The 255218-nt window shown below is 39.7% G+C and overlaps 2 protein-coding genes and 5 pseudogenes across 6 annotated transcripts; 3 read left to right on the forward strand and 4 right to left on the reverse strand.

Moving 5' to 3' along the window:
- Positions 1–7216: 7216 nt before the first annotated feature.
- CDKL5 (cyclin dependent kinase like 5) lies at positions 7217–189991 on the reverse strand. 5 transcript variants are annotated; one of them, XM_073799430.1, is made up of 20 exons: positions 189872–189988; positions 159978–160031; positions 133279–133332; positions 130091–130125; positions 78327–78372; positions 68370–68506; positions 57262–57382; positions 55087–55146; positions 52985–53075; positions 49084–49273; positions 42758–42838; positions 37239–37390; positions 31136–32102; positions 26327–26428; positions 25935–26040; positions 22118–22241; positions 15243–15342; positions 11286–11408; positions 10007–10126; positions 7217–7637 (listed from the first exon to the last, which is right to left on the reverse strand). In XM_073799430.1, exons 6-20 carry the CDS (start codon positions 68463–68465, stop codon positions 7251–7253), a joined length of 2820 nt encoding a protein of 939 aa, XP_073655531.1. In that variant the 5' UTR covers positions 68466–68506; positions 78327–78372; positions 130091–130125; positions 133279–133332; positions 159978–160031; positions 189872–189988; the 3' UTR covers positions 7217–7250. The 5 variants fall into 5 exon arrangements, with proteins under 5 accessions (XP_073655531.1, XP_033705289.1, XP_033705288.1 ...); XM_033849398.2 differs by having other exon boundaries at positions 133103–133332; positions 189872–189987; XM_033849397.2 differs by lacking the exon at positions 159978–160031 and having other exon boundaries at positions 133103–133332; positions 189872–189991.
- Positions 62074–65372, reverse strand: LOC141277582 (uncharacterized). Its single transcript, XM_073798988.1, is given in 1 exon segment — positions 62074–65372. A coding segment is annotated over 1 exon segment (861 nt). The 5' UTR covers positions 63116–65372; the 3' UTR covers positions 62074–62254.
- Positions 110189–111270, reverse strand: LOC101337245 (gap junction alpha-1 protein-like; annotated as a pseudogene).
- LOC101335622 (actin-related protein 2/3 complex subunit 1A pseudogene) lies at positions 117565–118560 on the forward strand (annotated as a pseudogene).
- On the forward strand, positions 143792–162126 carry LOC101337538 (cofilin-2 pseudogene; annotated as a pseudogene).
- On the forward strand, positions 177249–177988 carry LOC101335902 (large ribosomal subunit protein uL30 pseudogene; annotated as a pseudogene).
- A 35420-nt stretch (positions 189992–225411) lies between the features above and the next one.
- On the reverse strand, positions 225412–226004 carry LOC101337829 (peptidyl-prolyl cis-trans isomerase A pseudogene; annotated as a pseudogene).
- Positions 226005–255218: the final 29214 nt, after the last annotated feature.

Raw genomic sequence — 255218 nt, forward strand, 5'->3', positions numbered from 1 at the left:
GCCTGAAACAGGCTGGCAAATCTGGTTCCCTGCCTGTTTTTGTAAATAAAGTTTTATTGGAACGCAGTCACACCCATTCATTTACATATCATCTATACTGCTTTTGCACTACAATGGCAGAGTTGCATGGTGAGTAGGGTTGAGTAGTCAGAGATCCAATGGCTCCTGGAGCCTCAACTATTTACTATCTGGCCCTTTACAGAAAGAGTTTGCCAACCCCTTGCTCTAAAACATGAAGAAATCCTTATTAAGCTGTCCATCTTTGCTTCCTCCATGGCACTAAGCAGGAGGTTGACATCTCTTCCCATCTTCCCCAAACCACCAAGTGAGTGTCTGGCAACGTGCAAATGAGGCAACACTCAAGTGTAAAAGAAGCCAAAGTTTTCAAAATGCCAGAAGGGGAAAAAAGCTTTATAAATACAAAAAAAAAAAAAAATTATCAACATCGGTAAATAACAGGATTTGCCCTGCCTTACAATAATTTCTGTCCCTTAAACTGATTCCAAATTCAAAGGCCCATTATCCCTCATCTGAATTCAAACGAGTTCTTTACAAAGAAGGAACTACCACGGAGCTGCTTGTTGTTCAAACAAGAGGGACCACAGTGCTCAAGATGGGGAAGGCCTGGCAATCACATCAGTCAGTGCAAAATCTGCATTTTATTAAAGACATTTGGGAAGATCCATTCAAAAATACATTGTGCTCAGTAAAAATTAACCATTTCATGCTGATAATTAAGGTTACCACGGAATAGATATTTGTATAATATTTACAGCAACAATAGAAATTTTACAGAAGTTTAGAATGGAATACATGCCAGAAAAAACTTGATAAGATGTACCAATACATGATACAAAGAGTTATATAAACACCTTACAAATGGTTCATAATTAGCTTGTGAGGAATTTAAATATTCAACACTTTAAATTCAGCTTGGATTCAAAAATTAAAAAGGTTAACACCACGTCACACCCTTGCCACAGTACAAAGTATGGAATTACACTTTATATTATGGATTATAAAGTCTGTGCAATTAAGAATTTCAACTGATTCTTCATCTACCACAAACTTAGATGTTACATCATTCTGGCTTATCCCTATTTTTGTTTTCAGGCACAAGCAGGGTTCTCAAAGTCTCCCTGCTCTGTGTCTTCCCAGATACCCCCTTCAAACTTCCTAGAGATTGAAGAAGCTCAGAATAGTCTTCTAAATATATACAGAATAACTACCTGAATTCAAAATGGCACAAAGCAATTCTTGGAGATAGGAATTAGGGGCAACTATTTTGTTTGGTTTGTTTCTGTTAATCAGTCCACGTTCACGTGAGAATTTACTTCTTACAATCACAGCATTACCCCTCCAGCCTGACTCAATCAGTGACCAAGGAGGAAACAAGGAGAGGGAAATGGACTGAGGTGACTATAATCGACTGTATATCTCTAGTGAAAACAGATTTTATACAAGCTTTACTTTCCATTTTGGAAAATCTAAGCTGCTGTGGAGAACTTAAAAGTTCTCCAGAAGGAAAAGCATCATTTTTTTTTCCCTTGAAACTGAATGCGTTGTAACTGGAGCTTTTGACAACTCTGGCGATAAACACTTTAATCCCCCAACAGGGACAAAAGTCAAGGCATCTACCTTTTCTATTCCTGGGTTTTGTCTGATTAGCCCTGAAGCAGAGCACTAGGACAAGCTTGTCTATGCCTGAAATGAATCAGATCAGGCTTTTGGGAAAGTAAAATCCCAAACCAAAGGAAGTCCTGAGGAATTCTTTGCAGTCTGTCAAAACGGAGGGGATGGAGGAACAGATAAGGCCTCTTTCTCCCTGATACTATGCGCTGGAAGAGTAGTGAACAAGGCAACTTCTAATCTGCATACAACATGAGACCGATTTTTAAGATTCCAAAGGAAGATCAAAATACAACCCAAGGATCAAATGGGGTTCAGAGAGCTTAACCTTTTGGGTAATGAAGGGCCTTAGAAGAGATACCAGTTTCACTGCCACAGTTCTCTGGCCCTAGAAATCCAACGTGTAGACTATTACAAATTTTTTTCTGGCAAAACAAAAGACAAACTTCCCTCAAACTTGGGAGTAAACAGTTAATGAATGGAAGTACAAGGCAGGTTGTGATCATATTTAATAGCCTATAGGAGATACACAGAAAGGTGGGTCAGTGCCTGGAGTGGAGAAAGGTGGAGTCAGGACCAGGCCTAACACTGATGTATTAACAAAGCACTATGGGAAATGAATATTCACATAGTAACTGACTTGGCACAAAAGTCTATGACATTTTATAGTACATTCGATTAAAAAAGAAGAAATAGAATAGAATAGGGCAGCAGGCCCATAGTTTCCTAGCCACTGTACTTCTACCACATTGTGTGTATACAGAAAGACAAGGGACTCATCCTGTCACAGATTCACTTTCTTGCATTTACTCATGGTTTCTAATACAGAATTTTTTACCCAGCTGAATCAGACCTCAAGTTATTATATTCTATATCTCAGCTGGTCAAGATGCAGAAGGAAGAAATCAGAGCCACTTACAAGTTTTTATTTTGCAAGTTGGCCCTTTAAGTCTCTAAGAGAGCCTTCTTGTGAGATCCTGGCCCTGCGGATTAGCAACAGGACACTTATGACATTTGTACTGTTGTTTCTGCAGCCCCTTTTAAAGAAACCATTTTTTTTAACTGCAAATAAGTTTTCTCTGCCTACACACTTTATTAGTGATGAATTGAAGGAGGCAAGGAAATATTTCAATATTTTCTGACTTGGTTCAGTGTATCATACCACATTCCCAGTTCACAAAAGTATGAGTCTGTGGATCTTAGTGCTCGCACGGAGCTCAATATCTGACTATAATGCAGGAGCTAACAAACTTCTAGATATAAAAGCACTGCTCTCCAGAAAATATGTTCTGACCAGGAGAGATTATGCAGATTTCTGAGTCCCAGCTAAGCTCTAGGAATAAGTCGCAATGAGCCATTGCCCTTGCTAAAGGTTGAGTCCCCACCAGGACCTAGGTGAACAGAAATGGACAGAGCCTTCTACATACTTGAAAAGTAATCCTCTTGGCCTTAAAAAACAGTTGTACACTTATGAGTCATTCTCAATACTTAGCTAGAAGAAAATAAATGGCTTTTTTCCTTATTTACTCTAAAAACTAGTTTAAGGAGTGAGGGTACTATGATGTTAACTAAGAGGTGCTGGGAAGGAAAAATGGGGTAGCATTTCGTAGCAAAGCCCACTAATTTTCAGGTTAGAAATATGCTAAACTGTCTAACTCTACAACCACAGCATACTTTATAATACATGATGCGACTGGAAACTACCCAGCATGGCTCTGAGCTTAGAATTAAAGTACAACTGCAAATGGTGAATCTTAAAGTACATTTTAAAACAGATTTAACCAAAGCACACGGCACAAATACTCCTATAACAGCCACATCATGACCACCAATTAAGAGTTTTTTGCTTCTAATCGGTCATACGCCAATATTTGTAAAGAGTTATTAAATGACTTAAATTAAAAACAAACACATTTTCTTTTGGGAGAGACAGCTAAAAGCCACGGATGCCTTTGAGCAGTTGGTAAAAATCATGCCAATCTGCCAGGCTGCTGCTTGCTTCTAAATATAAGCTTCATGGCTCTATGAAAGATTTTCTAAGGATGCTGACCTAGAATTTAAGTTCTCAAACACCTATAAAGTGACTCTGGTCCCCTCCCAAAGGATGTACCTTTTAGCAGGTCCAAGATAATGAAAACAGACAGTAGGATTCCAGGGATTCAAGAAAGGTGGTAGAAGACTCTTTAAGAGAATGCAACGCTAAAGAATTCGTACCTGCAGTTTTGAAGCCTGCAGAGAACTAGCGCGGGGCCAAGCTCTGCAGACAGGTGGGCTTGGAATATGGTAGAGCAGGGTTTCTCAGCCTCGGCACTACTGACATTTGGGGCTGAATGATTCTTTGTCTGGTGGGGGTGGTCCTGGGCATGCAAGATGTTTAGCAGCAACACTGGCCTCTACCTACTAGATCCCAGTAGCACACCACCACCCCCAGTTGTGACAACCAAACATGTCTCCTGCCATTGCCAAATGTCCCCAGGAGGCAAAATTGGCCCTGGTCGAGAATCCTGCTGTAGATAACTCACTTGAGCTCCTCAGCATGGAGCACTTTTTGTCTTGGGCTCTAGAGAGGCTAAACCTCTGACTGAAACCAAACAAGGTTTAGTAAAAGTTCATTCAGAACTTCTGAGAAGAATAATGAGGACGGCGGTAAAGCAAAAGTAGAAAAACAGTAAAGCAGAGTTTCTTTTCACAAGATCAGCGATACTTCCATAAACAAAGCAATTCATAAGCCTTCATTCAACCTTTTTATCCTTTAGGAAGTTAGGGCAGATGATAGAACATGGATGTCATAAACTTCCCTTCCTAAAGAAAATGCAGACTTTTGTGACCTTAAGTCAAGTCCTTAATCTTATCACAGATGGCAATCTTTGTGAGGCCAATAATTCATCAACCAGAGGAAAATAAGTTCAGAGCTAAAAGAGGGCCCATTAGATTTGAGAGAAAACTTTACCATGTGACCAGGAAGAGAAATATGCATGCTAGAAATGCGAATTGTAGATCATTTACAGCTTACTGAGGTCAATGAAAGTCAGAATGGACAAAAGCTGAGAAGAGGATAAAAGAGCTACGTCAAAAACACTAGTTGAAAACATTGCAGATATTTTCTGGCTCAAATCTGGGAATGTACGAAAAGTATGTATTGACTCTTCATCAGTTAGGTTTACTTTGCTCTAGGTAGAAGGCAATTATTCTAGCCCTTCTTTGAAGAACCATCACGAATATAAATGTTCTGCAAATATCTAAGATCCCAATGTTAGCAAGGATGAAAACATGGGAAACCAGCCCCTAGGTGACGACGAGCCTCAAATGCCACAGCATGGCAATGTGACTGCGCAGTTCCTAAGCGCACAGCACAGTGAGAAGTCTTTCCAGAGGAAAAAAATGGAGTTTCTGGTTTGCAAGGGGGAATACAAGGTACAGGTTGAGTTTAAAAAAGAAGAGTTACACACCCTTTTAGAGTCATTAGTATCCAGGCAAAAACTGCTAAGGGTCCACATCACTATATAACTGGGCAGCTGCCTGGAAAAAGCCAGAATTCAGAGCTACTCAGACAGCACTGAACTGGTGAAAGCAGTAAGATATAAAAAGAACCGAAGAGCATGCAAACTATTGGTTTGAATCAAATTGTTTCAATGATAGTACCTAGTTGAGTTTTATTTTAGTGCCTATTACACTTATTAAAATTAAATTAAAAGCACCTTAAAATGACCTCTATATATAATCAATACACATCATTATAGTAGTTATATAAAAATGCAATATGCACACAATTTAAGCTTCAAAGAAACTAAGACCTTTTTCTTTATAATCTTCATAATCATCAGAGCTATGAGTCTTAAAATGTTGGGGGAGGGGAACAGTAACTCAGCAGATTTCAATTATAGCCAACTTGATTCAGGGGCTGATACTCTCACAGTCCTGGGACAAGTAATAAATACCGAGAAGCTACCTCTTTGAGGGGTGGGAGGGGACCTTTAAAAATATTATTGCTAAGAGACTACTTCCGAAAATCTAATACTCTTGACGGATGATGGTATTGAGGTGATTTCTGTCAAGGATGGCCCAGAAACGCGGGGCTATGACCCTTGTTGGCCAAAGGCCTTGATGATACTTGGGAATAACCTGGGAGTTGAAGGAGATCAAATGAGGGAAAGGTAAGTCCTGTTCTGGCCACGTGTGTGTGCGTATGTGTGTTTATTGATGTGCATGATAAACTTGTTACAAATGGACCGTCTCAGGAAGATGAGTACAGCAATTTTCTCTACATCTGGAATTGCCTCAGGAGCCTTTTAAATATATTGGAAAGAGCGATAACAAAAGAAGCATTTAGAAATAGAAATGCCACACATGTATCTCACACGCTACCAGCCAAGAGTCTCCAGTACAGTGCACAGGATTCAGGAGCATAGAGCTGGTTTGCAAGATCTGCAGATACCTTTTACAACCTCGCAACTAGGAATGTTCACTGGCAAATCTTTGGTCTATGCCCTACGCTAATGCTAAGTAGAAGAGCACATTCTCTCTACAAAGACCCCATGAGTAACCCTGGATCTGTTCTCCCCTCAGGTGCAAGGAACGTCCCTGGACACGAAGAGGAGCCAACTGTGTGAGGACGGAACAGGCCTGCTGGAGTTCTCACTGGCCTAGCCAACTTTCTTTCCCTGTGGGTTCAGAAGGAGATGCTGCATCTCGTCTGCTACCAAGGATCGTGTCTACAAGCTGCCGCTGTCGCCTGAAAGTTTAGCAAGGTTCCTACGGTTACAGTCACGAGCAGCCACAATTCAACTCCCTTGATTAGAAGTATAATACTCACTTCATATCACAAATGTATAAAAATATGGCAGATAGTGTCATAACGATACTTTCTTTAAATGATTATATTTATAAAACAGACAGATATTTACCATATATATATTTATATATAGAATAAAATACTCCTGATGCAATATATAAACGTTACTGTTTAGTTTTTATAGAAACTACTGTAGCTGTCCCACTGCTTCACAATGTTCCAAACAGCTCAAAATAACTTTACGTTTAACAGAAAAGGTATGATTATAACAGTACAATATTAATTAATTATAAATAAATGTTACAAACCCTATCAAATATGGAAGTTTAGAAAACAATTTAAGACATACAGTTAGTTCATCTGCTAACCCTTCAAAGGGATACTCTTGGATTACAATAAACCCCACATTTAGTCTAGGCGGAAAAAAATCTGTGGTAAGGACATCGGTCAACACATATTTTTCTATCCCTTGCAGTGCCAAAACACATCCTGGCTTTCCCAAGTTCAACGGCGATTGCACTAGAGCTGGAACCTAAGGGGGAGAACCTGGCAAAAGTGTCTTCTTCCTCAGCTGCACACTATCCACTCTCACACAAGACTCGTGGGGACTGGTGATCCCTAAGGAACTCCTGTGGCTCTAAGATCCCTGACTAGCATTTGTGGCCGTGAGGAGCCAGCTGGCTCCACACATACAATATTGCACACACCTTGATAAAGCTGAAAATACTGGCTTACCACCCCGGCCCCGCCCATTCTCCACCCACCCCACCCCGCCCCTCCCCTCCTAACCGGATTGTCCCTTTCCCCCCCACCCCCACTCCAGCACACATTACAAGGCTGTCTCTTTTAAATCATTCAGATTTGGCATTCGGGACCTATTTGTTCTGTTATAAGGGTGCCCGTTTGGCCCACTCTTGGCACCCAGCTGTTCAGAGTAGGAAGGCCCCTCTGTGGCACTCCGGGTCACAGACGACACGTGCCAACCAGGGTCCATCTGACCTGGCAGCTGGAGGGCCGGCCTGCCCTTTGGTGTTGGCTCCTGCCGGATGTTACTGCTCCCACCAGAGGCCTGGCTCAGTGGGTGAATCCGAATTTCTGAGAAGGAATTTTTGGCTTGTTGAGTTGTTAAGGGCTGGAAGCGGGGGTCTGAGGAAGCCGGGTGATTTGAGGCTGAAGAGAGATGTAACAGCTTGCGCAGTGATTTTAATGGCTGGCTCTGAAAGAAAAGATGAGGGTGCATGTAGGATTTAATTTAGAGTAGACTTGAAAGCTGGGAGGAAAAGGAGCACAGACCTGAGATGACCGTGTGGAGCCAGGGAGGGCGGGTGTGGGGGAGGACGGGCCAGTCCAGCCTTATCTGTTCTTTTGTTCTTTTTCAGGCAAGATTGGAGTTATTTTTCTTTAATGAAAAAGCCTAGAAACGTAGAAGAAATCTAGAGCTGGTATGGTGACTGATCAAAGGCTTAGGCACCTTCTATCTGGCTGCATCCCATCTTTATGGGGGGGAGGGGGGAGGTCTCATGCGCCAACCATCAGAAAGAAGCAAAAGAAGGGATGTGCTTCTCCCTTTCGAGAAGACTTCCTTCCCAACAACTCTGCATAAAGCTGCCACTTAGATTTCACCTGCTAAAATTCAGCCACTCCACCATGTCTAGCGGCAAAAGTAACTGAAAAAATGTAATGTTTCAATAGGTAGCAACATACTCGGCTAAAAATTGTGTACCCCCTTCTGTTCTTATCTCCCTGATTTTCCCCTTCCCTTGGCATTGCAAAATCCCAGTGTTCCCTTTCTGCACTTTATCATTTTTTTGGTGTTTTACTGTTTTGAGGGGGAGGTAAAGTTTGGGCACTAAAAATGCAAAGCACACAGAAATAAGCAAAAGCCCTAGAGACTCTAAAACACAATTCACTCATAGGGAGCCTTCGCCTCATGGGGTGCTGCACTGTGGGGGGGACTTCAAAACAGGAGGGAGGGTCCCAGAAGCCATCTGCCCCACAGGCTCCTCACTGGCCAAAGCTGACTCACACCCCTTTCCTCTTTATCAGGCTTGATGGGGTCACCGTCAGAAGAGGCATGGGAAAGCACCCTGACATTCAAGGCCCTCACCTCGGACCCCGGCACGTGGGCCGAAGCCCCAGCCTGAGGCACCTCCGGCTGCCAATCCTCAAGGGCCTCAAGGCTTTTAAGGGCTCAGCAAAGTAAAATGTTGATAATCTCAAGAAATACTAAAGAGTCGGAGGCACAGGGCATTGAAATCCAGGGGCTACTGCTTGAGCACTGACTCGAGTAGAAATCGCTCCTGGGGAAGCATCCTCCATGGTCATTTCTGGTGATTTTTACAGCCCTGACCACATGTAACTATTGAACAATCACAATAGTTCAGATGGAGATATAAAGTTACCTGAAAAGAGCTTCTCGGCAAAAGAAGTGGCTCTAAAAGAAGGTTCTAAAACTCTGTACTTTCTCTCTCTCTCTCTCTCTCTTTCTCTCTCTCTCTTTTTTTTTTTAATAAATGAGGAATAGAACATCAGGCCCTCTCACTCACAGCCTTGTGCTTTTAGTTCGGGTACACGTCCAATAACTGGGATATCTGGTTCTCTACACTGTCTTCGTCCCTCCAGCCAATATTATGTTAGAAGCAGAAAATATAAATGGCTGGGCAAATACAGTTGAAATTTAGGGAGCTCTTCTCAGCAGCTCTAAGTAACAGCTTATAGTTAAAGAGAGTAAACAATAAACCTATAAAATAGAACCTACTCCTCCGAATCACAGAAATCCATGGTCATTTATAGGCACAAGTAACCCTACAGCCTCAAAAGCTCATGAGGGTTGTGAGAAATTTCAGTACAGAGGACTAAGAGATTTATAAAATATTGAATATAATCAAAAACAAGTTAGATTATGTTACTATGCTCATTATGGGATGCTGAAAAGATACAATATTTAAAAATTTCCATCAAAACAGGTTGCTTCAAGGAGATAAGACCTCAGTTACCTGAAAAATTTATGGATTCGGATTCTGCTTATTCCCCCATTATGGCAGAGAAATGTGACTATACATACTTTCTAATATGCAGTTCCTAATGCGAATGTTTGCCAGTTTTCTATCAAAACTAGTACGGATTTCAGAAGCTTAAACAGTCTTTCAGAAAGCTTACTGTATCTGTCTTTCAAGGCGCAGTTTGTAGGCTACCACCTTTAACGAACGCTTAATCTTCGCACTACCTTCTCTTACCCTCCCCTACATTTTACGGTACGCTTCACTTTTACCACGAATTATGGTCATTTGTGAATTTTCTCTCTCTCCTAGGCTGCAGAGTTTTTGTGGACTGGAACCGTATCTTATTCATTCCCCTTAATTGTCCTCCCCCTACCCGCAGGTGAAGACTAATAGAACCTCGCTTTTTTCCTCCATTCATCCGGACTACCAAGATGCATCTGGCTATTTCTGAGGGTATATTCTGGGCAGACTCTCAGCCTTGCTGTAACATTGAGAGGCTAAATTTCTCAACCCTGTCCTCTCTTCAGGAGAGACCGGTCACTGCAGAGTCTGAGAGTCTAGGAGTGATGCAGGCACCACTCACTTGGGTCTGTAGATCAGAGATCTTCTCAGGACGCCACTCCTTTGGTCTGCTGCTTGGGGTGCTAGCAGAGTGAATGGCTTTCTGTAATGTCAGAAGATCAGGGCCGTCAGAATTGGGCACCTAGAGCAGAATATGGACAAGGATTCAATAATCACACCAGTAAGCCTAAATAGGATATGCAACCACACGCAAGAGGAGAACGAAAGCAAATCAAACCAAACCAAAACTCACCCCCCTCCCCTCCAAAGAAGACTCAATAAAAAAAGAAATCACAACTCTCCCAATGTTCACAATGCAAGTGATGCTAGTTAAAGTCTGCTGCCCTCTTAATAATTTTCCCTGCATTAGGAAAAATTGGCAGATGTCATGCAGCTTTGTTAAACCTCAACCCTTAAAGCATTCCCATGCTGTTAGTTTTAGTCGCTGTAAGAGAGAGCAGTTAAATTGAGCTGTACCAGGAATTGCTGCCGTATCCTCATTCCATATTGCAGTTAGGTTATGAACCAGTTCAATAAAACAAAAATTTGTTCCTGCTGGGAAAATGATCCATACGCTGTGTTTGGTGGTGCCAAAGAAGTCTAGCAGGCTTTTAAGGATAGCAAAGTGAGAAAGTGTGGTTTGAATCATATTCCCAAGACACTACCCAGTAAATCTGGGTCTAGCATTATGCACTATGTAAGTGCTAGAAATTTGTGCCACAAATTCCAGACGAATGCAATTGGTCCACTCGCCGATTCTGGTGGACAGAGGAGAGTGCAAAAGCCCTGGCCTTCAACTAAGTGACCAGCAAAAGCTAGAGCCAGGCAAGGAAAGAGCAAATCACCAACTAACAGAAGCTGTTTTTTCATGGAGCCTGCAAGCTCACCCAATTTGGTCAATTTCACTTGGTTTCAAAGAGACAAACTGCCAACCAAGTGTTAACAAACTTTGTGAGCCAAACCAAAAGACATTTGTTAATTGTAAATGTTAATCAAATTCTTTACAGGAAATAAGGGATTTTATGAATACTGTCTGCCAACAACTGGCTAATCAGACAACCCAAACTAGCCTTTCACTAGTTTGTTTGTTTAATAGCCTTTTATGCTTCAACCTCCTTAACTGATTCAGGAAATCCAGAGTGTCGAAGAATTTGTATCTCAGTGAATTTATGGAACTGGCTCAGGTACTTAACTAGCACAAAGAGAATATGACCCCATGAAAATAAAAGACATGCTGTTGTCATCAGTAAAACAAGTTTACTGGAGCAGTTTTCAGGGCTACCATACGTAAAAATGGGTACCATGGGTGGAGTGACTACAGGAAGCTTTTTCAAAGAAGAACTATGCTTTAAATGATTCTTTGAATTAAAAAGAGGAAAGAGGGATTTCTTGATGCTTGGATTCTCCCCGTTGGTGGAATCTGTCTGCAATATAAGATACAAATAAACTAATTGCCAAGGAAAAAAAAGAAGGTGTTCTTATCGAAACTCCTAGCCCTTGGATGCTCTCAAATTGTTAAATATTTACAGTCACTGAAAGAATCTCTGTGCTGTGTGTGCATCTTGAGAGGTTCTGTTTCATTTCTCACCTGGACATGAAGATGCCAATAATGTAAATTCAAGACATGTAGAAACTTCTGTGTATATAAAGAACATTTGGACAGGCTCAATACCTATAGCAGGAATGTCTCTAGAGACCTACACACATATATTCACATTAAGCTTACAAAACATTTAAGGATTTATTTATTTATTATCAGAAATAGGACTGCTACAAAGAATTATGTTTAAAGGGCTACTGATGAGCTTCAATCTTTTCCTAATTGCCAGAGGTCTTAAGCAACTAAATAATCTACCATGTAATCTGCCGGTCTATTAGGAAAAAAGAAAAAGACACCGCAAACCTTTCTGAACGTGGTCAACTCTTGAACCAGAAAACATCACTTGGAAGAGGAATATATCAATATTGCAGGATTCTACCGTTGAGGAAGAAGCCTGGTTCTACACTGTGAGAAGTATTCACCCCATGGAAAATAGCTGGCACAATTCAGAATACGCCACAAAAGTGAAGAAACAGAAAGTTCAATCCTTAAACTGAAGCATGATTACCAGTTGAGATACTAACTAGGGTAAAATTACCAAGTTGGCAAAGTCACCATATGCTCTGAGGGCTTATGTAACTGTCTGAATGTGGAACTGAAGCCAGATTTCCCAAGGAGGCTTCCAGATTTGCTTGAGTCAAAGCAGGCATCTTTACAATACAGAATGATTTTCTGGCACGACTTTTCCCTGTTTTGGATATTTCAATTGTCAGAGAACCAGAATGTATATGAAGGTGTTCAGATCATCTTTTATTGGTGTGTATGAAGACATTCGAGTAAAATAGCCCATAAGGTTTCCTGCTCCCAAGACAGGGATCCAGGAAGAGTTTAACTTGCATGTCTAAGGAGGCCACAAGAAAGCCCTCAGACACGTATATGTATAACTGATTCACTTTGCTGTACAGCAAAAAGTGACACAACATTGTAAATCAACTATACTCCAATAAAAAAAATAATAAATAAAATAAAATAGAGAAGCAACAAGGATATAATGTATAGCACAGGGAATTCTAGCCATTATCTTATAATAACTTTTGAGTGTAAACTGCAAAAATAACTGAATCGTTATGCTGTACACCTGAAACAAATATAATATTGTAAATCAATTATACTTCAATTAAAAAAAAAAAAGACAAGTAGCCGGCGGCGCTCTGTACCGCTGGGCCCCTGGCAGGGACTGAGCTAGGCCTACTATTCAGGAGAACCCACCTCCCGTTCTCCCAACTGATTGTGCAACTTTGGGCAGGTCACAACTTGCCTGGGCAGTTAGCAAAGTAAAGGGGTTAAACTAGATTTAGGACCCACAGAGGCTACTCTCTGTGCACTGGGTATCAGATTACCATTTTGTTGAATCTTATGCAAAGGCCACAATGCTTTAAATCTTTCAAAGTTCATTTACCTAGTTTCCTTTTGCTGAGTTCTAGAGAGTGAAGAAAAGTTAAATTTAATTCTGTTCCAATGCTCATGTGAAGGAGGCAGAGTTAACACAATGTCAAGCCTGGGAGCCTGAGGTCTGCCAGGAAGTACTATGCTGAGTGCTTTTTGGAAATCTTACTCTAGATATCAAAGTCCTTTAAACATTTTTTTTCCTCTTTTAATTAAAAAAAATGCAGAGGGTATAAACAACTTTTGGTTTGGAAGGCTTAAGTCATTGTGACCTGTGCAGAGATATTTTGCAGTTGCTTTACATATCAAAAAAGAAAAGTATGAAACCCTAAAAAAAGTAAGTTCAAGTGGAGAGTATGTTAGAGAATAGTAAATTTCCTATTTACCCTACTCTACACTATTTAAACATCTAAAATTTGAACCAGATCTTGAATAATAGTCAGTCAACATGTACATACTTGACTCATGCCATGGTGAGCCGCAGGTTTAACGTGGGTCTAAGGCAGATATCAAAAGCTAAATCTACACACAAAAACACCTTCAATTCCTGTGTCCTTGCTATTTTCTTCCACTTAATCACCCCACAATGGCTATGGGCCTGAGGTTAAGAACAAAAACAAACTCGAAATAAAAATAACAGTGGTTAGGAGGAGGTAGTCTAAGTTTAATGTTCATGATGGATAAATATGTTCCACAGATGATGATATAAGTTTTAATAGCACTTTACATATTTTAAACTTCTCTACTTCAAATCAGGTCTATTTTGTTCATCTGGTCTAAATAACATATGTAGTTAATATGCAACTAAGTGACATCTTGACTGGACCTTCTACTTTAAGTGAGTTTCAGTTAGCCATATAGGCAGGTTTTGCTTTTTTTCTAAATAAACATTTCAGGAATATTATGCAGCCATTAAAATGAAGATAATAAAATCTGTGTAGTAACGTACATATTGTGTGTATGTGTGACAGAAATACTATTAAAAAGCCAGAATACAAAATTATACTAGAATGACTACTATTATTTAAAACAAACTAAAAAACCACCTTCTTTCCATAAACATATGCACAGGCCAAAAAGCTAGGAGGAAATATACCAAAATCCTAATACTAGTTGTGATAGGGTGGTAAGATTAGAAATGATCATTTTTTTCCTCAATTTTTCTGTAATGAGCTCATATTTATATTATAGTGACATCATAAATTTAACAAACAAGCAAGTAAAGAGTAATCGAGGAAGGCCTTTATTAAATCCTTACTTCAAATATTATATTCCTTTTTACTATCATCTATCTCATCTTTACTCACCATTGAGTCATAATCCTAGACTTTTCGTAACGGAACAGACCTCAGAAAAACTGAGTCTAATCTATTCATCTTAAGAGATGAAATCAATGAAGTCCATCTGGGTAGGTCATTTTGATTATGCCTTTTTCCTTTTTAAATAAACGAGAGTCAATCACGTATGAAGTAAAACTAGAAACAAAATAATTTAAAATGGCTGACTCAACCTTGTCTAGTCTCAAACGTGTCATAAAGCAAAGGAGGAAGAACGCCTTGTGTGGGTGAAGACGTTCCTGCTGGCCTGGAGGCCTGGCTTCCCCACGTGTTCTCACGTCACTAACCAGCAGAATCCTTGCCTGGTTCGTTCAGTGATGTGACCTGCACAGTTCCATGTACCCAGCCCTTGGTTCAGGTGGAGGGCTCTCAGGAAATGAGACTCATTCCATTTCACAGTTCAATCACAAGATAAACATGTCCTACTAAAGCAAGCCCTGAAATGTCAAATACTATGACCTGTCTGTGACTAGGCAGCCCAGAAATGCACTTGTCAACATGGGAATCAGATAACCAGCCAGCGGAGAACAATGAACGATGGTTAGTTAAGAATTTTAAGATTTAAACACAAACCAAAACCATTTCCTAAATTTTCATGTATCTTTAACCCTCAGAGAGAAATAAATCCTGCAGCTTCATAGTTTTTACATGAATATAAACCCACATGGATAAGATGTTTATTGAGAAAGGGTTAAAGCATTCTCTTTCATCCAAATTAAATTTCTTCTATTCCTGGAGATTCTGTTGAACCTAGAAAAGGCTCTGTGAGAGGAGGATAGTTGTATAGAATTTGAGAGAGAAACATATACAGTATATGCATGTTAAGTCTCAATAAGAAAATAATTCACTTTGTCACATACAAAGTGTAAAGTACCCACAGACTAATGCAGACTCATACGGATGCCACTGTAAATAGAAACTGGCCATCTACTTACTGTTTGAGATTTCTTCTTTTTCTTTTTCATTGACCTGAAAAAACCTTGTTTTTCCTTTTCCTTGAGTTGTTCAGAATGACTAATGTTTTCAGGACTTTTCCTAAATGGGAAGACATTTTTATCATATTGATCTTTCAATCATTCTCCTGCCATTATATGACAAACATAATGAAGACTAAAAATGCATGACACCAGGTTCAAATAGCCATGAAGAATCAAGCACATAGGTAAAGAGCCTCTAAAAACCACAGAAGGAACTGAATCTCATCAACCATGGTTAATGATTAGCCTTTTGGCAAAGGCTCACTTGAACGAGCAATTTGAGCATTATTACAAATGATCTGTATCTATGCCGCAGGACCATTTTCATGCTGTTGAAAACCTCAGAATTAGAGAGTCTGAAAAGCACACGCTTTGAAGGATGGCTTTTCTGTAACCCTCTGAGAGAAACAGAAACATTTTCAGTATCTTCGTTTTTCTATTTACCTTTTAAAAACCAGCTTAACAAGTTCATTATTAGTGGCTTGCCAAGGTACTGAACATTAAAAAAAAAAAAAAATCAATACTGCTACATAAACCTTACAAATAAAAGTAAAAATTGCCTGAAACTGGAAAATCCCTTTATAAAAATCTTATATATATTTATTAAAACTAAATAAAAAATAGATAAGGTATGAAAAAATGGAGACAGGATGAATGCTTTAATACAAAGCACTCTTCTGAAAAAAAAGCTTCTAACTGAAAATAACGACATTAAGCTTCATACCACTGACACCACCAGGTATTTTAATACAAATAGGAGATATTAAAAGAGAGCAAACAAGACACCTCAGCCCCAAGAAGGTGACTACTTGTATGTTAACAGAGGCCCTATATTACTTAAATTAACTTACGGTCTTTAAAAAACAACTGGAATGGCGTCATTCTCGAAAAAGGCACATTCCACGGGCCCTATTTTGAATTTGAACATCTAGATGACTGTGGAAAACCATTTTCTCAAATGACTGAATTCCTTCTATTAGCTATTCCCCAAAATCAAGAGTAGAAACATTAACGGTGACAGAATTCATTCATATTTATGGTTTTAGAGTACTGAACAGTAAAGTTACCAGAACATCTAAAAAAACATGAGCAAACCAGCATCCTTTACTTGATTAAACCTCTGTGAAGGCAGAAAACATCTATAACAAACCATTACAGATCCACATGATAGAAAACACCATGAAGCTATTTTTAAAAATCACATCTTCACAGATTTTTCACTAATATGAAGGAATATTCCAACTACAATATGAAGTGAAAACATCAGGATTCAAAACTTTCTACATAATATGAGCCCAACTGTATTTTTTAAAAAAGGCATATATGTGTATATATACACACGTTTTTTAAAAAGCAGGAAGAAAATTTTTAAAAATCTTAATAGTTATCATTTCTGGGTAGTAGGATTATTGGTGATTTGTTGTTACTTCTTTTTAATTTCAAACAACAAACATGTACTGCAGATATAATAAAAAGGTTTTACAAACCACACAAAATTCATTTGAAAAGCCACGAACTCATGATCAAAGACCACAAGGGAAACAATTTAGAGAGAGAGAGAGAGACAAACACACAAAAAACAAGAAGTAAAAACCATGACTGTTTGAAGGAGCCATGGTCATTTCTTCTCAAGTGTTTGGCCTAAAAGTTAATGGGAATACCAAAGAAGGAAAAACATGTACTGTAGGCTCAAGTGTTCTTGAAACTCATTAGGACCTGCAATTTTAAACCTCACTGAGAGAGTTCCAAGTTCTGAAGTTAAAGTTTTGTAATACAACACAACCAATAAAATAATTAGCACTGGGACTCAGAATGATGCATATAAAATTTTGAAAGCTAAAAAGCTTCAGACATGATGGAATGAGTGAGAATGGAATAGTGAAAAGTTAAAGATTCTTTAAACTCAGTGTTGTAGTGCTGGAAAAAGCACTCTCATCCTAATGACAGACTGGGCCTATTCGGTCAAAGTTTCTTATGACAAGAACTGTTGAGATTAAGGAGATGAAACCCTTGGATGGGGCCTAAAGACAGACTGCCCTAAACTAAATTCCAGGCCACAGCATTCAGTTATGTGAGGGTTCTACGGAACACAGCAGAACAGTGTAAGTAGTTTGCTGGAATCACAAAAGCACCACTCTTAGAATTGAAAGTAACCTTAGAGAGCATCTAGTCCAACCAGCAATACTATTCCTAATGTTCTGTAACTTCCAGAAGTTAAAGAATTATATGCTTATGATATAGCTTATGCCCTTCCATAATGGGGTCTGCACATAACCTAGAAGCACAACAGAGTACTCAGATTAATGGGTAGAAGTTTTTGCTAATCAGAATTAAAGTCTAACAAAATCTCAAAGGTCTGCTGAGGGTCAGTAGTTAAAGTGCTTTCTGCCAACCCAGGAAATCTTTAAGGGGGACACATTCATCATGACCACAATCTCAGGATGGGAATGGGCGTTACTATAAGAATGTTAACATTGGCATGAGAGGAAGTGAAGGCTTGAGACACTAGTCCTAGGAGGAGCAGGATTTGGGTAGGAAGAAGAGTCTGTCCAATAAAATGAAAGTGAGAGGATGGGGGGGGTGGGGGAAGGGTACTGAAAGAGAAGAAGCAGCAGGACAAAAAGACCGGTGTTTGCAGTTCCTTGTGTCCCCAAAACACAGAGGATGAATCAAAGACTCCCGCAGGGTCTCTTCAGAGGAACTGGATAAACTAGAGCCCGGGGGAAAGGGGAATGATGAGGAAAACATCCTCAAACTGGAGCTGCAGAGAGGCGGTAGGGCCAAGATCCAGGTGGGAAAAGATTGCAGGGGCCAAAGCAAAAAGAAAATAAATTACCCTTGGACTAGAGGATGAAAGCTAGGTGTAAGGTGTGAGTATGCATGCATCACAAAAGACACAAAAGGAAGTCAGAGAGAAAGAAAGAGTGCCAGTCGGGGAGAGAGAGGGAGACAGAGAGGGAAAAGCTACATTGAATCATACACATACAGAGAATTAACAGAAAAACATAAGAGGAAAAGCCTGTGAGAGACACTTAGGGATGGAGAGAAGCTGCCTGGAACACAGGCACCTAAAAAGCTGTGTGCTGTACAAATGAATGAAAAGACTTGAACATCTATAACCAGCAGTGCACCCAAAGGGTAAGAGTCGCCGCACGACTTAATCTCATTTGTGAATTCTGGACCCTGTTATTGATTCTACCTGGTACGGTCAACAGTTGTGTGCTGAGCTAACTGTACAGGCAACAGATGGGTTCAAGAGGAGCAGCACAAGAGAAGGGCAAGTGGGTGATCACATAAATCACAGGGACAGGAGCTTTCAGAAGGACCACCCAGCTAGTCACTTGGCACAGTGGGGGGTGGGGTGGGCAGCGAGGATGATGGGGGAGGAGTGTGTGTGTGTGCGTGGGTGGAGGGAGCAGTTAACAATAACAGTCTCCTTCCTGAACAGTCATGGGACTCAAACAGTATCTACCACAACAGCTACTACTTCCATAAGGGGTTAAGAGGAAAGAGAATTCAAAAGACTCACCTAAAAAAAGGAAGGAATTAAAACTGACTGAATCAAAGCCAACCAACACTTACAGAGTACTGTGTATGCATCAGGATCTGTGTTAAGTGTTGGAGATACAGAGAAAAACTAAAACAAGGAGTGTGACCTCAGGCTGCTCACAGACTCAAGGCAAGAGACCCACAGGTTTGACGGAGGGCCAGGAAGCGCCAGCATAATCTCCCCAAAAGCAGCAGCATGAAGGCGCGCAGAAGAGGAGAGATGCTTACTCTGTGACACTTGTCCTGCCACCCTCCCGCCCTGCCAGTGTGACTAGGGTGGGTCGGCTAATGTCTGAGAGTAGGAAGTCAGTGACTAATTCTACAGGAATAATTCTGCGAGTTATCAGGACAAGCAATAATGGATACCAATGTCTTCATAACTTTACAAGAAGAGAAAGCCTGGGATTGTGCGAGTGACAGCAATTCTTCACTTATTTCAACGACTGGGATTTCTAATTAATTTGGTTTACTATTTAAGTGTCAATTTTTAACCCAATTTTGACAGCAGTCTTTCTAAACACTTTGTCTTTTTATGGAAAGTAAGAGCAGCCTATTTTAAAGATATATACTCTACATGGATATCTCTGCTATGTATAAGACCATACAGCTAGAAATGATTTTCCCACTGGGGCCTGAGAAAAAGCAAAAATACCTCTCTTCTCTCTACAGCTATTGTTTAGAATCCTTCTCCCTCTGCACACTGTACTGTTACCTGGGATTATTTCTTGCCTGACAACCTCAGTGCCAACTGCTAGAACTGTGCATAAAAGAAGAATAAACAGGCTCACAGGGAGGATGGAGGTGTTTTCCCGTTAGTAAAGATGATCAATCTGACTGCATTAACCCTATTTTTGTTGTTCTGAAATATTTTGGCTTATCTCCCAGTTCTTAACTGGATTCTGGACAGCTGAGATGGCCAGAATAACAGCTCTGTGTATTATACTACACTATCCATTTATCACTTTAAAGTATGACATAGTAGCTTGATTTTTCTATTGCAAGAAATGTGGACACTGTACAAATATCCTCTTCTCCAAAGAAATGGAAGTACTACTAACAAGGAGAAACAGACTGCTCTTAGGTAGGTGATAATTTAGGAACAGCAATTCACTATGTCACCATGGTTTGTTCATGTTTTTGTAACAGTTATCAAAAGGCATTTCTCTCAAATATAAATATGGTGAACCAATGAGAGATACTGTTCAAGAAAAAAATCCAAGACAAGTCAAGCTTAATGGATGACTTAGACTAAGTTAGATATGATGCGTGGAGAACTATCATAGCAGCATTATCATGAGGGGTAGTAGGAACAAAAGAATATAGCCAATTCATCCCTGGCAATTCTGGAATTCTCTCAAGCCTCATAACAGCAGTATCAGAGTAAAGATGACTTGATGAAGACTTATCTAAAGTTCAGCATCCCAACTGTGCCTCTTTTTTAAAACAATTGTTGTTAGGTTTCTACACATATCCAGGTCTAAACAAGCTCTACTTAAACTGATTATCAAAAAGACAGAAACAATATGCTGTTAAGTTGTTTTGTTTTTCTTTTTCAATATGCTGTTAAGACTGTTAATCCCACATTTGGATTTAGTTTTGATCTGACCTACCTGATTTTCATAGGACTACGTTAACATGCAATCGACGCACTTTTAAACCATCACCACTTCATCATGCAATGACCAAGACGAAAAACAATTCCATCTGAACTTCTGTGTTCTCACAACTTAGACACTATTCTCACGGCTTGTCAAAACCACACTTGAAAACTCTCAACGCCGTTAACTTAAAGAAGTTGTACCTGTGCTCTCAGGTTAATGTATAGATCTTGTCTACTGTTACACGTTGGAAGAATGCACTGAAGTTGATCAGCAAAGTAAGTGGAGACGAGACACCTGGCAAGTCATACTGAAGTTAGAGAACATTAATGGCAAAAACCACGGCTGCTAACGTTAACAAGTCACAACGGTGCCAGGCACTGCTCTAGATGCTTTTGATGTTTGACTTCATTTAACGATCGTATTTACCCAATGAGGGAGGTGCTATTCTTAGCCCATTTTACAGACAAGGAAACTGAGGGGCAGAGAACTGAAGGTCACATGGCCAAAAGGTGACACTAGTCAAGATATCCTATTTCCAGGGTCTAACCTCTGAGTCATTAATGTTAAAACTCTCATTTTATAAATAAGGCGATAGATATAAAGTATGCTTACAAAAGAAAAAGTATTTATAGCTTTAAGAAAACCGTTTTTATTATTGTAAAAAAAAGTAAGTTATTTTCCGCATAGGGCATGGTAACACTGAAACCTTGATATAACCCTGCCAACAGGGTCCAAATTGTGTGAATTCTGGCAGTAAACAGCAGAGATGGAATCTGACAGATTGGTCTCGTTCTCAATTCAGTGAGTTACAATGAGGCACCATTTTATTCTCTTGGTGGGGAGCTTAGCAGCTGTATGAAATACTTAAACACCCCTCACATCTAGATTCTGGGAAGTCTTTCTGGGGAGCTGAGAATATAAAGTCTACATTATTAAAAAAATAGTCCTACCCCTAAGACAAGATCTGCTAATGAGACTTGATGTATGTTATAATTCTCTCCTTAAATTTTTATTACACATGACACAAAGATTAAAGGATAAGCAAAACTGGCACATCATTTTATCCTCTGACTACCAGTACATTTTTGTGGTAGCATGAAGGGTTGTTCCCCTATTTCTCTCTTTTCACCCTGAATGAAAGTCAGGCGGCACAGAAGTACAGGACATGAGCTTCAGAGTCAGAATGCATCTAGGTCTAGATCCCGGCTCCCTCCTCCCTGTTTCTGGCTGTTCAGCACCAGGCGGGCTCCTTACCTTTTCTAAGCTGCAGTTTCCTCATCTGGAGAGTGGGAGGCACCCCTACTTCAAAGGCTGATTGTGAGTACTGAGTGAGACAGTGCACACAAAGAGCTAAGCAAAGTGTCTCCTACATGATTCAACAGCAACAAGTGGAGAAGACAGCAAAGGACATCAATCATGTCAGAAGAAGGCGATGGAAGACTTATGAGGTATGTACTGACCCAGGATATTTTCTTTCTTTTACATCGTATTTAATATAAATGGTGAACATGAAAGAAACTATTACAAATAATGACAAATCACATTTCCCTTATTAAACAATCTCTCTTTAGAAAGAAAGGCCTAGCAGGGGAAAGAACGCTAAAAAGTTTTATCCAGAATTTCTATGAAATCTAAAATCTACAATTAGAAAAAAGAAGAGTAAAAACAAGCTAAAATACCCACCATGGATCAAATGCCGGTTGTCTTTTTGAGTGATTAGTTCCAGAACTGCTTTCTGACGGTAGGGAAGAGACTCTGGTTGACACATTATTTTCATGGAAAGAATTATCTGGACGTGGAGATGGCACTGAATGAAGAAAAAGTAAGCCACTGATATACTCTTTTGGTTAAAGCAGTTCTCAGGTTGTTCTATTGCACTTTCTCTCACACAAACAAAATAAACTAACAAAAAGATAAGTCAAAATCCTTATTTGCCCTTCATATAACTCGTATGTTTTCTGAGGCTGGAGGCATTCCAGGGAGCATTCCCCCCACCTCCAACTGCCTATGACAGTAACTTGCAAGGGTCAATTAACACCAGGCAATATATATTCAAGGCATAAATTGATGTATCAGCTGATAAACTGGAGAACATCGTAGGAGACTTAAAAGTATGAATATGATCCCCATCTCCCTGTTTTGACATTCTTTTAAGTTGAGGCTTTCTTACATCATAGGCCCAACTACGTAAAATCTATTCTTAGTGTGAAGTGATTCTTAACAGTATGTGTACTGGAATACACAAACTACAGTTTAACCCTTGCCACTTGGAAGGTGGCATCAATTTTATATTTTTTAAAACTCAATTCCAAAGAAATTTGGTTATTTTTACAAAAATACTATTTTTCTCTAAGTTTTCAATCCAGGAATAAACAAAAAGACAAACCACAATGTATGTGAGTAAATACTTTTCTGCTTTTCTTTGGGAGGTGGGTGGGTATTATCTTTTTCTATCAATTTCTAAGCTTGGTCATAAATGAAAATATATTGCAAATTTCATCACAAAAGGAATATACAGGCTGTATATAAAGACAAATGACACCATACTACTTGACTCTTGGCCAGCAGGACTGAAAATGGGAAATATACTAAAAAATCTGTCGTTTCAATGATACCACTAAATCTTTATCCAGTTAGATTTAGTAGCATGATTGAAACAAGCAATGTCTCCAAATGTTTCACCTAGTTAAATCTTTTCCTTCTATTTCTGGACTTTCTAAAATAAAAATGTTCTTCCTGCCAAACAGTGAAGTCGATTATGAGGGGCTTTGCTGATAGTAACCTAGTTAATTCACTTGCAATCAAAATAAAACCGTGTTTCTAGAAGTCAAGGACTAATTAATTAATTGAAAACTTAGTTAACATTTTAATATTAAAGTATACTCTCCAGACATCTATAGAAATAAAACATGTATGATCCACTTTGCACGTAAAACTTACAGTGAGAGAAGAAAAGACTTGCTTATATGTACACTACAATATTTTGTTTAATTAACTTTAAAAAAAAATTTTTATTTATTTTTGGCTGTGTTGGGTCTTCGTTGCTGCACGTGGGCTTTCTCTATTGTGGTGAATGGGGGCTACTCTTCATTGCGGTGCAAGGGCTTCTCATTGGGTGGCTTCTCTTGCTGTGGAGCATGGGCTCTAGGCACGTGGGCTCAGTGGCTGCGGCACGCAGGCCCTAGAGCGCGCGGGCTTCAGTAGTTGTGGTGCACGGGCTCAGTAGTTGTGACTCGCGGGCTCTAGGGCGCAGGCTCAGTAGTTGTGGTGCACGGGCTTAGTTGCTCCACGGCATGTGGGATCTTCGTGGACCAGGGCTTGAACCTGTGTCCCCCACACTGGCAGGCGGATTCTTAACCACTGCGCCACCAGGGAAGTCCCATGTTTAATTAACTTTAATATGAATTAAAATTTTAGTCCCATAAGGTTCTAAAGTACCCATGGCATCAGAAAAAAGAATAATAAATGCATCAAAAGGCATATTCAATGCCTTATACTTTTCTCAAAGGTTGGGCTAGGAGGGAACAGAGTAGCCTAATCATTCAATATACATTATGTCCTGCATAACACTTGTATGCATTTATTTAGCTCAGGTTCCTAGTTAAAATGACCAAGCAGTTGTCCGTGTTACCCCCCAGTTCCTGCCCTTTCCAGCTGTCCTCCCAGATCAACAGAATAATGAGAAGGTGGGCAGTGTGGATGTGGCAACTGTAGAAGGTCGTGGTGACCTTTGAAGGAGGCTTTGAGAAGCTGAGCCTCACGGACTCAGGAGGCTTACTGAGTGGGCTTACTGCCAGTCTCACCACTAGGGTCTGAGGATTCCTGGGGGCTCCCACTCTATTACTACATAGCTCCTTAAAGGTGATACCTTTCTCTCTCAATCTGTCCTAAATCCATTCAGCCACTGAAACATCTGTTACAGGTGTCAAACATCAAAGCACATTTTTTGTTTTTTGTTTTTGTTTTTTTTTATGGTACGCGGGCCTCTCACTGTCGTGGTCTCTCCCGTTGCGGAGCACAGGCTCCGGACGCACAGGCTCAGCGGCCATGGCTCACGGGCCCAGCCACTCCGCGGTATGTGGGATCTTCCCGGGCCGGGGCGTGAACCCATGTCCCCTGCATCAGTAGGCGGACTCTCAACCACTGCACCACCAGGGAAGCCCAAAAGCACATTTTTAAGGTCATGCAAGTACACTTGAAGATTTTCTTTCATCCAATCAACAAATATTTATGAAATTGCCAGGCAGTGTGCTAGTCAATGACGGTAAAAGAGGAAAAGGTAAAGGGCCTTGTAACCTTGTGAGAGAGAAATGCAAACAAAGAATCAGTACCATGTGGTGTGTGTCATGTTAGAGACACAGGGCCATGGGCGGAACAAAAGAGGGAACACTTCACTTCACCTAGGTGGGCAGGGAAGCCATCACACTGCAGAGGACCTCAAAGCAGAATCTCAAAAGGGACAGAAACAAGTTGTCCAAGCAGGGGGAGTACTGCATTCAGGTCAGAGGAGGGCACGGCCTGTGTGAGTCCCACAGGCTGGGCACCAGAGTGGAGGAGGAGGAGCTGGAGAGGATAGCAAGGGCCAGGGCAGAGAAAGTCTAGAATGCCATCTTAGGGAACTCAGATTTTGTCCTGATGCCAATGGGAAGTCGCCAGAGGACTCTCAGCAGATGAGAGATAGAGGACTGGGGCTGGGGTGGAGGCAATGGATTGTCCTGCTGTATTTTTTTCCCTGTAGCATTTATTATCTTTTACTGCTCTATGTAATTATTACATTTAGTGTTGCTCTCTCCTCATGAGAATGTGAACTCTGTGAGGGTCGAGACCTTTGGCTGTCTTGTTCACTGATGTTCTAAATTAGAAGTGTCAGACATACAAGTGACATCGATAAATATTTTAAGACTTGGGACTTCCCTGGTGGTCCAGTGGTTAAGAATCCGCCTTCCAATGCAGGGGACGCAGGTTCAATTCCTGGTCGGGGAGCTAAGATCCCACATGCCGCAGGGCAACTAAGCCTGCGCGCTGCAACTACAGAGTCCACGCGCTCTGGAGCCTGCGCGCAACAACTAGAGAGAAGCCCCCGTGCCACAGTGAAGAGCCTGCGTGCCACAAAGAAAGATCCCGCGTGCCACAACTAAGACCTGACGCAGCCAAAAATAAATAAATTTAAAAATATATATGTTATGACTTAATCGAATGAATGAGTGGTGTGGTCAGAACACAGCTTCAGAAGGATCATTCCAGGGACCGTTTTGATGGTGACCTTAGAGACAGGGAGAGCAGTTGGGAGGCTACTCAAAGTACCCAAGTCAGAAGCCACAAGGGTCTGAACTAAGACAGAGGGAACCAAGGCAGGGAGACGAGGTGGAAGGCAGTAGTGCAGGCAAGAATGACACTTACCGGAAGTCAGGGCAGTGAAATGTAGGGGAGAGTGCAGCCTGGATGTGTAGTGGGGGGGAGAGAAGAGAGGACCCTGATGGGTGCTAGGAGCTGGGTTTACCTCGGTAGAAGCTGCCAACTCTCCTCGGAACAGGATCATTGTACAGGTGTCTGTTTTCTTTGGGGACAGTGCCATCATCAGAGTGGGGGTCATGATACGCTCCACCCTGAGATAAAAAATAGGTTTACAAAAAGTAAACAACAGAGAGATAATGAGGCAACCTGTGAACGTAGAAAGGTGCCTAATTGATCTATAATTTACTCCGGGATCTATTTAAGAGAAAACTCAGAATTATGGCATGAGGAAGACTGCTTACTTTATAAGCCAGTTCGAATAATCTGTGGGAGATTGGGTACGAATAAATCTTACAAGGTAGACTGTAATGATGTTGAGTGACCAATCTTTACAGACATGTTCTATTGTACAAGGTAACAGCTCTAGAAAATTCAGACCTCAGACTTCTGCCGTGAATGGAATGAAGTGGTGCCTTCTCTGGAGGACTCCTTAACGGAAGATCGCGCCACAGTCATCTCTGGAGGCAGTTGCTCTCCGGGCTGGAAGTCAAATTTCAAAGGATTTATAAGAGTGTCCTGTTCCTAGGGATGAAAATCACCTAAATCGCCATGGGTTTTATTTGGTATAACCAGTACCTTAACTGGCTAAAATTAAACATGTGAATTGGTTAAAACACAAATTGTCCTATAAAAGAGTGAATCATCTGATGAATGTAAAATAAGTCAAACAAATGTCACACAGATGGAAAGTGAAATTCTCATTAAAGTTAATGCAAGCAGGGAATGAATTACTCTGAAAATAGTTCAATTAATTATTAAAAATAAAGAAAATTATCTTCCTAATATCTAGAAAGTCATGGTCTGAGCAGCACTCAATTAGAATAGAGATTCTGTTAGTTAATCCAAAATTTCTCTAGCAGATTTTAGGCTGAGTTCTCAAAAAAGAACTACAGATGCAAAATTATATTTCATGAAGGACTTACATGGCAGATTAAGATGAAAACAAATGTTCTTTGGATATATCAAGGAATTGAATCAGTACCCTTAATAATTTGTCTTAAAAATTCCCTAACTACCGCAGTTTTTGTACTTAAGTTCTCTTCTTAATCTTCTCTAGGTTAAAAGTACTTATACTTCATGTATTTTCTTAATAATCACGACAGCACTCATCTCCGGAGACACTACCTATTTCTCTCAAGGAAGTGAGTCACAAGCTAAAAGCAGCCTTGGTCCACAGTCGTGTTCATTGAGGGGAAAAGTAGCATTTTCTAACCTCAGAAAAAAAAGATTAAGGAATAAAATTACCAAGCCATTCAGAGGAGCTAGCTCAATTGCATATCTGTATATTATGCACAGAAAATTATTTTTGAGCCTTACATGGTGTGTCAAAACCAGTTTATTTGAGATTTAAAATATGGTTTTCTCTTTCTTCCCCTCACTCCCCAAATGTACTACGAAAGGATTCTGGGCAGGAAATTACCCAATGTAGCCTTTCTTCTTTCTACCTTGTGACAAGATCTCATTTGAATTTTATCACATGCATTGTTTACAAAGACCTCTACATCTAACATAAACTCTAAGCGACAGAGCCAGTCCAGTCCCCTTGCTCTTGAAGGTGCCTACAGTACTTTGCAGGAGAGTGATTCCCATCATTATTCACAGCTTCAGTTACTTTTCAAGCCATATGCCATCTTTGTGCCTTTAAACTTGTACTTTCTTGCAGCTTGGCACTGCATTTCCTGAACTGGACTTAAAATTCAGTAACAGTTGGATCTGTGTTTAGCCGACAGTTATTGTTTTATAATTAGCTTATTTCCACCATGTTCATGAAGCCTTTTCTCTAGCACTCTCAGACAGCCAGTCCATTTGCCCATTTTCCAAGGTATAGTTGTTTTTTTTTTAACTTCTTCTCTATTTACACTATGCTTAATGCTAACACACTTTACTGGCTTTGACCTCCATGTAACATCTATGTGTAGCTGCCAGACTCTAGAGATCTTTCTAGGCCCTAAATGATCCCTTCTCTCTAGAGGGGCTCCTCTGACGACTGCTCTGACTCCAATCATGACATCTCCTACCCCTCCTTTCACCTGGGCCCCAGACAGTCTTTCCAACCTCATGGAGAACATCTCTGCACAGGGGCCCAGGGTCACTCTTCAACCTCAATATGTCAGCATGACATGATGCAAAAAGCTCTGGCCTACGGACCTGGACATTGCCTCAAGATCCCAGCTCCACCCTGAACTAGTTGGGTAAACTCGGGCAATCCACCTAACCTCTCAGAGCCTCAGCATGCTCATCTGTGCAATGGAGGGGTTGAATGAGGTGACTTCAAGTCCTCTCTTCTACTCTGAAAAGGAGCTCCAAGAAGAGAAACCTTGAAGGCTTCCTTTTTTCTATATTCAATCTTTCAATTCACAAGTCCCGTTTCTACTTCTGAGGGGTCTTTAGACCCACACTTTCTCTGTCTTCCCACTGGCACTGACTTAGTCCAGAACGTATTTCTCCTCACCCCATGCTTGGATTATTGCAAAAGCCACTCTAAATCTTGCATTTTTTCACTCAAGCCACGTGGCCCAAGTTGCAATCCCACAACTCACCATGCTACTTAATGTCTCAATTATCCTCCTTAACTTCCAGATACCCTTTTTGGCCCTCCCTCGAGCCTCTTTCCTGATGTCCACTCTACTTTCTTCCACTGGTGAAACCCCCAACATCTCAGAAGTTTCTGCTCAGATTCCACCCCTGCCCCCTGGGGGCCTCCTACAACCCCCCGCTGGGACTGTGCCACTCCCCTCTGTCCCTGTTCCCCTCTGCCCCTGCGGTGCACACAGCTCTAGCACAGTGTGGGCATGCAGCCTTACAGTATTATTACTACCTATCTATTGGCAAGTGTCATCCCACCACCTCCAGCCCATACATTCTAAGAGGACGGGGACCACATCTTTTTCATCAGAGCCTATCATCGTGCCTAGCTCAGTAAATGCCTGAATACGTCTTCATCCTTTAGCCACAAAACCTCTCTCCACATCTGAGCTCTAAGCAAGACCTTCAGTTGCTCCTAAAGCCACTTCTGATTGCTCCTGCTCACAATGACCTCTCCCTGTCCTCAAGTACCTTTTATAGCCAGTGCCACAGAAATGTGGTTCTTAATTAGTTCATTTTTATCATGTATAATTTAATCTTCCTTGAGAGAGGATAAATTTCTCAAGAGCAAGAACCCTGTCTCAGACTCTTTTGAGTGCCCAAGAATACCCAGCATAGAGAAGGTATTCAGCGCCTAAAGAACAGCCCCCATCATCCCAAAAGCAGTAGCAACAACTAAGACATTTACTCTGTGCCCGGCATAGGGCACACAGTGCTTTATACACCATGTTTAATCCTCACAACAACACTCAGATGAGGTATCAAGGCACAGAAAGATTATCACTTTCCCAAATTTACAGAGTTTGAAGCACACTGCAGGACTGGCTGCCGGGCTTTCCAGCTCAAGATCTTAGCTGCTTTGCTATACCAACTGCTCAGTTATTGACAGTCTCCCCCTCCCCAGCACTGATCTTGCTAAGCTTCCCACTGCACAGTCCATCTTATTTTCTGGAGCTCTGACACATGCCGATGAACCAATTTTTGTATCTTCTAAAAGGAGAGTACTTTTCCTACATGACACTCTTTTCTTCTTCTAACATTGGTTTTTCTCCACCTTCATTTCTTTGATGCAGGTGAATGTTTCATATCACGAAAATATAATTTTAAAAATATGTGTTCTGTTACAAGAATGCTGCTTCTTTTAAATAGGTTAGTGTCAGTTCTAGAGTCTGAAGATCAGTAAGATAGAGGCAGCATTATGCTAAAAACATTGCCTTGGGATTTAAAAACAACCCAAAAGACTGAAAATTAGCATTTATCCTGGCCTGAAGTTATATTTACCTATAGTTCTGGATAAATTTAAAACTTTTCAATTCAGTTAAGATATCGAGTAAGGTATTAGCAAAAGGGTTTGATTTAAGCAAATGTGGTTTGGAGAGATTAGAGAAAATTCCCATGAACTCACACTGAATTTTGAGAAAATTAAAAACTAACCCATATAGCTGATGAATTCTGTAATAAATCAAACTAGGATTCTCTAATGCAAATCAAAACTACAATTAGGTACCACCTCATGCCGGTCAGAATGGCTATCAATAAAAAGTCTACAAATAACAAATGCTGGAGAGGGTATGGAGAAAAGGGAACCCTCCTACACTGCTACTGGGAATGTAAGTTGGTGCAGCCACTGTGGAAAACAGTATGGAGGTTCCTCAGAAAGCTAAAAATAGAGCTACCATATGATCCAGCAATCCCACTCCTGGGCATATATCTGGACAGAACTATAATTCAAAAAAATACACATACCCCTATGTTCACAGCAGCACTATTCACAATAGCCAAGACATGGAAATAACCTAAATGTCTATCGACAGAGGAATGGATAAAGAAGATGTGGTACATATATACAACGGAATACTAGTCAGCCATAAAACGAATGAAATAATGCCATTTGCAGCAACATGGATGCAACCAGAGAGTATCATATTAAGTGAATTAAGTCAGAAAGAGAAAGACAAATAACATATGATATCACTTACATGTGGAATCTAAAATACAACACAAATGAACCTATCTATGAAACAGAAACAAAATCAGGGACATAGAGGACAGACTGGTGGTTGCCAAGGGGGAGGGAGGTGAGAGAGGGTTGGATTGGGAGTTTGGGATTAGCAGATGCAAACTGGTATATACAGAATGGATAAGCAACAAGGTCCTACTGTACAGCACAGGGAACTATATTCAATATCCTGTGATAAACCATAATGGAAAAGAATATGAAAAAGAATGTATATATATGTATAACTGAGTCACTTTGCTGTACAGCAATAATTAACACACTGTAATTCAACTATACTTCAATAAAAAATTAATGAAAAAAAATAGTACAAAATATGAACAAAATATGCCAGAAAGGAACATTTAAGAAAGGAAAACAGATTTTGAAAAAAAGCTTTCTGCGTTGAGTACTCAACAATTAGCTTAAGTAACTAAAAAAAATTTTTTTAACAGATTAGTCCTTCAAGTATTGCTTCCTTAAATGTGTCCTATCAAGAAAGTATGACCTCCTGCTGTAGGGACAACTGCACACTGACCCCATCACATCCCCGCACCACCTTTCCATGATGAGCCGACAGATCTGGTCAAGGTCCTAAGTTGTACCTGAGGTGATAAGAGCTGCAGGCTGTTGGCTCTGGCCGCCATCCCTTGCCCTACGCTCAAGCTTCCGTCCAAGCCTTTGGCTCTCACTTTGTCCCGGGTCACGTACATGGAATGCCTGTGTGGACGCTGCTGGGAGGAGAAGGGGCTGGTGTAGCCAAGCCCATACGAAAAGGATTCATGAGGCGCAGACAGCGAATGTGAATGGCTGCTGTCCATGTGTTCGGGCAGCTTCAACTCCTCCATCGTCTTAGAATGCCTGGTTGTGGTTCGGCGTGAGTCAAGAGTGCCCTCACTTCGGTTATTTCTCCCCGAGGGGCTGAGCAAAGTTCTTGTGTCGCTGTGCCTGGTGAGGGTTGGGCTGGTGGGAGAGTTCAAGTCCAAACAGCTGGATGGGAAGTACCTACTGGTACTGGACTCTGCGATCTGGGCCCTGGCTTCGGAAAGGTTGCTCACAGACTTGGAGTCACTCAATGCCCCATGGCTTTTGGCCTTGGTCCTATAGGAAGGACTCCTAGAGGACTGGGGAATGGTGTCGATGTAGCTATGCCGACTCTGCTTTTCACTGGGCTGCAGCGTCCCGGCTTTGCTCTGAGAACTTTCCATAAATGAGTGCCGGTTCTGCTGAGATCTGCTGCTTGATTTGAGGTACTTCGTGCCCGGGCCTTCCGAAGGCTTTGGGTCAATATTAAAATCAAACTCTGTCTTTGATTTGGCTTCTTTTGGGCTGAGAAGGTGTGGTATGTTGTTGTTGGTCAGATCTTTGCTGGTAGGCCCAGGCTGGCTGCCCGCTTGGTAGGTTTTGGTGTGCATGGGACTAAGAGTAGCTCCAGCAAGGTTTCCGTTCAGGAAGCTTTCGTTGGCAGGAAGACCTTCGTCAGCCCGGGGCAGACCCACACCTAGGTTCTGGATGTCCTTGCTGTTAGATCTGTGATGAGACTGCAAAGCCGCACTTTTGCTGGCTTGGTTTCTATGTCAAAAATGAAAGAAGTATATCAGTTTCCCTCAAGAGCAGAGGCACAAAAAGTTATCATTAGAACAAAAAAGAACAAATACCTAAAACACTGCAAAGACTAAAAACAGTAACTCTCTCAAACATGTGACTATAAATAACATGTAATCTATCAATAAGAATTAAGTTGCTTAGATCAAGTCACTCTGCCACAAAGCACTGGTCCTGATGAAGTGCTTTGGCATTCTTAAATGCTCAGCTAACTTACTGCCAACACAGCTTCTAACTGATAATCTGGGCAAACATGCTTTTGCTATGTTGGTGCTCACATGCATGTGTACTGTAGAAAGCCTGCAAAGAAAAAGAGGGCTGAGCTATAGGCAAACTCTTTATGACTCTTTGTCTGCTTGAACATCAGAAGGAGACATTTAGACTTGCAGATCACTGTGTTCCTTGAACTTCGTTTTTATTTGTAAAACTCACAGCCTGCCTCAGAGATACACACTCACAGCACATACACACAAGCACCAATGTCTTTTGTCTTTAGCCTGTATAATCAACAAATGAGAATTCTACCAAGGTACTCAAGAAAAGAAAATGATACTCTGAAAAGAAGTGTGAACTGCCTAGTGAGGTTTGTTGGAAAACAGGATGATCAACGTTTATGTATTAGAGAAGCAGTAATACTCGGGGCATGTCAGTGTCAGATACCTCCTGTACACTAAACAGGAGCATGTCTCTAACTGGATCACAGGGATCTAAACAGGTAATTTCTCTCCAAAAGACATAATTTATTCTCTTCTTCATTTCACACTTCATTATTACAAATGGGCTGAGGCTTCATCTGGACTGAAATCTTTAGGACTGAAAGCTTCATTTCCTACTTGGTTTAAAATACAAAATATAAATCCTGAGGAAAACCCTGTCCTCTATTTGAAAGCTGAAGCTGACATCACAGCAAGGTCAGTTTGTTCTACTGTAACTATTTAAAGGACCAAATTGTGGTTTGAGATAGGTAAGAATGCTTTTAAATGAACAATAACTTACACAATTCCCTTTTTACTATGCATTCCAAAAAATTTGCTGCATAAATTGCTATTGCTAAAGACGGTTTGATCTGGGAGAGTTTTGTTCCCATTGCACACTAATTAGAGGAAAAGTCCCATTTTTTTCCCCTGTAGAGTGGTAATCTGTGAAACTATGCCTTCCTATTTTGTCTATGAGAATCCACTCGTTCAGGCATCAAAGGTAAGGGCCCTCATCCTTTCCTCCTACCTTGCAGAGGAGTGTTAAAAAGTATCTGATATCAAGCATGCCTGTAATAGTGTGGAAGGCCTCATCTCCAAAACGCACTTACTAATATCTCTCCCAATTGGGTCACAAAAATTGCAACATTAAATAAGGTCACTTAAATATGAGCTAACTGGCAGGATCAGAGGCCATGGATACTGACAACTGATTTGTCTGTCTTCTTCTGTCTTTTTCCGTGACTGTATCTACTGCCTCATCTTGATTTACAAGCAAAACCTAGAAAACCTACAAAAATAAGTGTTTTACGGTTTATCTAGGAATAATACAGAAGATATTGCTGTTATTTTGGGTGAAGAAAATCAATTTTGTATAGTTTATTTCAACCTAAATAAAATGTGAATTTTGTTTAAAAAAGAAAAATATGAGCTAACTAAATGGCAGACCCAGAAAGAAATTACAAAGAAAGGAAAGTTTCACTTTCTGTTAAATGATGGTAACAGAGTCTATCTCCAGATCTATAGAGGACAGTCCTCATGTCAGGTTTTAAACCATTAGAGTTGTTTGTCAACTTACATCCTGGTAACTAAAATATCTCAGCAACTTCTCAAAAAACCCAAATGATGATAGACAGTCTCACCCATAAATAGATGTAAGTGTGTTGGTTATTTCCCACGTGCCCAACCCCCAGTCCATTCTCCATTCCTCTCTGCCCCAGCCTGGGTCTGGGGAACCCAACACTGAAGAGTGTCACCCAGCCTCCCTTGTCACCTAACTCCCAGTTGGGCTTAGCAGTGCAAGGGGCTGGGGGCTGTCTCCCCCGGCAGTGGCTCCCTGACTCAGATCATAGCTGTGCCTCTAGATTACAGCTCCCACAGGGTGGTTTCCCCTGCCTGGCTCCCCTGGACTCTCACAACCCTATTTCTTCCTCTTTCTCCTTCAGGCCTAGAGAGGGTAATCGCAGAGATAACTCATGCAGATGTTGTGAAATGTCCAAAGCTCCAAAGAGGACATCCAGAAAAGGGTAGAGAAGAGTGAAGATAGCTGCTACAGCTTTTGAAACTCTTGGAAACACTGCTCTCAATGTGGAGCACAAACCTACGTATGTTACGAAGAACATATTCATAGTAACATAAGATATAATTTCTAATGTGAAAAGAGAGGCTATAAAGTTAAGGTGGAAACATTTGCCACAGAGTTAGGTTTCCCATAAATGTACAAAGTGCCCAAACCACTATTCTGAAAGTTTCTGTCTTGGTATTAATCTGAAGCCACTGAGCTCTGCACACAACTCTTACATCGAAAGGACATCATACTGTCTTCAAATTGGAGCTCTGCCAAAGCACAATAAAAAACTGCTTTAGAAATTCCATATATCTCTTTGACACACAACTGTAAGGAATCTGTGTTAAACTGCCAACCACTTAAGAGGATTTTATATATAAACCCTTCTTAAATGGTTGGCAGGATGGATAGATAGATGGTTAATTTCTAGTTAAAATAACTTTTCAAACCAAACATCAAAGACGCAAAACTACATTTTTATGGGGAAGACTGGCGAAGCAGGACTGCTGAGAGGGCAGTGTGTGGCAGGATGAAGCACCATCCCACCATGTCCAAGGTGAGCGGAACCTCAGGAGAGTATGAAGGAGACTTAGGCAAGGGCTAGGTAATGCAGAGTCCACTGCTTCTCCTACAGAGACATGAACGTGGAAGACAGAAGACAGGGTGTGTGAGGGTATGTGTATGACGATACTTGTCTCAGGGACAAGGCAGGGCACCAACACGATATGGTGCCCTGAACATCTCTACAATGGTGCTAGGAAGTCCAACGGAGCCATGGTTTGTGCAGAATTAGTGTCCCCAACAAGAGCTTCCATGGAGGAAATATGGACCGTAGGCAAGCGTGGAGCAGAAATATTTCCAGATATGTGTAAACTGAGCTAATGGTTTCTTTCCTAGAGAAACCAGTTAGGACTGTTTCTTTAATATATTTAATACAGTGTCAAGACCTGAAAACAAATTCTTCCAGAGATTTTTATTTACTTATAATTTTTATTCTCATCTGCTTCAAAAGGAGATTTTGTAGGACTCCTCAAAAACCTATATGAACCGTATCCTCATGGCCACACACATCCTCCTTGACAGATGCCTGAAGAGGGTTCCCAAGGAGAGCCATGGACCCCCATGGGGATTTCTCCCAAGTGAGTCATTACAGGATGAATACACAGGCCTCCTTTTATGGTATGGTTATACCACCCATCACTATAGCACAAATCAAAAATTTATCATCAGTCTACTGAACTTTCTATTGAGATCCTTCTTCTTTGCAAATGTAAACTAGAGGAGTCAAGTGACAATCAAGGTAGAAGGGAGACAAAAGCACCTGAACTGGGAGTGACCCCAGATAAGACACAGGCATAATGTGAACCTCCTAAACTCAAAGGAGCAACTGAAAGATGAATACTGGTCCTTGCCTTAGTGCACTGATCTCATGGAAACTGACAACAAAGTGAACACAAACTTGGCGAAATAGAATTTGAATCTCCTCCCAGGCCTCCTTGAAAACAAACAGGTAAGAGTGTTTTATAAGATGTGAGGGAAACAATGAACAAACCACTCATTTTAAATAGAGAACAGCTATAAAACACAATCACACCATCGCAGTTAAGCAGAGAAAATACAGGGTAAATGGTTATTGCTTATTTATAGATGCACTCACAGATCTAAAAAGTACCAGGTCTTAAGCTTTCAAAATTCCAATTGGTTAAAAATAATTGTTCAGGGCTTCCCTGGTGGCACAGTAGTTGAGAGTCCGCCTGCAGATGCAGGGGATGCGGGTTCGTGCCCCGGTCCGGGAAGATCCCATATGCCGCGGAGCGGCTGGGCCCGTGAGCCATGGCCACTGAGCCTGTGCGTCCGGAGCCTGTGCTCCACAACGGGGGAGACCACAACAGTGAGAGGCCCACGTACCACAAAAAAAAAATTAATAATAATTGTTCTATGTGGAGAGAAAGGGAGGATATGGGAAAAAACTTATATAAGAAAAGCTTCATATTAAGAATTATTGTTTTCTACTTCTCTTCTAATAGTAGATAAGATAAACTATTTCCTATCTTCCATAATTTAAGCAATGCTAGATGACAAGACCAGCTTCTTGGAAGAGGAAGGAAGACAAGGAGAGGAAGGACCTGCCCCTGAAAATGCAGCCAACAGAATTAAGGAATGTCACTTTTGGGGAGAGAACCTGATTGCAGGGTCCAACTCCTTGTGCCCCTCCTTGCTTCCCCTGCCCCAGGAAATAGATGTTTTTTTAAAGATTATGCTGAAAATTACATTAGAAAGCATCCATTTTAATCACTATCTACCAAACTAACTTTACTATTTCTATATTCTTATTCTTATGAAAAACTAATTTCTCAACTCAATGATTAAAAGACAAGGGCAACAAAAACACAAGCCCCTGCTATGGAGCCAGAACTACTTGGTTCAGTTGCAAAGGTTGTCCTAGGTGCCTTCCCACCCACCTGTGTTTGGCATCCTCTGCTCCCTTCAGGAATCCCTTTGCCCTCACCCATCCTTCTTCCTCCAGGAATCACCCCTGGGTCCCATGTACACAGGATCTTCTAGCTTATGAGGCCAGAAACCCCCTTAGTTGCTAACCCATGCTACCTTTCCCAGGGAATGCATAGGTTTCCCTTGGAAAATCTTGTAAAAGATAAAGTCTTTATGACCCACACAACTCTTTAATTATGGTTCTGAATCATGCAATAAGCATAAGAAAGATATTTCTGAATAAGGAGGGCTTTCCTTCTTTTCTCTAATTGCATCATTTAAGCAGCCACCTCCTCCACCTACTTGTAAGACCAATACTGCATCTGTATTTCCTTAAAAGGGAATATTTACCTATTAGACAAAGTGCTGCTTTCCACGTGGTAAGGTTTTCTTTTTGCTGACCTTGAAGGGGAGCGATCCAAAAGTCTCTGGGTTTGGAATGTAGGGTGATTCAAACACTGTTCTGTCAAGTATCTGTCAGCTGGGTCCAACTTCAGTAAATTCTTAGGAAATGAAGTTAGGATTGGAAAGAACATCACAAAGTCAAATTTAAATTGTAATAAAAACCGTATTTCTTTTCCTTATAAAAGAAATGCATGGTCATTGCAGAATATCTAGCAAACAGAGTTTAGTCCAAAAAAAATTTTTTTAAAGGACTATCTAAATCACCCATAACCTTACCATTGTTGTCCTCTGGGAATATGCCCTCCCAACCCTTTAAAAAATACCATGTATACATTTTTTCTTTTCTAAAATCTGGCTTATATTATACAAATAAGTTTTGTATACTGTACTTTTCACTTACTAATCAAAAATATTGTTTACAACATAATTTAAACATCTAAAATATATTTTTATTTTTGGACGCAACATGCAGCTTGTGGGATCTTAGTTCCCTGACCAGGGATCGAACCCGAGCCCTCGGCAGTGAAAGCACGTAGTCCTAACCACTACACTGCCAGGGAATTCCCTAAAATATATTTTTAAATAAGTATATATTCATATCAAAGAATATACATTCTTCATCTTTTTCTTGTCCTCCTCTCTGGAGGCAGCCCATGGTACCAGCATCTTGTGAATCCTTCCACAGGTACTTTGTACATATCTCTATCTGCTCCTTTTATTTTATCCAAACAGTAGCATACACACAATAGGCTGCACTTAGCTTTCTTTCCACTCAACATTAGATCTTAAGAGATCATTCCATATCAGTAAACAGCCTCAATTTTAGATGTACGTTAGGCAGCATTTTGTTTTCCTTCTTTTAATATTGTGAACAATGATGCAACAAATAACTTTACAACATGTTTTAAATGACTACATGGAAGTTTGTGGTATGATTTATTTAATGATTTATTGTTGGATGTTTAGGTGGCTGCCACTTTGCACTATTATAATTAATGCTGTGATGTACACCTGAAACCGTTGCATATATCCATGATCCCTTGCATAGGATAAGTTCCCAGATATGGAACTGGTAGGTATGCAAACCCTTAAGGATTATCTTCTATGTGTTGCCAAATTACCCCCTAGGAAGGTTGTCTCAAATAGTACTTCTCTGAGCAATTGAGAGTCTACCAATTTCCTGGCACCCTCATCAATAATAGGCATTATCATTCTTTTTAGCACATACTTGTAAATTAGCTATTTAAAAAATGGTATCTCACAGCTGTTTTAATTCATATCTTTGATTAATAGTGAGGTTGAATATTTTTATGTTTACTTATATTCCTTCTTTTCATATTTTTCTATTTGTGTAATTTTCCTAATTTATTTGTATGTGTTCTTTATTAAAGTACTAATTTTTTTAACAACTAAAATGTTTTCTTCTAACATTATTTATCTGATTAGTAATTGGACAAGATTTTAAAAGGTGAATCATTATTAAAATTAATTGATTTGGGGGCTTCTCTGGTGGTGCAGTGGTTAAGAATCCGTCTGCCAATGGAGGGGACATGGGTTTGAGCCCTGGTCTGGGAAGATTCCACATGCCATGGAGCAACTAAGCCCGTGCGCTACAACTACTGAGCGCATGTGCCACAACTACTGAAGCCTGTGTGCCTAGAGCCTGTGCTCTGCAACAAGAGAAGCCACTGCAATGAGAAGCCCGCGCACCGCAAAGAAGAGTAGCCCCCTGCTCACTGCAACTACAGAAAGCCCGCAGGCAGCAACGAAGACCCAACACAGCCAAAAATAAGTAAATAAACAAACAAACAAATAAATAAATTTATTTTAAAAATTAATTGAGTTTTATTGATAAGTTAGGCAAATACATAAAGAAGCATAACCTACATAACCTAACACAACTCAATAGAGCACACTGACATTTGTTCTTTTGAGTGATGGGCATTTTCCCTCAGAGAAAGGAAAAAGGGTGAAATTCCAGCATGCCCAAATGCGTCTCTAGCTCACTTTCATTGGCTTTGCCCACAGTCAATTTCTTTGTGATCCACTACTGAACAGTGAGAACAAACCTCAATTTGTTCTCAATAAGCCAGAATTCAATTTCAGACAACCACCTTCAACCTAGCACCACAGAAAATTTGAATTCTGATCCTATTGTATCCTATCCCACGTTGACTCAGACACAACTCTAAAATTATCTCAATGCTTTCTCCTTCTTTATTAGAAAACAAAAACTATGGAGGTATATGAAATGATTTTGGTCTTACTGGCAGTTAAGGCAGTTAATATCAAAATGGTTTCAACTGTATGGTACTAGTTAAAAACAAAGGAAATTAAAGTACATATGACCTTTTAGAAGCTAAACATCTACTAGCATTAAAGTGCTATTTTCATTTATTTAAGATTAACAAGGGTAGAAATTGCTGCACATACAATGAACTATTTTTATATTTATGAACACAGCTGTTAATTTTCAAACACCTGGAAGGATGAGGTCATTATGAGGAAAGTATGAAACTTAGTAAATAGTTTCAAAATTCAGTATTTGGGGGAAAAAACAATTTTAACTAAAATAGAGCCCATATAATTATTGTAGCTATTCTTTATATTATTAGGAGCTTTGATTAATTCTGGTAACTTGTATCCCCACTAAAATGGCTGATACGTATAAATAGACGCAGGATGAGACGGCCATTTTAGGTATTTATATATGGACAAAATTATCAAATCTGCTTTAGGGGATGGCATAGAGAATAAATTTCTTCATGAAAGGATAAATGGTACTATTTATTTTTCAAATTCATTTTCAAAAATAGCTAAAAGACAAAAGGAATAATTCTATTTATATAACATTCAATAATAACAAGGCAGTATTAACCTTTGGTGATAGAGGTCAAAGTCCTGGTTTCCAAGAGTGGGAAGGGGCACCTGGGAAGGGGTCATGAAGAGATTTCCGGGGTGTTAATAATTTCCTGTATCTCAATCCGGGTGGGGTTACATGGATACGTTTACATTATAAAGTTTTACTCTGAGGTACATTTATAATTTGTGTACCTTCTAAATATACGTTTCAATAAAATGTTTATTTAACATTAAAGAAATCTGAGGGTAAATATATTAAATGAATGGGAATTCAACTGTTCAACTTTCAAACTGGTATAAATGCATAATGGTTCAGGTTATCTTCGTATTTTTATCTGTGTTAGCGTTTACCAGGTGCTATGCTGATACTTGGTAATTACATTTGGTAATGATTTAACAAAAGAAGTTCAGTTATTTTTAACTAAAAGAGACAAAAGGCAGAAAACACGAAATTGTATTTCAGTTCTTCTATTTTACTCTATTTACATTTTAAAAGTTACCAACTAATTAAAGCCCTGATAAATAAACACTGACTGTGTGAAAGAACATATGACATAACGCAAATGATTTAAGAGATAATTTATGCCTAATTAACCTTAAAGAGCCTTGAGGATTTTTTAAATAGCATCTCTCAATCTGTGTTCAGAACTAGTGCTGTAGCATTTTATTTTTTTTTAAGTATTTAGTATTTAATTAAATTTGGGAAATGCTTCTTTACTGTGGGATTTCTGAAAGCCTTTATAAATTAATGAATATTGTGAATCTCTAAGAAAGGTTATATGGTAAGTGGCCTTTCCCAAAGGCCACACCCCCTTGCCCACCTCTGCCCCCACACCTATTTACACAGGGCTCCTCGGAACACAGATTAACATAGTTTTAAAGCAGAGCAAAGTTCTGAGAGTGCTGCTCAGCAATTTCCAACTGTGCTAAGTATGCCTTTAAAGGTCCTGGGCACAGTGTAAACTCCTCTGTTTTTGACAGTTGACTGAACGGGCAGAAAATAAAATTGATCCATTAACTAGTATCTTTTTTTCTTTTTTTAATAAATTAATTTTATTTATTTACTTTTGGCCGCTTTGGCTCTCTGTTGCTGTGCATGGCTTTCTGTAGGTGCAGCGAGCGGGGGCTACTCTTTGTTGCGGTGCATGGGCTTCTCACTGTGGTGGGTGGCTTCTCTTGTTGAGGAGCACGGGCTCTAGGCGCGCGGGCTTCAGTAGTTGTGGCGTACAGGCTTAGCCGCTCTGCAGCATGTGGGATCCTCCCGGACCAGGGCTCGAACCCGTGTCCCCTGCACTGGCAGGCAGACCTCCAACCACTGTGCCACCACGGAAGACCCAAGAAGTATCTTTTGAAGGTCTACTATCAAATAACTAGCACTTGCTTATGCACTGGCTGGCTGCAATGAAAACTGGAGAAATATGAAAAAGTAGTTCTCACTCAAGGGGCCATCTACTTGGGTAGAAAAGCTTGAATAAGAAACTGTGAGAGGGCTTCCCTGGTGGCACAGTGGTTGAGAGTCCGCCTGCCAATGCAGGGAACACGGGTTCAGGCCCTGGTCCGGGAAGATCCCACATGCCGCGGAGCAACTAAGCCCGTGTGCCACAACTACTGAGCCTGCACTCTAGAGCCTGCCAGCCACAACTACTGCGCCCGCGAGCCACAACTTCTGAAGCCCGCGCACCTAGAGCCCGTGCTCCGCAACAAGAGAAGCCACCGCAATGAGAAGCCCATGCATCGCAACAAGAGAAGCCACCGCAATGAGAAGCCCATGCATCGCAACAGAGTAGCCCCCGCTCGCCGCAACTAGAGAAGGCCTGCGCACAGCAACGAAGACCCAACACAGCCATAAATAAATAAATATTTTTTAAAAAAGGAAGTTTATTAAAAAAACCAAAAAAAACTGTGAGAACATTTTCAGTAGTCCAGAGCATGAAGACCTTCTGCACAGGGGCACCAGCATGAGGAGGAACACTCAGGCATGGTAGTAGCAGTGATTTTGCAGTTGTCAAATGAAGAGCCAGAGGGAGAGAAATCAAGTTAGAAAAAGAGCAGAATTAGGTTCGCTGATAAAATAATCTTATGGGAGGCCTTGAATATGCAAAAAATATTAGAATCTCTTTTCTTTCAACATTCATTTTAAGATTTGTTTTAAAACCTTATGCCTGAGCAGCTTGAGTGCTGGATAAATTTTTAAATGATTTATTTCTCATTATTTATATTTAGATTGTTACTATTCTGTCCATTTTAGGAATCTAATTTAGGTATCTCATAGTCCTGTCTAGACGGAATGTTACAATACCAGATACTTCTGCAATTTTAAATAAACTGCAACGGGCTGTATGTATATGTATAACTGATTCACTATGTTATAAAGCAGAAACTAACACACCATTGTAAAGCAATTATACTCCAATAAAGACGTTAAAAAAATAATAAATAAATAAATTGCATGCCTCTTCAGATGACACAGTGCCCCATTATTCACCACTATACACCTATTAACAAAACATTTAATTCATAAAAGCAGGCTATGGTCATATATAGACACAAGAGAAATCACAAACCAAAAGACATTTTGTACAGATAACATCAACTTGTCCTACCTTCATTAAGTCAAGTAAAACGCTATTTAAAATTCCAAGGTATCTTCTCTCCAATGACTGAGGATGGTTAACAGCTGGAAACTGTAACAACAACATGACAGAAGTATTAGCACGTAGGTAAGGGTATGTGTGTGCATGTGCTTTGAGTGTTGGAGAAGGTAGCAGATGAGCAGAAGCTACTGCCCTAGTGCCAAAGTTAAATTTATTTCACATGTATATTACTTTCGGTGTCTATGTATTTGAGGTAGGGATTAATAGGATTGGGTGTTAAATGACAGGAAAACTCACAAGTGAAAGATGATACTTAAATCTAGTTGGACAACACTGAAGCATGTAAAACAAAACAAAATATAAAAATTTGAAACTATTTATTCAGTTTATACAGTCTTGTCTACTTATACAAATAATTTGGTTAGAATAGAGTTCATATAGAATTTGCTTATACAGACAATTCTTACACCCTTTTCACAACAACATATCATTTACTCCTGAAAATTAGAGAAGTAAAAAAAGAGAAAAAGGCCAGTACCTGAAAGGCTACAGAAGTAGAAATAATGAATTCGGACACATGTTCTATTATTGCTTTTAATATACTCTTTGAATGACCTGTTTTCAATTCCTTCCTTTATGTAAGTTGGAACAGAAGGCAAACAGGCTCCTAAATTAACAAATACATTTTTAAATAAAATGAGGGGAAAGGGTCAAGTTTATTCAGATGCTCTGTCCTTCCCTCTGCCAACTCACATTTTGCAATATCTAAGTGGATGGTAAAGTATTAGAGTCCAACGCCATGTACTCCCTCCCAAGAATACAGCCCACCGACCACATATCTACAGACTTCCCATAGGGAGCTCTGAAAAGCAAAGGGAGAGATTATCTTGGCAACTGAAGAAATAAGTTTTAATAATTTCCAAATTATTTTGAACAGATTCATGATTTAAAGCATATTTGGGTATTTAAGGAATTAAAAAGTACCACATGGACAAACGTGAGGATGAAAAAAAGGAAGTATGGATATCAAAGTAAAACTTCAGAACACGGGCTTCCCTGGTGGCGCAGTGGTTGAGAGTCTGCCTGCTGATGCAGGGGACACGGGTTCGTGCCCCCGTCCAGGAGGATCCCGCATGCCGCAGAGCGGCTGGGCCCGTGAGCCATGGCCGCTGAGCCTGCGTATCCGGAGCCTGTTGCTCCGCAACGGGAGAGGCCACAGCAGTGAGAGGCCCGCGTACCGCAAAAAAAAAAAACACAAAAAACAAAAAACTTCAGAACACAAGTGAATAAATCTATGCTAATAAAGCCATCAGTTTAATAAAAATTTAGTTAGTATACACTGATTTGAAATCTATTCACATCCAGATATATTTTGAATATGAATGGATTAATAAACCCTAAATACAGCATACATGTCTGATGAGTTACCACTCACTTGGAGAATGAAATGCTCCCAAGAAATGTATTTTCTAGGTAATTATCCTTTAGCTCCCTGTATTTCCTTTATACCAACATAAGAGCATTTCAAAGCCTGAAATCTCTAAACATGCTAAATAAGTGGATGAGAGAAGTAGTTATGTAGAAAAATTCAAACAAGGTATTAAGACGTCATCCCCACACAGTGCTAGGTATGGCAGGAGATGCAGAATATGGGTAAGACCAAAACCTTGCATGTAAGCAACCCTCAGTCTGATTGTGAAAGCAATCAGTATGAAACTGTACTAAATTCTAGTTGAAGCTCAGAGAAAGGAGAGGCCAAGGTGGTTTGCAGCTGTAGAAAAAAGAATCCATACATAGATAATATCTGAACTAGCTTTTGAAAGATAAGAAAAAATGTGAGGACAGAGAAAAGTAGGACAGCACCTTCTAGATAGAGGACGTAGAGGGAATAACATGAATTTAACACAGACACACAGGCAATAACCTAAAACTGATTTCTGAGGGAAGAAATGCTCTGCGAGACATTTTAACAATTGTTATTCTTCTTATTTCAGAGATGAAGAAGGTGATGATCAGAAAATTCAAATAAATGGTTCAAGGCAGGTTACATAATTAAAAATCAGAACTTATATTTGCACCCAGGTCTGTGATCCAAACCCACATTTTTTCTAAACATGGGTGCCTTTCCTAAAGGAGGTACAGAGGTTCCTCTGGATGTTATTGGAGCATTGAACATCAGCCCAAAGAGAGAGACACCTGTCATGCTGTGATAAAAGACTCTATACCACTAGACTTTAATTAATATCTTGCTTATGAGGTCCTATCTTATGCTACCAAATACCCCCTCCTTTTTTTCCAGAAGTAACGTTTCATCAATAAGAAAATTAATGCCCAAAGTCAAAAGGTATTAGAAATATGATTTTTAAATGACCACACAAACTCCTAATTTTAAAAAATTAATTAATGTTTTTTTGAAAGAAAGACACCATTCTCATATTAGGTAATTCAACAAATAACCAAAACTCAAGCATAGAAGTTTAAAGTATATCTCAATCAGTAGTTTGTTTTTTCTTTCCTTTCTTTCTTGATCACTTGCCCAATATGATACAATGAGAGTGCCTCTTTACTAAGCACTTACTATGTGTCAGGCACTGGTCTGGGCATTTTACATATATTATAATGTTTAATCTTCACAACAACCCCATCAGGTGGTACTTCTGTTATCACCATTTTACACATGAGGAAAAAGAGGCACAAGGAACTTGCCCTAGGTCATTCAAGTAGTAAATATGGAGTCAGGCTTTGAACCTCAGCAGTCTAACTTCAAAGTCTATGCCCTATATTATGGGATAGCAATTGTTATTTTTTTCAAAATAATACATACCGTTAGAGCAACATCTTGTTGATTTTCCAATCTCTACACAATTGAATCAAAATACAAATCACACTGGACTGGTTACTGGTAAGTCCATGTTTCAAGGCAGCTGCAGTTCACACACCCTGTACGCTTAGCTGAGAATGTCTCAGACATTCTCAAGTAAATGATAAAGGAAGACTTTTCCCTCAAAAGATGTGGTTAAACCTCCAAAAAGGTTAAACTAATTTAGCTAAAACACCACAAACACTTTCAGACTAAAATGTAAAAACATTAAGGCTTATAAAAATCAAAGTGTCAGGGAAGCAGCAATTTCTCCAAAGGATATTTACAAGCAGCACCGTCATGTACTCTCTACCATTTACCGATAATACTATTTAGTGAGGTCTGTAAACAAACAGGACCATAGACAAAGGAGTAAAAGATCTCCTTTGTTTAGCCTATCTAATCCAAATGCTACTCATTCTTCAATATCCATTTCAAACTGTAAATCCTCTATATATCATTCCTAGTGAATCCAGCCAACTTTCTAGAATGTTTAACATTCTCAAGGTCTCAACTATATTTAGATGTATTAGAAAACAGTACAATGTAGTAAAGAATGTAGTACTTTATTATATACCACACTTTATTATAAATTGTATTGTTTTCTAATTATTTCATGCACAAAAGTCTTAATTCTTCAGCTAGTTTACAAGTTATTAAAGCCAGGTACCATGGCAGATCTGTTTACACTCTCTTCAGAGAATCCAGCTTAGAGCCTCTTTAACCAGGCAAAGAATAATGCAGCCAGAAGACCAAGCTTGATGTTCCAGGTCAAATATTCAATCATTTAATACTATTCAACCTAGTAAGAGCAACTCTAGGTGTGTTGTGAATATAACGGTGGCCATGATAGCTCATTTCTTTACAAAATTCATTAGTCCAGTAAGGATACATTTTTCAAAAAGCTTTTTTTTTTAAAAAAAAAAAATCTTATTACAATTTTTAAAAAATTGAAGTATAGTTAATTTACAGTGTTGTGTCAAACAGCTACTTAAAAGAGACTGCCATGTGTACTACAAGAGCTATGACCAGAGTGCTTCAGGAGCACAGAAGGGGGAGGCACCCATTCCCCTTGGAGGAGTCTAGAAGGGCTTCATGGAAGGACACTTGACTTGAGTCTGGGGGGAGGGAGGATGGAGAGCTTTCCAGGAAGTGGGGTAAGTATTGGGAGAATTACAGAAATGAAAACATAGCACTGCAGAAACAAGGAAATGGTGACAAGTTCAATGTGGCTGCAGAGCAGGGGGCAGGGGTAGGAAAAGGTGGAAGACAAGGCTGGAGGCCTAGAAGGAAGGGGTTTTTAATGCTATCCTAAGGAGTTTAAATTTAATAAGCAATCTTGCAGAGGTTTTCAGCACAAAGACGACAGAATTAAATGGGCAGTTTGCAGGAAGATCATTCTAAAAGCAATGTGAAGACTGCAGTGAAGAGAGAAACTTGGAGAAATCAGTTTGGGAGTGGCTGTTCAGGTAAAAGGTGGTAAGAGTGAAAGAAGCATTAGAGATGGAGAGAAGGGAAACATAAATGAGCTTGACTGCTGATAATGCAGATTGGTTCAAGAGAGCATTCAAATATTCATCGAGTCCCTACTACATGTGCTGGGCTAAGCTAGATGCTGGAAATACAGCAATAAAACAGATGATTTCTAACATTAATAATTAAAAAAATAAACAAAATAATTACATACTGTGATAAGTGCTATGATGGAAAAAGAAGGGTGCTATGGGAGAGACCAAGAAGGAGGTGGGGGAAGTATGTTGGGGGGTCAGAGACAGGGGTCATTCTTGGAGCTGAGATTTATAAAATGAGAAGGGGCCATGCAAGGGAAGTGCCTTCCTGGGAAAAGGAGTCACAAGTGCCAATTTCATGAAGCTGGAACACCTGGGAATGTTTACGGAAGTTAAAGAAAAAGAAAGGTAAGTGTGATGAAAGTCTGGAAAGGGATGGGAATGCAAAGGGGTATGAGCTGAAGTCAGGGAGCTAGAAGGGCCCAGAAAAGGCAAGGTCTGATGGGAAGGAGTTTGGATGCATTCTCAGTGAGACAGTAATTCATTAGTTATGACTTGCTTTATTTCTGACTAGAATAGATTTTCCTTTCTTCTGGACTGAGGGCAAGTCCTATTTATTATCATATTTTCAGCATCTAGTAGGACAAATGCTCAATAACTGTTGAACTATTTGTACCCTAATTAATGGTCATAATTTGGCTATTTTTCAGCTTACAAAAGCAAAAATAAAAGGAGAAAAAAGAAACTTGCCTGAGGTAACTCAGACAGATTTGGAAGAGAGAGAAAGCAGGAAGGGGATGGAAGAGAAATGTTTGCATTTCTGTTCCTTTCTTTCTTCCACACTCATTGAGCCTAGCAGGAGGTATACTGTGCTGGGCATTCATGTGTGAGGAGGAGTACTCTTCAAAGTGAAATAAACTGAGGCCAGAAAGTCAAAGGAAAAAAACAAAGTGCTTTGCAAATGTCAAGAAAACATGGTTTGAGAATTATGCATTTAAGAGAAACAAAAGAAGTGGTGGTGAGCTTATTTTATAGTTCCCACAAGGGCCAGCAACTGGCATGTTGGCCCAAACAGGGTAGTTGAAAACTAAAAATGTTGCTTTGGGGGTGGATGGAACAGAGAAGCAGCTTGTAACTGGCCACTCCAGTAAGATGCCTCCTGCGACTTGGTTGTCCCTCATTTGGGGAAAGTTTATACTTTAAGACTCTTTTTAGCATATTTTCTGAAATCAAGTTTTGCACAAAGTTAGCAAGTCTAGAAAAGGCTGCCCAAGACAATACACTAGTTTGAAAAGAAGATTTGATGTTTCACTAAACAGGAAATACCCACTAGAACAGCACCTTTAAATATGCAGAATGTGAGTATTCATCATCTTCCTCAAATCACTACAACTATGTTTGCTCAAATAAGCAATAGCCATTTATACATTTTTCTATCTTTTGGGGATGCTTAATATTTTGCATAAAGAAACATTCTGAGATAACCAAAGTTTAGAATAACGCGTACACTAAAAAAGGTTTTGAAAAATTGGAACTTACAAATTAGGAAAATATTAGCAGCTCCCACTTTCGAATTCAGAATTCACAAATACTATATAAAATTCAAAAGTAAAATATTATAGGGCTTCCCTGGTGGCACAGTGGTTGAGAGTCCACCTGCCGATGCAGGGGACACGGGTTCGTGCCCTGGTCCGGGAAGATCCCACATGCCGCGGAGCGGCTGGGCCCGTGAGCCATGGCCACTGAGCCTGCACGTCCGGAGCCTGTGCTACAACAGTGAGAGGCCCGCGTACCGCAAAAAAAACGAGAAAAAAAACCAAAAATAAAATATTATAATGGGGATTATAAACACTGTAATGGGAAAGGCAATAGTATTCGATGGATAGCTTAGCATTCCACTGTGCAATGAGCAATGATTTAAATACTAGTGTACTGATTCCATTTGGGGTTTTAGCAAAGCCTCTTACCCGGAGCCCGTGGAAGCGAGGATTACTGTAGAAGAGCTTCATTTGCTCAGGTGGAAGTGGTCCTAGCACCTTCTGAATAGTAAAAAGTTGGTCAATTTCGCTTTCTCCAGGAAATAAAGGCTGTCCATCACTAAGCTCCCCAAGAATACAGCCCACGGACCACATATCTACAGACTTGCCATAGGGAGCTCTGAAAAGCAAAGGGAGAGATATCTTGGCAACTGAAGAAATAAATTTTAATAATTTCCAAATTATTTTGAACAGATTCATGATTTAAAGCATATTTGGGTATTTAAGGAATTAAAAAATACCACATGGACAAAAGTGAGGCTGAAAAAAAGGAAGTATGGATATCAAAGTAAAACTTCAGAACACAAGTGAATAAATCTATGCTAATAAAGCCATCAGTTTAATAAAAATTTAGTTAGTATACACTGATTTGAAATCTATTCACATCCAGATATATTTTGAATATGAATGGATTAATAAACCCTAAATACAGCACACATGTCTGATGAGTTACCACTCACTTGGAGAATGAAATGCTCCCAAGAAATGTATTTTCTAGGCAATTATCCTTTAGCTCTCTAAATGTCAACAAGTTATACTGATCCATTTTTTGAGTTCAGCCTATTAAAATGTACCACTGACTTATGTGTCTTCTTAAACAACAAACACTTAATATTATTTAACCTCTGACTGCACAGAGTCAAAACAGCTAAGATTGTGCTAAACGCTATTGGATTATTTACTTCAATCTATTTATACCCTTTGTTTATGGGACTTTATGACAGGCATTTCCCTCAAAGCATTTTTTCCACTTCTTTAGGGATTTATAGCTATCTTCCAAGGTCTGAGTTTACCAGAAGGCTTTTGGAGTACTACTGTTGCTAACCAGCTATACATGAAAATCTACGTATCCCCAAAAAAGCTTTACATGTATACCGCAATATCTATAGCCTTAAATCAAATTACAGAAGGCAGATTAAGAAATCATATTTTTTAGTTTCAAACATAAATTATCTAAGTTTTAAGCAGGGAAAACCAAAATAAAATACCTGAAAAAAAAAAAGGAATTTAAATTCTAGAATGCCATAGTGCTATAGTAGTAATATAAAACTTTTAACAAATACTCTAAAGCACTTTTAACATAATACAGAATATGTTTCTAGGATGATAAATCATTGTAACAATAAGTCAATATTTTATTTATCTCATTTCCTCCCATAAAAACCCAAGAACCATACTAGGAAACTTCATTTAGATTTTTTTGGTAGCTTGCTGGGAAGGGAAGGATACTGATCTTTCTTTCATACAAGTATAAGAAAGACAAAACTTGTGCTAGATGGAGAAAACTATGGAAAATCTTTACATACCCACCATAAGCTATTTTTCTTCTGTCAACTAATCTGAATAATTTATGCAGCTGTAACTACTTTGAATGTCAAGGACAAAGTCTTGAGAATGTATAAAAACCTGTAAATTCTTCATGTTAACCAAATATCAACTGGTTTCAATGGGATTTTTATACAAATAATATGGTTCTTCAACCAGTACTTGACAATCATTTAATCAGTAATATTCAATTTGGCTCAAATTAGTTGGAGTCCCCATCTACTTTTGGTAGCTCCCATATAGCTCTAAACATAACTCAGTTAATGAGCTATAAACATAGCTCGGTTTTCCAGGAGGTATTATTAGGCAGCAAATACTCTCCGAAGTTTCATAATAAGGCTGTCCTCAGAATGAACTCCTCAGGGACATCTTATAGACAAAACCATATTATAATGAGTCCCTCTACCATACTTGAATCCTCAGATGGGGTTCTAAGAATGATTTACTTCGTACTCATTTCTTCTTTGGAAAATCCTGTCCAGGAATTTCAAACTCCCAATCCCTCCCAAAAGAATGAACAGATGAATAGACTACACATTAGAGTGAGTCCAGACAGAGGTACACAGAAGAAACATAGACAACACAAAAGAAAATCAATCCTAAATCCAAGTTGAAAAATGAGCACAGAAATTCTAAAATCTATCCACACAAGGAGGGATAATAAAGTGACTAGCCACCATTTATTTCACAGGATGAAGCACAAGCTTTTGATTAAAAAAAAAATGGTAAAGCTTTCAATAACCGACACCAATAATTCTTATAGGCTCTAGGTCAGCAATGAAACAAGATTTAACGCCAAATGGTTGGTAGACCCTGGGAAATCAATTGTTAACTTCAAAATAAACCCTCAATGAGAACCTGCTGCATAGTACAGGGAACTCTACTTCACTGTACAGTAGAAACTAACACAACATTGTAAAACAATTATACCCCAATAAAAAAAAAACTTTTTAATAATAAAAAAATAAGAAAATCAACTGACCACAAGTGTAAAAAAATAAAAATAAACCCTCAGTGGGGGGGGGGGGGGTGGTGGTGGGATGAACTGGGAGACTGGGATTGACATATATATACACTAATATGTATAAAATAGATAACTAATAAGAACCTGCTGTGTAAAAAATAAATAAAATAAACCCTCAGTGAGTAGCTTAAACATATAGTCATCATGATCTTCAGAAGAAATACAGAAATTTATATTTCTATTATATAAAAAGTACCTTTATTTATTAAAAATTTTTTTAATTGAAGTATAGTTTACAATGTTGTAAAAAATATCTTTTAAAAATTAAATTTCTCATGTCCCCTAGATACATGTATGGCACACTAAAGAAAAGAGATGAAACCTATAATAATTCGTGCACTGGTCATCATTACCATCATATCTAATTTTATTTGTAGAGTGTGTCTTCTACCTCAATTCTTTGATGGTCCCAAAGAAGGAAATACGATCTAGGAAGAATAAGAAAATACTACAACTACGATAGGTAGAGAATTATTAGTGAAACTGTGATGGAGATCAAGACTACAGGTCCTTTCTTAGGTTCTGAAGTTAAAACATAGTAAGAGGAAGAAGTATCTTATCAGAAAATGTTTTTCTGGTGTTGACAGGTGAATGAAATACCACTGAAAGTGGAAGGGGGGCACAAAGTGGATGGATGTGGCAGTGTTGCTGAGAAAATTATCAATATATTAGTCTGGAAAGCCATTTATCATCAAACAGGATTTACAATGTTTGGAAGGAAAATATCAGTAGGTTCAATATTTACAGAAAAGTGGCTAGGCATAAGAGATACTCCATAAGTATCTGCTGAATGAATGAATGAATACATGAACAAACAGATAAGCCGGAATGTCAAATTCTGTGGATATACACATTCTTAATGTGGAAGACTATTAACAAAGATGGCAGCAATAATTTCCCTCCATTTCCATACACCTGCCACTTTGTAATGTGATTCTGCCACTCCTCCCATCAAGAGGCGAAGTTTATTCCTCCATCCCTTGAATCAGGGCTTAGACAAGTAACGTGCTTTGGCCAATGAGGCAAAAGTCATGCAAAGAGGCTTGAAAACCACCTTTGCTTTTGGGCTTGCCCTCTGCTCAGGGAATTCTTCTGCTATTATATGAAGAAACTTGGACTAACGCACTGGAGGATGAGTCCCCATGGAACAGAGATAGTTTGTCCCAGCTGAGGACCTAAACCAACCAGCCTCCAGATGACCTGCTGACTGTAGCTATATGAGCAACTCCAGTTGAGACCAGCAGAAGAATCATCCAGTTGAACTCAAACAGCTGACTCCCCCAACCCGATGGCACCCAGAATTGTGAGCAAATAAAATGGTGCTTGCTTTATGTCATTAAGTTTTTAGGTGGTTTGCTACACTGCAATAGGTAACTGGTATTTAATTAACTCAAGTTCTTATCTTCCACAGATAATCCCAAAGTTAACAATAGAGGATCAGCAAATATGTAGATGTCACTCTATTCTGGGAAGGTAACTCACCCAAGTAAGAGTTCTGGAGACCGATACCACCTGGTGGCCACATATTCTGTATAATTAGCATTATTGCCTTCTGAGAGATTCCGAGCAAAACCTGAAAGATAGCAAAGCCCAAAGGTGTAATTTTGAAAAAGAATTAATTTTTTTAAAGAATTAATTAGAATTAATTAATTTGTCATGTTGACAAAATATTTCAGTGCTATTAATACCTTAAAGGAACATCAAAAGAATATAATGATTGTTACTGAATGGGCTGTTTATTAACAGTGTCCCTGTCATTTAAAAAAGTTAGTCCATTGTTCATTCGTCAATTAAAATATACAGTGTATTCACTACAAAACCAGCCTCTCCTCTCTGATAAAGAAATCTATGTTTTCAAAGTTATTGCATGCTTTTATAAGCATTCAGAGCTTTTCCAATAAGTGTAAATCTTAGAAACAAAATGAAGACTCCACAAGAGCCAGAAGTCAAAGCTAAATTAGCATGTCGCAGATAGTCGTTAATTCTGCTATGTGGGACCTTAGATAGCATTTGTATATCTATTGGTGCTGATCAGCTCGGCCATTATGTAAACAACTATCGGTAGGGTTTGGCAATGATGGAAACAAAGCAGGCTAAAATGATTTTTATCTCCTAATGTGACTGAGAAGCATATTAGGGATATCTTAATTACCTTACAGACTCTATTGCTACCCCCCGCCCCCCGCAAGTAACAACCCTTTCAAAAGGTTTTGGGGCCACAAAATAAACTGGCAAGTAGGTTAATTACCCATCTAACTCACCAAAAGCAATATAGGTTCACTGTAAATAGTTACAGAGAACCAGAATATTAAAATTAAAGGTAAAAGTTAAGGTGTATGTCAGTTTCAAGAAATAGAAAATAGTGTTTCTTAAAGTGGAACAGTAAAAAAAAAAATAAACACAGCAAAAACAAACCCCCTAACTTCAGTTAATCAACACTTCTTTATAAGACATATTTGGAAGAAATATTCGTATTTTTTAGTGGGATTCTTCAAGCCAGACAAAGGAGCTACACACTCTGGGAGGGAAAACAATCAGGAGGTTCTTGGTAGGGATGTGCAGGGCACAGAACGCCATATGTGGGGCCATCATGTGGAACTTCCTGACCGTTTAAAGCTGTCTTTTCTTTAAGAAATGATGCTAGACTAAGGATACTTTTTTCCTATTATTAACCATTCTATATGCATCTTTTTTATTTATAACTTGCTTGACAAATTTCAGCTCCTAAGTACTTCTTAAGATGTTTAGGTACAGCAGGACTCTTCTTTGCATTATTTTTTTTAAATTAATTTATTTTTTGGCTGCATCGGGTCTTAGTTGCAGCACGCAGGCTCTTTGTTGCGGCATGTGGGCTCCTCTCTAGTTGCAGCGTGCGAGCTCCAGAGTGCGTGGGCTCTGTAGTTTGTGGCACGCAGGCTCTCTAGTTGAGGCACGCGAGCACAGTAGCTGTGGTGTGTGGGCTTAGTTGCCCCATGGCATGTGGGATCTTAGTTCCCTGACCAGGAATCGAACCTGCATCCCCTGCATTGGAAGGAGGATTCTTAACCACTGAACCACCAGGGAAGTCCCCCACTGAACATTTAAAGGGAATAAACGGAATCATTCTAAAAATGTCTTTTAACCTTACAGATATATAACTATTGCATATATACAACACATATGTATTTACATAGTTATATTTTCAGTGTTTATGATTATGCCTGAAACAATTTCTATCAATATTTAAAATATTAAATTTTTTTTTTATCCAACTCAAGTCAGCAGGCCATAGTGGTATTTCTGGAAAATTCTTTCTCTGAGGTCATTAAGTACTGGGCTTATGAATATATGCACATGCATGTATTTGCTTTGAATTCTCATTAAACAAATACTGCATGATGAATTTTTTAAAATAGTAGACAATACTATGCAAAGAGAGTAGAACTCTTCCCACAATCAACTTTTTAATATACAACCCAATAGAATGTTCATTTGCTAATTTAAGTCAAAAGATAAAAAATACTTTTAATACACCTGTAAAAGCTACTTAAGTGCTATATTAAATTAATTCTGTACTTACAGGGCTCAATTTCTTTTTAACTTACCAAAGTCACACAGTTTCAAAACATCATTGTGGCTGATTAAGAGATTTTCTGGTTTTATATCTGGAGTATCAAGATTAAAAAACAATTATTAAAAAATGTTCCATGTACTGCTGATTGATACTGTTAGAGCACTGTAATGGCACCTAATTAGAAATATCCAGAGTAATATGAATAGAAAACTATGGCAGTGAAAAGCAGAGTAACACATTTTATGCTGGTACACAAAAGTTCCAATTAATTTTTTTTTGAAAAACATGCAGACCACCATTTCAAAAATATTTTTCCCCTTAAATTTTAAAGGTATCAATTGGACCTCTGAAAGGAATTTAAAAATGATTAAATCTAGGCTACCACATTTTAAGGAACTATTTTTACTTTATAAAATACTAATAATACAAATTTTTGGAGATAGACTATAAACTGTTTACACCCACAAGATACTTTAAAAACATATATGAGAGTAAGTAGGTAGCATTATATTTACTGGAGAAAAAAATACAAATAAGATACATTGTTCGTTATGATTTTCTGTATACTTTCTATATTTATGTATCTCTTTAGGTTTTCTATGATGTGGTTCACAATCATAAATGTCTAGTGCTGAAGCTATGATGGATGAGTCAAGATAAGATTTCTCATTTATTCTGTGGATCTTTTGAAGATGTGGTGGGAGTTAAGGAGTAGAAATACACAGAAAATGCAGTTTAATTCCCTCCCTTTGGAGGCATCTCACAATTCTATTTTTAGAGTGCCCATCATCTATATTATATGGTAGAAGTGAAAATGGAGAAAGGGAAGAGGTAGGAGTGAGATCTGTAGATTTCAGAATCATGGTTTCTGAATTAATTCACAACCATTAATTCACTATACACTTAACCAAATCTCAGTATCACTATGGAAATGCAGCTAAATCAGTTTCTTAATATCCTCAAACTGTAGTAGAGACTGTTATTAGAATCATTACCCTAGACACTAGATGTCCAGGTGACCAAGACATCTCTCCATGCTGCCAACAACCTTCATAATGTAACTGCTATGAAAGTCAAATGCAAGAGAAATACAAACTGTCTCTTTCCAGAAATAATAGGAGTTGGCATTCTTCACATGACCTTTAAGCTATTCTTAAAGTGAGGCTTTTTTTTTTTTTTTTTTTTTTTTGCGGTACGCGGGCCTCTCACTGTTGTGGCCTCTCCCGTTGTGGAGCACAGGCTCCAGACGCGCAGGCTCAGTGGCCATGGCTCACGGGCCCAGCGGCTCCAGAGCATATGGGATCTTCCCAGACCGGGGCACGAACCCGTGTCCTCTGCATCGGCAGGCAGACTCGTTTCAACCACTGCACCACCAGGGAAGCCCAAAGTGAGGCTATTTTTAAAGTGATATCCTTGTGTGCCTGTTTAGATAAATTAAAATGTAGTATTCATTTGTCTGATAATTCAAAGATAAGAAGTGGATACTGCAACATTTTCTGACAAACATCTTTGAGCTTCATTATTGTATCAATTTGTGTCCCTTGAATGCAAGAGATTATCAGGAAAAGATAAATGGTATAGATTAAAGATCTTGCTGAGCAAGTAATTTCCCTTTTACTGCTATAAACCACCCACTTCATGGCAATAAAGGACAAAATAGAACAGTTTATGGAAGTATAATCATGGCCCTTATGCAAGGTTCATCATGCCTACAACCTGCAAACAATGGGCACTTTTCATGAACAGGTAGGGAAAATCAGGAGGTAAAGGTACATACTAGAGATCTTGGTCTAAGAGGAAATGAGAAGTGGCTGTCAATGGGGGCCAGTGACTTAGCACCATGTCTAAAGCCTGATTCTGGCTTGTTTCACATTACCTGCTCTACCTGCAGGACCAAAAGGCAATGGAGAGGGTAGTTCCCCCTGCAAGTAAGCTTCAAAGTTTCCATTTGTTGAGTTCGTTTTATCACTAGGTGCTTTTGCTGTTGAAAGCGGATCTGGTTTTACAAACACAGAGATCTCACCATAATATCCAAATAAATGTGCAGTCCATCCTTTTGGTGATACAAAAGGAGACTTGGAGCCCAAACAATGTCTCATATCCTATACTTTCAAAATGTATTTAATTTAAATGGAATGTCAGTGCCTGTGTGAAATATTTTGTTAACTTTATTTGATATTTTCCATTTCAAAAATTCCATACTTACCTCGATGAACAATATCATTCTTATGGCACCAGTGAATAGCTTTGATTAGCTGATAGATATAACTTTTTACTTTTTCAGGTGGAACTCCATTTGGCATTTCTTCCAGCAATTCAAGCATATTCTAAAAATTAAATAGAGAGCCAATGATCTCCAAAATTAGGTGGCCCATAAATCATGTATTAACAATTTAAAAAAGCACCTTGGATGATAATTCATCTAATACACAGCAAGCATTTTTAAAAAATTGCTTTGCTTTCCATCCACAACCTTTCTTGTGAAGCAGCATATTGTATTGAATCAAGGTTCTCTTTTAAGAGAAATTCCATTTTTACTACTCCCCAATGCTATCTCAAATAATAACCCTGTGCATTTTTCACTCTCCCTAAAATCTATCAGGCATCATTTTAGCCTAATTTCGAGGGAAAAACAACACAAAGTAGAGAAAAGACACTGTAATGTATAGAGGAGAGGGGAAACAGTCATTTTAACATAGTGCACTGTGCATCTCCAAAAGAACTTTGCGATAAAATCAAGACTTGAAATATTTCTGGGAGACCTGGAAAATATTCTTAAATGATCCCTAAGGTTAGCAGTGATCAATATAATCAGCACAAATATTTAAACAGGCTACAAAATGTGGTTGAAATAAAAATTCACAGACTCCAAACAAACCAATATTCAAAAATCTTAATCTGGAGTCAGAGACCATTCTAAAACTCATGCACATTTTTTATTTATTTTATTTTTTTAATTAAAAAAATTTTTTTTTTGCGGTACGTGGGCCTCTCACCGCCGTGGCCTCTCCCCTTGCGGAGCACAGGCTCTGGACGCACAGGCTCAGCGGCCATGGCTCACAGGCCCAGCCGCTCCATGGCATGTAGGATCTTCCTGGACCGGAGCACGAACCCGTGTCCCCTGCATCGGCAGGGGGACTCCCAACCACTGCGCCACCAGGGAAGCCCCATGCACATTTTTTAAGTAGAAATTCCACTTAACCAATTTCTGCTGAATTTCCAGATTAACTAAATATTCTCCACTCCCTCTGTAAAGCATAAGACTAAGGTCTACAGCATGATTAGAGCTTATTGTTTGTAGATGACCATCTAGGACAGCAGTTCTCAAAGTGTGATCTGTGGATCTCAGAGGAGGGGGGTGTCTCAGAGGACCCATGAAGTCAAAACTATATTCATGACAGCACTCAGTTATTTGTCTTTTTCACTGTGTTGGTATTTACACTGATGGCACAAAGCAATGATGGGTAAACTGGTGGTACCTTAGCATGAATCAAGGCATTGGATTCTTCAATGCCATAACCTTACAGTTAAAAAAAAAAAAAAAAAGGCCAATTTTAGTAAAGGATGTTTTTGATGAAGCAGTAAAAATTATTACTTTTATTAAATTTCAGTTCTTGAGTACATGTCTTTTTAGGAATCTACATGATAAAATGAGGAATACGCATAAAGCACTCCTGCTGCATATCAAAATACGATAGCTGTCATGGGGAAAAGCACTTGGGCAACAGAGTTATAAACTGAACTAGTCATTTTTCTTCGGGTACACCATTTTTACTTGAAAGAATGAATGATACACAGGTATTTATGTTAACATGTAATGGGTCTATTATTATTTTTAAATGAATTAATAGTTTTATATTGCTCAGTTTTGACTTCTACTATGATAAACATTAATAGATAAAACTCACATAAATACAAAGCTCTTAGGGTTCCCAATAATGTTAAGACTGTAAATGGAGTCCTAAGACCAAAAAGTTGCTGCTCTACTACAACTTTACAATGTTGTTCCCACCAGTCAAGTTGTATTCATATAAACAATCAGGTGTTTATAATACTCCCATATGTATTTATAACAGATGCACTTGTTATTTTAATATAATTAAATATCATATAAACCAATGAAATAATGTTTCTAAAAAAGAGATTTGCTGTTTATAAGAAAATGAAGTTTCATACTTTGAAAAGACGTAAAAAAGGAAAGCTACCACACATAATGCTATCTAATCGATTGTGAGTGCAACAACTATAAAACACTGGCAAGGGACGGTGGTGTGGTACAGATTCTTCACTGAAACTACTTTGCAATTTTTTTTGTTTTTTAACATCTTTATTGGAGTATAATTGCTTTACAATGTTGTGTTAGTTTCTGCTGTAATAACAAAGTGAATCAGCTATACGTATACATATATCCTCATATCCCCTCCCTCTTGCGTCTCCCTGCCACCCTCCCTATCCCACCCCTCTAGGTGGTCACAAAGCACGGAGCTGATCTCCCTATGCTATGCGGCTGCTTCCCACTAGCTATCTATTTTACGTTTGGTAGTTTATGTATGTCCATGCCACTCTCTCACTTCGTCCCAGCTTACCCTTCCCCCTCCCCGTGTCCTCAAGTCCATTCTCTATGTCTCTGTCTTTCTTTACTCCTGTCCTGCCCGTCAGTTCATCAGAACCATTTTTTTTAGATTCCATACATATGTGTTAGCATACAGTATTTGTTTTTCTCTTTCTGACTTACTTTACTCTGTATGACAGACTCCAGGTCCATCCACCTCACTACAAATAGCTCAATTTTGTTTCTCTTTATGGGTGAGTAATATTCCATTGTATATATGTTACCACATCTTCTTTATCCCTTCATCTGTCGATGGACACTTAGGGTGCTTCCATGCCCTGGCTATTGTAAATAGTGCTGCAATGAACACTGTGGTCCATGACGCTTTGAATTATGGTTTTCTCAGGGTATATTCCCAGTAGTGGGATTGCTGGGTTGTATGGTATTTCTATTTTTTGTTTTTTAAGGAACCTCCATACTGTTCTCCATAGTGGCTGCATCAATTTACATTCCCACTAACAGTGCAAGAGGGTTCCCTTTTCTCCACACCCTCTCCAGCACTTATTCTTTGTAGATTTTTTGATGATGGCCATTCTGACTGGTATGAGGTGATACCTCATTGTAGTTTTGATTTGCATTTCTCTAATGATTAGTGATGTTGAGCAGCTTTTGATGTGTTTGTTGGCAATCTGTATATCTTCTTTGGATAAATGTCTCTTTAGGTCTTCTGCCCATTTTTGGATTGGGTTGTTTGTTTTTTTGATATTGAGCTGCATGAGCTGCTTGTATATTTTGGAGATTAATCCTTTGTCAGCTGCTTCATTGGCAAATATTTTCTCCCACTCTGAGGGTTGTCTTTTCATCTTTATGGTTTCCTTTGCTGTGCAAAAGCTGTTAAGTTTCATTAGGTCCCATTTGTTTATTTTTACTTCCATTTCTCTGGGAGGTGGGTCAAAAAGAATCTTGCTGTGGTTTACGTCATAGAGTGTTCTGCCTATGTTTTCCTCTAAGAGTTCTATAGTGGCTGGCCTTACATGTAGGTCTTTAATCCATTTTGAGTTTATTTTTGTGTATGGTGTTAGGAAGTGTTCTAATTTCATTCTTCTACATGTAGCTGTCCAGTTTTCCCAGCACCACTTATTGAAGAAGCTGTCTTTACTCCATTGTATATTCTTGCCTCCTTTATCAAAGATAAGGTGACCACATGTGCATGGGTTTATCTCTGGCTTTCTATCCTGTTTCATTGATCTATATTTCTGTTTTTGTGACAGTACCATACTGTCTTGATTACTGTAGCTTTGTAGTATAGTCTTTTCTTTCTCAAGATTGCTTTGTCTATTCGGGGTCTTTTGTGTTTCTATAAAAATTGTGAAATTTTTTGTTCCAGTTCTGTGAAAAGTGCCATTGGTAGTTTGATAGGGATTGCACTAAATCTGTAGATTGCTTTGGGTAGTAAAGTCATTTTCACAATGTTGATGCTTACAATCCAAGAGCATGGTATACCTCTCCATCTGTTTGTATCTTTAATTTCTTTCATCAGTGTCTCATAGTTTTCTGCATACAGGTCTTCTGTCTCCTTAGGTAGGTTTGTTCCTGGGTATTTTATTCTTTTTGTTGCAATGGTAAATGGGAGTGTTTCCTTAATTTCTCTTTCAGATTTTTCATCATTAGTGTATAGGAATGCAAGAGATTTCTGTGCACTAATTTTGTATCCTGCTACTTTACCAAATTCATTGATTAATTCTAGTAGTTTTCTGGTAGCATCTTTAGGAATCTCTGCGTATAGTATCATATCATCTGCAGTGAGAGTTTTACTTTTTCTTTTCTGATTTGGATTTTTTTCTTCTCTGATTGCTGTGCCTAAAACTTCCAAAACTATGTTGAATAAGAGTGGTGAGAGTGGGCAACCTTGTCTTGTTCCTGATCTTAGAGGAAATGGTTTCAGTTTTTCACCATTGAGAACGATGCTGGCTGTGGGTTTGTCATATATGGCCTTTATTTTGTTGAGGTAAGTTCCCTCTGTGCCTACTTTCTGGAGGGTTTTTATCGTAAGTGAGTGTTGAATTTTGTCAAAAGGTTTTTCTGCATCTAATGAGATTATCATATGGATTTTATCCTTCAATTTGTTAGTATGGTGTATCACATTCATTGACTTCATATATTGAAGAATCCTTGCATTCCTGGGATAAACCCCACTTGATCATGGTGTATGATCCTTTTAATGTGCTGTTGGATTCTGTTTGCTAATATTTTGTTGAGGATTTCTGAATCTATGTTCATCAGTGATATTGGTCTGTAGTTTTCTTTTTTGTGACATCTTTGCCTGGTTTTGTTCTCAGGGTGATGGTGGCCTCGTAGAATGAGTTTGGGAGTGTTCCTCCCTCTGCTGTATTTTGGAAGAGTTTCAAAAGGTTAGGTGTTAGCTCTTCTCTCAATGTTTGACAGAATTCGCCTGTGAAGCTATCTGTTCCTTGGCTTTTGTTTGTTGGAAGATTTTTTTTTTAAGTGTTTTGGTTATTTTTAGTTAAAGAAAAACAGCCTTTTTCAAGGGCAACAAAGTGAACTCAAAGTCAGAAGGAAACAGGGTGTGTGGGCTTCTCACAGTCTCTTGCTCCATAAACCTGGATGTGATTTTCCTCCTGGAAAATCAGGTGCGACTGGCCAGAAGAGGGTTGACTTTGGTGGGGTAGGTGGAGCTGCAGCCAGATTGGTCTGAGAGGGCTCTAAGGTGACTTCCATATGCCAGCCAGTTGACATGATTAACACTATTATTCTTGAGGGGCATTAAATTAAGGAATGACACAGGGGGCCAAGAGAGCAGCTTATTTGGTTGGTTCTCAATCACAATCAGGAAATAGTCTTTATAGGGTGCAACGATAATTTCATTTTTCTTGGAGCGAATTTGAAGGAAGGTGAGGTCATTCTGGGGGTCAATTTCACGCACGGTGCTCCGGGCCTTCTAGATGAAGTTGTGCATGAGGTTGGTGTACTGTGTGGTGTTGGGATTGCCCATGGTGCTCTTGATGGGAATGCCTTCTGTGTCCACCACGATGTTTCCCTGCACGCACTTCTGGTTCTGAAGTCGCTTCAGTGTCTCCTCCACCTCTACCATCTTGGACCGATCCAGTAGCTCCACGTCACCAGCCCTCAGCTCAGTCCCTGTTGGAAGATTTTTAATCACAGTTTCAATTTTCTTACTTGTGACTGGTCTGTTCATATTTTCTATTTCTTCCTGGTTCAGTCTTGGAAGGTTGTACTTTTCTAAGAAACTGTCCATTTCTCCCAGGTTGTCTATTTTATTGGCATATAGTTGCTTGTAGTAATCTCTCATGATTCTTTGTATTTCTGCAGTGTCAGCTGTTACTTCTCCTTTTTCATTTCTAATTCTCTTGATTTGAGTCTTCTCCCTTTTTTTCTTGATGAGTCGGGCTAATGGTTTATCGATGTTGTTTATCTTCTCAAAGAACCAGCTTTTAGTTTTATTGATCTTTGTGATCGTTTCCTTCATTCATTTTTCATTTATTTCTGATCTGATCTTTATGATTTCTTTCCTTCTGCTAACTTTGGGGTTTTTTTGTACTTCCTTCTCTGATTGCTTTAGGTATAAGGTTAGGTTGTTTGAGATTTTTTTTGTTTCTTGAGGTAGGCTTGTATTGCTATAAACTTCCCTCTTAGAACTGCTTTTGCTGCATCCCATAGGTTTTGGGTTGTCGTGTTTTCATTGTCATTTGTTTCTAGGTATTTTTCAATCTCCTCTTTGATTTCTTCAGTGATCTCTTGGTTATTTAGTAGCATATTGCTTAGCCTCCACGTGTTTGTATTTTTTACACTTTTTTTTCCTGTAACTGACATCTAGTCTCATAGCGTTGTGGTCAGAAAAGATACTTGATACAATTTTAATTTTCTTAAATTTACCAAGGCTTGATTTGTGACCCAAGATACGATCTATCCTGGAGAATGTTCCATGAGCACTTGAGAAGAATGTGTGTTCTGTTGTTTTTGGATGGAATGCCCTATAAATATCAATTAAGTCCATCTTGTTTAATATTTCATTTAAAGCTTGTGTTTCCTTATTTATTTTCATTTTGGATGATCTGTCCACTGGTGAAAGTGGGGTGTTTAAGTCCCCTACTATAACTGTGTTACTTTCGATTTCCCCTTTTATGGCTGTTAGCATTTGCCTTATATATTGAGGTGCTCCTATGTTGACTGCATAAATATTTACAATTGTTATATCTTTTTCTTGGATTGACCCCTTGATCATTATGTAGTGCCCTTCTTTGTCTCTTCTAGTAGTCTTTATTTTAAAGTCTATTTTGTCTGATATGAGAATTGCTACTCCAGCTTTCTTTTGATTTCCATTTGAATGGAATATCTTTTTCCATCCCCTCACTTTCAGTCTGTATGTGTCCCTAGGTCTGAAGTGGGTCTCTTGTTGACTGCATATATACGGGTCTTGTTTTTGTATCCATTCAGCCAGTCTATGTCTTTTGGTTGGAGCATTTAATCCATTTACATTTAAGGTAATTATTGATATGTACGCTCCTATTACCACTTTCTTAATTGCTTGGGGTTTGTTATTGTAGGTCTTTTCCTTCTCTTGTGTTTCCTGCCTAGAGAAGTTCCTTTAGCATTTGTTGTAAAGTTGGTTTGGTGGTGCTGAATTTTCTCAGCTTTTGCTTGTCTGTAGAGGTTTTAATTTCTTTCTCGAATCTGAATGAGTTCCTTGCTGGGTAGAGTAATCTTGGTTGTAGGTTTTTCCCTTTCATCACTTTAAATAGGTCCTGCCCCTCCCTTCTGGATTGCAGAGTTTTTGCTGACAGATCAGCTGTTAACCTTATGAGGATTCCCTTGTATGTTATTTGTTGTTTTTCCCTTACTGCTTTTAATATTTTTTCTTTGTATTTAATTTTTGATAGTTTGATAGATTAATATGTGTCTTGGCATGTTTCTCCTTGGATTTATCCTGTATGGGACTCTCTGTGCTTCCTGCACTTGATTAACTATTTCCTTTCCCATATTAGGGAAGTTTTCAACTATAATCTCTTCAAATATTTTCTCAGCCCCTTCCTTTTTCTCTTCTTCTTCTGGAACCCCTGTAATTCGAATGTTGGTGCATTTAATGTTGTCCCCCAGGTCTCTGAGACTGTCCTCAATTCTTTTCATTCTTTTTTCTTTATTCTGCTCTGCAGTAGTTATTTCCACTAATTTTATCTTCCAGGTCACTTATCCGTTCTTCTGCCTCAGTTATTCTGCTATTGATTCCTTCTAGACAATTTTTAATTTCATTTATTGTGTTCTTCATCATTGTTTGTTTGGTGTTTAGTTTCTCTAGGTCCTTGTTAAACGTTTCTTGTATTTTCTCCATTCTATTTCCCAGATTTTGTAACATGTTTACAATCATTACCCTGAATTCTTTTTCAGGTAGACTGCCTATTTCCTCTTCATTTGTTTGGTCTGGTGGGTTTTTCCCTTGTTCCTTCATCTGCTGCATATTTCTCTGTCTTCTAATTTTGCTTAACTTACTGTGTTTGGGGTATCCTCTTCACAGTCTGCAGGTTCGTAGTTCCCACTGTTTTTGGTGTATGCCCCCAGTGGGTAAGGCTGGTTCAGTGGGTTGTGTAGGCTTCCTGATGGAGGGAACTGGTGCCTATGTTCTGGTGGATGAGGCTGGATCTTGTCTTTCTGTTGGGCAGGACCGTGTCTGGTGGTGTGTTTTGGGGTGTCTGTGAACTTATTATGATTTTAGGTAGACTCTCTGCTAATGGGTGGGGTTGTGTTCCTGTCTTGCTAGTTGTTTGGCATGGGGTGTCCAGCACTGTAGCTTGCTGGTCGTTGAGTGGAGCTGGGTCTTAGCGTTGAGACAGAGATCTCTGGGAGAGCCCACCAGGTGGGCTCTGGTGGTCCAATGTCCTGAACTCGGCTCTCCCACCTCAGAGCTCAGGCCTGACACCTGGCCGGAACACCAAGACCCTGTCAGCCACATGGCTATGTGTCAGGTTAGCCCACTTCAGGGTTGTAGAGGCCAGGGTCAGACCTTGGAAGCTGATGGGGAATGAGGCCAACTCCTGGTCCAGGACAGGGCGCAGGTCCAAAGGAGGTGGGGAGGGCGTGTCCTAGGAAACGATTGGGTCAATGCGTCCAGGCTGGGTGGGGGTGGTGCTGGGTAAAGGGAGGCCCAAGGATCTGGATCCAAGAAACTGGATATTTTCCCAAGATTGTCAGGGCCACGAGTCAGGAATCATCATGGAGAGAAGCCAAGGACAGTGCCAGGATCACACAGCTGGTAAATAATGGAGTTTGGCTTAAACTCAGGCCAGTCATCTCTGAAGCGCACATTTTTGTACCCTTATCCTATGCTACTCTCAAAGATTCTCAGCTGAAATAGTCCTGCCCCTGCTTCCTCAGCTCTTTCTGCTTTCCTCCATCCCAACGTGCACAATAATATACTGCAATAAACTGTTTACTTGCCATTCCTTTGCAATGTTTTTAGGTTTTCACTTCACTTTAAAGAAACCGACACAGGATATCATTGATACATTATGGGTAGGAGGTATGTAAGAAAACCCATCAGAATTCCAACCAGAAGATCAATACTCAAAAGGCCTTGACCCTGCCTCTAAAGCGAGTGTGGAAAGTGAATGTATATTGATATGTTTTAAGTTAAAACAAAATGTTTAAAGTATATATGCATCATTTTTTAGTGATTCTCCACTCAGATTGTCTTTTTCAATTAACAAATGCACAGGAGGAATAAGAGGGCTTTGTAATAAAGAACATAAATTGTATGTCTCATTTCATATTCAACTCTAAATTCCTGAGTTATAGAGAGGAATGTCCCCCAATATCCATTCTTCCCTTACTAGAGTAATACAACTTGTAAGTGGATGCCTAAGTGTCCAGAATGAAGAGTACATTTTGTTTCTGCCTTGCAGCTAGTGTGGCCACACAACTAAGTCCTGGCCAATGGGATGTGATAGCTGGAGCTCCATCTTGACCTTGAGGACAAATTTCAGGGGTGGTAGAGCAGAAAGGCAGAAGCAACCTGGGTCTCCTATGGCTGTGGAGCAGAGTTACCATACCCGCCTACCTTTGTATTTGTACCTGAGAGAGAAACTTCTATTTTGTTTAAGCCACTGTAATCCTGCGTCTCTGTTACAACCCCCTACCCCTAAGAGTATCTTTCTCCTTGCCCTCTTGAGACTCATTGTCAATCATTAGGCATCGCCACTGATGGGAGGGTGATGGTCACCTTCCACTGAAAAACCATAAGGCCAGCACAAGAATCCCAGGCTTGCAGGTCAGAGGACTGGAGTTCTGGTAGCAGCTCTGCCACTTACCAGCAGAGATTGCAGACATTACATAGTGTCTGATACACAGAGGTAATTTCTCCATTTTTCATATGAAATTGTTATTAACCATGAACAATCACCATGAGTAGAACAGAAATAAAAAAGATAACTGAAATAGATCTGTCAGAATTTTATTATTTGGCAGTGAAAACTGCATGATTATTTTTGACAACTAAAAAGTAAGCATCTGATTTTACAGCAATCCTTTTTTATAACTTTTTTTTAAATATCAAACTTCAGTTTTATTTTGGTGGGAAGTGCCCCTTAGGAAAACACGTAAACTGACACAGAAAAAGAAGCCTTTAAATAGATTTTTGAAAAGAAACATAAAACAGTGTTTTAAAACAACAAAGAGCCTTGTAATATTTTTTCAAGTTTTGCTTGTAATGAAATCACTATATATATATTAATTAGAAAAATAAGTTGTAATGGTTGAATTAATTAAAAAGCCACATTACTGGTCGCCCATCTTGGCAACACTACTTTCCATTTCATGATGATGGTGCTGGTGGTGATACTCTGTCATTTATGACATAAAAAGCACCTGGGAATTGACTAAGGCAAAGATAAACCTCTCCAGTCTTAATATTCTTTAGATAATAACAGGAAATCAGGAGGATCCACCGTTACTCACGAAGGAAACCTCTAAAAGTTCTGTCTGACTCCAGTTTATTCTACTCTTGTTAAGGCACTTAGTTCTTGACAATAACCACCTGTAATAAGCCATCTGCTGTCCAAGAAATTCACAGGCACACAATATTGTTCACTGTATCGGACATTTGCCCTTAGGTCATATGATTAAAACTGTCACTACGAGTTAACAATTAAAAAAAAAAACTGAAGCAATTACAGAGACAACTTAAACAATGTGTGATTTTTTGCTTTTCTCCCATGCTTCTAATTCCTTACTTGTGGTCTCATCTACCTCCTCAAGCTTTACCTTATGGCTCCTGGCACATCTTCTTCCCTCAGATAAAGCCACGGCACTGGCAATTCACAAAAGGCTGCTTCATGAGCCCACTCGTTAGCCACTCTAGGTCTGATTCAGACACCCATCCTATGCCTGTCATCACTGACAATTTACGTGCCTCTCCCTCAGAGGCCTTGCTTAGTTTTAATTAAAATAAACCAAGTCTAAAAATTACTTGGTGGAGATAGAGTCTAAGACTTAAGAAGCCAAACCAATACATTGTTTAAATTTAAGATTATCTCTCTACAGTTAAACTGTACAAAATCCTTCAATATATTTTCAGGACTTCTAATGATTATGGGTACTACTGTCATTTTTAAAGTCAGATTATGAGCACAATGACAAATCATACTAGATAATAATACTTTCTTTAATAGTTTCAGAAACAGCCCTAAATAAAAGAATGAGGCAAATCTCTATTGCGTCAGTTAGTGACTTACTTTTTCAACATACTCAAACACCAAGTACAATTTCCCCCTCCGACGAAAGGCTTCCTTTAACTCCACAATGTTTTCCTGCTTGAGAGTACGAAGCATTTTAAGCTCTCGTAAAGTCGTTTCCTTGACTTCTTCATTTTCTAGAATGTAAACAATGGTGAATAGAGCAAAATTAAAGCTTTCAAACCACTATTCAAAAAATTCTAAGAACACTGAAAACATACCAATTTCACTTTCCACTTTGAGTACTTCTGCATAAGCAGTCCAAGGATGGAATATTCAATATCACATTTTCTTGTTGAAAGGATCAAGAAAAAGAAACTTAAAGAAGAAAAGGCTTACTTGACCAGCATGAACCTAATTTTCTGCTTGTATTTTCTTATACTCCTTACTGCAAAGTATATATGTAAAACAGACTTATAGATACGACATATAAATGCACTGTCATTTTAACTCTAACACTACATACTGAGGAAGAAGGAGTTTAAAAGGGTAAAAAGGAATTAACCACATCAGTGTGCAGAGGAGTCTTTATGCAACATCTGTAGCAGTTGATATTTTAAACTTTGGCCTGAAGCTTTGGTTTAGAAGAGCATTTTATTCCCCAGGCTGCATGTGAGTCACCTCTGTAAGCAGAGGTCATATGCCAGGCATGCACAATGCAGGTCACAGTCAAGTTGCAGGGAACTCTAAGGGTGTCTGATCTTCTCTTTGAACAGCGGCTGCTGCATGTTCCTGCTGTCCTCCTTTGGCACGTCCGTCTGTCCATCCCAGGTAGTGTAGCTGTACTGGGATGGAGAACTTATGCTGAGCCAATACACCCTTTCGTATCATCAACTCCACTCATGATAACCCCCACAGACACAGAGGAAGGACAGAAATCACATTAACTCTAATGGATCAATTGGCATGGGAGCAGGGAAGGCAATATTTCATGTTAAAGGAGTTTTTATAATAGCTTTAGATTTAACCAGGAAATTCTAACCATCATGTTTACATATGTATATACAAGGAAGGATATAGGTTCATAATCCCTTATCTGCATTCCAAAAACCAAAAAAAAAAAAAAAAAATCAGTCTAAAAATTGAATACTTTTTCTAACTTTACGGCAAATCTCTTTAGAGGCAAATCCTGAACTAATACGATACCACTGACAATCTCTGTTTATCCTACTTAGTATGAATATTCATATATTGTGCTGTAGAAATAATACCTGATTACAGGATGCTAAAGTGACATGCCATATTTCCATTCTAAAATCTAAAAGTTATGAATTCTAGAATACATTTGGCCCCAAGGTTTTGGGTAATGGTCAGAATCCTAGCTTGAAAGTCTAAGCTGTGTAACCCTCAAGTTCAGGCATGTCTGGGAAGGTAGAAAATTGTTTGGGGACAGGGAGGAGAAAGATGAAGATGCCTTCAAGGAAGAAATGTTTCCTAAGCAAGATACACAAGAGAAAAGAACCTAAATGGGGCCAAAGGGGGAGGGGAGATCCTATATGCAGTACCAGGAGTACTTCTCAGATTACGGTCGCACCTCGCAGTGCGGGATCTTAGTTCCCAGACCAGGGATTGAACCCGGGCCCAGCAGTGAAAGCGCCAAGTCCTAACTACTGGACCGCCAGGGAATTCCCCTAATCCCCATTCAAACTGAGTTTAAAGAAAAGAGACTATAACAAAACCATGGGCTTTGGAGTAGCCCCAGAATATCTGTAACAAACAGACAACAAAGTCAACACTCCTTTGTGAAATTATTACACAAGGGAAATATTCTCCCTACTTCAAGAAAACTGTTGGAGAATGCTGGAGCACAGATTAGGAAAGGAGAGAGGTACTGCCTATCAGAAGGCAGGAAGCAGCAGTAGCAAAGGCTGACAGTAGCATAGGCAGTAAACCAGCCCAGCCCACATCAGGGGGGTCAACTGGGAACTGGGTACTCACAGGGCCCATGTCAGAGCATGAAACAGGGGGGCCACCTGGCAGTAGGGGCAATGTGTGTGACATGATTAGGGGACTTCCCGAAGTGGCTGAGAAGGCTTGTGGGGCGGGGGGATAAATGTCCAGCTGTTCTGCAAATTGGGGCTAGACCAGAGAAGTAGTATTTTGTAACTGTCAGAACTGCTAAAGCTTAGGGAAGCTAAAAGTCTTCAGTCTTATGAAGAAGGTTAACCTGCTTCTCTGCGGTCCCATCTGCGTTACTCCCAAGGTTAGGGTAATCAACCTAAAATCCACCTGTCTCTAAGATCTGCCACACAGATCTCAATATGAAGCAAATAAAATTACTTCTAATAAGGAAGTAATTCAGCAAGAGACAACTATGCTACTCATGACCTGATCCTTGTCTGCATTTCCATCCCCATCTCATGCCCTTCTCTCCCTCCCTCACGTTAGTCTTTCGGTTCCCAAAATAGCCCCAAACTTTATTTTTCAACCTTAGGGCCTTTGAGCTTGTTCCCTCTGCCGAGAACTCTCATTATACTACCAGACTCTTTACAGGGATGGCTCCTTCAGGCTGCAGTTTAAACGTCACTTGATCACTAAACCAAAGCAAGCCTCCATCCCCATGCTAATCCGAGAGCTCTAGGAGGACAGGTCTAAGTTCTGCTTGCTGTTCAACAACGAACACCCAACCACCTAGGACCGGACCCGGCACAGAGGGGATCAATAAATACTTCCTACACGAATGCCTTCACTGGTGTCATGAGGAAATCCTTGCCCATATGTGGCTAGCTCTTATTCCGTTAAAACATGGGAAGCAGCACTGTGATAGCAAACAATAGGCACTTTGCCCTCTCAGTTTTGAGGACACTGCTTTCAATCTTCTCTCTCCAGAACTTTGAAAGGGCAGCTTTTCAGACAGTTAAGACAAACTGAATTTATTTTCCCCTATTCACCTCTGCCCCGGTAGTCTTCTACAATATGTGATTATAAAAAATGGAGGCTCCAGAAAACCCATTGCACCAAGAGTCAAGAACACACATATATTCGGTCATTAGAACATCCCTAAGCTATGCTGGAGCTGGTTACAAATAAATGGTGCAACAAAGTCAAAGGTAAATAAAGTTGGAATACCTTTTCTAATCAAAAGCTTGGCGAATTCTTGGCACTGAAAAAAGGGAGCTTTGTATCATTAGCGACTTGTGGTAGTTTCACCTTGCTAACAGATAAAGCCGAATGGCCAAAGCAGAATGGCTATCGTAGAAGGAACGTTGGAGTAGGATCTGGGAGACCTAGATTTTGGACCCTTTTAACCAGCTAACACCGTAACATGTGATTTTGGGCAAGCCATTTAATTTTTCATTCATAAAATAACTAAATGGGCACTCCTCTGCACCCACACATGTACCCTTTTAACCAGCTAACACTGTAATGTGATTTTGGGCAAGCCATTTAACTTTTCATTCATAAAATAACTAAATGGGCACTCCTCTGCACCCACACATGTACCCTAAAAAGTCCCAGGGCCTTTTCCAAATCTAATAATCCATGATTTCTCTTCATTAAAATTTCATTGATTATGAGCCTAAACCTCATTGAATTTATATCATTTGAATCTATACTGACTTTGCTAAACAATGGCTAGAGAGAAAAAGGGAAACGAATCTTCAAAAAGAAGCTCACAAAATCACTTAGCATGCAGAGCCAAAACCACCTCATTTGAGCAGCTCATCCTGTTTAGGAAATGAAGGCTCCTGTAATTTATGTCAGTCATAGTTGTTAAAAGTTGAGGTAAGTACTTTGGCCCTAAGATTGTAATGAATGGGAACAGGTAGAAAGTGGAGTTATTAATTCCCTAAGTGCAAGCAAAATGCACACTCTTCATTATTTGGAGATCCTATCATTTTGTTCCTCTGAGTACTTTTAAGGTTCCTGGCCTACCCCCTGTACTTTATAATGAAAATTGTGGCACTAAATGATCAGATGATCGGGAAAAGGAATGAACATTCCACTTACAAATGCTTCTCTCCTCAGAGGTTCAGAAAGTAGCAAAGCTGCTGAGTGAGCCAGTTTTTTAAAGGTGGAAGCACAGCCCACTAAAGGGGGCGCAAACACCCCTGCCTTTCAGTTGAAATAATCTCATGGCTTTTTATTTAGGCTAGGCTCCTCCAGTTCACAAATGAATAAACCAAGTCTAGAAAGAATAACTTTCTCAGGGTAAGTGAAGGGAATGTCACACCGAGTAGAACACAGGGACGGAGGCGCCTTGGTGTAAGGCAGTGAGTGAGCTTTGGAGAGTGAGTCAGAACACCCAAGTCGGAACACCCAAGTCTAGACTCTGCTTCTGCTTAACTATGTGGCAAAGCAGCATGGTGTGGGCGGAAGAAAAACTCAATGAAGATCCTGGGGTCTGTGTCTTAGTCTCAGTTAATCACATACTAGCTGTGGTTCCTCAGCAGTAAACTAGAGTTAGGGTTCTACTAGATGATGCTGAAGGTTCCACCATGTGATTCCTGCTTACGTGCATGCTGATGGACCTGGTCATCAATTACCATGGAGGGTGTTTAGCTTAGTACAGGCAGCAATTATGACAAAGTTATATAAATTCTATTGAGTGATGACTAAATGGTATGGTAGAAAAAGGACATTAAGTTAAAAAAAAAAAAAAACTAACCTATTTCTAAGCTTGCCAGTAAGGCTGCAAGTTAACACACCTAAAAAGCAAGAAGGGAGATTCAAAGTAAAAGAAAACAACTTTTAAGAATAAAGATCACAGGAGCAAAAGAAATGCAAAGATAAGTGACGAAAAGAGAAAAATCTACAGATGAGCAGAAACTCTTCTGTAAAACTATTTTTAAAGAACTGTGGGCTTAGAAAAGAAATCCAGAAATAACTATAACCTACTTTATGAAATCACAAACCTGACATTTTTGTATAGCCAAAGAGGCCCTCCATAATGGACCTTTAAACAGGTACAATGTGGGGAAAAGTCAAGCCATCCTTGCACAAAACCATAAGGGTGCCATTTTTGAGTGTGGTTGCCCTGACTGAAGAAGGAACATCAACAGGAGGGCAAGTAACATGGCCAGGGGGTTTTGAATGGTGGTGCTGCTGTCATATATACCAAAAATGATGAGAAAACTTAAATCTTCAGAGATGAAGGCCAGGTAAAGCACAATGGAAATGTATTAAACCATGAAAGGTGCAAAATGTTCACCAAATCTTAGGAGAATCCCTGAAGTTTGAAAGAGATCCATTTTGGTCATTAAAAAGAACTGTGGGGAAATCATGACTAGCCAGAATGCTCAAGCTTAGTTAATTGATTTCTCTATTTAACCAAGGTTTGCAAAGTTTGTCTCAAAGCCTCTCTTACAGAGAAATCCGGTTCTTAAATTTAAAGATTATGAACCCTTGTTTTCTACACATGTACAAAATAAGAGACCGGGGTTCCCCTGATCCCGAGATCAGGATAGAGCTTTCTAGTGTCTGGGTTAAAATAAGGATGAAATAAACTGGAGCAAAGAACAGATGATCAATTAAACATTTTCTCATGATTAAGAACAAAAATGTCCATTCCAAGGTAAAGTATTTATCTATAGAAACATAAGGAGCAGCAGGATATGAAATGCAAGCAATTTTATTTGATATAAAAGCAAAGACACAACCTAAATTCCATGTTAACCATGGATTACAACACAGCTCCCTGACAGTCAGCCTCCTTGCCATGTACGGAGGCCCAGTGACAAGTGGGGAGGATCCCTCCTCACCCCATCACCCATACATTCAGGAAGGACTGAAAAGTTCAAATAATCAGAAGGTGTTGTCACATCAGAAGATCCAAATGTTTGTCAAATATAAAGTTTAGACCACAGGACTTCTTCAATTAAAGGTTAAACAGTGTTTTTTTTTCTTGCTGGTCCAAAGCTATCTAATCTATATCAGTGTTCTTGGATTATTTAAAAAATTGAGGACGGTAGACACTGGCACATGCGTGTACGTGAAAATGATGATCCAATAGTGATAGAAGATTATCATCTGAACATCAAATCTCATTATACAAGATTGGAATTATAGGAAAGGTAGGAGGATTAGGCTAAATTTATTATTATACATAGTCTGAAAAGTACCTTTTAACTAAATAATCTCTAGTATCTTTTTGGTCTGTGGTCATTTTTCTCTTCTCAGAAAAATCCAAATATGTACTGAGCAGAATTAATTCTATGGAGACTTCTGGTCGGTTAGGTATTTATTAGTTAATGTTTCTCTGTGGGAATTTACATTAATAGACAAATTTATAATACTATCATTCAGGATATCATTAAGAATTCGTTATCTGAGACTCCACATTTGTGATGATGTATAAAGTAGCAAAAGTCATCAAAACAAGAAAATATTAACAAATGAAGTGATCTCAAATAAAACTGTCATCACTCAAATATTCCTTCCTTTTAACAGGTGTTGATTCCCACCAGTGTGTCAGTCTTTCAGGGAAAATCATAGGCACAGACACTGATAAATGATCTGATGGTGTTATATCAGCTAACAACTGGAGAATAAAAAATGAACAAGGATGAAGACAAAAAAACAGGAACATACAAAAACCAAGAGAAGAGTGACAAAGTCTTTTGTATATTTTTAATGACCTTCTTTTTATTGTGAAAGTCATTCACTGACCTAGCCTATGATTTTACTGTAAAAATTGCCCCACCCTGCCAAAAGATAGCAATTGATTCTTTTTTCTAAGAAACAGTACATAGTTGCTATTATAATCTAAATTGTGTTAACTATAAGATAAACTTATTTTTATAATTTTAGTTTCATTTTTTCAACTGAAACTCCCGATCTAACTTTTTATTTACTATGAAATTTTGGTTTCCATTTTAAATAGTAATCTATTGTCCTGGGATAATAAGGACTTCTTGAACTAAATAGTGGTCTACCTTAAAATGTTGTTTAAAAAATGTTTCATGCAAATTTGTGCATACATATGAATTTAACAAGAAAACAGGACATTATCATAATCTTTTAAAGCTAACAGGAGGTAATATATACTCATAAAATATTCCTTGACATAATCAGCATAAGAATACTTGATTGGCTTGAACGTGGGTCAGACCAATTTCAGATCCTATTTCAGTTTAACAATGCTTTCACAGGATTATTTCATTACCTTCACGAAGATTTTTAAACATTGGATTTGGAAAAGTCACTACCAAAATATCAAAATAATATATTCAGAGTAACTAATAAAAGAAATTCATGAGGGCTATATGACAATAAGGGCAATATTATCATGAAACTGTATTTTTTATTATAATTAGCCTGACTAAAATTTAAGATGATAAACTGATACAGAATTAAGTGGTTTACATAGGGGTTGAATGGACATCCTCACCTATACTAGACTATCTATGTATACTTCACACTCCAAAAGGGTGTTTACCACACATTTTCCCTAACTTTCCATTAAGCATGGTACTACACGGCAGGAGGAAAAGGGTAAAGACAGAAAAGATTGTGTGAGATCTCCCAGGGAGAACTGGAAACAATAGGAAAGTGTGCCTAGAATAGGTTTGGAACTAAAAAGTTATGAATAATTGGATATGTTTTTAGATTCTATTGCTGAAATATTTAGGAAGTGTCCCTCTAGAAGTATGTATAGGCGCCCTTACAAAGCTGTCCATCTGCAAAGTGGGTTGGTGATGCGGCTGCATGCCTGTGAGGTATGGCAACTGATAATGGTCCAGCAGAGATGAGGGCAGAGTGGATTCATGTTCTGTCAGCTCAGTGAAATAAAAACTGATCAAATGTATCCTATAATGTTTAGACTATCCATACACCCCTGGGATGCCACAGCTAGAAACAATCTCTCTCGCCTCAAAATTATACAAAGTCATTCAGCCACTGACTGCTTTCTACTCGTTTTACTGCTTTTTATTTACAGGTCTTAATTCTGTTAATAGGTCAGAAGCTTCTTGAAAGTATCCGGATCTGATTTACTACCTTCACTGTTCTTATAGCACCTGGCTCAGTGCTCAATGAATTTCTTTTTCTTTTCTTTCTTTTTTGGCCGCGCCACACGGCATGTGGGATCTTAGTTCCCCTGATCAGGGATCGAACCCGAACCCCCTGCAGTGGAAGTGCGGAGTCTTAATTGCTGGACAGCCAGGGAAGTCCCCAGTGCTCAATGAATTTTAACAGATACACTATTGATTGCCAGTCTGAAGGTACTGTAATTCAGGGACTAATATATTGTTTAATTGAAGCTAAGAATTGGTATTCATAGGATAGAGGTTGTGAAGAATTGGGTATTTAGTTTTCTTAAAAACAGCAATGACATACATGGCCTAGATTGCACTGCTTTTCAAAAATTTGATGACAATTATTATTTTTGGTGGTAGCTGATGGTTGACAATGTGCCTTACAAGATGAATGCACAGCCAGAAGTCTTTATATACAGACAAAGGTCATGCTTTGATCTACTGTTGCAACCACTCTTTAGTAGATCACCGTTTGTCTCCTGGCCACCTGCGGCTAGCCCAAAGCCACTGCTCAAAGAGCTTATTTCCAATGGTCTCCTAGGGGGTTGGCCTAGGGCTATCGCTTCCCATTAGACTACCGGTACATGATTGGAAGCAGGGCTTTTTTGGGTTTTGTTTTTAAAGAACAAGCTAAAGTATTTTTTTGTTGCCTTCTCCTTAAGGCTGCCAAGCCAATGCTAAAATTCCTGGCTGACATGCTTGTGCTCCACCATAACCAGCACATCAGAGCTGGGTTACATCAAATACTACTGCGTCTACCCCAGGAGTTGTTAGCAAGGCCCTTTTGTTATTTAATGTTTGCTAAGTCTCTAAGGTAGGGGTGATGAAACTTCACAAATACAGAGGTTGGTGTCTTATATCACAGTCACTGTGTGCTGATGAAGGTAGGCTATGAATGCCTATTGTCACACTTCCAATTAGATATGAAGGTTGATGCTATGGTGGGGCCTCTTACTCCTGCAGCACTTGTTTTCAAATGGCAGGTTGTGACTCATTAGTGGTGACATCAAAGTATTTCATGCCAAAATAGGCACTTATATGAGCAAGAAAGAACAGAAAATGGAGAACCTCACATTAGTAAAATAAGTAATTTTGTGAAACTTTTGCTTCAGTTATATATATGACATTATGTATGAGGATACTGTGTAGGAGGTAAAAAATACTTCTGCTGTGGGATCTCTGTCAAAAAACAAAAATTGAAAAAATGCTGCCTAGAGCTTCTTAAAGGCCATCCATGTGTGTCTTTGTGGTCAGTTTTTCTACTTGGCTGTATTTGGATGGCCAAGAGTCTGGATTTAAAACCTAATGGCCTAATGAAATGCTTTATTTATTTTTTCTTTTGTACATTACTTTTTTTTGGTGCATTATTTTTTGTTGTTGTTAATCCTTTATTTTAAACTTTCTTGCCCAGGATAGGGTAATTTTAATACTCCATTTGAAATGGTTTGGATGTGTGACCAAAGCCTTCAAGTATGGTATTTCTTCTTGAAAAGCTTTTATTTTCCCAATGAGTTATCCTAAATATAAAACCATTCCCTCTGTACTGTTTACATACCACTTATCTTTATATTTCTAGCTAACTAGGAAGCAGAGATCGCAGTAACCAATATTAAAACCTTTAACATAGCACTTGCTACTTGTGTGAACCCAGGAAGTATTTACTTCAAGTAAGTTTTATTATTTTAAACTGTTAGTATTTAGAAACAGTGTAAATAGCATGTCTTCTATCCAGTATTTGAAGCAAGATTTCCAGTGTTGACTGTCCCTTAAAACACAAGATGAATTTTCTGATATCATGAGATTTGAAAAGATTCACACGGGAGGAACTAAATGTTTCAAAGCAAAGCATGATGATAATTAAGATACATTTACTGAGATTGAGACTGTAAAATCTGAGGAACACAGTCTAATCAGCTAGATTTCATCTCTTCCATATTCTATTCACAAAAACTAAATATAAAAAGAAAAAGTATATATATACCTTCACTGTCCTTGAATTTCTTGATTGCCACAATTTCATGCGTTTCCTGCAAAGGAAAAGAGGCAGAAGAAAAGTCATTCTCCAGTGTTTTTCAAACTGGGAATCCCAACTGTCTGGGGGTACATTGTGAAACAGAGTAGCAAGAACCCAGAGATTAAAAAATAAATCCTCCTCTTCCCCAGTCCCTCATTTCTCAGTTCCAAAATTCTCTTTCTTACTACCCTGCAGGCATTGTCAGGGAAGGAAAAGGAGAAGGGGGAGGGGCTGGGGGATGAAGAGCAGATTTGGCAATAGAATATGGATGAACCAGCAGTGTCAATGTCTTGAGACTACGCAAAAGTGCCAGGATGGCTGACAATAGACTGGCATCTATACTGCCCTCTGAAACCCAGGGACACATTTAATTGGGTTTCTAAGACCAGAGAAAAGGCTTCTATAATACTTGGTAGTTGCTGGTAGCAGAATACCTCTTCCAAGTCTCCTCCCTTCACTTACCTCTTCCTAACAAACCTATCTAGTTGTTCACCAGCTCTTCCCCATTGATAGCCATTTCATATCCAAAGTGAGATAAACATTTGCCACCAAATACCAATCACCAACTTTCCCCTGCCTTTATTTAGCTCTCCTGAACTAGCAGAAGTAGTTGGTGAGAAGAACCCTATTTTAAACTAAAAACATCACAAATCCTTTTTTTTTTTGGTCTTTTGTGGCTGGAAGACAAGAAAATAAGGGCTGGGAAGGAAATGAAAATGCTAAAGATTAAGTATAACTAGGCTAAATAATTCATGTAAGATATTCTAGTCTATGAAAGGAATAAAAAAGCTTTTGGTAAAGTAATATATAGATTCTTCAAAGGCAACATGTCATATAAAAAGGTCTTCTGAATGATTCAGGCCTGTTCTTTTTTACTCTAAGTGGGTATACTTTCAGATCTGTAAGAGCAAATCTTTTATAAAACTTTGTCCCTGCATCAAAGCAAAGACTTGAAAAACAGACACAATACGAGGCAATAACCAACAGGGTACAAAATCATTAACTTATTAAAAATATATGCTTTTCTCCTAGATTCCTTACAAAAGCAAAGAGAATCAAATAAGTAGGGGGGAAAAAAGGAAATTTTAAAAAAGCTACCATTTCAGTCATTATGCTGAAAGACAAACTCTGAGTCGTAACTATATCTGTAAATCAAACCCTGTTTCTCACCTGCCCGTTGAAAAAAGAAGAAAATACCAGCTTTCATATTTGTGTTACAGGGGAAAAGTATCTGAAAGTGCTATAGGCTATTGAGGAAAAAGATTCTTATTAAGTTATTATGTTTTTGTTTTTAAGGGAGGAACAGAATTGTAGAGTACAGAGAGCTTCGGGGATACAATTTATTTGTACATCAGCAGACCTTCTGACTTAAACTCAGCCACCCAGGTACTTTCTGATATTGTAACTGTTTCATTACTGAGAAGGAATAACTGCAAAGTCAAAGTGATGTGGAGGATGATCACCTAGAATATTAGTATAGGTAGTACCAGGTAACTCTGCTACGTATGCTACTCTCTCTTAATACATTGACACTGTTTTCTTACCCTGCTCCTTTACAAATGGCTCTAGCTAGCAATCCACCTGCGGCCTAAGAGAAAGTACAAAGCCCTAACAAGAAACTGCTCACAGCACAGAGAAAGGGGCAACAGGATTGCATCCAGGAAGAGAGGAGGACTGCCCACATTTCAACTGAGTGTTGTTCCAGGTACCATTTCACCCCATATTGTACATTTTTTATTTTTTATTTTTTTATGGTACGCAGGCCTCTCACTGTTGTGGCCTCTTCCCGTTGCGGAGCACATGCTCAAGACGCACAGGCTCAGCAGCCGTGGCTCACGGGCCCAGCCGCTTCACGGCATGTGGGATCTTCCCGGACCAGGGCACGAACCCGTGTCCCCTGCATCGGCAGGCGGACTCTCAACCACTGCGTCACCAGGGAAGCCCTACTGCACATTTTTTAAATGGCATCCTAAGTGTTAAAACTTTGCCTGATTTTATAAAAGGTCTTGCTTAGGTCCAAACTGTCCACTGATATGACTACATATTTAAATTTATGACTACCATCTTGAAGAAAGAAATTCATCAGATTTTTTTCTCCTGGCATCTCATAAATAGAATTTACAGTATAAAACAGTTGCCCGAAGGGGGGTCAAATAAGATGAAATGTTTATTCTTTTATTTATCCTTTCACCAATACCATGAAAATCCTCTTTCTCCTCAACACTCACACACAGACACATACACACTCAATATGGTTTATACATTTACTTATACAACAAAGCCAAACAGACGGAAGTTTTCTACATAAAATCCAATGTTTGGTGGAAAACACATGCAATCAAGGGCAGAAGATGCTGGAAAAAATTTAACATTTTACTTTTATTCAAACTACTTATAAAAATAATACAAACTCATATAAAAGAACATAAAGGGGTATAAGAGTATAAGAGAAGCATAAAAAGAAATAAAAAACTATATAACCCTTCTTAATAACATCTTGGTATATTTTCTTCCAGTAAATTTTTCTCAAATTGGAAGAATTTGAGAACACATATATTGTGCTGTATGTTGCTTTTATTTCATTTGATATTGTATAAGGAACATCTGACCTGTCACTAAATAATTTTTAAAACCACCATTTTTAATGGATGGTTATTTAACCAGTCTACCAATGAACATACTTCAACACCTGCATCTTCATTTCCATAAAGTAAATTCTGTAACTGATATAACTGGGTTAAAGGGTATGAACGGTAAAGGCTCCTAATACTGCCAAACTGATATCCAAAAATATATCATTTTACAGTTCCCTTCAGCAGCATGAGAACCCACGCTACAACCATAGCCAACACTAAATACAATCATTAAAAAAATCTTTAGACACCAACGAGATCAAAGGTTTGCTTCTATGAACTGGTAAGTGAAATAAGGTGTACTAAGCTTAATGTTTTTCTTACTGATTCATGAATGTGAACTTGTTGACAAATTTTGTTACAAATATTTTCCCCAGATTGTTGTGGACATGGAATTATTTAGGGTGTTGTTGTTATTGTTGCTGAACATAGTTTATTATTATATAGTCAAATTTATTGATACATGCCTTTGGTATTAGGTGCACAACTTTTGTCCTCAGACTCCTTACTTAGCTTGTATATAATTAATATTCATCCACATTTACCTGTCTCGATATTTCAATGATTTAATCTTGTTCCTTAAGTCTTTATTCACTTGTAATTTATTTTAATACGCTATATGGTGAGGGAATCTAAATTTAAATTTCTAAAAACGGAACCAATTTTCCCAATATCTTTTACCATGGATTTTTAGTTCTGTTGCATCTTAGCATCCTTCTATATATACTCTAGATTTTCTTTCAGAGCTTTTTAATCTAGTCTATACTATTGACCTGTTGATTCTTATGCCAGAACCAGTTTAAATGACTGTGACCTTAAACTGTTTAAAATTACTCTGGGGTTACTGACCCTGATACTTCTTATATCACTTTGTTAAATAAATTTATTATTGAGAATAGGTTTTGGCTGCTATATTTAATTTGTAATTACACACACATGAGCTATTATATTTAGTCTCTATTTCTTTTTCTTTGTTGTTATCCTCTTGCTATATTTGACCTCTTTTTTTTTTGGCCGCGTTTTGCAGCATGTTGGATCTTATTTCCCTGGCCAGGGATGGAACCTGTGCCCCCTGTAATGGAAGTGTGGAGTCTTAACCACTGCACTGCCAAGGAAGTCACCTATATTTGACCTTTTTGTTAATGTATAATGTCCTTGTCTCTTGTAACCTTCTAAAAAAAAATTAAAGTCTATTTTGTCTGATAATATATAACATAATCACTTGTTCTCTTTTGCTTACTATTTCTGTGGAATATCTCTTTCCATTCTCCCACTTCAACCTTTTTGTCTCTTTGGATCTAAAGTGAGTCTTTCACAGACAGCATATAGTTGGATCATGTTTATGTTTATTATTTTTAAAATTTTTACTGAAGTATAGTCGATTTACAATGTTGTGTCAATTTCTGCTGTACAGCAAAGTGATTCAGTTTTACATATATACGCTTTTTCATATTCTTTTCCATTATGGTTTATCACAGGATATTGAATATAGTTCCCTGTGCTATACGGTAGGACCTTGTTGTTTATCCACCCTATATATAATAGTTTGCATTTGTTAATCCCAAGCTCCCAATCAATCCTTTCCCTACCCCTCTCCCCCTTGGCAACCACATGCCTGTTCTCTATATCTCTGAGTCTGGATCATTTTTTAAAAATTTTTTATTGAAATATAGTTGATTCACACTGCTGTGTTAGTTACAGGTGTATAGTTTCTATTTCTTTACATATTTCCTACCGTGGTTTTTCACATATTTGAGTGTTCAATTTGCATTACGTTTTTGCTCAGCCACTATTTATCTTTGGATGGCTTTCTGAGTAAGTATCCTATTTTCCAGGTCCTTACATATATCTGAAAGTCCTCACATGTGAATGGCAACTTGGAAGGCACAAAATTCTCAGGAAGACAACCTTATGTTCTCCACCATCCTCAGGGTCACTGTAAGGTTGTGTGTCCTGCAAAGCCCTGGAAAGTGCCATTCACATCATAGATGTCTCAGGTTTGTATGTTTATTAAAATAAAGCAACTTTCCAGTAGTTAGGAGTAAAGTGTCTTGTTGTAACAAAATCCATACACTAAGATACTTTTCCAAGAAGAAGAAAATGAAGGGAATTCCCTAGCAGTCCAGTGGTTAGGACTCCGCACTTTCACTGCTGAGGGCCCAGGTTCAGTCCCTGGTCAGGGAACTAAGACCCCACAAGCCGCATGGCTTGGCCAAACAAAAAAGAAAATGCAAGATCTTAAAAGAAGAATTGCCGTTTTCTAATCCACATAAGGCTCCAAATGGGCTAGCGATACCCTGATAGTCTTCTGGTATTTGTGTTGTAGAAAAGAACTCCGAGGTCAATTTGGTTTTTGTTCGGATGTAGATAACTTCTTTTTTTCTGCCTAGATGCTGTTATGCTGTTAGGACTTTTCCTTTTCCTTGGAATGGAAATTTTAAATTATCAGAATATATCTAGGGGTTTTCTTCTGGCAACCTTAAATGTTGTTTCTACTCCTATTTTTCTAATAGTTTCCACTAGAAATCTTGTAACTTTTAGGTTGAACTTTTCATAATTGCTTTATATGTTTTGTTCACTAATGCATCACAAATGCCTAGAATGGCAGGCGCATAGCAGGTGTTCAATAAATGTTCTTTTACTTCTTTCATTTTAGGTTTCTTCATCTTCTTTCCTTATCTCAGCCGACTTCTGCAATTTTTGCCTTCTTTCAGCTCGTTATCACTATAGAGGTCATATCCTCCTGGCTTTCCTTCAGGAGACAATTTCATCTGCTTGTTACAAAAAAAATTTTTTTAGAACTATGTGCAGCTCTTAAATCTGCAGAGCAGTGAAAGACATGGGTATCACCCCCAACTCCCAATTTTAACTCATCCTCACTAAGATAGGAAGAGATCCACCACGCTTGGTGTCTGGCAGGTAGTTGGGGTTTTTAGCAACCTCAATTTCAAAGGCAGATTGATGCACCAGAGCCCAATTTCAAAACCTGAATCATTAGCAAACATCTTTCTCGTTGGGTTGGCTGGTCTGAGGCTGGGCCGCCTGTGGGCATCGGTCCAAGTCTTTTCCTATTCCCTTTGGACAGTTTGCCCTATTCTGGTTCAGAAAGTAGAACAGATAGCATGTATTGTTCAATCTATCCCCCTGGACTTTGCCAATGATCCTCAATGTTCAGTTTCTTAGCTTACAGAACTTTTATGAGCTGAGCTTTTGGTTTTGCTTTTAAATAAATTCATGCCACCACCCTGAGATGCTACATGTAATATAGGTGTAGACAAAGGACAAATATATGAAAAATAACTCCAAAGAACTGTGTTTAAATTCAATTTATTCACAAAAGCACACCATTGCCCCCACAATGTCTGCAAGAGAATGTCACCAGCTGTAGTTAACAAGATAGGTGTAAACTGCTTACTTGTTTAAACAATGAGTTACTTAAGAACTCACATTTTGGGTTGGGCCTGGGCCTCGTGGCGGCGGCGTAAAAAAAAAAAAAAAAGAGCTCACATTTTAAATAACAAACTAAGGATGTAATAAAAAATATAAGTAAACAATAATGATAATTCCATGTCTCACCCTTAATTTTGCCTCAATAGGAATTATATTACTTTGGAATGCAGAAAGACAGAGGTTCCTGAATTGTACTACTACCTTCATGAGTGAATAAGCTATATCAAGGCATTTAACATTTCCCAGAATAAATTTCTACAACTGAAAAAAAAATTAGAAAGAGAATGAAAAATAAATTTTGTGAATAGTAACAAACAGAAAAATACCTCTAGGGCTTATATTTCTTTAATTTATTTTATTTCTTTTTTAAATTTTATTTAGTTTTATTATTATTTTTTGCAGTACGTGGGCCTCTCACTGTTGTGGCCTCTCCCATTGCAGAGCACAGGCTCTGGACACGCAGGCTCAGCGGCCACGGCTCATGGGCCCAGCCGCTCCGCGGCATGTGGGATCTTCCCGGACAGGGGCACAAACCCATGTCCCCTGCATCGGCAGGCAGACTCTCAACCACTGCGCCACCAGGGAAACCCTTGAATTTTATTTATTTTTTTATACAGCAGGTTCTTACGAGTCATCAATTTTATACACATCAGTGTATACATGTCAATCGCAATCGCCCAATTCATCACACACACACCCCCGCCCCCTGCCACTTTCCCCCCTTGGTGTCCACACGTTTGTACTCTACATCGGTGTCTCAATTTCTGCCCTGCAAACCGGTTCATCTGTACCATTTTTCTAGGTTCCACATATATGCGTTAATATATGATATTTCTTTTTCTTTTTCTGACTTACTTCACTCTGTATGACAGTCTCTAGATCCATCCATGTCTCAACAAACGACCCAATTCCATTCCTTTTTATGGCTGAGTAATATTCCATTGTATACATGTACCACATCTTCTTTATCCATTCATCTGTCAATGGGTATTTAGGTTGCTTCCATGACCTGGTTATTGTAAATAGTGCTGCAATGAACATTGGGGTGCGTGCGTCTTTTTGAATTATGGTTTTCTCTGGTTATACGCCCAGTAGTGGGATTGCTGGATCATATGGTAATTCTATTCTTAGTTTTTTAAGGGACCTCCATACTGTTCTCCATAGTGGTTAAGCAGCTTTTCAAGTGCTTCTTGGCCATCTATATGTCTTCTTTGGACAAATGTCTATTTAGGTCTTCTGCCCATTTTTGGATTGGGCTGTTTGGTTTTTTAATATTGAGATGCATGAGCTGTTTATATATTTTGGAGAATAATCCTTTGTCCGTTGATTCATTTGCAAATATTTTCTCCCATTCTGAGGGTTGTCTTTTCGTCTTATTTATGGTTTCCTTTGCTGTGCAAAAGCTTTGAAGTCTCATTAGGCCCCACCTGTTTATTTTTGTTTTTATTTCCATTACTCTAGGAGGTAGATCAAAAAAGATCTTGCTGTGATTTATGTCAAAGAGTGTTCTCCCTATGTTTTCCTCTAAAAGTTGTATAGTGTCTGGTCTTACATTTAGGTCTCGAATCCATTTTGAGCTTATTTTTCTGTATGGTGTCAGGGAGTGTTCTAATTTCATTCTTTTACATGCAGCTGTCCAGTTTTCTCAGCACCACTTATTGAAGAGACTGTCTTTTCTCCACTGTATATCCGTGCCTCCTTTGTCATAGATTAGTTGACCATAGGTGCGTGGGTTTATATCTGGGCTTTCTATCTTGTTCCATTGATCTATACTTCTGTTTTTGTGCCAGTACCATATTGTCTTCATTACTGTAGCTTTGAAGTATAGTCTGAAGTCTGATTCCTCCAGCTCAGCACTTTTTCCCTCAAGACTGCTTTGGCTATTCGGGGTCTTCTGTGTCTCCATACAAATTTTAAGGTTTTTTGTTCTAGTTCTGTAAAAAATGCCATTGGTAATTTGATAGGGATTGCATTGAATCTGTAGATTGCTTTAGGTAGTACAGTCATTTTCACAATATTGATTCTTCCAATCCAAGAACATGGTGTCTCTCTCCATCTGCTGGTATCATCTTTAATTTCTTTCATCAGTGTCTTATAGTTTTCTGCATATAGGTCGTTTGTCTCCCTAGGTAGGTTTATTCCTAGGCATTTTATTCTTTTTGTTGCAATGGTAAATGGGAGTGCTTCCTTAATTTCTCTTTCAGATTTTTCATCATTAGCATATAGGAATGCAAGAGATTTCTGTGTGTTAATTTTGTAACCTGCAACTTTACCAAATTCATTAATTAGCTCTACTAGTTTTCTGGTGGCATCTTTAGGATTCTCTATGTATAGTAACAAGTCATCTGCAGACAGTGACAGTTTTACTTCTTCTTTTCCAATTTGTATTCCTTTTATTTCTTTTCCTTCTCTGATTGCCGTGGCTAGGACTTCCAAAACTATGTTGAATAACCGTGGTGAGAGTGGACATCCTTGTCTTGTTCCTGATCTTAGAGGAAATGCTTTCAGTTTTTCACCATTGAGAATGATGTTTGCTGAGGGTTTGTCATATATGGCCTTTATGATGTTGAGGTAGGTTCCCTCTATGCCCACTTTCTGGAGAGTTTTTTGTTTTGTTTTGTTTTGTTTGCGATACGTGGGCCTCTCACTGCTGTGGCCTCTCCCGTTGCAGACCACAGGCTCCGGACGCGCAGGCTCAGTGGCCATGGCTCACGGGCCCAGCCGCTCCGTGGCATGTGGGATCTTCCCAGACCGGGGCACGACCCGTGTCCCCTGCATCGGCAGGCAGACTCTCAACCACTGCACCACCAGGGAAGCCCTCTGGAGAGTTTTTATCATAAATTGGTGTTAAATTTTGTCAAAAGCTTTTTCTGCATCTACTGAGATGATCATATGGTTTTTATTCTTCAATTTGTTAATATGGTGTATCACATTGATTGATTTGCGTATATTGAAGAATCCTTGCATCCCTGAGATAAATCCCACCTGATCATGGTGTATGATCCTTTTAATGTGTTGTTGGATTCTGTTTGCTAGTATTTTGTTGAGGATTTTTGCATCTATATTCATCAGTGATATTGGTCTGTAATTTTCCTTTTTTGTAGTATCTTTGTCTGGTTTTGGTATCAGGGTGATGGTGGCCTCATAGAATGAGTTTGGGAGTGTTCCTTTCTCTGCAATTTTTGGGAAGAGTTTGAGAAGGATGGGTGTTAGCTCTTCTCTAAATGTTTGATAGAATTCACCTGTGAAGTCATCTGGGCCTGGACTTTTGCTTCTTGGAAGATCTTTAATCACAGTTGTGATATTCTATTTCTTCCTGGTTCAGTCTTGGAATGTTATACGTTTTTTAAGAATTTGTCCATTTCTTCCAGGTTGTCCATTTTATTGGCATAGAGTTGCTTGTAGTAGTCTCTTAGGATGCTTTGTATTTCTGCAGTGTCTGTTGTAACTTCTCCTTTTTCTTTCTAATTTTATAGATTGGAGTCCTCTCCCTCTTTTTCTTGATGAGTCTGGCTATTGGTTTATCAATTTTGTTTACCTTCTCAAAGAACCAGCTTTTACTTTTATTGATCCTTGTTATTGTTTTCTTTGTTTCTGTTTCATTTATTTCTGCTCTGATCTTTGTATCTTTTCTTCTGCTAAGTTTGTATTTTGTTTGTTCTTCTTTCTCTAGTTCCTTTAGGTGGAAGGTTAGATTGTTTATTTGAGATTTTTCTTGTTTCTTGAGGTAGGCTTGTATAGCTATAAACATCCCGCTTAGAACTGCTTTTGCTGCATCCCATAGGTTTTGGATCGTCATGTTTTCATTGTCATTTGTTTCTAGGTATGTTTTTATTTCCTCTTTGATTTCTTCAGTGATCTCTTGGTTATTTAGTCACGTATTGTTTAGCCTCCATGTGTTTGTGGTTTTTATGTTTTTTGCCCTGTAATTCATTTCTAATCTCATAGCATTGTGGTCAGAAAAGATGCTTGATATGATTTCAATTTTCTTAAATTTACTGAGGCTTGATTTGTGACCCAAGATGTGATCCATCCTGGAGAATGTTCCATGCGCACTTGAGAAGAAAGTGTAATCTGCTGTTTTTGGATGGAATGTCCTATAAATATCAATTAAATCTATCTGGTCTATTGTGTCATTTAAAGCTTCTGTTTCCTTATTTATTTTCACTTTGGATGATCTGCCCATTGGTGTAAGTGAGGTGTTATAAGTCCCCCACTATTATTGTGTTACTGTCCATTTCCTCTTTTATAGCTGTTACCAGTTGCCTTATGTATTGAGGTGCTCCTATGTTGTGTGTGTATATATTTATAATTGTTGTATCTTCTTCTTGGATTGATCCCTTGATCATTATGTAGTGTCCTTCCTTGTCTCTTGTAACATTCTTTATTTTAACGTCTATTTTACCTGATATGAGTATTGCTACTGCAACTTTCTTTTGATTTCCATTTGCATGGAATATCTTTTTCCATCCCCTCACTTTCAGTCTGTATGTGTCCCTAGGTCTGAAGTGGGTCTCTTGTAGACAGCATATATATGGGTCTTGTTTTTGTATCCATTCAGCAAGCCTGTGTCTTTTGGTTGGAGCATTTAATCCATTCACGTTTAAGGTAATTATCGATATGTATGTTCCTATGACCATTTTCTTAATTGTTTGGGTTTGTTTTTGTAGGTCCTTTTCTTCTCTTGTGTTTTCCACTTAGAGAAGTTCCTTTAGCATCTGTTGTAGAGCTGGTTTGGTGGTGCTGAATTCTCTTCGCTTTTGCTTGTCTGTAAAGCTTTTGATTTCTCCATCGAATCTGAATGAGATCCTTGCCGGGTAGAGCAATCTTGGCTGCAGGTTCTTCCCTTTCATCACTTTAAATATATCATGCCACTCCCTTCTGGCTTGTAGAGTTTCTGCTGAGAAATCAGCTGTTAACCTTATGCGAGTTCCCTTGTATGTTATTTGTCATTTTTCCCTTGCTGCTTTCAATAATTTTTGTCTTTAATTTTTGTCAAAAAATTACTATGTGTTTTATATTTCTTCCAGTATTCTCAAGATCCTCCACCTCATAAAAACCATGCCTCAATCAGTGAACAACCATACTGAACACAGAGACTTGTAACCAAAACTCATTCCTGCTACTGACTGTCTAAAGTTCCTCAGTCATTGCTTTATTCCCAGAATCAATTGTCCCTTCTTAAGATGTTGGCAAAGCAACCGATTGGTATTAACAATCATAAGAGTTACTAAGTTATTTTAAATGCAGTTACATAACTTGATTTAATTATGCTTTGGAACAGTGAATTCTCTAAACCAATCATACACTGTTGTAAGGAAGTAGCAGGAGTCATTGTTTTAAATTTTTGCTCTGTAATTTAAAATATCCAACATGCATTATGAAACAGAACAGAAGAAAATACTGATTTTATTTTACTCTCCTATTCATGGATTAAAACATTCCAAAGGTTATGCTCTACAATTCATTTTCTAATTATTCTCTGAGGAAGCCCTTCCTTGGGAGAAATTCTTTATTTTTTCATCTAGATAGCAGGAAGACAACTTGACAACTAAAGTATTTTAAAATATTTCATTTGGTTTGCAAATATCACACTAAGTGTTTTCAAACACTGACGTGCTCATTCAGCAGAAGCAAAATCCTACAAACATAAATATTATCACCTTATAGACAGATATGGTAACTGAAAAAGTATGCTTTATTTTAGGTTATTATTTTTCAGTACTTTTGTGCCAGGGTCTGTGCTTCCCATGTAGTATTTCATTTAATCTTCAAATCAATACTCTGAAGAGAATCTTATCATCATGTTCATTTTACAGATGAGAATGTACTGAATTTTAAAGAAGTTCCATAATTTGCCCCAAGATCATACAACTAAGAAGTAATAGGGCTAAATATTTAAACTCGGGAAGATTGATTCTGGAGGCCATTTCTCAACCATGGCAATGCTATTCACTGTTGCAAGCCATGTATGTAAGTTCTATTGTTGAAAAGGATATATTCTGAAACACACACACACACACACACACACACACACACACACACACACACTCTCACTCCTGGGGAGGGGGAGGCATGATTATTTCTCTTCTGTGTTTTCTCAAAAGTACATGTTAGCACCAACAAAACATTTCAAATAGTTTTCTAATGTCTGTTATATTTATACAACTAAAAGAATGTGCAAATATTTCATTGTTTCCACCTTTATCTATATTCCAACTTGTATTTCACAGAATTTTCTCAACTTAAGATAAATTGTTTAAATTATTTTTACATTATGAGCAAAATTATAAAATGGGAGTAAATTCAAGCACGGAATACATTCCACGGCAGGTAGATACAATGGAGCTAATAGAAATACAAAACATTATCCAGGATATGCAATGATAAAAACCAGACTGTTTCCTAAGAAATCCTTTAAATATCTTTCCTTGACTTGTATTATTTATTACTTGTAAACTACCATAGTCTGCCAATACTAAAAGTTAGATTAACTACTAAATTTTAGTACTGCAGACTTAATCAGGAAAGATTAATACCCAGGGGAGCATTTCAGTCAGTCAGCTAAGAACTATCTATTGGGCCCCCGCCTTATGTGAGGTTTTTTATTTGACATCCTAGGTTTAACATGAGTGAGTAAATAAAGCATCTCATACATACAGAAGCTTGCATCCTGGTGTGTAATAATGCATGACAGTAAGTAAAAATTTATGACAAAAGTTAAAAGGTACGATGAATGTTATATGATATGCTACAGAAGTTTAAAACAGACTGATCATGTTAATATAAAGAAAAAACTGCATACCCCTTTGAGATTTAAGTTTATAATATGTTGGTTTATTTGCTTCTGATCTCTCTCTATCTGAAATGTGAAATATCATAAATATGTCTTCGTTCATTGCCATTCCTTCTCTCCCCAGAGGTAACTTTCACTCTGAAGTTGGTATGTACTGTTCCCATGCACATTTTTATTACTAGCGATGAATTTACCCATAAGCAAATTTACTACTATTTTGTACATTAAAAATTATATAACTGGCATGTTATTGTACACATCTTTTTGCAACAGTTTTTTTTTTAAGTACAACATGGTATATCTGAGATTTAAACATAAATCTAGTCAACTGGGGATAATTGTGGCCCCCAGGGGACATGTGGCAATGTCTGGAGACACTTTTGGTTGTCACTATGGGGTGTGGGGGGTACTTACATCTAGTGGGTAAAGGCTACGGATACTGCTGAACACCCTACAGTGCACAGGACAGTCCCCACCACAAAGAATTACCTGGCCCCAAATGTCGAAAGTGCTGATATTGAGAAACCCTGCTCTAGATTATTCATTTTAATGGTTTTGTAGTAGTCCACTATAAACACTCCCTCTTAAAAGAGACACTGACCATTTGTTGAGATCAGGTAAAGCTTTGGAAAAGACTAATACACTGTGAAAAGAAATTTTAGTTGAAAACGGGATGATTAAAAGATTAATTCTTCAAAAATTATTAAAGCTATTAATCATGGCACTAAAATGTCTACATTCATCTCATTTTCATAAAACAACAATTACTTTTATAATAACTTTTGCAATATGGCTCCATTAGAGCATTATATAGTGAAATACCAAAAGATAAATTAAAACATATTCTTTTTTGTTGTTAAAAACTCTCACATTTTAAAAAGCATTATAAGGAAAACTCCCAATGAATTTACTTCATGCTCTGACTCTAAAAAGAGTATAGTCTTATGAAAATAGTACTACATCATCAAGAACATGAGAGAGCATGCAGCCAAGAAAGATGTGGGAAGTGGGATCTTACAAAGAGTCTTCTATAAAACAACTGCCTTCAAGCCAAGTCAGTAATAAAATTCCTACATAACAAAATCTATTTTCTCCTTTGTTTCCAATAAAACATCAAATCCCTTCTACCAAAGAGAAAAACAAACACTGTATGCTAACGCACATATATGGAATCTTAAAAAACAGTACTGATGAACCTAGTGGCAGGGCAGGAATAAAGACTCAGACGTAGAGAACGGACTTGAGGACACAGGGTGGGAAGGGGAAGCTGGGACGAAGTGAGAGAGTAGCATTGACATATATACACTACTAAATGTAAAATGGATGGCTAGTGGGAAGCTGCTGCATAGCACAGGGAGATCAGTTCAATGCTTTGTGATGACCTAGAGGGGCGGGATAGGGAGGCTGGGAGGGAGGCTCAAGAGGGAGGGGATATGGGGATATATGTATACATATGGCTGATTCACTTTGTTGTACAGCAGAAACTAACACAACGCTGTAAAGCAATTATACTCCAATAAAAATATTTAAAAAAAATCCCTTCTACCCCCTCTGGTCTGGACCTGCCCTCTATGAATCTGTATTGAGATGTAAAATGAGAATAAGTAAAAGTAACCAGCATGCCTAACCATCCCCTCATCTTCCCCCTCTGAACCTGGTCCTGTCTCCTGTCCCATATCTCAGTGAACCCTAGCCAGAAATTTAGGATCACTCTTCCCATCTCTGCAATCCCAAATCCATCCAGGTTATCACCAAGTGCTGTTGATTTTTGCTTCCTAAATCTTTTTCAAATTGGTCCACTGTTCTTCTCTACCTGGACACTCCCAGCTCAGTTGGAGCCCTTGGCATTCCCACCTGGGGTACTGCCTAACCTCCTAACCCTTTTAATGTCTGCCACTCAGCAACCAGACTCTTCATTTGCAAAGGAAAATCTGATTTGACTGCCCCACCATTCCCCTTAGAACGCTCCCCAAACTCCCCTGCCCTAAGGACCACATCAAAGCCCCTTCGCCTGGCCAGCAAGGGATGCTCTCCAACCTCCTCTCCCTAGGTCTCCCTTGCTTGCTGAGCCCTCACCATCCTCACCACGATCTCTCCTGCTATTGAGCCTGTTCCCTTTCCTCCAAAAAGCTTGGCCCTCCCTGTGCCATTCAACCCTGCACTATCCCTTAGGCCTTAGCTCAATCCTCACTTCCTCAAGGAAGTTTTCCCATAGCCCCGTGGCTAGGTCTGAAGCCCCAAATGCTGAGCAGACACCTCTCCTTCATAACTTGTATTAAAGTGACACCTTCACATATTTATCTGATTCTACCACTGGACTGCAAGTATGTAGGTGAGAAACAAATGTATGACCGGTCTAAAAGTATGCTGAGCGAGAGAGAAAGATCTAGTGCAAATGTCTCATGCACTGCATCACCTATTCAAACCTCACATCTTGCCGGCCCGGGTTATGTGTCTGTTTGGACGTCATTTACTAATTCTGCCACAGCTTAACAGAGAAATACCTTTTCCTACCATAATTTTAAAAAGAATAAAAGACATTCCTTGGTATACAAGGAACTAAAACAAACAAACACAGAATACAAATATACACATTTATTGTTTTTAAGGACAGTGCATCCCTGGGAGACTTATTAAGATAGATCTGTTTCCTTCTTTCTTCAGAAAGTTTCAAAAAATGAAGATAATGAAAGAACATAAGAGCCTTCAAAACTTCATCTGGCCCTCTCCAGAAGTCCTTCAGCAGGCAGGAATCTGAATAAGCTCTTAAAGTTCAGAAGAATTATACTGTCTTGATTAAGAATCTCTTTTGCTTTTTGGCTACTCTGGCCTCCTGCAGATGTTAAAAAGGCACTGCAAAACCAATATGGCTGGGGCTTCCCTGGTGGCGCAGTGGTTGAAGGTCCGCCTGCCGATGCAGGGGACATGGGTTCGTGCCCCAGTCTGGGAAGATCCCACATGCCGCGGAGCGGCTGGGCCCGTGAGCCATGGCCGCTGAGCCTGTGCGTCCGGAGCCTGTGCTCCGCAACGGGAGAGGCCACAGCGGTGAGAGCCCCGCGTACCGCAAAAAAAAAAAAAAAAAAACAATATGGCTTTCTTTTTGTTAAAAATTCTTCCATGGCATTGGTATAAAGTGTTTGCAGTTACTAGGTTGCCAGTAAAATGAATGCAGTTACTAGGTTGCCAGTATTTATCAAGTTATATGAGAAGCCTTACTAAATTAAAAAATTATTATTTATTGATTCATTTCTCCACCTGAAACAAGGATTGCTCTCCTTCACCATCACCTCTATTCCATTCTGTGATGAAACTAAAAGATTTCCTCTAGTCTGGCAAAACGTAATATGAAAACAGATGTCACATAATTACTAATATCTAACATGTGTGTGGTATGGGATAGTCCCAGTGAAGGAAATTGTCAAACACCCGGAACTAGCTAATACATCACTCACAGTGCTGTATAGTAACATGGTCCCCAAATCCTCAGTGCACACGTGCTACAAATGCTTCCAGTCATTTTGTATTAGCGGAGTTCCAGGAAATGTAGGAAGAGGGGTAAAGCTTGGGCCGATACGGAACAGAAAGAAGGGAGGAGCCTCTAGAGGTGAGATATAAGAACATGAGTTTAGTGGGAAGAGAAAATCAAAGGGAGAGGCTCTCTTGAAAATGTAAGCCACATTCTTAAGGAAGCCACTAGAATTTCCACAGTAAAGTCCTGAACTGTTTTTACTTGAACATTACAAGTGAGTGTACCCAGTAAAGCTGTGAGACTTGGAGCCACCTAGATGGCTGACATCTGAGTGCCACAAATATAAGAATAAAAAACATAAAAGTCTAGGACCATTTAGCTGATAAATGCAAACAAACTCACACACCTGGAAAGCCTTTATAAGTACTTTTAATATGGCCCAGTATAACTGTTAGTGGATCAATATCAACCTGAAAGGATATTGGCTGACAATGTCAAAGGATGTAACCATGACGAACTAAGGAAACTAGTTCATACAGAATTGTACACTTAAAATGGGTACCTCTTATTGTATATAAGAAGGTACATTCTTTGTATGTAAATTATACCTCAATAGAGTTTTTTTGAATAGAGTTGATTTTAAATGCATCATTTAAAAATAATTCACCTCATAGTTATAGACTAATATAAACTGACTACCCTAGTTATTATGATAGATTAGGTAGTTAATGAAATGTTCAAAAAATAAAAGGTAGTTATCAAGATAAAAGATGAGGCACCCAAAGAACAATTTTCACTTCCCCCTCTAGCAAAGCAAATAGCAACTCTCTTCACTAGAAAGAGATAGGTGAACTTTCAAAACAATTTAGCTCCATATTTATAGATCATACAAAATTCTAGGTGTACTTAATTTCATACAGCCCACACTTCCAGACATTATATACAGATGCTCTCAAATCACCTTGTCTACACCAAACTCAGACTTGGTATTGTCAGCAAATGAATGGAAATTTCAAAGAGTACATGGTAGACAGCATTTCAGTTTAGTAATATTAACCATCATGTTTGTACTGTAGTTATTGTGCAATTGTGTTACAATTTTATTTCATTTTGCCTTCATTTTATAACAATGAATACATAATGAGAAAATGAAAACTCCATTTCTAGTGATCAAGTAATTGAGACAAAGATAGCATTAATTAGGCAGGCCAAATGCAGGCAATCTACAACCTCAATCAGACAATCATTGGATTTAAGCTGTGTTCAATAGTGGACAAAATTTAAATGATGGAAATACATCCTCTAAGACTAAATCTAAGATGTGCCAAGAAAATGTAGCTCTTTAATTTTCTACAACTGATTTAACCTTGCTTTTCAAGCTCTGACCTTGACTTTAACTTGCATTCTGTAGTAGCTCAGCCCTTGTTTGTTTATAGTTTCTTTCTGGCAAATGCTCAGTTTCTCCCTTCAGATTTTCTCCCTGCTCCTACCAAGATGGCAGCTGGATGTATGGATGTGGGTGGGGTTATGTAACTTCACTGTGGTAAGGGAAGGGCTCATAGATAAACATGCACGGGCCCTTGTGCTGTCCCCTGGGGCTCTATGGTCCCCAAGACAAGGTTCCTTATAGGCCTGGACCCCAGACACTGACCTGATGCTAATGCTGGACCCCGTGCAGGCTGTGGGCTCAGGTATGTGCTCTTGGCTTAGAGCCAAGGGGTCTGGCCTGGTTGTTTGGCTCCTCAGTTTTAATTGGTAAAGCCATCTAGATGCTGCAATCTCATTTACACCTGCTACCTGGCCAACAACTACAGTGTTGCTATCAGCTTGCCCCTCAACACAGCATCCCCACTGACAGGTTCACTGGCTCTCAACCTAGATACCTGGGGTGTGTAGTAACTTTGGGATTCCTTGGAAGACACTCACAAGCTGAAGGAGGCCTAGGCATCCTCTCTCCGCCTAACTACATCATGCCACATTTTACTCTGCTGTCACTGCTTCCATTGTGACGAGGCAAACTTGCAAGGCAGTTTCTTCCTTGAGTTCCAAGAGGGGAATGGGGCATAAGCGTGCTTCTCTTTGGGCTTTACCCTCAACCTACTGTCCTCCTAAACCCAGAATTTCAGTCCCCTGAGGTGGTGGGAGGGGTGAGGGAAGAGAATGTCAAAACTTGCCTGCCTTAACTCTTCTCTTCTATCCACATTCCTTTGGTATCTGGAAGGGCTGTCTTTTGTTTCTCTTTTAAGTCTCAAAGGAACTTCCCCTAGGAAGAGGCATTCACCCTAAGTCTCTCACATGGAACCATGATAAGAAAAGATCAGGAGAGAAAAACCAATTTACTGACCAAAGATACATCATCAGGTATTCCAGAAAGATTATCTGTTAAATATATAAACATTCAGGTATAATGACAGAAGAATAAACAAAGGTTTAGAATTAAAATGGACTGATGATCGACATAAAAATACATGGCCCAAATGAAGGCAAACATCTATTTTCTGTTGAACTAGTTATAGAGACAGCTTGGTACAGATTCCTTGATTGAGAGAAGAACTGACTGTGCCTAACTTCCTCACAGCCAATTTTCCCAGTAAATTATATAGATACCTTGGAAGTCAGCATACTAAGTTTTGCAGACATTGGTGGGTGAACAACGTACAGAACGCTAACAGCAGATTGTTATAGTAGCAATGATAATTGCTACTATAAAGGCAAGTTGCTCACTGCTTCCTGGGAGCCTAGCAAAAACCAGACCCATGAGTATAGACTCATACCTTCTGCTCAAGTTAGAGACAGTATAGCTAAAATGGTTATTAAATCATTGCTTAAGAATATCTGATTCTATTCTGCTTTTATTAATCAATAAACTGATGAATTATGCATATGTATATATAAAACATAAAATCTATGATTCTTGATTTTGGGCAAATACTTTGCCCTAATTTGACAATTTCCTATAAAATAAGAAAACAAGTAAAGCCTGGTAAAGAAAGCTAACACACTGTCAGGGAGGGGGAAATTCATGCGCACAAAGGTCTCCTAGAAATAGGACCTAAGAAGTGGCCAAAGCAGGCTGCTTTTATACTTTTTAGACAAAGAAACAATAAATTTGTGAGGAATTGACAGGACAAAGAAACTTGGGCTTTGGGTGCTCAATTAGTGAAGAATTTTAAAAGAGCTTGGGCTTGGGGTAGTAAATTAAAGAAGTAACAAGGTTTATATATACAGGCTTCTCGGCTCCAGATTTCCTATCTCTGATGATGAGGGTGTCCCTCTATCTCTGGATACAGTGAGTGCACCTTTCACATGGGAGATTTATTTTCTGCTTTTAGGGGGACAGAGGTAGGTCAGAGTTTCCTTCTTGCATCAGCTGTTTCTCAAGCAACATCAATTCAAAATAATCAATATGCCATTGTGGCATATTTTGGGGTGACCCACCTTGAGTCCCACCATCACCGAGGCTTAGTTTTTTCCAATTCATGAAAAATATGCCAGGGTTTTAGGACAGAAACATGCTTAAGGAAACTCCAAAGTCCAAAAGCAACAGAAATTATGTTCTGTATAATATCTTTAGGGTAGCAAGGCATAAGGTCCTCAGGTGCGGGATTACTACGACACTGCCAAGATGTGAGAGGCTGGTAGGTATAACAAGAGAAACTGAGAAGCTCCCTACTCAAATAACTGAGCTGGATTACCTCTAGGGACCCTGTGATCATGCTTTCTGACAGATCTATTCACATATAGGCAGACAAGGAAACAGAATGGTACAACCAAAATCTGAAAAAAGTTACAAGTCACACCTTTTTGCCATAATCATAATCCATGTAGAAAACTGAAAAGTACATTCAACTTAGGTAGTAACAATTTTTCTTTTCTTAAAAAACTTATTTTCAAAGTATCTAGTTAATTTATTGAAAACTTGTTATGTGATGCATTGTGGGGAAAACTAGAAAATGCCAGATTCACTTTCTCTTACCATAGAAAGAGATTTGTATCAAACATAAATCAGCAACCTGTAATATTTTTGAAAGAGCTAAAAGTCTGGCTTATCTTTATATCCAAGTAGCCAGCACTTTATCTTACATGTGATAGGTATGCAATAAAGGTCTGCTGAAGTGAACTGTACCATATTTTCACACAGTCATGGAAGAGGAACTGTTTACCACCATCACATAAAGAAGCTGGATGACCTCATATATGCTACCTTAAGCGCTAAAGCAAAAAAGAAAAGGAGGGGGAGGAGGGAGAGAAAAATTCCAAAAGTGGCCGTGCCTTTGAAACAACCATGGAATGTAAATCTCAAGCAGTGCAATGTTTCAAGAGAATTAGCCAAAGAACACTGTAAACCTAACGAAATTCTGGTATGTCTGGCTACTTGATGTCAAGATTATCATGGAAGCTTTCTAGTTGAAATCCTCTTCTAGTAACATTCTCCCAAGGCCTCAGTCAGGTCATCAGTTTTGCACCTAACAGATATTTCAAACATACTCTGCTTGTCAATCACTGGATTCAGGAAAAGAAACATATATTACATTTCACGCAGCCTGGAAGCTGTTCAAGACGTCCAGTATAAAGCTTTAATTCCATGCTTCATCTCCTAACTTTTAAGGAAAAGCACCCCGCTCCTGTCACAGCTAATTATTCACAGTTTCTCAACTGAGCCTTCACACATACTTGCTTTTATCTGCTCACACTCTGCCTCCAGCATTCACCCTTTCTTCATTCATTCATTTGTTCAATCAACAAACATCTCCCAAGCTCCTATTAGGTGACAGGCACTGTGCTTAGCAGTGCGGATACATAGGAAACAAGACAAATCGGGGGAGGGTCCCTGTTCTTATGGCAGTTACATTCTGGAGGGAAGAGACATAATAAGTGAACAAGTATCAGGCAAGAAGATAACGATAACTGCTATAAAAGAAAGCAAAACAGGTCAACAACAGAGTGTTGATTTGGGTAATCGAGTACCCAAGGAAGTGACGTTTTAGCTGCTACTTAAATGATAGGAAGCCAACCCTGCTACTTCTAGTTAATTCTTCTTTTCCTCCTTCAAAACCCTCCTTCGGGAAGCACTGCATGATCCCCCAGCTTGTTTTGTGTGCTCCTCTCTTGCGGTCGGTAGCACACTAACCACACCTCCTACCAAGCTCTTACCACAACTTCCCTGGAATCTCTGGTTTGCAATCCTGCCTCAATGCCCACCTCAGACCACAGTTAAGATCCAAGAGTACAGACACTTCACATAACTCTCGCCCCTAAGACCTAGCAGAAAGGCCTCCAAATGGGTGGGCTGGGTGAATTAAGCAGTTCAATTGCTCTAAGTACTTCTTAAGGCTCTTACAGGGACCAAGAAGAAATGAGGCAATGGACACACAGGGCATAGAAACGGGATAAGTAAATTTTATCATAACTAAAAACATCACAGAAAATAAAGACTGAAATATTATTTTTGTTAAAAGGACCAATCCCCTGAGTTTTGAAATGATCTGTTTTGTGACATTTTCATTCTCTGTTGGCCCAAGAACTCCTCAAGGGCAGAGACCACATCCCAATCATTATGCTGTCATGAGCCTTTCCCTTCCAGAATGTGGGTTCTCTACAATCACTAATCATGTCCTTCCTGTTTTTTATTCCAAACATCCAGCAGGATCCACTATAGCAGGTGTTTTAACAGATGTCTGCTTAATGAATTACATTTTAAGTTTCAAAGCTCACTCCTGTGGTTTCTCTTGAGCCAGAACTAACAAAGAATCTTTATATATCAACAAAGAATGTATTTAAACGGCATGGATAACAAATTAATACAAATTTAAAAAAGATATCTGCTTCAGATAAATCACGCAGTTATTCAGATAAATCACCTAGTGAGAAAGTGCCTGTAGAAATTTAAGAACCAATGGTATGAAAAAACGCAAATTAATGGATGACTTTAAGAGAAATTATACATTATTCTCTAACAAAACATGGCAGAAATTTTATATTCAACATTGTGTGTTTATAAGGGACAGAACAAACTGTTAGATTATACTATCAAGTACATAGAATACATATGTAAATGAAACTTGATTCCACGTTTTAAATGAATGGAAAAATTTACATATTTTCACTGAAAAATCAACTTAAAGGGCAGCACAAATCTTTTCTGAACAAAGAAACTTGGCTACATTACAACCACTTTATAATAAGCCCCTAAAGTAGAATTTAAATCTAAGGGCATGGATAATATTCATATAATGACTTGTGAATCACATCCTTCTAGTTATTCTACTACCTGTATTTGAACAAAAAGGCACCTAAAGCAATAGAAAATGTCACAACTGTATAAAGAACTGTGATAAATAATAGATATATCATAAAAAATAATCTGGTTAAATTTTCTCTTGAGCCCTAAACAACCAAAGAAAAAGGCAGAAATTTCTAACAAAATCATTATTTCCTACTTTCAGAAACAAATAAAAAAATCTGATTATTAGAGGACTATATACTCCAGCTTAAAATATAAGATATGGACAGGTTATTTTTCATACTCCTGTTGCCAGATCTATCTATATGGTTTCATATGAAAGAAAACAAAAAGTGTTTCTAATTAGCAACACTGTTTAATTACATTTAATTCTGTGATAATTTTCAGAAGCCCAGAAGCACTTCTTTCAGACACAATCTTGATTTCAAACAAATAATAATACAGCAAACTGAAAGTCAAAGGATGTCACACATCCAGAAGAAGTGTGAGCACTTCAGATCCAGAGCCACACTGCCTGGATTTGAATCCTGGCTCTACCATCTACTAATTGAGAGACTTTAGGCAAGTTTGTTAACTTCTCGGTGCCTCAATTTCTTTTGTCTAATGGAAAAGCATCAATTAGCAGAGCATTAGACCAGAAAACTGGCTCTAATGATATCACTTATTCCTGAGGTTGCTATTAGGATTAAATGAGAGGATACAAGGAAAATGTTCAGAACAGCACATGAGCTAAATGTTATTACCGTTATTACCATCATCAAGTTCAAAATGCTCTGCTGCGGGGCATTCCCAAATCACTAAAGCAAGTTTCCAGAGGAAAGCCAAGAGCACGGGATTTGTCCCTGAGGGGCTTCTCCTGACCCTGGAGAGAACTAACAGTCCTTACTACATAAAGTCCACTAAAGTCCCAGTAAAGCCAAACTTCCCGTCCAATACGCTAATGCCAAAGAAAGCTGACACTCCTCCTGGACTGGGAGGATTACCGGGCTGCAGCTTCCGCAGGAGGCAGAGGAGTGTCCAGAACTTGGGACAGTGGGGGTGCTTGAAGACATCCCTCCAGACTGATGACTAAGCACCAGAGCCTGGAGAGCTGAGGCCAGGGAACCAATGCCCACTGGAGCACAGCTCCTGGCAAAGGGTTTAATGGTAACCTGAGTAACAAGCAATGGTAACCATGGTAACAACAAAGCACTAAGGACTACGCCCCTTGCCCCATTTGCCTGGTATGTCATAAAACAAAGGAGGCTTGTATCAGTCCATGGGAAGCAAAGGAGCGCCAGTAATACCAACAAGCCAGGTGGTGTGGAGTTAGATTTAGTTTTATTTCTAAAATAAAAAATTGTGTTTCTACCTGAATGCCATGGGGCAAATTAAAATCTGTTTCACAGGACTTTGACTCCATAAAACTGTGAGATCTCTGAAGGTAAGGACTAAGTTTCAATCACAGTGTCTGATATGTGGTATATATGAAGAATGAACTCATGTTTATTATCACATAAATGGTGTTTACAGAATTTTCACACACACGAAAACTTGTACTTTTGGTAAAGATGGAGTAGCCCCATTTCTCCCAGGTCCTTCCTCTTAAAACTAAAAACCCTTGTACATAACACACAAAGATAGGAAGAAAGGGTGGAAAGCAGGAGGACGAGAGCCTAGAGACTTCAGGACCTGAGGAACACCACGGCAGTGAGTTCCCTGGGATTCCTCACTGTCTCCCATGTATGCCCAACAGGGTGCCACAGAAGGCTCTGACCTGGAACCGACAAGAGACAAATATAAAAAAGTGCCAAGAAAAGCCTGTTCCCACCGCTAAAAGACCAAGAAAAGGATGAGCTAACAATGGAAAATTTTTCTGGCAATACTCACCCTACTCAGGCAAACATGAATGGAAAAACTGCACCACCACCCCACTGAGGTTTCAGTGGGGCTAAGCGGGTAGACACTCTTACACACACACACACAAACACACACTGTCTCCCCCGCGCCCCCCCCCCCCCCCCCCCCCCGAGGAAGCAGGGACCTAATCTTCCATCCCCAGCCTGGCAGAAGCAGGCAGCGCTCCATTCCCCTCTTGTGGTGTTGGTGGGTCCAGCCCCTGAGCTGATCTTCTATCTTCCCCTAGGCAGAAGCAGGCAACAGTACGCTGGCGCCCCTGCGAGGGTAGTGTCTGCAGGACAGAGCAGAGGCAGTGCGAATTAGTGGTCCACTTTCTCTGGGAAGGTATTAACCGGGCCAAGTGAGGAGCTGAACACCTGCCCCATCTATCTGCAAGGAGGCAGTGGGAGTAAGAGCAACACTTCTGCAGAGGTGGTATCAGGGGGTCCAAGCAGGAAACTGAACGTACACCCCCCACCCGACCCTCACACAATCCCACAACAGGGAGGCTGCCTGCTTAGCAAAAAAAAAATCAAAAAGGATCCAGAGTCTCATAATATACAAATCGACCAGGATAGAATAAAAAATCACTTGTACCAAGGACCTGGAAAGTCACAACTTGAATGAAAAGAGACATCCACCAAGATGAAATAAATGTTGGAATTATCTGACAAGGATTTTAAAGCACCTCTAATAAAACTACTTCAACAAGCAACCCCAAAATGCCCATGACACAAACAAAAAATAGCCCCAACCAAAGCCTGCTCTCTCGAACTAAAAGACCAGAAAAGGAGCAGCCTAGCAAGATGGAAAACTTGTAGACAATAACCACTCTACTGCAGCCAGATGAAACAGTAAAAATTGTGACTCCATTCACACCAGCAAAGGCAGAGTGGGAAGCAGACCCAGTCCCCTGCCAGGGTAGTGTCAGTGGAGGCCACGTGGGGAGCAGTAACAAGGCACACCTGCCCCTCCCGCCCCTCCTAACCAGGGTGGTCAACATGTTACCAAATGCAAGTCCGTGTGCGCAACGCGCAGTGAGGCCAAACGATACCAAAACGTCAGCGTTTGGAGCAGAGAAAGGTTTATTGCGGGGCCATGCAAGGAGATGGGTGGCTCATGCCTTAAAAACCCTGAGCTCCCCAAAAGCTTTCAACAAAGCCCTTTTATAAGAAAGGTGAGGGAGGGGTGTGGTTAGTTGTTGCAAACTTCTTGGTGTCAGATCCTTTGTTCTTGAGGTCAGGTCATGATGTTCCTGTAAACCTCCACCTAAACAAATGCTATTCCCTGTTCTGACAAGAAAGGGCAAGGTTCCAAGGATCGACCTTCGCCCTCCAAGGTCCAGGTCCTGGCTAAGAAAAGGGGGTCCCTGAGCGGGAGCGTTCGTCCAGCACCCAGTCTGGGTCCTCCCACCAGTGCTCAGGCCCAGCTGAAGAGGCAGCTCTCAGCTGGCGGCGCCCACCCATCCGTCATCACTGAGGGAGCCAGGCATCCAGGACTCAGCCGGCCCTCAGGCTCCTCAGGCCGCCCAAAGGGGGCTGGGGGGGCGGGTCCTATGGACTGTGACCCATGGAGACCGCCACCGCCATTAGGTCAAAGAGGCGGGGATGGGGGACAGGTTTGCTGTCGCCTCAAGGCCTGGGCCTGGCCAGTGGGCAGCCGTGGCGAGGGCTCGGGAGCCCTTTGGGACACAGCCCACAGTCTGTCCCCTGGGCCCCCAGCTCACCTGACAGCCGCCATCTGCCTCTCATCGCGCTCTCCACCGCGAGGACCACTGTCTGGCCAACCATTGGCAGAGCTCGACCTCTAACCACCACGCTAAGGCTCGCGCGCTAACAGTTGTGCGGTAATGGCCACGTGCTCTCGTGCTCTCGGCAGTGTGCCCACCCAGCCCCTATTACAAACAGAGGCCTAGTGGAGAGCCCAACTCCCAACCACACCAGTCACAAGGAGTCCCCTCTCCAGTGGGTGTCAATGGAGGCGAACTGAGGAAACCAAATTTCCATCCCCATCTGGTGCCCCCTCCCCTGCCAGAGGAATGTCAAAGGAGGCCAGATAAGACAGAAGATTAAATAAGGTCGAATCTAACGACATAATGTCCAAAATGTCCAGGTTTCAATAGAAAATGACTTGTCATGCTAACGACCTGGAAAACCTCAACATGAATGAGAGAAGACTATCGAGATGCTAACACAGAGATGTCAGAATTATCCGATAAAGATTTCAAAGCAGCCATCATACAGAGAAGTCTAAAGGAAATTTTAATTTCATATCACTTAATGAAAATATATCAAAATATGTGGGATGCAGCCAAAGCAATACTAAGAGAGAAATTTATAGCACTAAATCCATATGTTAGAAAAGAAGAAAGGTCTCAAATCAATAATCTAAATTCTTACCTCTACACTAGAAAAAGAAAATAAACCCAAAGCAACATGGAAAGAAATAATAAAGATAAAAGCAGAAAGCAATGAAATTTCAAAGAGGAAAATGACTGAAAAAAAATCAATGAAGCAAAATCTGTTTCCACAAAAAAATTGATAAAGTTGATTAACCTCTACGAAGACTGATAAAGATTTTTAAAAAGAGAGAAGACAAAAATCATCAGTATCAGGAATGAAATAGGGGAGATGCCTACAATCCTGTAGCCATTCAAAGGATAGTAAAGAAATACCACAAATTTTACACTCATAAATTTGACAACTTACAAAAAAATGGGCCAATTCCTTGAAAACCACAAGCTACCAAAACTTAACCAAGATGAAATAAACAATAGTCAGAAAATTATTAAATACAGTGAATTTGTAATTTTAGAGTTTCCAATAAAAGAACTCTTCAGGCTCTGATGGGTTCACTGGAGAATTCTGCCAAACATTTAAAGACGAATCAGCATCAATTTTACATAATCTCTTCCAGAAATTAGAAGAGGAAGAAACACTTCTTAGCTCATTTTATGAGGCTACTACTATGTGGATACCCAAACCCTGTCAGACAGCACAAAAAATGGAAACTACAGACTGATATCGCTCATGAACTCAGGCACAAAAATCCTCAAAATATTAGCAAATCAAATCCAGCGATATATAAAAAGAAGTATGCATCATGACCAAGTTGGATTTATTCCAGATATGCAAGGCTGATTCAATATTTGAAAACCATATCAACATGGTAAAGAAGGAAAATCATGCAACAGAAGAATCTGACAAAATCCAACACCCATTCGTGATTAAAAAAAAAAAAAGAAACTCTCTGGCAAGCTAAGAATGGAAGGTAATTTCCTAAACTTGATAAATATCATCCACAAAACCCTACCGCTAACATCATATTTAATGGTGAAAGACAACGCTTTTTCCCTAAGATTGCAAACAAGACAAGAAAGTCTGCTCTAATCATTGTTACTTAACACACTATTGTAAGTTCTTATCAGAGTAATAAGCGAAGAAAAAGAAATAAAAAGCAAACACATTGTAAACAAAGGAATAAAATGGACACAATTTGCAGATGACATGATTGTCTACATATAGAATCCCAAGGAATCCACCAAAAAACTCCTAGAACTAGTGAGTTTAGCAAGATTGTAGGATACAAGATAAACACACAAAAATCAATCACATTTCTATATACAAACTATAAAAATGTGGAGACAGAAATTAGAAGCAAAATACCATTTACAATTGCTCCAAGGAAATGAAATATAAACCTAAAAAAATAGCTATAGGATCTGTATCCTGAAAATTATAAAATGTTAATGAAAAAAATTGAAGAGAACCTAAATAAATTGAGAAACATACTGTACTCATGTATCAGAAGACTCAACAAGATGCCAATTCTCCCCAAAATGATGTATAAATTTAAAGTAATTCCTATCAAAATCCCAGCAAGTGTTTTGTAGATATAGGAAAGATTATTGTAAAACAGAAATTGAAAGGCCATATGACCTGGAATAGCTAAAGAAATTTCGAAAAAGCAGAATAAGGTGGGAGGAATCACTATATCTGATGTTGAGGCTTGCTACAGAGCTACATATCAGTAGTCAAGACACCATGATACTGGCAGAAGGATAAACACATCGATCAATGGGACACCTCAGAGAACCCAGAAATAAAGCCACGCGATTATGCTCAACTGATTTTTGCCTGCAAAAGAAATTCAATGGAGGAAGGAGAGACTTTTCAACAAGTGGTGCTATAGCAACTGGTCATCCACAAGCCAAAAAACAAAAAGCCTCAACCTACATCTCTCAAACAACTTATACAAAAATTAACTCAAAATGGATCATGGACTTAAATGCAAAATGTAAATCTATAAAATTTTAGAAGCAAACAAAGGAGAAAATCTTTAGGATAAAGGACTAGACAAAGAGTTCTTAGACTTACCACCAAAAATACAATACATACAAGGAAAAAAATTGTTAAATCACCTCATCAAAATTAAAATATTCTGGTCTGTGAAAGACCCTATTAATAAGCAATGAAGACAAGCTACAAGCTGAAGAAAATATTTTCAAACATATCCAACAAAGGATTTTAATCCAGAATATATATATTTTAAAAACTCCTTAAACTGAACAGTAATAAAACAAACATTCAACTAGAAAATGGACAAAAGACACAAAAAGATATTTCACTGAAGAGGATACAGAGATGCCAAATAAGCACATGAAAAGATATTCAACATTATTAGCCATTACAGAAATGCAAATTTAAACTACCATGAGATCACCTACATACCTATCAGAATGGCTAAAATAAAAAATAGTGATAATACCAAATGCTGGTGAGCACATGGAGAAACGAGACCAGTCATACATTGCTGATGGGAATAGAAACCACTCTGGAAAAAGAGTATGCTAGTTTCTTACAAAACTATATGCTCATTTAGCATACAACTCAGCAATTACACTCTTAGGCATTTATTCCAGGGAAATGAAAACACATTCACAAAGAAACCTGTACATGAATGTTCAAAGCAGTTTTATTTGTAATAGCCAAAAACTAGAAACAACCTGAAGGTCCTTCAATAGGTGAATAAACCGTGACACCGCCACTCTGTGGAATACTACTCAGCAATAAAAAGGAACAAACTATTGGTCCACACAAAAACTTGGATGGGTTGCAAGGGAGTTAAGCTGAGTGAAAAAGGCCAATCTCAAATGGTTATATACTATATCATTATATTTAAATAGCATTCTTGAAATGACAAAATTACAGAGATAAACAGATCAGTGGTTGCCAGAGGACAGATAGAGGGGAAGGGAGGGATGCAGCTGTGGCTATAAAAAGATTGCATAAGGAATCCTGGTGATGAAACTGTTCTATATCTTGACTGTGGTGGTCACATGAATCTACACAAGTGATAGAACTACACACACACACACACACACACACACACACACACACACACAAGTGCACGTAAAATTGGTGAAAGCTGAGTAAGGTCCATGGATTATATCAATGTCAGTTTTCTGGTTATGATATTCTGCTATAATTATGTAAGATATTACTATTGGGAGAAATGAGTTGAAGGATATATGGAATCTATTATTTCTTATAATTGCATGTGAATCTGTATCTCAAGATAAAAATTTAAAGAAAATCAAGCAAGCAATAGGTGAAAATTAATGTGAAACAGGAAGTGAGGGTGGCAGTGTCCAATCTAATTCCAAGGTTTCAAGAGTTTTGCAGTCTTCCACAGAAACACACACCCCATTAGAAAATAATAGTGATTCTTCCTCAAGAAAAGGTTTGTGAGGAGGAAATGTGAAACACTCTTGACTAAACCAAGAGAATGGGTTTTCCAAATGAGACTGTCAGAGCAAGATGCAGTCAGATGGATTGGCAGGCTTAATGCTGTCCCCAGCTTCACCTTCCCCGGGTGCCGTTGGGTGGAAGGAAGCTTCTGATGAAGAGTAGATCAGTTAGAAGAAAAACAAAGAAGCTACATTTTTTTGCACATCTGCAAGTAGTAAGTATATCCGTGATCCTGCTACATATAATTAAAAATGCTAATACTAAAACCTTCTCTAACATAGTCTCCACAATTCCATCTCCAAAAATCTATTCTCACGTATTTTGCTTAGATAAAGATGTACCAGTGAAGAATTCAAAAGACTAGGAAGATCAGTGCAGCCAGAAGCTCTCAGAGAAGGCAGTGATGCAGATTGCTCTCTTAAAACTTTATTGAACAAAGAACACTCTCTAGAATATATGATGGGCTAGGTCTACATTGCATGCAATAAAGCTGAACATGACAGTAGTTCAATGTGAAATGTTAAACAAATTAGTATTTCTCACTGTACAAAACTGCTTATGTAGCTGCCATGCAAGAATAAAGTATTAAGCTCAGCATTTTCACCAATCATCTGTGATGAGCTTTAAAAAAGACATTTGAAGAAATGGTTAGATTTCTTTGGTATATATTTCAAACAAATTAGTTACATGGATAATACTCAAACTTCTTTCAACCTCTCTTGCATTCCAAATAAAATCTTAGGACAAATATCAAAAATGCTTGCCACACCAAAAGACAGACTGTCAAACTCAAAAGAATATAAGTTCTGAAATAATGTTTATTCAGTAGGGTTTATTAAATTGGATAAAGGCAAGAACTGTCAGTTACTGCAAAATTCAGGTAAGAACACTTAGTAGTCCAGCTCTAAGCATTTCTTTTAAATTTCTCACATTAATGAGTTCTGTTTATAGTACTAAAATTCTATCATTCAACCATCAATGATTACATTTCAGAAAAAGGAAATCATTTGTGACATCTTTCTACAAAAGAGAAAAAATTATAATGAATAGAACCAGTATCTAATAGGATACACTAGGGGTGGGGGGGGTTAGGAAAAAAACAGTGCTTTATTTTCACAGTAGAAATTATGTAATGCAAACATCATTTTGACCCACACCAAAAAGTCCACGAGAAAAGCTCAAATTTGAACACTGTGAGCATTATTTTAAAATCTATGTTTGTGAGTTTATACTGCATCTGTTTATACCAATACGTGGCAAATATCTATCACTTTCACATACACTGAACCATTCTAGGGGAATATGGGAGAGAAAAAGGCCTTACTTATGCATCACCTAGTGCAACTTTTACTTAGAATGCAAGCTGAGTCAACCATTTTAAATATGAACATGTATCCCTGTTAATCCCTCTCTCTCCATCCTTCTATCCCAGACACCTCAAAAGAACCGTGGTAGTCTAACGTCTTTGTATCTGCTAAGCCTCACCACTGAGGTTGTTGAGTACCACCTCCACTGAAACAAAAGTATACTGTCTATTGCACTTTCCTTTTCTTTAACAATTGAGCAGAATTGTAATGCTTTCAACCACGTGTGTAGATTTCTAGGTCATTTACACTGCTGCTGGCATGACTGCTGGCTCTGCAGAACTGCTGCTGGGCTGCAATGGCCAGTGTCTAGTAGCTAGATTTTTTTTAGAATTCCGCTTGTCAACAGGGAAATCAAAAAGCTGTGTATGTGAGTTAGAAACGGTGCTTCCTGCCTGTCCCATTCGAACTGGCTATGTGCTGTAATTAGCAGGGTTCTGCTCACTTCCTTGTTTGCTGTAACTGTCGCAGGAAGAACTGTTTCTGTCTCCAGGAACCAGCTTGTCCCTGTGAAGGGACATGGTGGAGAGAGCAACAGTTGATAAGGAGCCATTGGAGGGGCTTGGCAGACCAGATGTATTGTGGTAAGGCTCACGCTCTGGATTCTTCACATGGTCTTTAATGCTCTCAAGAAAGACACAGAAAAGCTCTATGATATTCAAGGCAAGAGACACCAAGGACACCAGCGGCATGAAGAGGATGAAGATGCTTTTCTCTGTGGGGCGAGAGAGGAAGCAGTCCACCTGACGTGGCAGGGGTCTCGCTTGCAAGTGTAAACCGCATTCAGGCGGAAGCCATAGATGTACCACTGGCTCAGCAGGAAAGCCACCTCAAAGACTATCTTGAAGAAGAAACAGATGGTATAGGTTCACAGCAAGCCCCTCCTCATTTTCACCTTCCCATGTTCTTCAATGCCATACTTGAACTTCTTGATTTCAATTTCCTCCAAGTGCACCTCCACTCTAGCACCATCGGTTGGGGCAACTTTGAGTTGCTCCTCTTTCTTGTTCAACTTCTCATCCTTTCGCATTACACAGATCACGTGTGCTAGGTACAGAAGTGTGGGGACAGATGCAAATACAATCTGAAGGACCCAGAAGCACACGTGAGAGATTGGGAAGGACTTATCGTAGCAGACGTTTTCACAACCAGGCTGTCGAGTGTTACAACAAAAGGCAAACTACTCATCATCCCAGGTTAACTCAACTGCTGTACCCAGTAGCAGGATTCAGAAAATGAAAAGGACTGAGAGCCATACCTTCCCTCCAGCTGCGGAGTAAGCTTGAACCCTGTCGAGGAGTTAGCCTAAGGCACTCCAGTCACTCATGCTGCCTGTTTGCTGTTCTTTCCCTTAAAAGTGAAGTAGGCACGCCAAGTGACTGCACTCCTTAGAGGACGAAGTAAAAGGAAAAAGCAACTTCAAGAACTCAAAACTGTCTAAAGCTCACAAGTCTGCTACTATTTGGTACCTTCCTCATTCTTCCCCCTAATGAAAGGCAATTGCTGATACCTGATAAAAGCTTATGTAGATTCATTTTTCATACATGGTGAGTAAATACTCTTAAATAAGGATGTACATATATTGATAATGGGACAATTTACAGAAATAGGGGAACAAAATAGACACATTTAAATATCTTCAATTCCAGAATAAGGCAATCTCCAAAGATTAAAAACTCAAACACAGACACTGAATTAAAAATTTACATGCATATACTGACTGATTCATCTTCAGACTTTTCAGGGCCATCATCTCCCAAACAGATAATGATATTCATCCAAGCATTATTTATGGAGTGCCTACTAGATGCCAGGTACTGTACTAGGCACTGGTTCCTACTGTGATTCCTTTGGAACTCACAATCAACTAGCGGAACAGATAATCAAAAGCACAGTATTTTATTGATTTTTTAATTACAATTAATTGTAAGATAAACCATTATTTTATTTACCATTCAGAAAGCAATCAAGGTATCCAGGGTAAGATGTGCCCCAATTTCAGAAATGTGGGGGTAAATGTATATCTTAGAATCAATGAAAAAGGCTAAGTGAGTAAGTGAATATACAATTGCAAATTTAAATAAGTGCCAAGAAGGAAACAAATAGGCACCAACAGAGATTACCACAAGGAAACCCAGATTAGAATGTATAGAGTCAGCCAAGCAAAGACTGGAAAAACCGCTGCATGTGAAGCAGCAGCATGGGCAAAAATTTGAAGAGGGAAGGACTCACTGTACTCAAGGAGCTAGCTCAAAAGCAGGCAGCAGGGTTACCAGGTAGTAGGCAGAGGCAGCAGAATGGTGCCAGAGGGGGCTACCTCAGGCATCTGCTTGGCAGTAGCAGAGAATCCCAGAGGCAGAAACTGAAATTACACTGTGAGGAGGGGGCAAGATTGAGGCCATTGGAGAAATTATTAATGGCAGTTCAGGAGCTCTAGGGGACAGTGGGAGGGTTGTGGGAGGAACCAGGATGTAAAAGAGGGATGTACAGATCAGTACAGAGACAAGGGTTCTGGGCTAATGGACGGCCAGTGAGTTTCGGTGGTGACAGAAAGTAAAAGAGGATGTCAAGAATCATGGGTCTGGGCTTCCCTGGTAGCGCAGTGGTTAAGAATCTGCCTGCCAATGCAGGGGACAGGGGTTCGAGCCCTGGCTCGGGAAGATCCCACATGCCGCAGAGCAACTAAGCCCGTGCGTCACAACTACCGAAGCCCGTGTGCCGAGAGCCCGCGCACTGCAATGAAGAGTAGCCCCCGATCTCTGCAACCAGAGAAAGCCCGCGCACAGCAATGAAGACCCAATGTAGCCAAAGATAAAAATTTAAAAAATAAATAAATTTTTTTTTAAAAAAGAAAAGAATCATGGGTCTGATCCTGAGAGTCTCTGGAGAGGGAAATATGCAATCTATACTAGTGCTGTGGTCCTGAACGCTGTGGTGAATAAAGGGGCATTTTGCAAGGGTAGCTGCCATTCCAGTTAGCAGGGAGTAGTAGCAAGATCAGGACTAAAAAAGAAGAGCTGCTACTCTCTCCTTATCTGAGAACTGAAGTCAGGTCTCTGCCAACAGGGGCCTCAATTTAAATACTTATTTACTGAATGTGGACCATTATCTTCAGTTGAATTGTTAGCACATGGAAGCTTTTTTGTTAAGACTAAAATGCTGACACACTGTGTTCATTCTTGTGGGTTTCTTCTCAAGAGCTTTAAAAAAAAAAATCTCAAGAGGAGCAACTCTGATACCATCCACCAATCTGTTGAGAGTGGGTGGAACCTGACATGGGGCACAACATACACCTGCTGTGCCACTACTGAAGACCTTCTCTTCTTTCTCCATTTCCTCCTGACAGCACTCTTTCTTTTTAAGAAACGTCTCTGAGCAAAAAGCCTACGGAAAAGTTTCTGCCTCTAATTCAGAGCACGCCAGACAAACAGATCTTACTTTAAAACGGAGGACCACAGCTACCTGATTATTACATGGCAAAAATAATTATTTTCAACCAAATTATCTCAATACAGCACTGACTCATCATTTTTAAAACAAACTTTATTTAGTATATTAAGATAACATTCATAATATTTATATTTTAATTCTCCCACTTTAAAAAATTTAATTCCCAAAGGTATTCATTTTAAACAATCAGGAAAATTAAAAGAGGAAAATATTTCTTAAAGTAAAAATAATATGAATTTGCCTACTAATAAGCAATCTTAAATACCATACAGCTTATTTGTTTCTTGGTTTAATGGCTGTTCCTCACAGTAGATTCAGTAAGAAAAATAAAACTTAAAATGAAACCTAAAAAGGGGAGGCAAGGTTAATACAATTTACAATGCCTCAACTACCCAAAGTTGGTTACAACTGTTCTCCAAGGATAAGAACTGAAGCCTCCCAAAATGCAATTTTTTAGCAAGTAATCAAATTATAAGGCTTAAAAGTACACACAGTGCTTTCTCAGTTGCTTAAATAACACATTTTAGCCAAACTGTCCTCTATCACACAGATTCTGAAAGTAATCCTATTAAGCTAAAATCACCAAGATGTATAGTTTATGATTAATACATTCATCAAGGTTGATCGAAAAGAGACCATTTGCAGCATAAGAGTTGGGCATTTATTCTCATTAGTTTTTCAAATTTAACCAATGCTTAGTCTCCAGAGATTTCAAAGTGCCTTTAAAAATTGAGTTACTTCTTCAAAAACAAGTGGGGTAAAATAACAACAAATGAAGGTTAAAGAAAATAATCCCTGAAACTACTTTAGCATGGTTAAAGGTACCTGATAAAACAAAAAACAGTGCGAGGGGTGGGGGGGGGTCGATAATTCTGGTTACTTTAGGATAAAGTTATTAGCAATTTTCTAGAACTACATGAAAGTTCTCAACATTTTCAAATATTTTGCCTGGAAAAAGTTCTTACTAAGCACTTTGAAAATATACAGATCTGAGATTCAAAGGGATGAAAATAACTGATCTAGCTAAGCAAATGGCTCATAGGCAAGTTAAAAGCCTCTTGTTGAACATTATTTTTAAACTGGACAAGGTATTTCCAATTTAAAAATATAAATATAAGATTTCAGGATCAGCTCCAACACATAAGGTGCTTGGATATTGTCACTCATGTCCTTACAACAAAAAAAACCTGAACAAACTGCCAATCAGCAACTTTTATTAGGCTTATCAGAGAATTGAGGACACGGGGCAAACTGAACTCTTGAAATCTGGAGAAACAGGCAAATACAGAGAATCACATCCAAGATCAGCTTACCTGGAGCAGAAGGTGCTGGAGTTAATACACTAGTAAGAAAACTTAAATCGTAATTTTGACAAAGGCTTGTGAGTAAGAACTCCTGGGGGCCCGATCTTAGGAGAGCCTCTATACTCTCATGGCTTTACCTCCAGGAACCTCACCAGGTTCTGACTGTGAAGATACAAGAACAATCTCCTCCCCTTTTGGGTAAGAGGAAGAGAAAAGTGATGATTTTGAAATACACCCATGGGAAAAAATAACAGTTTTGAAATAAACCCAGAAGGTTCTCCATAGCAAAGGCCAACACTCCAAGGGAAAATATACCAGAGCCTTCTATACTGTCCTGGGAGAGGGGAAATTAGCCAACACAGACTTCTCTAGACTTGTTTCACCTAAAGGAAGCAGGGGTTGGGGGAAGGCTAAGAAATACTTCTGAAGGTTGCAGTCCAGGGCTCAGGCCCACCAAAAGACTAAGACTTGGTCTTAAGATTATAAAACACTTGCCCTTCCCCACACTCTACCACCACATCACCAAGGTTCCACAGTAATCCAGTAACAGTGGATTACAACGGAAAGAGTTGCAAGAAACAGACTCTACTTAAAAAGGACTTCTTAGGGAAACCCAAAGATAATGGGGGAGAAAATTTTAAAAATAAAGACACTAGAGGAAACAGAAGCCTCTGGCATCTACACCTACAACAAACATTAAACACAGCCTAGCTCCTAGCCAAATTAACATGAAACCTTATACTACAGGCCTATTTACCTCCATTTCTATTATCCAATATATCCTACCTGGCTTTTAAAAAACACTAAAAAGTATGCTAAAAGGCAAGGGAAAACAGAGTGTGAGGAGATTAAGCAAGCATCAGAACAAGACTTAGATATGGCACAGGTTTGGGGATTACCAGTGATAATTTCAGACAGGGAATTTAAAACAACTGATTACTATGGTAAGCACTCTAATGGAAAAGGTAGACAACATGCAAGAACAGACAGGTAATGTAAGTATATACAACTCTAAGGAAGAATTAAAAGGAAATGCTAAAACTCAAAAACACCATAACAGGGCTTCCCTGGTGGCGCAGTGGTTGAGAGTCCACCTGCTGATACAGGGAACACGGGTTCGTGCCCCGGTCCGGGAAGATCCCACATGCCGCGGAGCGGCTGGGCCCGTGAGCCATGGCCGCTGAGCCTGTGCGTCCGGAGCCTGTGCTCCGCAACGAGAGAGGCCACAACAGTGAGAGGCCCGCGTACCGCAAAACAAAACAAACAAACAAAAAAACACCATAACAAAAATGAATAATACCTTTAATGGGCTCATCAGTAGACTGGACATGGCCAAGGAAAGAATCAGTGAACTTAAAGATATGTCAAGAGAAACTTCCCAAACTAAAATGCAAACAGAAAAAAGAATTTTAAAAAGGAGAAAAGAATATCCAAGAACTATGGGACAATTACAAAAGGTGTCACTGGAATACCAGAAGAATAATGAGACAAAAGAGAAAAAATATTTGAAGGAATAATGGCTGAGAATCCTCCAAAATTAATGACAGACACCAAATCACACATCCAGGAAGCTCAGAGCACACCAAGCAAGATAAATACCCAAAAACTCTACACCTAAACATATCGTATTCCAACTACAGAAAACCAAACACAAAGAGAAAATCATGAAAGAAGCCAGAGGGGAAAAAAACACCTTACTTATAGAGAACAAGGATAAGAAGTACATTTGACTTCCTGTCAGAAGCCATGAAGTGAAATATTTAGTGTTGAAAGGAAAAAAAACACCAACCTAGAAGGTATTCAGTGAAATTATCCTTCAAAAGTGAAGGAGAAATAAAAACTTTCTCAGATAAACAAAAACTGAGGGAATTTGTCACCAGTAGGCCTGCCTAGTAAAAACTGTTTTAAAAAGTTCTTCAAAGAAAGAAAATGACATAGGCCAGAAAGTCAGGTCTACACAAAGAAAGAAAGAGCATTGGAGAAGGAATAAATGAAGGTAAAATAAAATCTATTTTTCCTATTCTTAATAGATAACTGTTCTAAGTAATAACAGTAATAGCGTATTTGCTAATTATAGCAAATGGATAAGTAAAATGAAAGGTACCTGTACTATCTCAGAAGCAGAGTAGAGTTATCCGGTAGTGGACTTAGATGATAAGTTGTTAATATACACTGTAAACTCCAGAGCAACAACTAAAAACCCTTTTTAAAAGAAATATAATGGATATGCTAAGACAGGAGAGAAAACAGAATCATACAAAATGGTCAACTGAAATCAGGGAAGGAAGAAAAAGGGGACCTGTTATTGTTTAAAAAAAAGAAGTATAACAAATAGAAAAGTTACAAACATGGTTCATATTAATCCAAGTATATTGATACTCACTTTAAATGTGAATGGCCTAAATATACCAACTAAAAGAGATTGTCAGAGTAGATTTTAAAAACGCACATTAAATATAAAGATACATCTAGGTTCAAAGCAAAGGGATAAAGAAAGATATACCATGTTAATATTAATCAAAAGAAAGCTGGAATAGCTATATCAGTTTTAGACAAAGTAGACTTCAGAACGAGAAAAATCATCAGGGATAAAGAGGGGCATTAGAAAATGATACATTCTCCAAGAAGGCATAACAATCCTTAATATGTATGCACCACACAAGACAGCATCAAAATATACAAGGGGCTCCCTCTGGGCCTCGGTCCTCCACCCGCGTCCGCCAGAGCCTGTTGGTGTCCATTGACCAGAGTCTGTGAATTCAACGCTCCGAGCCCGTCTGGATGGCCCCGACTCCCAGCTGTCTATCCTTCGAAAACACTAAGAATAATGTCCCTGCATCAATTTTTACTAGAGCTAATCACGTGCCATGCCTGGAACAGGGATCGTACCCAGATTGCCCTTAGCCCCAGTAACCATGAAGTCCACATCTATAAGAACGGGAGCCAGTGGGTGAAAGCTCATGAGTTCAAGGAGGACAACGGACACATCACAGGTATCGACTGGGCTCCCAAGAGTGACCGCATTGTCACTTGTAGGGCTGACCACAATGCCTACGTCTGGGGTCAGAAAGGTGGAGTTTGGAAGCCGACCCTGGTGATCCTGAGAATTAACTGCGCAGCCGCTTTTGTCAAGTGGTCCCCGCGAGAGAACAAATTTGCTGCAGGCAGCAGAGCACAACTCATTTCTGTTTGTTACTTCGAGTCAGAAAATGACTGGTGGGTAAGCAAGCACATAAAAAAACCCATTCGCTCCACGGTCGCCAGTACACCCTGGGGCAGCAAGATGCCTTTTGGTCAGCTGATGTCAGAGTTTGGTGGCAGTGGCACTGGCGGCTGGGTGAATGGGGTCAGCTTCTTTGCCAGCGGGAGCCGCCTGGCCTGGGTCAGCCACGACGGCACCGTGTCTGTTGTTGATGCCTCAAAAAGCGTGCAGGTCTCAACTCTGAAGACAGAGTTCCTGCCCCTCCTGAGTGTGTCGTTCGGCTCAGAGAACAGCGTTGTGGCTGCTGGCCATGACTGCTGCCCCATGCTCTTTAACTACGACGACCGTGGCTGCTTGACCTTCGTCTCCAAGCTAGACCTCCCGAAAGAGAGCATCCAGCGCAACATGTCGGCCATGGAGCACTTCCACAACACGGACAAGTGGGCCATGACCAAGGACCGAAACACAGCCCTGGAGACGCTGCACCAGAACAGCATCACTCAAGTGTCTATTTATGAGGTGGACAATCAAGATTGTCGCAAATTTTGCACTACTGGCATTGACGGAGCCATGACCATTTGGGATTTCAAGACCTTAGAGTCTTCTATCCAGGGCCTTTGGATAATGTGAAGCTGAGCGAGCCTCCCAGATCCAGCATGAGGCCAGATAGGCTGCACCAAGCAACTCCACCATTTGCATGATGGGGAGGAGAGCCAGCCTCCAGGAAACACTGAAGACGCATAAGGCGCAAACCTTGTTCTGTGTTTTGTTTGAGTGTAATTGGTGAAAGTGTTGGTTTTTTAAAAGCAGCAGTGATTTGGGGTGTTTTTTTTTGTTTTTTTCTTTTGCTATTTCATTCCATTCTTGACCAAAGCTTCTCTTTAAGCAGTTTATTATGGAAAATTGTCACACTAACTTAAAGGAAGGGGTGGGGGAGGTATGTAAATTGTCTGTTAAAAAATTAAATAAAAATATTGAACAAAAAAACAAAACAAAATATATGAGGCAACAGACCTGCAAAGAGAAATAGACAAATCCACTATTACAGTTGGAGACTTCAACACCCCCTTTCAGTAGGCAAAAAAAAAAAAGAGAATAAAGATAGGTGAATTGAATAGCACTATCAAGCAACTAAATCTACCTGCCATTTACATAATACTTCATCCAACAGCAGCAGAATACATGTTCTCAAGCTCACATGGAATATTCACCGCGATAGACCAAATTCTGTACCACAAAACACAAATCAGCAAATTTTAAAGAATAAAAATCATACAAAGTATTTTCTCACACCACAATGGAATTAAACTAGAAAACAATAACAAAAAGATAAACGGAAAAATCTCAAAATATTTAGCCATTAAACAACACATTTCTAAATAATACATAGGTCAAAGAGGAAATCTAAAGAGGACTTTTAAAATATTTTGAACTAAATGAAAATGAAAATACAAATCAAAATTTGTATGATGCAGCAAAAGCAGGGCTTAGAGAAAAGTTTATAGCACTGAATGCATATATTAGAAAAGAAAACAGACTTAAAATCAATAACCTAAGCTTCTACCTTAGGATATAAGGCAAAGAAGGACAACTTAAGACTAAAGCAAATAGATAAAAGGATAAAACAATAAAAACTATAGCAGTAATCAATGAAATTGAAAACAGGAACTCAGTAGTGAAAAAAATCAATGGGAACAAAAGATGGTTCTTTGCAAAGACTGATAAAATTGATAAACCTCTAGCCAGGATAACCAAGAAAAAAATGAGCGAAGACACAAATTATTAATATCAGAAATGAAAGAAGTATCATCATTACCAATCACGTGGACATTAAAAGGATAATAAATGAATATTATGAACAAATCTATGCCTACACATTTTATAACTTAGATAAGTGGACCAATTCCTTAAAAGATACAAACTATCAAAATTTACACAAGGAATAATAGATAATCTGAATAGGCCTTTATCTATGGAAGAAACTCAAACAATAATTAATAAACTTCCCAGAAAGAAAGTCCCATACCTGGATGGTTTCACTGGTGAATTCTATGAAACATTTAAGGAAGAAATTCTCTACAATCTCTTCCAGAAAACAGAAGTAGAGAAACACTTCAAAGCTTACTCTATGAGGACACATTATGTATGGTATTACCAATACCAAAACTAGATAAAGACATTAAAGAAAGGCAAACTACATGAACACAGATGTAGAAATCCTCAACCAATATTATCAAATCAAATCCAGCAATGTATAAAAAGAAATACACATCTTGACTACATGGGATTTATCCCAGGTATGCAAGGCTGGTTCAACATCCTAAAATCAATTCATAATCAACAGATGAAAGTAAAAACACCACATGATCATACCAAGTGATACAGAAAAGCATTTGACAAAACCCAATACCCATTTGTGATAAATACTCTTAGCAATCTAAAAATAGAGAGAACTTCCTCAACTTGATAAAGAACATCTACAAGAAACCTACAGTTAACATCGTATTTAATGGTAAGAAACTGCATGCCTTCCCACTAAGCTCAGGAACCAGACAAGAATGTCCTCTCTCACCATCTGTATTAAACATTGTACTGGAAGTCATAACTAATACAAGACAGGTAAAGGAATTAAAAGGTATACAGATTGGGAAAGAAGAAGTAAAACTATTTTGTTCGCAGATGACATGACTGATTATGAAGAAAATCCCAAAGAACTTACCCCCCAAAAAACACTGGAACTAATACGCAATTCTAGCAAGGTCACAGGATACAAAGCTAACATACAAAAGTCAATCACTTTCCTATATACCAGCAAAGAACAACTGGAATTTAAAAATTAAAAACAATACCATTTGTATTATCACCAAAAGAAAAAAAGTACTTAGGTATAAAGCTAACAAAACAATTGTAAGATATGTATGTGAAAAACTAAATAACTTTGTTGAAAGAAATCAAAGAGAGAAAAATCAAATGGAGACATATTCTGTGGTCATTGATTAGAACACACAATATTGTTAAGATGTCAATTCTCAACTTGATCTACAGATTCAATGCGATCCCAATCCTAGCAAGCTATTTTGTGGATATCAACAAACTGATTTAAAAGATAAAATAGAAAGGCAAAAGACCTGGAATAGCCAACACAATACTGAGAAAGAACAACAAAATTGGAGGACTGACACTACCTGACTTTAAGACTTACTACAAAGCTACAGTAAATCAAGACAGTATGATATTGGTGAAGAATAGACACACAGATCAATGAAACAGAACACAGAACCCCAAACTAGACTCAACACAAACACAGCTGATCTTTGATAAAGAAGCGGAGGCAATCCAATGGAGAAAGAAGTCCTTTCAACAAATGGTTGAAATAACCTAATCAAAAAATGGGCAAAGGACTTGACTAGACATTTCTCCAAAGACATACAAATAGCCAAGAGCACATGAAAAGATGTCCAACATCACTAATCATTAGTGTCATGCAAATCAAAACCACAAAATGATACCATTTTACATCAACTAGGATGGCTACAATAAAAAAAAATAAGGAAACAAGTGTTGGCGAGGATGTGGAGAAATTGGAACCTTTGTACAGTGCTGACAAGAATGTAAAGTGCTGCAGTCACTGAGGAAAACAGTTCTGTGGTTCCTCAAAAAAATTAAACACAGAATTACCATATACCTAGCTAGTATTTCCACTTCTTGCCGTATACCCCAAAAGAACTGAAAACAGGGACTCAAACAAAACTTGACCACAAATGTTCACAGCAACACTATTCACGATAATCAAAAGGTGAAAACAACCCAAATGTCCATCCACAGATAAATGGATAAACAAAATGTGATATGTCCATACAACAGAATATGACTCAGTCATAAAAAAAGGAATGAAGTAATGATACAGGCTACATGGATGAACCTCAAAAACATTACACCAAGTGAAAGAAGTCAAACTCAAATGGTCACAAATTGTATATGATTCTATTTACATGAAATATCCAGAATAGGTAAATCTATAGAAAAATCAGATTGGTGTTTGCCAGGGATAGAGAGAGGGAGAAACAAGGAGTGAGTACTTAATGGGTATGGGGTTTTCTTTTGGGGTGATAAAAGTGTTTTGGAACTTGACAGAGGTAGTGATTGTACAATATTGTGAATGTACTAAATGCTACTGAATTGTACACTTTAAAATGGTTGGTTTTACATTATGTGAATTTTACCTCAATTTTTTTTTAAAAAAGGTCACAACATTGTAAATCAACTATTCATCGATTAAAAAACAAAAAAAGAAGATGGGCCTATGAGGCTTACTTCCTGGCTCTACCACCTACTAACCTGTATGGCCTTCAGGAAATTAACCTATTATATTTGAGCATCAGTTTCCCTCATGTTAAAGGAAGGTAATTCTTTCTAACTTTTATAGTTGCTATGAGGATCTAAAGAGTAATGAAAATAAAGCACCTGGCATAGGACTTCCCTGGTGGCACAGTGGTTAAGAATCCGCCTGCCAATGCAGGGGGACACGCATTCGATCCCTGGTCCGGGAAGATCCCACATGCCGTGGAGCAACTAAGCCCATGTGCCACAACTACTGAGCCTGCGCTCTAGAGCCCACGAGCCACAACTACTGAAGCCTGCACACCTAGAGCCTGTGCTCTGCAACAAGAAGCCCGCACACCTCAATGAAGAGTAGCCCCCTGCTCACAGCAACAAAGGCCCAACGCAGCCAAAAACAAATAAATAAATAATTTATATTAAAAAAAAAAAAAGCACCTAGCATAGCACAATGCCTGGAAGTTAAGAGGTACTTGAAACAGAGATTATTACTATTGCTTCTTAACTTAATTTCTCATTTATGGCCACTTGAATTATATTAGGAAGCTATCTCAAGTTTTTTTGTTTCCAAAGAATTTAACTCTTCATATTTGTGCGAATGTCCTTCTCTTGAACTCAAGTAATCTTTCATAGTCTCAGTGGAGACTGTTTTCTTCTCTGTATTCATTTTGGATGAAAAGAGAGCTATTCAGGCCAGTGATGGAACACAGTCAGGGTGAATAGATTGTATGTGTCTCTCTATGCCCAGTTCCTAGCAAAGTCCACTTCTCCGTTCTGACAGCTGATCATGAACGAGGTAACCAATATAAAATTTCCTACTTAGGCAGCCAAAAGATTTACCCAAGCCCAGCTCAAGGGAAAAGTAATTTTCAGTGGAAGTTCCACACTTTATTAATTCTATTCCTCAGACTCCAAGAGCACCAAGGGCAAAGAGACAAACAGAAACTGAGATTGTTGGTCCACTGAGGCCACTATGCTGTTTCCACTGTATTCTCCTAGTTAGGGCTGCTCAGCATTAGAAGTCAGCAAACTTTTTCTGTTTAGGAAGGGCCACAAAATAAACACTGTATTTTAGGCTTTGTATGTCATACGGTCTCTGTTGCAACTACTTAACTCTGTCATTTTAGCGCAAAAGCATCCATAGAAAATACGTAAATGAACGAGTATGGCTATGTTCCATAAAATAAGTGGCGGGCCAGATTTGGCCCACAGGCACTCAATAGATTTTTCTTAAACAAATATTTGGTTGAATTTTACTTTGTAATACCATGCCTAGAACACAGTGCTTTAAGTACAGGAGGTAGAAAAAAATTTTAATTTGATTTTTTTAATTAAAATGCTTTAACATAGGAAACAAACCTTTAAATTAAGAAATAGTGGGCTTCACTGGTGGCACAGTGGTTAAGATTCTGCCTGCCAATGCAGGGGACACGAGTTCGAGTCCTGGTCCAGGAAGATCCCACATGCCATGGAGCAACTAAGCCCGTGCGTCACAACTACTGAGCCTGCACTCTAGAGCCTGTGAGCCACAACTACTGAGCCCATGAGCCACAACTACTGAAGTCTGTGCGCCTAGAGCCTGTGCTCCGCAACGAGAAGCCACCGCAATGAGAAGCCCGCGTGCTGCAACAAAGAGTAGCCCCTGCTTGCTGCAACTAGAGAAAGCTCGTGCACAGCAACAAAGACCAAACACAGCCAAAAAAAAAATAAAATAAAAATAAATTAAAAAAAAAAGAAATAGTAAAGCTCAAAAGCACTGCAGAATATGAACTATAGCTTCTAGTGGTATTTCATGGGTGGGTTCCTTTTTATATAAAAATAGATCCCCACGTACTACTTTCCAGTTACTGATTTCAACAACTGATAAAGAGTTATGCTTAACTATTTAAAAGTGTCCACTATACGGGCATTTGTTGATCAGTTCTTTTTCTTATATTTCCAGTGAATATATATTTCAGGCTGTCTAGAAAAATGATTCACACTCATTTTTGGTTCCTGAAGTTTTAAAGTCACATTAAAGAACTAGTTAAATCCCTTAAGCAGAGACATTTATCAAAGACTAATGAAATTACTCATCTTAAGAAGATGTAGAAAGAATGTTCTCTCTCTCTCTCTCTTTTTTTAATATTTATTAATTTATTTATTTGACTGCTCCGGGTCTTAGTTGTGGTGTGCAGGCATGTGGGACCTAGTTCCCGGATCAGGGATTGAACCCGGGCCCCCTGCATTGGGAGCAGAGTCTTAACCACGGGACCACCAGGGAAGTCCCAAGAATGTTCTCTTAAAGAAGGAAATAATTATGTTTTATGATCGGCAGAAAAGGGGACTTTAAAGTCCATCTAGTGCTCCAGCCAACTCGTCCTCTAGACTGGGGGGCTGTGGAGTCGGGGGGGGGGGTACTGAGTCACTATAAGAAGGACAAATGAGGTAAAGTCTTCTATGTAGACAATGCATGCAGAGCTAGTAGTGGGGCTAGTTCTAATTTGACCATTCCCTTATCTCATTTACTAAAAAACAAACAAACAAAAAAATCCAGATTAGGACGATGAGGATAAAGGCAACCAGGAAGCCTGCAAAAGCCCCAGATTCTTCTGGTTCCCCGAAGAAGTCAGATTCAACTGGAAATTGACACCTGAGCCATTGTTTCTTTTACTGATAACAAGACAACAGAAACATGGGTAGTTTTTCCTATATCAACAGACTAGCAGAATTGGAAATACAAAATATTATAGTACAAAGAAGTATGATTTTGGTGAGACTTCTGTCGTGTTCCAGAGACTGTTCTACAGTCAATTGGATCAGAAACAAAAACCCGGTCAAGAGAGGAAACCACACAGAAGTAATGGTTCTACATGAGTGCCTCTGTAAGAAGAGGCAGATGTTTTCCCCCATTAATGATTCCTACTATCTTTGTTCCTGACCTGAAGTCCAGTTTAATATTGATATCTCATTAATCTTCATAACCTGCAGTAAATTCACATAATTTCAGACAGTGCAATTACTTAAAAAAAGATTATGATAAAATAATCAATTAATACTGAAATACTTCCAGCTTCTTACAATCTTTATGAAAAACCCCAAGCCTCGCTATAATCTTCTTCAAACGCTAGGAATTTTGCACACAAAAGCAAGAAACCACATCTTATTTTTATTTAAATAAGGAGGAATAAAATGACAAAGTAAATAATATCCCATATATTCTGTTTCTCATTGTTGACATCTTTTTTAAGTTTTAAAAACTCTAATAACATGTAAAACCTAAAACTAAAAATTAAAGAAAAACATCTGTTTTATTTAATGTGGGCAACAACCTGAAAAAATAAGTTTATTTTGGTCTAGTAGAAAATAACTATATGGTTTTAGATGGCAACTATAAATAATCTGTTAAATTGATAATGGTTCATTGACTTTTCCTCAAGCATCTTCTCAAAATAGTTTGATTAAAAAAAAGTAACCAAATCATCATTCAGCTTTTTGGTGAAAAAATAAAATTAATCTGAAAAAGAAAAATGGAATCATTAATCCAAAATGCATATTGCTTGCTAAAAATGAAGGCTTATAACAAAAGACAAATTTGTGAATATTAAGTAATAACAAACATCCAAAGAATGCCTTTTAGTAGGGGAAAATATGGGTATTCCTACCTAGAAAATATTTAATCAAATCTACTCTTCCTACAACTCTCAAAAGAGAAAAATGACACAATCCAGATCTTCTCTATCCACTCTCTCCTTACCCTCTTGCAATTTGGCATTAATGTATCATTTGACTTAAAGAAGTCATTAATAAATGGCATTCTTAAATGAAATGGATTTTCTCACCCCTCAATCCTTATCATTATGGATCTTTTTTATGGATTTTTAACACTATTGGTGAATACCATTTAAAAAAAAATCTTTCTTCCTTGCTTTCAAGAGGTCTACTCCCTCTCCTTTCAGTATGATCATTTTAAACACGTCTTTCACTCTGCTCTGTACTCCCTCTTGGAAGGTTCATATCATTTCACACTTCCATCTCAGGTTCAAGGTAGCCATTTCTGGAGTCAGATCAAAGCCTGGTTTCGCCACTTATCAGCTGCATAACCTTGGCCCTGTTACATAGCCTCTCTCTGACTCAGTTTCCTCATATGTAAAATAAGGATGAGAGTGGGGATTGTGGGGATTAAATGTAAAACATCAAATAGAGTGCCTATCTACCATATATGGTAGATGCTCAATATATGGTATTTACTAATATCAGGTTTGGTATTCTGTTGACATTTTATTCTTTATTATGAAAGCCAAACTCATTATCTCTCCCTCCAAACTTATACATCCTTTACAAGTTTCCCAGTCAGATAAATGATACCAATGCTTTTCCAGTTTACCACAAATCCTTGGGATCATCTTTAATCCCTCCACAGGGACCCACCACTGTGCAAAAGCTCTCTACAGTGTCCTTCCTTTTTGGTTCTGTAATTTAAGTCAAGTTTATCATTTATTCAATACTTACAGCTGTACCCCAGTACTGGATTGTTCACAGCTTTGTATAACTAGCTATTCAAGAGCATTCGTTACCTACTACTTCAAAACAAACAAACACTTCTCGTAAGTCAACCCCAGCCATAGGAAAGGAACTACATGAATCAGCACTTCACTGTCCTAGGCTCAATTAGCATCAATCTCCAACCTCTCTCTATCCTCTCTCTTGCCTCAAGTTCTAATCGCATCTCCCTATTTCAACTCCATTCCATTCTCCCTACTTTGTTGTGAGGATGACCTTTTTGGGTTTCTGGGAAGAAAAGTGTACTGTAAAACATGCCTCCCCTCTCACAGGCACTTCAAAGCAGACACGTAAAGAAAAAGAAGATCAGCAATGCATATTTACAGGGCAAAGGTCCAAGCCAGAACTTCTTCCAAGTGCGAGTAATCATAAAGCTCCATAAAGAGTTTAATAGTCACTGCTAAGAGTGTTCATATACATGCCAATATGTATATATAACAATAAACAGAAGTTGTCAAAAAGAAAGTACAGTTACATTTTTCTTTTTTAATTGGGCAGCATTTATTTCAGTAAATTAAGGAGTATGATCTTTGGTCTGGAATAGCCCAACATCATATTATGTTCACAAAAGACAAGATATATCTGTTTATAAACATGACCTCTAAATTTCTTGCAACAGGACACAGATTAAAACAGTGACTTTCTTTCATACTTATTCAAATACACCATATGCTAGGAATTATTTAGTTATATATACAATCATAGCCAACATTCTCAGAAACAGATCAAATTTATGCATGTGATCACATACCTGTGTAAGTAATCACAAGAGACCTGATTTATACATTTTTATAAGCATTTTATTAAAAATCTAAAAGGTATGCAAAATATATGGGCATGATCACTTTACACATAATAAGCACAAAAGGGAGGATTATATCCATTTTTGACTATGAGATTTCATAGTTATCCATTCGTTTGATCCTAACGGGTAAATCTTATCAGAAGCATCAAATTCTCTATTTTTGGACAGTGGGGTAAAGATCTGAAGGTCTGATGCTAGCTGAAAACAGGGTATACTGTAAGAAGTCTAATGACTAAACAGTTGCAAATTCTAGAAAGAATTTTATATTACTCTGAGTTAGGTACTAATTTATGCTTCAAATTTTCCATCCAGTGCTATCTTTTTAGGTACATGAAAGGAAAAAGCAACGATACTCAGACAGGTGGTCTGTAGGGCCCTCATTTAGTGAAGGGCAGTAAAAAAGAGGTATTTTTTTTAGATGCAATCCCATTTGCAGCAATCTCACAGGTTATTTTTTATCTATTCTTCTATCTATTCAGACAGACCATAAGACATATAAGGGCAAGAAAACTATGGTTTATTCATCCTTGTAACTCAAAATGCCTTGCACATGGCCACTAAGAATCAGAGTTCACGGTTAGAGTCGGTTTCCCAAGAGCAGAGAGGCCTGTTCTCGTCCACTTTCACTCTGAGCCCATCTTGCTGGCACTAATAGTGTGTATTATGAGAATGAGGTACAGTTAACAAGCATGTTTTAACAAATGAGTAAACCAGATATATGGAAAGATAAAAACAATATATTCAACTAATAAACTTTATTTGTACATAAAAGGCAGGAGAGCTTAGATAAGGTCATGCATATGGCTGATTCTCTTTGTTGTGCAACGGAAACTAACACAGTATCGTGAAGCAATTATACTCCAATAAAGATCTATTAAAAAATTTTAAAAATTTTTTTAATTAAAAAAAAGAAAGTATAGGGGAAAAGGTCACGGGAAGAAGTGTGACAACGACTGAGAGAAAATACTGTTGGAAGATTTGTCATTATATATCAGAAATCCCTGGGTTTTAAAATTCAAGGATTAAGACTAAGAACTGAAGCTTCCATTTGCTATGTTGTATCAATAGAGCCATAGTACAAAAAGGAGTATTATGTTCATTAAAGAGTCAAATTTAATTTGGACACTAACAACCTATTTCCCCTGAGTAGTATCTACCCAAGAATTTTACTTTTTTAAAGCTTCCTAAATTTATTTTAACTCAAGGCACCTCCTTAAAAGCACAGTACTTCACTAGAGAGCTTTCTATTTGTTTAATTTCAAACTGCAGTGATATTTCTTAATTAGGAATTTAAGGTGCTAAATTTATTTTGATTACATTTAATTTATTATTTTAAATTCTTAGTCATCCTGAATCAACAGCCAACAGTATTCAAACCATTTTTTTAGGATTTACTGGCAGAGATCTTCAGATAACTATTATCAACATAAAATAACTCAAACACCCAATTTCAAGAATAATAGAAAATTCTTTGAATTAAAGAGATTTGTGATGTAAAACCCAAAATACATCAACTGTCATGAAGCCTTAAATTCAAAATGTAAGTAATATTTTGTACAATGGGAAAGAAAAAGCAAACATAAAAATTATATCATCTTTGTGTGTGTGTGTATATACACACACACACATACATATATTATGACAGATTGACAGATTGAGAGTTTAAATTAAATGGCTTCGGCTAAATTGCTAAGCTCATCTCAGATATAAATTATATCATTATAAAATATCCCAAAAATCTTTAAACCTTGGTCTTAACAAATTATACACAAAATAGTATGAGGCCAGATACTAATATTCAAACTAGGTATACCATAATAGAAAAATATTTAACCTAATGTTTGAAATTGTTACAGCTTCAACACTTGCCATCTTAACGGTAGTCTCTGAGTAAAACATGCTCAACACTGAGCAACACCTATGGAAACTTGAAATAATCTCCCTGAATAACTGGTGATTATTAATCATAGTCAAATAATCTATATATATAAGATTCATTTCAAGGCTGTTCAAGGGTGATCAACCACAGCTAACAGTCATAATCATACACTATTACCCCAAGCCCTATTTCATAACCAAACACCTATACACTACCCTTCAAAATCTGGATTCTGACCCAATAAGCAGTTTAAGTTATTGGGTCTACAAGAAAAATATTGACATGAAACTCCTCCTTGCTCTTAAGTACTTGAACATAAATTAAATCTGTCACTACTTTGATTTCTTCTCTACCATCTTTTCTCTCTCCCCATTAGGCAGCTTTTCACCTACACATAGGTCAGTTGAAAAAAAGAGCACATGACTGTAAAGAACTAACTACTTAATCATGATAAAGCTTACCCAAAGAAGTCTCTTTTTTCAGGGTTCCCATATTAATTCTCCTTTATTAAGCATCATCACCATCATAGCCAGTTTTAATTATATGCCCACATGCACAGAACACTACATTAGTTTCAAAACAGTTAAACATATATAGATATTTTCTTTTTAAAAATTATGTACTTGCCTTGTGTCTGCATTTAAGTACAACTCCATAGGCTCCTATAATAAAAAAAGAAGTAAACAATTAGGGGCACGTATACAAATTACAGCTCTTGGAGACTGTAGAATCAAAGTTCTATTATATTTACATTGGTTATCAATATATGGTATAATAATGATTCCTAAAACGATAATATTCTGCAGTGATAATGCAATGAGCCATATACAAAGAGAGCATGAATATTTATTATACATTTTTTATAAACCAAGAGTATAAGCAACCCATTTCCCCAACAAGTGCATATTCTTAAATGCTTCTCTTTTTAAAGAAAATTTCACTTTTCTTTTTTAAACTTAAGTTTAAAAATTTCTAGAGACAAGATTTGGACATAACAACTTTAAGAGTAAATTAAAATCACCTCAAAAGATTCTAGAGAACTCAAACTTTAAGAGTTAATGGTTTCACAAAGGTAGGCTCAAGCATGGAGCCTACCAAATATGTTCGCTGTCCTAGGAGACATTTAAATTCTCTTCTAAGATACTGGAATGTTTTCCCTGACTGGCAAAATAGTACAGGCCTCACCTCAGCATTCCAATCAATAACTAGTAGGAGTTGCTACATTTTTGCCATAAATATTAAAATCAAAGGCACCAGCAGAGGGGTCCAAGGATCTCTGGCCATTTATAGCCAAGCACTCCCACTTTCTTTGATATATTTCAAATGAGATACATCACTAGCTTTGGGGTTACTTATACTATTAACTAGCCAGTAAGCTGCTTCCTTAGAGGCAAAACACAGAGTTGACAGCAAGGAAATTGAGGCAAAAGTTATAATGTGAAAATAGCTAATTAGGAGAATCAAAATATAATATATGATAACTGACGTTTGTAGAAATGATTGACATTTACAGACAGGCAAAGCCCGTGTTCATCTCTGAGAAGAGGACTTCAGGGAGATGACATTAGGAAATGTGTCTCCAACAGAGCCTGGAGAGCCAGAATAAGTCTCCCTCACCCGATAGAGATGGATGAATCTTATTATCACAGTTAGGATGAACCCAGCCATTACAGCCATCCAACTCAACTCCACAATCACCAGGCAATCATCCAATCCTCATTTAACTGCCCATGCTAGTTTTTCTGTGGGGTAAAAATGCACTGCTTAGGCTGCAGGGACATAGAGCTTGCTTGACAGTTTTTAATTACCTTAATATATATGTATTTCATAGTCAGAAAAGCATATGAGGTAGTTTACAAAGAAAAATAAACATATAGCAATGATGGTTCTGACTACAATTTAAAACTGACATATTCTGATTTATATAACAGTCTGGTAGTTTTAGTTAATCTAAGCCGATCCCTGAGAAGATTATCACCTATGGGTATACTATGAAAAACAAGGCTATGATCCAGAAAATCTTAGGCCCAGAATCTGGAACATTCCAATCCTGTTACACCCAAGGAGCTGACCTTCTCCATCAAGTAGCTTTATGGCATGTCTCTATAATACTTTTGAAAAAACAAAAATAAAAATAATAAAGAAAGCAGGTATTATAAAATTAATAGTAGATAACACATTGAAAATGAATTTTATCTACATAGTTAATATCAATGAAAAACAGGAAAAGGAGTTGACTGGTGAAGGAAGAAGGATCCATTCTTTTTATATGGTTTCAAACTTCAGACCCTGAAGCAAACACGCAATGATTAGACAATATTTTAATTGTTTCTATTTATTTGAAAAGGATTTAACAACTTAGTATTAAAATCCAGAACAACTATCCTGTTGACATAGGTAAATTTTAAAACTTCTTTTGAAATTCAAAATATACTTGAAAATTCTGAAATATCAAGTTTTTGTAATATTTGCTTTAAAGATATAGATGCTAAGAAACCATAATTATAAATCACTTATATCGTGTTAACAGAATCATTTATCAAAATCTCCATAAAGTTATCTTTAAGCAAAGAGCAAAAATTACTAACAAGGGGCTTCCCTGGTGGCGCAGTGGTTGGGAGTCCGCCTGCCGATGCAGGGGACATGGGTTCGTGCCCCGGTCCGGGAGGATCCCACGTGCCACGGAGCGGTTGGGCCCGTGAGCCATGGCCGCTGAGCCTGCGCGTCCGGAGCCTGTGCTCCGCAACGGGAGAGGCCACAGCAGTGAGAGGCCCGCGTACCAAAAAAAAAAAAAAAAAAAAAACCTAACAAGGAAGAATCAGGAAGATTTATGAAAATGAATTACCATATTTCATGAAATTGGTATCACTGATTATAAGCATTAGTACTGCTAGGAAAGAAAAAGTGCTGTCAATCAAACCATGACATGCTACTGATTATAACACACATCTGATTTCAGAGATGTTAAAAAATGACCAAATTGGGCTTCCCTGGTGGCACAGTGGTTGAGAGTCCGCCTGCCGATGCAGGGGACACAGGTTCGTGCCCCGGTCCGGGAGGATCCCACGTGCCGCGGAGCGGCTGGGCCCGTGAGCCATGGCCGCTGAGCCTGCGCGTCCGGAGCCTGTGCTCCACAACGGGAGAGGCCACAACAGTGAGAGGCCCGCATACGGGAAAAAAAAACAAAAACAAGACCAAATGGTGTGGTTCAGAATTTATAAAATGTGGTTTGTTATTCTCAAAGACAAATAGAAGTTATTTATTCATTTATTTATCATGTATTAAGGAAAATTTGACATACAAATTTTAAGTTAGTCAAAATAAGCCTAGCTGACATAAAAAGTAAATGTAACCAAAAAAATGTAGACTAAAGAAATCATGATTGCTAATGAAAAGAATGAAATGAAGGCAGCCTTAAGAAATCTGATTTCTTAAACTTTAAAGGATTTTTAAATGTTATTAACGTTCAATTGGAGAATAAGACCCAAATAGTTTAAGAGTAATTTTACTTTTAATATTTTACTCTTAGGCACATATGTGAATTGATAAAGGTTAAGTTAACAGAATCTGAATTAATAACTTTTTTGGTGGTAGGTATAATTGTACATTGCTCAAAAACTCAAGGAATGCTAAACTTACCTTCACCTACAACCCCAAGGATCTCAAATTTATTCATCACATTACCAATGTTAGGAATCTTCATGAAGACAAACTCCTCTTTTGATGCAAGCCACAGAACATGGCACCAAAAAAGAACTTCTAAGAAAGTTGTACAGTAAGTAGAACAAAAAATGTCCAAAGGAAGAAATTCTCACAGGTTGGCAGGAACTTTCACATATTTGTCCTAATGTGAAGTATTAAATGATTCCCTGAAAGAACAAACACAATTAAAAGTCATAAGTTTTATTTCTCAGTACTCTAATAAACTAACCAATCTTTCTGTACAGTTCTTTTAAAACCACATTAATGTTTCATATACTACTACTACTACTACTGCTACTGCTACTGCTGCTAATAATAATAGGAGGGAAGAACCCAAAATGAAACACAAATGAAAAAATGTACCTAACTATATTTGAAATGAATAATATAACTACACTGAAGGAGGCTGGGGGAAAAGAATTAACCCCAGGTAACTTCTGAAAGCAGTATTTTAACTACATACTCTCCTTGAACTAAAGACAAAAAGAAATATAAACAAATATTATACTCAGTTATTTGTTTTTACACAGAGATATGAAACTTTTTCATGTATATTCTAGGATTGAGCAAATAAGTAAATACACTGTGGACAATGTGGGTTTGGTTTTATTCTCATAAAAGGAAGTTACAAAGATGACAAGGGGGAAAGCTTGGAAATAAGAGTTAACCATATAGGGTCAGTTCTTAATATAGACAGATGTAGAAATAGATATAAATGTGTATGTAAATATACATACACACATACATTCTTCCAAAAGGTAAAACATGAATCTAACCATAGGCAGCAACAGACAAGCCCGAACTAAGGGACATTCTACTCAATAACAGACCTGTATTCTTTAAAAACGTCTACATCATGAAAGACAAGGAACAACTGAGTAACTGTTCCAGAAAAGAAGATTAAGAGTCATGATAACTAAATATAATGCATGATCCTGGATTGGACCCTAGACAAGAAAAAAAATTTTTTGCTATAAAGGGTAACTGATAAAATTTAAATGTCTACAGATTAGATAGTAATATTGTAACAATGATAATTTTTTTTGTTTTGACAATAGTAAGGTGGTTACATAAAACAATGCTCTTGTTTTAAGAAATGACAAGATGGATGAAGGTGTTCAAAAGGTACAAACTTCTAGTAATAAAATGAACAAGTCCTAGGGATGCAATGTACAGCATGGTGACTATAGTTAATAATACTGTATTGTATATTTGAAAGTTGCTAAGAGAATAAATCTTAAAAGTTCTCATCACAAGAAAAAAATATGTTCCTATGTGTGGTGATGGATGTCAACTAGACTTACTGTGGTGATCATTTTGCAGTACATACAAATATCAAATCATTATGTTGTACACTTGACACCAATGTTATATGTCAATTATATTTTGATAAAATAAATAACTAAGGCATAGCCCAGATCTCTAGAATAAGAGAGTCTAATAAAAAGCTTAACCAGAAAAAAAAGAGGAAGAACACCAAAGTTTTTAGAGATAAAGCTTGCAACTTAGACCGTTCAGAAAAAAATATGTACAGTGTATGGAGGAAGAGAAAGAGAGAGAGAGAATGATAAAGCAAATACGGTAAAATATTAACATTTGGGGAATAAGGGTCAAGGGTCTAGGAAACAGGAAATCCTTTATATCATCTTTGCAACTTTAAATCTGAAATTATTTCAAAATAAGTTCTTTTGTTTCAAAAAAACCTATCTTTAAGAAGAACAGCTGTATCAATATATAATATTGGTTTAAAAGGAAGAAATAAATCTAAACCAGTAAAGAAATTTTTTTTGCTGCCTATGAAATTTGAAACTTTTAAAATATATGAGTACCCCATGTGGTGTAAAGTACTGACACGGAAAAGTGTGCCGTTCTGTACACTAATAGTAGGAATGTAAACTTTCTAAAGAGTAAAATGTCCATAATTAAATGCTTTTTAAAAGTTCATATCTTGATAAAAGTATGACAAAAACCTACAATATCATTCTTAAATGTAGAATTTTTAGATAGTCCCTTTAAAAATTAAGAACGTGAGAAGAAGTCCTACTATTAACACTTATTAACATTACTATTAAACATTTTCCTAGTGGGTTCCAGACAGCTCAGTAAAGTAAGAAAAAATAAATGAATAAACTATATAGGACTGGAAAGAGGAAAAGGTAATAGAATTTACAGATATTATTGTCTACATAGACAATTCAAAGGAATCTACAAATTATTAGAATTATAAGTGTTAACAAGGTAGCTAAATATAAGCTCAATATACAAATATCAACTGTATTTGTAAACATCAATATGAAACAGAAAATGTAATTTTTAAAAATCATCTTTACAATAACAAAAACGGCACTTAGGATTTAACATAAAAGACACTCAAGACCTCTATTCACATATATATATATACACACATATACACACATAACATATATAGATCACACATATATGTGTGTGCGTGTATGTATATATATATATATGTAAACTTTATTCAAAGGCATTAAAGACGCATATCAATGAAGTTATCCCAATTTTAAGGCTAGAAAATTCAATACTATAAGAATATCAATTGTCTCCATATTAATCTATACAGTCAATGCAATTCCAATCAGAATCCCAAGAGGGTTTTCTGAGGAATTACAATAATCTGATTCTAAAATATATATGGAAGAGCAGAATTCCAAGTACAGCCAACACCCTCCCGAATAAGAAAAATAAGAAGGCTCAGCTTTGAGGGGAGGATCCGGCAAGATACTCTCTACCAAATATACTGAGGGTTAGAATTGAGCTATAGGACTTCCCTGGTGGTGCAGTGGTTAAGAATCTGCCTGCCAATGCAGAGGATTCAAGTCCTGGTCCAGGAAGATCCCACGTGCTGCGGATCACCTAAGCCCGTGCGCCACAACTACTGAAGCCCGGGCACCTAGAGTCTGTGCTCCTCAACAAGACAAGCCACCGCAATGAGAAGCCCGTGCACTGCAACGAAGAGTAGCCCCCGCTCTCTGCAACTAGAGAAAGCCCGTGCACAGCAACAAAGACCCAACGCAGCCAAAAATTAATTAATTAATTTTAAAAAAAGAATTGAGCTATAAAAATTAAAACAGGGTGGTCTTGGCACAGAGATAGACAAAATTAGCCAGTGGAACTTATATGAGAGCTCAGAAGTAGACCGTACGCCAAAATCCCTATAGCTCCAAACCCACCTCCATGTCACTTCTCTGCTCAAAACCCTCCAGGGGCCTCCCATATCATTAAGAGTGAAAGTCAAAGTCCACATAAGCCACCAGGTCTTAACCTCCTCTCTCCTCTGATGTCATCTCTGACTCTTCTCTCCCTTGGCTTGCTCCACTCCAGCCACACTGACCTCCTTCCAGCTCAATATATAACAAAGTCACAGTTGTCCCTAATGCTAAATATTTGTCACTCTAATATTTACTTTAGGTCAGATTCTTATTGTCTGATTTTTCATTCAATATTTACCAAAAAATGTTTTTGAAAAAAGGCAAGAGAAAGCAGACACTATACTTATTGTAGAAAACAACTTTAATTCAATGGAATCACAAATTTTTAAAGGATGACTGTGACATCTAGAGAAAATAATGTCACAATTTCAAAAGAAATAAACATTTATTCTATTCATTCATTTATTAAACAAAAAATTACTCACTGCCTAACATGATTCAAAGAATGGGTAAATAAGACACACGAGACAGTGGTGAACAAGATAGGCAAGGTCCTTGCCCTCATGGAGCTTCACATGTTACTGAGGGAGGAAAAAACTACAAGATTATTATCATATAGTGATACATGTTATGAAGGGAGAAAAAAGGAGTGATTACCCAGACAGACAGCCCCCTCTCTAAAAAGGTGACATTTGAGGTGAAATATCAATAACAAGAACGAGCCAGCCACATGAAGATCTAAGTCAGTCACATTCCAGGTAAAAGATGCTCAGAGTGTTTCTGAGAATAAATCATTCTTTCATCTTCTACGGCTGATTTGGAAGAACACCCAGGAAACATTTAAATATTCTACTCTCTGTCCATAATGGTATGGCTAATTTCAAAGGAAACTAGAGATAAATATTAAATTATTCCTACTAAGAGACTCAGCACCCCCAAAAGTTCTGTATGTAAGTATATATATAAAGAACATTTGGTCCCACCTATTCTCTATGGAAATCAAAACCGACTAATGCAAACTGGGAATTAGAATTTAAATGTGTGAGTAAATATATAACATAGGTGTCAAGAACGGTCTTTTAACTACCAGTATTCATACTGAGGAAAAAAATCTATGCCAAACTGGATTTAACTACCATTTTACATGAATAACGCTGATTAATTTTTTTTTTTTTTTGCGGTACACGGGCCTCTCACTGTTGTGGCCTCTCCCGTTGCGGAGCACAGGCTCCGGACGCGCAGGCTCCAGACGCGCAGGCTCAGCGGCCATGGCTCACGGACCCAGCCGCTCCGCGGCATATGGGATCTTCCCGGACCAGGGCACGAACCCGTGTCCCCTGCATTGGCAGGCGGACTCTCAACCCCTGCGCCACCAGGGAAGCCCCTGATTAATTTTTTTAAGGCAGAAAAACTCAGACACTTCAGCTTCAAGTAACTAAATGACTTGGATGAAATGTCCCTTTGAGGACAAATACAAATGCTGGAGGTAATACTTTTAAAGAACAGCCTAAAAAGCCCCAAAGACTTAACAAGATTATGAAGAATTACCTGGCTGAAATCAAGGCAAAAGAATAGAACCCAGAGAGGTAATCCAAATCACCCAAAACAGTTCTGGCTCACAGACACTTGAAGGAAGATACAGAAAAAATGGGAGAAAAACAGACTTGCTCTTGAAACCTTTATAAATCCAGGGGCAAAAAGGTCAAAGGCAAAAGTGTTTCAGGGGCTTCCCTGGTGGTGCAGTGGTTGAGAGTCCGCCTGCCGATGCAGGGGACACGGGTTTGTGCCCTGGTCCGGGAAGATCCCACATGCCGCGGAGCGGCTACGCCCATGAGCCATGGCCGCTGAGCCTGCGCGTCCGGAGCCTGCGCTCCGCAACGGGAGAGGCCACAACAGTGAGAGGCCCGCGTAACGCAAAAAAAAAAAAAAAAAAAAGGGTTTCAAAAAAAATGGTACAGATGAACCGTTTTGCAAGGCAGAAATGGAGACACAGATGTAGAGAACAAACGTATGGACACCAAGGGAGGAAAGCGGGGGGGATGAATTGGGAGATTGGGATTGAGATATATACACTAATATGTATAAAATAGATAAGTAATAAGAACCTGCTGTATATAAATAAATAAATAATTTTTAAAAAAGCGTTTCAAAAGAAGGAAGTACGATAAGCACCACTCACTTGGAGCTGAAACCCCAAAGAGCTATACTCCTTGGTAAAGGAAACCAGAAAAGAAATCAGTCCCAGGACAGACTTGAATTACAGCTTTATGTCACCTGAGTGACCTAAATAAACCTCTAAGTGTACCCTGGATTGAGGTGGTCCCACATTCAGATTGTTAGTACACAGTTGTCTGGTTGAAAGGGGTGGCGGCAGGCAGTGGGGGCAGGAGTCTGCAGGAAGGTAACATGAACCTAGGCATCACAACATTGTTACAGATAATTTCTTGTTTACATCGTGCAGTACATAATCAAAGATAATCAGATACACAAAGTAATAAGATACCATTAACAAGAACTAACAGAAATGACCAAAACAGAAAATGACCCAGAAAGACTTATAATATCAGAATTATCAGAAATAGCCTATAAGACCACTATAGGGTTGAATTAATAAAAGCCCAAGGGTTGAACATTTTGACAGAACTGGAAGGTCCAAAAGGCAGAAGAACAAACTGGAAAAATAAATTATAATTCCAGAACTGGAAAATAGAATACCACCAAGGGAACTCAACAGACAGTATAAAGAGAAAAAGTATCATGATACATAAGATTTTAAACATTTTTAAAACTTGAGCAAATGAAAATAAAAGGATAGCAAAGAACTGCAGAATATCATTTTTTCCCCAAGCACACACATAACATTTACAAAAACTGATAAAGTGCTAGGCCATAATGCGGTTCAAAGCAAATTACAAGGATTTTAATCCAAGGATGATCTCTCTCCAAAATGCAAGTATGCAAGAAATTAGTCACAAAAGAAATAACTAGGAAATATTCATGTTTAGAAATTAATACATTCTTAAAATAATCCATAAGTCAGTCAAAGAAGAAACCATAACAAACATTTAGAAGTAACAAAAATAGGGACTTCCCTGGTGGGGCACTGGTTAGGAATCCACCTGCCAATGTAGGGGACACAGGTGCAAGCCCTGGTCCGGGAAGATCCCACATGCTGCAGAGCAACTAAGCCCATGCGCCACAACTACTGAGGCTGCGCTCTAGAGCCTGCGAGCCACAACTACTGAGCCCACGTGCCACAACCACTGAAGCCCGTGCACCTAGAGCCCGTGCTCCACAACGAGAAGCCACCGCAAGGAGAAGCCCACCCACCACAACGAACAGTAGCCCCTACTCACCACAACTAGAGAAATCCTGTGTGCAGCAACGAAGACCCAACGCAGCCAAAAATAAATAAATAAATACATTTATTTTTTAAAAATTAGAAAATAAAAATTAAAAAAATACAAATTCATGGGAAGAAGCTAAAACAATGCTTAGGGAGGGAATTGAAAGCCTCATACATGCGTATATCACAAAATATAAAAAAATAAACTAAGCATCTATCTCGAGAGGTTTTAAATAAAAGAACAGCAAACTAAATCCAAAGAAAGTATAAAGAAAGAAATAATTAAGAGCAGAAATTCATGAAATAGAAAACACACAGAAATAAAGAGGTCAAAAGAGCTGGATCTTGGAAATCAACTTTGGAACTAATCAAGGACAAAAGAGAACTCAGCCCAGTCAACACACGGGATTCTAGCTTTATGCTATCCTGAGCAGAGAACCCAGCCACACCGTGCCAGACTTCTGACCTAGAGAGCTGTGAGCTAATATATGGGTGCTGTTTTAAGCCACTAAGCTTGTGGTAATTCATCACAAACAACAGAAAACTAATAAAACAGTATTATTTCATTTATATACAGTTTTAAAACAGGCAAAGTTGAATTACAAACTATATTGTCTAGGCATGCATATATAAGTGGTAAATCTATTAAAAAAATAAGTGACCAAGGAAGTGTTTCTTTTAAAAATGAGGATATTTGGACTTCCCTGGTGGCCCAGTGGTTAAGAATACTCCTGCCAATGCAGGGGACACGGGTTCGAGCCCTGGTCCGGGAAGATCCCACATGCCGTGGAGCAGCTAAGCCCGTGCACCACAACTACTGAGCCTGCGCTCTAGAGCCCGCATGCCACAACTACTGAGCCTGCACACCTACAGCCCATGCTCCACAACAAGAGAAGCCACCGCAATGAGAAGCCCGCTGACCGCAACGAAGAGTAGCCCCCACTCGCTGCAACTAGAGAAGGCCCGCGCACAGCAACAAAGACCCAACGCAGCCAAAAATAAAAGTAAATAAATAAATTTATTTTTAAAAAATAAATAATTAAAATAAAAATGAGGATATTAATTATCTCTAGGGAGGAGTTGAGATTGATAAGAGATACAAAGGAGGGCTTTCTGGGGCACTGGTGATGTTCTATTTCTTGACTTGAGTGAAAGTTAGATAGACATTCACTAAAGTGTAAATTTGTTTTACGTATTTCTATGTTGTTATATTCCACAATAAAACAAGTTTTTAAGAAGTCAGAGAGTAATTCTGATAATGACACCATACATAAATAGTTCCGTGGTCATTTATATGGAGGCAAAAGATAATTTTTATCAAAGATAAAGCATTTCAATATCATATTAACCAAAAAAGTTTACCTATCTCTCTCCAGACTCCACATATTGCCGTGTGTCTAGTGCTGGGTATCAACAACAAAACCAAAAACTCCCAGTGATGGATAACCTGGATGATGACCACACTCCAAAACCATGCCAGAGGAGGAGCTGGTGAGGAAACTGGGCAAAATAGGCCTCAATGAGAGATGACTGGCATCCCAATGTGTGAAGACTCTTTGAAAAAGAGGGAGTAGAGCAGGTGATTTGGGTTATTTCAGGGGGAATACCTAAGATCAGTGGTAGAAGTGAAAAGGAGACAGATGTCAGCTCAGTAGTGATTTGGACAATGATGAACCATCAATGGTTACTCATTCATTCTATAAATATCTTTCAGATCCTACAGTGGGCCAGCCCACCACAGATGCTTCAGGATACAGCAATGAACAACACAGACAGAGCCCCTGCTCTCATGGAGCCAATGAGGGGAGACAGACAATAAACAGACAAACACGATCATTCCAGACAGTGACAATTATTATGAAGGAAAGAAAACAGTCTTATGATAGAGAGTTTTGGAGACTGAAAAGGCGGGGTAAGTAGATAAGGTAGTCTGGGAAAGGTAGTCTGAGGAGGTAAAATTTGATCGAAATTTGTTTAATGTAAAGAAGCCAGCCATGGGAACAGGGATGTGAGAAGAGCGTTCAAGGCAGTACAGAGTCTTAGAGAGCCTGATAAATACAAGGAACAGAAAAGATCTGTAATCCGAAGCACAGCACACTAGAAGGGGACCTGCAGCGGGCAGGAAGAGCCCGCTGGAAGCATTCTGGCCTGGCCGTGGTATTAAAGAGTTGTGTACTAAATTAGATGTCCTCTAAAGTCCCTGCCAACAAAAAGACTGTAAGAATCTCTCAAAAATGGTTTGAGTTTCCGATTACTAACCATTAACTTTGTAAACAAACAACAGAATGCTTTTTAAAGTGGACTTGTCTTGCACTAAGAAAGACACCTAGAATTAAGCAATCTTGTCTCTGCATTGGCAAGCAGGTACCTACAAGAACTGACAGAAATGTAAGGCTTATAATTTATTTCATAGATTATTAGTATTGAATTTAAGAGCTGCCTGAGCCTTGAATGTTTCCTCTGTTGCTGAAATTATAATCTTCATCTCAACGGTTCTTTTCTTCTTCCCAAAGAAAGTACAAAATCAGTTGAATCATGAGTTTTGTTTTTGTTTCTGGCATTGTTTTTATACATACAAATGAAAGAGCCATTTTGTCACTGAAATTGGATAGGAATGAATTTGGTACATGACAAAACTTCTGCTATAATAAGAGAGTTCGAATGGTTTGAAAGCATCTTAAAACTTGTGATCCATGTACGGAAAGAAATCATTTCCGTGGAAAGCACAGCCTTATGAAAACAACATCCTACTCTCTTGCAGAGAATTCTCCATGTTGACTCTAAGTGAGGAGATAATGCACTTCTCACTCCTATTTAGTTTTCTTCCTTCATGGGACCACCTGACGTATTTAACAGGATCTTCATTTTGCTTTATTCCCCCAATAGCGAAGAGTAATTTGATTCATCAATCCATTCTCTATAATTCAGTTTCCATTAAATCAAACTGATACTTGAGTATCATGAGTAAAATACACACAGTTTAATAGCATAAAAATTTCAAACTATGAACAAATGTAGGGATACCAAGGGGGAAGGGGGAGCAGGATGAATTGGGAGATTGAGATTGACATATACACACTGCTATACGTAAAATAGATAACTAATGAGAACCTACTGTAGAGCTCAGGGAACTCTACCCATTGTTCTGTGGTGACCTAAATGGGAAGGAAATCCAAAACAGAGGGGATATATGTATACATATGGCTGTTTCACTTTGCTGAAACTGACACAGCAGTGTAGAGCAACTATACTCCAATTAAGTAAATAAATAAATAAATTTTTAAAAATTTCAAACTGTGAATCATGTAGGTTGCCTCCGCACCCTTTACTCTTAGAATCCTTCCACAAGGTAGGAAATCCAGTCAATGTATCTCCTACCCAGTTACCTGATATTTCTCCCAGCACTGCCAACCCTACTAAACTCCCAGCCCTTCCTGAGTATCTGAGGGCCTCACGGTTCAGAGAGAAAAAGAGAACTAAACTGGGATCAGAGAAATTCAGAGTTCACACTAACACTGTACTATTTAAGATACACTATTGGTGTAAAAGGTTTTCAAAGCACTTGCATGAAAATGTATCAATTTTATCATGGTTTCTATGGGATAATTTGTTCTGATCTCCAAATTCTAAATAACTGAATTTAGAACAAACTTACAGAAGCTGGGAACCACCTAGATTTTGCTGGGTTGATGTGGATCAGAAAATGTGGTCTAAGTTATTGTCCTCTACTCCCAAAAAACAAACAAAAAACGCCACCAACCAAACAAAAAACAAAACACTGACTTTCAGATGGAAAAAAAGAGAAGGAACTGAAGGCCAAGACTGCTGAAGAACACCTACAGGCTTCAAATGAATTCAAGACCATTGGCCTAGATAACATTTCATACCTGAAATGCTTTAAGACTTTGGAGGTGAGATTGCTGAATCTCAGTGGTCTTGGGAAAGCCATAGGGAAAAGATGAGAACAAAGACTGGCCTAAAGCAAATGCAGTCACATTTTTTCAGAAAGGGTAAACCAGTACATTCTTTAAACTCCACACCTGAGAACTTAAAAGTAAGCAATCATTCCATAAATATGTCTTGAGAGTTAACTATATGCCAGGCACTATGACAGTCACCGGGAATATATCGGTAAAGGAAAGACACAAAACCCCTTACCTCACGGAGTTTATCAAAGGATCACACAATAAGTGTAAAGCTGCAAATGTAAGTGCTATGAAAAAGAGCTATAAGGCTCTACAAGGGCTTGTACAGAGGTTTGCCACCTAATTAGGGAGGGTTGGCTTTTCCAGAGAAAGCTTTCAGTGGGCTGAGATCTGTAGGACAATTAGGCATAAACTTACAGAGGAGGAGGGATGCACCAGGAGAAAATTATTTATGCAAAAATCCCAGGTCAGGAGGGAACATGGCCAACACAACAAACTCAAAGGTGGCAAGGGTTGGGTGGTTAATAACCCAGTACAAGGTGAGGCTGGAAAAACAGCAAGTTGTTTAAGTAGTTTTATCTGTATCATGAGACAGAGGGAACCACTAGAGGGTTTTGAACAAGAATGGGAGATGGGTTCAGGGGGTGGTATGACAATCAGATGATTTGCATTTTGAAAAGATCACACAAGCTACAGAGTAGAGAACAGCTCTGTGCCTGGAAGGGGAGCTATCAATTTGGGGGTTTAGCAACTAGGAAGCCACTGCAACCACCCAGGTGAAAGGATAAGGGCGGGATGGACTAAATTGGTACACATGAAGAGAAATGGAAAGATTTAAGATGTATTTGGAGGGGAAGCCAATACAGCTGGGGATGGATTAGAGATGGGAAGTGAGGGAAACAGAAATCAAAGATAACTTCTTGGTTTGGGGCTTGGGCTATGAGTAGGTTGCTGCTTCTTGATGCAAGGAAAACTAGAAAAGGAGCAGATTAAGGGAAGGGAAGAAATTCAGGATTCCATTTTAGGCATGTTAAGTTTGAGTTTACATATCCATAACAATGAAAAAGGCAAAACCAAAGGAAAAAGAGAAATTTAAAAATGAGTAAGAGAATCTGCAACTTACATCACAAAAAGAAAGAACCCTAAAACATAAAATGTTCCTATTGCTTGATAAGAGGGGTAAGAAACCCAATTTTTAAAATGGGCAAAGTGATATGAACAAATAGTTCACAGAAGAGGAAACACAAATGGCTCTTAAACATATAAAAGGTTACTCAACTTTACATATAATAAAAACTGAAGATTAAAACTATACTGAGATACAATTTTTCAGATTAGCAAAAACCAAAACTAACGTACCATGTTGATGAGAGCATGAGGGAATTAAGCTTGCTCATATATTGCTGGTAGGAATGTATATAGATAGATAGATAGATACAACTTTTTAGAGGCCAATTTGATATCTTTCAAAACTAAAAACAAACATATTCTAATGACACAGCAATTACATTCCTAGGAATTTATCCTCAGGAAACACTCACACACACACACACACACACACACACACACACACACACGATAAGCATATGCTATTCACTGCAGCATTGTGTGTAAAAGCAAAAGAATGGAAACAACCTAAATATCAAGAGGGGCCTGATTAAATGAATTATGGTACATCCATCCAGTTATTTTAAGTTAGAAATGGAAGTGAAATACTCTAATATAGCATTTCACAAATTTGAATTTTCTCGATGATTTATTTTCCAATAAATCAAAACTAAACTTAAGATTGTATTCTAACTAAATACCACTTATATCTGTTTTGTACACTGATTCTATATATATTTGAAAAAGGAGGTTTATTGCTGTTTTTTGGAAGTTTGAAAAATCTACTAATTGAAAAAGATAAAAGTACACAGTAGAGGGACTTCCCTGGTGGCACAGTGGTTAAGAATCCACCTGCCAATGCAGGGGACACGGGTTCGAGCCCTGGTCTGGGAAGATCGCACATGCCATGGAGCAACTAGGCCTGTGCGCCACAACTACTGAGCCTGCGCTCTAGAGGCTGCGAACCACAACTACTGAGCCAGCGTGCCACAACTACTGAAGCCCACGCGCCTAGAGCCCGTGCTCCGCAACAAGAGAAGCCACTGCAAGAAGCCCGCTCACCACAACAAAGAGTAGCCCCCGCTCGCCACAACTAGAGAAATCCCGCGCGCAGCAATGAAGACCCAACACAGCCAAAAATTAATTAATTAATTAATTTAAAAAAAAATTACATGGTAGAGTTTACTGGTCCTGAAGACATCAAGTGATTTCAAACACTGTCAAATAATCTGGAAAATTCACAAAGGCTGCTTCCAGGCTAAACAATGTTAATGCTGTCACAAATTGATGTTACCAAGTTTCCAGATTCGTGGTAGACTGAAAATTACATCAGAAAGACACTAAATCCTGGGTTTCTCTCACCAAGGCAAAGTATCAGCTTTATGGTTGACCTTGACAACTTTCATTTCCTCAGTTAAAAAATAAGGATCCTCTGTTAGAAGTCCCACAGTTTCATTTCTAAACACTCAGAACCTCTCCAACTGAAAATGAGTGTCAAAATTCTCAATTAATAAATGTCAGTTAATAAAGGACCAGTATAAAATATATATAGCTTACCTTCTCTCTTTTCATTTCAGTTCCAAATCACCTACCAAGGTAAGTTTCAAGAGCAATTGAGTAAAATCGTTTTAGAACAAGGGAAGGAATGGAGTGATCACCTTTCAGCCTATTTCAGAAAAACTACAAAACCAGAATAAGTGGAATACTGCTGGCCAAACATCTGGTGATTAAGCTATTCCTGGGAGGGTCACTTATTTCAAAGAGAAAGAACAAACAGTAACAAGACAGCAGCAACTCTGCAAGGCATGAAAAAGAAGTCTGGGATATTTTCCAAATGTGTTGGGAGGAAGTTATTTTTATTTACAGAGATATTTGTGTCCTATTTAAAATACAGAAGGAACTCAAAAAAAAAAAAAAAAAATCAAGCTAAAGATCTTGTACTTCCCCAGCTGTATGTCCTGCTAACTTTAGAAGGATAAGTAACACTACTTTGACCAAAGAACAGTCAAAATTACAAGCAATTTTATCAAGGCCATTAATTGATGAAAGCATTCAATTAAGTACAAGAGATTTGAACACATAACTAATAAATAATAAAAATTTAATATGTTAAAAGAAAAGAAAGATAGGTTCTTTCCCTCAAGGAAATTACAATTAAAAATAAAACAAAACAGGGGCTTTCCTGGTGGCACAGTGGTTGAGAGTCCGCCTGCTGATGCAGGGGACACAGGTTCACGCCCCGGTCCAGGAAGATCCCACATGCCACAGAGCGGCTGGGCCCGTGAGCCATGGCCGCTGAGCCTGCGTGTCCGGAGCCTGTGCTCCACAGCGGGAGAGGCCACAACAGTGAGAGGCCCGCGTACCGCAAAAAAAATAAAATAAAATAAAATAAAACAAAAGAAGATATGGTTAAGAGGACTTTTAAGCTATAGCTCTCTCCCACATACTAACTTAATAGAGCAGTCTCTTGAAGCTTTGGTTTGTTTCCATTTGTAAACTGAGGTTAAGTCACCCTGACACCAAATATGTGGCATCTTTTCCAACATCGAATCTCTAACACCTGGGTGTCCTACAATCTAACTACCCAGAGTTAACATCAGACTCCACAGATTTAAGGGCTCAGTCCCACAGACTTCCCTCACTTTAGATGCCAGTCACAAGTCCCAGGTCCCCAGGGCACCTGGGGGGTTTTCATGGAGGTTTTAGTACATAGGCATGACTGACTGAATCTGACTCGGCTAAAAAATTTGGGGGTTCCCACAAACCCTTCCTCAGGTTTGATAATTCCCTAGAATGACTCACAGAACTCAAGAAAATGCTTTACTTACCATTACTGGTTTATTATAAAGGATACAACTCAGGAACAGCCAAATCGAAGAGATGCAAAGGGCAAGTTACAGGGGGTGGAGGGAAGAGGAGCAAAGCTTCCATGACCTCCTAGGGTATATCACCTTCCCAGCACCTCCCAGCACTTCAATGTGTTCACCAACTCAGAAGCTCCCCAAAGCCTGTTGTTTAGGGGTTTTCATGGAGGTTTTAGTACATAGGCATGACTGATTGAATCACTGGCCACTGGTAACTGAACTCAATCTCTGGTCCCCTCTTCTCCCCAGAGGTAGGGGATAGGACAAGGGGGCTAAAAGTTCTAACCTTCTAATCATGGCTAGGCCTTCTGGTGACCAGGCCACATCCTGGTGTCATCTAGGGGCCTCTGCCAGAAGTCATCCATTAGCATACAAAAGACACTCATCACTCAGGAGGTTCAGGTGACATCTTGAGACAAGGTAAAGGCATTCGAGGAAAAGTTCTTGCTAAAATAGGCCAAAAAAAAAAAAAAAAAAAGAAACCAAAACACGAGGAGTGTTTGTAGAATCCAAGTCATTCAGCTTCTCTGAAATCTAGGGCACAGGTCCAGGAATGACAGGAACGAGGCAGGGACTAAATCATTAAAGGCCTTGTATGCCATGCAACAGGTATGTTTCCCTATATTTTAAGAAAGTTTTCAACTGCTGCACAAGACACTTGAAGGCTACTGCCATAGACAACAGTAAATCAAGAGCAGCCTTTTAGATGAGTACCTATCAGTATTATGTTTCAGAAAAATCACCATGGAGGCAGGAAGAGGGTTAGGGAAGAGACACTAATCAGAAAGCTACTAAAAAAAAAAAAAAAAAAAGAAAGCTACTGATTGATGGAGGCCAGGCAGTAAATGATGAAAATCTCAACTAAAGCAGCAGTGAGGAGAGAAAGGTGGATAGATTTGAGGTTTTTAGGAGGTGTACTCAAAAGACACAGTGCCAATTTAAAAATAGTTGATGAATGAGAAATGGAAAAGTCTAGATGATTATAAAATTTCTGCCTTGACTACTGGGCATAACTAAAACTGGGAATACAGAGGAGCATATGGAAAACAATATTACATGACTGACAATTATGGGGTCATTTAATTGTCATTTATTATGGGAAGTTTTATACTGCAAAATGCAGAGATATCATGGATAGCTGAATGAATACAAAGTTGAACTTCAGATCAACAGTAAGGAATATAAGTCATACAAATTGAGAATACAAGAATCTCAAGATTTAACTTAGTTTCCAGCTTCATCAAGAATATAACCTGCTCTATGGGTATTCTCAGGCTCCATTATGAAGTCACTTCTCAGATGAATACATTATAATCACATCCTTTTAGAATCTTTAGAAAAGATGCCTTGGAAAGAGGTGAGTTCATGTAATCATGGCATTTCATCTACCCAAAGCCAAAAACTTTGGAATCATTCGGACCAAAGATTCTCAAACTATTTAGAATAATAGTCTAGTTTTTTTTTTTAATCCCATGTAAATTATATTGTAAAATACAGTAAAAATGTTAAATTGCTATAAAAGTTTCTAAACTCTTACATTCAGTTTTAAAATATTTTTATACAAAAATACTTAATAAGTTTAAGACTCAATATTTTAAGTGTTAAAAGCACCCTGACAGGGACTTCCCTGGTGGTCCAGTGGTTAAGACTCCTTGCTCCCAATGCAGAGGGCTCAGGTTCTATCCCTCATAGGGGAACTAAGATCCCGCATGCCGGAGGCGCAGCCAAAAAATAAATAAGTAAATAATGAATTTGAAAGAAAGAAACTTTATTTTAAAACAAAAATGCCCTGACAATTCATAGTCCAGACAGGAATCCACTGACTCCTACAGAAAGAAACAAATTTTAAAACACATAACCATTATTTATAGGAAAAGACCATGACTTATTCTTTTTAGACTAAAGTTGTTATATCATTTTACTAGCAAAAATTGTTAATTTCCTACTGCCTACCAAAATTCCAAATTTCTAAGGCAATGATGTCAAGGAAAATGGCTAAAGACATCTCTTTCACTCATTCATTCATTTGCTCACTCACTTATTCATTCAACAAATACCTACTGAACACCTATTAAGTAGGTTAGGGATCACCTCATCTGACCTTATTTTACAGAGGGGAAAATTTAGGCTCATAGCAGTCATGTTACTTAATCTGAAATTAACTATAACCTTTGGCAATTGCTTTCCTGTGAATTTAACTATAATTTTTGACAATCACCCACTCTTCCACTGTAAGAATCCTTGGCTCCAAAGCAACTACACCTACTAATCAACACCTAGAACATGCCTTTTCACTTTCCCATTTCTATGCCTTTGTTCCAATCATTTCCCCACCCCTGCCCCCAGTCTTTGCCAACTGAAATATTAGCCATCATTGTTTTAAAAATCAAGTAAATTATAACTTCCTCTCTGTTCAGCCTAGCTAGAAGTTATTCTCTATAAACTCTGCCTTCTTTTTTAGTTAAGATTAACAGATTCCCATGATAAAAATTCAAAAAGCCAGTCTATAAATTCTTACATGCAGCACTTACATGACATTCATTACATACTTATTTAAACATTTATTGTTTGCATACATATCTATTTCCCTTAGATAAAACATAATTTCCTGGAAACTAGATACCATATCTCCACTATATCCTGTACCAGTATTTCAACTCTATTCTGCATATCAACAGAGCGAGAATAATGATCCACATTTCTAAAAGAAAGATACAGGGATAAACCACTCTAACAATTCTTAAATAATTAAGAATTGACTATGCATATTTATAACAGTAACTGATAGAGAATTAACTTGTAAACAATACTGTCAATTACTATCTGTATGTGGATTAGCCACAGTACATTGTGCTTTACAGTTCCACAGTACTAACTTAATTACTTGTGTTTTTAATTCCATACATATGATACCTAAAGCCCTCTGAAATACAAACTACCATCTTCTTCTTCAGGGAATCAGAGAATCTTAAAGCTAGAATAAACCATACCCATTCATTATAGGATTGAGGAAACAAAGCTTATATCAAAGTCTCCTAACCAGCTTCTGAGGAGGAGCTCTGCTCTAGCCTGACTGAAGGGCCCTCTCCCCATTCACAACAGAGTAGGTGGGAAAACTAGACAACTTCCTGGTTACCATGGTGCCTGCTCTTCAGTGTGGTATCATCATTTTCCTTGAAATAACTCCCACTTTACTTAATCATAGACACAGGATTCAATATTTTAAAGAAACCCATGTACATCCTGAATTTAAATATTGTTTATTGGGGCTTCCCTGGTGGCACAGTGGTTAAGAATCTGCCTGCCGATGCAGGGGACACAGGTTCGATCCCTGGGTCAGGAAGACCCCACTTGCCTGCAGCAACTAAGCCCGTGCACCACAGCTACTGAGCCTGCACGCCTAGAGCCTGTGAGCCACAACAAGAGAAGCCACCGCAGTGAGAAGCCTGTGCACCGCAATGAAGAGTAGCCCCTGCTCCCTGCAACTAGAGAAAGCTTGCACACAGCAACGAAGACCCAACACAGCCATAAATAAATATTTTTAAAAATTGTTTATTGGGCTTCCCTGGTGGCGCAGTGGTTGAGAGTTCGCCTGCCGATACAGGGGACACGGGTTCATGCCCCGGTCCGGGAAGATCCCACATGCCACGGAGCGGCTGGGCCCGGGAGCCATGGCCGCTGAGCCTGCGCGTCTGGAGCCTGTGCTCCGCAACGGGAGAGGCCACAACAGTGAGAGGCCCGCGTACCGCAAAAAAAAAAATTGTTTATTATCTATTTTGAATAATGCAAACATATGCATGACTGTTAACATAAGCTAACATATCCTAATAATGTTTAAAATCAAAAGTGAATTTTATTTTAGTTTATACACTTTAATATGTCCTTCTTAGAAGATGAAATAACGTTATTTCAATAATCCAAGACTAATTAAGATGATGAACAATCAGGCCGAGTGTACTGCTTGTTGGCACAAACCCTTCCTCTACCTGGACCTTTCTGTCTATTCTTCTGAGAATACTAACACATCTGGGTGTCAACCTTTATTAATTATGTGACCATGAGCAAGTTATTTAACCTCTTTAAGTCTCTTTTCTCATTCACTAAGAGGGACTGATACTACCTACTTATAGGTGAGGATTCAAGGTTATGTAAGTAGAGCCTCTGATGCACAGTAGCCATGTAATAAAAAAACAACTATTATTAGTAATTAAATAATAAGATTAATTTAACACAATAGATGACAGAAATAAGAAGGCTAATATCTCAAGAAAGTGGGATTTATCATCTCAGTTATGAGCCTGTGCTTAAAGAAATTCCCCAAATGAGACAAGTAATTTATGTCAAGACCCATAAGGAATAATAGATTCATGAAATGTCATTAGCATTTTAAGAGCAATATTTTTATTAAAGTAAATAAAACATTTTTAAAGCAGGCAATATTTTAGTCTCGCCAGTTCTGATGACAATTAAATTACCTGCAAAGCACTGTTATTTTATTAAGTTGAAACAATATCATTGGAAAATTTTCTACTCAGCCTAAACAATTTAGAACCATGCTAAATCTAGAACCGCTTCTAAAATTTCATTGCACTATCAACATTACTGATAATTTACAGAGTCTTGTAAGCAAAGAAACCTTCAACTTACTTTATAAAATAAATCATCTTCTGTTGTACCAAGACAGAAAACAAGAACTGACAAATCAAAGAGCCATCTATAAGCAGAATTGCTGAGGTATATTTGTAAAGCATTTATTTGATGTGGAGGAAAGCAAAGGCACTTCAATTACCTTTAGCCCTATAAGATTTCATGAAAGAAACCACAGAAACAAGACACACACAAAGTACAGTCAGAGGACTACAAATGGGAAGTATTCTTCCTGAGCTATGGAAAATAAAATGAGGCTTCATTTTCAAAAGATAAAATACAGAGAGAAGAGGTGAGTTACTGAATCTAAACTCCAAAAAAAGTGTTATCAATTAATTACTATCAAAGAGTAAAGAAAACATGATGGAGGTAAGTGAAGATTATTATTTAGAACTAAGGGAAGGGATAAACTGGAAGACTGGGATTGACACATACACACTACTCTATATAAAACAGATAACTAATAAGGACCTACTGTATAGCACAGGGAACTGTACTCAATACTCTGTAATGGCCTATATGGGAAAAGAATCTAAGAGTGGATATGTGTATATGCATGACTGATTCACTTTGCTGTAGAGCAGAAACTATCACAACATTGTAAATCAACTATACTGCAATAAAAATTAATTTTTAAATTAATTTCTAAGTTATACAATTATAAAATATTCTAAGACTATGTCTGAGAGGTACATCTAACTCTCCAGAATACTTCAGTCGTTATCAGTGAATGTTCTTAAAAGAAATTAGAAGAGATTCTCCAACTCTAGAGAAGAAAAAAAGGAAAATTAAATGGGAAATAGACAAATGAACCCCCACCCCATTATGGACTGTAGGAAGGAGATAAATGAAAACGATTTTCAGCACTTTCTATCTTTCATCATGTCCTTACTCCCCTACCCTGTCAGATCATCCATTAAAAAAAATCAACTAGAAAGTGTTACACATGCACTGCAGAGACAGAAAGCAGACCTGGAGCACAAAGGATATAGTGGGAGGCTGAGAACAGCAGACCACTTAATTTTGCTGGCTGAATGTATCAACCTAGCTGACAAATTTTTGAGGCTCTGTATTTCAAAGAGCCTAGACTTTCTCAAATTAAAATCTCTTGCAAAAGGTCATCTCCTTTTATTCACCATTACTAGAATGGAGTATGAACATTTCAGAAAGTCAGCAGAAAGTCTTATGGCATACTCGGTTATTTTTAATCCCAAATCCACCAAAGAGTATGTAGTTATTCATATTTAAATTTTGAAATAAATAAATAAGGAACTTCCCTGGTGGTTCAGTGGTTAAGAATCCACCTTCCAATGCAGGGGACACGGGTTCAATCCCTGGTCAGGGAGCTAAGATCCCACATGCCATGGGGCAACTAAGCCCACGCGCCTCAACTAGAGAGCCCGCAAGCAGCAACTACAGAGCCCACATGCTCTGGAGCCCGCGTGCCACAACAAAGAGCAGACGCGCCGCCACAACGAAAGATCCCGCATGCCGCAACTAAGACCCGATGCAGCCAAAGATTAATAAATAAATAAATATTTTTTTAAGATAAATTTTGTACCCGTTTTCCTCTCCAAAATTTGAATATTTTCTGACCTGTAATTCATTTATTGGGATTGTATAACTTTAATAACAAAGACAAAAATCAGTAAATAAGGTACAGAGAAATTATAATAAAATACATTAGGAAAAGGCCACAGTGTTAATAAGAAAAAAAAGAAAAGTTATTCAAAGTACAGCATTTTAAATCCTCAAGTGATAATAGCATATGAACAGTTCCTCAGTAAATACCATAAGGAAATGGAAATCTTGAGGCTCAAAGTATTATAACATCCTCATCATCTACTGATGAGATGAATCTGAAAGAGCAGCCCAAAATGGGAAGCATAATGCACTGGATCATTCTATTGTGAACTTGGTCCACCTGGGAACTGTGTTTCCCAGAATTTCCTTCCCTGTATAGTACACCAAGTTAGAGACGGCCAAACTCTTAGAAGGTCTTTATGATAAGACATGGTGAGAATAAATGCAGAGGTGCCTGGGGCAGGTTTCAGCTTGTCCTCAACTCTCCTCTTATCCCCTCTGTGTCCAGCTCTTCTTCACCTGATCAACAGTGGCCTAAGATCCAACAAGAGATGCCTGACTCTGGGCTTTGTACCCACAGAAGCAATAGGTACACAGAGGCAACAGCCTTCCACAGACCTCTCCAGGATCATCCTCTTTGCATTCTCACTTTGATGTCTGTATACACTTGCTTCTTAAAATTTTCCCAGTAAGTTCTGACTTACACGCCTGTACCAGTAATTCAGGAGGCTCTATTAGTGACTATTTTTCTGATCCTTCTGCTTCCTGACTTTCACATTCCCAGCAACTCCTACAATCCGTATACAGTCTGAGTACTATAATAAATCCCTTATTCAATAACACTCACAGTGGTTCAATTTCTCATACTGAATCCTGAGCATTATACTCAAAATTCAGCAATTAATTTGTAATCCAGCAGTACTGACAGAATGGACTGAATGACTGAACGCCATTTCCCTGTTAATACTAAGCTGAATTTTTCCTGAGATAACCAGGTACACTTCATCCATTTACTTCTGTAAGTGGGAAATGTTCTCTGCTTTCTATCAAGTGATTCCTAAAAAAGACTGCTCAATTACTTTCAGTTCCTAGATATAGCACATAAAAACACATATTAATAATCCAAATTATAGTATTTGTTTATTCCAAGTTGTTTTAATAAATGTTAATGTTTCAGTTTATTTAAGTGTTGTTTTAATCAATTTGTCATCTGGGGACTTGCTAAGAGAAGAGACAAATGGACTAAAAATTAATTATTTTTAAGAAGTCTTCTGTGAATTGGGCCCATGAATTCTAATTATAAAATTATAAAAATACAAAACTTCTCAAGTAGTCACTAGAAACATCTTCCCCCAAAAAAGAAACAAATATATACTAAGCACTCAAGGCCTAAACTAGATACTAGTAAGTCTGATTTAACAATACATATATTTTTTAAAGTCACGTTTTCTAAAGATTCCCCAAGCTCTATTTGGAACTTAACCTTAATAGCCTAACATACATCTTTATACAGCTTTTATAAATTATCAACTATTTCTATTTCTATCAACTATGACATTAAGATATCCTATAGTTAGCCTACCACATTCAAGGGCATAAAAACAACTCACAATTGAGAAGACATACTGCCATAAGTAAGAACTATAATTAAATACTAGATTCAGGTACCGATCTCTAAAGTGCTCCCTGTGACTGAGAAGAATTACTATATATGAAAACCCAGCTTTATAAGTAGCTAAAATATGCATGGAGTGGAGAGGGAAAGATCAGGAAATATTATTCATGCTAATAAATGAACCTTTGTTTTACAAAAGGAGTCACCTCATAATTTATTTGAAAGGAAGATCCTTAAGGAGTGTTTAAAATTATTCCATTTAAAAAAACTCTGAGAAACAGACTATTTTACAAGATAGTGTTATTCTATAAAAACACATTAAAAACTGTAAAAGCTAGCATTTGTGTTTACTTAAGGCCCACCATTGGGCTTCTACACACAAAATGGTATAGAATTTATATTTTGGGTGGAAAGGATTTCTTTATACAGGAAATCCTGTATAAATTTCCAACTCAAGAAAGGCACATACAACTAATAAAATGACTCAGTAAAACACCACTGGGAAAAGAAATAAGTAGCATTTTACTCTATGTGGCTTTCTACAGAATCCTAAAACATTTACTATAAAGATAAATTTTACTTACAGTGTCAATACATTTTGGAAAGAATACGGAGCATTCTGAATCATGAAGGTCACAATTTCTTTAACTTAAATCAGTCTCACACCCCATCCATTTGCTGTTTATAATTACAGCTATTTTTTTAAGATAGAAAACTGCGAATTGAATTCAAATATATCATGCTCCAAAATTAGAACAAGATTTTCCTCTAAACTTGATCTTTTAAAAATTGTAATCTAGAGGAATAATAAAATTATTTAACCTGCTAGATTGGTTAAAGACACTATATTTTTAATGAGCACATTTGAATCATCACTTGCAAAAAAGTTTCTAAAAGTTTTCTAAAGTCTAATGACAATTTGCACACATACCACATTAACTGAACACCCATCAAGCGTAAAGTGTTGTGAAAGGGGTGGTGGTGGTGGTGAGGATTTCATTCCACGACAGTAATTACAGCTGCAGCTTCTGTTTTCCCATTCCTATAATTCCCAAAATAGTCAATAGAGCCCTTGCTTGCCATAATTGCCTCTTGCTGGTCCATCACCACAGCTCCATTTTGCTACCATTGAAATTCCACAACCAGGATGGCACAGACTCCCCTGTGGAGAGAAGCCTGCAGAGGTTGTCTGTTTTAAGCTGCAATCACTTTTTCCTGAGACTCCTCAGCATCTGTTGACTACCTCACTGACAGTAGCCCACAGACTCCTCCAGATCAGAGAGGCGTGCATGACATTGCCAGAAGACAAGCTGCAACAAGACTCTGATCCCTCAGCTGCAACCCACCAAGTTACTAGTCAACTTGGAATTTTCCTCCATGAAACACTATCTGACACTTCCCCACACTGACACTCATATGCCACTTCCCTCCCCATGCAGTTCCAAGAGTTCTTCCTGCAATTCGTCTCTATTGGCACCACATGGCATTATCCTGGCAAGCCAATGCCCTCTGCAAAGTGGAGAGCTCCCTGGGCTACCTCGGGTGGGTGGCTTCTAGGAATGATGCTTAAGACAGCACATGAGAGGTACGCTGTGGCTTCACTAGTGACTCCACTACTTTCAGGAATTATTCAAACTACTGATAAGCTTTCATACATAAGTCCTTGGGATACACATTAAGAGTTCTCACCACTAAAACTAAATTTTAAAGGTTTAAAATAAAGATTTTTATAAGATCTGTTTATATAGACTTTAGGAACATTAATGATGTCTCAAAAGATACTATTACCTTTCTCTGGGCTTCATGGCTGTTGAAGTACCCAGAGATTTGGGTTTAAATTCAAAGGCAATTCAAAAACAAGAGTGGAATACAGTTTGAATTTTTTATTTAAGAAAAATTTCTGCTTCCAATAATGCTGCCTGCGTAATTCAGGCAAACCGTTCCACTGCAAACAAGTAGAAAGCTGGACAAAAGTATGACAACTGGGAATGAAGGGAAAAAACTATTATTCAGACGGTACATATAGAAAATCCAAAATAAGCTATAAACTATCAGAAAAAAATCAGTTTATCAAAGCTGAGGGATATAAAAGATAATATCTAGAAATCAACTGTATTTCTATATACCAGCAATAGTTAGAAAATGAATTTTTAATACCATTTACAATACCATCAAAAAATATCAAATTCCTATCAAAACAGAAAGAAAAGTGGCAAACCTCTACATAGAAAACTAAAGAAAACAGTATTTTTAAAAATTAAAGGACACCTAATAAGTGAAGGGATGGTCCATGTTCTTGAGATTTAACATTGTAAAGACGTCAATTCTATCCAAATTGATCTAGAGATCCAGTAGAATCCCAAGCAATCCTAACAAGTTTTTAAATGGAAATTTGTAGGCTGGTTCAAAATGTATAAAGAAATGCAAATGGCCAAGGAAAGCAAGACACCTAGAAGAATAACAAAGACTTTCTCTCCAGATATCAGGACTTATTATGAAGCACAGTCATTAAGACAATGTATAAGACAAAGAGATGAAAGGAAAGAACAGAAAGCACAGAAATATTACACATGAAATGGATGCTTTTTGTACACTAATGTTGTCACTGCAGACCAGTGAGGAAAGTTTGATCTTTGCAATAAATGGTGCTGAGACATTTGGATATGCATAAAGGAAAACAAAATTAAAATTGACCTCTAACTCATACCATACACAACATTAATTTCAGATGGATTATAGATCTCAATGTAAAAGTCAAAACAATAGGGCTTCCCTGGTGGCGCAGTGGTTGAGAGTCCGCCTGCCGATGCAGGGGACACGGGTTCGTGCCTGGGTCCGGGAAGATCCCACATGCCGCGGAGCGGCTAGGCCAGGCCCGTGAGCCGTGGCCGTTGAGCCTGCGCGTCTGGAGCCTGTGTTCCGCAACGGGAGAGGCCACAACAGTGAGAGGCCCGCGTACCGCAAAAAAAAAAAAAAGTCAAAACAATAAAGCTCCTAAAAGATAATGTAGGAGAATATCTCTTCGGGCGTACAACAAGCACCAACCAATAAGGACAGATAAACTAGACACAGAGTAAAACAGATGTTACACACACACACATTTTTTTAAATGGTCAATGCATGGTGATAATAAAAAGCAGACCAACTTTTAGTCAGTAGTTACATTGATTTTAAATTCTGTATAGAAAATGCACTGTAGATTGTCTGAACCTGGGGCAGAACACACGCATTTCTCCCAGCCCTTGATACACTACTAACTTTGGCCGGGGGTGGGGTGGGGGGGACAGTGTTTACGTGTTCACCTGGGTTACATAAGTGTTGGCTTTGTGACAATTCACTGATGTCTTGTATACTGTAAGTGTTTATCATGCTTCACTATAAAATAGTTTAAAAAGTCAATGGACTGCAAATGGCAAAATTTCTTTCTTTTTTATGGCTGAGTAATATTCCTGTGTGCGTGTGTGTGTCTGTGTATGTGTGCGTATCACATCTTTATCCATTCATCTGTTAATGGACACTTAGGTTGCTTCCATCTTGGCTATTGTAAATAATGCTGTTATGAACATTGAGGTACATGTATCTTTTTGAATTAGTGTTTTCATTTTCTTTGGACTTATATCCAGGAATGGAATTGCCGGATCATATGGTAGTTCTGTTTTTAGGTTTTTTGTTACTTTTGTTTTAGTTTTTTTGTTATTTGTGGTCTTTTTGATGATAGCCATTCTGACAGGTGTGAGGTGATATCTCATTGTGGTTTCGATTTGCATTTCTCTGATGATTAGCGATGATAAGCATCTTTTCATGTGCTTGTTGACCATCTCTATGTCTTCTTTGGAAAAATGTCTATTCAGGTCTTCTGCCCATTTTTTAATCAGAGTGCTTGGGTTTTCTTTGATAGTGAGTTATATGAGCTGTTTATATATTGTTGACATTAATCTCTTATTGGTAATATCATTTGCAAATATTTTCTCCCATTCAGTAGGTTGTCTTTTTGTTTTGTGGATGGAAATTTTACCATTTGCAACAACACAGATGGACCTGGAGAGTATTATGCTCACTGAAATAAGTCAGAGCAAGACAAATACTATATGTTATCACTTATATGTGGAATCTAAAAGAAAAAACAAACTAGTGAGTATAACAAAAAAGAAACAGCCTCACAGATATAGAGAACAAATTAGAAGTTACCAGTAGGAAGAAGGAAGGGGAAAGGGCAAGATAGGGGTAGGGAATAAAGAGGCATGAACAACTATGTATAAAATAAGCAACAAGGATATATTGTACAGCACAGGGAATATAGCCAATATTTTATAATAACTATAAATGGATATAACCTATAAAATTTTTGAATCACTGTATGTTGTACACCTGAAACTAATATAATATTGTAAATCAATTATACCTCAATTTTTTAATTTAAAAAATTAAAAGAAAAAAGTCAATGAATATGTACACCTCTTAATATACAAAATAATAATTTAAAAAGAGCCAAAAGTTGAATACCCTTAATATGTTAGTGTGGTATTGTGACAAGAATAAGAAATACATACTTGGTCTTTGTTCCACAGTTTCTGGCACAGCACTCCTAAAACTCTTGGAAATTCCTAAGGGATGAAATCAACAAAGGTGTCTTTTGTTATGGTAATGAGGTGACTTAGAAAGCCCCTAGGTAACCTAAGGGTGGAGGTGGCTTGCCAGTGGAGCCAACCACATGATCAGAGGGTTGGAACTTTCAGTCCTGCTGCCACCCTACCTCTGGGGAGGGGAGAGGGGCTGGAGAATGAGTTCAATCAATGGCCAATGATGTAATCAATCATGACTACGTAATGAAGACCCCATAAAAACCCAAAGGGACAGGGTTCGGAAGCTTCCGGGTTGGTGAATATGTGGAGATTTGGTCAGAGTGGCAGTCTCAGAGAGGGCATGGAAGCTCCACGTCCCCTCCCTTCCCCCATACCTTGCCCTATGCATCTCTTCCATTTGGCGGGTTCCTGAATTATATCCTTTTATAATAAACTGCTAATATAGGAAGTAAAATGTTTCTGTGAGCCGCTCTAGGAAATTAATCTAACACAAGGAGGGGGTCATTAGAACCTCCAATCTGCAGCCAGCCAGTCAGAAGCCCAGGTGACCACCTGGACATGTGACTGGCATCTGAAAAGGGGGGCAGTCCTTTAGGACTGAGCCCTTAACTTGTGGGATCTGATGCTATCTCCAGAGAGTGTCAAAATTGAGTTGAATTGTAGGACACCCAGCTGACATGGAGGATTGCGTGGTGGTATGGGAAACACACACACACACACACACACACACACACACAGAGGAATCAGATGCAGAATCCTAGTTGATGATCAGAAGTGGAATTGGTCCCAGAATTGTAGTAGCATCTTACAAATCCGTATAACGTAAACACTCAGAGAAAACAGAAAAAGAACAGATATAAACCGACCTTTCACAAAAGAAATACAACTGTCTTAATAAATCGATGAAAGCCTGTTCAATCTCATTAGTCATCAATTAAGTAAAAAAGAAAAGAGAGAGAGAAATCTCTTTTAACCTATCAGGCTGGTAATGGTTAAAGTAACTGACAAATATCTAGTGCTCTTTCTGGGGAAAATGTGAACTCACATTCACAGTAGGTAGGAATATAAAGGTTTCTGGAAAGTAATCTGGCAATAGGTATCAACATTTTAAAAGTATGAGTACCATTTGATTCAAAAATCCATCCTACTTCTAGAGATTTATGCTAAGGAGACCATCAGACAAATGGACAAAGATGGATACTGCAAAGGTTGTATACTGCAGTGCTATTCATAATAATCAACAACAAAAAACCACCTAACATTAGTCAATGTAGGATTGATAAAGTAAACGATATCACATCATATAAATGGAAAATCATACCACTACTAAAATTATTTAACTATATTTAGTGATACAGAAAAGTGGCCATAATATTTTAAGTAAAAAAAAAAACATACTATAGAATATGGTATATTCTGTCAATAAAAAAACCTTTTTCACAAAACTAAGAAACGAGCAAACTGTATTCCACATCTCTGCTTGTCGCTTAAGAAATTCACTGGTAGCTAGCTGCCTATTTAAAAAGAGAATTCTGGAACTTGCTATTGGCCTATGTATGAGACCATTTTATGTCCAATATTAATTGGTTCTTATAAGACACCAGAATAACCTTGTTATTCTAATAAAAGACACAACGTTTCACCTTTTTCGTCTTAAAATATAGTTGGGGAGCGGCCACCCCTCCTTCTCCTCGCAGTGCCACACCACCGGAGGCCGAGCCGCGTAAGGAAATCTACACAAGAGGAGATCAAAAAAAACAAAGAAAGCAGTTCTCTTCTGTTTAAGCGATGACAAAAGACAAATAATTGTAGAGGAAGCAAAGCAGATCTTGGGCTCCTGAAAGTGCACCTTTAAAAAGCAAGATGATTTATGCTAGCTCTAAAGATGCCATTAAAAAGAAATTTACAGGTATTAAACATGAGTAGCAAGTAAATGGCTTGGATGATATAAGGGACTGTTCAACACTTGGACAGAAATTGGAAGGCAAGGTAGTAGTTTCACTTGAAGGAAAACACTTATAAAATGACAGTCAAGTGCCATCTGGATCTTAAGGGAGCTTCCATTTCTCCAGCTCAGTCAATTGAAATAGTATTAGGTTTTGTTTTCTTTCCTTCCTCTTCCCACTGGGTCCTTCCAGCACAATGAATGAAGGAAATATCATTCATGTAAGCAGACTATCAAGAGATTGCCATTAGACTGTTTAATACTGCTACTTTTATGTAGAACCCAAGGAATGCCTTCCCATATTTTAGCCAAAACAACTGGTTATGCCTCCCTTGCAGCAAGCACTACAATGAATGTGATTGTCAATGTGAATAGCTTAGAACACTACAAAGGGTTAAGCTAACTGAATGCCTTGAAAGTATTATCCACTAGTGAGATGGTAAACTTTATTCAGTATTATTTATAGTTGCACTTGACTGAAGTTCTGTGAGGCTTGAGCATTCGTACACCTCACCTGCCTTGGCAAGCCTATTTATTGTGACATGGCAGCACGGATATAATACTATGCATTGAAAGCATTCTTTTTTAGAGTTTAATTCCCTACCCCAAAAGGAATGCCAATTAAATTGTATTAACTGTGTCATCAACTTATCCTGGTACCTCAGTGTTCATTCTCATACCTGTGTATCTTCTTTTTTTTTTTATAAATTTATTTTATTTATTTATTTTTGGCGGCGTTGGGTCTTCGTTGTTGCATGCGGGCTTTCTCTACTTGCGGTGAGCGGGGGCTACTCTTTCTTGCGGTGCACGGGCTTCTCATTGTGGTGGCTTCTCTTGTTGGCGAGCACGGGCTCTAGGTACGCGGGCTTCAGTAGTTGTGGCACGCGGGCTTCAGTAGTTGCGGCTCACAGGCTCTAGAGAGCTGGCTCAGTAGTTGTGGCACACGGGCTTAGTTGCTCCGTGGCATGTGGGATCTTCCCGGACCAGGGCTCAAACCTGTGTCCCCTGCACTGGCAGGCGGATCCTTAACCACTGCACATCTTCTCAAAAGAAATAGCTGTTATTAATGCCTTTTTGTTTTCCATCGAGTGTACACTACTGAATAAGTGTAGGAGTTTTATGTTTACCATGTAAGTCTTCCAACACTAAAGATATTTTGAATATCAGTCATGATGGCAATTTCTGTATAAAAGAGCCTTAAATGGAACACTGTTTTTGAGATCAAACTCCCCACCCTCACAAAAATGGCCAGGTTGCAATAAAAATTGTGGCATATTACAAAAAGAAAAATGCACGCACACACACACACACACACACAGAGTTAGCTGGGGTTCTTCTCCCTAGACTAATGTTGGCATACCAGACATCTGAGACTGTTCTGCGCCAGATTTCCTCTGTAATAAATGATATGGACAGGACTTTTGATGACCATGTGAAATGAAACTGCAGTCTTTAACAATCAGCTGCTTATATAAACCTTTTGTTTCTCAAATATAAAATTCATCAATTTCCAAACACACACTGACCTGGGTACACTCATGTGTGTAACACTGACAGGTGTTCAAGATCAATTTACCTAAGGAATTCTGTTTTTAGGATTGTATAATTCTATGTATAAAACACTGAGTTTAATTAAATAAGCAAATGGATACTCAGGTATTTAAATAGAAAAACGTATTGCTTTTCACTGGAAGGTGAGATTGGAAATGATTTTGCTTTCGCCCTCACCTTCCCTTATGGAGTTTCTTACACTGAGCCTGTATCATTCTGGGGAAGAAGCTATTCTTATTTTTAGAAAAAATTACCTTCCCCATATCCCACTTCCCATACCATGTGGCATCTCTACCCTCTGCCCACAGTGTGTCAGAAGGCACCACCATGCTCTCCCAACACCAGGTTCAAAGCCTCAGCTTATTCTGAGGCAGTTACCTTTGTCCGGACACTTACCCAGGTGGCTGTCAAGGCTTATCCAGCCACATTGCTCCTTGGCAGTGGTTTCCTTTCATTTCCCAAGGCTACTCCTCCCCTAATTTACTTCACCACTTCCAATTATCTTTTAGTTTTAATTCACCGTATAAAAGTCTGTCAGCTCACTCTTCCTAAAGCAAGCCCCCTGAAGGTCCCTTCCTTAACTGAAATGGTTCCCTGGGGGGCCCCTACATACTCCTACTCTAGTATTCAAGGTCTCTATTGTAATCCTGTCTTTTTGTTCTCATCACTGCTTTTCTTAAACCCTACTCTTCAAGCGAAGGGCAACTGACTTTTCTCTGACCAAGCAAGTGTAGACCAGTGGTTCTCAAACTTCAGCACATCATAACCACCTGGAGGGCTTGTTAAAACCCAGATTTCTGGGATCAACTCCCAGAGTTTCTGGTTCAGTAGGTCTGGAGTGGTGCCCCAAAATTTGCATTTCTAACAGGTTTCCAGGTGATGCTGATGCTGATGGTCTGGGACCACACTCTGAGAACCACGTGGTATAGATTATATTGATACTTTCCTGCTCCATGACTCCATCAAGCAATTCCCTTCCCCAGGCATACACAACCACCACAGCTGACATTCTTTCATTGATTGACTTCATACAGCAACCCCTCTACCTGAAGTCATATATGAGTGTCTTCCCCTCTCTGCAACCCAAAGAGGATGTGATATGCTGTGATACAGAAGCCCCACAGCCCTTTATTTGTAATTCTAGTGACAATATATTTGGTTTTGTAGCATTATATGCGTCTCCATATCAATTAGACTAGGATTATGGGAGACTTATTGGCCTTTGGATATGGAGATGCCTAGAATAGAACTTTGCAGGTACCAAGAACTCAGTTTGATAAATATCGTATATTAATGCATATATGTGGAATCTAGAAAAATGGTACAGATGAACTGGGTTGCAAGGCAGAAATAGAGACACAGATGTAGAGAAAAACGTATGGACACTAAGGCGGGGAAAGCAGACGGGGAGGCGCAGGGGTCATGCTGGGATGAATTGGGAGATTGGGATTGACATATATACACTAATATGTATGAAACTGATAACTAATAAAAACAAACAAAAAAAGAGCTCAGTTTGAAACTTGCTGAATTTAACTAGTAGCATTTCAAATGGGTCTTGTTTTTCATTCTACTACACACTTCACACTGTAAGCCCTCAAACAGTAGCTAATGATATCAATGACATGCAAAGAACACAAGTTCCCATGGCAAAAGGCAACAGGAACACAGCACTCAACACAGTCAAGTTACAAAGGCAGGAACCAAAAGGAAGAGGAGGGTGAAGGAGAAAGAAGGGAGATGAAGGAGGAAGAAGGAAGAAAATCCTGCTATTTGCAACAACTTGGATGAAACTGAAGGGCATTATGCTAAGTGAAATAAACACTGTATGCTATCACTTATATGTGAAATCTTAAAAAGGAAGGAGGAAGAAGAAAAAAGAAGGCTAAAGCCTGGGAGGAAATCCAGTAGCTGTACTTTCTAGGCCTCTTCCCCTTGGGGGTGAGCAAGCAGCCTATGGAAAAGGACTGTAATAGGTCTGTGTTACAGTAGCACCCAGCACAGAGAAGGGTTTGACATACATAGTCTCGATAGTACCAGACTGTGTCTCTCTCTGCCCCACCAGTATTCTAACAACAAGGGATAGGATCTGTAATATTTGTATTTCCAGCACCTACACAGTGCTCAGAATGTAATACACCCTCAATATTTGTTTTTTTAATTGGCATGAGAGTGGAAAGAATGGTGTGGCTATGAATAACACTTTGAGGACAGAAGCAGCAGAACTTGCTAACCAGAATGTGGAATTAAAGGAAGAACTCTAGTACTATGAACAGAAAAAGGAAAGTCTGGAAGAGGGGCTGAGTTTGGGGAAAGAAGTTTAAAAGAAAGATATGTGGCACTTACTACTCACCAAACTATATACTAGATACTTTAAGAACTGCAAAGATGCAAATTGCTCTCAGAAGCTACAGTCCAGTAGAGGGAATGTATGTATACAACTATAGTGGAAAAAAAAGAGAGAGAGAGAGAAATGCTGTAAAAGGGACACTTATGAAGTGTTGTGGATGTGCAGAAGAGAGAAAAGCATATTTCCAGAAGCGCAGGGTTAGGGTTAAAACAATAAAGCATTACCGCAAGGACAGAAAGAGGAAGGCGGCCAAAGGTAGAATGTTAAAGAAAACACAGATACTGAAGAGGGAGGAGACTAAAAATGGGAATAGGAAGACTGGGAGTGTGTGACAGAAGAAGGAAAGACAGTTTGAAGGAGATCCAGACTATCAAATGCCATAAAGTAGTAAATACGTGCCAAAAAGCCCTAATTGTTGTTACCATCCACAGCCCAGTTCAGGTTCTATCTACTCTCAAACTGCTCAGATTCCTCCAGGCTCCAATTAATTTTGCCTCTCCATAAATTACCATTGTGCTATTAGGATACACGTGCACAGACAAGAACCATGTATTATTATTTTTTAATTGAAGTATAGTTGATTCCCAATGTTGTGTTAGTTTCTGGTGTACAATAAAGTGATTTGGTTATACATATATATAACAGTTTGCATTTGCTAATCCCAAACTCCCAATCCATCCCACCCCCATGGCACCCACAAGTTTGTTCTCTATGTCTGTGAGTCTGTTTCTGTTTCACAGATAGATTCATTTGTGTCATATTTTAGATTCCACATATAAGTGATATCATATAGTATTTGTCTCTCTGACTTACTTCACTTAGTATGATAATCTCTAGGTCCATCCATGTTGCTGCAAATGGCATTATTTCATTCTTTTTTATGGCTGAGTAGTATTCCATCGTGTATGTGTGTCTATATATATATATATATATATATATATATACATACACACACCACATCTTCTTTATCCATTCATCTGTTGATGGACATTCGGTTGTTTCCATGTCTTGGCTATTGTAAATAGCGCTGCTATGAACATAGGTGTGCATGTATCTTTTTGAGTTATAGTTTTGTCCAGATATATGCCCAGAAGTAGGATTGCTGAATCATATGGTAATTCTATTTTTAGTTTTTTAAAGAACCTCCATACAGTTCTCCACAGTGGCTGCACCAACTTACATTCCCCCCAACAGTGCAGGAGGGTTCCCTTTTCTCCACATCCTCTCCAGCAAGAACCATGTATTCTTAAACTCAGTACCTTTGTGGACATAACACAGTATCTTGGACATATAGAATATAATACACTCAACTGAATATAACTATACTAAAATCTCTTCCGGACTTTATTTATAGATAATGATGGCTTACTTTCTATGGCACATCAGTGAAAACCACATCTCAGGGAGATTGGGTTGTATCATCTGTTTAAATGGCCACAACTTCTCTTTTATTCAATTTGTTGGGCACCAACTATGGATCAGACATGCTGTACAGAAGCTCCTTACAGGAAGAGCTTATAGAAGAGAACAGGTAGGTGAATTAACCACATATGAGAAATGCAAAAACGTATATGTGAGGGCTTCCCTGGTGGTGCAGTGGTTGAGAGTCCGCCTGCCCGATGCAGGGGGCATGGGTTCGTGCCCCGGTCCGGGAAGATCTCACATGCCGCGGAGCGGCTGGGCCCGTGAGCCATGGCCGCTGAGCCTGCGCGTCCGGAGCCTGTGCTCCGCAACGGGAGAGGCCATGACAGTGAGAGGCCCGCGTACCGTGAGAAAAAAAAAAAAAAAAAAGGTATATGTGAGGTGTTTTACAGGCCCAGAAGAGGTAGAAACTACCTATGTCTGGGAAAGGGGGGAAACTACTTGGGGAAGAGGCTTCACGGCAATCTTATTTGAACAGAGTGATTTTCTCCAAGCACTCTTGAGTAATTCAGTTATCTCTGTTATATTGTAAAAAAAAAAAAAAAAGCATGATATTGATGGAAAATGGTCTTTCTGAAAAGTATGAAAGGTACTACAAAAGTTCATTTGCTCTGTGCACTCAAGCTCTATTGGCCTCCAGCATGTCACTTAACAGACCTAACAGTTACCAACTCCTCATTACCTTTGTAAAACAGACCAGCTGATGCCTACAGTACAAAATGTTTCTGGCTAATAGGTAACTGTTTTAGTTCAGCTTCACACTTCTGCTCACTTAAATTGAGCTGCATGCCTGGCATCCAGAAGTCACTTGCATTTCTTCCCCAAAACTACTGATATTTGTCCACTCCTCTTGTGGTAACCATGATATGGTTTTCAACTAAACAGTATATAAGCCAATTAAAAGAAGGTTATAGTTCTGTGAAAATTAGGTTGGATGCTATGGCAAGATTCAATAAAAATGATGTCACTTTAAAAATGTGGCTGTCAAATTAGATCTGAGTTAGATAATATTAAAAGGAGGAAAGTATCTGCTAAAATCTATAATCCTGCACTAAATGGTTTCATAAATTGTCTAAATTATTGCTCCACTTTCAAGAAATCAAAACTGGACCTACTGCACAGACAGGACGGATTCCTACAAGAGAGATGACACAGAACTTCAGTCAGCTGACCCATACTCAAAATAAAGCCTTGGCCCTACATCAAAATATTGGCAAGGAAACATGCTTTATGGCAAAATATTTCTGTTGTATGTGCATTCTTATCACTCAGAACTTTAATAATTTTAAAAATTAACTTTCCAATAATTGACTTCAATCCACCAAATAAGGGGGTTCCCACCAGAAACACCTTGCCAACACTTACTAAAGTCTCTGTACAAAGGCCACCTCTTTCAGAAAACCCCAGGAGTATTAACTGCCTCTTCAAAATAGCCTCAACTGGTGCTAGACTGCTATTGGTTTGAACCTCAAACCACTTTTAAAAACCAAATTCGTTATGGATAATGAAAATTCTATTAACATTTTTTCTTTTGATCTTGATGTTCAGAAAGTAAAACTAAATGACCTCAGTAAATTACTGCAGAGATAAATCTTACAAAGATAACATATGAGAGAAATGGTAGTTGTCCAAAAGGATCCGTGAAAATTCAAGGTAAACAATTTAAGGAAAGATAACATTTCTACCTTGGTGGAGGAGAAATAAGTAAGAAATAAGTCAATGTATTTGAAAACAAAGAGGAAAATATAAATATGAACCAATATTAACAAAAATCCAAGTATCACAAATGCTAGACTGGTTCTGAAAAGGAGAATGATATTTGCAACTCAATTTTAACATTAATGAAACATGAACTATGTAATCACCCAATGCCACGTTTTGTTATGTATAAAGGAGTCATTCAGGGACTTCCCTGGTGGTCCAGTGGTAAAGAATCCGCCTTCCAATGCAGGGGATGTGGGTTCGATCCCTGGTCTGGGAACTAAGATCCCACATGCCGTGGGGCAACTAAGTCCACGTGCCACAGCATGCCACAACTACTGAGCTCGCATGCCTCAACTAGAGAGCCCGCATGCCACAAACTACAGAGCCCACGCACTCTGGAGCCCACGTGCCACAACTACAGAGCCCACGTGCCACAACTACAGAGCCCACGTGCCCTGGAGCCCACGCGCCAAAACCAGAGAAGAGAAAACCCACATGCCACAACTAGAGAGAAACCTGAGCATCGCAACTAGAGAGAAGCCCACGCACCACAACTAAGAGCCCACCCACCACAACAAAAAGATCCCTCATGCCACAACTAAGACCCAGTGCAGCCAAATAAATAAATAGATAAAAATTTGAAAAATAAAGGAATCATTCATGAAACCAGGAAGTACATATCATAGTCTTCATTCTTAAAGTAGTGTTAAATTAATGAAACAAGGAGGCTACTAGACTGAGATGGCTCTAATGCCTTGGTGGCCTATGTAGGCAAAACCTAAGCCTGTAAATGCCTCAAGTTTATGAAATCGAAACCTAGGGACAGCCAATCACAAACAGCCAACTAGGCTTTAAGCTATAGGCAATCAAATAATTTCCTTCCTTTGCCACCACACCTTCTCTGTATAAAACTTTTCCCTGGCTCCTGTCAGCCAAGGACTCCTAATACTCCCTGCTTGGCACTGTCCAGTTCAAATTGATTTTTTCTCTCAAAAATTTTAACATGCCTCAGTTTATGTTTTAACAGCATCTTACAATTCAATTGTGAAAACCCAAATTAATACATGAAAACTCTGTGCCCGGACATAAGGGTAATATAGGTGTTCAATAAACTTACTGGTTTCATTAAGAGTTAAACATTTCAAGATCCTAGTTAATACATCAAGACAACAGGGCAAGATCAACTGATTCAGATGCATGATTACCAAATGAACTATACTGATCACAGTGGCTATAAATGTTCAAAGAAAAGAGTGCTTGTTTTAGAGTGGGGAGGTTGTGTTTCACACAAGAAAGAGGATTTGAACTAGGCCTAGAAAAATGGGTGGGGTTACAGTTAACTGAGCAAGAGGGGTGGGCATTTCCAGCAAAACTGGACTAAAAACACTTGAGGATTACTATGAATGATGATAGTAATATTGTATAACTTGCAAAGTGCTCTTATGTTTACCACTTCAGTGACTGGGTATCGCAACAATGCAGTGAATTAATTCACATCCCAGAGATTCATACACTTGAAATGCGATAGAAAAAGATATCTGGTCAAAACTCCACATTCTAAAAGAGAAGAAACCTGGGTACAGTTAGATTCCATAGGTTTTTTAATGCAAAGCTAAGAAACTTGGATTTCAATCTGTAAACACTGGGAACTTATACAAGTCTTATTACACATTTTTTTTTTTAAACAGGGACTTAATGAAAAAACTACTTGAGTTAGAATATTGGCAAACACAAGTCAAGGAAAATGGAACATTCATCATCCATTTATTCATTCATTCCACAAATGTTTACTGAATAAGTACTCTATGCCAGGGGTCCCCAAGCCCCTGGTCCACGGCCTGTTAGGAACTGGGCCGCACAGCAGGAGGTGCGTGGCGGGCAAGCGAGCGAAGCCGCCCCCCATCGCTTGCATTACACATTACCACCTCAACCATCCCCCGCATCTGAACCATCCCCCCCATCACTCACATTACCGCCTGAACCATCCCCCCACCCCGCCCATGGAAAAATTGTCTTCCACGAAACTGGTCCCTGGTGCCAAAAAGGTTGTGGACCACTGCTCTATGCCAGTCACTATACCAGATGTTAGCAATACAGTAGTGAACAAAACAGACCGGGCCCTGCTCTCATAGAGTTTGAAATTATAAAGAGAAGCAAAAAATTCCAGTAGAACAAAATATTTCAAATAAAATCTGGTGGCCTACCGGGTTTTCAAATGTGATAAAATAATAACAACAGTTAAAATAAACAGCACTTTTGTGCTAAGCACTGATCTGCTAGCAGCTTTATTTACATTAATTTGTTTCATCCTCACAAGAACCCTTTATGGTCCTTTACTACCAGAAACTTCATTTTACCAATAAGGAGACTAAGAACCAGTAAATGGCAGAACTGGATGAAACCCAGGCAGTCAAGCTCCAGAATCCCCACACTTAGCCATTATGCTACATCCTTAACAGATAAGCCACAGGGCTTAAAACCATGCTTTTGGAGCACGTCCATACATTGGCACGATGCTAAGTATTTTTATATACGTTATCACATTTAATCCTAATACTTTTAAAAGATAAGAAAACAGTTCCAAAGTCATTAGTACCTTGTCCTTGGTCACACAGCTAGGAAGTATCAAGGCCAGAATCAAACCAAGGATTTTTCCAACCCCCAAAGGCATATTTTTACCTATGACATTATTTTACAAGACAATAGTTGTCTGTAAGCCTCGCTGAATGCATCCTAAGAAGAAAAATGGAGTGGGAAAACCAAAAATGCGATGAACAGGTCTACCCATGAAATTTGTAAAAATAAATGAATTTAGCAAGCTTAAGACTAAATGGAGTGTTCAAATCGAAAAGCAATAAATGCTGGAGCGGGTGTGGAGAAAAGGGAACCCTCCTGCACTGTATATGGGAATGTAAATTGATACAGCCACTATGGAGAACAGTATGGAGGTTCCTTAAAAAACTAAAAATAGAACTACCACATGACCCAGCAATCCCACTACTGGGCATATACACTGAGAAAACCATAATTCAAAAAGAGTCATGTACCACAACGTTCACTGCAGCACTGTTTACCATAGCCAGGACATGGAAGCAACCTAAGTGTCCATCGACAGGTGAAGGGATAAAGAAGATGTGGCACGTATATACAATGGAGTATTTATTACTCAGCCATAAAACGAAACGAAATTTAGTTATTTGTAGTGAGGTGGATGAACCTAGAGTCTGTCATACAGAGTGAAGTAAGTCAGAAAGAGAAAAACAAATACCATGTGCTAACACATATATATGGAATCTAAAAAAAAAAAAAATGGTTCTGATGAACCTAGGGGCAGGACACGAATAAAGATGCAGACGTAGAGAATGGACTTGAGGACACGGGGAGGGGGAAGGGTAAGCTGGGACGAAGTGAGAGAGTAGCACTGACATACATACACTACCAAATGTAAAATAGCTAGCTAGTGGGAAGCAGCTGCATAGCACAGGGAGATCAGCTCAGTGCTTTGTGATCCCCTAGAGGGGTGGGATAGGGAGGGTGGGAGGGAGACGCAAGAGGGAGGGGATATGGGCATACATGTATACATATAGCTGATTCACTTTGTTATACAGCAGAAACTAACACAACATTGTAAAGCAATTATACTCCAATAAAGATGTCAAATAAATAAATGGAGTGTTCCATGTGCACAGTGAAGAAGATGCGTGTGTTAACACTACTCTGCAGTAAGTCCATGGATGTCCCACCACCAATCCTTTCCAGGGTCTTATCATTTTTACTAAGAACCCTTATTTCACTATCTAAGCCAACCAACTACAGAAAGCTAAATACACAGCAAACTTTGACATGTTAATCACTTATTCCATTAAAGTTTGTATATTTGCTAGTTCATCCATTAAAAAGTGTCCCCCTCAAATCTCCAGAGCCTAACTATAATTGCTAATTTTTCCTTCTTTACTAGAGATTATATGAAAAACCTGACTGTTAACAGCAGAGTCATCCTTAGAGTACAACGAATTGGGCCATTTACCCTAGCCCCAAACCTTGGGAAGCCCCTTGGAGCTGTTACAGGAACCAGAAAGGTGGTCTTGCAAAGAATCAGCACCAGGACAAAAAATTAAATTGGAAAAAAATAAAATCAGATCAGCACAGAATCTCCACTTGAGCCTTTTTTCATTATGACTAAAACAGAGTAGCATTTGTCTTCCAACTTGCAATGTCTTGCGTACCAACCATTGAATTTTAAAGCTTATTTAACCACTTTCACAGCATAAAATATAAAAGGGGAAAAGTAAAACAGTAAGAAGCAGAGATGCGATTTAGGAGTGGGCTCAACATATCATTTAATAAAAGACGATTCATTCATTCAACAAATATTTATTCAGCACTTACTGAGGTTGGAAATACAGTCGTTAGCATTCTTCTACATCCCAACATATCCTATTTTTACCCCAGCCAGAAGCTGGGCAGAACACCCTTCAGGGCCCCCACGTATAAAATGGAGCTAATAACTATTCTCCCAGAAATGTAATGGATTAAACGTGGCACACCAACCTTTCAAGTGTTCTGTGCTCAAATAAAATAACACAGTTTAAAGACCAAAAGGTTTTTGGAATACCATGGTTTAAAAACAAGAAAAAGGGCTTCCCTGGTGGTGCAGTGGTTGGGAGTCCGCCTGCCGAGGCAGGGGATGCGGGTTCGTGCCCCGGAGCGGCTGGCCCCGTGAGCCATGGCCGCTGGGCCTGCGTGTCTGGAGCCTGTGCTCCGCAACGGGAGGGGCCGCAACGGTGAGAGGCCCGCGTACCGCTAAAAAAAAAAAAAAATTCGGGAATTCCCTGGCGGTCCAGTGGTTAGGACGCTGCGCTTTCACTGCGGAGGGAGCAGGTTCAATCCCTGATCGGGGAACTAAGATCACAAGCCACGTGGTGTGGCCAAAAATTAAAATGAAAATTTAAAAAAAAGGACATTCTTTGCCATGATGTCTACAACAGAGAAAAATGAGAAACCACATGTAGTATAAGGCACTGTAGTTCTGCTTTAAAATGGCTAACCAGACACATGCGTTTACCTTTCCTCCCACACTAAAACCCCCTGAAATAGGCAAAAGAAATATAAAAATAAACCCAGAGCAGCCCTGAGAATATAGGAGGGCTCACAGCAGACAGATCTCTGAGGAATTCCAAGGAGCTATGAAGCAGGTTGAGATCGGGACTAAGAAAAGAAATGGCTTAATAGTAAACCACATAACTGAAGAGCTGTGAAACACCTCTACCTGTGCCCACTCCCCACCTTCTTTCAGTAGGACTGATGCCAGCATTTACCCAGTCCTGGCTCTCCAAAATGATAGTTCAGACAAGGAATACTCCTCAGTAACACTGAGGCCAGAGAAGTAGGGAAAGATGTCAATTAACTGCAGCTTCCATGAGGAATAGGGAGTCCCACCAACCTGAGAGCTAGCAACCCACACAGTCTGCAGTAGACACTGCGTTCCACAGAAAGGAGACAGCACAAGCAAAGATACCAAGTTTGAAAAAATTTTATGGAGAACTCTACATGCTGGAGAGCGCAGTGTTTGAGGCAAACAAGAAAAGGACGTGCGGCTGGAGAGGTAGGCAGGCAGAGAACACACCAAGGAGAGCCTGATGAGCCAGATAAAAGGAGATCAGACTTTCTCCTAACTTTCTCCTTCTCTTGTCAGCAACAGAGCACCACTGCAGGCTTTCAAGCAGATCAGTTTCATAATCAAAATCACGTTTTATATCATACTAGCAACTGTAGATAATATATCTGAGTTGGATAAGACCCAACTATCCACCTTAGGAGCCTCGGTGGATGGTGGAACCATTAACAGAGTTTTGTTTTGTTTTTTTAATTAAGGAGGAAGAGCAAGTTTGAGGAAAGTATGCTGTACTTCATATTAGACATCCTGAGTATAAGGTTCCTGTAGAATAGTCAGGTGTAGCTTTCCAGCAGGTTATTAAGAATGAGTCTGAAGGCATATAGTGAAAAAACAGGAAAGAATTTAGAAATTTAGAAATACATCTGCATGTAAGTAGAACTGAAACTGTGGGTGTAATTGAGACAATGACCTAGGATAATACTTGGCCAAGAAGTCAAGCCCAGGTAACAGTAGTGTGTAAGGAGTAAGTGGATCGAGACAAGCCCACAGAGAATGCAGAGAAAAAAGTGTAAGAGAAAGACATGGAGAACAAGGATGCAAAGGAAACACACTGCTTCAAGGAGACAGTGACTAACAGTGTCAGGTGCAACAGAAATGTCAAGTAAAATTAGGATTGAATGAATCCACTAGACGCAACAAACAAGACGTTACGGGAGATCTCAGCAAAAACAGTTTAAGTAATGTGAGACTGGGAAGTCAGAGATCGAGCTGAAGTGTGAGAAGTGGATGAGAAATGGATAGAGTATGTATAGACCACACCCAGATGTTTACAGAAGAAGGGGAAGAGAGGTTAGGTAGCTAAGAGAGGAGTGGACAACTGGTTCAGGGAAGGTTTTCTAGGACGAGAACCTTAGGAATAAGATAATGGGCAGAGAAAAATTTAAAAATCAAAAGGGAGACTCTGAGAGTCTATCCGCAACAGTGAGAGGCCCGTGTACCGCAAAAAAAAAAAAAAAAAGCAGGATAACTAAAAACAAATCCACATCTAGAGGTATCGCAAAGAAACTGCAAAAAGTCAAAAACAAGGAAAAAATCTTAAAGGTAGCCCAAAAGAAAAGATAATTACTTACCTACAAAGAAATTATACCTGAACTGACTAAAGGCTTCTCATTAACAAACAAAACTTGTCAAAAGACAAGAGAATAACATTATCAATTGTCAACATAAATTCTGTACCCAGCTCAACAATCATTCAAGAGAAAAAGTGAAGTAAAGACACTTTCAGAAACACCAAGACCATGTTTACTACTAATAGGCCTTTAGTGAAAGAACTACTTAAGAACATTCTTTATAAAGAAGAAAACTAAACCCAAAAGGAAGAAATGGGGTGAATAAAGAATGGTGAGCAAAGAAAATTGAAAACATATTGATGAGTAAATATTCACTATTTTACAAACTTAAGGTGGTTTCAACAAGGCAAAGCCAAAGCATAAATAACTAACATGGAAGAGGGGATAAGGGTTAAAAAGTAAGCCATTCTAAAATCTCTGTCTTATTTGGGAGGATAGGAATAATAATTAAGCTTTGACTTAGTTAAATGTGCATGTTAAAATTTTAAGGGTAACCAAACTTCTGTCTTCCGTCCTGGAATAAGAAAGCTAGAAGGAACAGAGCTGCCCGCCCTTACAATGTACTAATTTCAAATTCATGTCTTTCTTGAAAGCCATCAGAGAACAACCAACTGGCTCAAAATCTTCGGAGAGAAAGGGCCTGCAAGGAGAGAGACAACCTTGTGCTCACCTAGGGTAGACTGTAAGTGGCCACTGACAAGAGGAGTTCAGCTAGAATAAAAAGCAAATTGATAAAAGCCCGATGTGGCTTGCTGAAGGAACAGTGTGAAACCAATGGAGGTCACAGAAACTGGGGAGACCCCAGCCTTCTGCAGGATCTTCCTTCACCAACGCCACCAACCACTCACAGAAAGAGCCCTGAGGAGTGCCCACTGCGATGCAGACTTGAGGGAAGGGAACTGCAGCAGTGTCTCAGGAGCAAGATGTTCACCCAGATCCTTCCCTCCCACCTACACTAGGGAAGAAAAACCTTTATCTGTGAAAGAAAGGCCAATAAGTGCTTCTACCCTTAAAGCACAGGTGAAAACTCACTGCAGCCGGAGGAAGGGGTGGGCACCCTACTCTGGGAGAGGGGCAGGACTCCACACTGAGCCCACAACAATAGCTAGGGTAGGGGCATGACCTTGGGACATTGATGCAGGCCTAAGCCTGAGGTTTAATCAGAACAAAAGACCACACCCCACCATCACTCCCCACCTCTAAGCTAACCTACTTCCAATAACAAGTAAACAGCATAATACCACTGGCAGAGGGACAGGAGGAGATCAAGAGCATGTAAGGAGACCCTAAGTCACAGTCCTGAAGGAAGACCCAATAAAATAAACCACCTCCCACCCTAATCAGAGAATTTGAAGCCTGAGGTATACTGAGAGGAACCACAGCAACAACCAAACTTAAAACCAGCCCAACTCCAAACTAGATTAACTCAAATTCCTGAAACAAAGGCCTAACACAGGGAAAGATGTGTCCATTTACAGACATAAAAATTATGCACCTCAGCTCTTTCCCACCTAGAACCATGGAGGGTGCAAGAGAGAATTAAAAAAAGGTTCCTGCTGTGCCAGAAACCCTTAAGAAAAAGCAAAAGAATTTCACAGAGCTTAAGATCAAGAACCTGAGAAAGAAGTATGCCCAGAAGATGCTTTGAAAGGCAAGGAGGAAGCTTATCTATGAAAAAGTTAAGCACTATCACAAGGAATACAGGCAGATGTACAGAACTGAGATTTGAATAGTGAGGATGACAAGAAAAGACAGCAACTTCTATGTACCTGCAGAGCCCAAATTGGCATTTGTCATCAGGATCAGAGATATCTGTGGCGTGAGCCCAAAGGTCCATAAAGGTGTTGCAGCTTCTCCACCTCCATCAGATCTTCAATGGCACCCACGTGAAGCTCAACAGGCTTCAATTAACATGCTGAGAATTGTGGAACCATGTATTGCATGGGGGTATCCAAACCTGAAGTCAGTAAATGAATCGATCTACAAGCATGGTTATGGCAAAATCAACAAGTGAATTGCCCTGACAGATAATGTGTTGATTGCTCTATCTCTTTGTAAACATGGCATTATCTGCATGGAGGACCTGATTCACGAGATCTATACTGTTGGAAAACGTTTCAAAGAAGCAAACAACTTCCCGTGGCCCTTCAAACTATCTTCTCCATGAGGTGGAACGAAGAAAAAGACCACCCATTAGAATGTAGAGATGCTGGCAACAGGGAAGACCAGATCAACAGGCTTATTAGAAGGATCAACTAAGGTATCTACCATGATTATTTTTGTAATCTGGTCAGTTTTTAAACAGTGACTGCTTTCAAAGTGAAAAAAAATTTTTGCACCTCAGTTTCTACTGTTCTACAAAATAAGTCAGTGTTATAATAAAAAAAAAATCACAAGGCATAACAAAAAGCAGAGAAAAAACAACACTCAGAAAAGACAAAAAACATGTCAGAACTAGACACAGAATCAGATGTTGGAAATATCTAGAATCAAAGTTAAAATACTATGAGTAACATGTTTCGAGCTCTAACCCAAAAGGGGAACATGAAAAATCAGATTGGTAACTCAGCAGAGAGATGGAAACTATAAGAAAGAATACAATGAAAGTGCTAAAAATTAAAAATACAGTTAAGAAAAATGAAGAATGCCTTCAATGGGCTCTTTAGTAGACTCAACTCAGCCAGGGAAAGAATCAGTGAACTTGAAGATGTCAGTAGAAATTACCCCGACCGAAAACACTGAGAAAAAAGCGTGAAAAACAGAACAAAACAAAACAGGACATTCAAGAGGTGTGGGACAATATCAAAGGTTCTAACATACTGGTAACTGGAATCACAGAAATAGAAGAATGGGACAAAAGAAATATTTGAAGAGATAATGGCTGAAAATATTCCAAAGTTAATATAAGACATCTAACACAAATTCCAGATGATCAGAGAATAGGAAGATTAAAAAAAAAAAAAAAAAAGATTATCACTGCTGAGCACCAACACCACTTGAGACTGAATTCCATAAGCTCTGCCCCCACCAAACACCTCTGTCAACATGATCACCAGGTCATCAGTTCAACTACACATGATGGCCACCTCACAATGCTCACTTCTATATACAAGTCTCACTCTGCGTAAATGACTGGTCAAACCTAGGTCACAAGCCTGTATCCTAGCTGTAAAAGAGACTGTGGATGAGTTTTCTGGGAAAGTGGGACCTATAATATGAGAAATTACCAAAATGTAGAGAGGATACTTAAAAGTCTACTATAGCATCTAAAAATAAAATAAATAATTTTTTTAAAAGCCCTCCATCTAACTAACCAACCGTTAGTGTACGGTAGATTCTTTGGTGAAATCATTGCATCCTAGAGAGCCTTTCTGTAAGACACATATTCTTACCTCAATGTGGTAACACATTTTAAACTAGCTTCCCAATCTGAGGGACCTAAGCAGTGATGGGGGTTGGGGGTGAAGCCACATAATAAATAAGCAAACATCTTCACAAAATATTGGTTTTGCTTAATGTTAAGTAAGGTACAAAGCAGATATATACAAACACACATATGCACACACACACAAGAGCTTATTATGGAACAGAACTCAGCACTTCTATGAATTCATGCAACAAATCATGAAAAAATTCAAAGAAATATCATTCTTATATTTGTAAACTTTGGCTTCCCCTTCATCTACCATACTGTAAATGTCGACAGAAGTTTGAGGAGTCTCACAGAGGGAGCCATTAGCACCTAGTTATACATTAACACGGATCCAATTATAACACAACTATGTCCGAGACCAGTGACTAGACCTACAGGACAAGCACGTCTATAGGACGAGCAGAGAGGAAGATCCACTAGACAGGTAACTGACAAAGAAGAGAAACCACCAAACAAGGAAGAAGGCATTGACAGGAGGAGATGGGGGGGGCAGGAAAAAAGGCACCTTTCATAAGAGAAATATTTATTGAGCATTTCCTCTGTGCCAGGCAATGCACTAGATGCTCAGGCAACAACAGGCAACACTCCATGCCTTACAGTAGAAAACTGATACCATCTGCTTATCCATTTTACCAAAGGCCCACCCCTATTTAAACTCCTGGCTTTAGTATTTCCTATGTATACTCTCAAGTAAAAGTGAAAATGAACAGAAAAAAGCCAAATGGCCATAAAGAAAGAAAACCAAGGTCCTGGGATGTCACTGGGGTCAAAGCATCAAAGCAAGGCATGCAATATATAAATCCACGTCATTTCTTGCTATTCACCCAGCTCCATATGCTCTTAGATCCTTCTACCAGAAAACCCCTTCCCTCCACCTGACATTCTGGGCCTCCTTTAAGACTCTTCACAAATACTCAGGAATCATTACCTTCCCCAGTCCCCTTAGGTCTGCGTTAAGTGCACCTCTTCTGGCCTACAGTACCAGCACCCTGTGTTTCCATCTAAATGTGCATATCGTCCTGTTCTTTAGTCATTGCTTTTGGCCTCTTCTGCTGGAATACAAACTCTATAAAAGGGCACAACACCACAGCTTGGCTTTGTATCTCTACCACCTACCATCACAGTGACACCAAGATACCCAAATCATCACCTCATCATAAAGTTAGTCAAAGAAAGACAAGTATGGCCTTCCTTTACCAACCCTGCACAGAGGGACAAGACTGGAAAGCACAACTCCAAATCAAGGGCAGTCACTGTGGATGGTAGAGAAACCACTAGCACAAAAACATCAAACTCTAAACTGAGGCAACTCTTTAAAAATAAATGTCCTGGGCTGGATAGGAAGTGAAAATAGTAATGACACAAAACCACTGTAAATTCTTCAAGTTACCAGCACAAGGGGAAAAAAAAAAATCAACAAGGAAAGAATACAGAGTAGGTATAAAATGGTTCAGAAAAGCCTCAGAACTCAAGGCCAAAGTGAGCTAAGTTAGAGACTGCATCAAAATGTAGATTTCAAAGGAAATATTTGAAGAAGGAGGTGATGCTGTGATTATTCTTTGTATACATGGAGGGGAAGTGCACAATGTCATTTTATACTGACACAAACTAACCACTTTACACCAAGGAAGCCCTGAATGAATGCTTGTTCAGTCATCAAAGCAAGAAAAACTTAGCATGGTTGAAGATTTCCAAAACTGAATTGAGCATGTAGGGATACATACTGTAGAAGGAGAAAGAAACAAATCAGGATATATAAAATAAAACTTGTGGAGCACTTTTATATACATAAGCTCACTTGAAGGTAAGAAGCTCAACAGAGACTAGTTTAATATAAAAGGTGGTAAAACCACAGAATGTGAACCAGATTTGAAAATGGTACTCCTGCTAAAGATTACTGATTCTAAACATTATTAACAAAATTCTCTAAAAACACTGTAGGTGCTCAAATGAGATTTCATAAAATATGAAATAGCATAAATGCTGAAAAATATTAAACTAGACATAAGATGTTGTATTTGGGGAAAGAAAAGAATAAAGCAAATTTAATATTGATATTTAATGAAATGTTTCATTAAAACCTTGAGCAGATTAAAGATGTCTGGGGGAAAAAGAAACCAGTGAAGAGTTTTAAGTTTAAATATGGAAGAGAGCTAAAACTGTTAGAAAAAAATTTTAACTCAGTTATAAATAGAAATGACATTCCTATATAAGGTTAACAGACTGGTGAAGGATAAAAGAAAAGAAGGAGCCTTTAGAAAACTGAAGCTAATTTCTATAAAAACAATGAAAAGAGTACCACAAATGACAATCAACTAAGAAGGCAGCTGCAAAATTTTTAATGAGATGAGGAAAGAATATTTTACCTTGCAGGGATTATGACCTTTTTGGTAAATCATCAAGGTTCCATTGAGCTAAAACTCTTGTTTTTTGCGGCATTTCATTTCATGTCACATTTCTGCTTAAAACCTTCAATAGCTTGCCAGGAGACTTAGGACAAGTTCAAAAACCCAGCAGATGGCCTACTAAGCCTTTTCAAGACCTGGTCCCTGCCTACTTCTGCGTCATCACCTGCTTCTCTACTTTCCAGCCATTTCTGATTTCTTTCAGTTCTTTAAAAGGTTCGGTTTTTCAAAAGCCTCTATTTCTCTCAACTTGCCTGAGGGCATTTGCACTTTCTGCCACGATAACTTATTTCCCCAACTAAACCATGCCCTTCTCATCCTTCAGGTCCCACTTAATGTTACCTCCTCGGCGTGCCCTTCCTACCTGCTCCCCACATGGCAGATCCCCCTACCCTGTTAGTGCCTGGTACTTCTCCTCTGCCTCCATTTCAAGCCTATAAAGTCTTTCAGGGCCTACTTCCCTTTGATGTATCACTCTATCCAGCCTCTATCACAGTTTGGTACACCGTAGACACTCAATAAGTATTTGCTAAATGAAGGACAGATTCTCAGGATATAGGACAGGTTACTTTAGAAAGAAATAACAAATTATGAAACACCAATTTGCACAAAATTAGTTTTTGTTCTACCTCAACTGTTTTCAATTACTAACAATTAAAATAAAACTTTTTCTTTTTGTTTGCAATGCTAATCTTAAATTTTAGTGGTAATATTACCAGTAATAATTACTAGCGATTAAAGTTAAAACATCCACCATTGGCTCAAAAACCAGGGTGGAGTTTGTGGATAAATTCTAGGATGTGTCACATTTGAACAAGCTTTCATAATCTCTGAAAGATTCTATTCAACAGGAAACTAGTTTCTACTACTCTTGGGCAATATCGAGGTAATTGGGCAAATCCAAGTCAGTAAGTTGTTCTTCAACTGTTACTTATCACCATTTTTTATCTGCCACATCTTCCTCACGTGTGTGTGTGTGTGTGTGTGTGTGTGTGCTTAATCTGATTATTATAATATGATCTTACACTGCCAAGAACCTAATCTTTAGGCATAGTATCAAATCTAAAACTGAGATCTAAAACTGCAACTTACCTAAAATAATTTAAAGCAGTCTTAAAAAACAAATAAAAAACATAATGTATTCATCCATATGTTTTGTTAACTAACTTCCAGAAACCAAAGTTGTTACTTTTTTTTTTTTTTTTTTTTTTTTGCGGTACGCAGGCCTCTCACCGCTGTGGCCTCTCCTGTTGCGGAACACAGGCTCCGGACGCGCAGGCTCAGCGGCCATGGCTCACGGGCCCAGCCGCTCCACGGCATGTGGGATCCTCCCGGACCGGGGCACGAATCCGTGTCCCCTCTATCGGCAGGCGGACTCTCAACCAGTGCGCCACCAGGGAAGCCCCAAAGTTGTTACTTTGGAAATCACTATTTCCCTCTAAATCGAAGTCAGAAAGCTCATTTGTTGCTATTTGATATTAGGCCTTTCTCTTAACAAAGAATACAAAGCAACAACAAAATCACACAGCCATAGCAATTAAACACGGTTTTGTTTTGTTTTGTTTTGTTTTGTTTTGTTTTGTTTCCGGTACGCGGGCCTCTCACTGTTGTGGCCTCTCCCGTTGCAGAGCACAGGCTCCGGACGCGCAGGCTCGGCAGCCTTGGCTCACGGGCCCAGCCTCTCCTCGGCATGTGGGATCTTCCCGGACCGGGGCACGAACCCGTGTCCCCTGCATCGGCCGGCGGACTCTCAACCTCTGCGCCACCAGGAAAGACCCAAACAGGTTTTTTTTTTTAAGTAAAATTATTTCAAGCCAGTTATGATTGAATTTACAGTAAACTATTATTATCAGAGCAGTGCTGTGTCCTTTCTGTTTGTTATTAAAAATCCAGACACAGGGGCTTCCCTGGTCGTGCAGTGGTTAAGAATCCGACTGCCGATGCAGAGGACAGGGGTTCGAGCCCTGATCTGGGGAGATCCCACATGCCGCGGAGCAACTAAGCACGCGAGCCACAACTACTGAGCCCACGTGCCACAACTACTGAAGCCCGCACGTTTAGAGCCTGTGCTCCGCAACAAGAGAAGCCACCGCAATAAGAAGCCTGCGCACCACAACGAAGAGTAGCCCCCGCTTGTATCAACTAGAGAAGGCCCGCGTGCAGCAAGGAAAACCCAACACAGCCAAAAATAAATAAACAAATAAATTTATTTTGTAAAAAAATCCAGACACAACCTACCACACAAGGAGGTATTGATTTACCTGCCTGGCACTTGTGTCACTTTCCATAGAGAAATGTTCATCTAAAAGCAATGAAAGTTTGTTTCCAAAACACTTTACTTCCAACCAAACAACTGCATTCCTCTATTATGTGTACTCAAAAAATAACATCCCCAAGCTATCCTATCAGTAGTGTCCATCTACACATGCAGAACAGGGAGCAAAGAGAGCACCTGGGAACCAAACGGGTGGAATTCATCCCATCCTGTACAACTCGTTCCCAAGGGAGCTTTATCTCCCCTGCCTACCCTTCAGGGTAACTAAAAAAAAGGATGCAGGCAGGGAAAAGCGGCTACAGTACCTTGCAGGTTAAACTATTTCTAAATCTCCCAACAATCCAGTCTGAAGTACTGCAAAAAGTAGACAATGCGTTTGCATACCCGAATTTAATGAAGCCTACTCTCTGGCATGCACCGTAAGCATGGATCTCTCAAGGGGGATTAGAGCTCAAACAATAAAATGCACAATGTTATTGGCTTAAAATCAAGAAAACCAATTATTTTGCCCTTGGTCTTAAATCCTAAAGGAATTTTTTCTTGCCCAATAATTATATTACTTTTACCTTGATTTCTTATTTCTGCTTTTCCAACATATCACTAAGAGCACTGTATTTTATTTGCTGGTTTAAAAAAGATCAAAACAGAATCAAATCAAAACCACAAAGACAAGGTAATGGATGGCACTTGCAGTACTGTCCTCTATATTCTGCTACATATTATGTTTAGGCAAAAACTTTTGAATATACAAAAAGTACTAAGAAATTGTAATACATGTAAGAAGGTATTTTTAAAAGACATATCTTTTAAGATCTACATGATTTCGTTTATCAGTGTCTAATGATAAAAGGATCTAGGTGGAAGCAAGTAAATAACGTTAAAAAAAATGTGTGTTGGCCGGAGAGATCTTTTTGGGGTGATGGAAATGTTCTAAAACTGGATTGTAGTGATGGTTACACAATTCCATAAATCTACAAAAATAAATCATTGAACGGTACGGTTAAAACATGAATTTTATGGTATGTAAAGTATACCTCAATAAAACTGTTAAAAATGCATATTCAAAACCCATACTTGGTAAAGAAATCCACAGCACTTCTGTATAGGTCCCATCTTGGTAGAACAACTGTCCTGCTTTGGCCGAGGTGATTTCCAGCCCTGAGGTTCTACAATATTCATCATTCCTTTCTAACTTTAATAACTGGCAAAAGTGATTCTCATCAATTACAGAATAAGATGTTAAGTCCTCTTCCTCCCTAACATGGACCGCTGGGGGTTCCTTTGGGCTAAGCAACTGTAGCTCTCTTAAGGATGGGTCTTGTTTAAACACACACACACCCATAAGAGGCTATAAGTAACAGGAAATTCTACTTGCAAGTAGAAAAATGTTGTCAAACTGTAACTCCTACATAGTGTTAAGCAACATCAATAACATATCTCTGTAGACTTCACCTCCAAATTTTATTTCACTGAAGTCGTTACAATTACCGAAGAGATGGGTACCCATCTGCAGATTGTAATGGCTGCCATTTTACTTCAAGAGTGCATCTAAACCACAAAATTGAATTCAAGGAATATCTTCACAGCCTTTATTAGTGTGGCAAATTTAATCAAAGTCAGTCAAAAGTTAAAATGGAACATGAAGAAACATGAAATACCAAGTGGTTAATCAGAAACAGCTACCTCATTTGAGTGTAAATAATTATGTACAAGCTTCAATTATGAAGAAACAGAACTAACGACCCTCTTAGAAAAGTCTGAACTTGCAGTTGTCCTATCCATCAGTGCTGATGGATCTGAGTCCAGCCTCCCATGTGACTAAAGGTCAGGCAGCCTTGCCAATGTAGCCTATAAACTCCAGGAGGCATATTTATACCTCCAGTAACCACCCCAGGAGTGATGTACAGTAGGAGCTCAAAACATGTCTGGGAAATCAGATTTCTAAAGAGAAGCAGAAAGCATAGTTTTGAAGAGCACATGTTCAAGTCATACCGGTTTCAAATGGAAGTTCTGCCTCAGCTACTGACTAGCTAGGTAATCGGGGTAAAATATTTTCTCTCCCTCAGCCCATTTGGTCAAGTGTATACGGAAAATAAGAAAAACATCTACCTCACAGGAATGTTGTGAGAACACACATACACACATATATTCATGCAAATAAATTATTTGCCATAGAACCTGGTATTCAGTAAGGCTCAATAAATAGAATATTAGAATTTAATTATTATAGAGAAAACTGCCCAAAAGAGACCACACCCAAAACTTAACCCTAATTAGAAGTGACCACACCCAAAACTTAACCCTAATTAGAACTATCTCAAACACAAATGTTTCTAAGAGCTTAATTCAAAATGAAGAAAATCAATTCCAAAGACTGGAATGGGTTAAGTCCTTTTAACCTAATAAATAATTTTCTGTTAATTCCCAAATCTGAATTGTCTAAATGTTATCAGGCTCTTTAGGTGGAAGGTCCTCACTCACAGCTTTCATTTCCCACTGACAGAATTGTACCCACGTTCATATCACACAGTATTAAGAAGTAACTGTACAAACTTGAATGAGAAATGAGGCCAGATCTTTGAATAATCCAGTCTTCCAAGCACTGTTCTATATAAAGGAAACATTCTAGAAACTATCAAGAATTTAAATCCAAACACTAAAGTAAGTGATGCATCACCAACAAAAGAGTTCTAATGTTGAATTTAAGATAGAAAGTAAACTGGAAAACCCTCCCAAACAGAAAGTTTAAATATAGTCTTTCAATTACATTATTTTCTCAAGTTGAAATATGTGACCCAACTGACTTCATCATCAGATGATAAAGAACCTTTGAGGTTCGATCTCTGTCTCTATCAAGAAATTCAATGTTGCCAAAAATTCAAACTTTAGAAACTAAAATTATCAAATTCTGAGTAAACTCTTTTCTACTTAAAAAGTGACTTAATACTTCAAATTCTGCTGTTCTTGTACCAAAATTAAGCGTTACCTAAAGGATTCCCCTCACATTTTGGATCTAAGTATGTGGATTCGTTTGTTCTTAAATGCCTTCTGTTATTACTTGACATCAAGTTATTAATGAAAAAGTCATATCCCCACACTAACAGCCGAAAATGAAGTACTATGTTAACATACCCGCTAACATGTATTAGAAATAAAGGAGATAACCACCAAAGTTATCAAAATAAAAAGGGGAAAAAAAAGGTGAACTTCTAACAGACACACTGAAGAAGGCTTCTTTTCTCTGCTCACCTCCTTACAAATTCCACAGCCATATTCTCAGATATACTGGAATTTTCTACCATAAATTAAATTGAAACATAAATCATAATGAAAGGTTGAATTTCTGCAACAGAAGCCACTGTCATTTCCAACAATGCAACTATTGTTGAAAGCATCTCTCACAGATTCTTAGACACAGTGGTGAAGCAAGGCTGGGGGGTGGGTGCGGGCGGCGGTGGGAAGGCATACTTGACGAAATGTCTCCACCTCTGTATTTCGTTTTGTAACAATACCGCACCTTCAAAGCAGAAATACCAAGTAAAATCTGGTTGTTATTAAATGAAACTGCCTTAACTCCATGCAGCACATTTGGAACAGAATACATCTGATTCGCAATCAGTCAACCTTCTATTACTCATCTATGCGAGATGGCCCTGCAATTTCCCTCAGTGGGAGCCTTTTCTTTTAAAACCCCAGGGAATACTGTTGATGCCACACTCTGATTTAAATAACTCCAAGAAAATTACAATGAAAATAGTGGCACATTTAGCCCAAGGAACTTGTATAAGTAGAAAATCAAAAACCTGAGATAAAGGGGTAAAAAATCCCTACCACAAGCCCCTAAATCATGAATAAATTACAAATCTGAGCAGGAAAAAAAAAAGGAATCCTCTCTGGAGAAAGAATGCTTATTTCTAATTTTTTAACAATATTTATTTATTTGGCTGCGCTGGGTCTTAGTTGTGGCTCGGGGGATCTTACGTTGCAGCATGTGGGATCTAGTTCCCTGACCAGGGATCGAACCCAGGCCCCCTGCATTGGGAGCGCAGAGTCTTACCCACTGGACTGCCAGGGAAGTCCCTCTAATTATTTTTTTGATATACCAAATTTTGTTTTAAAAAATATTAGGCTCAGAAAACTTACTAAATAAGCAAAATTAGAATACTAAACTGTTTTCTATATATACATGTATTTCAAATGAATGCTTGCATTGATTAGGTTAAAAGGCAAGACAATTCAAAGGGATTTGACAATTGAAGACCCTCCAACTCCTCTGAAATAGTAGATTATTTAACACTCTTGTAATTACTAACTTTATTTAGCATGCCTCTTTTGGAGCTCTATTATTTAATACAGCCAAACTGAATTTTTTTATCCTAATTAGGTTTCCTTGTACTTGTGAAATGCTCAGCATACACTGCGCTGGCAGCTTTAGTTCTTCTACAGCTTCTCTCTTCTGGCTCCGTCCCCCACTCGCCCACCCCCCACCCTTAGAAAAAAGATTTCCTTCCCAAATGTTCTCTTCTCTGCATTTGTCAACAGAAACACCCACTGGTGGTGTCAAACTGGTAATACTGCTGCAGGCTTCCTTACTCCCGTTCCAGTGGCAACGCCAAAAATGCTCAAACCTAAAATAGTGTAGAGGCACACCTTTTTAAAAAATGTATTATTAATGACCGTAACTGGGTTGTTAAATATAAGATTATACTACCCCCCCTTCAACTCTTCACATTTTATGAATAAAATATTTTAAAACACTTAAAGAAATTTAAAACAAATTTACATCTAAATGTCATTCACAAATAATTCCGAATAGGCTCGGTAAAGATGCCTTCTTTTGTAACCTTACAGCAAGAAAGGAACAACCTGGAAATGTTCCAGCAGATGTTACCTAAAGCGATAATTCTATTCTATACATATTTATGTCTCCTGTTTCGGTCAAATGCTCCCGGACAAATTAATTTGTGTAATCCTTTACATTAACTACATAAACCATTACATCCAAACATACCTAATTCAGATGCACGGAAAGAAATCATTCCGTGTCTGCAATACTTTCTAAAATCAGCTTAAATTTCAGTCAATTAAAATAGATTGTGTTAACAGAACACTGATCTGCAACTACTTAAATATCACAGCATCCGTCTAATCTCACTGTGGAGATACTAAGGTCAGGCTTTTCTTTTTCAGGCATCTGTGCTTTAACACTCAAGTGAAGCGAAAAACAAAACCCTCAGGGAAGATCTGCCTTTACACTGAAATATGTTCAGGTTATTTTTTCCCCCAACGTGGGCACTGAACGTGTCATTGCGAGCAGAACCTGTTCGTTCTGGGAAATGGTTCCAAACCCCAGGATTTAATTTCTATCAGGGTCCAAAGGGTACGAAGGTCTGGGAAGGGGCCAATTTCTGCTTCTCCCCACTATGTTAGTCTTGAACTTCATAACGACGCCTGAAACTTGTTCGGGGGAAGCTGGAGGAACCGCGGGGCAGGCGGAGGGTCGCTCGCCCACCCTCGCAGGCGACCAAGGTCAGCAGGGCAGGGGCCGCAGCTCGCAGTCCCCGGCGGGTCCCGGACTCCCACGGAACTCGGGCGGGGGGCTCCAGCGCGCAGGCTCCTCCTCAGCGCCGGCGGGAAGGGGCTTCCCTCGCCGCAAGCCCTGGGGAGCTCGGGCCGCGGGGGCGGCGGGGCGGGGATGCAGCAGACCCGCCGCTGAGGGGAGCCCCACGGGGCGGCCTCGACCCGCCGCCCCTCCTCACACCCTCCCGTCTCTCTACACCCCAAAATACATCCCCAGCTCCTCGCCGGGGAAGCCCCTCCAGCGGCGCAATGGGGCGCTGAGGAGAAGCCACTCCAGACTGGGGTGCCCTCGCCGCGTCGCCCCATTCTGGGGGGACCCGCGCCACCTCCCCGTCTCACGTCTGCCCGGGGGGACCGGGTGGGTCCCCTCTCTCAGGAGAAGCTGGGTGGGCGCGGGGCTGAATGAGGACAAGTAGGCTTGGCGGGCGGGTGGCGGCGCGTCTACTCACCCCGCCGAGATCCCCACCTCCAGGCAGGGTTCCACAGCTCCCGAGGCCGCCGTCGCCGCTTTACCTTCCCCAGCGGCGGCGACAACTAATCGAAACCTTCGACCCCGCCCTCTCTCTCAGGCGAACGCGCAGCCTAAGCTGCTAACTGCCCCGCCCCAACCCTCCCGTTTGGACCAATGGAGAAGCTCCTCAGACTCCGCCAGCTCCCGCCTTATCCCCGCCCACTTCTGATAGGAACCAGTAAGGAGAGAGCGCTCGTCCTCGGGCTCGGGCTCGCGCGTCCCGCCCGCGCCGCTCGTGCACTGGTCCCCGAAGCAGAAGACAGCTGGTTCCCTGTATAAGCTTGTCTGCGCGCGTACGCGCGCGCCGTGCCTCCTCGCGCGCCAGGTTTGGTTGCCCCGCCAGGCCCTAGCAACCTGGGCTGGGCGGCTGGGAGGGGCGGGGCCCGAGCCTTGAGCTTTCGAAGGGAGGGGGGATGGGGGGGGAAGATCGTGACTGGGAAAGGGGCGGCTGCGGGGGTGGTGGGCCGAGGAGGCCCGGGAATCCGCCTGTCACAGCGGGAAAAAAGGGGGAATCCTGCCTGCAGCGCAGCTATCCTGGCCTCTTCCTCCCTAGGGACACGTGCGGGCGGGGGTGGGGGATCGGAGAAGAGGGGTAGAGCACATTTGGGGCGGAAGCCGAGGCACTGCTTGGAAATAAAGGATGGAGGACTCTTTATCTCTGTTGTTGGTAAAAATGATATCGAAATCCATTGCTGCTGATGCCCATCTGTTGCAGCTGCCCGTGCGCACACACACGCACGCACATATACACACATTCACACATACACTCGTCCATCAGCCTGCGATCCCTTGGGTGATTTAGGTGCAAAGAACTAGTAGCCTGAGGATTCCTTACACAGCAGCTGGATACATGCAAACGGCTGTTAAGCAGCAGCAGCAACCCACAGCCCTGCTTCGGTCCAATGCTCAGCCACACAAGATTCCCCAGCTGGCATGAAAGAAATGAAGTCATCGCCCAACCAGTAGAAATGTAAAGATCTTAATACCTACTATGGATCAAGTTTCCAACGAGGATGAAGAGGTGATGGAATGGAAAGAGATACATTTCCAATGCCACTTTTTGAAAACTAGGAAAAATAATACTTTTAAAGACATTGCAGACTAATCTATGTAATGTGCATAATAATTTCCACTTAAAAAAACAAACAGGAAAAATGGCTTTTTTTCCTGGTTTATAGGAAAAGCACAGAAAATAAGCAGTGTATGAGATCATAGCAGCCACCAAATTAGAAATACGCAGTACTGTACTGTAATGGGAATTAGATATCTTGGATAAAATCCACTTAATCTATTCCTGTTGTGAATCTGGTAACAATATGTAACAATATGCTGGGTTTGGCCATTCAGTGCCAAGTCAGTAGGGTTTTCCTTTTCATAATATGGTGAATATTTGATGACAAAATGAAGGTGCCTGCTCTCTCTTTGGCTTCTCAGGAAGCATATTAGAAAATTTTACAGGTAAGAACAATGAATTAGCAGTGAAGGAAAATGGAGTCAGAGGCAACAGCAGAGAGCTTTGCAGAGTCTCCTGCCTCCTCCAGATGCAAAGTAACAGTTGCTGTGACCTCAAGCTTCACCCGCATGGAGCTAGAATTCCTGAAGCGATCACTCCATTTTCAATCTTGTATGTTAGTGCCTTTGTCCCAGGAATTGTAGCAGCATTACCTTCGAATCAAATGAAGAATGGTTTATCTGTATAGACTTAGAACAAGATAAGGAAAGACCAATAACTAACTATCCGGTGATGCAAGTTCAATTTAGTTTTAAGTGGTAATATTAGATGCTTTATAATGTGCCATCCCATGTATGCAAATATGACCCTCCACTTAGGGACCTTTGCTTTGATCTCATTTTGAGTAGTGGTGAAGGGATGCTTAGAGTCACATCCAGTTCAGTTAATTGCAATTTTGATCAAAAGCATATATTTTCTATGTTAGTAAGAGTTAAAAAGCACCACGCTGCCATTTAACTGAGCTCTTTTCTTATATAGAAACAACACTAATACTTACCACTGAATGAATGCCTGCTATGTGCCAAGAACTTTGCATACATTTAGAGTTGCCAGATAAAATACAGAAGGCCTGTTAAATTTGAATTTCAGATAAACAATGAATAATTTTTTAGTATAAGTATGTATTTTTATCCTGGATACAGGGTAGAGGGCTAAATAAGGTTTCTAATCACTGTCAAAAGAAAAAAAAATTTTTTGAAATGCCCCTCTGGGCCCAGACCTCATAATCTGGGAGAAAAGCTTAAAAAACAAATCAATGTGTAAATCTGTAACGTTTGTAGAAAGAGGTGTACATACTCATACTAAAAATTATTTGCTGTTTATCTGAAATTCAAATTTAACTGGGCATTCTCTGTTTTTATTTGCTAAATCTGGCAACCCTACATACATTATCTCTGAGCATCGTGATTCTCTGCAAGATTCTCTGATAGGTCACCTTTTTCCAGATGAAGAAACAGCTTCAGAGCCTCCCCAACATCTATATGCTCCTTCTTCCTTCTAATAGAACCACAACTGTGTTCTAGTATCCACATTTCCAGGGCGGTGGGTGCTTATTACTCTTAGTCAATCAATGTGTGGCCCAATTAGACTAAAGGAAAGAACTTAACAACCTATGGTTTGAGAGAGAGGTTTTCCCTGTCTATCCTGCTGGATGAACAAGGAAGCAAGTATCCCAGGTGCCACTGGCAGCCATTTTCTAGCTAGGAGGAAAAACCAGCCTTAGGTCAAAGCCTATACACTAAGTAAGGCAGAGTTGAAAAATAGAAAGAAAGAAAAAAACGGGTTCTTGATGACACCACTGACTTGTTTAATGAAACAAATTCTGCCTTTTCCTTGCATTTAAGACAATTTGGGTTTGAGTTCCTATTAGATGCCTCAGAAGCTTCCTGCTGCAGAGACCATGTGTGCTACTTATTATGGGTCTCAATAATAAATAAACAAGTGGTCATCAAGATGCAAGACATTTTTATCCTGGGTATATGCGGAACAAGTCTAGAAGACTAAATAAGCCTTCTAATCATTGTCAAAAAGCATTTATGAAATGCCCATCTGGGCCTAGATCTCATAATGCAATCAAGATCTAGGAGAAAAACTTAAGAATCAAATCAATGTGTAAATTTGTAGTGTGTGTAGGAAGAGGTCAGCATTAGTTGTTCGCTGGCCCTGCTCAGAGCTTAAATCAGAATGTCAGACCTTACATGCTTTTGTTTAAAGTTCATACCATTTGGGAAAATGTCATTTTAGTAATGCAAGTCCAGTAGCTCATTTTAAACTATTAAAACCTCTATTCCTGTCCTCCATGCACTAAGTTTAACCACAAACAGGGTAGAAAGAAGAGAAATGTCAGCCTCAAAAGACCCAAGAGGGAAAAACCACACCAGAATAGAATGCCATATGAAAGTGAATGGTTGGCAAGGCAGTGTAACTTTAATGGCTAAAACCATAGACTTAGGAGCCAGATTGCCTGTGATCAAATGCCAGCTCTAGTGATGCCCTTGGGCAAATTGCTCAAGTTCTCCGTGCCTCAGTTTCCTCCCCTGTAAAATGGGGATGATGACAGTGATAATAGTACTCACCTCACAGATCTATGTGAATGACTATTTGTGAAATGCTTCACAGAGTACCTGGCCCATAGTAAGGACTTTATAAAGATTACCTATTGTTGAGCAGGCTCAATTCTGCAGGGTATAAACTAGAAGCAGTTTCTTTTTCTTCAGTCATTACTCTGAACCATGTTTTTACAGCAAATTTGTCTTTTGTGTCCCTTCACATCTTGGACAGTTTTTCTGACTCTTAGGTCTTTGTCAGCTATTAAAAATCAATCTAGTTGGGCTTCCCTGGTGGCGCAGTGGTTAAGAATCTGCCTGCCAATGCAGGCGACATGGGTTCGAGCCCTGGTCTGGGACCCGCGCACCTAGAGCCCGTGTTCCGCAACAAGAGAAGTCACCCAATGAGAAGTCTGTGCACCACACTGAAGAGAAGCCCCCGCTCGCCGCAACTAGAGAAAGCCCGCACGCAGCAACGATGACCCAACACAGCCAAAAATAAATAAATAAATTTATTTGTTAAAAAAATCAATCTAGTCTAAACCTGAATGTTGTGTTTGATTTAAATCCTGTCCCCCTCCCCCTTTCTCCATCACCATCATCACCTGCCAGGCCTGTGGCTCAAGACACTGAAGTGGCCAGGGGGTGTGGTCAGCCCATTTTTATGTCTACTCCAGTTCCTTGGAGGGTGTGGTCAGTTCCCTCACCAACCCTAACTCCCCACAACCAAAACTGGGGTTTGTAGGAGGTAGAGGGGAGAAGGAACCATCAGTTTTTCTCTTAGCAACCCATGAACATCGTCGCCGGCTTTCCTCACTCTCTTCCCATCCCCCATCTTGGTTGTAGCTGACCTCTGTTTAGAGGGCGTCTGAATGACAGGTATAAATACCCCTTCCAACCTCTAGCTGTCACTTCCCCTATAGAAGCCCTCCTAGGTAGAGGCAACAAGAAAAAAAAATCTCTCTCAAAATACTGTTATGCATGTGTCAATACTACACAGAAAACAAGCCAAAATTTCCCAGAGTCAACTCAAAAGCTAGAGCTCCAATAACTCAAAGAACCACTCCAGCATCCTGAAAGAATGTTGCCATGTTTACTGCCTGAGTCTGAATAATGGTTTCAGTGGTTTGAACAGTGTGTGCTCTTGGGCGGGTTACCCTCTCTGTGTGTCAGTCTCATCTGTAGGAGAGTAATAATAACGGGTTGTTTATGAAGATTAACATAGGGTTAGATGAATTTATACATGTAAAGTGTTTAAAGCAGTGCTGACACAAAGAAACTGATCAACTGGGACTTCCCTGGTGGTCCAGTGGTAAAGAATCTACCTTACAATGCAGGGGACGCAGGTTCGATCCCTGGTCAGGGAATTAAGATCCCACATGCCACGGGGCAAGTAAGCCCCTGCGCCACAGCTACTGAGCTCATGAGCCTCAACTAGAGAGCCTGCGTGCCACCAACTGCAGAGCCCATGTGCTGTGGAACCCAAGCGCCACAGCTAGAGAAGAGACAACCCGCACGCCACAACTAGAGAGAAGCCTGTGCTTCGCTACAAAAGATCTCGCGTACCTCAACGAAGATGCCACGTGCAGCAACTAAGACCTGATACAGCCAAAACTAAATAAAGTAAATAAATAAATCTTTTAAATAAATAAATACTAGCCGCTGTTATTATACGCCAGGCATTGTGCATACATCGTCTCTTTCAACCCTCACATCAACCCTATGAGGGATGTCTTAATTTGGGTTTCCCCAAAAGCAGACGCTGACACAAGGATTTAAGTGTTCATAGTTTTGAGAGTTAATCCCAAGAAACACCAGAAGATGCGTGGGCAAGTGAGACAAGGAAGAGAAGGAAGCCAATAATAGGTGTGTTATCAAGCCAGTTACTTCTGTAGGCGACTGGTGCTCAGAGGATTTGCTGGGGAGCTCTGGGAGATGATGGAGAAACTTCTCCTCTCCCAGAGATGAGAAGCTGGGGTGTTTCTCCACCATACTGAAAGCTCTTCCGGGCATTAACCCTCCAGCATTTTCAATTCTCCCAACATGCAGACCAAGTGTGCTCCCAGAGAGTCCCAGGTGATCACAATAAGTGGCCCTGGGCAGGTGGAGGTGAGTGCCAAGGAGACACTGCTGGGGCAACAAGAGTATGTCCCTCAGCTAAGAATATTATTATGCCTATTTTACAGAACATGTATTTTACAGAATTGTAGCCATCTTAGGAAATGTTCTCCAGCCACAGGCTAGCAGCATAAATAGCAGTGAATATTATGGACTCCACAATTGATGAGGGATTTTCTTGGAGAAATTTAAATCTTCTAGGAAGAAGCCTGAAACTTGGCTATTTTGAGGCTCCTCTCAGTTAACAGTTACATCTAGAAGCCTCCTCCAACCCTCCCCCTTTCCCTGCCCCTTTTTCAATCCCTTAGGGTGGTTGTGGATTCCCTGGTCTACCTTAGTCTAGTATGCGCAGGTCATCTGAGATCAGCGGTACCCAGGGAACTGGAGCGTGGCTGTGCTAATAGATGCTGTTACTGATGTAGAAGAGCTTTTTATTTCAAGAAGAATATCTAATGAGATAATGGAGATGTGCTGTCTTTGGCTTTGAAAGAAGTGAGACAGCTAATTTTATAGCTAGCAGCAGGAAAATAACAGTGAGAATTGGGGCACAAAATGGAGAGTAATTCTAGCATCTTTCCACCTGGCCTAAATAACTTCACAGTCCTGAAACCCCTGACCTGATGATTTTAGGGCAGTCCTCCACATCCAGTTCCCCTTCCTCCCCAACACAGTGCACAATAAATTGTGAAAGAGACGTCAAGCCAGTGAAGTACATTAGAAATACTTGTTGTCTCAGATACCTGTTTCTACTGAACATTTGTACTCCTACATAATTTTAAAATATCAATAAATTAATTTCTTATGTATTAATGTCTTAATCCAGATGAAACCATATTTCCCTAGCTAAACAGCAGTCTATTGATCTTTCTTTAGAAATAATATTAATCAACATTTATTGAGTGCTTACTGTGTGCCAGGCATTGTGCTGAACATTTTGCATGGCTTATCTCATTTAATCCTTTCTATACCCCTCTGAAGTCATGTAGTGGTTTTAAGATATCCCCAAAACATTTACCCCTCCCGTCAGCAGCCAGTAAGGAACTGCCAACAGCCATGTGAGTGCACCATCTTGGAAGCAGATCCTCTAGCCCCAGTCAAGCTTTCAGGTGAGTGCAGCCCTGGCTGACATCCTGACTGCTACCTCATGAGAGATCCTGAGCCAGAACCACTCAGCTAAGCCACTCCTGAGTTCCCAACCCACAGAAACTATGAGATAACGAATGTTTATTGTTGTAAGCCCCTAAGTTTGGGGGTGATTTGTTGTACAGCAGTGGGTAATTATTTCAAGTGGATGCTCTCTCCATTTTACACACAAGGTTTTAGTAACCTGCCCAAGTTTACCCAGGCAGTAGGCGGTGGAAGCAGGATACAGACCCAGCCAATTGCCTCCAGAAGCCTAATCCTTAACCACTAAGCTATACTGTCTCAGCAATAGAAACCATTTATGTAACGGTGCTATGTGCCAGGAACTTTCCTTACACTGTCTCATTTACTGCCACAACAGCTCTGCAAGGAAGACTTTTTTCCACCTCCCAGAGGCATCAAAGTAAAGTGACTATCTTCTTTTAGGAATCGAATGATAGTGATGTGCATGAAGGCATAGGAGTGGGGCAGCACTGTTGTCCATTGCTTACTTGATTCGCTCAAGTGTGAGGTGACTTGATAAGCACCTTACTAATATCCTACCCTCAGAGGGCTTTGAAAGTTTAAAATGACCCCAAATGATGCCCTTCCCTTGAATATATGCAGAGAGACTAAGATGTAATACATAATAACTATTATCTCAAGATTTTAATTAAAAGTGGAAAAATTAAAAACACACACCTCATTTAATTTGTAAAGGAAACAAATGAGTTCGTAGAGTCTAAGTACTAAAAAGGAATAAAGTGGCTGTGCCATTCATTTTCTAGGTTTAATATCACACCTGATTCAATGCAGCTTTACACACCTTTTTATAAGGCACCCTGGAATTCTGGACTAGTTAGATAAAAACACACACAGTGGAAAACATATTGATCTTGCTTCTTCTCGAATCCATAAAACAATTCTTGCTCTTTTAAAACTGTTCTGATATAATGAGTCATTAGCATAACATTGGTCTTGTGTGTACACTCCTATTTTGTATCTATACAACATAAAATAAAGCAGAGATTAGCACCATTATATAGTTACTGTCAATGGAAAAGTGGAAAAAATCTAGTAGGCCTCAGTTTTTGTCACCTATACTGATCAATGTATCATATTAATGGCTTTGCATTGAAAATAAAGATTATGTCTTATTCGTTTTTGTTTTCCCAATGCCTAGCATAGGACCTGATGCTCAGTAAGTGTTTGCTAAATGAATCAATCAATTAATAAACTGATCAATAGTTCCCACATCATTTTGTGCTGTGTTGATACACAATAGTGGAAAATTAAGGATTCAGACAATTACCTGAAGAATATGCATTTTTTAAAAGAAGAAGAGGAAAAGCAAGAAGAAGAAGAAGACGGGCCTTCCCTGGTGGCGCACTGGTTAAGAATCCGCCTGCCAATGCAGGGGACACGGGTTCGAACCCTGTGCCGCGAAGATCCCACATGCTGCGGAGCAACTAAGCCCGTGCGCCACAACTACTGAGCCGGCGCTCTAGAGCCCGTGAGCCACAACTACTGAGCCCACGTGCCACAACTACTGAGCCTGCACACCTAGAGCCTGTGCTCCGCAACAAGAGAAGCCACCGCAATGAGAAGCCCACGCACCACAACGAAGAGCAGCGCCAGCTCGCCGCAACTAGAGAAAGCCCACGTGCAGCAACGAAGACCAAACACAGCCAAAAATAAATAAATTAATTAATTTTCAAAGAAAAGGAGAAGGAGGAGAAGAAGGAGAAGAAGAAAAAGATGAACACAAACAGCTAGGTAAATTGAGGCTATACCATTTGGAGGAGGCAGGTTGGAATAAAAAAAAGGTATGGGAGCTATGGAGTGAACCTGATCTACCTCTACAATTCCCTGGCGTCTTGGTTTCATTTCTCCAAAAGAAATTCTTGACCAGCTTTACGGATAAAAATTCAACATGGCTTCCAATACACTTAACGAAATGAAAAGGTACAATGCTTATTTTATTTATTAGTCAGCCTTTTTACTATCAAGGGACACAACTACTCGGTTCCACATGTATAAGTTTTTATTACATTCTCAAGCAAAGGCAAAGATATGATCTGAATCACATTAAATAATATGCATCACAGAGCACAATCTTTCCAGAGTTTGTTTCTCCAGCAATTTCTTCACTAAATTCTCATAGATTTCATTTTCAATACGATGAAAAAAGATCAAGTCCACCTGATCTTTTGTCATATATTTGTCAAATATAATTTTTACAAGATAGATTGAAATAAGAGGAAAACTGTCCACACTTTTAAACAGAACTCAAAATATACTACTTTGTCTACTGACAACTGTAAGTTACTTTGAAATGTATAAAAAAACCAAGACGGATTGATGGATGGATGTAGGGATGGATGAATGGATAGATATGTAGTACATGTGGATATAAACAAATACAGTAAAATGTTAATTGTAGAATCTGGGTGGTGGGTATGTGGATATTCACTGTGCAATTCTTTCAACTTTTAGTATTTTGAAAACTGATTGAAATGTTAGGGGAAAATGTTACTTTGGTGGAAATATATATTTTGCTTTATGATTTCAAGTTCAGGATTTTATACAGAGTCATGACCAAATCACTGTTAGCCTCAGTATTCCAACTTAACTTAAGACCAGGTATACACACACACACACACGCGCACGCGTGCGCGCGCACGCATGACATATATCATTAACTTGCATTGCCATGATAATCCCAAAATAGAACCACTTATTATTCCACATGTCTGTAAGATTTTCCACTGAATCCACCCACCACCTACACCACAGAACCTTCCAAAAATTGACTTAAAGCTGCCCCAGGCAATATATATATTTTTCCTCATTTATTTTATTTCTTGTATTTAAGGCTGTGCCTACCTGTGTGTTATTCTCTTCTCCAAACCAGATAGAGATAAGAGTTATAGAGAGGAATATACCTAGTGGAACACACACCTATCCGGGAAAGATGCTTAGTGGGTACCTTCAGTGTACTGAAAGGATAATCTTCCACACATAAATTATTTTCAGGAATGTTAGCTTCTGTGCTTCCCTGGTGGCGCAGTGGTTGAGAGTCCGCCTGCCGATGCAGGGAACGTGGGTTCGTGCCCCGGTCCGGGAGGATCCCACATGCCGCGGAGCGGCTGGGCCCGTGAGCCATGGCCGCTGAGCCTGCGCATCCGGAGCCTGTGCTCCGCAACGGCAGAGGCCACAGCAGTGAGAGGCCCACGTAACGCAAAAAAAAAAAAAAAAAAAAAAAAAAAGAATGTTAGCTTCTGAGATATTATTGCTACCAAGTTTAAAGGGGACAGTTGGAAAAATGATGATAAAGACAAATAGAAAAAATTTTTAAACTTGCAAAATTGAGGTATAGGGAAGGATCAAAAATAATCCCTATGGCAAACTGTATTTTCCAAAGATGGCCACAACAATATCTTTCATTCCACATGTCCTTCTTACAATGTGATTTTGACACTGTTCCCATCAAGAGGTGGGGGTCTATGTCCCCTCCCCTTGAATTTAGGCTGCCTTTTGACTATGGTGAAAGGGGCATTGTGTGATTTCCAATGCTAGGTTATAAAAGGCAATATAGCTTCTACTTGTTTTTTGGGGGCGCTCATTGTTTTTACTCAGCCATTCTGTTGTGAGGAAGCCCAAGCCACCCTATAGAGAGGTCACTCTGGAGAAGAACTAACAGCCAGTCCCAACTTAAACATGTATGTGAGTGAGTCACTTTTGGGAGTGTATCCTCCAGTCCTAGGAGAGCCATCCCAGCTGATGCTACCTGGAATAGAGACCACCAGTCCGCCCTAAGCCCTGCTCAATTTGAGATTCAGGATCAAAGCAAATAATTGGAATCCACTGCATTTGGGGGTAGTTTGTTATGCAGCAGTAGATGGCTGATCCAGTGCTCAAGACAAAAGCCACGTGCACGTACACACACTGACTTCAAAAACAAGAGAACAACTATATTACTGTACTAGCAAGAGATAGAGATTTTGCAACCAACTGACATCCGTCAGTAATCCAACTCTTTCACTTAAACCAATTTTGTTGGTTTCTCACATATGAAATCTTTTTTTTCATGAAAATTGCCAGAAGATGGCCCGGTTGACTTGAGTTCATCCATCCAACAAAGATTAATGAGAGCCTATAACATAGAAAACGCTATACTTATCACAGTGGGGATATACAAATGGAGCAACCAATCATCATAAGCTATATTTTCCTTATTGTTCTCTTCCAAACTAATAAACATGGACATAATCAAAAAATAATCATGAGAAAAGAAAGAAAAAAATCTCTTACTTTATTGATTCATAAATAAGGCAATCAACTCCTGGAAACGTTGCATAGACTAACCAAATAAAAACAAAACCTAGGGACTTCCCTGGTGGCTTGGTGTTTAAGAATCTGCCTGCCAATGCAGGGGACACAGGTTTGATCCCTGGTCCGGGAAGATCCCACATGCCACGGAGCAACTAAGCCCGTGCGCCACAACTACTGAGGCCGCATGCCACAACTACTGAAGCCTGGCACCTAGAGCCAGTGCTTCACAACAAGAGAAGCCACCGCAAGGAGAAGCCCGCGCACCACATGGAAAAGTAGCCCCCACTTGCCGCAACTAGAGAAAGCCCACATGCGGCAACAAAGACCCAACACAGCTAAAAATAAATAAATAAATAATTTAAGAAAAATACCAAAACCTAAATTTATTTTCTCACTAATCAATTTCACTAGTGTAAAAGATATAACTTCAAGACTTTGTGGATAGGCGACTTCAATGCATTTTATTGTCTATTCACTGGCTTCCAAGCAAAAGAGTATCTAACTAGAGAATTCCCTGATGGTCCAGTGGCTAGGACTCCACACTTTCACTGCCGAGGGCCCAGGTTTGATCCCTGGTCAGGGAACTAAGATCCCACAGGCATGGCACGGCCAAAAAACAATTTTTTTTTTAAAGAAAAGAGTATCTAAACATACCAATTAAATGGTTGCAATATCTCTGCCTCCTTGGGAAGCTTTATAATGAATATATTAACACGAGGCAAGTTCAAGGAATAGTGTTCATTTTAGGGACCCCAATCTCGCTTTCTGCTCCTTTTTCCAGCCTTCATATTGTCTCAAATTCAGTACACCCAGTGCTCTCCTACCTTCTCCCTTTCAAAAGTAGCTCTAAAATAACACCTGATAAATTCATTGAAACCAGCCTATAAATAGCTGTTAATGTGTTATGTGTAATCTTTCCTGGCAGTTTACATTTTAACAGTGAAGTAATCAATCAATCAACCAATAACATAGACGCAAAGCCTCTCATTATAAAATTCCAAGATTTAGTGAGACTACCAGCATTGTTCACAATAGTCAAAAAGTGGGAACAACCGAAATGTCCATTAAATGATGAACGGATAAACAAAACGTGATACATCCATAGACTGGAATAGTATTTGGCAATAAAAAGGAATGAAGTACTGTTACATGCTACAACGTTGGATGAACCTTGAAGGCATAATGCTCAGTGAAAGAAACCAGACACAAAAGGTCACATAAAGTTGGCCTTGCCTTTATGATAAGGAAGTTTTTCCTTAAAAAGAATCTGATTCCCTGGCTTGGAGGAAATTCCTCTTGTTCTTTTCTCAGTGGAAAGGGTAAATAAATGGTCAGATTCTTAGAACAACTTTTCAGGTGCCAAATCCTTTGTTTATTGATGACCTTCAGCCTTTTGCCTGTTCACTTTTGCAACTTTTCCTCATCTGTCCCATTTTTCAAGTCAAATTCTTTTCACAACTATCCAAATGACGTTCATCTACTTCTTAGAATTACTTTCCTTTTGGGTGGGGGGGCATGACGCTTGCTTGGCTTGTGGGATCTTAGTTCTCTGACCAGGGATTGAACCTGGGCCACAGCAGTGAAAGCGCTGAGTACTAACCACTGGACCGCCACGGAACACCCCTTAGAATTACTTTTAAAAGTGGGAAGCCAAAATGAAACAATGTTTTTCTCCATTAGGTCCAAGCAGGAAAACAGAACCCACTCTAGATATATCAAACAGAAAGAACTTACTGGAAGGAATTACTAACAAAAGAGATGGAAGGACCGAAGAAGTGAAAGGGAGGGAAATGAGGTTATCCAGAGAGAACTGGTTCGGGAAGCCTTACCACGCGTGGGACTGGAAAGCGGAAGGGCAAATGAGGTTCCCCTGAACCCAGAAGGGCTGTGCTGCCAGGTTGCTGGAGTTCTAAACACTGTGCTCCTAAGCATCTCTATGTATTCTTTTTTTTTTTTTTTTTTGCGTTATGCGGGCCTCTCACTGTTGTGGCCTCTCCCATCGCAGAGCACAGGCTCCGGACGCGCAGGCTCAGCGGCCATGGCTCACGGGCCCAGCTGCTCCACGGCACGTGGGATCCTCCCGGACCGGGGCACGAACCCCTGTCCCCTCCATCGGCAGGCGGACCCTCAACCACTGCGCCACGAGGGAAGCCCATCTGTGTGTATTCTAATTGATGTTGCTGGAACCCCATGGTGACCTCAACAAAGGGATTTTTTTATAACATGGGGAAACTATGACATAATGTTCAGTGAAAAAGAGCAAAACTTACATGATGATAATAACTGCCAATTTTTGAGCAATTACTATGTGCAGGCCTTTTATATACATTAATTATCTCACTTAACAAGATAATTCTCATGGAAACTCTGGGGTAGGTATTATTAGCTCCACTTTTACAGGTGAGAGAGTAGAGACTTTAAGAAAGGTTAAATTCCCATCAACATGTGAGTTCATGAAGGAAAGGCTGTATCTCTCTTTTTTTACTCTCATATTTCCAGTGCTACATAACAGTTATTTTGTGAATGAATGAAAGTTTCACCACTAATAAGTGACAGGGAGAGAATTCAAATCAGATCTTTCTGTCTTCAGAGTTCATGTTCTTAATCACAACACACTGATGCCTCTTTAAGTCTAGCATGAGTTCAACTATGGGGGAAAAAATTTATATATATATATATATATATATATATGTCAGAGAAGATTAGGGGAAATATATGCTAAACTGTTAACAATGATTACTCTGGTCAGTGGACTCGTAGGTGATTTTCCCCTGCCGTTCTACTCTTTTTGTACTACGCATATTTTTTTTTACAGTAAACGTAAATTGCTTTTATAGTCAGGATAAATAAATAATTGAATCTGCTTCTTTTCTTAAAAATAAGTGTTGAAGAGAGGCAGGCTTTCCTTTTTCTTGATTGCCATGGCATGTCTGCTGGAGGTTGCCACGGTAGATGGATAGAATGACCATGGTAGAATGGAAAGGCCTTGGTCTCAGCCCAGCTTCTGTGCTCAGCCACAGGTACAGGAACCCGTCGGCCCATGGATTGCACTCTGTTGCTCCTTCTGCTGAATGAATCAGTGCAGATGAGAATAGCACTTTAAGCAGGCGTGCTTTTTGATTTTACACTATAAATTCTTAGTTATCATCCATTTCTAGTTTGAGTATCACAATAGACACGTTGGTGCACCATGCTGAGCTCCCTTCAGTGAAGGGCTTGTTGCCCCAGCAGCTGGGAGTGCTGTTGGCAGGCAGCCTTGAGGTATTGGCCATTTAAGGAGGTGCCTCAGCTGCGGAAAGCCACCTGGTCCAGGTGGCCAGCATCCAATGACTGATGGGTGCAAGGTTATATAGGGCTGGCCAACTTGGCCCAACACAGAACAAAGCTCCAGAACTTCCCGAGGCTGTGGTTGGGCCTGTATGACACATAGACTTTTCCCTCTGCCCAGCTCTGCTTCCTGCCCCTCCCTTTCACGGGAGTGGACACCAAGAACACTTCCTAATAAGCCTCCTGTGTCTATCTCAGAGTCTGCTTCCAAGGGAACCCAACCTGTGACAAGTCTCAATTCTTATTTTTTCACTAAAAATTCATCTCTTACTCAATAGAGAAAGTGGAACACTATAGGAGGAAAGGAGGAATGGAAAGGCATTTTATAATTTAGAAGATATCAGCACAAATAGCTAGCTTTCCCATTAATCCAAAAAGCTCCATTATCACTAGGCAACTCTGGCTAAGAGAATGTCTAAATTATCCCTGCTCTCAGAGGAATCTGCAAATGGAAAAGCCTTTCTAACATGCACCTTCCCTAAAAAAATGGAATCTAGTGCAGATATTTGGGGGCTAGTGACCCTTCTGTGCCACTCAAATCCTCTTCCTTGTGGGATGTACTGGTCACAGCGATGTTCCCGTTTCTCAACCATCTGTCTACCCAGTGGCCTCAGGCTTTATCCGGCTTGTCACCAAAAGGAATCCTTATAGCTCTTAAGATAAAATGCAAGGACAGCCAAAGTCTGACGATTCTTCTAAAGTAGACTAAATTTCTACAATGTGAAGTGCTTGCTTCAGGGACAGCAATATAAAGTAGAAATATGGAGGCCATGCACTGCTCCAGAACAGACCAGGGAAGAAAGGAAGTTTTTGGAAGCATCTGTTGGTAGTAGCAGGAAGGGAAGCAGGTGGGCCATCACTGGGTCCAGCTAAAGAACCAGGAGGGGATTGGGGGAGCATCCCAGTCCCCATAAAGTATTCTGTCACAACTCCCTGCTGTCCCCCGGGGCCTCAGGCCTGCTCCCAGCCCACCTATCAACCCATCCCTGACCACTTACCATATTGTACACGTGTACTCCCAGGCCCGGCACCTTCCATCTGCACCTGGTGTTAGGGAAGCAGCCACTTCTGCTACCCTGCAGGTGGGTGGGGGAGAAGAGGAGGGTCCATAGGGAGATGGATCGCTGGCATTCCAAGTCAGAATCTTCAACACATTTTTTACAGAAACACTGCTGTCTTATGACAGTGTTTGGGCTCTAGGATACTACTGTACTCCTGAAGCACTGGTTAAATGTGTTTTGTAAGTTGAAGCCTCTCTCCCCTTCATCCTCCTCCTTTCCTTCTCCCTCTCTCTCCCCCCCCCCACACTCACACAATTAATTAAAGGACCTTACAGTTTTCTAAAAATATAAGTTTCAGATAATATGCATTGATTTCATTCATTCATTAAGCTGTAACAAATTTCTATAGACAGAACGTACAAGGAAGGAAGTCTGTGTGCAGGCCCAACCCTGCAGCAGTGTGCTCAGATTATACACACATGCCCTCAGCTTGCTTTGAGCTCCGCTGCTCACCAGCAGGGTAACCCTGAACAAGTAACTTCCTCTCTTTAAGTCTTGGTTTCCTCGTAATTGTACCTTCCTTAGATTAGCTAGAACTCAAAAAGCATCAGGTTTTATTACCATAAAGTGACTACCCCTGAAATAACTGCAACCAGGCCTATATTTACTCAGCCCCCAAAAGGCTTCTTTGCCTCTATTTCAGATTAAATATGGTTCCAAAAGGTTTCTTTCAAAATGTCAAATTGGGGAAAAGACTTAGTCATAGTTAAACAATTTGAGGGAGCAATGGTGCCAAACAGACACCATCTGGGAAATCCTCTGTCTATATTTAATGCTTAATCTTCTCACTGTTTTTTTTTTTGTTTTTTTTTTTTTTGCTTTGCATTTTGTCCTGTTGAAAGCATCCAGTTGTGGTGGTGTCTGTTACTCAGATACCCGAGTCATAAAAATGTGCAAATCATGGGCAAAATCCTGACCTCACACTCTCTTTCCAAATTTGTGCACTTTGCTTCTTTTGTAACCCACATAAAAGTCAGCGCCTCACATAATCCAGTCTCCATACTGAATGGCATTCAAAGCAGCACAGCTCAGCCTCCAAAAGTAACTAAACTTCACTGGAGTCTCTGAGAGAGTGCCAAGGCAGGCCCAATTTGCAACTCCCATAATACTTATAATCCAGTTTTCCCCTTCTTCTCACTTGCAGTATCTCTCCCATCATGTAAGTTATCTCTATAACACCTAACCTATATGATGTTTTCCCTTTTTGACTGACCTCCTCGCCCCCAGTTCAAGCTTTTCTTCTCCCTGCTAGCATCTCTTGCTCCCTTTTCCAAAGTAACATTAAATCAGTCATGCGCCTTGCCATTCTGCAGCTCTTTCTCTTCATTACAAACTTTTTCACTGGAGGGGTATCATGGAAGGAATTGAGTTACACCAAAATTCATATATTGGAGCTCTGACCCCCCGTGTAACTGTATGTGAAGATAGGGCCTTTAAAGAGGTAATTAAGGTTAAATGAAGCCCTTAGGATGGGCTTGAATCCGATATGACTGGTGTCCTTATAAGAAAAAGAAGAGACGCCAGGGATGTGCACGCACAGAGGAAAGGCCATGTGAGGATACAGCAAGAAGGCAGCTGTCTGCAAGCCAAGGAGAGAAGCCTCATGAGAAACCAATCCTGCTGATATCTTGATCTTGGACTTTCCAGAACTATGAGAAAAGAAATTTCTGTTGTTTAAGTCACCCAGTCTGTGTTACTTTGTGATGGCAGCCCTAGCAAACTAATACAAAGGGCTTAGGGCAACAAATTGGTCTAGGCAAGCCTTCCCTAAAAACTGTATGTTCACATGGACACACTGTATTCTTATTTAGACAGTGTATTTATTTAAGTTAGCTTTCATGACGTTGAGGGTTGAAAATATTATTTGCGGCATTCAAGCCCCCCCCACAAGGCCCCTCTTTCCATCACCAAATCCATCTAAACCCCAGCTCCTTTACTCTGAGATATTTGAGCACCCTGCTCCACTCTCTGACCTAATTTCTCATCATTTCCCAGCTCTGAAGTCTGCTGGATCCTAACCAAGCAAACCTGCCTCCTTTGACCATGGGCAGCTGGCCTCTATGACTGGACCTCAGCATACTTTGTGTCCCTTCCCTCCAGCCTCACCTTCATCAAAGAAATGCTCATGCCATTGACCATAAGCCTCAGTAGTTCGCGCACGTACTTAGAGCACTGTGCCCAAACGAAAGAGGTACACACTTCCCCCTCTATATTCATGTGCTAGGGACGCAGTAAAAAGTACCGCAGGTTGAGGGGCTTAAACAACAGCAATTTATTGACTCACAGTTCTGGAGGCCAGAGGCCCGAAGTCAAGCTGTCGGCAGGGTTGGTTCCTCTCCTTCTGAGAGCTGTGAGGGAGGATCCTTTTCCCTCCCTGGCTTCTGCAGGCAATCCTCGGCGTTCCTTGGCATCACTCCATTCTCTGCCTTCATGTTCACGTGGCGTTATCCCTGTATGTGTGTCTATGTCCGAAATTTTCCCCTTTTATAAGGATACCAGTCATATTGGGTTAGGAGCCCATGCCAGTATGACCTCATATTAACCAGTTACATCCTCACGACCCTATTTCCAAATAAGGTCACGTTCTGAGGTACTGGGTGTTAGGGCTTCAACATATGAATTTTTTTTTTTTTTTTTTGCGGTACGCGGGCATCTCACTGTTGTGGTCTCTCCCGTTGCGGAGCACAGGCTCCAGATGCGCAGGCTCAGTGGCCATGGCTCACGGGCCCAGCCGCTCCGCGGCATGTGGGATCTTCCCAGACCGGGGCACGAACCTGTGTCCCCTGCATCGGCAGGCAGACTCTCAACCACTGCGCCACCAGGGAAGCCCCAACATATGAATTTTGAGGGGAGAACACAATTCCACCCAGAACACCCACCTTATACAAAAATATCTCTGAAGTTTCCCAGAGCACTTCCTCCTCCTCCCTGGGAGTTGAAGACAAGAGGGGAAATGGCAGAAAACACCATGGTAGAAAGGCCATTCCATTTTCACAGAGGATTAGTGAGCACACTGTCTCTGTACCTCAGGCTCCCTATTAGTGATGTGAAGGGGCTGGGGAGTACTAGCTTGCTGATAAAACTCCTAATTCAAAAATTCTCCAATCTATGGAAGTAAAGTACTTCAATTTCAATAATGAAAAGGGGTGAAGTTAAAAGTTCCATAGAGTTATTCTGATGGTCATTTTGTAATATATACAGATATCAAATCATTACTTTGTACACCTGAAACTCAGTTAACGTTATGCCAATTATACCTCAACTTAAAAAAAATTTTAGTTTAAATTAAAAAATATATATATGTATACCAGACCTTTCCACTCACATGTTTAAAACCCTCCAGTATGTAAATCCACTATACTTCAATAAAAATAAATAAATAAACTTAAATACGTAAGTGAATAAATAAAACTCTCTGGTGACTTCCCATCATATAAAAAAAAGAGTTCTAGAGCAGGAATTCTTACCCTGAGGTCCATAGATTTATTTCCAGTGGGCGGGGTGTCTATGGCTCCCCCAGATTGCATGCAGAATGTGGATTGGTCATGTGCACCCCTCTGCCTTTCTTAGGAGACAGTCCATATTTTTCATCAGATTTTCAAAAGGCCATGCCTCCCCAAATTTACAATCTTTGGGAGGTTGAAAGGCTCACGTCTGGCAGAACTGACCACACAGCGACCACCAGGCAGCGCCGCCATGGACTGAGGCCTCCCATGATCACCTATAACTTTTCTTAGGAATGTGTCTCTCTGACTCAGCTTTTCCTGCCTGTCGCCTGTCATCACCACTTCTGCTTTCATCCCTGACTTGATTTCACTCAGCCTGTCCCGCCCACCTCATCACTGATGAGACTCCACTTCTTTGTGGGTCAATCCCCCTGTATTGTATTTTTTTTAATTTATTATTTATTTATTTCATTTATTTATTTTTGGCTGCATTGGGTCTTAGTTGTGGCACGCGGGATATTCTCTGAGGCACGTGAGATCTTTCATTGTGGCACGCGGGCTTCTCTCTAGTTGTGGCATGCAGGTTTTCTCTTCTCTAGCTGTGGCGCTGGGGCGTGGGTTGCGTGGGCTCCGTAGTTTGCGGCACATGGGCTCTAGTGGAGGCACGCCAGCTCAGTAGTTGTGGCATGGGCTTAGTTGCCCCACCGGCGTGTGGGATCTTAGTCCCCTGATCAGAGATCGAACCCACGTCCCCTGCATTGTAAGGCGGATTCTTTACCACTGGACCACCAGGGAAGTCCCCCACTGCATTCTAAACCGAATTATTTAATCTCTCCCTACCTCCATCTCCTGGCCTCACCTGAAAACTGTGTCTATCCAGATACCAAGTCCCCAGATCTCCAAATCTTCGCTTTATCAGACATCAGAGAGGGTCATGGTGGGGCAAGGTTCTGACCCCTGAGCTGCTGTGCGCTTTCCCCCTCCCCACCTTGAGAGTTTAGCTGGACTGAGGTGGAAGGTAAAGGCTGGGACCTTGGGAGCCTGGGTGCAAAGGAGAGCAAGCAGGTTTACAATCTGGGAACTGGACCAGGTTCCTGTTAGGAGCAACATGGGTTATGTAGAGCCAGAGGGACAAACCTAGTCAGAGTCCCTGGAGACTCCAGTGGAGACCAAATACAGACATTTGTTCCAAAGGCCAGAGACAGGATCTAGATTGTCTTGCAAGGCTAAGAGTTACACGTCAGAAGGAGACCAAACTCGGATGAAAAGCAAGTCAGGAACAAGCGAGAAGGATCCAGGACCACGGTCATGGTTGGTCTTAGATATTCATTTTTATAACGGCAGTAGAGTGGTTAAGAACATAGTTCAAATTTCAGCTCAGCCATTTCCCAGCTGACCTTGGACAAGTTACTTAAGTACTTCATGCCTCAGTTTACTTATCTAAGTGAAGTGAAGCGGTGAGTTCAGTAACATTTAGCTTCTCTGAAGTTTCTCCAGAATAGAATTTCTACACAGAAACACTTGAGCTGATGTATTGCTTAAGTCTGCTTTGGGGGACTTCCCTGGTGGCACAGTGGTTAAGAATCCGCCTGCCAGTGTAGGGGACATGGGTTCGATCCCTGGTCCAGGAAGATCCCACATGCTGTGGAGCAGCAAAGCCCGTGTGCCGCAACTACTGAACCTGCGCTCTAGAGCCTGCGAGCCACAACTACTGAGCCCACGTGCCACAACTACTGAAGCCCGTGTGCCTAGAGCCCATGCTCCGCAGCAAGAGAAGCCACCGCAACGAGAAGCCCACGCACCACAACGAAGAGTAGCCCCCGCTCGCCCCAACCAGAGAAAGCCCGTGCACAGCAACAAAGACCCAGCGCAGCCAAAAAAAAAAGAAAAGAAGTTTAAAAAAAAGTCTCCTTTAGGCATACATGTACTACATAAGCACATATACCTTTATCTGTTTGTGCATGAAAACTTCAAGGATTCAGTACAGGATCAGTTTAAGTAATAACATATTTGGCATGATGGTTTTCTCAGCTAATTACTATTAAATGGTATTTAAGATTTGTATTTCTTCCAAAGAAATTTTTTAAAATTTTAATAAAAGAGAGGCAAACTCCTTCCTTTGGTGCTTATGATTTAAATCCTTCCCGCCCTCTTCCCAGTTATTAGCCCTACAAGATTCCTTCCCTTTCCAGCTCTTGAACCTACATTGGTTCTTTTCTCCTCTCTTCAATTACACACAGGTCTTCACTATCCTGGAAAAGCCTTTCACTGCTTCCTCTAGTTACCATCCCATTTCTCTCTGTTCTTTACTTCTGTACTTCTTGAACACATAATCAATATTCCCTGCTTATTGCTGAAAATATCGTGGTGCCGACAGAATGAAAATATGAAGACAAAGCAGGAGTGATGTGTGGAGCCAGGAGTTTTGCAAAATCTGATCTAACTCAATAACTATTAACTGCATTAGTCACTGTGTTAGGCCCCCAGGATACAAAGTGAATCAAACATGGCAGGTAAGGGCTTCCCTGGTGGCGCAGTGGTTGAGAATCTGCCTGCTAATGCAGGGGACACGGGTTCGAGCCCTGGTCTGGGAGGATCCCACATGCCTCGGAGCAACTAGGCCCGTGAGCCACAACTACTGAGCCTGCGCGTCTGGAGCCTGTGCTCCGCAACGGGGTGGGGGGGGGCCGCGATAGTGAGAGGCCCACGCACTGCGATGAAGAGTGGCCCCCGCTTGCCACAACTAGAGAAAGCCCTCACACAGAAACGAAGACCCAACACAGCAAAAATAAATTAATTAATTAATAAACTCCTACCCCCAACATCTTAAAAAAAAAACCAACATGGCAGGTTCAGGAATGGGCTCCAGGTCACAGATAATAATTGATGGAGCCCAGATTCAAACTTAGGTGTGTGACCCCACAATCTTCTTTGGATGGGTTTATCTGATGGCCAATGGAAAAGCAAGAAATGTGCCGTGGGGTTTCAGAGGAAGACGTGCTTAATTATTAGTGCCATTTCAAGATAGACAAGAAGTGAGAGGACTGCGAAAATGAGAGCTTCTGAAGAAAACTGAAGATTATCCAAGATTCTAGGTCCTCCTGGGTGTCTGTGACTAGCCAGAGCTGAGAGAAAGCTAGAGAACATTAGAAGCTCTTCTGGACTAGATTCTATCCTGTTCAAAGGATGCTAGGTGGGCAAGCAATTGGCAATGCCCATGGAAACCTGGCTCTCCTCTTGTGCTGGTCAGCATGGCCTTAGAGGCCATACTCTCTCCACCATCTGCTTCTCCCTTTCTCTCTTTCCCTGGTTCCTTGTATCTTCCTATCCTTATTCTCTGAGAAAATACCTTTGGTGCACCATTTTTTCTCTTAATCATTCATCTCAAAAAGTATATATAATACAATCCCGTGGCTTTTAAGACTGCACCCAAATCTGTATCACCAGCTGTGACTTACCTCCCAAGCCCCCAGTCTCAAATCTCCTGCTTAATGGATTGGCCACTTAGATGTCACTTTAGTCTCAAAATTTATACAAGTGAACTTCTTCTAATGTTTCCCAAAGCTTCCTGCCCTTCCCAATGCCATTTACTGTCCTTAAGGACATCACTATTCTCCCAATCCTTAGAGCCCCCTTCAATTTCTCTTTAGTCTTCTGGATGTATCAGTTGTTGAGTTCTGTCAATGATTTCCCAGTTTCTTTTCATTTCTTCCCTATTTCCACTCCTGGGGCCATGATCATAGCTCAGGCCATGACCTCTGCATGTCATTCAACAATTGACTTTGACCTCTGAACAGCTTCTCCTGCCTCTGGCTATCTCTCCCCTTCAGTCCACCCTGTGTGGAGTTGCCAAGCAGATTGCCTAAATCACAGCTTGGATCCTGTCACTGCTTGGCTAAGAAAAGCCATGACTGCCCATACTCTACTCTACAAAGAAAGATCCAGGCTCCTCAAGGGTCTGTGGAGACCTTTTGCAGGCTGCTCTTCCCCTGGCAGGTAGAGGCACAAGCAGAATGATCCAGATGGGGAGAAGCTTCGGACTTAACAGAGTCCTGCTCCAACCAGCTTGCCATCCTGGGCCAGAACTTTGGACTTACCCAACCCTCTGCTGGCCATCCAGGATGCCCCACTCTGTGACTGCTGTGATTTGACACATTCTGTTTCCACTGTTTAGAGTACTAACCCTGTTCCTGCCCACTATACAGATGTCAGGCAGGATCAAGATCCCATCCCAATAAGGACCTACTGTATAGCACAGGGAACTCTATTCAATACTCTTTAATGGCCTATCTGGGAAAAGAATCTAAAAAAGAATAGATATATGTATACATATAACTGATTCACTTTGCCGTACACCTGAAACTAACAACATTGTGAATCAACTATACTCCAATAAAAATTAAAAGAAAAAAAGAAGACCCCATTCCATTCCCACTCTTCCATGAAGCTTTCTCAGAATCTTCTCAGTGCTCTTCCCCTCTTCTGACCGTCTCTCAAGCAGTCATTTGAGCATTAATCTTCTACTGCCGTCACTAGATTTCTTGCACTGGCATGCCGAATTGTCAGTTTTCTCCACATCTTTGTATGGTCAGCACCAAGGAAACACTAACATATAAAGTTATATTTAATGACTCTGCACAATAGATAACCTTGTTACACTTTTAAATATTTAAAACATATGAAGAATAAAGACACCAACATAATAGACAACCATACTACAAACACCCAGATTTAACAGATGCTAATATTTAACAAAATTTGCTTCAGAAATCTTTTTTTTTTTGGTTGCGTTGGGTCTTTGTTGCTGCGCACGGGTTTTCTCTAGTTGCAGCGAGCAGGGGCTACTCTTCATTGCGGTTCACGGGCTTCTCATTGCGGTGGCTTCTCTTGCTGCGGAGCACAGACTCTAGGCATGTGGGCTTCAGTAGTTGTAGCACGCAGGCTCAGTAGTTGTGGCTCGCGGGCTCTAGAGCGCAGGCTCAGTAGTTGTGGCACACGGGCTTAGTTGCTCTGCAGCACGTGGGATCTTCCCGGACCAGGGCACGAACCCGTGTCCCCTGCATTGGCAGGCAGATTCTTAACCACTGCACCACCAGGGAATTCCCCAGAAATCTTAAAAAAGAAAATTAAAATGTTACAGAGAACAATTAAAGCCTGCCTCCTCCTCCAACCCACAGATATACTTGCTCCTCCCCTTTCTCTCCAGAGGTCACCACTGTCCTCATTCCCATGAATGTTTCTACTTTTAAAGATATATGCATATTTCTATAATTGTGTGCTTTAAAATTTTACACAAATATTTTGTATCTATCCGTTCTGATGTGACTTTTTTTCCACCTAATGTTCTGTTTTTGAGATTTATTCATTGTGCCATTATAGCAGTTGAATCAGTCAGTCCCTATGAGAAAGAGATGGGGAACCTGAAAGATTTAACTGAAGGGACTCTTTCTAGACGTGTGGGGGGAGTTCTTTGGCTGCTGGGGAGTGACCTTTATTACAAAGCAAGGTGACAAATTAATGCCCAGAAACGCATTACGATGGTGAAATGTGTTGCCTCCCAAGAGCATTTGTGTTCTAAGCAGTAATTTAAATGGCTGGAGGTCTAACAATGGATTTTAAGACAATTTCAGAGAACCTTTATGACACTTAACACATATAAAAGAAACTTCTTTCTCCCCTTCCAGAGGAAAGTCCTTGTCTTCTTTTTCACCACTTCCTCCACAAGCTTATTTTATTTTTTCCTCATCCAGAAGAGCTCCTAATCTTCTGACCTTGGAGGTGTAGATTTTAAATAGGTCCACATCTAGCTGAAGACTGCTGTGTTCCATCCTTCTTGTTTCCGGGGCTTCCTCCTGGCTGCAGGAAAAACAGTGGCTTTTAGTGTTGATCCACAGTGCCATCTGCTGCCTGAAAATGGGAGGTATCACAAGTTCCTTCGGCGCGTATTTTCCAGGAGCAGTTTTTTTCTTAAAGGGGACAAACATCATTTTGGTTTGGTTTGGTTTGCTTTGTTTTGTAACGCTCATGAACATATGCACTTCTAGGTAACTGAAAAGCTTTCCAAAGCTTTTCGTCGGCTAAGAAGACATTGCCCAAGGAGTGGATTCTGTCTCAAGGGGTCTGAATCTGAGATTGTGCATTTCTAACAAGCTCTCAGGTGATGCCAGGGCCCCTGGTCCCGGGACCACGTTTGAGTAGCGAAGGGATAGAACAGAGTAGTACGTGCGCCTGGGCAGGGGACTTTTACAGATAACCCTCCTTGGAGGTGTAGATTTAAAATAGGTCCAGATCCTGTACCAGATTGCCGTTTCATTTTGTGTTGCCCTGGCTTCCTCCTAGCTACGCAGAACAGTCACTTATACTTGTCCCACAGTGCCATCTATTGTCTGAGAGTGGCAGGCACCTGAAAGTTACTTAACTGTGTACACTGTTTTATCAGGCGAGTTCCTTCTCTAGAAGGAAACAGAGATTATTTGTTTCTTTGGTGTTTTGTTTTGAAACACTAATACACTTCTGCAGTTCTGTATAACTAAAACTTTTTAAAAGCCTAAAAGTACTTTAGGAACATTTAAATAAGGGTTTTAGAATTTGAGCACCTGAACGATCTAAAGTTTTGATTTTTATTATGTCTTCATTTGACGGTGCCAGAAATGAGGTTTTCATTCAGTTAGGCTGTTGGGGGAGGAAAAATCATTTTCCCTCTACCCTTCTAGGTTCTTGGCTGAGACCTTCCTGTAATATAAGACAGATTCACAAGAGAAAAGCAAAGAGAAGTTTAATAATATATACCCTCCTGTATAAATGGGAGAGACCCAGAAAAAATGAGTAACTCTTGGAAATGGCCCAAGCCATCACGTTAAATACCATCTCCAGCTAAAGACAAAAGAAGATGTTGGTGGGGGTAGGTTATCAGGAAAAGCACACTAAACAAAGGTGAAGTTGTTATGTGGATTTAAGTCCATACCTTCTCCATTGAGAAGAGTTTCTAGAGGTTTAGTCATCCTCTTCCTGGTACAGAGAGGGAGACACCCTTACAAATGGAGATTTCCCTTATAAATATAAATGTCTCTTAACAGAAGGTAACTTCTTCTGGGTTTTCAGAGCTTTTCCTGTCTGCAGTTTCTTAAAAATAACAAGCTCAAAATAATCCTTATGCCAAAGGGGCATATTTAGGGGTAATATATTCTGTTCCCCTTCAAGGCTATCAACCCATCAGTATTTTTGGAGCATCTACTGGGGGCAAAGTTCTGTGCCTAGACCTCTGCAGGGATCTGTAGGTAATGAGAGCTCCCCAGGGATTGGGCTGGAGCAGTACAAAATCCAGGTGGAGCGTGAGGGAGCTGCTGGAGAGCCAAGCTTCCCCTTGGGAGAGAGAAAACTCAGAGGGTTTCTTGCTGCTGTTTGGGGAAAGATACCAGAGAGGGACCATCTCTCTCCTTCCCAGGTCTGGAAAGTAATCATCTCTCGCAGGGACATTTACAGGCCACACCCAGCATTAGGGCACCAACCAGAAAGCCTCTCTCACCAAAGCATCAGTTGTGGCTTTGAGTCAGGATGCTTTAGTCTGCTAAACCTCCATTGTATTTTGTATGGAAGCAGTGAAAGTGCCTCTCCTTCCCCTTGGAGTGACCCTTTGTCACAGTGTACAAATTCAGGATTGCTTTTGTGCCAAACTCCTACAGAGTTCATAATGAAACCATTTTCCCACTTAAAAGAAAAAATCCTCCTCCCTTACCCACAGGACTTAGGCCTGGTTCTAAGGGAGCAAGGCCACGAGATAAATTTGAGTGACCAGTTTCTTTCTGGGGGTTACTCCTCACACCGCCAAAGCTCTGTCACTGCACCAAGTTTGATCCTCTGTTTCTGTAGGATCAATTTGTTCCTGGGAGGCTCCCCAAGCTGTGCCTGGGTTCGTGCCCTTTCAGTTGCAAGAGTTAGAAACCCAAGTCATCTGGCTTAAGAAAATAAAAGGGGGGGGCTAGTGTCACTGGGAAATCTGGGGGTGACCCTCAGGCATGGATGGATCCAGGGGCCCACAGGATGTTAACAGAACTTTCTCTGTTTTAACCCTTAGTTCTGCTTTTTTCTCTGCTTGGCTTCATTCTCTCCTCCATATGGTTGGAAACATGAGCAGCAAAATCTTCAGACATATAGCATCGCAGCTTGAGAGCCAAGGAAGATGAGAGTGACTCTCATTCCCAGCACCCATATATGTGATTCTCAGAGATGCATTCTAACAAGCCTCATTTGAGACATATGCCCATACCTTGAACCAATCAGTGGCTAAGGGGATGTGGTAGTGAAGTCAAGTGCTGCAGTAGTCTGCCTCCATGATGGTCCCCAACGATCCCCACCTCTTGGTATGAATGCTCTTGTGTAATGTCCCCCCCAAATTGTACCAGGCTAGTCTGTGCAACCAATGGGAAAACGCAGATGTGCCGATATGTGACTTCTGACACCAGGTTATAAAAGACCCTGCAGCTTCCTCTGGGTCTTTCTCTCGGATCATTCCCTCTGGGAGAAGCCAGCTGCCATGTCCTGAGGAGAGACCCACATGGTTTGGAACTAAGGTCTCTGGCCAACAGCCAGCAAGGAACTGAGGCGTTCTGCTAACAGCCACTAGCCTTCAGATGATTGTAGTCCTGGCCAACATCTGGACTGCTACCTCATGAGACGCCCTGAGCCAGAGCCACCTAGCTAAGCTGCTTCCAAATCCTTGATGCATAGAAATTGTGAGATAATAAATGTTTCCTGTTGTGAGCTACTAAGTTCTAAAGGAATTAGTTACACAGCAATAGATGACTAGCCCATATGCCAACCTTCGTGGTCAGGGAAATCAGGTAACATAGTTGAAAGCCCCATCCAAACCAGAGCCAAACCAAAGGACCTGAGTGGAAGTTTCCCAAAGGAAAGCTGTGGTGCCAATACCTTAAAAATGGAGATCTTGCTGATCTTTGAAATGATGCTGGACAGGCCAACATAACAGTTGTCTAATACCATTCCTTATACAAGCAGGCGTTCAGCCACCTGCCAGGCCTTCAAACCTGCCCAGGTTGGCCTGAAGCTCAATGGTGGCCTTGGCTCCAGTTACTACTACTACTACTAGAGGATTAATTATCAAATATACAAAGATATTTCTGGTCCTCATTTTCTCTGTTACCAAGAGATGGGTCTTGGCTGCCAGCTGGGTGACTGTGGACAAGTTACCTGTCTAAGACTCAGCTTCCTCATCTGTAAAATGGGGTAACAGTTGTATCCACCTCTTGGGGTGATGGTGAGGATTAAATAAACATACGTGCGTAGCTCAGTACTTCCCATGTGATAAATCCCAAATATATGTTGCTGTTAGAGTATCTGGATTGGCCCTAAATGCAATCACAAGGGTCCTTAAGAGAGGTAGGCAGAGGGAGATTACACGCACAGAGGAGAAGACAACGTCGCCACGGAAGTAGAGGTTGGAGTGGTGCTGCCATGAGCCAAGGAATGCTGGCAGTCCCAACAAGGAGGAAGAGGCAAGAAACAGTCTCCCCTAGAGCCTCTAGAGGGAGCGTGGACCTGTTGACAACTTGATTTCAGCCCAGTGAAACTGATTTCAAACTTCTAGCCTCCAGAATTGTAAGAGAATAATTGCCTGTTATTTTAAGCCACCAAGTTTGTGGTAATTGCAACAGCCACAGTAAACTAATACAGTATTATTATCTAAAAAGTCACCTACAGCTGTCCAGTCCATGGCAGGCAATGTAAAAGAAGATGCAGAAATGGGAGTGGTTTTGTAATTAGACTTCATTGTTCCTGACATTTCCTATGAAATATACAGAAATAACCTATATTACACAGACATAGGTATTCACTTTTACCTTGCAAGCTAAAGAAATAAAAAGAACTTGGCAGAATATTTGACCTGAAAGTTCTAAAGAGAGAAAAAGAGATTTTAAAATGCTGCTTATGCTTCTTTACTACCAATGGCATAAACTTCTGTGAGATCTACTCTCCTAAAAAAAACTTTAAATTGTATAAACACATTAGTTTTGGATCTCTTTTCTGACAATTCTCTTTAGAATGCTTCTTTATCAACTTATCACCTTCAAATTTTGGTAGACTGAGAATATTGCTAGTAAAATTTGTCAGTGGAGCAAAGACTTATCTAAGCCATCTATTCAAATTCTGTTTGCAGACTTCTATTTCAGGAATGTAATTAAAATCCATTACAGAAGCTTGAATTCTCACAGGATCTAATCTCTGCTGGCCAATCGCTTTTGTGAATTCCATTCCAATGCTATATTAACTACACGTTGCATTTAATTAAAACTCCTACTTTGTGGTCCTTCTCCTACGCTTTATGCCTTGATATTCCTAAGGTGAATCTGGCAGTCACTGCTTTGTATGTGCGTCATGCGTATGTTTTGTACTTACAGGCAGTTCTACAGTGTAGAAAATTAGAGTTCGTGCCTTGAAATTCATAATGTCTGGGGGACTCTTTCCAGCAAATGTTGCCCCGTTGATGGAGGATCAGTAGCTCTAATATCTTGGTTCTCACAAAGCCACCTTCAAAACTACCCTATCCTGGGTGCTAGGGCAAAGTATGTTAGAACTGCAGGGCACAGTTGCCTGGGTGTTATACAGACAAAGACCCAGATGGTACAGCCATAGAGACAAGAACTCCTGTTGCCCATTGATTTAATTGTTGTGTGTGGATACCAAAAATAGAAGCAGATTCTACCTCTCCTTTCGTGGCCTCCCACTAATGACATAATGATGGATCAAATGTTAAAACTTCCAGAGCTTAAAAATGCTGATTTCACAGTAATTGAGCTCCTTTAAAATTGTCATGACAGTGTGACACAATGACAAAGGAGGTGGTTGTGAGAGACACAAACCTAGCAGAACAGCAGCAGGCAAAAGAGAGAGGACTGCAGCCCATATGCCCAATACGTAGACACCATACATGGTAGGTGACTGGGCCAACACTCATGTGCATGAGGGGATCTGAATGTGAGATCTTTTAAAACATTAAATTATATACCATGATTTTCGGTGTTTGGATCATCTGGATCTTGACACCCTTATCTCATGAGTGCTGAAGCTTTATCATGACTTTTCATCTGTGGCCCAATGCATGCTGTTTCTCTTCTGAGGCTGACTCTGCTTTGGGCTCGTGTTCAGTTTGTTCTAAACTGAAAATAAAATTACATTTAAACGTAACTGCTCAGGGTCAGAGACTTGGTGGGTAGTAGGGAAAAGGGAGGTCCCTGAAGCCAGTCAGATCCTTCCATAATGCCACATTGCCTGCTTAAGAGGTGGGACATAGATTTATTCATGTAAGTTATTACTCACTAGAAAATTCAGAGGCAATACAAGGAGGCAGGTTGTCGGGTACAGTGATGTAATAATATTTTCTCAAATGATCATTGTAGCTGCTACCACAGCTAATAATTACAATTAAACTTCCTTAATGAATATACCAGTAACATTGACTTTGTAGTTGAGCTGAAGCATATCGTTGTATTTTCTTTTTTTTTTTTTTTTTTTTTTTGCGGTACGCGGGCCTCTCACTGTTGTGGCCTCTCCCGTTGCGGAGCGCAGGCTCAGCGGCCATGGCTCACGGGCCCAGCCGCTCCGCGGTACGTGGGATCCTCCCGGACAGAGGCACGAACCCGTGTCCCCTGCATCGGCAGGCGGACTCTCAAGCACTGCGCCACCAGGGAAGCCCTGTTGTATTTTCTATAATGAAAATCTGTTAAATAAATTAATTGTGTAGACAAGACTATTGAGTGGAGAGGCTGTATTCAATCCCTTTAGAGGCAACAATTTACATACAATATGTAAACACTTGATATGCTAAATATAAGCACTAAATCAGTATGCTGATGACAAAAATTTTTATCTGTTTGCTAAAATTGGTTTCCTGGGCAACGCATCACTAGTCCAATTACAGATGCTATTATATATATTCTTGAAAGCATGAAAATGTGTTTTGCTTTAGATCGAAATATTCCTGCTCTTCTCTAAATGAATATGCTGCTCTTACTTCAATGTACTTATTGAGTTTGACTATTTCTAAAGTAATAGAAATCTGGTCTAACCATGTCATTTTATGAGTTAGTACACTGAGGCTCGAGAGCTTCCATGATGGAAGTATACATCATCTTGTGACAATCAGCCTACTGTCATAGACGTGAGCAGTTTCTTTCATAAGTACAAAGAAGGTTCAAAGTCATTAGCACTTTCCTGCTGCTGCTGCCACTGTAAGCTACTACTTCTGCCATCTATTCCTCCTCCATCTATTTGGTTGGTATGGTCAATTGGCACCTGGCATGCATTTCAACCTCCTTCTCATGTGTATGCTGGGCTAAAAAGCTAAAAACTACAGGGGCTAAAAAGCTAAAAACTACACTCCCCAGTGGAAGTGAGGTAGAAGGCATCTTCCTGATGCTTCAGTGTTACCGCTGACAAGCACAATCCTGAAGACGAGAGGTTTATGCATCCATGATCTGGGGTCTAGTCAGCCTGGTGGGTGTCAAGAGGCTGTAGCCATGGAAACTAGATTTTAGCTATGCATCTGTAACAGGGAAGAGCTAAATCAGACTCCATGTTGGATCTGTTTCTTTGACTTTAACCTTTGTTTTGTTTTGTTTTTAAAATTTATTTAATTTTGGCTGTGTTGCGTCTTTGTTGCTGGGCACGGGCTTTCCTTAGTTGTGGAGAGCGGGGGCTACTCTTCGCTGCCGTGTGCGGGCTTCTCATTGCGGTGGCTTCTCTTGTTGTGGAGCACGGGCTCTAGGCACGCGGGCTTCAGTAGTTGTGGCACACGGGCTCAGTAGTTGTGGCTCGCGGGCTCTAGAGCGCAGGCTCAGTAGGTGTGGTGCACGGGCTTAGTTGCTCCACGACATGTGGGATCTTCCCGGACCAGGGCTCAAACCTGTGTGCCCTGTATTGGCAGGTGGATTCTTAACCACTGCCAGGGAGGTCTCTAACCTTTGCTTTTCGTTGCTTTTGTTATTGTAATCATACATAATGGCCTGCCTCTGGGAACCCTGCCCACCTGTGAGTGGCTGCAAGAAAAAAAGAAACTAACACATCCCCTCATCAAGGCTGGTGATTCCAGGAGATGTTTTGCAAGACTGATGGACCTTTTCCTTTACTTCCTCACTGCCTCTCCCTCTCTGATTCTATAAAAGAAACTGGCATCCAGACCCAGATAAGATGGTTTTTCAGAGACACTAGTCTGTCATTTTCTCAGTCGGCCGGCTTTCCGAATAAAGTCGTATTCCTTGCCTCATCACCTCGTCTCCGATTCATTGACCTGTCGTGCGGCGAGCAGAGCGAGCTTGGACTCGGTAACACATCCAATCATTATAGTAGCAACTCCTGCTTTTCACCTTCTCCTTCACTGCATTATGCACTTTTCCCCCAGGAAAAAGTGGCCACTAGGACTTCCTCTCTTCCCCACTTTAGCTACTCTGGGTTGCTCTAGGACAGCTGGAGGATCCAGGACTCTATGTCCACCTTGCCCCTTGCAGTCCCTGTAAATGAAAGCTGGTGGGGAGCCCTGGGAGTTTTAATTCTTTTCTTGCAAAAACAAACAAACAAACTTATCATTTCTGGAGAAAAAAAAATCTTCCTCATAGTATCAATTTGGACAGACAGCATAGGAAAAAACTATGCAGGCACTTGAAAACTTTTGTACTTGATCTGTAAGAAACGAGGAGCAATTAAATGCTTTTAGCGTGATGACAGTGGTGTTTTAGAAAGATAAGTCTAACAAGAATTAAAGGAGAAGAAGGTGGAATCAGGTAAGCTATCTAGCAGGCTATTTTCATAGAGACTTTGTTCATTCGTTCATTTGACAGACACTTATCAAGTTGTTATTATTCCCCAGGCTTTGCACCAGATGCTGAGGATACAGTTGAAGCAAGACTGACTCTGCCTTAGTGAAGTTTATAGTAATTAAGTGAGAACTGACAATCCAGCATAGTAAGTGCTAAATAGAGGATACTCTGAAAACACAACAAAGACAAGTAGAAAAAGCACCATTTAAGCTGACATCTGAAGGATGAGTCAGGAGTGACTCCACCGAAGGATGAGGCGAAGTGGCGGGAAGAACCATCCAGGCAGATTGAAAAGCACATTCAAAGGCTCAGAGGTGAGGGAAGAGAGCTTCTTTGAGGAACTGGAAGAAGTTCGGTATGTCTAGAGCCTCTGAGTTGGAGGGTAGGGAAGAGGAGGGGGAAATGGGGAAATATGAGATTGGAGAGAGAGAATGAAGCCTTGAAGGGCTTTCCAAGCCTGTTAAGAGGTTCAGGATTTCTCTAGGGAGCAACAGGCAGCTACTTAAGCAGAGCAGGGACATGATTACTTTTGCACTGTAGAAATTCATTCTGGTTGTCATATGGAAAATGGATCACAGGGGAGGAAACTGGAAGTTGAGAGACCAGCTGGGAGGTTGCTGCCCTAGGCCAGGAGCAAGACAACCATGGCCTAGATTAGGGCAGTGGCAGATGGCTGTGGAATGGACCCAAAACCCTTTTCAAAGAGGGATCTTCAAGACATCCCTTTGTACAGTTTCTCTAAAAAAATAATTTTAGTTTTTCAAATTGCATACGTAGAATTGTGGGCTTTGATACATCTCTCACTTGGCCATGTTGGAATGGCCTAACCACTGGACACTATTAACAGGCACCACCATACATTCAACGGCAGCTGCTAGAATGAATGGCTTAGGGCCACAGAGAATATAACCAATTCCTATAGGTAGTCGTGCAAAATTAAATCGATTTTGTGATGCCAAATGTCTTTCTCGGTTCTCCAACTGAATTCTTAGTTTCTAGAAGGCAAGGCTTGTGGTATGAGATGACCCTGGAGAGGAAGGAAGGGGTCAGTTCCTAGGGCCTTGTAAAACCCAGTAAGCACTTTTGTCTTTATCTGAAGAACAGTGGGAAACCGTGGAGGGATTCTAGGTAGGGAGTTGACAGAATCAGACATGCCTTTTTTTTCACATTAAAAAAAAACTTTTTAAACTTAAAAATTCCACTTACTCAAAGGTATAGAGAATAAGTATAAGAAACCGGCAGAAAACCATCATTCCAGTTTTAACAGCTATTACCATTTACCACACTTGATTCATCTATCCCTTTTTTCCTTCTCTCTCTCCTTTTACTTTTCATTTTCTTTTTGTTGTTTAGTTTTAATTTCATAATCATAAACTAAACTTTGCAATCCAGTTAAACTTGGAGGGGGATAAGGAAAATATGGAACTGAAAGAACTGCAGTGAGAGTGTTACCGAGCCCAGGTCCGGCTGCTCGCCGCTTGAAAGCCAATTCTCAAGAGACAAGTGTTGGTAGGAAAGGAAAGTTTGCTTTATTTCGGAGTGTGGCAACTGGGCGGGGGGGGCGGGGGGGGCGGGGGGTGCATACCTGTCCAAAGGCCAACTGCCCCCCTGACAATCAGGGGACAAGAGCTTTTATAGACAGAGAGAGGGGGCTACCTGCAGTAACAATACAGTCAGCTCTGACAGTCATCTTGAAACTGGTCGTCAGTGGTCTGACCAGCATCATCTCGATTGTTTTAGGTACAGTGTTGTAGTTTATCTTAGGACAGGGCCGAAAGTAAGCTCGTCACACGAGATGAATTGTGCCGAAGCACAGCAATAGAGGGCTGCCGCTCGCTCAGGCAAAACAGCGCCGTCTGTCCTGCTGTGGTAGCTTTTATTAAAGCATTATCTAGGTTTACACTTTAAGACTTGTTTTCTTAACATTTCAGAAATGCCAAAGCAGCAACTATGTTTTTATTGATTATACAAGCAATACTTGGCTTTCTTGAGCACCTGCCGTGCTTCGTCCTTGAGCGCAAAAGCAGCACAAAGTTCCCACCATTATTCTGATTATACTGAAGTAGCACAAGGACATTTCCTTGTGTTCCCACCATTCTGATTATACTGAGGACATCTCATGGATCAGTGCCCAAAGCACTCAATGCTTCTTTGCAGGCTCCCAGTTTGCCGGGGGGTGGGGGGGGCTCAAAGCAATCAGGACTGTTTGCAGTTCTGGCTTATTCGCCAGCCCCCAGTTTGCTGGGGGTGGGCTCATGGGTCACGTCTCCTTTCCATGTCCTCAGTTATTCCACTACAGTACAGTTAATCTTCAGTTCCAGGATCGGTTTGTTTCCATTTCTTTGAGGCCAGTAAGAATTGTGGCAGCTTATGTCATGGCTACAGCCTGGTGGGGGTCTTCCACCTGGTGGGGGTCTCAGTATCTATAAGGCAGCTCACAGGATACTGCTCAGAACATGATCTATAGCCCTTAAGGAGGAACTAAAGGTCCTTGACATTGCTTAATGACTAAACTATTATTATTTGGTCTCCTTTGACGGTTTTCCTTTGTTTCTGCATTTTCTCACTTCTCTGATGAAACTTATTCTTTGGCTAAAGTTTTTCACAGACAAAAGGCAGGCTGAGGACATGGAGGGGGGGCGGCAAGGACCATAGGGTCCTGCTCCTTTTCAAGAGCACAAAGATTATAGGATATTTTGAGCAGATGAGGTTGAAGGGGTGCTCTCCTGAGCTACAGAAGGAATGGTCTGGTGGTTAAGATAAAACACAAGTCAAATTTATTAGATTTGTCCACAGTCAGCAATGGTGATCTTCTTGCTGGTCTTGCAATTTCTGGACCCAGAGCACTCCATGGCTTCCACAATATTCATGTGCTCCTTTACCTTGCCAAAGACCACATGTTTGCCATCCAAGCACTCAGTCTTGGCAGTGCAGATGAAAAACTGGGAACCATTTGTGTTGGGGCCAGCATTTGCCATGGACAAGATGCCAGGACTCGTATGCTTCAGGAGGAAATTCTCATCATCAAATTTCTCCCCATAGATGGACTTGCCACCAGTGCCATTATGACATCTGAAGTCACCACCCTGGCACATAAATCCCGGAATTATTCTGTGAAAACGGGAACCTTTATAACCAAATCCTTTCTCCTCAGTGCTCAGAGCATGGAAGTTCTCTTCTGTCTTTGGAAATTTGTCTGCAAACAGCTCCAAGGAGATGCGGCCCAAGGGCTTGCCATCCATAGCGATGTTGAAGAACACGGTGGGGTTGACCATGACTGGGCGGCGCAGGAGGCTCAGGGGCAGCAGTGTCTGCAAGGCGTCTCTCTCTCTCACTTTTTAAAATTGAAATATTTAAAAATAAATCCCATACGTTATGACATTTTACCTCTGAAAACTTCAGTGTGCATATCTAATAAATAAGAACAATTTCTCGGGACCTCCCTGGTGGCACAGTGGTTAAGACTCCGCCTGCCAATGCAGGGAACATGGGTTCAAGCCCTGGTCCGGGAAGATCCCACAGGCCGCGGAGCAACTAAGCCCGTGCGCCACAATTACTGAGCCTGCGCTCTAGAGCCTGTGAGCCACAACTACTGAAGTCCTCACACCTGGAGCCCGTGCTCCGCAACGAGAAGCCACCGCAGTGAGAAGCCCACACACCGCAACAAAGAGTAGCCCCCGTTCGCCGCAACTAGAGAAAGGCCGCACACAGCAATGGAGACCCAACAGAGCCAAAAATAAATAAATAAATAAAAGGAAACTGTCAAACTGTTTGCCAAAGTCATACATCTCCATCATTTGTATATAAGAATTTTTCAAAAAATAAACCACAATTTCTCAAGTAACCACAATACCATTATCACATCTAATAAAATTAACAATAATTCCTTAACATCATCTAATACCTACTCTATATTCCTCAATAGTCTAAAAAAAATGCCTTTTGTTACCGTTGGTTTTTTGGAATTAGGATCTAAATAAGGTCCACACATTGTGTTCATTAGGCCTTTTATTATTTTTTTAAATTTATCTAATTTATTATTTTATTTTATTTATTTATTTTGGCTGCGTTGGGTCTCTGTTGCTGTGCGCGGGCTTTTCTCTGGCTGCTGCGAGCGGGGGCTACTCTTCGTTGTGGTGCGTGGGCTTCTCATTGAGGTGGCTTCTCTTATTGAGGAGCACGGGCTCTAGGCATGCGGGCTTCAGTGATTGTGGCACGTGGGCTTCAGTAGTTGTGGCTCACGGGCTCTAGAGCGCAGGTTCAGTAGTTGTGGCACATGGGCTTAGTTGCTCTACGGCATGTGGGATCTTCCCGGCCCAGGGCTCAAACCCGTGTCCCCTGTGCTGGCAGGTGGATTCTTAACCCCTGCACCACCAGGGAAGCCCTATTAAGCCTTTTAAATCTCTTTTACTTTACAACAGTCTTCGCTCCCTCTTTTTGTTTCATGCCTTGACTTTTGGAGGAAACCAGGTGAGTTGTCTCATGGAATATTTAACCCTCTGAATTAGTCTGGTTACTTCCTCATTATGTGTTTAATTTTTTCCTCTATCCCTCATATTTCCTCTAAAGTAGAAGTTAGATCTAAAGGCTCGATTGGATTAAGGCTCAATGGTTTGGAGAACACAGCATTTCATAGGCAATTCTATGTACTTCATCTTGATCACATCAAGAGGCATAAAATGTCTGTCATCCCTCTTTTAGACTGAACACTGGGTTCAGGTGATGACAGTCTGATCCATCCATTGTAAAGATGCTTGTCCTTTACAGTGAGTGATCAATGACGTGATACTTTGGTCTCCTGATATCGTCTAGTTCCACGGCCGCCTTTCCTGTAATGGTTTTATCACCCCTTGATGATAATTATCTGTATCAGTTATTTCATTAGGCATGTCAAAAGTGGAGATTTTATAATTCTGTCATTCCTCTTGTGCTTATTAGTTGTAATTCTTCTGTGGGGAACTTTTTTCCATCAATCAGGACTATTTGGCAATCCTAAAACAGGATTATTATTCTTAATAAAGACTAATCCTTTCCCCTTCATTACCAGTTTTCAAAGCAAGGTGTTGATGACCGAGCTACTTCCAATGGCAACTAGTAAGTCTATTTGTTTGTTTTGGCTTTCTCTTTTCATATTATCAATTCGAACTCATGGATTTTATACACTCAATGTGTTTTAATCCATTCTATCATTATGTTTTATGCCCAAATTGTCTCCTTTTAGGCCAATGGGGACCACTCAAGGTGGTTCCTGCTTTTTTTTTTTTTCTTCCTGTTTCCTTCTGACAGACTTCTTAGTCTTTGATAGCTTTCTTGCTACCTGGCAGGAAAAGGGTTATCTCATGCATTTCATGCCGCTGACCAGGAATCAGCCATTTCTCCATGGAGTCCTGGTTCCTTTTAATGGAGAGTGGCATTTAAAGACCAGAGTCTGAGTGGTAAGAGTAGATTTGCTTTTGAGTAGATCACTTAGACTACATTGAGAAGAACAGGAATCTAGGAGGACAGAGTGGATATATGGGGACCAGCTAGGAAGCTATTGCAGTAGCCAAGGTCAGATGACTTGGATGAGGGAAGTAGTGCTGGAGATAGAGTGAAGTGGATGGACTTAAAAACTATTAAGGAGGTGCAATTGACAAGGCTTAGTGAAGGATTGGAAATGATGGATGACAGAGAGGGAGACACCAAGGTTGACTCGTAGCTTTCTGGTTGATTGATTCTGGGAATCAATTGATAGACTTGATACTCAGAGCACTGGTAGGATCAATTGATTCTTTCAACTCCAATTGAAAAAATAAAAATGGTAGATTGATATTTTCACGGAGAAAAAAGAATGTTGGAGAAGACCCGGTACGTGTGGGAAGATCATAAATTCAGTTTAAGGCCAGATGAGTTTGAAGAGCCTTTGAGTCATGCAAGAGATGTCAAGTAGAAGGTGAGTACAGATGTCTGGCACTCACAAGAGAGGCCTGGAATGAGCATAAAAATGTGTGTGTAAGTCATCTATGCATAAGTGGTAATCTTTTTTCTTAAACTCTGGTTCTTTATATATTATGGAAATTAATTATGTGACTGTAATTTGTGTTACAAATATTTTGTACTAGTCTACAGTCTGTCTTTAAACCTTTAGTGTCTTTTAAAATGGGACAGAAGGTTTAGTTATTACTTAGTCAAAATTATGAATATTTCCCTTGATGGTTTGTGAACTCTTTTCTTCCTTAGGATGAACAACTCTGCATCAGGTTTACAAACATGTTCCATTATGTATACTTTTACTGTTTTCAGAGATTTTAATTTTTACAGTTACACCCTCAATCCATCTGGAATTCCTTTTTGTTTATCGTGTGGAGTAGGAGTCCTTTTTCCCCCCCAATGGATAGCTAATCATTCCAACACTTCTGACCAGGCTGTCCTTTGAAATACCACCTTTATCGTAGGCTAACTTTTCACATATATGAGTCTATTTCCAAACTCCTTATCCTGTTTCATTGATTTGGTTTCTTCATCAGTACCTTATTGTAGAGAACATTTTGATATCTGGTGAAGTGTTATCTCTAGTTGGGTATTATTAAATTCTAGTTCTGAGATTTAACCCTCTTCTTTTGTTAAAGAATCCGCAAGGTCCGTTCTCTGCTTGCATTTGTCATTACAAAATCTCATTGTACACATTATAGTTCCCAGGTTTACTGGAAATTTTCCTTTATATTTTAGGTTGAGAAAGGATTATAATCTTAGCATCAGTCTTTCTTAAATCACACCACACTGGTGTATCCTGGGATACTTTCTGTCAGCCAACCCTCCCCATGGGGTCTAGATTCTGGTGAATTTCTAATAGTATTCATTTCTTTTTGATCTTGGGTCTATGTTTAGGAGTCTTTCTATGTTAATTTTGATTGCTCTCTAGCCATCCATTAAGTACCTCCTTTAGACTAGGAAACTGAGTTATCTCAGCCTTTTCGTATTTAATTGAATGTCATCAAATGTTAGCTTTGCTTTTATTCTGACAGGTGGGCAAATTCTTACCATTATTAGAATTTAAGCACAAAAGAGCACAGAGGAGAATGTCTAACTTTTCAGCAACTTTTAGGTTGCTTTTAGAAAAATGTTTTTCACTGCTCCCAGACCATTAAGAAAGTATTTGTGTGAGTGAAAGTTTTGTGTGAAGCTAACTTTGTAGCTAGGAAAGGAGGGGTGGCTTGATTGCTATGGCTTGCCTAATGCATATTTTTTAACTAGAGAAATGAAATATAACATCTTTTAACTTGAAAAGAAAAAGAGCATGACATTAATCTGATCAAGGTGTGACTAGTAAACGTTTTCACTGTTCATCAAAATCCTTATCATTTAAACTATTATAAGGATTTTTTTAATGTGAAAAATACAACACAAATTAGTTATACAAATAGCCTTTGTCAGAAGGCCTTCCAGCCTGGAGTCTGCCACATGTACAGAATTTTGAAACCGATTAGACTTAAGTCCTTTTACAAAAGAGCTTAAAAAAAAAAACCACTCATCTACATCCTGATGAGACAAGTCATTTGCGTGTTCGCTGAGTGTCTCATAAAGCCCCAAACTCACCTTGCCCACCCTTACAAAACTCTATGATATATTTGTACATTTTTCCCCTCAGTCCTTTATAGGGGCTATAGCGACTTCTTTGTCTCTTGCCCGAAATTTTCTCTCCTGAAAACTCCAATTCATCTATCAAGATCCAGTTCAAATGTCACCTCCTCTGAGAAGCCTACTTTTATTTTCCCAGGCAGAATTAGTCACTTTTCTCATAGTAGACCTTCCTTACTTCTGTAGGTATCAGTTTACTTGTTTACCGGCCTTTCAAAACTCAGAGTTCCTCAGCACCAAACAATATTCCATGGTAGTTGTGCTCAATAAATGGAATGAATGAAGGAATAGTAAACGCTGAGGCTTTCTTATCTTTCTCTTCTTGATATTCCAGTCCTTATTCTTTTCCTTAATATGCTCTCAGAATTTTTTCAATAATAATAATAATGTCTTGTTTTTTATAGTGTTTTATATTTTCTCAAGTAGTCTCATCTGTTTCTTTTCAGCCTTTCAACTATCTTTGGATGGGTAGGTGGATCCCCCCCACCTCATTTTTATCGATGAGGAAACCAAGACCCAGAAATGCCAAGTGCCGTATGACTGCCCAATTAGTAAGAGAATCAGAAATGGATCCTGGGTTTTCTGATAACTAGTCTAATGTTTTTTTCCATGATATGACACTTTTTCTACAATATCTTCTATTCTCCAGAGATTTAGTTGAGTTAAACTACAAAAACATGCAAGGCAAATAGCATTTTAATGTGAAACTTTGAAAACTTTCCTTTAAATAGGGAAAAAGACAAAAATGATTATTTTTTCCACTTCTAATTCATCATTCTTGAATGTCTTAAATATTGCACAATTTAAAATTTATTAAAAGAATAGTTTAAAAAGCAGAGTCTACTCTTAAATCTCTAATTTTGTATTTTCTTTAATTCCTGCTCTGAGCAATAGTATTTGTTTTGATCTGAAAAAGAACCCACAAATCTTGATTTTTTTTTTTTACTGGTACTGTACATACAAAAATTACACTGGCATGCTTCATACATTTTTGGATGAACTATGTCTCTTTATAACATCCACATGAAAAGTTTTCTGAATTACATAAAGAGAGAAAGCAGTACCAAAATATGTTCTTGATTATTAGCCATTTCTTGAACTGGTGCAAGCAAATGCATGAATGTTCCAAAATTATTCAGCTATTGATTTGGAACTTGGCAAACATTGTTCCACATAATTGGTGTTCCCAGAATTTCTTCCTTTGTTCCTCTTTTCTTCTTGAAATATGTGTTCTCCTTGGATGATCCCAGCTCTTCCTACGGCTTCACCTTTGAGGTGCCAGCTTACCACTGCCAACGTTTTAACTCTACCTGTGATCAAAGCTCTTCACTAAGAATTCTCTCAAGCTACTTGATACTTCTTCCTTGACATCTCAGTTAAACTGAACATGGACTTATTATTCTCTCCACTTCTGGCATTTTGTCTCCTCCCTCCCACCCCCTCCACAAATCCTGTAGGACCCTCTTCTCTATTCCCAGGACCACTTCTGTGTCTCTGGCCTAGTCTGTCCCAAGAGTGTCTTATCTGATCCTTTGGTCCTCTGCCTTTCCCTACTCTACCCCCTTCTTCACACTGCTGTTAAATTTTCCCTCCCCAAACCAAATCTGACAGTACAATTTCTTTGCTTAAAATTCTTCCCTGAAGAAGAGACAAATCTCCCATGCAGAAGAATTGCAAATAATTTATGTGGATACTCCACCCTCAAGAAGGTGGAGCTTGACACACACACACACACACACTCACACACACACACCCCTCTTGAGAGCAGGCTGCACTAAATTACTTCTCTCCAAAGAGTATAGTATGGAAATTGTGGGGGATCAGGGGTGAGAGGAATAACTTTATAGTGGAGAAACCTGGTAAACACTATTCAGCCAGTTGATCAAGGTCAACAACACCAGTGATAAGCCATGTTGATAGTATGTTCCCTTAATATAATGTGATAATAATGACATTTTACCTCTGTGGTCTTCTTGACAGAAATGCATAACCCTATCTAATCATGAGAAAAGCACAAGACAAATTCCAGTGGAGGGACATTCTACAAAATACCTGACCAGTCCTCCTCAAAACTGTCAAGGTCATCAAAACCACAAAAAGTCTGAGAAACTGTCATAGAGAAGAGGAGACTAAGGAGACATGATGACTAAATGTGATATGGTCTCCTGGATGGGATTTTGGAACAGAAAAAAGACATTAAGTAAAAACTAAGGAAATCTGAATAAACCATGGGTTGTAGTTTATAATAATAATGCATCAGTATTGGTTCATTAGTTGTGACAAATGTACCTTACCAATGTAAGTTGCTAACAATAGGGAAAACTGGGTATGCGGTATATGAGAACTTTCTGTACTATCTTCACAACTTTTATGGAGATCTGAAACTATACTAAAATTAAAAATGTATTTAAATTTTTTTTTTCAGTGTATCACAAATTTAATTAAATTTTTTAAAAAGAAAAAAAAAAAACCGCTCTCCTGGCTACCTGTTACCTATAGGATTAATCCAAATCCAATATCATTAACATTAGAAAACCCTTCACAATCTGGCTCCATCTACCACTTCAGACAAATTTTCTGCCACTTCCTACATATCCAATGCTTCACTCTCAATTAACTTTTCACTGTTCTCCAAATGTACCAGGTTTCAGCATATTTTGTTGGGTCAATGGTTAGGTCCGCATACAAAGTCCTATTTAACCCAAATACACATGACGTGTTGGTTGCACTCATTCTAAAAGACATTAGGTATTCTAAACTTCTTAAAAAAGAAAAGTAAGCTGCCTTCTCCAGTACCTTGCCCATCACCCAGACAACCTCCTACACAATGTCTTCTGCCTCTACCACTATAGGACATTGGTCTTTCAAAGAACTCCAATAAGATTAGGGCAAAATATTCATAAAGAGAAAAAACCAGTTTTGATCTCGATTTTGTAAGTTTTGCGGCATTATTTCAATTTTGTAAAAACACACGAAGCAAAAAAAGGGTATTTATGCCCAGGAAAAGAGAAGAACAGGAAGGAAATCCATTAAAAAATAAACTATTTGTATTCCCAAGTGGTGGATTACAGACAATGTTTCTTGCTTTTTTGTGCTTTCTCTTTTAAAATTATGAAATATAATATACATATAAAATGTATGACAAACACATGTATTTTAAACCCAAAACCAAATACAGGGTAACTGTCACCCATGTCAATAAAATAGAAACTGACAGACGTTCTCCACATGCAACCTACTTGACCATGACCCCCAATCTCCCCAGAAGTAACTCCTAGCTCCTGATAATCATGTCCTTGTTTTTCAAGTTTCTTTGTTTTGTTTTACCCCTAGGTATGCATCCTGGATTGAGTATTGTCTGAATGGAATCATACCATTTGGGTTATCTTTCTCTCTCTCTTCTTCTTTTATTTTTTAAAAATATTTATTTATTTATTTGGCTGTGCTGGGTTTTAGTTGTGGCATGTGGGATCTTTAGTGGCGGCATGCAAACTCTTAGTTGTGACATGTGTGATCTAGTTCCCTGACCAGGGATCGAACCCGGGCCCCCTGCATTGAGAGCACAGAGTCTTAGCCACTGAACCACCAGTGAAGTCCCACTTCTTTTTGTTAACATTATGTTTTTGAGGCTTCATCCACATCACAGTGTGTAGCTGTGTATTTTCGTTGCTATTGAGTATTCCACTGAATGATTATACCACAATATATATTTCTATTTTACTATAGATGGACTTGGGTTTTCATTTTCGGGGCTATCACAAATCATGTTGCCATGAACAATCTTAAAAGTTTATTTGTTTATGATGTGCATGCACAAGTTCTTCTGGGGTATATACATAGAAGTAGAACTGCTGGGCCATAGGCTATGTTTATCTTCCACTTTATTAGATAATGCCAAACTGTTCTCTAAAGCATTTGTACTAATTTATACTCCCACCAGTGGGTGTATGAGAGTTCCTATGTTCCACTTTATTCTCAAAACCTGATAAGGTCAGTTTTTTTTTTTAAAATACCTTTTTATTGATGTATAATTGGCATTCTTTTAAAAGACTGCAAATTAACATTTTTGCCAACCTGGTGGGCTTGTAGTGGTATCCCACTGTGGCTTTAATTTACATTTCCCTGCTTGCCAATGAGGTTAATGGAGTTTTGTCAGGCTTTGATTGGTGGCCAAAGATTCCTACTTGCGATTTCAAGCTTATCCTGTTTCTTGTCTAACTTCCCTTATTCCCACATCTAAGTTTAGATGAATACCAGTGTCTCAGTTACTAATTTATTGACTGTTGGCTCCAAACCCAACCTTCTTTTTCCTACTTTGTACAATAGTACCAGAGCTGGTCTCTGCAAACCCTGTTTTCTCCTTTGGCAGCTGGCTCCATGTTAGGCTCTGCCAATAGGGGGCGCCAGAGGACTTTTCTGCTTCCGGTTTGCTTATTTGTTTCTTCCCACTGCTGTGAGCAAGTGGTCGCTGTGGCGTTCTCTCGGCAGGGCGCTGCTCTTACAGTTCTGCCTAGCCGCCTCCAGTGGGTTTCTTCCTCCTTCTGGCGGTGGATTGATGTGTTCCTGCAGCTGTCGCACTATCACCTAGAGGTTTGAATCTCAGCTCTGGGGGAGTGGGAGTGGAGGGGGGTGAATATCCTCGAATTTTCTAAGTTCCTTCTTTGTTTACTTTTCCCTCAGCCCTGGAAGTGGTAGCCTCTTTCCGCAGTGTTACTTCTTTCTTTCTTTCTTTTTTTAAATTTATTTTATTTATTTATTTTTGGCTGCGTTGGGTCTTCGTTGCTGTGCGCGGGCTTTCTCTAATTGCGGCGAGCGGGGACTACTCGTTGTTGCAGTGCGTGAGCTTCGCATTGCGGTGGCTTCTCTTGTTGCGGAGCACGGGCTCTAGGTGCGCAGTCTTCAGCAGTTGTGGCTCACAGGCTCTAGAGCTCAGGCTCAGTAGTTCTGGTGCATGGGCTTAGTTGTTCTGCAGCATGTGGGATCTTCCCGGACCAGGGCTCGAACCCGTGTCCCCTGCATTGGCAGGCAGATTCTTAACCACTGCGCCACCAGGGAATCCCCGCAGTGTTATTTCTGTTACACCTTTCAGTTCTCTATATTTCAGTAGTTAACCACCCTTTGCCAAGTTAACAATTCTTTATATTCAGTTTTCCCTGTTCCAATCGCTGGTGTGGTTCCCGTTTCCTGACTGGACCCTGATTCTGATTTTGATCCCACCTTTCTCTATATCCCATCTAGTAGCTGCAGGTTAGGGGCAGTTCCCCAGTTCTTGCATGGACCCCAGGCTAATGAAAAGATATCATACTGTAAAAGTTACTAGAACCAAAAACGAGGGGCGGAGGCCAAGGTAGAATTGAATGACAAGGTGTGGAGCCCCTAGTAGGGGACTGAGATGTTAAGCAAGTTTCCAGAACAGGACCTAGGGTGCAGTGACAAAGTCAGAACCAAATAATGCGAAAAGGCAGATGAATGCCTATGTCCAGCCTTGCAGGTGACTGGAGACTGTTAAGTGCTTCCTGCCTTAGGTCACATTCATCCTGGGATCTGGATCAGTGTTGATTTTATAGCTGTGTCCAAGACTTGACACATTACTTTCTCCCTTGTAATTATTTCTGCTGTATGTGTGTCATCTCCTCCACTGGTCTGCATGTTCCTGAGGCAGGGCTTCTTTGGTTCACATTATATCTCCCATTGTACCTAATTCAGTGCATTGAATATAGTGAAAGTATATTTGTAAATATTTGTTGAGTGAAGAAAGGAATAGGCCTGGTCTCGAGTGAAGAAATAGGGACTGGGGTGTGGTTGTTGGGGATGGAGAAGGAGCTGTGCATTCAAAAAGCATAGACCAGGCTTCCCTGGTGGCGCAGTGGTTGAGAGTCCGCCTGCCGATGCAGGGGACACGGGTTCGTGCCCCGGTCCGGGAAGATCCCACGTGCCATGGAGTGGCTGGGCCCGTGAGCCATGGCCGCTGAGCCTGTGCGTCCGGAGCCTGTGCTCCGCAACGGGAGAGGCCACAACAGTGAGAGGCCCGCGTACCGCAAAAAAAGAAAAAAGCATAGACCTGAACAGGCAATGAGATGCGATGAGAAGCCGGGACCAGTGAAGTGTGAGAGAGATGCTAGGCTGGAGAAGGGTAAGCTGGGTTGAGGGGATGGAAACCCTATCTGTCAAAGTTGGGAGAGGAAAGTTGTGGGAGGTCCCCTGGGTAGCTATTTGTATGAAGGAGATTATATATGTAGAGGATTTATATGTATATATATATAGAGAGAGAGAGAGAGAGAGACAGACAGACAGACAGACAGAGATAGAGAGGTCAGAGCGTGGCTGAAAGCGGAAACTTACTAAATATGTAAATTAGGAGATAACTATATGCACAGCAGAGTGGTTATTTACCTTACAGAAAAATTTGTTATAGGGTTGCTCACAAAAACAAAAATAGCAACAAAAGACAAGGTCCAGTAAGACATTTGGAATTTGATTCTGTTCCACTGCCAAAAAAAAATGTTGTGTACAGTTTTTCAGAAATACATGCACAGGTTCAAGTGAGTGTGTGCTTTCTTATTTTCTTTAATTATGAAATATTTTATATGTGACATGTTTTTAATGGACCTTAGATACACAGATTTGGATTAATTTTAATCCTTGGTTCAGGACTACTCTCATCATTATTCCATTCATGACACTTTCTAACTACTATGTCTGTCTATCCATCCATCTATCTAATAAAATTTACAATTAAGTAAGCAGCAGTGAACCTACCGTCTAATATGAAAGCTAGGACTTGTACAACAACGTACATCCAGCTATGTGGTCTTCAGCTGTTTCATCACTCTGCTCCTCCTGAGCTGAGCTAAGCATCTGAATCCTTTGTTAGTCATTCTCTTGCTTTCCTTTTATTTTTTTTAAATTTTTATTGGACTATAGTTGATTTACAGTGTTGTGTTAGTTTCCGGTGTACAGCAAAGTGAATCAGTTATACATATACATGTATCCACTCTTTTTATTTATTTATTTATTTTATTTTTTTAGATTCTTTTCCCATATAGGCCATTACGGAGTATTGAGTAGAGTTCCCTGTGCTATACAGCAGGTTCTTATTACTTATGTATTTAATATATGGTAGTGTGTATATGTCAATTTATCCCTGCCCCTCCTTACCCCCTGGTAACCATAAGTTTGTTTTCTACATCCATAACTCTACTTCTGTTTTGTAAATAAGTTCATTTTTACCCTTTTTAAAAAATTCCACATATAAACGATTATCATATGCTATTTGTCTTTCTGTGTCTGACTTACTTCACTCAGTATGATAATCTCTAGGTCCATCCATGTTGCTGCAAATGGCATTATTTTGTTCTTTTTTTATGGCTGAGTGATAGTCCATGGTATATATATGTGCCACATCTTCTTTATCCATTCCTCTGTCGATGGACATTTAGGTTGCTTCCATGTCCTGGCTACTGTAATTACTGCTACATTGAACACTGGGGTGCATGTATTGTTTCGGATTATGGTTTTCTCAGGGTATATGCCCACTAGTGGGATTGCTGGGTCATATGGTAGTTCTATTTGTAGTTTTTTAAGGAACCTCCATACTGTTCTCCATAGTGGCTGTACCAATTTACATTCCCACCAACAGTGTAGGAGGGTTCCCTTTTCTCCACACCCGCTCCAGCATTGATTTATTTTTTAAAATAATTTTATTTATTTGTTTGTTTATTTATTTATGGCTGCGTTGAGTCTTTATTGCTGTGTGTGGGCTTTCTCTAGTTGCGGTGAGTGGGGGCTAGTTTTCCTTGTGGTGTGCGGGCTTCTCACTGCAGTGGCTTCTCGTGTTGTGGAGCACGGGCTGTAGGCGTGCAGGCTTCAGTAGTTGTGGCGCACAGGCTTAGTTGCTCCACTGCATGTGGGATCTTCCCGGACCAGGGCTCGAACCCATGACCCCTGCATTGGCAGGCGGATTCTTAACCACTGCACCACCAGGGAAGTCCCCAGCATTTATTGTTTGTAGGTTTTTTGATGATGGCCATTCTGACCAGTGTGAGGTGATACCTCACTGTAGTTTTGATTTGCATTTCTCTAATAACTAGTGATGTTGAGCATCTTTTCATGTGCTTTTTGGCCATCTGTATATCTTCTTTGGAGAAATGTCTATTTAGATCTTCCTCTTGCTTTCCTTGATCTCATCTATATTCAGACCTAAAAGTCCATTTTTAATTTTAGTTGTTTCTAACTTTTAAAAAGTGTATCAAGTTGTATGACATATTTGCACTTACTCTTTTCACTTAATATTATGTTGCTAAGATTTGTCCTTGTTGGTATGTGTTGCTATAGCTTACTCATTTTGACTGGCTATAATATTCTATTGTATGAATATATTACAGTTGATCAATCCAGTCTTCTATTGATGCATATTTGAGTTATTTTCAGATTTTCGCTATAGTGAACAATGCTACTATGATCATATACGTCTCCAAGTATACATGTGTAAGAGTTTCTCTGGGATAAATTTAGGAATAGAATTACTGTATCATAGAGCATGTGACTGTTCAACTTCATGATATAAGGTGAAACTATTTTCTATAATGATTATATCAATATACACACCTAACAGCAACAATTCTTTTGAAATATATCATTTTCAACACTTGATATTGTTAGACTTTAAAATTTTTGCCAATTAATATGTGGAAAATAGTATCTTATTTTGGTCTTGATTTGAATTTCCCTGATCATTAATGATATTTAACAGCTTTTCACATGCTAATTGGTCATATGTGTTTTGTCTTCTGTGAAATGTATGTTCTTGCCTGTCTTGGTCCTTTTGGGCTGCTATAACAGATACCATGGACTGGGTGGCTTATAAACAACAGAAATTTATTTCTCACTGATCTAGGAAGTCCACTGATCTTGGACTTCCTAGGAGGCTAGGAAGTCCAAGATCAAAGCACTGGCCAATTTGGTGTCTGGTGAGAACCCACTTTCACATTCATACATGATCATCTTCTTGTTGTATCCTCGCATGGGAGCCCTCTGGGGTATCTTTTATAAAGGCACTAACCTCATTTATGAGGGCTCCACCCTCATGACCTAATCACCTCCTAAAAGCTCCACTTCCCAATACCGTCACATTGAGGGTTAGGATTTCAACATATGCATTTTGGGGGGACACAAACGTTCAGTCCATAACAATGCCTTTTGCCCATTTTTCTATTTGATTGCTTGTGCTTTTCTTATTTATTTGTAGGAGCTCTTTATATATTCTAGTTGTGTGGATTGAAAATATCTTCTCCTAGTTTGTAATTTGGAAGGAGGACTATATCTGGGTTTGATGGTCTATTCTAGGACCATATAGTTGTCCTAATTACTATAGCTTCATAATTAGTTCTGAGATCTGGGAGACCAGGTCTGTTCTACTGTAGAAGTATTCTGGCTATTTTTGGTCCTTTCCCTTTAAAGCTATAAAGCTGTTGTTCTCTTCTGGAAGAGATTTTATCACCCCCACCCCCACCCCTGCCACCGCATTGGCAATGTCTGTAGTCTTTTTTTTTTTTCTTGCGGTACGCGGGCCTCTCACTGTTGTGGCCTCTCCCATTGCGGAGCACAGGCTCCGGACGCACAGGCTCAGCGGCCAATGCTCACGGGCCTAGCTGCTCCATGGCATGTGGGATCATCCCGGACCGGGGCACGAACCCGTGTCCCCTGCATCGGCAGGCAGACTCTCAACCACTGAGCCACCAGGGAAGCCCATGTAGTCATTTTTGATTGTCACAACTTGCAATGGGGTAGGGGGTAGGTTTTCCACTAGTATATAGTAAGTAGAGGCCAGGGATACTACAAAACATCCTACAATGCACACAGGACAACTTCCCAGGACAAAAGTTATTCAGCCCCAAATGTCAACACTGTCAAGGGTGAGAAAGCTTGATAGAAAGTTTATAATCAGCTTATCGGAATTCTTGAAAAAAACCCATTGGAATTCTGACTGGAATTGCACTGAATCTACAGATTAATCTGGGGAAAACTGATTGACTATATGAATCATTTCTAATGTTGTTGTTGTTGTTTTAAGAACCAAGTTTCAGCTTTGCTAGTCTCTATTCTTTGTTTTTCATTTCATTGATATTCTCACTTGTTTTTTATTTTTTCTTTCCTTCTACTTTCCTTGGGTTTATTCTTTCTTTTTTTTAACTTCTTAAGTTGGACAGTTAACTAATTAATTTTAAGTCTTTCTTATTTTCTACTCTAGGCATCTAGGGCTATAAAAGTTAAGTTATAAAGCATAATAATAAAATTAATATCTTAGAAAGAACAAACTTTTGTTTTCTGATTCTGGACACTTCCCTATCATGTTTTGACACTTCTCTTTTTGTTACCCACTCATATCTTTAGGACTGTTAGTTCTTCATGGGTGGGTAGTCTTTTTTCTGGGGCTTTCTTATCTGCTGCTGTTGCTATTAAAATACTGTGGCTTTGTTTTATCTGGGTCTCATTATCGGTTAATATGAGTCAAGTGTATATTTTGTGGTAGGAGTCGTAGGCTCCAAAAATTAGAAAATCTTAGTTTTATCCTCGAGCTAGTCATTTTATTTAGAAAGCCAAGACATAAAAAAATAGATAAAACATAACAAAACCAAAAAAGTACCATATAGAATTCTGATTATATAACATAGAAATTGGCAAAGTAGCCAAAACTTTATATCAGTGCTTCCTGTTTTAGCTCATGGAATACAGAACAAGCTCTTTAGCTGTGTTTCTAAACTGCATAGACTGTTAAATTTACTTTTTTAAAATTAATTAATTGATTCGTTTTTTTTGGGCTGCGTTGGGTCTTCGTTGCTGCATGTGGTCTTTCTCTAGTTGTGGCTAGCAGGGGCTTCTCATTACGGTAGCTTCTCTTGTTGCGGAGCAAGGGCTCTAGAGCACATGGGCTTGAATAGTTGTGGCGCATGGGCTTAGTTGCTCTGCGGTATGCGGGATCTTCCTGGACCAGGGCTGGAACCCGTGTCCCCTGTATTGGCAGGTGGATTCTTAACCACTGCACCACCAGGGAAGTCCCTAGATTTACTTTTAATGTCATTTCATTTTTCATCTATTTAAAAATCTAATACCCAATTTTAAGACCGGAAGTAGTTTTGAGATCTAATAATTTATAGCGGTGGTTCTTAACCTGGGCTGCCCATCAGAATCCTGGGGAGTTCTGAAAAAATATCAGTGCCCAATTCCAGAGTAATAAGAATTACTTAGAGTGCTTATTAAACATACAGATTCCCAAGCACCTGTTCTGAAGAGTCAAATTTAGTAGATCTAGAGCAAGGCCCTGGACCCTGAATGATTCATGAGTGCACTAGGTGATTCTCATGACCAAGCCAGGTCTGGGAAACACTGATTTAGATCAATGCTCCTCAAACTATGTACACAAATCGCCTGGGAGACTTGTTAAAAATGAAGATTCTTGGGACTTCCCTTGTGGTCCAGTGGTTGACTCTGCACTCCCAGGACTTCCCTGGTGGAGCAGTAGTTAAGAATCCGCCTGCCAATGCAGGGGACAAGGGTTCGATCCCTGGTCCAGGAAGATCCCACGTGCTGTGGAGCAACTAAGCCAGTGCGCCACAACTACGGAGCCTGAGCTCTAGAGCCCTCGAGCCACAACTACTGAAGCCCGCGTGCCTAGAGCCCGTGCTCGGCAACAAAAGAAGCCACCACAATGAGAAGCCCACGCAGCGCAACGAAGAGTAGCCCCCGCTCACCACAACTAGAGAAAGCCTGCGTGCAGCAATGAAGACCCAAAGCAACCAAAAATAAATAAATAAAATAAATTAATTAAAAAAAATGGAGATTCTGATTCAGTGCATTTGGTGTGGGGCATGGATTCTGTCTTTTCAACAAGTTCTCAGAATTCCCTGGCTGTCCAGTGGTTAAGACTCCACGCTTCCATTGCAGGGGGCGCTGGTTTGATCCCTGGTTGAGGAACTAAGATCCCACATGCTGCTCGGTGCAGCCAAAAAATTAAAAAAAAGAAAAAGACAAACAAGCTCTCACATGCTGAAGCTGCTGGCCCACCTTTTGAGTAATAAGGATTTAGAATAACTCAGTTCAATAGAATTTTCTTTGAGATGGAAATGTTCTGCACTATCCAGTATGACATCCGCTAGCCACATGTAGTTATACAGCACTTGAAAGGAGGCTAGTGTGACTGAGGGACTGAATTTTTAATTTTATTTCATTTTAATTAGTTTAATTCAAAATAGCTACACGTGATTTGAAAAAGGATACATGTATATGTATAACTGAATCATTTTGCAGTACACCTGAAACTAATACAACATTGTTAATCGACTATGTTCCAATATAAAATAAAAATTTTAAAAAATAGCTACATGTGGCTAGTGACTACCATATTGGAAACCAGATTTAGAACAAACGTCCTTCAGGATAACTTGCAGAAAGAACTCTAGAATCATTTCAGGTTAGTAAGTTATACTGGTGTGTCAAACCTTTGACTTAGAAATCAGCGTTCTCATGTGGTCAAAACTGCGGGTGTATATTATTTTTGGAAGCCTCAATAGAATCATGTTCTCTTTAAGTATGCTTTCTAGGAAATTATTATTTATGTCATCCTCTGCAATTTGGCTACTAAAGTTTGCTTCTCATTTACAAAGTTTTCCAAAGTCACTAATATTTGAGAAAGGGAATTAGGATAACTCATTTATTGAAATATTTGTTGTTGAAAAATATCCCCTTAAAATAATCCTGAAAGTCCAATTCAGAAATAGTAAAACATATTTGGGACTGTTGGCAACTCTATTTACCAAGGATTTAAAATACTTAAGGTTGTTCACACCAAAAAACATTTGCAGTCATTTCCTTAGAGAGACGGCCAAAAAGCTGGCCCATCCTGCACTGCCAAAACGTTTTATGAAAGTTCTGAGCTTGCCTGTTATTTGTGGAAACTTGCTAGCAAATGGGTAGACGACAAGGACCTGATTGTTCATGATACTAAACCTTTAACGTGTTGTGTCGTGCTTTGGAAGTTCGTGGACTTAGGCTTGGTATTTTTTTTCCCCCTTTCCTAGCCGACACTATATAATAAAAAAGGTTTGCACACTGTGGGTTTACACAAAGCAACCCACAAAACCACAACTTTCCATCTTCTTTTCTCAAGCACCTGGGTTGAGGTCCCCAGCACTAGAGGGGAGAAGAGAGGCCATTGAGAGTGCTATGCTGTTAGAGGTCTGCAGGACCCTGGGCTTTAAACCATGTGGTTGACTGGCTCCCTCCCTCCAGATGCCTAGAGGCATGGTTTGGAAAGACAACTTGCTGGGAATGTGTGAAGGAGAGTTTGGTGGAAATTTCCAAAAGCTAGGAGCTAAGGAACTTCTTTAAGAAAAGGAGGAAAATATTCTCTGAGTGAATTTCATGTTGGCTTGTCTGATTTCACTGTGTCCTATATTCAAAGTTTACAAGATTTTGTATGAGAGGTTATTTTTATTCATTTACATAAACACAGGTAAGAGTCCATTTGCTTAACAAGTGAATAAATACCTGTTGGTGCCTATAATTGGTGTGTTAACTTCACTGATAGCTCTTAACATTAAGATCCTTCTTTACTTGTCTGCAGATTGTATGCATCTAGCACATGGTCTGCATGTAGTAGGCTCAGTAAATACTTCCTTCCTGAATGAGGACTGAATGTCCCCAGGGTATCATGCAGATGGATTACAATGCCAGATACTGGCTTTAGACCAGCCCGAGAGGGGCTTATGGCCGGCTGGTGGGGTTGTTTTCCATTCACTTTAGAGTCTGGTGCACTTTAAATCAGTCCCAGTCCCAGAAAGGAGCAGAGCCAAATTTAACCCACGTCCCCTGACTCCCCATGCTTTCTCTAATACCCTCATGATAGACCCTGTTTGGAAATCACGTACCTTTGGAATAGAGATACTGCTATAAAACCTGTCTAGAATGTTTGAATTGTGGTTATGTCTTTCTGAATTCAAGCCTTTGAATGCCCAAGTGTCCATAGTATTGCCTTTTATTCTTTCCATCAGTTTGCTCATTAACTCAACATTGCTGTTGCTATTGTTCTCCATTTTTAAAAATCCTTCCTAAATCTTGATGAGAGATTGTGTGGATTCCAAAACATTCTTTTTTTTTTTTTTTTTTGCGGTATGCGGGCCTCTCACTGTTGTGGCCTCTCCCGTTGCGGAGCACAGGCTCCGGACGTGCAGGCTCAGCGGCCATGGCTCCCGGGACCAGCCGCTCTGTGGCATGTGGGATCTTCCCGGACCAGGGCACGAACCCGTGTCCCCTGCATCGGCAGGCAGGCTCTCAACCACTGCGCCACCAGGAAAGCCCCCCAAAGCATTCTTAACTTACCCTGTTATTTCAAAGGAATAAATTTATATATTCTTAAAGGGTAAGCCTTTGTTTTTGAGTTTCTGTAATGTGTTTTGGGAAGCCAGGATTTTTCCTTCTTTCTTTTTTTTTTTTTTTTAGTAAGTTTATTTATTTATTTATTTTTGGCTGCATTGGGTCTTCATTGCTGCGTGCAGGCTTTCCCTAGTTGTGGCGAGCAGGGGCCACTCTTCGCTGCAGTGCGTGGGCCTCTCATTGCGGTGGCTTCTCTTGTTGCAGAGCACGGGCTCTAGGAGCACTGGCTTCAGTAGTTGTGGCTCACAGGCTCAGTAGTTGTGGCTCACGGGCTGTAGAGCACAGGCTCAGTAGTTGTGGCGCACGGGCTTAGTTGCTCTGCGGCATGTGGAATCCTCCTGGACCAGGGCTCGAACCCGTGTCCCCTGCATTGGCAGGTGGATTCTCAACCACTGCGCCACCAGGGAGGTACCCAGAATTTTTCAACTATCAAATTGCAAGGGGAAAAAAAAATAGAGAGATGGAGAAGTGACCTATAGATGAAAAGGGACTCCAAAGTCTTACCATCCAAACTTGTGGATCTTACTTGCATCCTTTTTTTTTTTTTTTTCTAAAGCTGTGGAAGAAGTATGATACTTTATGGGATAGTTGGAAATTTGAACAGGGAGTGGATATTTGATGATATTAAGAAACTATTTCTAATTGCTTAGCTCATTGTGTTATTGTGGTAGACAGGATAATGCCTTTCTCCAAAGATGTCCACATCCTAATCCCTGGAGCCTGTGAATGTGTGGCAAAAGGGACTTTGCAGATGTGGTTAAGTTAATGATCTTGTATGGGGAAATTATTTTGGATTATCCGGTGTGCCCAGTGTAATCACAGGGTCCTTATGAAGGAAAGAGGCAGGGCAGGAGAGTCAGAGTCAGAGGAGATGTGACAATGGAAGCAAAGGTCAGAGTGAGAGAGATTTGAAGATGTTGTACTGCTGGCTTTGAAGATGGAGGAAGCAACTGTAAACCGAAGAATGCAGGTGGTGTCTAGAAGCTGGAAAAGGCAAGGGAACTGATAGTCCTATAGGGCTTCCAAAAGAAACACAGCCCTGCTTACTCATTTTGGACTTAGACCTCCGGAACTGTAAGATAACAAACTTCTGTTGTTTTAAGTTGCTAAGTTTGTGGTAATTTGTTATAGCTGCAATAGAATACTGATGCAGTTATGTTATACAAAGAGTCATCTTTTAGAGATATATAATGAAATGTTTACAAAATAAATATGATGTCTAGAATTTGTTTCAAAATAATAGAGGATGGGGGAGATCGGAGAGGGGTGTGGATGAGGTAGGATTGGCCATAATCATTGGGGCTGAGTGATGGGTGCATAGGGTCCATTACACTATTCTACTTTTGTGTATTTTAAAAATTAAACACATTCACACACACAAGAAAAAAAGTAGTTAAGTGTAAGTGTTATGACCTAAAAGACTTCCAAAGACCTAGGTTGGTGTAATCCAAGCTGGACTTACCTAGGGATGGTAACATAGCCAGAGTAAAAGTATTATCAGGATGGGAAGTGAAAGGGGCCATTCAAGCTGGTGCTGGGACAGGAGGCTGGCCCAGAAAAACAGGGGCTGGAAGGGAAAGAATGGTGGGAGGCCCCAGGGAAGTGGAAGAGTTAAATCCCCAGACATCCATATGCACAAAGGAACAGAAATGCAATTAATTGAACCAGTCAAGGAACAAAGAACATTCCATGCTTCACAGGGCAAAAAATGATTCGTGCTATCTCTTAGGCTTCCAGTCACCTTGGCCTTTGAAGGTAGGCAGGTGACCACTTCTATTCACCACGTTCCTGCTTCTCTTGAAGCCAGACTCTCCTAATTATACTCTTCCTTTCGTCAGATGCCATTGCCTGCTTTTCCACTATTGCTTATGTTAGTTTGCCTTTCTACTTTTTCAATCAGACTCTCTTGGTAGTTGGCTTTATTTTTTGCTTGTTTGTTTTTGGCCAGGAAGAAGTAAATAGCAAACGAAACCCAGCTGCCCAAATCTATGGACTACATGGAACCCAAAGGGCCTCTAAGTGTTTGTCTTCCCAACCACTGTGTTGGTTTACAAATCTGTATTTAGACCAGAGGACCCAAAATGGAAGAAGGGTCAATAGTTTACCTACAGAGTACCCATTGCAGGTATGAAGTGAAACCTGCCCTTGACTTTGAATAAAGCAAAGCTTTCACTATCAAGATAACTAAAGTTTAACATAATTGGAGGCCAAACTACTGCCTTAATTAAAGAGAATTCATCATAAGAAGGAGAAGGAGAAAATAATTGGAAGACAAATTACAATAGCTTTAATAAAAAAGAACAGCTTGTGGGAAAGAGGGGGACAGTGAAGTTGTCTGCAACGCTTGCTAAGAATGAGGGTGATGTTTCAACAATACAGATGAATCTTGGGGGCAAAACGTTAAGTCAAGAAACTGATCCATAATGATAGTGTAGTGTAACTGAGCAGGCCTTCCTGGGACAGGCCTTCCCCCATATCCTCTGCTTTAGCTCCTCTCTGAAGTACCTAGATAATAATAGTTGATGCAAATTTCCTGAGTTGTTTTGCAGATGTGAAGACCTCCCCCCCCCCCCATCAAATGGAAGAACTACTTGTTGACCATGGGCACAGAGCCCCAGGCCTCCTAGAGCCTAAGGACTGATAATGTGAACCCCTGTGACAAGACCCTGCTGCCTCACCATCAGCCAATCAGGGAATTGTGCACAAGCTGATCATGTACCCTGCGACCCCCGCCCCACCCTCTTCTGGCCTTGAAAAATGCTTTGCCGAAACCCTACGGGGAGCTCGAGGCTTTTCGGGGCATGAGCCACCTTGTCTCCTTGCATTGCCTGGCAATAAACCTTTCTCTTTCTCTGCTCCAAACTCTGACGTTTCAGTTTGTTTGCCCTCACTGTGCGTCGGGCACACGAACTTGCCTTAACAATGGAAGTCAGAATAATGGTTACTTGGAGGCAAGGAAGGGGATATTCTTTTTTTTTTTGGAAGGGGATATTCTTGACTGGAAGGAGTCATAAGATTTTATGGCATGCTGGAAATCCCTATACCTTGATGTCAGTGTGAGTACATCGGTGCATACACATGTAAAAATTAATCAAGTTGTACATTTATGATATGTGTACTTTATTGAATGTAGCTTAAAGCTCAATTGAAAAAAAGCCAAGAAGGAGAGCACACTTGTTGAAGTGGCCTTGTAAGGTGGTCAGTCTGGCTTGCTGGCCGCCTGCTCTGTTGCTCTGGTCCTCATCCTCCTCCCTGTGACCATAAAAGCCTAATTGCTCTGACAGTTCCCAGCCTCCGCCCACTCCAGCCCATGCTCTCCGGGGCTGCTGATGGATGGCCAGTGATGTCCTGCCAGCGCATGCCCATCTCGGCTGCTCTCACAGAGGTCAGGCTTCCATTAGGAGAGGGGAGCAGAGCCCTCAGCACTGTGGCAACAGCTAGAGGGGTTGCAGGGATCTGCAACTCTCTTTCTACAACTACCCGGCTTAATAACCTTCAATAGCTCCCCATCCACCCACTGAATAAGGTTCAAACACCTTAGCATGGCACTCAAAGTCATCTCTAAATTGACCCCTTCTTATTTTGTTCAGCCCAATGAACCTTTTGAACCTTTCCCTCTTCAAAGACCATGCAGTGACTTTTCATTACTTTGCACATATGTTGTTCCCTATGATCTTGTTTGCCTGCTTGGCAAACTCTGTGTTCTTCCCCTCTAAGTTCAAATGTCATCTCTTTTACCCTCTTAAGAAATAGGGGGAACACATGGAGTACTATTTGGCAATAAAAAGGAATGAAGTATTGATGTGCAGTAGATGAATCTCAAAATAATTTTACTCAGCGAAAGAAGTTAGAATCATATAGTATGTGCTTTTTTTGTCTATGCAAAATTGTTGAAAATTAACTTATAATGATAGAAAGCAGATAAATGGCTACAGGAACAACTTGTTAGTGGTAAAGGGAGGGAATGGCAATGGTGGATGGTAAGAGAGGCAGGGAGAGGCAGAAGAAAGGGATTACCAAAAGAAGGGAGGGGTGACAGATGTGTTATCTTGATTGTGGCAATGTTTTCATAGTAGCAAACATACCAAAACTTATCAAATTGTATCCTTTATATATGTGCAGTTTGTATGTTAATTGTACCTCAACAAAACTTGAAACAATAACAATAACTCTGCTTAACTATTAAAAAAAAAGAAATAGGGGGGACTTTCCTGGTGGTTCAGCGGTAAAGAATCTGCCTTCCAATGCAGGGGAAGCAGGTTCGATCCTTGGTCGGGGAACTAAGATCCCACATGTTGCGGGGCAACTAAGCCCGCGCACCACAACTGGAGAGAAGCTTGTGCGTCGCAATTATAGAAGCCCGCATGCCGCAACAAAAGATCCTGCATGCCGCAATTAAGACCTGACGCAGCCAAAAAAAAAAAAAAAAGAAAAGAAATAGGCATATGGGGAACTAGTAATTGTGGAATGTTTATTATCAAACAGACAGCATTTAGGTGCTTTCCACACATTATCTTCTTTAACCTTCACTCTAAGACAATATCTCCAAGTTGTTTTATCCACAGTATTATAGTGACTTGTTTACAATATAACAGGCTGTAAAAATCCTTAGGTGCTATAGACACAGTGCCTCGGGTTCATAAGTTCTCAAAAGGCTTACAGAAATATCTGAAACCCCTACCCTATCCTCTCAATTGCTCTGCTCGAAATATGAGAATAAAACCATTTCAATAATGGTCCAAGCGGGAACAGAAGGTACAGTCATATATGATTTTGAAGAGCATTGAATGAATTATTTAAAGAAGTATGGGTAGGTTTAGGGGAACTAACAAGGGATGCTGAGGTTGCCCAGGGATTAGTAAAAACTGGAAGCTGGAAGCTGTACCTGCTCCTCCCCTTCCTGAGGACCCAGTGAGAACCAGCCCTGAAAGGGGAGCCACTGCCACTACTGCCAGACTGCGGTCCCAGGCAGGAAGAAGGTGGGGAAGAACTCCTCCCCGCCTCCGCCACCCGCTTCAGTCACACTTGCCATTGGCCAGACCAGCTGACAAAAGAGCCAGCACTACTGAAGTAACTCCCCAGGGACAAAGAAGGGTGAAAATGCATGGGGGGGTGATGGCTCAAATGGAGAATAACCAGCACAAAAAGTGTAAAATCAGAACGAATAAATGTTTTAATTAAATGTCCGAAGGACATTATGTCAGTTGGTCAGCTGCAATTCCATTCATCTAGTTATACAGGATTATATGGTACATCAAAAAATGTTCTTTTAAAGACGTTGAAACAACCCCCCCCGCCCCCGCCCCCGCCCCCGCCACTTTTTCTGGACTCTGGGTGTAAACTGGAGTGTTCAGTTTGTCATACTCATTTTGGTATCCCCACCTCCATAAAACAAGCACTCAATAAATGTTTGGTTTTTGAATGAAGGACAGAGTGAATGTAATAATGGCCAAGTGTAGTGTATAATGTTTATTGAGGTTATGCCACTTTTCACAACATATAAAATATTTGACATGGCCAAAGTCAGCTTAGATCTCATATGTTTTGTTGGTAAAAGATGAATTTATGTTTTTTAAAAAGTGTGCAGATCCATTAAGGGAAGACCATGTGGTTTTCTGATAGATTTGAGAAGCACTTTCTCATCTGTGGAGTGTGGCAGATAAGTGAGGCATGGAAAGATTCTAAAGAAATCTAGTTAGTGGATGATAGACTAGGAACTCAAGACAAGGGCTCAGACCTCCTGATGCGATTCTGTCCTTTGACAAGACATAGCCTTTCTGTTAGACTGGCTTCTCTCTCTTCATGTCACAGACTTCACCTCTTGATATTTTTCCAAGGAAGTTACTATTTTGAAGTTAGAAAAAGAGGTTTATTTTAACTACCAATAACAATTCTAAAAACAACTTATATCTTACTGATATGTGCTCTTAAGTTTATTTATTTATTCATTTATTTATTTATGGCTGTGTTGGGTCTTCGTTGCTGCACGTGGGCTTTCTCGAGTTGCAGCAAGCGGGGGCTACTCTGTGTTGTGGTGCGCGGGCTTCTCATTGTGGTGGCTTCTGGTTTTCTTTTTTGAATTTTTATTTCTTATACAGCAGGTTCTTATTAGTTATCCATTTTATACATATTAGTGTATATATGTCAATCCCAATCTCACAGTTCATCGCACCACCCCCCCTCCCCCCGATGCCGGGCCACTTTCTCCCTTGGTGTCCATACGTTTGTTCTCTACATCTGTGTCTCTATTTCTTCCCTACAATCTGGTTCATTTGTACCATTTTTCTAGGTTCCACATATATGCGTTAATATACGATACTTGTTTTTCTCTTTCTGACTTACTTCACTCTGTATGACAGTCTCTAGATCCATCCACGTCTCTACAAATGGCCCAATTTCGTTCCTTTTTATGGCTGAGTAATATTCCATTGTATATATGTACCACATCTTCTTATCCATTCGTCTGTTGATGGACATTTAGGTTGCTTCCGTGACCTGGCTATTGTAAATAGTGCTGTAATGAACATTGGGGTGCATGTGTCTTTTTGAATTACGGTTTTCTCTGGGTATATGCCCAGTAGTGGGATTGCTGGGTCATATGGTAATTCTGTTTTTAGTTTTTTAAGGAACCTCCATACTGTTCTCCATAGTGGCTGTATCAATTTACATTCTAACCAACAGTGCAATAGGGTTCCCTATTCTCTACACCCTCTCCAGCATTTGTTGTTTGTAGATTTTCTGATGATGTCCATTCTAACTGGTGTGAGGTGCGGTGGCTTCTCTTGTTACAGAGCACGGCCTCTAGGTGCACGGGCTTCAGTAGTTGCAGCACGCAGGCTCAGTAGTTGTGGCACGCAGGGTCAGTAGTTGCGGCATGTAAGCTCTAGATCACAGGCTCAGTAGTTGTGGCTCACAGGCTTAGTTGCTCCACAGCATGTGGGATCTTCCCGGACCAGGGCTTGAACCCGTGTCCCTTGCATTGGCAGGCGGATTCCCAACCACTGTGCCACCAGGGAAGCCCAGTCTCCTCATTTTCATGTTATCTAGGCAAAATTAATTAAACATCATAATAGTAGGAATTCATTCATCCATTCATCTATTCACTCATTCAACTTGGTATTTACCAAGTTCCTACTGTGTGCAAGATGCTTCCATGTAATGTAAAAGAAACAGTGATGTTTCAAACTATGCTAACATCATTAAAAAGCAGTCTTGAGTTTATTTTGGCAAAGGGGGAAAAAGCAAGGTATAAGTAAATAAAAGAAATTTTATTGAATGTTTATATACATAATCTATGACGAAAGCATATGATTGATGACAAAGATGGAAGGGATAGTTAGGAGAGTTTCAAGTATATGTTCAGAAGCTGATTCTGCCACTTATTTGCTGTGTAATATTCAATTTCCTCGTCTGTAAAATGGGAATAAGGGTACCTACCTCATAAGAACTCTGTGAAAGAACATTATGAATATTGAAAATTATGTAACTAAAGAGGCTAGCATGATTCTCAGCACATGGTAGGTGCTCAATAGATGGTAGCTCTTATCATTATCAATAACTCATATTTAATATAACAAGGAGACACTTCTATAAATGCTTAGGTGAACAGAGTCATTGAGAAGATGTTCTAATATAGATAATGTGAATTACATTTTTAGAATAAAGGCTTCAGTAATTTCATGGGAAATATGGGAAAGAAATATGGGAAGTAGACAAGGCGTCCCTGAGACAGGCAATTTACAATCAGAGTAGTATTTCTACAACTTAAGAAAAGGTCTGTACATGTAAAAGAGGCATAAATGATAACTCAAATCTTTCATAGAATGTAGAGATGACTTTCAAATATTTCCATTGCAACCAGATTAGAAAGACAATGGCCAGTAATTAAAAATTTGACACCCCCCCCCCCACCGTAGCCCATACTAAGGGTTTGCTAAGATTAAACTTAAACCTGTTTAATTTCTTTCTGTTAAAGGTACCTTTCTGGCTCTTAAAAACATTTTCGAACCTTCATCTTAGACCATTTCAACATTCCCTCCTATGTGCTATATGTTATACAACTGATGGACCAAATCTCTCTTTAATATTTGCACATCAATGGGTTAGTTTTTCTATTTTTGCCTTCAAGTTTTCTTGAATTTTGCATTAACATTTACTTACTCATTTTTTTTAACATCTTTATTGGGGTATAATTGCTTTACAATGGTGTGTTAGTTTCTGCTTTATAACAAAGTGAATCAGTTATACATATACATATGTTCCCATATCTCTTCCCTCTTGCGTCTCCCTCCCTCCCACCCTCCCTATCCCACCCCTCCAGGCTGTCACAAAGCACCGAGCCAATATCCCTGTGCCATGCGGCTGCTTCCCACTAGCTATCTACCTTACTATGTTTGTTAGTGTGTATATGTCCATGACTCTCTCTCGCCCCGTCACAGCTCACCCTTCCCCCTCCCCATAACCTCAAGTCCGTTCTCTAGGAGGTCTGCGTCTTTATTCCTGCCTTACCCCTAGGTTCTTCATGACATTTTTTTTTTCTTAAATTCCATATATATGTGTTAGCATATGGTATTTGTCTTTTTCTTTCTGACTTACTTCACTGTGTATGACAGACTCTAGGTCTATCCACCTCATTACAAATAGCTCAATTTCGTTTCTTTTTATGGCTGAGTAATATTCCATTGTATATGTGTGCCACATCTTCTTTATCCATTCATCCGATGATGGGCACTTAGGTTGTTTCCATCTCCGGGCTATTGTAAATAGAGCTGCAATGAACATTTTGGTACATGACTCTTTTTGAATTTCGGTTTTCTCAGGGTATATGCCCAGTAGTGGGATTGCTGGGTCATATGGTAGTTCTATTTGTAGTTTTTTAAGGAACCTCCATACTGTTCTCCATAGTGGCTGAACCAATTCACATTCCCACCAGCAGTGCAAGAGTGTTCCCTTTTCTCCACACCCTCTCCAGCATTTATTGTTTCTAGATTTTTTGATGATGGCCATTCTGACTGGTGTGAGATGATATCTCATTGTAGTTTTGATTTGCATTTCTCTAATGATTAATGATGTTGAGCATTCTTTCATGTGTTTGTTGGCAGTCTGTATATCTTCTTTGGAGAAATGTCTATTAGGTCTTCTGCCCATTTTTGGATTGGATTGTTTGTTTTTTTGTTATTGAGCTGCATGAGCTGCTTGTAAAATCTGGAGATTAATCCTTTGTCAGTTGCTTCATTTGCAAATATTTTCTCCCATTCTGAGGGTTGTCTTTTGGTCTTGTTTATGGTTTCCTTTGCTGTGCAAAAGCTTTGAAGTTTCATTAGGTCCCATTTGTTTATTTTTGTTTTTATTTCCATTACTCTAGGAGGTGGGTCAGAAAGGATCTTGCTGTGATGTATGTCATAGAGTGTTCTGCCTATGTTTTCCTCTAAGAGTTTGATAGTTTCTGGCCTTACATTTAGGTCCTTAATCCATTTTGAGCTTATTTTTGTGTATGGTGTTAGGGAGTGATCTAATCTCATACTTTTACATGTAGCTGTCCAGTTTTCCCAGCACCATTTATTGAAGAGGCTGTCCTTTCTCCACTGTACATTCCTGCCACCTTTATCAAAGATAAGGTGTCCATATGTGCATGGGTTTATCTCTGGGCTTTCTATCCTGTTCCATTGATCTATCTTTCTGTTTTTGTGCCAGTACCATACTGCCTTGATTACTGTAGCTTTGTAGTATAGTCTGAAGTCAGGGAGCCTGATTCCTCCAGCTCCTTTTTTCGTTCTCAAGATTGCTTTGGCTATTCGGGGTCTTTTGTGTTTCCATACAAATTGTGAAATTTTTTGTTCTAGTTCTGTGAAAAATGCCAGTGGTAGTTTGATAGGGATTGCATTGAATCTATAGATTGCTTTGGGTAGTAGAGTCATTTTCACAATGTTGATTCTTCCAATCCAAGAACATGGTATATCTCTCCATCTATTTGTATCGTCTTTAATTTCTTTCATCAGTGTCTTATAATTTTCTGCATACAGGTCTTTTGTCTCCTTAGGTAAGTTTATTCCTAGATATTTTATTCTTTTTGTTGCAATGGTAAATGGGAGTGTTTTCTTGATTTCCTACTTATTCATTTTTAAAGGATGCAAGAACAACTAGAGCAATTTGATCTTGTGCCATTCGCCAGTGTTCAGATACAATAGAAAATACTTTAATTTGGCCCTTGTTTAGCATTGCAAAAGTTGTGCCGTATGAAAATAATTTTATTCTGCATTGTAGAAAATGCCTATATTCCGCGGGTTTTTTTTTTTAATTTTAGGTTCCGATTTCCGAGTTATGATTTAAAAAATACTCATGTCCTATATACTAAGTTAAGCAGATCACGGATGCAAAACCTCCATCCGACTTTTGAAAAGAGTTGTAGAGAGAGAGAAGGCCTGCCAATGGTTTACTTTTGG

Source organism: Tursiops truncatus, chromosome X, assembly GCF_011762595.2.
Source record: "Tursiops truncatus isolate mTurTru1 chromosome X, mTurTru1.mat.Y, whole genome shotgun sequence".
Taxonomy (NCBI): Eukaryota; Metazoa; Chordata; class Mammalia; order Artiodactyla; family Delphinidae; genus Tursiops; species Tursiops truncatus.

What these genes read in the sequence shown, in the direction of transcription:
- CDKL5 (XM_033849397.2), bottom strand. Translation starts at nt 133,166, where the DNA reads ATGAAGATTCCTAACATTGGTAATGTGATGAATAAATTTGAGATCCTT. An exon ending in TGTTTGAGTATGTTGAAAAA is followed by an intron (nt 57,383 to 68,369) that starts GTAAGTCACTAA and finishes TTTAATTTTTAG; the next exon opens with AATATGCTTGAATTGCTGGA. An exon ending in AGTTGGCAGCTTCTACCGAG is followed by an intron (nt 22,242 to 25,934) that starts GTAAACCCAGCT and finishes TTCTTCATTCAG; the next exon opens with TGCCATCTCCACGTCCAGAT.